Below are 246,663 nucleotides of genomic sequence, written 5' to 3'. Positions count from 1 at the left end.
TGAACTCTTTGGCCTGAATGCCAAGCGTCACGTCTGGAGGAAACCTGGCACCATCCCAGCGGTGAAGCATGGTGGTGGCAGCATCACGCTGTGGGGACTGGAACACTAGTCAGGATCGAGGGGAAGATGAAAGGAGCAAAGTACAAAGAGATCCTTGATGAAAACCTGCTCCAGAGCACTCAGGACCTCAGACTGGGGCGAAGGTTCACCTTCCAACAGGACAACTACCCTAAGCAGACAGCCAAGACAACGTAGGAGTGGCTTTGGGACAAGTCTCTGAATGTTCTTGAGTGGCCCGGACTTGAACCCGATCGAACATCTCTGGAGAGACCTGAAAATAGCTGTGCAGCGACACGCCCCATCCAACCTGACAGAGCTTGAGAGGATCTGCAGAGAAAAATGGGAGAAACTCCCCAAATACAGGTGTGCCAATCTTGTAGCGTCATACCCAAGAAGACTCGAGGCTGTAATCGCTGTTGAAGGTGCTTCAACAAAGTACTGAGTAAAGGGTCTGAATACTTATGTAAATGTTATATTTTCATTTTTTCAACAACAAAAATCGGTTTTTGCTTTGTCATTATGTTACAGCCATTTTAGAAAAAGGCTATAACGTAACAAAATGTGGAAAAAGTAAAGGGGTCTGAATACTTTCCGAATGCACTGTATATATAACTAGTCTATATAAATCATTGGGCTGGACCACAGCCTGTAGTTTACTGTCTGTGGACTGATTGGTTCAGCAGGCACCCTCTGGGCCAGATGCAGTTCCTAGCGCATACGCATGTGCAGGCTGTGCTTGGGTCCATCCACACGCTCCAGCTTCTCTAAAGTGTTTCCTGGCGTTGCGGATGTTAATGAGCGTGGCTGCAGAGGCTATAAGTAGAGAGAGAACATTATACAGAGTGTCATGTATTTTCTCATGTACAAAAACAAGTCCTTGTCAAGGGGAATAATAATGGCTTTACTTACGTATGGAGGGGTCCGACATGATCACCATAACATATGTATTAGAGGTGAAAATGTCGATGAAGTGGAGTTCCTCACCTCCATACTCTGGAAGGAGGCTGCCAATTTACTGCAAACGACACAAAGTACTGCATTATGAAAACACCAAAGAGAGATACCAGGTCTAAACGCAGTAGGGTCGCCACAGAGACATGTTCCTTCTGGAGGATGACCTCACCAACAGTTGAAGTTGGAAGTTTAAATACACTTAGGTTGGAGTCATTAAAACTCATTTTTCAACCACTCCACACATTTCTTGTTAACAAACTATAGTTTTGGCAAGTCGGTTAGGACATCTACTTTGTGCATGACACAAGTAATTTTTCCAACAATTGTTTACAGACAGATTATTTCACTTATAATTCTCTGTATCACAATTCCAGTGGGTCAGAAGTTTACATACACTAAGTTGACTGTGCCTTTAAACAGCTTGGAAAATTCCAGAAAATGATGTCATGGCTTTAGAAGCTTCTGATAGGCTAATTGACATAATTTGAGTCAATTGGAGGTGTACCTGTGGATGTATTTCAAGGCCTATCTTCAACCTCAGTGCCTCTTTGCTTGACATCATGGGAAAATCAAAAGAAATCAGCCAAGACCTCAGACATTTTTTTGTAGACCTCCACAAATCTGGTTCATCCTTGGGAGCAATTTCCAAACGCCTGAAGGTATTACGTTCATCTGTACAAACAATAGTACGCAAGTATAAACACCATGGGACCACGCAGCCGTCATACCGCTCAGGAAAGAGACGCGTTCTGTCTCCTAGAGATGAACGTACTTTGGTGCGAAACGTGCAAATCAATCCCAGAACAACAGCAAAGGACCTTGTGAAGATGCTGGAGGAAACAGGTACAAAAGTATCTATATCCACAGTAAAACGAGTCCTATATCAACATAACCTGAAAGGCCGCTCAGCAAGGAAGAAGCCACTGCTCCAAAAAAAAAGCAAGACTACGGTTTGCAACTGCACATGGGGACAAAGATCATACTTTTTGGAGAAATGTCTTCTGGTCTGATGAAACAAAAATGTAAAGTTTTGGCCATAATGACCATTGTTATGTTTGGAGGAAAAAGGGGGATGCTTGCAAGCCGAAGAACACCACCCCAACTGTGAAGCACGGGGGTGGCAGCATCATGCTGTGGGGGTGCTTTGCTGCAGGAGGGACTGGTGCACTTCACAAAATAGATGGCATCATGAGGAAGGAAAATTATGTGGATATATTGAAGCAACATCTCAAGACATCAGTCAGGAAGTTAAAGCTTGGTCGCAAATGAGTCTTCCAAATGGACAATGACCCCAAGCATACTTCCAAAGTTGTGGCAAAATGGCTTAAGGACAACAAAGTCAAGGTATTGGAGTGGCCGTCACAAAGCTCTGACCTCAATCCTATAGAAAATGTGTGGGTAGAACTGAAAAAGCGTGTGCGAGCAAGGAGGCCTACAAACCTGACTCAGTAACACCAGCTCTGTCTGGAGGAATGGGCCAAAATTCACCCAACTTATTGTGGGAAGCTTGTGGAAGACTACCCGAAACGTTTGACCCAAGTTAAACAATTTAAAGGCAATGCTACCAAATACTAATCGAGTGTATGTGAACTTCTGACCCACTGGGAATGTGATGAAATAAATAAAAGCTGAAAGAAATAATTCTCTCTACTATTATTCTGACATGTCACATTCTTAAAATAAAGTGGTGATCCTAACTGACCTAAAACAGGGAATTTTTACTAGGATTAAATGTCAGGAATTGTGAAAAACTGAGTTTAAATGTATTTGGCTAAGATCTAAACTTCCGACTTCAACTGTACAACTGAGCTTAAACTGTTTGATGTTGCTGATCTTCTCAAAGCGGTGAGCATCACGCTGCTCTTTGCACTGATAATGAGAGATTACCTGTAACACAAACATTACATGACCACAAGAAATAACACAATTTCCTACATTTCCAACCATCAGCTACTCAGCAAAGCTGTTTCAATAGCTAGTGGCCCTCACCAGAAAAGTGGCTCTCTCAATGAGGAACACATACAGCAAACACACACATCATTATCTGTTATGTGATGTAGTTACTACCCAGCAAACAATTCTAAGGAGAGAGAATGCTTTTATAATGTTATGCGTAATGTTCCCCTAATGTTTGGGTGTCCAGTTTTCTGTTAGATAGGGGAACATTCTATTTATGTTAGCAAAAACCTTCTGAGAACCTTTTTAGTATGATTTGGCATTAGAGTTAGGAGAACATTTCCATAATGTCAAACAGAACATACCCAGAACGGGGTTACCATGTTCTCAGAATATCCAATATTAATGTTCTAGACACGTTTCATGGGAACATTGCAAGAACATTAATGTGTCCAGTTTTCTGAGGGTTAGGACAATATTCCAGCAACGTTCCACAAAGAATACACAGAACATGGTTACCATGTTCTCAGAACGTAAGATAAACACGTTTCATGGGAACGTTGCGAGAACATTTCTGGGTATCAGCCAGGACGTCGCCAGATGGTCCCAAAGAAACGAAAGAAACGTTCCTCATTACACATCACGCCTTTCTACTGTTGCCAAGCCAATCGGGGCCCTGGTTGGTGAACCTCTGATCTATTCATAGCTCTTTGTCTGTTGGCAAGTTTAAGGATACTCACACATACAGTGCTTTCAACTTACATATTTCATAGAAATAGTAAAAATAAAGAAAAACCCTTGAATGAGTAGGCGTGTCCAAACTTTTGACTGTTACTGTACCAGTCAAAAGTTTGGACACACCTACTCATTCCAGAGTTTATCTTTATTTTTACTATTTTCTACATTGTAGAATAATAGTGAAGACATCAAAACTATGAAATAACAGATATGGAATCATGTATTAACCAAAAAAGGGTTAAACAAATATAAATGTATTTTATATTTGAGATTCTTCAAAGTAGCCACCCTTTGCATTGATGACAGCTTTGCACACTCTTCAAGGCATTCCTAGTTGATCACCAAACATTTCTGTAGAAAAGCCAAATAAAAAAGGCATAAAGGAGTGCACTCCTTTTTTTATATTTGTGTTGCACTGTTGGCGGTTGGTGCACTTGATTGTCAAATTGGCTTTTTATGAAATTACCGTACGACATACCACATATTCACCCTGCACACCCTAGTTGACAGACAAAACAAAGGCAAAGTCTTCATGCTTTATTGATTTAAAAAAAGCTTTTTTTCAATTTGGCATGAGGGTCTGCTATACAAATTGATGGAAAGCGGTGTTGAGGGAAAAACATCCGACATTATAAAATCCATGTACACAAACAACAAGTGTGCGGTTAAAATTGGCAACAACAAAAAAAATATTTCCACAGGGCCGTGGGGTGGGACAGGGATGCAGCTTGAGCCCCACCCTCTTCAACATATATATATGTATATCAACGAATTGGCGAGGGCACTAGAACAGTCTGCAGCAGCCGGCCTCACCCTATTAGAGTCTGAAGTCAAACATCTACGGTTTGCTGATGATCTGGTGTGTCTGTCTCCAACCAAGGGCAGCACCTAGATCTTCTGCACAGATTCTGTCAGACCTGGGCCCTGACAGTGAATCTCAGTAAGACAAAAATAATGGTGTTCCAAAAAAGGTCCAGTTGCCAGGACCACAAATACAAATTCCATTTAGACACCATTGCCCTAGAGCACACAACAAAACTATACGTACCTCGGTCTAAACATCAGCGCCACAGGTAACTTCCACAAAGCTGTGAACAATCTGAGAGACAAGGCAAGAAGGGCCTTCTACGCCATCAAAAGGAACATAATATTCAACATACCAATTAGGATCTGGCTAAAAATACATTAATCAGTTATAGAACCCATTGCCCTTTATGGTTGTGAGGTCTGGGGTCCGCTCACCAACCAAGAATTCACAAAATGGGACATACACCAAATTGAGAATCTGCATGCAGAATTCTGCACAAAAAAAAATCTGTGTACAACGTAAAACACCAAATAATGCATGCAGAGCAGAATTAGGCCGATAAACGCTAATGATCAAAATCCAGAAAAGAGCTGTTAAATTCTACATCCACTTAAAAGGAAGCGATTCCCAAACCTTCCATAGCAAAGCCATCACCTACAGAGAGATTAACCTGGAGAAGAGTCCCCTAAGCAAGCTGGTCCTGGGGCTCTGTTCACTAACACAAACAGAGCCCCAGGACAGCAACACAATTAGACCCAACCAAATCATGAGAAAACAAAAAGATAATTACTTGACACATGGGAAAGAATTAACAAGAAAACAGAGCAAACTAGAATGCTATTTGGCCCTAAACAGAGAGTACACAGCGGCAGAATACCTGACCACTGTGACTGACCCAAAATTAAGGAAAGCTTTGACTATGTACAGACTCAGTGAACATAGCCTTGCTATTGAGAAAGGCCGCCGTAGGCAGACCTCACTATCAAGAGAAGACAGGCTATGTGCACACTGCCGACAAAATGAGGTGGAATCTGAGCTGCACTTCCTAACCTCCTGCCAAATGTATGACCATATTAGAGACACATATTTCCCTCGGATTACACAGACCCACAAAGAATATGAAAACAATTCCCATATCTATTGGGTGAAATACTACAGTGTGCCATCACAGCAGCAAGATTTGTGACCTGTTGCCACAAGAAAAGGGCAACCAGTGAAGAACACACACCATTGTAAATACAACCCATATTTATTTTCCCTTTTGTACTTTAACTACTTGCACACCATTACAACTCTGTACAGTATATAGAAATAATATGACATTTGAAATGTCTCTATTCCTTTGGAACTTTTGAGAGTGTAATGTTTACTGTACATTTGTTATTGTTTATTTCACTTTTGTTTATTATCTATTTCACTTGCTATGGCAATGTCAACATATGTTTCCCATGCCAATAAAGCCCTTTGAATTGAATTGAGAGCAGGGACCCTGAGAGGCAACTCGGAAATCTCTGACTAGCACAACTAGGACCTCGGAAAAAAACGAGATCCGATTGGGAAAAGTTATTTTGAACAGTCATCCAACTCGTAATTCCAAGTCGGAAACTCTGGCATCATTCTAGAGCGCCAACCTGAAGATCACTGATGTTTCTTCGTTTTTCCCCTTAGTTCCCAGTTGTCTTGAAAGCACCATGACCATCAGATGCAGGTGCCATCAGTCCAGTAAAATAAAAAAGCAAATGATTTGCAAATTATGCTCAGCTGTGCCTTGCAAGTGCTACATCAACTGACCTATTTCGTTATCAAAGCTCGAGTTTTGAAAAATAATATGGTCTGAGAAGAACAGTATTGGCAGTCCAGGCATACAGTGCATTCGGAAAGTATTCAGATCCCTTGACTTTTTCCACATTTTGTTAAGTTACAGCCTTATTCTAAAATGGATGAAATAGTTTTTTCCACCCTCATCAATAGATCCCGGCTTGCTTTTTGACTGCGAAAGTGATCTTGACTCAGAAAAGGTTGGTGACTAGGGTTGGGCGATTTTACGATATAATCGGAAATCAACGATGTTTGACAGACATCGTCGATGGCAACAACATCGTGATGTGACAGGCGATAGTTTTAATTTTTGACAGACGATAGTTTAACCTATTTGAACATGACTGGCACCGTCGGAGTCCGGCAGCGCACAACAGTGCTGCTCACAGCCGGGCGACACGCCAAATGATTATTCCTATTTGCCATAGCCTTTTTCAATAAATATGTAGGTAGACTTAGCCTACTAACTTAATGCAAGAGTAGGCCTACAATGAATGTAGACTGTAGACGGAGCAGAGAGTGCCAAAAGCTGCGCAAAATGTCAGACAATATCTCTCTCGCTCACCTCTCCAATGTCAGATGATAAATGGGCCTTTTGCTGTGGACACTCCATTGTCTGGTTTGTTTTCAAAGCTTAATTTCCCTTTTTGTCCCAATCCTCATTTTATTTGAATGTGACTTGTTGTTCTAAGCATATCTTTCATGATCAACTTTCAAATTAATATAGGAGGCCAGTAACAGAGCTCCATCTCAGAAAGTTAGGTTTGTGAATAGCCTAAATAAAATCATGATATTGTAATAATGAGAGAGAGAGAAAGAGAGAGAACCAACAATTGCAAGATAGAATAATTATCTATCTTGCAAGTTTAAACAAATCTTAAGTTTCTGGCCTCCACCTGACCAAAGCTTTAGGAAAAACAAAGTGTGCTCCCGGAAAATCCTTGCAAACCAAACAACCAATAATATAGGCCTACACTAAATAAAAATGTTACTTGTACAAGTTAAACTTCTAAACACATATTTATATTATTGTGGAAGTGTTTATTCATATCCTTGAATTGCGCAACGGGCATTACATAAGCTCCCACAGTGGGAACAAAAAATAAATGTTGCATATAAAAAGAATGACCCACATTTGGATAGCCTACAAATTACAAAATAAATAAAGTAAACAAATAAGTACGAAATTAACCAAATAAACAACTGCAAAGAAATTTAAGTCACACAACAGAATATTCTAGCCTAGGCTACATTTATTTCGAATAAGACGGATCTGTGAATACAGGCTTTGAAAATTTAACAAATAAAAAGTGCAATGAAGAACCATTCTGACTATTTTTTTCCCATTATATATTAACCTACCTAATAGGTTTCTGTCAAGGAACACAAGCAAGTTCACCTTTTCTGGCTTTAATAGACTGCGGAGTGGGGTAACAATGTTGCCTGCTGTAGGCCTACTGAAAACACGTTCAGATGGAATGCTTTTTGCGCAGATGCAGAGGTACAGTGAGAGAAAAAAGTATTTGATCCCCTGCTGATTTTGTACGTTTGCCCACTGACAAAGAAATGATCAGTCTATAATTTTAATGGTAGGTTTATTTGAACAGTGAGAGACAGAATAACAACAAAAAAATCCAGAAAAACGCATGTCAAAAATGTTATAAATTGATTTGCATTTAATGAGGGAAATAAGTATTTGACCCCCTCTCAATCAGAAAGATTTCTGGCTCCCAGGTGTCTTTTATACAGGTAACGAGCTGAGATTAGGAGCACACTCTTAAAGGGAGTGCTCCTAATCTCATCTTGTTACCTGTATAAAAGACACCTGTCCACAGAAGCAATCAATCAATCAGATTCCAAACTCTCCACCATGGCCAAGACCAAAGAGCTCTCCAAGGATGTTAGGGACAAGATTGTAGACCTACACAAGGCTGGAATGGGCTACAAAACCATCGCCAAGCAGCTTGGTGAGAAGGTGACAACAGTTGGTGCGATTATTCGCAAATGGAAGAAACACAAAATAACTGTCAATCTCCCTCTGCCTGGGGCTCCATGCAAGATCTCACCTCGTGGAGTTGCAATGATCATGAGAACGGTGAGGAATCAGCCCAGAACTACACGTGAGGATCTTGTCAATGATCTCAAGGCAGCTGGGACCATAGTCACCAAGAAAACAATTGGTAACACACTGCGCCGTGAAGGACTGAAATCCTGCAGCGCCCGCAAGGTCCCCCTGCTCAAGAAAGCACATATACATGTGCACCACCAACAGCTTACTACAGAACATACACTTAGTATTACTTTCTTAGCTACAGTATACATATCTCCCTGGCATACTACATCATTTATGCAGCAGCATACAATACATTTTTGGACTCACCTTGTTGTGGTGTGCTCACTTGAACAGGAAGGTGGCGCGGCGGTCCTTTGTGCACAAACTTTGTCGTCAAATTCTGGTATTCTCTGGATTTATAGTATTTTCAAGACAACAAGGTTGAATCATGACGTCAGTGATCTTCAGGTCGGAGCTCTAGAAAGAGGCCAGAGTTCCTGACTTGGAATTCCGAGTTGGATGACCGTTCAAAATGTTTTATCCCCTGTCGGAGCTCCCAGTTGTCTTGAACTCAGTGAAGTCTGAGATTTCCCAGTTCCGAGTTTCAAGTTGTTTTGAACATGGCAGAAGTCATGCTGGATTGACAGCATGGCCAATGTTGAATGTTTATCCTTTTAAGCTTGGAAAAGAGACCCTTACATCCAGACTTGGACCACACACCCACTTCACTGAATAGCAGGCTAGTGATTCTTTGTAACTCTGCCTAGGTCAGCATCCCGGAGTCGCCTCTTCACTGTTGACGTTTAGAATGGTGTTTTGAAGGTACTATTTAATGAAGCTGCCAGTTGAGGACCTGTGAGGCATCTGTTTCTCAAACTAGACACTCTAATGTAGATGTCCTCTTGCTCAGTTGTGCACCGGGGCCTCCCACTCCTCTTTCTGTTCTGGTTAGAGCCAGTTTGCGCTGTTCTGTGAAGGGAGTAGTACACAGCGTTGTACGAGATCTTCAGTTTCTTGGCAATTTCTCTCATGGAATAGCCTTCATTTCTCAGAACAAGAATAGACTGACGAGTTTCAGAAGAAAGTTATTTGTTTCTGGCCATTTTGATCCTGTAATCGAACCCACAATTGCTGATGCTCCAGATACTCAACTAGTCTCAAGAAGGCCAGTTGTATTGCTTCTTTAATCAGCACAACAGTTTTCAGCTGTGCTAACATAATTGCAAAAGGGTTTTCTAATGATCAATTAGCCTTTTAAAATTATAAACTTGGATTATAAACTATTTTAATGGACAAAAAAATTGCTTTTCTTTAGAAAACAAGGACATTTCTAAGTGACCCCAAACTTTTGAACGGTAGTGTATATATATATATATTTTGCTGAACGGGTGGGGCTGAAATGGGTCCCTGAATGACGGGTGGCCACTGTGCATGACATAGGCTACATTACAGATCGTTTACTTCTTGCTACGCACTCCCCCTGCCCCGGGTAAAAAAAAAAAGATGATACAATCGTATATCAACTATGTTTGGACAGGTCGATGGGACGGTGTGTCATTCCAGACATCGCCCAACCCTATTGGTGGCCACTGTTCTAGAACATTAATATCTTATATTCTGAGAACATGGCAACCATGTTATGTGTATGTTTAGTGTGACATTGATGGAATATTCTCCTAACCCACAGAAAACTGGACAAGAATGTTATTGCAACGTTCCCATGAAAGTGTCTAGGACATCAGTATCTTAAATTCTGAGAACATGGTAGTCACGGTCTGGGTAAGTTCTTTTTGACGTTAAGGGGATGATCTCTTAAAATATTCCTTGCACGTCACATGAACATTCCTAGGAAAACGTTAGTTAATGACCTAATGAGACTCTTAAAGGAACGTTCTCTAAAGTTGTGGGAGCGTTTGTTGTTAGCTAGGTAGCTAATAAGTATCAACCAAACAAAACATTAAGGTAGAAAACATATGATATTAGCTATATGATACCAGTCAGTTATCTACACTGAACAAAAATATAAATGCAACATGTAATGTTTTGGTCCCATGTTTCATGAGCTGAAATAAAAGATTCCAGAAATGTTCCATATGCACAAAAAGCTTATTTCTCTCACAGTTTGTGCACAAATTGGTTTACATCCCTGTTAGTGAGCATTTTATCCTTTGCAGTTTTGTCACACAACATAATGCCACAGATGTCTCAAGTTGAGGGAGCGTGCAAATGGCATGCTGACTGCAGGAATGTCCACCAGAGCTGTTACCAGATAATGAAATGTTAATTTCTCTACCATAAGGCCCCCATGGTGGCGGTGGGGTTATGTTATGGGCAGGCATAACCTACGGACAACTTTTTTTTTTTTTTTTTTTTTTTTCTTCGGGGGGATGGATCAGCTTAATATTGCAGATAGATTGTATCTTCTATCAATGTAATTGTCTGCATCACTTCCAATCCCCCATGTTTTTTTTATTTTTTATATATATATTCCCCTTTATTACTTTTCAACCCCACCATCCTTTCCCTACTTGGAGTAAATTAGTGAACAACAACGCCCAGGCCTCTACTTCCGGTCTATACTTACTATCTACACCTTATGGACAGAGTTAATTTTACAATAATTCTATATCTATATCTATATATATATATATATATATATTTATTTATTTTTTTGCTCCTGAACTTCTTCTACTCTCAACCTCTCCGATCATTTTCATGATGTCCATCCGGTTTGCTTCTAAATGCCATATCTTTCTAACTGTGCTCTTTCCCAAAAGCTCCCAACATACAACCTATATACTTATTATGGACACAGTATGCTTACATTATTAGCTATCTTTGTTATTATTTGTTGTTATTTGTTATTAGTCCCATCCTTCAACTCTATTCAATACCTCCCATCTATCTCTTAACACCATCCATATAGGATTTCTATTTGCCATATATATTTCAACCATACTGTGATGTTTTACAAAAGTTCTGAACCTTTCTATTCTCATTGCTTCTACAGATTGTGAATTAAAAATAAACATTTTTGCTAAAAGTATTATTATATTATTGATTGATTGACTATGACTTTTCAGATCACCCAGTAATGCTATCTGCAAGGTTAGTTCCAGGTAAATATTGCAATCCTTTAGCCATTCCTGGACCTGTGTCCAAAAACAAGCTACAAATGGACAGAACCAAAACAAATGATCTAATGATTCTATCTCTTCACAGCAAAATCTGCAGAGCTGGGAAGATTGTATCCCCATATAAATAACATTCTATTGGTAGCAAGAATTTTATATAATAATTTAAATTGAAAGATTCTAATTTTTGAATCCGGTGTCGTTTTGCGTGTCAGTTCATAAACACTATGCCATGGGATCGGTACGTCAAAGATCTCTTCCCAACTATTTTGCAATCTATATGGGACTGCTGTCAATCCTTTGGTCCTTAAGTGAAACTGATATACTTTTTTATTTATCACAGTTTTCCTTAACCAATTATGTTCTTTAATGCAAGGCCGACAGACAAGTTCCTTACTTTTGTCGTATATGATGAATGGTGGTCGTCATTGCTGATGAACAAAAGGAGTCTGCTCATACTGAACGTTGATCATAAGGTTTATTCAGATCACAAGCTTCAGCATGAGTAACAGACTTGCAAGGTCTGGAGAGCAGTGTCCTCCAATTCCAATGTCTGCTCTGTCCTATCTTCTGCGTGTACCCCTATTTATAACCAATGCAACAAGATGGGCTCCCTCTTCTGGCCAGTTTTACAATACACTTCCTGTCTATTATATGTTACATTATACTAAACATTGCCTTTTGATACTAACATAACCAACATTCCATTTCTTCATGAAAAACATTTAAAACAGTCATAATTTTCATACACTACATTTCCCCCCTTCGAGACTAAACTAAGTCTCGAAAACAAACAGAATATAATTATGACCAGTAACATTTATCTTATTGAATATTCTTAACCTTAAACCCAAAAACATTCTCCTCTAGAGTGTAAATACCTTTCTTATGAAATATGAATAACTGTTGATGAAATGTTAACCCATTACTATGAATTATGAATAAATCTTTATGAAGTGTGAACACATTACTATGAATTATGAATAAATCTTTATGGAGTGTGAGAGCGAAAAACTGTCAGGCAACCTTTGTTCCAAATCCATCCATCCATCAATCAAGACAGTAAAATTCTCTCACGGTCCCTCTGCCCCAGGCAACCACCGCGGTACTCCAGATAAACTCATAAACCATGTAAATACATTTGAAACTATGATGCCATTAAATACACATGTTTCCCCTGCAAACAAAATCCTATCCAGAAACATCCACTCTCAAGCTGGTCAACCCATAGGACCTGAAAGGGAATCTCTCCCTGCCTAAACGTCCTTTCCCTAACCCCACCGAAATAAACAAAAGCATCTAAGATCCTCATCTGCATTCAATAACATCAAACATCATTCTACTAAAATCAATACCTAAGAATATGACACAATTATGTATTACACATCAAATATGTCTATATTTCATTGCTGACACTGGAATGTAGTCCACTACACTTAATCTCCTCCGTAGTCTCCTCCGTAATCTCGACTTCCACTGCATCGTTGATGATGGAATCAGCCACACCCTCCTTGTTTCATCTCCTCCAGTCATATTGTCCCTTCATATTGTCCTTGCTTGAGTCACATGCTCCCCCAAATGCCTCTGGAATGAAAAGAAAAGAAACGACCAAACAGTATCCTTTGCAAAACAACCACTTTCAAATTAAACCTCAATTTCACCTAAGAATTTAAAAAATGATATATCAATGATGTATGAATCACATTAACCTATCCCCCCTTGATTCATAAAATCATTCTAAAAATCATACTAATATTGAGAGAAAAAAAAAAATTTTTTTTTGAAAAATCATCAAATAATCCAAAATGATATTTATCCATCAGTTCCACTTGTCCATCTTTATCCAGATCCGGAACAGTCAACACCGGTATCTGAGTGTTGTCTCCAGGCACCACTTCTCCAACCTATCTCAATCTCATAACTTTCTCAAAAGTCAGTACAAACATCACACAGTGTTATCAAAGCTGAAACTAAAATCTGACCCATCACTGCCCCTACTGGCCTAATTGATCTTGCAACCAACTCTTCTCAAATCTCTCAAACACATCCCTTATAATGCATCTATAACCCCAGTGATATTATCTGACCTATCTGGACTCAAAGTATAACTAATATTTATCCATATGATCTTCCCAAATGTTACACCATACCATGGAAGAAGTCCCCCCTTCTCCCTTAGACTTATTCTCCAATGGTAGGCTTGAAGACTATGACATGTAGCCATGTCATCCTTTTAACCCTAGATTCAGATTTCTGTGTTCGTACCACTCCTCTTTTAATGGTAAAAACCTCATATGGAAGCTTAAACATTGACCTGTAACAACATCCTATCCCCCCATAGGGTAAGAATATACTCTATCATCACAAACCCACCAAATATCTCTCAAATTCCCATAGTTACATTGTCAGTCAAAAGCTAATCTTTTAACCATCAAAGTCCTGCTCTTCTTACTACCTGGTATATAAAAAATAACCTATTATTTGTCATTACTACCCTTAAAGTCATACTTATCCAAAGTTATACTATACTCATCACCCTCTGATATTCCCATAAACATACCCCTTACCTCATATGTTTTATTAGAACAACAACAACTTTTATCCTCACTGTTTCACCTGAATACTTCAGGGTTCCGTTGTTACCTGATTTTCCTTTCCCATTGAACAATTCCCATAGGGTACTCCCTTTACCCAAGAACACTTAAACCCTACTGTTCTGACAACTACATTATTTTATCTGTCAATGACTGTTGCCGATACCACAGTCATGACAAAGCATAACCCTGACCCAGACCCGCTAGAGGCTGCGCAACCGTCCAACACGTCTTGGGCTGGCATCCCCAACAGACATCAACCCCCAAGATTCCTCACTGATTCTTACAGAATGAGTTAATCTATCTCTAATTTTCACAACAGAAGAACGAGCAGTACTGATCAGATACCCCCCCCTCTGTCATCAAAATCAAAAGACCCCATCCTGCAGCTTCCATGATGAATCTATATTCTCCATTTCAGATTAATCTATATTGTTTCTATCTGCTCTCCTATTTTAATCCTATTCGTACTATCATTGACAGCCCTCTCCATCCGTAACATAAACTCCTGAGTCATTAATTTCTTTCCAAAGTTACCATTACCGTCGTTGATTTAGTTGATGAATTAAAACCCTTAATTCCTTCTAGTGGAAAAGCTACCCATATCCCATGTGTATTATTCACTGTTGGAGTGACTACTGTAATAAACTTATCCTTAACTCCCTCTGTGACTGTGGAAACTTCTACAGACTTCAAATCTTCCATTATAAGCGTCACCTTATAAATTACATAGCCCTTTAACCAATAATTCTTAACCAAAACAAATTTTAATGCTTTCACTAGATAAGTACACATATTCTCCCTAATTATCTCTCTATAACATTACGCAACATAAGTGAACAGTCACTCCTAACCCTCTTCTAAACTATACCTCCTTTTACTCCTGGTCCTGATAACAACACTTATTCTCCATAATTATCTCTCCATATGGGAGAAACGTCCCCATCCTAAACCCTAATAAGTATTTTTCCCCCTAAAATTGGTGCTGTATTGGTTCCCTTATAGTCAAATGCAATATATTTATGACTTTAATACCTATCAATGTTGAAAGAGTTAACTTGCTTCTCACTGTTGTTATAATAGACTGAAGTGTTAATGTCCTTATTTACTCCTAGTTTTCCCAAAGCTCTGAACTCTTTACTTGTACTTCCATCCATCACCACTAGTGTCACTTTTTCCCCCTTTCAGTTCTACCTCTAAACTTTAAACCTTCTGATTATAACAAAAGGTACCCACAATTACCTTGATCTTCCTATTCTAAAGTGTCATTCATTACTGTTCTCTCTCTCTCTTTCACTACTAACTTTGAAACTTAGCTTACTGTCTTAGAGTCCCTTCAACCTAGCCTACCCCTAACTTATTTTAATCTAATCTATTCTCTCATAACATTTAAAACCTTTTCCCCTGACTTATTGACAAAATCTCTTACCACCAAATTTTAGAATATGTGATTGGGAAAGTTCCCCACCTGCTTCTGACTCATTACACACAGACTTGGCAAAACGACTAACCACCTTTTAGCCTAGCCTGAAATCCCTTAATGTAAGAATGTAACCCAGAATAACAGTCACCCTATTAAGTTTATTTTCCCAGACAGATTGTCTAACAGGTAATCTAATACATTATCATCCTTCCTATGATATTATCTTTTAAGCAAATGATTCCCAAAAAACCCTACTTCTTAAAATATTCTACCAGACAGTCAGTCGTCTAGTGTGCATCTTATTGTACGCTTCAATTGACACCATGCATCTCTTCCCACAATGTCATTGGTATATTGTCCTAATATTAGTATGTTTCTTTTACTTCCTCTTTGACTTTTATAGCAGAGCTCAATTGATTCCCTAAGAGTAATTAAACTGTTTTACTACATCAAACCCCTATCCTACCCTAATTAATTTTACATAGTGAGATGTTTAACCTCTTTAGACTGAACCCAGATAAGTTTTTCCCCTATTCACTATCACTTCTAATGGTCGGTTGTTTTTACTTCAATTGTTGGCTATTTTCTCTTCTTCTCTAATCGATGCTCTCAGCTGATACCCCCTTCCGGATATTCTAGACACTCTAGAATATTTAGTGTTCACCTGAAGCACAGGTGATCTTCACTTGCTCCTTGATCTTCCTCTGTTTCTTCTTCTCCAATTCTGTGTCTGTCCAGAAACTGACAGTGGATATGGATAACCTGGTACCCCCCTTGGCTGGTACAATTGCACTTGACATTGTCCAGTTGAAGCTGTAACAGTGATTGTTGATTTGGTTCACTCTGATTCTTCATAACCAACACTTCTTTTCTTCTTCTCCACCACCAGTTATAAGTTGTATTTGATTGAGTTTTCTTCGTCCGGTTCTTCTCGTTGTGGACCTATCAGTATTCTTCAAAAGGTTATCTTCTAAGTTCTGTTCTTGAAATATCATCTTCTTACCAGTGGCCTTTCCTTTGGCCTCACTGTATTATTCTTCTCCTTCAATTCTTGAGGTCTTCATCCAGTCGTGTTACTTCTTCCACTTCTCCATTTCTTCTTTGCTCTTGTACCTTCAACTTTCATCAGAGATCAAATCTCTAGTATCCATTTCTTCTTTCCTCTCTTGCCACTTCCCTCTGATCACAGAGTCACCTCCACCCATGACCTCTCATCAATCACTCTCATCCTCATCATCCTCTTCTCCTTCACGTTCCAGACCTCTCATTTTCTTCCGTCTTCTGGATTCATCTTCATCGTTATTTCTGCGGGTACCCTATCTATTATTTGTCTATATTTCTGATGCAATAATCACTCCTGGATGATCATTGTAAGCTGAGAATAAACATCCCTAAGCTCTACTTTTTAAACCTATCTTATCGCTGACATATTTTATCAATTTCTGTTTGAGAATGAAGGGCAACTTTTGTTTCACTTGCCGGATAACCTAGCAACACTTTAATTAAAGGATTACCCCTATTTCAACCCGTGTAATGACTTTCATAGTCCTGATATCTTTTTCCCCATTGTAACAAGCCTTTTATATTCCTTTATTGTGAACTATCTTATTTTAAACTATATAGCCTATGTAGGCTTCCCCCCTGTAATTCTTAATATAACCTAAACAACTCAAAAAAAAAAAAAAAAAAATATATATATCTTTTTTTTTTTTTAACAAACCGGCAAAAATATGATTATTATAAAATTCAATTAAATGTTTTATTCAAATGTTTTATTCAAAAACCATTTCCATAAAAATTAAAAATCAATTAAAAATCTAATTAAAAAAATATATATATTATATAAACCCCTTGTATCATACTTGCAAAATAATGTCAGTACCTGATTTCCAATCGAACTGTAATCCAGCCCAGTGATGCACATAGCCTCCAAAATGTAAATTTTATTCAAATAGTATTTTGCCAAGCCTATGCAAAATTGTCATTATCACATTTCTTTAAATTGGAAAATGTTGTAACCTAGCCTGATATCTGATCTTCTGTCACGTCATGTGACGTCACGTCACGCCACACACCCGTCAGCCCCTCTCTCTCTCCTCCTGTCGTCTCCTGTTCCTCTCATATTTCAAAAACATAGAAACACACAAGATTTCAGCAGTTTATGCAATTAACCAAGTTATCCCCATTCAATATTCGTCCGTTCTACATTCGCTCTAAGACTTTAACTCAGGACTAATTATAGATCGCCCAAAAACATTGATTTTAATCCGTCATTTAATTATCTAATTCACTCTATTATAATCCGTTACCATATATTTAATTTATAAATTCAATCGGTCTCAAAACAAGTTTCATCTTAACCCACCGCCGTTTAAACTAGAATCATCATGTTAAAATTTCTCCTCTGTCTGTCTATTTTCCCTTGCAGGATAACGCCAAATGGGACCTATGACCTGTACCCACCATTTTGTTTTGTTGTTTTACAATACCCTCGTGTTGTAGTTTAGTGCCGTAAACCAAAACGTGTCCTAATCTCGTGCCATAAACTCCCCCCTTTCTGTAGTGTAGTGTCGCAAAATTAAACGCATGCCCATACATTTATTAAATAGATCGCTCCAAAACATTTCATTTAATTTTAATCGTCTTTTAATTTAATTAATTATACTCCGTCAACATATATTTGATTTATAACTTTACTACATCTCGCCAAATAGTTTCATATTCAAACAACAGCCGTTTAACACCTAGGAGATTTTTCCCAAAATCTCTCTATTCTGTGACTATTGTCCCTTCCAACCCCCCACATGGGACCTATGACCCTTACCCATAATGCCGTGCTTTGTAGGCTTAGCACATAAACACATGTTGTAGTTTTAGCCCCGTAAAATCACACGCATGCGCACATCCCCTTAAGCCCATGCTTACCACACAATAGACCGATAGCATTACGCTACAGCGTCACTATTTTATACGTTATACTCACACAATTACACATAACAGAGCTCACATTTGCGTAGAACTTTCAGTTCCACCACATACAAACAAGTTTAAGAGGCTTGAATCCATCGCAGTGGACCTCTAAGGTTGAGATTATCATGTAGCACGCAACACAATTAGCCTTTAGCATTAGCCTTTCGCTAACTGCGGCCTACAACATGTAACAAAACCCAGCATTGCGTTCCTTTAATTGAGTACTGTTTCGTTTGCCCTAAATTTATTCTGCCGTGGGTAAGGCTATTTAAGTGAGCGATCCTCCCCAATGCAAATATCCCGTCGGACAGAAGTTGAGCAAGCCATCCCCAATAACTTTCAACCAAACCCCAGTCCCAGACTGACCTGAAACTCATAATGCGTTGCCAGGATTTTGGCCCACCCTGTTGGTCGCCTCGTCACGAGGGCTTATCTAAACCTGCAATGCTCTAAAATTGTATACATATCTTGGCCCCGACTGTTCTTGACTTACTATTCAAGCAACACATCTCTATAAACAATTTTTAAAATTTGTATAATGATTAGCCAGACCCCAGTCATCAGCAAAAACACCACCTAAGGCACAGTCATAAGGGTACATTCCTCCAGTGTACACAAGCAGTAACAAAACCAACAACTTAGCTGTGTTTGGTCGGGTCATGACTCCAGACCGAAGTTAGCTTGAGTTAGCTTGGCGACTCCAAATGCAGCAAAGAAGGATTGCATCATCCCTCCTGGCAAGCTCGCCATTATGTCGTATATGATGAATGGTGGTCGTCATTGCTGATGAACAAAAGGAGTCTGCTCATACTGAACGTTGATCATAAGGTTTATTCAGATCACAAGCTTCAGCATGAGTAACAGACTTGCAAGGTCTGGAGAGCAGTGTCCTCCAATTCCAATGTCTGCTCTGTCCTATCTTCTTCGTGTACCCCTATTTATAACCAATGCAACAAGATGGGCTCCCTCTTCTGGCCAGTTTTACAATACACTTCCTGTCTATTATATGTTACATTATACTAAACATTGCCTTTTGATACTAACATAACCAACATTCCATTTCTTAATGAAAAACATTTAAAACAGTCATAATTTTCATACACTACACTTTCTCCCCCTTCAACTTTCCTCTTCCACTTTTGCGGTAAGGCTGCAATTATTTGGTTGTAATTTTGGGTAGAGCAGACATTTCCATATGTTTTTGTTAGCTGCATGTGCGACATAACTCCACCAGTCCTACCGATGATATCATTTACGAAGATTATACCTTTTTTAAACATTCTGTCAAAAAATAAAGGTTTTTTGTCAATTAGTATATTTGAATTTAACCACAATATTTGTTGCATTATTTGTTCTGTCGTTTCTGGAGGATTAAATTGAAATTGCAACCAACTTTCTATGGCTTGTTTTAGAAATAGTGACATTTGGGAGATTATTTCCTTTTCAAATAACTGAAAGTGAGAGGTTGTAATCTGAATAAAGGGAAAAAGGCCTTTCTTGAACAGTGGGTGAGACAATCTTACTAATTTGCTTGAGAACCAGTTCGGATTTAAGTATAACTTTTGGATGACTGAAGATTTTAGTGATAGGTCTAATGCTTTAATATTTAATAATTTCTGTCCTCCGAATTCATATTCATTATATAAATATGCTCTTTTAATTTTGTCTGGCTTGCCGTTCCAAATAAAATTGAATATTTTTTTTCTCATATAATTTAAAAAACTGTTTGCTAGGCGTAGGCAAGACCATAAGCAAATAGGTAAACTGGGATAATACTAAAGAGTTAATCAGGGTGATTTTTCCACAAATTGACAGGTATTTTCCTTTCCATGGTAGTAAGATCTTATCTATTTTTGCTAACTTTCTATTAAAATTTATTGAAGTGAGATCATTTATTTCCTTTGGGATATGTATTCCAGTATATCCACATCACCATCAGACCATTTTATTGGTAAACTACATGGTAATGTAAAAATGGTATTTTTTAGTGATCCAATACGTAATATAGTACATTTGTCATAATTTGGTTTTAATCCAGAGAGGTTAGAAAATGTATCTAGATCCTCTATGAGGCTGTGGAGGGATTCTAGTTGTGGATCTAAAAGAAAACATGAATCATCTGCGTACAATGACACCTTTGTTTTTAAGCCCTGTATTTCTAATCCTCTGATATTATTATTGGATCTGATTTTAATAGCTAACATCTCGATGGCCACAATAAATAGATATGCCGATAGTGGACAACCTTGTTTCACTCCTCTTGACAGTTTGAAACTTTCTGAGAAATAGCCATTATTTACTATTTTACACCTAGGGTTACTATACATGATTTTGACCCATTTTATAAGAGATTCTCCAAAATTGAAATGCTCCAGGCATTTATATATAAATTCCAGTCGAACTTTATCAAATGCCTTTTCGAAGTCTGCTATGAATAGCAGGCCTGGTTTCCCCATATTTTCCATAGTGTTCTATTGTTTCCAATACTTGCCTTATATTATCTCCAATGTATCTTCCATGTAAAAAACCTGTCTGATTAGAATGAATAATATCCGACAATACCTTTTTAATTCTATGCGCTATACATTTTGCTAGGATTTTTGCATCACAACACTGAAGTGTAAGGGGCCTCCAATTTTGTAAATGGACTGGATCTTTATATTTTCCACTTGTATCCTGTTTCAGTAATAATGAGATCAGACCTTCTTCTTGAGTGTCAGATAATCTACCATTTACATAGGAGTGGTTAAAACATGCTAATAACGGTCCTCTTAGTATATCAAAAAAGGTTTGGTATACCTCGATTGGTATGCCATCCAACCCTGGAGTTTTCCCGGACTTAAAGTCTTTAATTGCATCCAGAAGTTCCTCCTCTGTAATTTCACCTTCACATGAGTCTTTCTGTGTGGCTGTTAATTTGACATTATCAATAGGAAAAAAATATCTACAATTAGCTTCAGTTAGAGGAGATGGAGGCGACTGAAAAGAAAACATATGCTTAAAATACTTTGTTTCTTCCTTCAAAATATCATTAGGTGAATTATGGGTGACTCCGTCAATTGTAACCAGTTTCATTAAGTTCTTTTTGGTAGCATTCCTATGTTGAAGATTAAAAAAGAATTTTGTGCATTTTTCCCCATATTCCATCCAGTTTGCTTTATTTTTATAATATATTACACTTGATCTTTCTTGAATAAGTTTTTCCATTTCTTTTTGTTTTTCCTCTAATTTATTCTGAGCCTCTATGTTACAGTTTTTATTGCCATCTATCTGTTCTGTTAGACTTTCTATTTCCTTTCTTAGTATAAACTCTTTTGACCTAAATTGCTTTTGTTTTCGAGATGAGTACTGAATTGCATGGCCTCTAAAGGCACATTTAAAGGTGTCCCATACAATAAGGGGATTCGCTGTACCTATGTTATGTTGGAAAAAGTCAGTTATGAATTCCTTTGTTCTAATTATAAATAAATTATCATCTAATAGGCTTTGATTAAATTTCCAATATCCTCGCCCCACGTGGAAATTCAGTCAGAGTAATGTATATGCCTATTATATGATGGTCCGACCGCATTCTGTCCCCTATCAACACTTTTTTTTACTTTTGGTGCCAACGAGAATGAGATAAGAAAGAAGTCAAGACGACTAGCTTGATTCAGTCTCCGCCATGTATATCTCACTAGATCAGCATATTTAAGCCTCCATATATCTACTAGTTCTAATGTATCCATGACATTCACAATTTCCTTAAGAGCATGTGGGTGATTGTTTGTGGTGTGATTTCCTTTTCGGTCCATTGAGCTATTTAAAACAGTATTATAATCCCCCACCATAATAATATTGTCTTGAGTTGCTTGCAGGCTTGATAATTTATTATATATATTGTCAAAGAATTGTGGATCATCATTATTTGGTCCGTAAAGGTTAATGAGCCATATCTGTTTATGGTCCAATACCATATTTAAAATAATCCATCTACCTTGCGTATCTATTTGGACAATTTGCACATTCGGATCGAAATTACTATTCATTAATATCATCACCCCTTTTGAATTTCTTTGCCCATGGGAGAAGTATATTTCCCCCCATTCTTTTTTCCACGCTACTTCATCTCGAATTGTTGAATGAGTTTCCTGTATACAATAGATATTATATTCCTTCTCTTTGAGCCATGTAAATATTGTTCTTCTTTTGTTATTATCAGCTAAGCCATTACAATTATAACTGGCTATACTTATTTCACCATACACCATAATGAGATACAAGTTTCAAGTCTATTTATCATTATATATGTTTGTAAATTTACCAATAAAAAATAGCGTAATGATTGAGTGTCCATATAGCTGTACCGTGATATTTGCATTGCTACGGAGTAACCCTTCAATTGTTCTCCACTAATTCCCCCGCTAAAGCCCCTCCCCATCCCAAGTTGAGCCGTCATCCCAGTGATCAGCATCCCCCCCACGTCCCTCCGTATCCCTAAGGCCCCGAGAGGCCAGGACCCATCCATCGAAAACAGCACACAGTGCCACCCACAAAACAGAAGCAGGTTAACCGCCAAAAGCATTTCCAATGCTTTCACCTCTATATATATATATCTATATAACTATTTTATTTTATTTTATTATGCATATCCTATTTTCCATCATTATCAATTAATATGCGTAATAATGTCGGCAGTTCACGCATAGGATTCTAACATATAACCAGGATTGCCATTGTATTACATTTAATTCATTGACAAGCAATTATTATCCTAGCAAATAATTCCCGCGGTCCATCCCATACCCCCCCCCCCAACATCCCCACCCCCCCCACAACAGATGCCAGACCAGCACACACGCACATACTCACATACTCCAACACACTCAACCCCCCTCCTCCACAATCCACCATAAAATCCGATACTCAACGGCTGTTATATCCCAGAGCCCAACTCGAGAAATAACTTGATCTACGAGTGCACATACAGTTAAAGCTGATTGAGAAAGCATGCAAATTGAGCAGAAATTGACAACAATGTGAGATTTGATTAATCTACTTAATCTATGTCAAGTCCTAGGTGATGGAGATCAGATCCACCCTCTTCACCTGAGACACAAACACTCTGATCCCCTGTTGTAACCATTTTCCCAAGCATCTCCATGCGGTCAGACCTTTGATTATTTTGTGCCACCTGGGCCACAATGATAAACCCCCTCTCTGATTGTCCGAGTGTGACCCCCTCCCCATGGGTTACTGCAGCCAGTGTTGCCAGCACTGCCACTACCTGGGTGGGCGTACCCCACCGGAATCCCCACCGGCTAGGTAAAAGGTCGTCAAGGTTCTCATTAGCAGCTTTGAGAATTTCCTTGTATATTATGCTCTCCCATCAGGGGGCTCTGGCTTTGTAGGACCAACCCTGCCAGGCAGGCTCAGAATCTTGAGGGGGCGGTGCTGCTCAAGTAGGTCTCTGACCGCATTTATTTCTCTATTTAGGCTGCATATTCACAGCAGGTCCATAAAATAGATGGGAACTTCTCTTTGGTGTATGGGTCGCTCAGGTGGGTGTCCAGGTTATAGGGTTAGGGATCTTTCCATCATGATAGGACAATGAATAATTAGATTAGATGTATACTATATTTAAAAATGTATATCCCTCATCTACACAAAATTGAAAGCTCTCTCTCTCACTACCCCTGTTCATAGACCCCCGGTCGGCTCTGGGATATGCAACCATTTCCCCTCTCACTCACTTAACGCCGTACCTTTTCAAACACAAAAATGCACACCACATGGTTGACTGCGGAAGAAATGGGCCGAGCGTGCAAACGCACCCGCATCCACATCTGCTGCAAGGGGGAAAGGACGCCAGAGAGAACACAGGACCAACCACAACAACCATCCGCCAAAACAACAACCTCCCGCCAAAAAATCCATGTTCTAATTATTTGTATATAAAGATGTATTATTCTGCTTGTTATATCGTTTTATCCATTTATAAAATACTATACTTACTATAAATATTATTTAATATTACAATCCCTATCATTGCTAGTATCAGGTGCTCCAATATTTGACTCCTCCATTACAACTTTTAGAATAGCCATGGAGTAGTCTTTGTGTCTCTGAACATTTGGTTGTCAATATATAATTTATCCACCACTAGTGCAACACGTTTCCCTTTTAATCTGTTTTCCTTGAAGATTGGATACAGAACTTTGCGCCTTTCTACAATCTCCTTCGGGAACTGATCATTCATGCCTATTTTCGTGCCAGCAAGTCTTTTTCCCAGGCTTTTCACCATAGCTTTGTCCTTAAAAAAAGCAAATTTGGCAACGATTAGGCGCTCATATTTCTGTCCTCTTTTTCCCGAAACGATGTACACGTTCGAGTTGGATTTTATCGACAGCCTCGAGTGGGATTTGTAGCGCTGTATGCAGGAAGTCCTTCATAATATTCTCTGTTATTTCTCCCTCCTTTTCCTGAATACCCGTAAGTACTAGATTTTCCCTCATCGATCTAGTTTGGATGTCTAGTAAGGCTTCTCTCAGAAGATTGTTCTCCTTTTTAATCCCTAACGTCCGTTTCCATTTTAGAGACTGTCACTTTTATTTCTTTGGTTTCTTTCTCCATTACCAAAGCTTTTTCGTCACTCATTTGAAGACTCGCTTTCAACTCTTTTTACGTCTTTACTGACCAGTTCTAATATGCCCAATTTGTCATTTATCGACTTTAACAGGTCGCTTTCCACACTTACCATACCTAGTGGTGAAAAGCATATATCATCTGTATCTGTCGATGAGTCGCGCTTTTCTTTTGGGGATCGGCTCTCCACGCTTGTCTTCAGTCATGTTTGGGTGTTGCTTGTTGTAGTAATATTTGTCGATATATTTCTCTAGCCTTATGATCTTATTTCTGTTATTATCCAGATTGAATTATATTAACTGCGAATATATGAAATGCTAATATTTAGTCTAACTTACTGATTTTGAATATTATGTTTTTATCTTGAGGTGTTTTGTACCGATTTCTATTCAATACGCCATCTTGTTTACGCGCCTACTCTGGTCTTGGCACCTGCGCTCTAGCTCACCCTCTCAGACAGCCTTGGCGTTGTTAGCTACGGACAACTTACACAATTGCATTTTATTGATGGCAATTTGAATGCACAGAGATACCGTGACGAAATCATGAGGCCCATTGTCGTGCCATTCATCTGCCGCTTTCACCTCATGTTTCAGCATGATAATGCATGGCCCAATGTCGCAAGGATCTGTACACAATTCCTGGAAGCTGAAAATGTCCCAGTTCTTCCATGGCCTGCACCCTCACCAGACATGTCACCCATTGAGCATGTTTGGGATGCTCTGAATCGACGTGTACGACAGCGTGTTCCCGTTTCCCGCCAATATCCAGCATAATTGCACAGCCATTGAAGAGGAGTGGGACAACATTCCACAGGCCACAAGCAACAGCCTGATCAACTCTATGTGAAGGAGATGTGTCGCGCTGCATGAGGAAACTGGTGGTCACACCAGATACTATAGATCATTTTCTAATACAAATGTTGTGAAATTAAAAAGGTAAAACATAGTAAACATGATTGATACTTTGTAATCCAGATGCATGCTTGAATAGTGAATATAGTCAATGCAGTTTGTAACTGTTCTGTAATGTGTGTATGAATATTATTTTTAAAGAAAGTGTCTGAGTCACGCCACCAATATAATAGGATAAAAGACAGAGGCCCCACCTAGAGAAGTGCACGTAGCCCTTGTAAGGAAACTATGTGTGGTACTTGGACTTTGGAAGATGGTGGTGGCGTGACACCGAAATATGTTAATCATGTACATATAAGGGAGTAACTGTGTAGGTTGTATAAACATGACTATGCATTGATTCTGTGTAAAAGGAGAGCTCAGAGTCAGGGAAGACAGTTGCTCCATGGACCAGCTTGGCTTTGTTGCGCTATAATAAAGTATATTTTTGAATTCACAATGGCCGTTTTTTTGACAGATAATTTTCAGTTAAATATTTCTACCACATAAATGGCGAGCTTGCCAGGTGTGACAAACAGGGATCAGAGACGGTGAACACCTGCGACTGTGGACGGCTTGGACGGACTACACAAACAAGTGGCCACTGAAAAAAGGTAAGCAAAGTTCTTACTTAATAGTATAACGTTTGTGTGGTTCGCTCCGGGGCCAGACCTCAGCTGCAGTACACCAAGTAGGTCTCTCCAAATTTAAGAACTAGAAAACCAGAAACTGGGAGCTTTTGAAAATCGAAATGCATGCTAAATGAAAAAGGGATAAAAAGCCTTGAGGGTTGCAATACATAGAAAATAGTTTAAGTAAGAGTAGATCTGCTCAGTCCGGGCAGGTGGGTGGTTTGCTTGGGTCATTGTGGTTCATTCAGTTGTGGTCGGGTTGGGTGTCTTATCTGTCTCGTTCGGGTTGCCCATCTGGTCGGTTTGATCAATCCGCTTGATTCGATTGTTTTGTCTGACTCGTTTTGTACTCATCGAGGTCACTCGGTTGTTCGTCTGAACCGTTTGTTCAAATCGTTTGATTCATTTGTTCATCCTGCTGGTCATTCTGTCTGATTCATTATGAATCATTCAGTTGTGATCGAGTTGGATGGTTCATCTGTCTCATTCAGGTTGCTCATCTGGACAGTCTGATCAATCTGTTTGATTCGATTATTCAATTTGTGCATTCAATCATCGAGGTCGCTCGGTTGTTCATCTGAGGCATTTGTTCAATTCAATCGATTCATTTGATTCATCCTGCTGATCATTCTATCTGGGTCGCTTCAGCGCGAGCGGCTGTCCATCGGTTTGGGCGATCAGAAAATAAATAAGAAGTCCCGAGAATACCGCTCTAAGTGGAAAGTGTATCACTAAGAGGACTGCATAGGTAGGCATCAGAAGTCCTGCGAATACCGATCTAGGCGTGTCGAGGAAGTGAATCGCTTAGAGGGCTGCATAGGTGGGCAAAAACCCTGTATAATACTGCTTTTCTTGTGTTGAGGAAGTGAATCAGAAAAGGGGCAGAATTTACAGGTAGCTTTGGAAAGCGTATGGTATATCACTAGAATAACTACATAGGTAGGCAGAAGTCCTGCGAAAACCGCTCTAAATGTGTTGAGGAAGTGAATCATTTAGAGGGCTGCATAGGTAGGCAAAAATCCTGTATAATACCGCTTTTCTTGTGTCGAGGAAGTGAATCAGGAAAGGGGCTGAATTTACAGGTCGCTTTGGAAAGCGTATGGAAGGGTGAGAGTGCAAGTGAGTGTGAAAATAATTCTGCTCTGGTGGGGAAAGGTTGGCGCACCTCTTCTGGGCCGTTGCTTAAGTGTAACCTGGTAGAGAGGATGCACCCGGTCTGCACCAGGGGGAAAAGTGTGAATGCATGTGTGATTGAAATACCCCAACAACAAAAAAATAGGAATGTTTCTGTCTTTGGTGGGGAAAGGTTGGCGCACCTCTTCTGGATCGTTGCTTAAGTGTAACCTGGTAGATAGGACACACCCGGTCTCACACTGAGAGAGGAAGAGTGATCGGTGTGTGAAAGCCCATTAAAGTACTAGGGGTAGAAACACACATACAGTTAAGTGGTTTGAAGTTAAGAAAAACACGCAAAGGAAAGATTCATGAGGTGTTCCACACAAAAGAAAAGTGGAGATCAGGAAAGATAAGAGAAAAACTGAACATATATTTATGATAACTAGATATTCAGTGGTTGGGAAATAGGAGAAATATGCAAGGGGAAGATTCATGAGGTGTTCCACACAAGAGAAAAGTGGACATCAGGAGATATAAGAAATAACCAAACACACATTTATGATAAATAAGTTCTGGCTAAAATAATCAAAGGCACGAACAGATTAACAATAAGAGAAAAGCAAGTACCAATATAAAAAGGAATTAGGGAACAAAAAATAGGACGAATATTAAAATAGTGTCACGATCGTCAGGGAGAGAAGTAGACCAATGCGCAGCGTGATGAACGAACATGTTACTTTATTATATTAAAGCACAAAACAATAAACGACTCGTGAAGTCCACGGTGACAATGACCGAACACGGAACAAAAACCCACAAACACAAAGTGAAAAACAGACAGTTAAATATGGCTCCCAATCAGAGACAACCAGCCAACAGCTGACACTCGTTGCCTCTGATTGGGAGTCACTCAGGCAAACATAGAAAACAACAAACTAGAACCCCCAACATAGAAATAAACCACATAGAATGAACACACCCTGGCTCAACATATAGAGTCCCAGAGCCAGGGTGTGACAGTACCCCCCCCCTAAAGGCGCGGACTGCGACCGCGCCTCAATACGAGCAATACAGGGGAGGGCTGGGTGGGCATTCCTCCTCGGCGGCGGTTCTGGCTCCAGGCTTGCCCACCACCCTCCAATAAACCCCCCATAGCGCCCCTGGTCCGGTCTGGCCCCGCTGGCTGGAGCTGGACTGGACGTAGCAGGAACGGTTAGCTTCAACTCCTTAGTGGAGCCGTTGACCGGTACCTGGTTAGGCACCTGTGACCCAGGCACGGGTTGTGCCGGACAGACGACGCGCACCCCTGGCTTGGTGCGTGAGGCAGGAAAGGACCGGACCTGGCTGACGATGCGCACCCCTGGCTTGGTGCGTGGAGCAGCAACGGGCCGGACCGGGCTGACGATACGCACCCCTGGCTTGGTGCGTGGAGCCGAACGGGCCTCACCGGACTGACGACTCGCACCCCCTGGCTTGGTGCGTGGAGCAGCAACGGGCCGGACCGGGCTGACGATCGCGCACCCCTGGCTTGGTGCGTGGAGCCGAACGGGCCTCACCGACTGACGACTCGCACCCCTGGCTTGGTGCGAGTGGCAGGAACGGGCTGGACCAGGCTGACGACTCGCACCCCTGGCTTGGTGCGAGTAGCAGGAACGGGCTGGACCAGGCTGACGACTCGCACCCCTGGCTTGGTGCGAGTGGCAGGAACGGGCTGGACCAGGCTGACGACTCGCACCCCTGGCTTGGTGCGAGTGGCAGGAACAGGCCGGGCCGGGCTGGCGACGCGCACCGTAGACTTGGTGCGAGTGGCAGGAACAGGCCGGGCCGGGCTGGCGACGCGCACCGTAGACTTGGTGCGAGTGGCAGGAACAGGCCGGGCCGGGCTGGCGACGCGCACCGTAGGCTTGGTGCGTGGAGCAGGGACAGGCCGGGCTGGGCTGGCGACGCACACCGTAGGCTTGGTGCGTGGAGCAGGGACAGGCCGGACTGGGCTGGCGACGCACACCGTAGGCTTGGTGCGTGGAGCAGGGACAGGCCGGGCTGGGCTGGCGACGCACACCGTAGGCTTGGTGCGTGGAGCAGGGACAGGCCGGGCCGGGCTGGCGACGCGCACCGTACACTTAGTGCGGGAAGCAGGAACAGGCCGGGCCGGGCTGGCGACGCGCACCGTAGGCTTGGTGCGTGGAGCAGGGACGGGCTGGACCAGGCTGACGACTCGCACCCCTGGCTTGGTGCGAGTGGCAGGAACAGGCCGGGCCGGGCTGGCGACGCGCACCGTAGACTTGGTGCGAGTGGCAGGAACAGGCCGGGCCGGGCTGGCGACGCGCACCGTAGACTTGGTGCGAGTGGCAGGAACAGGCCGGGCCGGGCTGGCGACGCGCACCGTAGGCTTGGTGCGTGGAGCAGGGACAGGCCGGGCTGGGCTGGCGACGCACACCGTAGGCTTGGTGCGTGGAGCAGGGACAGGCCGGACTGGGCTGGCGACGCACACCGTAGGCTTGGTGCGTGGAGCAGGGACAGGCCGGGCTGGGCTGGCGACGCACACCGTAGGCTTGGTGCGTGGAGCAGGGACAGGCCGGGCCGGGCTGGCGACGCGCACCGCATACACTTAGTGCGGGAAGCAGGAACAGGCCGGGCCGGGCTGGCGACGCGCACCGTAGGCTTGGTGCGTGGAGCAGGGACAGGCCGGGCTGGGCTGGCGACGCACACCGTAGGCATGGTGCGTGGAGCAGGGACAGGCCGGGCTGGGCTGGTGACGCACACCGTAGGCTTGGTGCGTGGAGCAGGGACAGGCCGGACTGGGCTGGCGACGCACACCGTAGGCTTGGTGCGTGGAGCAGGGACAGGCCGGGCTGGGCTGGCGACGCACACCGTAGGCTTGGTGCGTGGAGCAGGGACAGGCCGGGCTGGGCTGGCGACGCACACCGTAGGCTTGGTGCGTGGAGCAGGGACAGGCCGGGCTGGGCTGGCGACGCACACCATAGGCTTGGTGCGTGGAGCAGGGACAGGCCGGGCCGGGCTGGCGACGCACACCGTACACTTAGTGCGGGAAGCAGGAACGGGCCGGGCCGGCGACGCACACCGTAGGTTTGGTGCGAGGGGTAGGAACAGGCCGGGCTGGCGACGCACACCTTAGGCTTGGTGCGAGGAGCAGGAACAGGCCGGGCTGGGCTGTCGACGCACACCGTAGGCTTGGTGCGTGGAGCAGGGACAGGCCGGACTGGGCTGGCGACGCACACCGTAGGCTTGGTGCGTGGAGCAGGGACAGGCCGGGCTGGGCTGGCGACGCACACCGTAGGCTTGGTGCGTGGAGCAGGGACAGGCCGAACCGGGCTGTGGAGACGGATAGGAGGCCTGGAGTGAAGAGCGGCCACCACCCGTCCTGGCTGAATGCCTACCCTCACACACTCTGTGTGGAGGCATCCGCACAGGACGTACAGGGCGGTGAACCCTGGCCTGGTGGCCTTCTGATCCGCCCCCTTTTCTCCTCCGTCAGCCCCGTCGTCCATGCCGTGTGCTCCCCCCTAAAGAATTTCTGGGGTTGCCTCACGACCGTCCGACGACGACCCTGATCACGCCGTTGCTCCTCTCTCCGTCGCCTCTCCACTGTCTCACTCCATGGCCGGCGATCCATCCCGGCCAGGATTTCCCCCCAAGTCCAGGACCCTTTACCGTCCAATATCTCCTCCCATGTCCAGGCTGCCTGCTCCTGGACACGCTGCTCCTCTTTCGCCAGGGCCTTTCCCGGCGCTTCCTCCCATGTCCACCCCAAGGGCTGCCCCTGGACACGCTGCTTGGTCGTTGCATGGTGGGTTTTTCTGTCACGATCGTCAGGGAGAGAAGTAGACCAATGCGCAGCGTGATGAACGAACATGTTACTTTATTATATTAAAGCACAAAACAATAAACGACTCGTGAAGTCCACGGTGACAATGACCGAACACGGAACAAAAACCCACAAACACAAAGTGAAAAACAGACAGTTAAATATGGCTCCCAATCAGAGACAACCAGCCAACAGCTGACACTCGTTGCCTCTGATTGGGAGTCACTCAGGCAAACATAGAAAACAACAAACTAGAACCCCCAACATAGAAATAAACCACATAGAATGAACACACCCTGGCTCAACATATAGAGTCCCAGAGCCAGGGTGTGACAAATATATATTTTTTTAAAGGGTTGAACTTGGGACTGGCATTGGGGAATTAAAAAATACAGGCCAAAAATATGAATAAACGGCGGTAGAAATCCTGAGTGCTAGGTATCCCCTAAACAAGTTAGGAATAATAAAAACATCTAAAAAATGGGAACAACGCACCAGGAAGATGGGCACCAAATGGCCAGAAGCAGGAACGTTTGACGTCTCAGTGTGTGAGGAAATGGAAACACTAATAAAAAACTATAAAACAAAAGACACAGGAAAGAAGAGGAAGGCCAAAAGAGAAAGAGAAAAAGAAGTACTCAACATGTTTAAAATAAAGGGAGAAGGACTGCTAAAAAACCTACAAGAAACCAGAAACATGTTGAGAAAGGATGATGAGAAAACAAACAGAAAGAAAGTGGACTGGTCCACGGGACCTCCGCCATACACTGGTGGACAATATCCACAGGTGTCCGGAGTAGTATCAATAAAAGGAGAAATAGAAATGGAAGAAGAACTCCTTTTACATCTTCCCGAAGGAGAGAAAAGGACCCGAAAGAAGCAGGAAGAATCAAACAAAGGGCAGAAACAAAGCCAAACAGATTTGACTGCTATGGAGGGTTAAGGGAGGCTTTAGAAAAAATGAAGATGACAAAAGAAGATGATGGGGAATCTCCGGATGAAGACATGACAACTATCGAAGCAACAAACGAACTAATAGGAAGAGACATAGACAAAATAACGAGAGAATTGATGAAAAAGGAAGAAAGGGAGAGAGAACAGAGCTGGGTTAGACAACAGACTGACAGGGAACTAGAGGAGGAGGAAGAAAGAGCAACGGCTGAAATATGGGGGGGAGTCTGCAACCAAGAAGTAAGGGAGGAAAGAGTGCGGAATAGGAGAACACTGAAAAAACCTGAAAAATATGAGGGGCAATATCCAATCTTAATAAAAGGTACCCAGGCACATTATGTTCCATGGGGATCGCAGGACCTGGAAGGATTGGTTGCCCACCTGCCATATTTGCATGATGGGGCAGGAAAATGGATAAGAACCTTTGAGGAGCAAACCATGGGGAAACTGCTGGCTGTGGGGGATCTGAAGGCACTGTTGGCAAGGGTGGTAGGAAAGACAAAAATGGAGGATGTACTGAGGAACAGTGACCTGGGGAGAGAAGTGAGTGACCCGCAAGGAGACGGGATGGACTTTGACTCACATCGCCCTGAAGTCTGGCGAGCACTGAGACTGGAATATCCGGCGAGAATTGATCCCAAGTCACTAAAAGGGGGAACACTGGGGGAAACGGAGAATCCAGCTGCCTACCTACACGAACAGATGAAACGATGGAGACTGGAAACAGAACGAGATCCAGAAGGGGACCCACTAATGACAACTCTGTTCCGAAACTCAGTATAGAGGCCATGCCCCAGCCAGTGAAAAGCAGGCTGGAGGATGTAGTAGGACTAACCTCAAAGTCACACAAAGTATTCTGTGACCATGTGATACATGCAGTAGAAAAACACAGAAAGGATGAACAGAGACTTACAGAACAGGGGAGAGACATTCAGAGAAAGCTGACTCAACTCCAACTGGAAGAACTGACAAGCAGAGAGAAGAAGAAAATCCAGGCTCCAGTAACAGCACCTATGACTGAGACAGGAATGGTGGCTGCAGTCTCCTCCGGAGGGCCACAACTGCTTCCCGCGCCACAGGCCCAAGTGCAATCCACACCACCAGTAGTGAATGTGTATGCACAACAACCCCAGCAATGGAATAATAACAATAGACAACAAAAACCTCTGCAAAACAATCAAAAAGGAGGAAACCGGGGCCTACAAGGGCCACCTGGAACCTGTTGGGGATGCCAACAGCCAGGGCATACCAGATGAAACTGCCCCACAAACCCCTGGCAACAACAGGGGAACAGAAACCAAAGTAATTGGAAACAAACTGGCGACTGGCAACACAATCAGAAACAATTCCAAGGTCCTGTGAACCCATGGGCAGGGCCTAATCAGGGGTACTAAGGGTGCCCAGAGAATCCTACAGGGGAGGGTCAGTTTCCAGTGTTAACTACGCGAGCTGATCAAGAACCTATGCTGCAGGTTCAAATAGAAAATAGAGGCACACCCATGATGATAGATACTGGAGCCACTTACACTTGTGTAAGTCCAAATTATGCCTCTCACCTCCCCATGTCTGGCAAATACGCCAAAACTATAGGATTCTCGGGACAAACACAGTTAATTCCAATGACAGCGGATGACAAATCCGCAACCCTCCCTATACTCGTATCAGAACACACCCCTGTCAACTTATTAGGAAGAGATGCCCTATGCAAAATGGATATACAAATTCGGTGTTCCCCTGAAGCGGTAGTTATAGATAAAGCAGGGTTAAACTTACAAATGGTAATGACACAGGGCACAGCAAATGTATATTGGTTAGGGGGCATTGAGACAGAAGTAGATAAGACAGTCAAGAAGTGGGGTAGGTTTATTTAGGCTCAGATACCAGAAGCAGATAGAGGAAAATCAGAATATCATTGCACAATGCAATACGATCCCTATCGTGATGATCTTTTAGAACAGCTGTGGTTGTTAAACACAAATGGGAAATCAGTACCAATTATGTCTCAGTACATAGTCATAGGAAAACAGGGAGCAGCAATGGAGGTAACAGACAGGGACGGCTCAGACTTTGTGGCAAAATTGTATAATGTTTCTGGTGCTGCCCCACACATTACTTTACTAGTAAACAAGGGAATGGAGGCCAAGGATTTGGGCCCCATGATGAAGCGAGCAAAAACAAGGCAATGGAACAAAACAGAAAACCCGCTGATTTATCAATCAAAAGATGAAGCTCTCATTAAGATATTAACTACCACAGTAATGACTGGAGACCCAAGGGAGGTGAAAGTTACAGCCCAACAGCTAATACAGCTAGGGGAAGTAACAGAACCAGAGAACCAGCAAAAACAGGAAATGGAGAGAAACATACCACATGAGGTATGGTCACAACATGATAAAAGCAGGAGTGCTGATAGAAACACAAAGTTGTTGTAACACACCTCTGTTGCCGGTTCTTAATGCAGATGGGAAGAAGTGGAGGCTAGTCCATGATTTAAGGGCCATAAATGACATAGTACAAGACTGGCCTGCTGAAATTCCAAACCATCACACGTTCCCCCAGAAGCCAAGTGCTTTACAGTAATTGTCACGCCCTGGCTCTAGGGACTCTTATATGTTGAGCCAGGGTGTTAGTTTCGATGTGTAGTTCTATGTTTCGTTTTCTATGTTCTTGTTCTAGTTTATGTGTTTCTATGTTGGCCGGGGTGGTTCCCAATTAGAGACAGCTGTGTCTCGTTGTCTCTGATTGGGAACCATACTTAGGCAGCCTTTTGTGCACTTGTCATTTGTGGGATCTTGTTCCGGAGAGGTTTGTGTTTTGTTAACCTTAGGACTTCACGTATCGTTTTGTTGTTTTGTTGTAGTGTATAAGTACTCATTAAAAGATGTACGCATATCACGCTGCGCCTTGGTCCGGTTCTTACGACGATCGTGACAGAAGATCCCACCAAATAAGGACCAAGCAGCGTGTCCAGGAGCAAACGCCGGAGGTAACGCTAGTGGATGTCCTCCTCGGTTGGGGGAAGATCACAGAGGAGGAGGCCGTCCGCTACCGGAGGGCGATGAGGGAGGATGCCCAGGCAGGAGAGGAGAAGCGGCGCCAACCGGGCCGTCGTCGGACAGGCGAGAGGCAACCCCAAGAATTTTTTTTGGGGGGGCACACGGCATGGACGACAGGGCTACTGGAGGCAGCTACAGGGCGAGTTTGTGGATTAGGAGAGGAGGCCACCAGGTTTGGGGGGCTGGAAGGGAGGTTGGCGGAGCCTAGAGGTAGAGCAGAGCCAACTCCCCGTACTCAGGCTAGGCAGCGTGAGACTGGGCAGGTTCCGAGGTATGCGGAGCTGCGTACTGTGCCGCGAGTGGTCCGGCACAGTCCTGTACGTCCTGTGCTAGCACCACGCACGTGTCGTGCTAAGGTGGGCATGCAGCCAGGACGGAGTGTGCCGGCTCAACGCTCATGGCCTCCAGTACCCCTCCTCGGTCCCGGATATCCTGCGCCAGTGCCACGTGCTGTAGTGCCAGTACGAGTGCACAGCCCTGTACGTCCTGTGCTGATGCCTCACACAGAGTGTGTAAAAATAGGCATTCAGCCAGGACGGGTTGTGTCAGCTCTTCGCTCCAGACCTCCAGTCCGTCTCCACAGCCCGGTCCGGCCTGTTCCTGCTCCCCGCACCAAGCCTGTGGTGCGCGTTGCCAGCCCGGTCCGGCCCGTTCCTGCTCCCCCCACCAAGCCTGTGGTGCGCGTCGCCAGCCCGGCCCGGCCTGTTCCTGCCCCTCGCACCAAGCCTGTGGTGCGCGTCGCCAGCCCGGCCCGGCCTGTTCCTGCCCCTCGCACCAAGCCTGTGGTGCGCGTCGCCAGCCCGGCCCGGCCTGTTCCTGCCCCTCGCACCAAGCCTGTGGTGCGCGTCGCCAGCCCGGCCCGGCCTGTTCCTGCCCCTCGCACCAAGCCAGTGGTGCGCGTCGCCAGCCCGGTCTGGCCTGTTCCTGCTCCCCGCACCAAGACAGTGGTGCGCGTCGCCAGCCCGGTCCGGCCTGTTCCTGCTCCCCGCACCAAGCCAGTGGTGCGCGTCGCCAGCCCGGTCCGGCCTGTTCCTGCTCCCCGCACCAAGCCAGTGGTGCGCGTCGTCAGCCCGGTCCGGCCCGTTCCTGCTCCCCGCACCAAGCCAGTGGTGCGCGTCGTCAGTCCGGCACAGCCCGTGCCTGTTCCACCGGTCAGCTGCTCCACACCGGAGCCTAAGCAATCCGCTCCACCGATGTCCAGTCCAGCTCCAGCCAGCGGGACCAGACCAGGGGCGCTACGGGGGGGTAGCTAGAGAGTGGTGGTCACGCCCGGAGCCAGATCCGCCTCCGAGGCGGAATGCCCACCCGGCCCCTCCCCTGTTGGGTTTAGTTGGCGCGGTCACAGTCCGCGCCTTTGGGGGGGGGTACTGTCACGCCCTGGCTCTGGGGACTCTTATATGTTGAGCCAGGGTGTTAGATTCTATGTTTTGTGTTTCTATGTTGGCCGGGGTGGTTCCCAATCAGAGGCAGCTGTGGCTTGTTGTCTCTGATTGGGAACCATACTTAGGCAGCCTGTTGGCACTTTTGTTTTGTGGGATCTTGTTCCGGAGAGGTTTGTGTTTTGTTAACCTTAGGACTTCACGTATCGTTTTGTTGTTTTGTATTTTGTGTATAGTACTCATTAAAAGATGTACGCATATCACGCTGCGCCTTGGTCCGTTGCTTACGACAATCGTGACAGTAATTGATCTATGTGCATTTTTCACTGACCCATGCCAGTGCCAGTTCTGAGAGGGCCCTACAAATGACCCTCATTGGAACAATTAGAGATTGCGTTTAAAGCATATGTAAGACAACTAACTGCTATACATAAAGTGATCTATCTCCAGGAAAAAAGGAGAGAACCGGAACCCAGACCAGAGGAGCCAGGACCGGTGATCCCAGGAGACCAAGTCTACATCCGAGTGTTCCGCAGAAAGTGGAACGAGCCCAGGAGAGAAGGACCATACACGGTGATCCGAGCGACGCCCACAGCGATACAGGTGGAAGGAAGTACAACGTGGTACCATCTGAATCACTGCACAAGGGTTTCGAAGGGAACCGGCCTGCCACGAGGAAGCTGAGGATGTCGAGGCACCAGGCGGAGTCCAAGAAGAAGAAGAAGCACGAGCCTCAGCACCAACATCGAAGGCCAGCAGGCACTCCTTCCTGAAAATCCGGAGAGTCAGGAGATGGTGCCTGATGATGTGGGGATTAAAGCAGGATTTGAATCAATATTCATCTGGATATCACCCAACAAAAACCTAGAATGGATCAATTATATTTACTATAATCAACAAAGGTTTATTAATTACACAGACTCTGCGTTAACAGCTATGGGAGAGCAAGTACAGGCTCCAAGTAGAATGACATGGCAGAATAGGCAGGCTTTAAACTGGCTGTTGGCAGAAAAAGGTGGAGTTTGTGTTATGTTTGGGGATGAATGTTGTACCTTCATTCCCAATAATACTGCCCCGGATGGTTCATTCACTGAAGCAATGACTAAGCTCAAAGGATTACGAATAGAAATGAAGGACAATGCTGGGTATGACGCTCACACTTGGGATTGGATGGACTTAACTTTGGGAAAGTGGGGAGCAATGTTTACAAAAATGGCGATCATGATAGGCATAGCACTTGTAGTAATGGGAATGGTCTTTTGTTGTGTACTGCCTTTGTTGAAATCACTTTTGATCCAAACCACAGTAAAGCAAATTACTGTACAGACAATTGTTAATAATTCAACCAAAGAAATACACCCTGTTCAGGGAGCTCCAGGACAGTATGTTAATGAATATGGAAAGCCCTGTAATATTAAAGGAGGACCAATGGACTGCCCATTTGGGAATGTCTGTATGGTGTTGTCCCTGGGGGTGGATGGGCCTGTCATGGTTACAAAGCTCAACAGCAACAATTGGAGGTTAGCTTAGAGGGAAACCTTCCGGATTTGTACCCAGTACCTGACTGGGCTCCTCGTCCTCATAGTGATGGGTCAGACAATGAGGAAGATACATTGGTCTGAATATATATTCTTATAAAATGTAACCACAGATGGCAAGGCTAAGAATAAGTACAGTGGGGAGAACAAGTATTTGATACACTGCCGATTTTGCAGGTTTTCCTACTTACAAAGCATGAAGAGGTCTGTCATTTTTATCATAGGTACACTTCAACTGTGAGAGACGGAATCTAAAAATCCGGTCTGTGAGAGCCGGAATTCTTACTGGTTGGTAGGTGATCAAATACTTATGTCATGCAATAAAATGCAAATTAATTACTTAAAAATCATACAATGTGATTTTCTGGATTTTTGTATATATAGATACTTTTATAATACAAATGTTGTGAAATGATAAAGGTAAAACATACAGTCGTGGTGAGAATGACACAAATATTAATTTTCACAAAGTCTGCTGCCTCAATTTTTATGATGGCAATTTGCATATACTCCAGAATGTTATGAAGAGTGATCAGATGAATTGCAATTAATTGCAAAGTCCCTCTTTGCCATGAAAATGAACTTAATCCCCAAAAAACATTTCCACTGCATTTCAGCACTGCCACAAAAGGACCAGCTGACATCATGTCAGTGATTCTCTCGTTAACACAGGTGAGAGTGTTGACGAGTACAAGGCTGGAGATCACTCTGTCATGCTGATTTTAGTTAGAATAACAGACCGGAATCTTTAAAAGGAGGGTGGTGCTTGAATTCACTGTTCTTCCTCTGTTAACCATGGTTACCTGCAAGGAAACACGTGCCGTCATCATTGCACAAAAAGGGCTTCACAGGCAAGGATATTGCTGCTAGTAAGTTTGCACCTAAATCAACCATTTATTGGATCATCAAGAACTTCAAGGAGAGAGGTTCAATTGTTGTGAAGAAGGCTTCAGGACGCCCAAGAAAGTTCAGCAAGCACCAGGACCGTCTCCTAAAGTTGATTCAGCTGCGGGATCAGGGCACCACCAGCTTGCTCAGGAATGGCAGCAGGCAGGTGTGAGTGCATCTGCACACACAGTGAGGCAAATACTTTTGGAGGATGGCCTGGTGTCAAGAAGGGCAGCGAGGAACATGTGAGAACAGCGCCGGAAGAAGATGGCTGCCGTTTTACAGCCCTCTAACCAATTGTACTATTATGTGTGTTTTTCCGCGTTATTTGTAATTTATTTTGTACATAATGTTTCTGCCATCGTCTCTTATAACCAAAGAGAGCTTCTGGATATCAGGACAGCGATTACTCACCTCGCGTTGACCGAACACTTTTTCTTCAACGAGGCGTCGCGAAGGATATTCTACAGACTCCCGACAAGGCCCAGATCCCCGTCATTCGCGTGAGGAAGAGACGGAGATATCGTGGACGCAGATCCGGGTGCCTTGTAAGGATCCGACGGCGAACGAGTAAACTGCCTCTCCCATCAATCCTATTAGCCAACGTTCAAGCTTTGGAGAATAAAATGGACGATTTAAGATTACGGTTATCCTACCAACGGGACATTAAAAACTGTAATATCTTATGTTTCACGGAGTCGTGGCTGAACGACGACAATGATAACATTCAGCTAGCAGGCTATACGCTACATCGGCAGGACAGAACGGCAGACTCGGGTAAGACGAGGGGTGGCGGTCTCTGTATATTTGTAAACAACAGCTGGTGCACAAAATCAAATACTAAGGAAGTCTCAAGGTTTTGCTCGCCTGAGGTAGAGTATCTTATGATAAGCTGTAGACCACACTATTTACCAAGAGAGTTTTCATCTATATTTTTCATAGCTGTCTATTTACCACCACAAACCAATGCTGGCATTAAGATTGCACTGAATGAGTTGTACAAGGCCATTAATCAACAGGAAAACGCTCATCCAGATGCAGCGCTCCTAGTAGCAGGGGACTTTAATGCAGGGAAACTTAAATCCGTTCTACCTAATTTCTACCAGCATGTTAAATGTGCAACCAGAGGGGAAAAAACTCTAGACCACCTTTACTCCACACACAGAGACGCATACAAAGCTCTCCCTCGCCCTCCATTTGGCAAATCTGACCATAACTCTATCCTCCTGATTCCTGCTTATAAGCAAAAACTGAAGCAGGAAGCACCAGTGATTCGGCTAATAAAAAAGTGGTCAGATGACGCAGATGCTAAGCTACAGGACTGTTTTGCTAGCACAGACTGGAACATGTTCCGGGATTCTTCAGACAGCATTGAGGAGTACACCACATCAGTCACTGGCTTCATCAATAAGTGCATCGATGATGTCGTCCCCACAGTGACCGTACGTACATACCCCCAACCAGAAGCCATGGATTACAGGAAACATCCGCACTGAGCTAAAGGGTAGAGCTGCCGCTTTCAAGGAACGGGACTCTAACCCGGACGCTTATAAGAAATCCCGCTATGACCTCCGACGAACCATCAAACAGGCAAAGAGTCAATACAGGTCTAAGATTGAATCATACTACACTGGCTCTGACGCTCGTCGGATGTGGCAGGGCTTGAAAACTATTACAGACTACAAAGGGAAGCACAGCCGCGAGCTGCCCAGTGACACAAGCCTACCAGACGAGCTAAACCACTTCTATGCTCGCTTCGAGGCAAGCAACACTGAAGCATGCATGAGAGCACCAGCTGTTCCGGACGACTATGTGATCACGCTCTCCGTAGCCGATGTGAGTAAGACTTTTAAGCAGGTCAACATTCACAAGGCCGCAGGGCCAGACGGATTACCAGGACGTGTACTCCGAGCATGTGCTGACCAACTGGCAAGTGTCTTCACTGACATTTTCAACATGTCCCTGACTGAGTCTGTAATACCAACATGTTTCAAGCAGACCACCATAGTCCCCGTGCCCAAGAACTCTAAGATAACCTGCCTAAATGACTACCGACCGTGGCACTGACGTCTGTAGCCATGAAGTGCTTTGAAAGACTGGTCATGGCTCACATCAACAGCATAATCCCAGAAACCCTAGACCCACTCCAATTTGCATACCGCCCCAACAGATCCACAGATGATGCAATCTCTATCGCACTCCACACTGCCCTTTCCCACCTGGACAAGAGGAACACCTACGTGAGAATGCTATTCATTGACTACAGCTCAGCATTCAACACCATAGTGCCCTCAAAGCTCATCACTAAGCTAAGGATCCTGGGACTAAACACCTCCCTCTGCAACTGGATCCTGGACTTCCTGACGGGCCGCCCCCAGGTGGTAAGGGTAGGTAACAACACATCTGCCACACTGATCCTCAACACGGGGGCCCCTCAGGGGGTGCGTGCTCAGTCCCCTCCTGTACTCTCTGTTCACCCATGACTGCATGGCCAGGCACGACTCCAACACCATCATTAAGTTTGCCGACGACACAACAGTGGTAGGCCTGATCACCGACAACGATGAGACAGCCTATAGGGAGGAGGTCAGAGATCTGGCCGTGTGGTGCCAGGACAACAACCTCTCCCTCAACGTGACCAAGACAAAGGAGATGATTGTGGACTACAGGAAAAAAAAGAGGACTGAGCACGCCCCCATTCTCATCGACGGGGCTGTAGTGGAACAGGTTGAGAGCTTCAAGTTCCTTGGTGTCCACATCACCAACGAACTATCATGGTCCAAACACACCAAGACAGTCGTGAAGAGGGCACGACAAAGCCTATTCCCCCTCAGGAGACTAAAAAGATTTGGCATGGGTCCTCAGATCCTCAAAAAATTCTACAGCTGCACCATCGAGAGCATCCTGACTGGTTGCATCACCGCCTGGTATGGCAACTGCTTGGCCTCTGACCGCAAGGCACTACAGAGGGTAGTGCGTACGGCCCAGTACATCACAGGGGCAAAGCTCCCTGCCATCCAGGACCTCTATACCAGGCGGTGTCAGAGGAAGGCCTTCAAAATTGTCAAAGACTCCAGTCACCCTAGTCATAGACTGTTCTCTCTGCTACCGCACGGCAAGCGGTACCGGAGTGCCAAGTCTAGGTCCAAAAGACTTCTCAACAGCTTCTACCCCCAAGCCATAAGACTCCTGAACAGCTAATCATGGCTACCCGGACTATTTGCACTGCCCCCCCCACCCCATACTTTTTACGCTGCTGCTACTCTGTTAAGTATTTATGCATAGTCACTTTAACTCTACCCACATGTACATATTACCTCAACTACCTCAACTAGTCGGTGCCCCCGCACATTGACTATGCAACGGTACCCCCCTGTATATATAGCCTCCCTACTGTCACTTTATTCTATTGTATATATAGCCTCCCTACTGTCACTTTATTTTTACTTCTGCTCTTTTTTTCTCAACACTTTTTTGTTGTTGTTTTATTCTTACTTTTTTGTTTAAAATAAATGCACTGTTGGTTAAGGGCTGTAAGTAAGCATTTCACTGTAATGTCTGCACCTGTTGTATTCGGCGCATGTGACCAATAAAATTTGATTTGATTTGATTTGATTTTGAAGCCACTTCTCTCCAGGAAAAACATCAGGGACAGACTGATATTGTGCAAAAGGTACAGGGATTGGACTGCTGAGGACTGGGGTAAAGTCATTTTCTCTGATGAATCCCCTTTCCGATTGTTTGGGGCATCCGGAAAAAAGCTTGTCCGGAGAAGACAAGGTGAGCGCTACCATCAGTCCTGTGTCATGTCAACAGTAAAGCATCCTGAGACCATTCATGTGTGGGGTTGCTTCTCAGCCAAGGGAGTGGGCTCACTCACAATTTTGCCTAAGAACACAGCCATGAATAAAGAATGGTACCAACACATCCTCCGAGAGCAACTTCTCCCAACCATCCAAGAACAGTTTGGTGACGAACAATGCCTTTTCCAGCATGATGGAGCACCTTGCCATAAGGAAAAAGTGATAACTAAGTGGCTCGGGAACAAAACATCGAAATGTTGTGTCCATGGCCAGGAAACTTCCCAGACCTTAATCCCATTGAGAACTTGTGGTCAATCCTCAAGAGGCGGGTGGACAAACAAAAACCCACACATTCTGACAAACTCCAAGCATTGATTATGCAAGAATGGGCTGCCATCAGTCAGGATGTGGCCCAGAAGTTAATTGACAGCATGCCAGTGCGTATTGCAAAGGTCTTGAAAAAGAAGGGTCAACACTGCAAATATTGACTCTTTGCATAAACTTAATGTAATTGTCAATAAAAGCCTTTGACACTTATAGAAAGCTTGTAATTATACTTCAGTATACCATAGTAACATCTGACAAAAATATCTAAAAACACTGAAGCAGCAAACTTTGTGAAGACCAATACTTGTGTCATTCTCAAAACTTTTAACCACGACTGTAGTAAACATGATTGATACTTTGTAATCCAGATGCATGCTTGAATAGTGAATATAGTCAATGCAGTATGTAACTGTTCTGTAATGTGTGTATGAATATTATTTTTTAAGAAAGTGTCTGAGTCACGCCACCAATATAATAGGATAAAAGACAGAGGCCCCACCTAGAGAAGCGCACGTAGCCCTTGTAAGGAAACTATGTGTGGTACTTGGACTTTGGAAGATGGTGGTGGCGTGACACCGAAATATGTTAATCATGTACATATAAGGAAGTAACTGTGTAGGTTGTATAAACATGACTATGCATTGATTCTTTGTAAAAGGAGAGCTCAGAGTCAGGGAAAACAGTTGCTCCATGGACCAGCTCGGCTTTGTTGCGCTATAATAAAGTATATTTTTGAATTCACAAGCGCCGTTTTTTTTAGATACTTTTGAGTTAAATATTTCTACCACAATACTGACTGGTTTTCTGATCCAGGCCCCTCCTTTTTTTTTTAAACAGATGCATATCTGTATTCCCAGTCATGTGAAATCCATAGATTTGGGCCTAATTAATATATTTCAATTGACTGATTTCCTATATGAACTGTAGCTCAATAAAATATTTGAAATTGTTGCATGTTGCCTTTATATTTTTGTTCAGTATAGATAGAAAGATTATATGACAAGCGGGCCAGATATACAGTGGGGAAAAAAAGTATTTAGTCAGCCACCAATTGTGCAAGTTCTCCCCAAGATGAGAGAGGCCTGTAATTTTCATCATAGGTACACGTCAACTATGACAGACAAAATGAGAAAAAAAATCCAGAAAATCACATTGAAGGATTTTTTATGAATTTATTTGCAAATGATGGTGGAAAATAAGTATTTGGTCAATAACAAAAGTTTCTCAATACTTTGTTATATACCCTTTGTTGGCAATGACACAGGTCAAACGTTTTCTGTAAGTCTTCACAAGGTTTTCACACACTGTTGCTGGTATTTTGGCCCATTCCTCCATGCAGATCTCCTCTAGAGCAGTGATGTTTTGGGGCTGTCGCTGGGCAACACAGACTTTCAACTCCCCTCCAAAGATTTTCTATGGGGTTGAGATCTGGAGACTGGCTAGGCCAATCCAGGACCTTGAAATGCTTCTTACGAAGCCACTCCTTTGTTGCCCGGGCGGTGTGTTTGGGATCATTGTCATGCTGAAAGACCCAGCCACGTTTCATCTTCAATGCCCTTACTGATGGAAGGAGGTTTTCACTCAAAATCTCACGATACATGGCCCCATTCATTCTTTCCTTTACACGGATCAGTCGTCCTGGTCCCTTTGCAGAAAAACAGCCCCAAAGCATGATGTTTCCACCCCCATGCTTCATAGTAGGTATGGTGTTCTTTGGATGCAACTCAGCATTCTTTGTCCTTCAAACACGACGAGTTGAGTTCTGACCAAAAAGTTATATTTTGGTTTCATATGACATTCTCCCAATCCTCTTCTGGATCATCCAAATGCACTCTAGCAAACTTCAGACGGGCCTGGACATGTACTGTCTTAAGCAGGGGGACACGTCTAGCACTGCAGGATTTGAGTCCCTGGCGGCGTAGTGTGTTACTGATGGTAGGCTTTGTTACTTTGGTCCCAGCTCTCTGCAGGTCATTCACTAGGTCCCCCCGTGTGGTTCTGGGATTTTTGCTCACCGTTCTTGTGATCATTTTGACCCCACGGGGTGAGATCTTGCGTGGAACCCCAGATCGAGGGAGATTATCAGTGGTCTTGTATGTCTTCCATTTCCTAATAATTGCTCCCACAGTTGATTTCTTCAAACCAAGATGCTTACCTATTGCAGATTCAGTCTTCCCAGTCTGGTACAGGTCTACTATTTTGTTTCTGGTGTCCTTTGACAGCTCTTTGGTCTTGGCCATAGTGGAGTTTGGAGTGTGACTGTTTGAGGTTGTGGACAGGTGTCTTTTATACTGATAACAAGTTCAAACAGGTGCCATTAATACAGGTAACCAGTGGAAGACAGAGGAGCCTCTTAAAGAAGAAGTTACAGGTCTGTGAGAGCTAGAAATCTTGCTTGTTTGTAGGTGACCAAATACTTATTTTCCACCATAATTTGCTAATAAATTCATTAAAAATCCTACAATGTGATTTTCTGGATTTTTTTTCCTCAATTTGTCTGTCATAGTTGACGTGCACCTATGATGAAAATTACAGGCCTCTCTCATCTTTTTAAGTGGGAGAACATGCACAATTGGTGGCTGACTAAATACTTTTTCCCCCCACTGTATCTGGGCTATGTGAAAAATGTAAATGAAAGCATTTGCACCACCAGTGCTAGATTGCACCAATTAGCTTGCTAGCTAGCTAGTACTATAAGAGGGGATACCAGAGATACAGTGGCTTGCGAAAGTATTCACCCCCCTTGGCATTTTTCCTATTTTGTTGCCTTACAACCTGGAATTAAAATGGATTTTGGGGGGGTTTGAATCATTTGATTTACACAACATGCCTACCACTTTGAAGATGCAAAATATTTTTTTGTGTGAAACAAATATTTGAGCGTGCATAACTATTATAACCCCCCCCCCCCACACACACACACACACACACACTTTGTAGCGCCACCTTTAGCAGCAATTACAGCTGCAAGTCTCTTGGGGTATGTCTCTATAAGCTTGGCACATCTAGCCACTGGGATTTTTGTCCATTCTTCAAGGCAAAACTGCTCCAGCTCCTTCAAGTTGGATGGGTTCCGCTGGTGTACAGCAATCTTTAAGTCATACAGATTCTCAATTGGATTGAGGTCTGGGCTTTGCCTAGACCATTCCAAGACATTTAAATGTTTCCCCATAAACCACTCGACTGTTGCTTTAGCAGTATGCTTAGGGTCATTGTCCTGCTGGAAGGTGAACCTCCGTCCCAGTCTCAAATCTCTGGAAGACTGAAACAGGTTTCCCTCAAGAATTTCTCTGTATTTAGTGCCATCCATCATTCCTTCAATTCTGACCAGTTTCCCAGTCCCTGCCGATGAAAAACATCCCCACAGCATGATGCTGCCACCACCATGCTTCACTGTGGAGATGGTGTTCTCGGGGTGATGAGAGGTGTTGGGTTTGTGCCAGACATAGCGTTTTCCTTGATGGCCAAAAAGCTCAATTGTAGTCTCATCTGACCAGAGTACCTTCTTCCATATGTTTGGGGAGTCTCCCACATGCCTTTTGTCACACACCAAACGTGCTTGCTAATTTTTTTCTTTAAGCAATGGCTTTTTTTCTGGCCACTGTTCTGTAAAGCCCAGCTCTGTGGAGTGTGTGGCTTAAAGGGGTCATATGGACAGATACTCCAATCTCTGCTGTGGAGCTTGCAGCTCCTTCAGGGTTATCTTTGGTCTCTTTGTTGCCTCTCTGATTAATGCCCTCCTTGCCTGGTCCGTGAGTTTTGGTGGGCTACCCTCTCTTGGCAGGTTTGTTGTGGTGCCATATTCTTGCCATTTTTTAAATAATGGATTTAATGGTGTTCTGTGTGATGTTCAAAGTTTCTGATATTTTTTTATAACCCAACCCTGATCTGTACTTCTCCACAACTTTGTCCCTGACCTGTTTGGAGAGCTCCTTGGTCTTCATGGTAATAATAATAATAATAATAATAATATGCCATTTAGCAGACGCTTTTATCCAAAGCGACTTACAGTCATGCGTGCATACATTTTTTGTGTATGGGTGGTCCCGGGGATCGAACCCACTACCTTGGCGTTACAAGCGCCGTGCTCTACCAGCTGAGCTACAGAGGACCACATGGTGCTGCTTGCTTGGTGGTGCCCCTTGCTTAGTGGTGTTGCAGACTCTGGGGCCTTTCAGAACAGGTGTATGTATACTGAGATCATGTGACAGATCATGTGACACTTAGATTGCACACATGTGGACTTTATTAACTAATTATGTGACTTCTGAAGGTAATTGGTTGCACCAGATCTTATTTAGGGGCTTCATAGCAAAGGGGGTGAATACATATGCACGCACCACTTTTCCGTTATTAATTTTGTAGAACTATTTTTAACAAGTAATTATTTTCATTTCACTTCACCAATTTGGACTATTTTGTGTATGTCCATTCCATAAAATCCAAATAAATATCCATTGAAATTACAGGTTGTAATGCAACAAAATAGGAAAAACGCCAAGGGGGAGGAATACTTTTGCAAGGCACTGTATACAGTAGAGTACCACAGTATGAGTCATAATACCCATAAAACCTTGCGGTAAAACAAGGAAATGGTTCCAATTGTTTTTCCATCAATCATTTTTCCCATAAGGGATTTTAGAAACACTTAAAATAAGGTCTGTGTTTCATGTAGGCTTACCCTGGCGTGACGTTTCGATAACCATGTAAATCTCTCTAGGACAATGTGACTTATCAATATATTTGCCTGTATTTACCCCCCCATCCCCAACACAAATTAAATCCTAATTAGCTGCTAATGTAACTATCATAAAGAACTACAAATGCCATTATCTGGACGAGACAGCCGTATTGAGGCAAAGGTAAGAATCTCTGGATTAACTATCTAATGTTAGCCAAATTTAGTCAGCTACATTTCTTTAAATTGACAATTCTGTGAACTGTCTGGTGAAAAGTTTTAAATTGACACAATACCTGTTAGCAAAGGTGTCAGCTAGATATGACGTGCAGGAGCTGACTGGGATTTGTAGTCTTGCATGATGTCTACTTTGATGCTAATTAACATTTTTGAATCTGAGAGTAAATAGAGCCAAATATATTGATAAAAGTCACCTTGTCCAAAAGAGATTTACATGGTTATCAAAACGTCACATCAGGGTAAGCCTACATGAAACACAGCCCTTATTTCAAGGGTTTCTAAAATCCCCTATGGGAAAAATGAATGGTGGAAAAACTATCGGAACCATTTCCCTGTTTAACCGCTAGCGCAGCTCCCCTCTGACTGCTGTGCAGAATAAATATCAAGCCGCACAGAGAAGCAGGAGATTGAACTTCACTCAACTTTCTAGAATTTTCCCCTTTAGTTAACACTATCAACATTTCACTCTACTGGGGGAATTGTGCTCGAATCAATGCAATATTAGTTATTTTCAATGTAACATACCGAAACAAAAGGAACTATGCAAGACTTTAGTATGCAAAACTAACTGTGCAAGAGATTTTCTTGTAGGCAGAGCACATTGGAGTAGGATTCTATTGCATTGACAGGCACGACACAGGCCCGTACTCTACACAGACCGGGTTGCTATAACCAATCAAACTGCAGTAGGCCTATATGCAAATAGCCATATACGGATCTGTGCCATTCACTTTGAACTGGACTTTGTTTACAGCATGAGTGGTCATGAGTAGATGCGCTTGTTTTGAGATCAAAGCGAGCGCTGCATGTAGGCACCTGTGCACATTTGTTCATATTCTTTGCTAGTTAGTGAGTTATTATCAAATCAAATCAAATCAAATTTTATTGGTCACATGCGCCGAATACAACAGGTGCAGACATTACAGTGAAATGCTTACTTACAGCCCTTAACCAACAGTGCATTTATTTTAAACAAAAAAGTAAGAATAAAACAACAACAAAAAAAGTGTTGAGAAAAAAAGAGCAGAAGTAAAATAAAGTGACAGTAGGGAGGCTATATATACAGTAAAATAAAGTGACAGTAGGGAGGCTATATATACAGGGGGGTACCGTTGCAGAGTCAATGTGCGGGGGCACCGGCTAGTTGAGGTAGTTGAGGTAATATGTACATGTGGGTAGAGTTAAAGTGACTATCACAGTTATAGCTAATTTCTAGTCAACAATGGGGGGGGTGGTTGCTTCCTACAAGATCAAAAAAGTTGTGCATTTCTGGCCATCTTTGAAAAGCGAGTCAGCTAATGAGCTTTTTTTATGTCTTAAAGGGGCAATGTTGTATTTTGAGACAGTCTTGAATAAGCTAAGTAGACAATAGGCAGAGGGTAGCATAATTTGTCAGATTCTCTGTAATAATGGTATGGGAATAATAATGAATTTGATTTTGTAAAGTGGTTTCTTGCATCAAACAACACAAAATGTTCAGTCACCTTGTCTGAAGGACAAGTGGATAAACAAGTTAATGTCAAGCGCTGCATGTTTTTTTTCAAAAGTCTATAGGCCTACATTGAACATCACACGTGCTGCTACTGTAGGCTGAATGATAGAACAGCTATTTCCATGTTCAAATGTTATGGGATGCATTTTTGTCCATTGTTTTTGACGGTAGGCCACTCTGGTAGGCCTACATTATGATCAAATAGCCACAGTAGCCTACTTGGCCACTTAAAACTGTAACTTAGGGCAAGTACAGCCTCAGTGTTCACAGTAAACACACGCCAGAAGTTGCACAGAATTTTCACAACGTTCAAGTTCACACTCAGCAGACTTGAAATTTCCTCAGTGCCAAAAAATTGTTTTGGGAACATTGCTAACAGGTATTGTGTCAATTCAAACTTGCACTGGACAGTTCACAGAATTGTCCATTCAAAGAAATTAAGCCAAAAACTAGCTCTGACTGGGAAAGATCGATTTGAACGGTCATCCAACTCGGAATTCCAACTCCGGCCTCTTTCTAGAGCTCTGACTTTCCCACCTGAAGATCACCGACGTCATGATTTGACCTCATATTTTTCAGAAAAATCTTGATGTCAGTGTCCTTCAGGTCGGAAAGTCGGAGCTCTATAAAGATGCCAGAGTTTCCGACTTGGAATTCCGCGTTGGATGACCGTTGAAACGATTTTTCCCAGTCAGAGCTAGTTTCCAGTTGTCTCGACTCTTGAACGCACTGAAGTCTGAGATTTCCCAGTTGTTTTAAAAGTGGTATGTGTCAAGAAACCTGCCTATTTTCCTCAAAAGTACGTAATGTCACGATTCCAAAGCTATACCATATTTCAGAGAACAAGTTAATTATCTCACAGCTCTTGTTGTTGTTGTTGTACTTCTTGTTGACGAAATTCATGCTAATGTTTTTGTTGTTGTTCACGCCCAATTGACTCCCATTCCCTCCTTGAAGTAGAGGTCTCTATTTGTCCCGCAATCACCCAGAATGCACCGCGTGGCCCATTGCCGTCGCATGGGCAACGTACACAATGGGTGTTAATATGAGTTTCCCACACTGCGGTATAATAAGGTTTCCCATCTCCTCAAAAGTATCTCTCGGGATACTAGCCTCGTACGAACCATTCTGTTTCACTACAGAATAAAAGTTTAAATGAATAAAGGGGATATGAACTTTAGCTTACGTAATTTAAGTGTAGCCACTAGCCAGAGATGCTTTATAATGTGTCGCTAGTTAGCTACGTTTTAACAGCTATCAAATGAACTAGCTAGCTAATTACTTAATAACTAGGTACAACCAAACAAAGCCATGTAAATGTAGATAAACACATGCCATGGCTCTGAATGAGTACAACAAGCGAGCTAGCTAAACAACATTCAGAAGGGGTTTAGGTAAGTCGCAAGCTCGAAAAATGACTATATTCTTGAAAACATTCAGTTGGCTAACTACTACAGTTATGTCAATATTTTTTTAACTTAAATTACCTTATACATTACTTGATTTTGATAGCTAGCCGAGCAGACAGGTCAATTGTTTGCCATGTTTATGCCTTCACAAACATGCTGATGCTACCTAGCTATGTTAGCTGGCAGGCCCAATATCATTCGATTAGGATTATACAACCGACAGGTCATCTGATGCTTTATCACCTGAAAGGACTGGTCGAGGCCCGTAAAATAAAACTGATAAATAAAATGGTAAATATTTGGTTAGTTAGGTAGCTAGGTACAGAAACGAACTAGCTAGCTACAGCAACAGTTTGTAAACATCGCAAAACTTCCGGGAACGCTTGCGAAGCAGGCCAGGGGTTTGAGAAGTCAAAGAGAGAAGGAACCAATTTTTTAAAGGCACAACCTAGATTCGCGCCAATGTCTTAAGTAGTTGAACATGTTATTACTCCAACCTCGTGAGTGACAAATTGACACTTTCATTTCGTCAAAAACAACTTTATATCGAAGGAGTGCCTTTGTTTTAACGGCCTGCACGTGTTCAGTTTGGCACGAGACACCCGTTAGACCCAATGACGTTTATGCACATGAATTTAGCTAGCCAACGTCACCTACAAGCGTAATCTGGGATTTCTATTGGAGAAGCAGTTTATGCCTATCTTCATACTGTACTGTCTTTGCTAAAGCTTCTTCGACATATTTCATGTGACTACCCGCGGGGAGGGGCCACTTCACGTGACCCAAGAATAGATGCGGTAAAGAGGTCAATGGAATTCGACCCAAAAAATTGAAATGCGTGGGTGAAAGATGCCATGGGGGAAAAGTGGGTGTGTTCCAGACGGTTCCAGAGTATAAAATATAAGGGATGGTTTTTGTAATGTGGCAAATGACATCAGACTTTGTATGCAATGTTGACATGTCAGACATGCATTCAATATTTTCATCTTTAACCCCTATTATTTTCAACATTGGTTGCACACACACATAGGGTGAGACACATGGAAATTAGACTAAAAAATATAAATGGTACAAGAGGTTAAAAGTGTTATAAAATTGTATTATTATCTAATAACCTAATCAGTGTGGACAAAAAAATTACACCCCAAGACTCAGAATTATCAATCAAATGTAAGAATCAACCAAACTCTCCATAAAACAATGCTGGTTTGATACATACACATGTGAATAAAATATTGTATGAGAAAATGTCTAAAAGGAGGGACACCAGAAAGAAACTAATATAACATTGCAGTTGCATCTTAAGAGGTCTGCCAAACTACAACACAAGAAGAAATGGACATACAAAAAGCATCAGTTGCAGATGCAACCATCCCAGTTATAATATATATTATTTCAAATATGGCATTCATTTTCCATTACCAATTAGTCTTTATTTTAGTGTTTGTAGGCGGGTGGCTTATATTTCTGTAACTTGATACTCTCTATTTACAATGGTAAATTAAGAACACCAATAAGGACCCAAGGGCAAGCCTCTCAAACAGGATACAGTAGGATCTTCAAAGAGGAAAAACTAAAGGAGTGAGATGAAGACATTATGAAAAGAACAGAGCAGGTCTTGGATTCTTATCCAGTTCAGGCCATGTAACTCTGCAATTGAGGTCTCAGACGGAGTTCTTCCTTTACATTTGGTCTCGGAGTTTGGCAAGCCTTGAAGACAGTTCATCCTGAGAAGAAAAGATAACAGGCATTAAATGTTGCAGATGCAGTAAGTAAGTCATCTCTAAAAACTAAACCTTTTCAATCTTGTGTGAGAAGGGGCAGGGGGTGGGCCTAAGGACAATTTTTTGCAAGCCTGAGACACAGCTACTATAATCATATCAGCATTGTTATCATTGCTCTATTATCCCAATCATTTACTTTAAAGATCCTGTTTAGTAGACAATTGAAAGTGTGGTAGGGTATATAATAGCTCTTGTTCGGGGCCTGTTCCTGTACCTGCTCTGCTGACGCAACACTGGTGCCCACTGATCCAGTCTGACCCTGTGGGAGCTCCATGTTCAGGTCCAACCTAAACACAAAGAAACCGACATACAAATTGATATGCATTAATTTTCTCTCTTTTACAGACAACATTTTTTCAAGAATAGAGAACCACAAAATGAGGAATTCTTACCCTGCTTCATCAGCCAATTCGTGCATCAGTGAATCCACTTGATTCTGAAACACACGTCACTGACTGTTAATCTCCATTGATTGTGAACACAGCAGAATAAATGAATCACAATAAATGTATCTCGTCATGATCTGCACTTGTATGTATTTACTGATCTGCACTTGTATGTATTTACTGTATTTACGAAGAGACCAGAGGTCTGTCTAGCAGGAACCCAGAAAAGCATGATTACCTGTGGGGTGGTTAGTGTGGTTGTGCTACTCATGGTGTCCTCCATTTGAGCGGTCTGTACATCCAACGTCTCAAATTGATGCTCAAACTTGTCCATAAGGCCGGAGATCTAGAGAGATGAGACATTCATTACCAAATTTGCCTCTCAGATGGTAAAGAACATAACATATATATACCGTCATAAGAGGGACAACTATCAAATTGCTGTATTTGACTAGGAGCATGCACACACACGTTACCTTCTCCAGGTTCATACTCTTCAATGTGGCATCCATGCCTTTCACCACTCCAGCCATAGATTTTGTGACCTGTAGAATGAACCAATATTACTAAAATAGAAAGGTACCTTGCTGTGTGGTTGGACACAGCAATTGTTGCCACAGTAACCTAGCACTCTTTTACAGATATTGCACCAAATTTTCCCTCCAAAGTAAAAGTGGGCCCGTCTTAAGCAGAATCAGTGTCTCAAACCAAGAATGTCGTTGCGTGAAGTCTCGTAGGGCGTAGGTATGTAAAACAACTGCACCTTGTTCATTGTGACTGCTGTTTGGACCCTGGCGGCCACTGCATCAATCCTAGCACTCATCCTAAGGAAGTTGACCGACTGGTTCTTCTGTCTGATGGCGTTTTCCGCATGGATCCGTGCCACTTCCACATTTCCTTTTTGGATAGCCTACGATGAGGATAAAGGTTCAGTATCACTACATTCTCTGTTGATACGTTCATAGTTATGGTGAGGTGATTGGAGGATTGCCTAATGAGGTAAAAGGCCTACTTACTTTTTTGACTTTGGCCTTCTCTGCCTTTTCCTCTTTGTCACATTTTTTAGAGCTTCGTTGCAGTTCTTTGGCTGCAAACTTGAGATTGAAGAGATGCTCTGGGATGGGAAGTTAAAGGGCCAATCAGCAGTTCAAAGATAACAAAGCATTGTCTCCGCCACTGTTTCGGTAAAAAGCTGAGGGATGGGGCTGGAGAAATGTAACCACACTAAAATGTATAGACATAGCTTTGGATGCTAGGACTGACCATCCATATCAAAACCATAGTTTTAATCATGTTTTGAGGCTTTACAGTGTTTGTTTACATTTAATTTGTTTACAATCATTGGAGTAAAACAAGGGTATATTTTGGGTTCTGATGGGGTACAAAAGTTGAACTAAGCTCATGAGGCATTTATAAGTTATATTCTTCAAGAATCAATGGGTACATATCATTAATTTATAAGTCCACAAATGGATGTAGCAACTGCTGATTGCCCATTTAAAGACCGTTTTTAAAATGTCATAGCTACATAACTGAAGCTTCCAGTATTTGTGCCCCTTTGTTGGACCCTCTTTACAAACCTTAATCGATGGTGTGCTCCCATTACAGAACTAAACTAAATGACCTGTGATGTAATCATGTGAATAAAATGGAAACGCCAGCCATGCTCCCAGGCAATGGGTGTCTTCAGACTGAAGTAAAATAGTTTACTAAACTTGTTGTACTGACTGTTATGCCCATGGCAGATGTACAATACCAATAACAGCAAACAAGCGTTTATCTTTGTCACCAAGCCATCCAAGTATAGACTATAAGCTTAAATACGAATCGAAACCTGATAAATGGCTTTTGAAGATCATATTCAGACGAGGCACGGACTAAACAACAGGCCTTCCACTTTGTCTAAATTTCCTGGTGGCAATGTAATGCCTCTCGTAGCAAGCTAACATTTTCGAAAGGATACTCTCCATATTCGACATGCTGGTAGGGTCCTTGATGGTCCGAGGATGAATATCTTCTTATTGTTGTTTTTCTTCTCGATTTAGACGTAATGCAAAAGCTTTACTTCCGGCTACACTACCCAAATAGAATACGTCACCATCACATGTACAAGGGTGCGTTCGGTGCGTTCCAATTGACGTCACTGACAACCTAAAAAAAATCGAGTTTATTTTTGTCAGTGAATGAGTGAATGGACGTGTAAAGTTCTGGCATTGAATTCTAAGGTGGATTGTTACATTTTCTACAATATTGCGATCTATTACGTGTACAGCCTACATAGGAATATTCCTCCCTCTATCCCTTATCACTGGTGGTATGTCAGTGCAGAGACAATCCAATCAGGTTAGGGGCTGGGGGCTCTCCTCAGACGGGGGGGGCGTAACTTTGGAGTGGGCGGTGAGCGAGCTTGATTGATGTTTAGGTTTGCGTCTCTGGATCACGGCAGTGAGCGAGAGGATGACTCACCCTCTGTCTGATATGATATTCACCCTCTTTGCAGCAGCTCAGCCAGTGCATACCTCCCAAGCTCCTCCTGCTCTATAATGGTCTGCTCAATCAGCCCATAAATTATAATGATGCTGCTTTCAAAACAACTGGGACCTCGGAAATCTCAGACTTCAGTGCGTTCAAGACAACTGGGAACTCGGGGAAAAAACGAACTCCGACTGGGAAAAATAGTTTTGAACGGTCATCCAACTCGGAATTCCAAGTCGGGAACTCGGGCAACTTTCTAGAGCTCCGACTTTACGACCTGAAGATCACTAAAGTCATGATTTGACCGCACTAAAACATTCACCAATCCTGGAGGAATGCATTTTCCGAATAACAGACACAAACTCTCTTATAACACTATCTTAGACTCCTACAATAATTTTTTGAATTGTCATCTGAGTGAAGTTGTAGACTACTTGCACATCGTTTCAGCCCTTCACATTAGCCTTTAGACCACATCTATTTACCAATGTTGAAAACATTGCAAACATAATTCTTCTTTGTGGTGGGGATAGGACTACCTACACAGTTTTACATTTCTTTGAATTTGTGTATCTGTCTAATATAAAATGTCACACCAGTGCATCACTAATCACTAGACAGACAGACAGACAGACAGACAGACAGATAGACAGATAGACAGATAGATAGATAGATAGATAGATAGATAGATAGATAGATAGATAGATAGATAGATAGATAGATAGATAGATAGATAGATAGATAGATAGATAGATAGATAGACTACATGACCAAAAGTATGTGGACACCTGCACGAACATCACATTCCAAAATCATGGGCATTAATATGGAGTTGGTACTCTCTTTGCTGCTATAACAGCACAGCCTCCACTCTTCTGGGAAGGCTTTCACTAGATGTTGGAACATTGCTGTGGGGACTTGCTTCCATTCAGCCACAAGATCATTAGTGAGGTCGGACACTGATGTTGGGCGATTAGTAGTGGCTCGCAGTCGGTGTTCCAATTCATCCCAAAGGTGTTCAATGGGGTTGAGGTCAGGGCTCTGTGCAGGTCAGTCAAGTTCTTCCACACCGATCTCGACAAACCATTTCTGTATGGACCTCCCTTTGTGCACAGGGGCATTGTCATGCTGAAACAGGAAATGGCCTTCCCCAAACTGTTGCCACAAAGTTGGAAGCACAGAATTGTCTAGAATGTCATTGTATGCTGTGGCGTTAAGATTTCCCTTCACTGGAACTAAGGGGCCTAGACCGAACCATGAAAAACAGCCCCAGACCATTATTCCTCCTCCACCAAACTTTACAGTTGCCACTATGCATTGGGGCAGGTAGTGTTCTCCTGGCATCCGCCAAACCCAGATTTGTCCGTCGGACTGCCAGATGGTGACTCGTGATTCATCACTCCAGAGAACACGTTTCCACTGCTCCAGAGTCCAATGGCGGCGAGCTTTACACCACTCCAGCCAACACTTGGCATTGCAAATGGTGATCTTAGGCTTGTGTGCGGCTGCTCGGCCATGGAAAACAATTTCATGAAACTCCCAATGAACAGTTATTGTGCTGACATTGCTTCCAGAGGCAGTTTGGAACTCGGTAGTGAGTGTTGCAACCGAGGACAGACCATTTTTACATGCTACGCACTTCAGCCCCCTTTGTTGCTCCTAGACATATCCACTTCACAATAATGTAACTTACAGTTGACCGGGGCAGCTCTAGCAGGGCAGAAATTTGACCTATGACGGTGCCACGTTGGAAGTCACTGAGTTCTTCAGTAAGGCCATTCTACTGCCAGTGTTTGTCTATGGAGATTGCATGGCTGTGTGCTCGATTTGATATACCTGTGACAACAGGTGTGGCTGAAATAGCCAAATCCACTAATTTGAAGCTGTGTCTACATACTTTTGTATAAATTGTGTAGATAGATAGATAGATAGATAGATAGATAGATAGATAGATAGATAGATAGATAGATAATATCATAATGAACAGACAGAACATCGTGAGTTACCGTAAAATCGTGACGCCAGATTGCCATGGAAACAAGATTACGCTCGCAGAACTTCAGTTTGTTTCTTTAAGCACAACTGTCGTGTTGGGTTGGACAGCGATCACGCACGAACCTACATCTTCGCAAGATAATAGCGCACTGTGCGCTGTGTCTACGGGTCGGAGATCCCAATTAAACCTGTTGGATATCACTTATTGTTGTTTTGCTTACTATACTTTGGCTAAGTTCTACCCTTTCCTCAGCAGTCAGGTGAGTAGGCTAAAGTATATTATTTAATTGTATGATCATTGTCATGTTACATTTGGTACATGAATCATTTCGAAATACATAAGGTTTGTGTTTTATTAATGTTGAATGTCAATATCAATCAAATGCACATTTGATAGGCTAATGAAATGCATTGTCAATGGATGGATTAAACAATAGCAAACAATGTTGGCCAGTGTGTAAATTATACCTTACAATATTGCATCAGGTGAATACGTGGGAGAATAGGTGTAGGCTAAACTCACCATGTTTTATTTTATATTTTAAATAGGCTATTTTATTAGTTTCTGTTCAATAAAATATTTAGCTGTTGTTAGTCATTTTTATGTAGCCTACGTGGTCTGTGAGTGTTTACTAGACTAATAACGGGTTTGTAAATATTATTTTGGTAAATTGCATAGACTGTACACATGCAGCATCATGTCGATGAGTATAGGCTAATAATGACTGTAAAATAAAATTAAAACTCAAGAGAACTGATTGATAGCCTAGCCTACACAATATTTTACTAGATCGAATCTGATTATCAAGAACAACACTCCCCGCTTTAGCCTTTATACAATATTTGTATAGCAAAAGTCTCAAATATACAACAATGACAAATTGTGAATATGTGAGAAGTGGCGATGATGGTTTTTACACGCATGCAGAAAATCCAGGAGAAGACGCAGCGAGGGGTGCTTTATTCAGTGACTGTATGACTCATACGGTCTTATCTAAAGAGTGGGAGCAGGCGGGCGGGCGAGAAGGGGTTTGCACATGAGACCAAAATTCTGCAGCATGCGACTATTATTCTAGTACATGATGGATTCCATAAGAACTGTCCGTGTAAACTTTTGGAGCATGTGGGAAAGTAGCCTATACATACCCCAGGTGTTGACCTCCAACCACTGTTCAAGTTAAATCTGTAAAAGTAAGCTAACCTGATTTGTGGGATATCGTCTTAAAATGTTTACATAGCCTTATTGATTTGTATTAGTATTATTCAATGAGTTCATTGATCAATTACCAAGTTGAAAATAAAAAAATTCTGCAGTTGAAAATAAAACCATTATAACCTTAGATCACAGGATCAAGTGCAAACAAGGTCAAGGTTTGCTCAGTCATGTTACTTATCCTCTGAGAGAAAGTTCCAAGCTGGTCACCTTCCTGTTGAATTTTTTATTTTATATCTTCCACCCCCCTGTGTGCATGTGGTGTGTGTATGTGTGTGTGTGTGTGGGTACCACTCTTATGCTTAGTAGTACCAACACATCTGTTTAGTTTTTAATTGTGCAATATGTGCCTTTGGTGTCTCTTGTGTTTCAGACATCCCCTGAACTCAATGTGAATTAATGATAGTATGAATTACTTAGTAGTATTTCTTCACTTGTCATAAAATGCATTAGAATGTTCCCCATTGAACACACATTTTGTGGCATGAAATTACCCAGCTTCTTCCAAATACAATATTGTGTCCTTTTGCAGGTAAACCCAAGATAATGGAGCTCCAAATGGATAGAAGATTCCACAACTTGACTCTGGAGCAAGTCCAGACTTTGGACCAGGTGTTGACGGAGGTGATCACAATCCACGGCAGAGGGAACTTCCCCACCTTGGAGGTGAGACCCAAGGACATCATCCATGTAGTGAAGGACCGGCTGGTGGAGAGGGAAATCAGGGTCAGGGACATTCGCCTCAACGGCTCCACCGCCAGCCATGTGATGGTCAGGGACAACGGCACGGGCTACAGAGACCTGGACATCATCTTTGGAGTGGAGCTGCCCAGACAGGAGGACTTCCAGGTCATCAAGGAGGTGGTGCTGGGCAGCCTGCGTGACCTCCTTCCCCGTGGGGTTAACAGACGCAAGATCACCTGCCTCACCATGAAGGAGGCCTACGTGCAGAAGATGGTCAAGGTCTTCAATGAGCACGACCGCTGGAGCCTTATCTCACTGTCCAATAACAGGGGTAAAACTGTGGGGCTCAGGTTTGTAAGTTCCCTGCGACGCCAGTTTGAGTTCAGTGTGGACTCCTTCCAGATTATATTGGACCGTATGCTGGAGTCATACTGGGAGACTGAGAGGAGGCAAGGAGGTCAGTGTGAGGGATTGGAGTCACACAATGGCATTGTGTTACATCCGGATAGAGGGGCAGAGAAAACCAAAATGGAACCCCAGTATTCTTCCACCTCTGAGAATCTAAAAGAGGATAAAGACAAAGACTCAATGATGACACACTTCGCTGACAGTCCGTGCCACAGTGAACAGGTTGTTGTTCAAGAGGAAGAATCATTGCATCCGATGGATGTGCATGCAACTGGAAAACAAGAGCCACTGGAAGTGTTAGAGATAGAGAGAGCAGAGCTAGACCTGGGATCTCTGGAGAATGAGGAAGAGGTAGAAGAGGAGGAGGTGGTAAAGGTTGATACAGTACTTGAGATAAGAGTAGAGGAAAAAATGCCATTTGTTCAGAATACAGATTATCCCTCAATTATATCCTCCTCCAAAACATTGACAGATGTGATGGAACCTCTGGTGTCAATTGTATCTGTAAACCTTCAAAGTAACATAGAGGAGTCACTGATCTCTGAGTCAAAAGACATCAAGCCATCCCAGATGAAGCTCACAGAGAACTCAGTGCAAGAGCAACTTCAAGTGATGCCTCAATCCACATCCCAAGCCTGCACTGCTGTCACACAAAACGTACACCTTGAACATTTATTCCCTCCCCCAGCCAAGAAAACCTGTAACACATCCCAGGAAATTGTCCCTGACTATTGCCCCTCACCTAAACCACCAAGGAAGATGTCACGGAAGATGAACAGCATCTCATCACTCCCTGAAAAATGGTCTTTGTTAAAAGATTTGTCCGATCTTACAACCCAGCTGTTTGAGCCTATAGAAATACTCCCAACACCTCAACCAAATCCCTCTCTATTAGACACGGATCAAGGCCATTATTCATCCTCCTCAGGGTCCAGACGAAGGAACTCAGAGGGCACGAAAACATTCACAGACCACCTTACTCCAGCCATTTCATCCCAGGATAAAAACATCTCACCCCACACCGTAGAACAAATAGTCAGAGGGAAATATTCAAAAAAGCCTCCAGACTCAGAAGCTTCTCAGGAATCATTGTCCCTTCAAACCACAGGGAGCCGAGTCCCAGAGACTGAACCTGCTGCTACTCAGGAACTAGGGCCACCAGACACAACCACGGTCTGTCCACGGGCAGGGCCAAGTTCGGCCCCAAGGGACAAGGCCAGCATCACTGTGGTAGCAGAGTGCATGTATGGGGACTTTGAACAAGCCATGGATCACCTGCGCTTCCGACTCATTGCCACCCATAACCCAGAGGAGATCAGAGGAGGTGGGCTTCTGAAGTATAGTGACCTGCTGGTGAGGAACTTCAGGCCAGCCAGTGAGACAGAGATCAAGTCCCTAGAGCGCTACATGTGCTCCCGCTTCTTTATTGACTTTCCTGACCTCAGCGAGCAGCAGCGCAAGATCGAGGCCTACCTGCGCTGCCACTTTGTTGGCGACGAGGAGACGAGCAAGTATGACTATCTGATGACCCTGCGTCGGGTGATAGATGAGAGTACAGTGTGTCTGATGGGACATGAGAGGAGGCAGACTCTCAATATGATCACTGTCCTGGCCCTGAGGGTGCTGGGGGAACAGAACGCCATCCCCAACACTGCCAACATCACCTGCTTCTACCAGCCTGCGCCATACATGGCTGACCCCATATTCAGCAGCTACTACATTCCCCAGGCAGCACAACCACCCCTCCTTTACCACCCCTACCCTTTACATGTCCACATGCAGACCGGCCTGGTGTAGCCCCAGCATGTGAGTGGGGGAGAGCATGCGGGCTGCGTTCTATATGGTTCTACTCTGTAACCAGAGGCACAAAATTGATTTAAAAAAGAAAAGAGGCATGAGCGCAATTTGTTCAATGCTTTGAAAAGACGTGAGACAGTGGACACAAAATGGAGAGAGTTGGAGCTTTATCTTTGGATGAAGGCCACCACGTTACTGTTTTCAAATGAAAAATGTTTTGAATGGGAGAGAGAATAGCTGATTACTCACTGAGAGCAAGCTGCAAGGGAAAATGTCACAGAGGGAAATGACAGTTTACTTGGCTGTTTCAGCTGCAGCAGCAGGGTAGGCAGGCTTTGTCTTTGTTACCTTCCTGTGACACGGGGATCCTATACTGTCAATTAATGACAAAGTTGTTTAACAGGGCAGAAATACTGTATGAAGAGTAGACAGAACGTTTCTTATCATATACTATAGTGAGGTAGAGGACAGGCAAGTATGCTGCAGTGGATGAAGGTATAAACGTTTCAAAATAATTAGACATACCATAGTTGATATAGACCAAAATCACAACACACTATGTACAAATTAGACAGTATCTGATCAAGCCAAACTACTGTCCTGTGTTTTAGAGAATTATGAGTTGTTGTTCTTCACGAATTTAAGTGAATTAACTTTCTTGAAGTGATCATAATTGTGTTTAAAGGTAGACTCAGCGAAATGATGTTGCCACGAGCAGCAACACAGATATTAAGATGAGCGAGATGCAAGACTCTCACACACAGTATTTGCACATGTGCACAGGTTCGCTTTAAGCTGTTCACAGTGTTGTAGCCAGGGCACCAAAACAGCAGAGAAGTTGAGCCTCACGCTTCAACGCTCTTAGTTGTTGCGGAAATTGACCCACTATGCTGTTTATTTTCTGCGTCTACATCATATCGCTGAGTCTACCTTTAATATTGTATTGTAACGTCACAAATCTTGATATGATATCAGCTGTGCTTAGGTCTTGGGAAAATGTGGCGTAGAGTACATATTGATTTGTTTTCTGGGTGTTAATGTCTGATTGCATCCTTGGTAAATGTTTGAGTGTCTAATGAGTGACTACAGTAATTTATCAGGGCGAAATCAGGGTTGTTAAGATAAAAGACAGATTCCAAAGTGTTTTAAACTATCACCCCTCAGTTTCGTTATGTGGTAGTATTTAGAAGTAATAGTTATAGACACTCACAGCAAATGTATATTCACTGTCACTTGTTATTTGTTAGTGTGCCATTTCATTGTATACGATACACAAGAGGTAATTTGTAAAAGACCCACAAAATGTATGTTCAGCACAGGCATGGCAGTATGTGAGTTACCCTAATGGGCAATTGAATCTGAAGCACAATGTAAATGTACGCAACCTTATTGTTAATTAGTGAACTATAGACGTATCGGATGTATTTGTGATTCACCAATTCAATATACAGTGGGGGGAAAAAAGTATTTAGTCAGCCACCAATTGTGCAAGTTCTCCCACTTAAAAAGATGAGAGAGGCCTGTAATTTTCATCATAGGTACATGTCAAATATGACAGACAAAATGAGGAAAACATTTCCAGAAAATCACATTGTAGGATTTTTCATGAATTTATTTGCAAATTATGGTGGAAAATAAGTATTTGGTCAATAACAAAAGTTTCTCAATACTTTGTTATATACCCTTTGTTGGCAATGACACAGGTCAAACGTTTTAGTGTAAGTCTTCACAAGGTTTTCACACACTGTTGCTGGTATTTTGGCCCATTCCTCCATGCAGATCTCCTCTAGAGCAGTGATGTTTTGGGGCTGTCGCTGGTCAACACAGACTTTCAACTCCCTCCAAAGATTTTCTATGGGGTTGAGATCTGGAGACTGGCTAGGCCACTCCAGGACCTTGAAATGCTTCTTACGAAGCCACTCCTTCGTTGCCCGGGCGGTGTGTTTGGGATCATTGTCATGCTGAAAGACCCAGCCACGTTTCATCTTCAATGCCCTTGCTGATGGAAGGAGGTTTTCACTCAAATTCTCACGATACATAGCCCCATTCATTCTTTCCTTTACATGGATCAGTCGTCCTGGTCCCTTTGCAGAAAAACAGCCCCAAAGCATGATGTTTCCACCCCCATGCTTCACAGTAGGTATGGTGTTCTTTGGATGCAACTCAGCATTTTTTGTCCTCCAAACACAACGAGTTGAGTTTTTACCAAAAAGTTATATTTTGGTTTCATCTGACCATATGACATTCTCCCAATCCTCTTCTGGATCATCCAAATGCACTCTAGCAAACTTCAGACGGGCCTGGACATGTACTGGCTTAAGCAGGGGGACACGTCTGGCACTGCAGGATTTGAGTCCCTGGCGGCGTAGTGTGTTATTGATGGTAGGCTTTGTTACTTTGGTCCCAGCTCTCTGCAGGTCATTCACTAGGTCCCCCCGTGTGGTTCTGGGATTTTTGCTCACCGTTCTTGTGATCATTTTGACCCCACGGGGTGAGATCTTGCGTGGAGCCCCAGATCGAGGGAGATTATCAGTGGTCTTGTATGTCTTCCATTTCCTAATAATTGCTCCCACAGTTGATTTCTTCAAACCAAGCTGCTTACCTATTGCAGATTCAGTCTTCCCAGCCTGGTGCAGGTCTACAATGTTGTTTCTGGTGTCCTTTGACAGCTCTTTGGTCTTGGCCATAGTGGAGTTTGGAGTGTGACTGTTTGAGGTTGTGGACAGGTGTCTTTTATACTGATAACAAGTTCAAACAGGTGCCATTAATACAGGTAACGAGTGGAGGACAGAGGAGCCTCTTAAAGAAGAAGTTACAGGTCTGTGAGAGCCAGAAATCTTGCTTGTTTGTAGGTGACCAAATACTTATTTTCCACCATAATTTGCAAATAAATTCATAAAAAATCCTACAATGTGATTTTCTGGATTTTTTTTCCTCAATTTGTCTGTCATAGTTGACGTGTACCTATGATGAAAATTACAGGCCTCTCTCATCTTTTTAAGTGGGAGAACTTGCACAATTGGTGGCTGACTAAATACTTTTTTCCCCCACTGTAGATGAAAGTCTAATGTAAATGTAACTGTGCAGTAATCTGGTACTTTTCATATACCATAGCGTTGATTGTAAATTGTAATACAGTAATCTATGTTGGGATTCTTTAGGTATAATTATTTTGTCTCATTATCTGAACTTCATCTGGAGCTACTGTCATGTATCGGTAGAGAAATATAATGCATTTTCATGATCTCTGTATCCCCATTCATATTCAAATATTTGCTCAATTTGTATGGTCATTTTGTTAATAAACCTCATACATTTAAACATCCTCTGATTACTTGCATTCAGCCTCTAGACAGTGATGCTGATTGCCCTGGAGTGAAAAGTGTCTGGTTGGTGCTGAATGTAATTATCATGGCTTTCTGACAGGAGGTGACTTCAGCATTCCAGGGGAAGTAACACATTTTTTTTTTTACTGTTTAATAACAGCCCAAATTGATACATTTGCCTGCTTCCATCCAGAGACCCTCAACATCATCGCAGTCTTTCTGGGAGTGCTGAAGCGCCATGCGTCAGAGGAGTGCTAAGTATTGTTGCTAGCTGAGTGTCTGACTCACCTCTCCAGTCTTCAGTGCATTAGCTAGCGGAGGTACCTCCATCACAAGGCTAACTGGCTGATAACCAACCAACCATACCACTAGACTTGTCCACTCTCCTCCTACTTTCCATACCCTATCCAATGCCTAGGCTACTACTACTCCTCACTCTCTCTGAGACAGAGCAGGTAACTGTGGGGACAGTGGTGTGGGGTGGTCAGGGGCAGAGGCGGGTGGGACTGACATCACCGCAGAGATATGGCCCATGGTGCATCTTTATGACTCATCATCATGGCTCTTTGAGGGGGCAGCCAGAGATGACTCACCAAGCCAGGGATGGGTTTTAAACAGCCAGACAAGAGTGGCTATTGTGGAATACACAGGGCCTGGTGAAGAGTGGCAGCTCAGCTTGTGCCAAGTGTGTTGACTGGCAGGATGTGCAAATCCTGCCGTGATTACTCAAATGTTAACACGTCAACAGCATGGGGTCTGGGAAAACAAATGAGGTACAGGAGAAAATGGCTGGAACACGTAGAGGAAGTGTGAATTCACAGTCCCATTTTGCCATGAGAAGTGACGGAACATGTAAATCATTCTATGGTGATTAAAGTGGGCATGTTTGTATTGTGTTTAGAGAATGTGATGGAATGAGACAAATACCAGGGGCACCAAGTTAGGAGAAAATCTATTTTGCTCCTTTATTTAAAAAACAAACACACAATCAAAAATATTGTGTAGAAAAGAAGTCACACATTTATCATTACACCTAGAATGTCATCATTGTTGGATTTAGAAACGACTTATCTGCTGCTTAAAGGCAAGTCCATTTACCATCTATTATATGAAGAGAACATGTCCCCAATATATTGAGTAGGGATTTATCCAAGTAGTCTTTTCAAACTATACCCACACAGTTTGCAGACGACAGTTACTGCAGTCTATTGACTAAACAAAACCTTGATTGATTTAGCAGAGTCCCATCTCCTTCCCTAGTGTGGCGACATGACTAGCAGTAGCATGGCCCATCAGATGACACCTAATGGGGATTTCAGAGACCCTAAACCAGAGTGTAGTAGGGGAATCATGGGTTAGAGGAGCTGGGTGGATCCTGGAACAATTAGTGTATGACACACACACACACAGAACACCTTATGTTAGGAAGTGGAAGGAGAGAAGAGAGCCTGGCTGTCTGTAGCCTTGGTTTCTGTTCCTTAGGCAACGTTGCCTAGTGGCTCAGCTGTGTCGGACCCTCCGACCTTTGACCCAGCAAACACAACCCTCTGTTCAATAATGCTCACAACAACAAAAATCTATCACAAAATAGCCCAGAACAGGTGTATTTGTACGTAAAGCTGTTGAATATTATTGGCACAATTTATCTGCACTTTGTACACACAAATAAAAAGTCCTTTGTTGTTTAAAACTGCATGGAGAAAAATATGTCCTTTGCTCTTTGTGGCTTGTCTGGTCATTCAATATTGTGATTAGAGTAAAATCAGAGGGCAGGATAGGATACTCAGCCCAACAAAAGCAATCTCAAATTCAGCTGCCACAATAGATACATGTGCAAACATTTCACCATCATTAATATAAGCTAAGGAATAATTGTAAAGTGTATGATACAGTGAAAAAATATAAATATTTATGTAGTAAAAAAGTCATTTTCAGTATGAGGTGGAAGTGAGTGGTGGCTACGGGCGAGCCTCTCCCCAAAGTACCATGATGCACTTTGGTTTGTGTTTGAACCAATGACTGGTTTGAACATGCTGGGTTGAAGGACAGTGCCCTGGAAGTTATACATTAATGTGTGCATTTGATTTAGATTTGATCAAGGAAAGTATGTTCCGACCAACAGAAATAGAACTCAATGGTTGACCCTTATACAATCGCTTTACATTTCTCCTTTCCAATTACCCACACTCTTTCACTGCACTAGCTACCACACTAGACATCAATCAACCCTAACAACCACATGCTACAGGAGGAGGATACGGCAAAGCCTCTATAAACCTATTGTATGTGCAAATATACAAACTCTACAGAATTGATAAGGATTACGGGGGATATAGCATTGAAAACATTCAGTGGCCGAGGAGTTAACTAAGGAGGTCTGCCTAGGATTTAATGGCGGAACATTGTACTGTAGGCATGCAGCATTATATTAGCAAACATAATTAATGATGAAAGAAGTCACCACCTCAACTAATTAGAATCAATACGTTCCCACACATAGATAAAGTCTTGAACTAAAACCCACAGACAGCAGTCCTCTATGACCTTGCCTGGATGCCTAAAAATAGATACATTAACGCGGTGAATGAGCACACCAGTGTTGACCTCCCAAAGTGAAGGGTGCGGATTGAGGAGGATGAAGCATAGTGGGAGGGTTAGCATCAATCAGACAACCCAACACTGAGAGGGGGTCATGTGGAAGAGGGTCATTTAGGGCGAGATGTACTGTACTGTTCAGACAGAACACAAACAGAGAGAAGTAAAGGGAGAATCACTGTCTGTCATCCAGATGTAGAGGACAGCAGAGCTTACGGTCTCCTTGAGCTACAACATATGAGCACCAGTTTTTGGCATCTCTTGAACCTTTGTTGTTGTATGACCAGGAAGAAGGAAGGTGAGAAGGAGGGTAAGAAGAGAAAGATGGGGGAGGAAAAGTGAGGATGAGAGGAGTTATGACTTGATAGAAGAGGAGGAGTAAGAAGAGTCTTTAAGGCCCAGGAGAGCAGTAACTAAGGCAGAGGTGAGTGAGTTGACTTGTGGGTTCATGAGTAGCTTTGAAGACCAGGGAGGGAGGTTCCTTGGCAAGATAAGGAGCACCGCTGCCAGTAGAGTCGTAAACAGTCTCCTACACAAAGCAAAATTATAAAAAATCATTTAAAAAAATTAAAGCAAAATCCCTGAAGTATTCATTTAGTCAATTGTACAGTCTCCAGTCTCAATTTCATGCCTGGTGGGTAAGGTAGATAGGTGGTTGGTATGGGTTAGAAGGCCCAGTTTAAGGTGGTTTGAGGGGGCTGTGTGTGTCAGTGGTTCCAGCCCATGATGTGGCTGACCCGGGCCTTTTCGGTCATGCGGCGTACCCGTCCTGAGCGGGACATGCCTAGGTTGAGTGGGTCCTCTGTGGTCCCTGACTCGTCGTCTGACTCGTCGTTGTACAACACTGTTCTGCGGCCCTGGTTCCGAGTGTTCACCTGACCAGATTTACTGCGGCTGCATTTCTGACCGCCCTCCACCCCCCCCTCACCCTGCTCTGAGTCCTCCTCCTCTTCTGATTTCTCCTTTTCCTCAGGCGCCTCTTCATCCTCAGGCTCCTCCTCTTCGTCCTCAGGCTCCTCCCCTCCCTCTCGATGCAGCGGCTGTGGCCGCTCCTCCTCTTCCTCCTCATTGTCTTCATCTTGTTCGTCATCATCTTCCTCTTCCTCCTCCTCCACTGCCTGGACTCGTGCTCTCTTGGCTCTTTCTGGAGCCTCCTCTTCTTCCCGCATCCTCTTCCCAGAGACGGCCATCTTGGCCTTGACTTTGTGGCCCGTTTTTAAACGGGGATCTTTGCTGTAGTCATGATCTCCCCCGTCCACAAACTTTCCAACCTCCGAATCACTGTCCGACTCACTGTCTGATGATGAGGAAGAGGAGGAGGAGGAGGAGGATGATGAGGAAGACGAGGAAGACGAGGATAAAGATGAGCTGTTGGATCCTCCAGATCCCTCTCCCTCATCCTGCTGCAGCACTCTTCGCATGTGGCTCTGCCTGGTGCCGTTAGTGAGAGGTCTGTTACCCTCTGGAGAGAGAGAGAGAGAGAGAGAGAGAGAGAGAGAGAGAGAGAGAGAGAGAGAGAGAGAGAGAGAGAGAGAGAGAGAGAGAGAGAGAGAGAGAGAGAGAGAGAGAGAGAGAGAGAGAGAGAGAGAAAATAAAGAAAGAGAGAGAGAGAAAATAGAGAGAGAGAGAGAGAATGGCACACAAGGCCTCCCTGTTAAACAAAGCACAGCAACACCTACTAAAGTAGCCTCCAGTAACTGCTGCCAAGTAGGCTTACATGATAACCCTTTCTAATTGTGTGATTTTGGCAGCAGTGAAAACATAGTAATGATGTCATTAACTGCCGCGATTTAACCAGGCTGACCTCAAACATTCAAGCAGTTGGCAAAAACATTTGTCTAGATAGCTTGGTGAAACAGCTCTATGAAGGACTATTTAGCCACTGCCTGTTAGTGTTGGTTACCCTGTGTAGTAATACCTGAGTTCTTGACGGGTGTGGTTCGGCTGCGGGTGACACGGTCGGCCCCTGGGCCCCCACTGTGGCTGCCTGTCCCTGAGTTAGATGACGACGAGGGCTGGCTGTCCTCATCCACCACCACGCTGCTCGCCTCTGACACTGCAATAACAGCAGCACGTCACGTAACCACCCACCACCTCAAGTATTTCACACTTCTCTAACAGATACCTCCACACAGCGGCACAAACACACACGACAAGACTTACCTTGAGACCGCCTCTTGGATGAGGTCCGGAATTCTTTTGGTGTCGGTTTCTTCCTTGACTTGTGCTTCCCTTTAGGACTAGAGATAAATAGACACCAAGACAGAGTTTTTTAGGTGGAATCTGAATAGATCCTACAAGGAGTGGTACATAAAAGTTGGGGTTATTAGTGGTAAGGGTTAATTTAAGAGATGTAGAGAGGGGATCCAGCCAGGCTAGTACCTGGAGGGTCGGCTGGTGGGAGGGGAGCTGCCTCCACTGTGCAGTCTCTTCCTGTAGCTGATACTCTGGCGACTCCTCCTCCGCTGGTTCTGGACTGCAGACTTGTAATCCGAGATGATGGAGATTATTTGTTTTTCAAAGAAGGCTGATAGGCTCAGGGTCATAGTGTAGATCTGGAGATTAAACAATGAAGATCAAAAATAACATTCTCTCACAGGACACACAGTGTGCCTTCAGAAAATATTCACTTATTCCACATTTTGTTGTGTTACAGCCTGAATTCAAAATTGATTACATTTATTTTTCCTCACCCATCTACACACAATACCCCATAATGACAAAGTGAATACATGTTTTTAGAAATATTAGCACATTTATTGAAAATGAAATATTTCATTTACATAAGTATTCACATCCCTGAGTCAATACATGTTAGAATCACATTTGGCAGTGATTACAGCTGTGAGTCTTTCTGGGTAAGTATCTAAGAGCTTGCACACCTGGATAGTACAATATTTGCACATTATTCTTAAAACAATTCAAGCTCTGTCAAGTTGGTTATTGATCATTGCTAGACAGCCATTTTCATGCCTTGCCATAGATCTTCAAGACGATTTAAGTCAAAACTAACTAGGCCACTGAGGAACTCCAGTGTATACTTGGCCTTGTGTTTTAGGTTGTCCTGCTGAAAGGTGAATTTGTCTCCCAGTGTCTGTTGGAAAGCGGACTGAACCAGGTTTTACTCTAGGATTTTGCCTGTGCTTAGCTCTATTCCGTTAATTTTTATCCAAAAAAGAAAGTCAGTTTCTTTTCAAATGTGTCATTTAGCTTATTATTGTGGAGTAACTACAATGTTGTTGAGCCAGCCTCAGTTTTCACCTATCACAGCCATTACACGCTAACTGTTTTAAAGTCACCATTGGCCTCATGGTGAAATCCCTGAGCGGTTTCCTTCCTCTCCGGTAACTGAGTTAGGAAGGACGCCTGTATCTTTGTAGTGACTGGGTGTATTGATACGCCATCCAAAGTGTAATAACTTCACCATGCTCAAAGGGAAATTCAATGTCTGCTTTTTTTTTTACCCATCTACTAATAGGTGCCATTCTTTGCGAGGCATTAGAAAACCTCCCTTGTCTTTGTGGTTGAATCTGTGTTTGAAATTCACTGCTCGCCTAAGGGACCTTACTGGTAATTGTATGTGTGGGGTACAGAGATGAGGTAGTCATTCAAAAATCATGTTAAACACTTTGCACACAGAGTGAGTCCATGCAACCTATTAAGCACAGTTTTACTCCTGAACTTATTTAGGCTTGCCATAACAAAGGGGTTGAATACTTATTTTTAATTAATTTGTAATAATGGATAAAACCTAATTCTACTTTGACATTATGTGGTATTGTGTGTAGGCCAGTGACATCTACATTTTCTCCATTTTAAATTCAGGCTGTAACAAGAAAATGTGGAAAATGTGTGTGAATACTTTGTGAAGGCACTTTATAAGGGTCAGGGTTATAAATCGTTGAGATACAGTTGACCCACCGCATTTCTTCCCCCCTTGAATCTAGGAAAGAACTGCAGGGCACTCAACCAATCAACTTTAGTTGAGGTGCAACCCAAAAAATGTATCCTCATTGAAAATCTTGTCAGAACCAGTACACTAACCTGTGACTTCTTGTTGGGCGTGTAGGCCTTGGAGTTGCTGAAAATGAGGCGGACATCTTTGGCAAACTCCATGGGGTTCTCGTAGTTCCCGACGATCAGTGTCTCTGTTACAGTCCCCAGGTCCATGGGAGTGTCTATGATGTCTCGATAGTCCTGGGAGAGGAGGGAGAGAGTGCAGTGTTTAGGACATCTGAAACCACAAAGTAACTGTCCAGTGTTTCCAGATTTCTATGAAATATGACCTATAATCAATGTTCCCTCAAGTTATTTTCAGCTAGCTGTTCTATCATTCAGCCTACAGTAGCAGCCAATGTGTGGTGTTCAATATAGGCCTACATTCCATGAGACTTTTGAAAAGAAATATGCAGGGCTTGACATTAACCTGTTTTTACATTACATTACATTTTAGTCATTTAGCAGACGCTCTTATCCAGAGCGACTTACAGGAGCAATTAGGGTTAAGTGCCTTGCTCAAGGGCACATCGACAGATTTTTCACCTAGTCGGCTCGGGGATTAGAACCAGCGACCTTTCGGTTACTGGCACAACGCTCTTACCCACTAAGCTACCTGCCGCCCTCCACTTATCCTTCAGACAAGGTGACTGAAAATGTTGTGTTGTTTGATGCAAGACACTACTTTACAAAATAAAATGCATTACTATTCCCATACCATTATTACAGCGAAAAAGACAAGTTATGTTATCCTCTGCCTATTGGCTACTTAACTTATTCAAGCCGAACTCAAAATACAACACTGCCCCTTTAAGACAAGAAAAAGCTCTTTACCCAACTCGCTTTTCAAAGGTCTAGAAATGTACACATTTTGTGCTCTTGTAGGAAGCAATCACTCCCCCATTGCTGACTACAAATTATCTATAACTGGGCTAATAACGCACTAACTAGCAAAGGATATGAACAAATGTGCACACATGGCTACATGCAGCCCTCACTTTGATCTCAAAACAAGCCATATCCATATATGGCAATGGTCTATTTGCATATAGCTAGAGGACTCCTGATATCTCCAGGAGTGATTAGTATAATAGTTATCCTAGGCAATCAGCAATTAGTACAGGGAGGTGTGCCCTCCACCTCTGCTAGGCAATTAGCGGTAGTTCTTCAGTCTCCCCTGGTTTCTCAGTGGCAGCTGTAAGTGGCAGTCGTGTCAGTGGCGGTTTTGTTGCAAAACTAAGACCGTCGCCGAAACAAAGAAGGTGCTGTAGAGTTGTTCTGCTAAGTTATTCGAGGAAGGAAAGAGAGGAAGGCTCCACACCACACTCGAGTATCTTACCTAGTTATTTTCAGATTCTCATTTTGCTCTTTTGTAGCTTTGTCAACTATGTGTGTGTTTTCTATACCTGTTTGTTCCTCTCACTGTGGGCTTTACAGACGCTCTCCACCCCTTGGCTGCAACCCTTCTAATTTAGTGTACCCTGCGTGCACAACCCATGTGGAATTCCGGGTCTCTGGCAGCTTTTGGAACTGCAGATCTGCGGTCAAGAACGCAGAGCTCATCTCAGCCTATGCTGCCTTTCAATCCCTTGACTTTTTGGCCCTGACGTTGACATGGACCACCCCAGAGAACACTAATACTCCAGCTGCTCTTTCTTCATCTGACTATGTTTTCTCTCATAGTCCGAGAGCATCTGGTCGTCACGGTGGTGGCACAGGTCTACTCATTTCTCATAAGTGGAGATTTTCTCTTTTCTCACCTGTCCATCTCCTCATTTGAATTCTGTGCTGTCACTGTCACTTGTCCACTCGAGCTTAACATTGTCATCTATCGCCCACCAGGTGCCCTTGGAGAGTTCCTCAATGAGCTTGACACCTTGCTAAGCTCATTTCCAGACTCACCGCTCTTTGTACTTGGCGACTTCAACCTCCTGACGTCTGCCTTTGATTCATTTCTTTCCAACTCTCTCTTTCCCCTCCTTGGCTCTTTTGACCTCAACCTTTCCCAATCCCCTCCAACTCACAAGGCAGGCAATACGCTTGACCTCATCTTTACTAGAGGCTGCTCTCCTACTAATATCACTGCAACCCCCCTCCAGGTCTCTGATCACTGCTTTGCTTCCTTTTCGGTCTCCCTCCTCCAACACTACCCATTCAGCCTCTACCCAGATGGTTATGTGCCGTCGCAATCTTAGCTCTCTCTCACTACTCTCTCCTATATCCTATCATCTCTCCCTTCTGCTAAATCCTTCTCACTCCTAAGTCTGCTTCTTCAACCCTACTCTCCTCCCTTTCCCCATCCTATGACTCGCACTGTCCCCTTTCCTCCCAGCTGGCTCGGCCCTCCCGCTCTGTGGCTGAGTGACTCATTGCGAGCTTTCAGAACAGGGCTGTTTGCAGCTGAGCAAAAATGAGGGAAAACTAAACTTCCGGAGGACCTATCATCCTTTCACTCCCTCCGCTCTACCTTCTCTTCCTCTGTATCTGCTGCTAAAGCCAGTTTCTACCACTCTAAATTTCAAGCTTCTGCCTCTAACCCTTGGAAACTTTTCCCCACCTTCTCCTCCCTCCTTAATCCCCCTCTCCCTGCAGATGAAAAAAAGGTTGCCGACATCCGCTACTCATTCACTCAGCCTATTGAGTCCACTAGTCTCGCTCACACAGAGCTACCCTATGCCTTGACCTCTTTCTCCCCTCGCTCTTCAGATGACATCCTGCGACTAGTGAGGTCTGGCCGTCCAACAACCTGCCCGCTCGACCCCATCCCCTCCTCCAGACCATCTCTGGAGACCTTCTCCCATTCCTCACTTCCCTCAACAACTCATCCCTGACCACTGGCTGCGTCCCCTCTGACTTTAAAATGGCCAGAGCAGCTTCCCTCCTCAAGATACCAACACTCAACTCATCTGAGGTGAAAAACTCTAGACCTGTATCCCTTTATTTTCTTTCCAAAACACTTGAGCGTACTGTCTCTGATCAACTTTCTCATTATCTCTCTCAGAACGATCTTCTTGACCCTAACCAGTCAGGCTTCAAGACGGATCACTCAACTGAGACTGCTCTTCTCTGTGTCATGGAGGCTCTCCGCACTGCCAAAGCTGACTCTCTCTCCTCATCCTCCTAGATGCCTTCGACACCGGGAACCATCAGATCCTCCTCTCCACCCTCTCAGGGCTCGGCATCTCAGGCTCTGCACACTCTTGGCTTGCAGTAATCCAGATTGGGTCTGGACTACTGCAACTCGCTGTTGGATGGGCTCCCCGCTTGTGCCATCAAACCCCTAAAACGTATCCAGAATGCTGCAGCCCACCTGGTTTTCAACCTTCCCAAGTTCTCTCATGTCACCCTGCTCCTCTGCACACTCCACTGGCTTCCCGTCGAAGCTCGCATCCACTACAAGACCATGGTGCTTACAACAATATGCCATTTAGCAGACGCTTTTATCCAAAGCGACTTACAGTCATGCGTGCATAAATTTTTGTGTATGGGTGGTCCCGGGGATCGAACCCATACACAATAGCACGGCGCTTGTCCCTGGCGTTACAAGCGCCGTGCTATACCAGCTGAGCTACAGAGGACCACGGAATACCTACGGAATAGCAAGAGGAACTGCCCCTCCCTACCTTCAGGCTATGCTCAAACCCTACACCCCAACCCGAGCACTGTTCTGCCACCTCTGGTCTCTTGGCCCTCCCAACCCTACGGGAGGGCAGCTCCCGCTCAGCCCAGTCCAAGCCATTCTCTGTCCTGGCACCCCAATTGTGGAACCAGCTTCCCCCTAAAGCTAGGACAGCAGAGTCCCTGCATATCTTCAGAAAACATCTGAAACTCTACCTCTTCAAATAGTAGCTTCAATAATCCTCCTCCTTTAAAAATAAATAAAAAATAACTTAACCAGCACTTGCACAGCTCTGGCTCTACTGATAGCTACGTTATTAAAGAAAAATGTACTTTCTATGCCTGTGATATGTGGTTGTCCCACCTAGCTATCTTAAGATGAATGCACTAACTATAAGTCGCTCTGGATAAGAGTGTCTGCTAAATTACTAAAATGTAAAAATAGGCCTACTGCAGCTCTGATTGGTTATGGCGCACCGGTCTGTGTAGAGTACAGGCTAAGTCATGCGTGTCAATGCAATAGAATCCTACTCCGATGCGTTCTGCCTACTACAAAATATCTTCTATAGTTTGTTTTGTTTCGGTATGTTGCATTGAAAGTGGCTAATATTGCATTGATTCGATCACAATTCCCACAGTAAAGGGAAATGTTGATAGTGTTAACTAAAGGGAAAAACTCTAGAAAGTTGAGTGAAGTTCAATCTCGTGCTTCTCTGCGGGGGCTGATATTTCTTCTGCGTGGCAGTCCCAGGGGAGCTGCGCGCCGGCACACGTGCAGCTAATAGAGAATATTGCCTAGAATTAATTACAATAAGAGTTTAAAAGTTTTGCTTCCAAAAATTTTAATTAAGTATGATAGAAATCCGCTTTTCTGTGTTGGAATGGTGTGGGCGCACTCCAACAACAGAATGGTGTGGGCGTCTACCGGTTATTTATGTGAGTAGACCGCTGATTGGCCAGTTCAGCCAATGAGCCAACATGACATGTTCTATGAGGAAATAGCAAGCATTTTTTTTGAAACTGTCTGTTTGAGATATAAGTTGTAGGTGGGGTTTTTAAAGTGTTTTTTCTCAAATTTTTGCTTTGGCCACATACGAGTATAGGACGAGTCAACAACATTATTTGGGTATCAGTTAACAGGATATGCACTTTTAAAAGTGACATTTTCACTGGACAGTTACTTTAACTCAGAATTGAGGACAGGTAGTTTGTAATATTTCTGAACCACTACAGTCAGACTGATGAGACTATCAGCTTCTCTGATGGGAATGAAACATAGTGGGCTGGTTTCCCAGACACAGATGAAGCCTATTCCTGGAATAAAAAGTATCTTCAGAGGAGAAGCGCCATTGCTTATTAGTCTAGGAGCAGGTTTTGAAAATGTATGCACTCACTAACTAAGTCGCTCTGGATTAGAGCGTCTGCTAAATGACTAAAATGTTTAAAAATATATTTTGTTCCGCGAAAACGGGCATTAAAAGGAAACTCCACCCAAAAACTATTTTGGTATTTGTTTCATTAGTCCATTGTCGATATAGTCCCAAAATATTATGCATGTCAGCAATGAAGTTTTCAAGCCTGGAATAAAAAGTATCTTCAGAGGAGAAGCGCCATTGCTTTTAAAAAATCTGTGTATAGCTGTATTTTGAAAACTTGCATCATATGACGTAAAATGCATCACACCGGCTGTATTTCTGTATTTTGAAAGTTATACATCTTGAAAACGTGACTGCTGACATGCAAAATATTTTTGAGACTATCAACAATGGACTAATGAAACAAATATCAAAATATTAGTTTTGGGGTGGAATTTTCCTTTAATGTTGGAATCCGCATTAGAGGAAATAGCGCCACTGTTCATCCCCAGCACGTTATTATATATATATATATATATATATATATATATATATATATATATATATATATATTTTAGGGGGTAGATCAGCTTTAATCTTGCAGATAGAATTTAACTTCCATCAATGTAATTGTCTGCATCACTTCCAATCCCCCATATATTTTTTCCTCCGCAAAAAAACAAACAAAACTATAACATATATATAAACTCAGCAAAACAAGAAACGTCCACTCACTGTCAACTGCGTTTATTTTCAGCAAACTTAACATGTGTAAATATTTGTATGAACATAACAAGATTCAACAACAGACATAAACTGAACAAGTTCAACAGACATGTGACTAACAGAAATTGAATAATGTGTCCCTGAACAAAGGGGGGGGGTCAAAATCAAAAGTAACAGTGTGGCCACCAGCTGCATTAAGTACTGCAGTGCATCTCCTCCTCATGGACTGCACCAGATTTGCCAGTTCTTGCTGCGAGATGTTACCCCACTCTTCCACCAAGGCACCTGCAAGTTCCCTGACATTTCTGGGGGGGGAATGGCCCCAGCCCTCACCCTCCGATCCAACAGGTCCCAGACGTGCTCAATGGGATTGAGATCCGGGCTCTTCGCTGGCCATGGCAGAACACTGACATTCCTGTCTTGCAGGAAATCACGCACAGAACGAGCAGTATGGCTGGTGGCATTGTCATGCTGGCGGGTCATGTCAGGATGAGCCTGTAGGAAGGGTACCACGAGGGAGGAGGATGTCTTCCCTGCAACGCACAGCGTTGAGATTGCCTGCAATGACAACAAGCTCAGTCCGATGATGCTGTGACTCACCACCCCAGACCATGACAGACCCTCCACCTCCAAATCGATCCCGCTCCAGAGTAAAGGCCTCGGTGTAACGCTCATTGTAGGTTGGGAGCTTTTGTGAAGGAGCACAGTTATGGCATATAGAAGAAAACCGGATGGACATCATGAAAATGATCGGAGAGGTTGAGAGTAGAAGTAGTTCAGGAGAAAGAACAAACAAAATGTAATTACTGTAAAATTGACTGTGTCCATAAAATGTAGATAGTGGGTATGGGCTGGAAGTAGAGGCCTAGGCGTTGTTGTTCACTAGTTTACTCCAAGTGGGGAAAGGGTGGCGGGGTTGGAAAGTAATAAAGGGGAATATTAATATTTTTTAAAAGGATATGTATGTATGTATGTATGTATGTATGTATGTATATGTATGTATGTATGTATGTATGTATGTATGTGTGTATGTATATACAGTGGGGGAAAAAAGTATTTAGTCAGCCACCAATTGTGCAAGTTCTCCCACTTAAAAAGATGAGAGAGGCCTGTAATTTTCATCATAGGTACACGTCAACTATGACAGACAAAATGAGAATGTATTTTTCCAGAAAATCACATTGTAGGATTTTTAATGAATTTATTTGCAAATTATGGTGGAAAATAAGTATTTGGTCAATAACAAAAGTTTCTCAATACTTTGTTATATACCCTTTGTTGGCAATGACACAGGTCAAACGTTTTCTGTAAGTCTTCACAAGGTTTTCACACACTTGCTGGTATTTTGGCCCATTCCTCCATGCAGATCTCCTCTAGAGCAGTGATGTTTTGGGGCTGTCGCTGGTCAACACGGACTTTCAACTCCCTCCAAAGATTTTCTATGGGGTTGAGATCTGGAGACTGGCTAGGCCACTCCAGGACCTTGAAATGCTTCTTACGAAGCCACTCCTTCGTTGCCCGGGCGGTGTGTTTGGGATCATTGTCATGCTGAAAAGACCCAGCCACGTTTCGTCTTCAATGCCCTTGCTGATGGAAGGAGGTTTTCACTCAAAATCTCACGATACATGGCCCCATTCATTCTTTCCTTTACACGGATCAGTCGTCCTGGTCCCTTTGCAGAAAAACAGCCCCAAAGCATGATGTTTCCACCCCCATGCTTCACAGTAGGTATGGTGTTCTTTGGATGCAACTCAGAATTCTTTGTCCTCCAAACACGACGAGTTGAGTTTTTACCAAAAAGTTATATTTTGGTTTCATCTGACCATATGACATTCTCCCAATCCTCTTCTGGATCATCCAAATGCACTCTAGCAAACTTCAGACGGGCCTGGACATGTACTGGCTTAAGCAGGGGGACACGTCTGGCACTGCAGGATTTGAGTCCCTGGCGGCGTAGTGTGTTACTGATGGTAGGCTTTGTTACTTTGGTCCCAGCTCTCTGCAGGTCATTCACTAGGTCCCCCCGTGTGGTTCTGGGATTTTTGCTCACCGTTCTTGTGATCGTTTTGACCCCACGGGGTGAGATCTTGCGTGGAGCCCCAGATCGAGGGAGATTATCAGTGGTCTTGTATGTCTTCCATTTCCTAATAATTGCTCCCACAGTTGATTTCTTCAAACCAAGCTGCTTACCTATTGCAGATTCAATCTTCCCAGCCTGGTGCAGGTCTACAATGTTGTTTCTGGTGTCCTTTGACAGCTCTTTGGTCTTGGCCATAGTGGAGTTTGGAGTGTGACTGTTTGAGGTTGTGGACAGGTGTCTTTTATACTGATAACAAGTTCAAAACAGGTGCCATTAATACAGGTAACGAGTGGAGGACAGAGGAGCCTCTTAAAGAAGAAGTTACAGGTCCGTGAGAGCCAGAAATCCTGCTTGTTTGTAGGTGACCAAATACTTATTTTCCACCATAATTTGCAAATAAATTCATTAAAAATCCTACAATGTGATTTTCTGGATTTTTTTCTCAATTTGTCTGTCATAGTTGACGTGTACCTATGATGAAAATTACAGGCCTCTCTCATCTTTTTAAGTGGGAGAACTTGCACAATTGGTGGCTGACTAAATACTTTTTTCCCCCCACTGTGTGTGTGTATATATATATATATATATATATATATATATATATATATATATATATATATATATATATATATATATATATATAAAACATGGGGGATTGGAAGTGATGCAGACAATTACATTGATGGAAGTTACAATCTATCTGCAATATTAAGCTGATCTACCCCAAAAAAATCTAATTCCTTCGACGATCAACGCGAATCCGACCATCACCCCTGGTGAGACAAAACCGTGACTCGTCAGGGAAGAGCACTTTTTGCCAGTCCTGTCTGGTCCAGCGACGGTGGGTTTGTGCCCATAGGCGACGTTGTTGCCTGTGATGTCTGGTGAGGACCTGCCTTACAACAGGCCTACAAGCCCTCAGTCCAGCCTCTCTCAGCCTATTGCGGACAGTCTGAGCACTGATGGAGGGATTGTGCGTTCCTGGTGTAACTCGGGCAGTTGTTGTTGCCATCCTGTACCTGTCCCGCAGGTGTGATGTTCGGATGTACCGATCCTGTGCAGGTGTTGTTACACGTGGTCTGCCACTGCGAGGACGATCAGCTGTCCGTCCTGTCTCCCTGTAGCGCTGTCTTAGGCATCTCACAGTACAGACATTGCAATGTATTGCCCTGGCCACATCTGCAGTCCTGATGCCTCCTTGCAGCATGCCTAAGGCACGTCCACGCAGATGAGCAGGGACACTGGGCATCTTTCTTTGGTGTTTTTCAGAGTCAGTAGAAAGGCCTCTTTAGTGTCCTAAGTTTTTATAACTGTGACCTTAATTGCCTACCGTCTAAGCTGTTAGTGTCTTAACGACCTTTCCACAGGTGCATGTTCATTAATTGTTTATGTTTCATTGAACAAGCATGGGAAACAGTGTTTAAACCCTTTACAATGAAGAAGATATTTGGATTTTTACAAATTATCATTGAAAGACAGGGTCCTGAAAAAGGTTTATGGTCCAATAACATATTTAAAATCATCCATCTACCTTGCGGATCTGTTTGGACAATTTGCACATTCGGATCAAAATTACTGTTAATTAATATCATCACCCCTTTTGAGTTTCTTTGCCCATGGGAGAAGTATATTTCGCCCCCCCCCCAGTCCTTTTTCCACACAACTTCATCTAAAATAGTTGAATGAGTTTCCTGTAAACAATAGATGTGTTCTTCTCTTTGAGCCATGTAAATATTCTTCTTCTTTTCTTATTATCTGCTAAGCCATTACAATTATAACTGACTATACTTATTTAACCATAATGAGATACAAGTTTCAAATCTATTTATCATAATATATGTTTGTAAATGTACCATTAAAAAGTACCATAGTGATTAAGTGTCCATATAGCTGTACCATGATATTTGCATTGCTACTAAGTAACCCTGTAATCGTTCTCCACTATTGCCACCGCTAAAGCCCCTCCCAAGTTGGGTTGTCATCCCAGTGATCGGCAGACCACCCTCGTCCCCCCGGATCCCTAGGCCCCCCGAGAGGCCAGGACCCATCCTTCGAAAACAGCACACAGTGCCACCCACAAAACAGAAGCAGGTCAACCACCAAAAGCACTTCCAATGCTCTCACCTCAATATAGCTATTTAAAAAATATATATCTATTCAAATATCTTGCATATCTTAATTTCCATCATTATCAATTAATATGCGTAATAATGTTGGCAGTTCATGCAAAGGATTGTTACCTATAACCCGGATTGCCATTGCATTACATTTCTGTCAAGCAATTATTATTTTAGCAAACAATTATTGTGGTTCATCCTACAGTGAGGGGAAAAAAAGTATTTGATCCCCTGCTGATTTTGTACGTTTGCCCACTGACAACAGACATGATCAGTCTATAATTTTAATGGTAGGTTTATTTAAACAATGAGAGACAGAATAACAAAAAAAATCCAGAAAAACGCATGTCAAAAATGTTAGAAATTGATTTGCATTTTAATGAGGGAAATAAGTATTTGACCCCTCTGCAAAACATGACTTAGTACTTGGTGGCAAAACCCTTGTTGGCAATCACAGAGGTCAGACGTTTCTTGTAGTTGGCCACCAGGTTTGCACACATCTCAGGAGGGATTTTGTCCCACTCCTCTTTGCAGATCTTCTCCAAGTCATTAAGGTTTCAAGGCTGACGTTTGGCAACTCGAACATTCAGCTCCCTCCACAGATTTTCTATGGGATTAAGGTCTGGAGACTGGCTAGGCCACTCCAGGACCTTAATGTGCTTCTTCTTGAGCCACTCCTTTGTTGCCTTGGCCGTGTGTTTTGGGTCATTGTCATGCTGGAATACCCATCCACGACCCATTTTCAATGCCCTGGCTGAGGGAAGGAGGTTCTCACCCAAGATTTGACGGTACATGGCCCCGTCCATCGTCCCTTTGATGCGGTGAAGTTGTCCTGTCCCCTTGACATGCATTTTTCTGGATTTTTTTGTTGTTATTATGTCTCTCACTGTTCAAATAAACCTACCATTAAAATTATAGACTGATCATTTCTTTGTCAGTGGGCAAACATACAAAATCAGCAGGGGATCAAATACTTTTTCCCCCTCACTGTATATTCTCCCTAACATCCTTACCCCCTTGCAACAGATGTGGGATACATACACACTCTTACACACTCAACCTCTTTCCTCCACAATCAACCATAATCTCAGATGCTCAACGGTTGTTACATCCCAGAGCCCAACTCAAGAAAGGACCGGATTTACGAATGCATTTACAGCTACAGCTGTTTGAGAAAGCATGCAAGATTTAGCAAAATTTTTTTTAAAAAAAAGAGATTTGATTAACCTATGTCAAGTCCTAGGTGATGGTTATTGTTTTTGTTTATGAAATGGTGAAGCCTCCAGCGTCGTGCAAAAAAAGTGTAATACTCTGATGTTCTATCGCACGTACAATGATGTGCAATGATTTCAGAGGGGGAAAAAAACATTGTTCATTGTTTGAAGTAATATCTTTGTTGTAATGTCACAAACCTGTCAGTTTCACCATTACTGATTCCATCTTTAACATGTCACTGTGGAGGAACATGTCAGATTGTAAAGCACTCAGATCCTAAGGCACATCCTGTAGCAGGCTGTTATCCTCTCTGTGTGTGAGGGGTTATATAATTGGTAGGGATTATGATAACAAGGAGAGGAGGAGAGCCTTACTGGGTAGGTGAAGAGGTCCACAGGCTGTCTGAAGGGTTCAGAGTCAGGGCCGTCCATCATACGCCGCAGCAGCTCCCGACACTGGCCCCGCCACGCACGCACGTCTAACACCACCCCACGCTTCTTAGGACTGGGATTGGCCCGCTGATAGTGGGAGAGCGTGAAGGTGTCCAGTTAGGTTGATACAGAAAAACACAGGAAAAGCGAGATCATGGGGAACAGGAAATACAGTCATAGCAACAGCAATGGATATTCCATGTTTGAGATGCATCCCTCCCTTACCTGTTGTCCGGTGGAGGTCCCTGGAGTGTCAGAGTCCATGTTCACCTCAGCAGTCTGCACACCAACACACAGACACATGTACTCTTAGTACTGAGTAATACACCACCAAGACAATTCAAACATCACGATGAACTCCTTTGAGGTGTACACACACACACACATCTTCATGTCTCACCTCATCCTCTCCACTGCTCATCTCTGTCTTCACCTTGTGGTACAGATCTAAGATGTCTGTGCAGCTCTGGTCCCTGACAAAACCACACAACAACAAAACAGCTGGTCATATTCACAGTCAAAACTAAGTTCTTAATGAGTCAACGTTTCACACAGGGGAAATCTACACCATTCATTAAGCGCGATTTCAGGGGCACCTTACCCGATGTAGCAGAGGAGCACGTCAGTCATCACCTTAGCTGCTGCCACGATGGGGCTCTGGGGCTCGTTGAAAGTGCGGGCGTTGTGCTCGATGTAGCGCACCTCCCACATCAGAGCCGAGATCCGCCTAGGAGAGATGAACATCCCGAGGGGATAAGCTGAGTGAAAGTCATTGATCTCCTCAAACTGGCACATACCAAAGTCCAATTACAGCTGAGATACAATGGGGCTGACTGGAAGATTAGCAACAATTACAATTGGTTTGAAGGATTATTCCAGTGTGAGTGGTTGATCTGAGAGGGTGCTGTAATACTGCATGGTTTCAGGGTGCAGGCTGAGAGGCCAGTACTGACCTGTAGAAGCGGTTCTCCAGCCGTCTGCGGATGGTGCTGAGGTCAGTGGGGTAGGCCACCACAGTGCAGTAGAGAGGGTAGTCCCGCAGGTCCACTGGTGACGCAAACGCCTTGGCCAGGTCTACACAAACACAACACACTGATTAATCAATACCAAGCCATATCCAAGACCACTTCCAGTTACAATCAACTGCGAATTAAAATCAGGGTCACCCTTGGCTCAATTCATCCAATATGACAAGCAGGACTTCCTGTGTGGTAGCTGTGACCTACCCAGTGTGAGCAGCTCGTCGATGCCAAAGATGATCCTCTGGCAGTCCTCGTCCCGTGTGTGAGCCCCCCACTCCCCCTCCTGGGGGCTGTAGAGGCGAGCCTTCACCTCGTCCTCCGTCACTGCCACCCCGTCACCAACCTCCTCTGGCAACTCCGCTGGGGGAAGGAACACAATATGCCAGTCAGAGAGACCACATTGCGTCATTGGCTGGCTGCTCAGTTTCACTATCAATAACCTGATCTTACGTATCATACTAAATACAGAGACTGCATGTGTTATGTTAAGTGATTTTGAGTGTGCTAGCTAGGGGGATATTTCAATGTATAAACTCTGGCTGCAAACTCAAATTGCATTATTACAGTAGATGATCTGAGATGGGTGAGGAGCCACTGATAGAAGCAGTGATACTAACCTTCATCAGGAATGGGCTCCATGTCCCAAGGGCTCATTTTCTCACTCTCACTATTATCCCACCTAGTCAAGAGAAATCACAACTTAACATTCAGTATCTTAAGACATATTTTCCACCTACTGGGTGTAAGCTATAGTATGAGCTATTGAGGCACACACTGCTGTACCACTTCAGACTGTGTAAGCTGAGGTCGAGTAGCAGGGTACACATTGACTCACTTGACAGTGTAGCACTGGAACAGACTGTCTGGGTACTCTGGCTGGAGTGGCTGTTGGTCCTCCACTGAGCCAAACCACCAGGCGTCATCGATGATGCTCCGGAAGCGCATACCTAGCAGGAACAAATCATGCTTGTTTCAGTACATGCTGGTCCGTGAATCACCAAACTTACAGAACACAGATTTATGGGAGCATGAACTGTAACGCTACATCCCACAGAACACAAACATGTGGGAGAGTGCACCACATTGCTCACATGGCACTCAAACAAAAAGGAGTGTAGGAGATAAACATGTAGGTGAGTGAACTGGGCACATCCTCTAACAGGCGTATGTTCTGCATGCTGGAGAGAGGCTAGCAGAGTGAAGCAACACTAACCTGTCTGCCAGTTGTGCTCTTTAGCTTCGTCATAGAACTGCTGGAGCACCAGGAAATCAATGACATCCGGCATGTCATGGTACCTGAGAGAACAAGGACATGTCATTCATTGCCATATTCTTTTCACACAAGAGAATAAAGATGGATGACTCACTTTAGGGAGAATGACTCATTTGTCATTTTGCCTGAGATGGGGTGCAGGAAGGCCAGTTTTAGGCAACAAAGGGTGGGGGGGCCCACCTCATACTTGATGCCAACCACCTTCACAGACTCCTGGTCCTGAACGATGAAAAAACAGACAAAGACTTTAAAATAAGAGAGAGGGGGGTGACAAGAGGAATAAAACACTAGGCCACATTAAGGATATGGGATCCATGAAGGACATACAAAATACATAAAATAACATATAGTAGACAAAGGAAGCAGTGTGAGTAAGTGTTGAGGGTTGGGCTTACCCTGAGGTTGAGCTTGTTCCAGGACTGTTTCTGAGGGTTGATGCTATAGGCCTTGGCCCTGCGCACTGCCCTGACATAGGCCTGGTGGCCCTGCCTGAAGTACATCAGCTGGTGAGCAATAGGAAGAGGAGGGTCATCACACAGGCCACAGTGTCTATCAACTATGACACAAACCTTGCACTATCAATATTAAACGAGGTACAGATTAAGCTCAAATGTCAAAATGTGAATATATTTTCTGGGGTACTCTGCTGGACCTCCTATGGCCCATCAGGCAGTAAGGTTCCTTACCTCATCACCCATCTGTGGCACAAAAGGAGAGCGGCGGGGGATGGTCTCCATGATCCAGGACGGGGGAAGCCATTCCTCCGCGTCACGGCCAGCCAGAGACAGAGACGAACTGGGTTTCTGAGCACAGATACGGGGTTAAACGGTCCGCATTATCACACATGCTAAGGCAATGGTACTTGCCCTCAGTCATTGGACCTCAGCACATAAACTAGCTAGAAGCACCATACTCTGTATAGCCAGTAACTGAGATACATCATTTCCAAGCAGCACGTTGGCTGCACCATTCCCTGCCCAATGCCCATGTCTCTACTGTACGTTCTGTGAGCTCACCTTCTGTTTGGTCTGCTTGGGCTTCTTTTTCTTCTCCTCTGCCTGCTTCCTCCTGGCCTCCTCTCCCTGGCCCTGGCCCTCCGCCTCCCCTTCCTCAGAGCTGCTGGAGCCACCGGGTGGCCGCACCTGCCTTCTGCTGGTCCGCTTGGGGGGTTGGAGGTTGATCCCTGCATCAGCTGTCCAATCAGAGTAATCACTGGAGGAGACACTGAGGGGGAGAAAAGTGATAAGGAAATGTGTATTTTGTTTTTGTTGGTTACATCGCAATTGTTTAGAAATTGTTCAAATTTGACCCTAATTAAAGATGTTTCATTTGAAAACCCATTCCATTGGGTTGTAGGTAGGGCTGTTGCGGTGACCGTACTACCGCCACACCGGCAGTCATGAGTCATGACCGCAGTAAAATTCTACATGACCGTTGAGTCACGGTAATCAACTCTTATGCACTCTGGACATACGTTAGTAGTACCCAACTCGATAACAATCATCAGGTCGCTAACGACCTGGTACTCAGGATTCTATTGTCCCTCTAACCACTGACATCCATGCAATAGAAAATCACATCAAACACATCATCAAAACAGTATGTGCTTTTAAAACACCTCACTGTGAATGATCAATTTGAAGAAAGAAGTTCAAACAACAGGTTGAAACTGAGTGGAAAACATGGTCGCTGTGGACGTTGTTTCAAAGCCTAACACAATGAAATGGGCAGGCTTTCTAAGGTAATGATTAATTCAGAACACACATATGCATATTAGAGATTATGCATATGCATAGTGCCCAAGCCTGAAAAAATTACTTAATTTAAATAATGATTGTGCAATTATACAATATATAGCTTATCGCATATCACATTGCAGAAAAACAAACAAATACTGATTTAAGATATATTTGGTACAAAATGGGTCTAGCCTACATAAAATAAAAATCAGTTATAGTGAATTTGTATTTGACTTTGTATTGCCTAGTAATAACATTACTTTTAGCTACAGAATATCTTACCACCGTGCGTTTCCATCTCCTCCCCTCTCTCCTTCATTCATTTCTCCAGCACGCAGAGAGAGGGGCTGTCAATAGTTTAATGAAATGTGTTACGTTGTGATTTTTTTTTACTATCGATGTTCCGAACAGATTTCACTTGGTTTCCCAAATTAAGCACTAGGTAGCTGCAGGAAGAGTGTTGAAGAGCCCATGCCATAAAGTTTGGGTGGAATATCACCTGTCCCGCAGCAAAATAACAGGAGTAGCCTACCTGACATGAGTGAAAAATATACCGGAGGGAAAGTGGCCTCCATTCACTATTTGAGTGCATACGAATGGCATGTATTTTTGTCTTGCCCCTGTTCCTGCCCATTTGATGAATGGACCAATCTACATATTCTACATATGTACATATTAGTAAAGACAAGATTAAATTGAGAAAAGTCTGATGGGTGAAAATATGATCACTTAATGAGAGAACAGTGTATGCAGCCTGAAGCAAGGACTTTCTCAAATCATCAATAGTCTAGTCGCATCATGCATCCCATATATCTTTTGATTTCTAAGGCATTCTAAGGTTTCTATCATTTACAACTAAAGTTGCCAAATAACTAGAAATCGAGCATATAGGACCTGTTTCAAATCATCACTTTTACGCTCAACATAGCCTTCATATGCACACACTCGCTTTGGAATGGGAAAAATATCCTTTATTTTATTCAGCTAAGTTCAATTATATTCTTACTATAAAATCATATAATATAAAATAATGGCACAGGACTTATAAGCATATTTTGTCAGCTAAATGAACAAGCCTACAGCCTATGGCATGGAGCATAGCCAGATAACATACAGTAGGCCTACTCATATTCTGTTCTTCTGAAATACATTTTCTTCATATCATAATGTTTCTTTAGACCTACCTACAACAAATAATGGATTTATTGTGATGTGTATATTCAATTGATTTATTATACTTTTTTTAAATGTAGATGTTCCAAAGGCTCACATCAGCAGCTTGTATGCATGGAGGCCTGGAGATGCTAAACGCGTTTATGTTAATTAACAGACAATTACCGTGAGACCTGCAGCATGACAATAACCGGCTGACAGAATGCCATGACCGCCACTGCCCTAGCTGGAGGTAGAATATGTTTTAATTAGAGGGGAAGAAAACACAAAATAAATAACATCTCAGCCAGGTCGGATATAAAAGTTTATGTAAAATATCATACAGCTATTAGATCTAGCCTACTTCTTATCCATGTTCAACATGAACTAGTCACAAGCTGCTACTGTACTAGAATTGGGATAATTTGCTTTAATCTTTTGACCTGAGAACTACAACAAAAACAGTAGCTAATTGGAATGGAAGTTCTGATTAAAATAATTGTGTTGAATGTAGAGTAGAGGCATTCAGCCATGGAATTCTACACATTCTCGTTTGGTTAGCTAGCTAGCTAACGTTAGCATAACTGGCTAGTTTTGCTGTTATCTAAAGAAACGCCTGGGAAAGTGTTTATGGTTGAACTTTGACTGTTTAGGAGATGGTAGACATTTACCTGGAACTGCTGTCACTCTGCCACTGTGCTTCCCCATCAGAGGAAGCATCACTGGCTTCTGCCTGCTCCTCTGCCTGTAGACACATTGGAACATGATTAGACCTCCTCTAACATGACAACACCAAGGCCTCTGCTACTTCAAGAACAACAGACTACAACCACCCCTACCTCTCCATTGCTGTCTGAGTCCATCTGTCTGTCAGAGTTCCTCCCCCTATCCACAGGGCGGCGATCTCTTGCTGAGCGGGTCTGGTACGCTGGTGCAGGCCTGGTCTGCTTCTTCTTCCTCTGGGTCTGCCGCAGGGAGCGCTTGCATGGAGCCTGCTCCTCAGTCTACAGGGGGGAAGGGGTGAGAAGTCGTTAAATGATAGAAAAGAAAGTAAAGCTATTGGTATAAATCAACAAAGGGAAGGGGGACATTTGTTCTGAAAGAGATAGAGAGCTGTGGGACAGTAGTGTAGAGACTCACCTTAGGAGCACTGGGTACAGGTTTCCTCCTCCTCTCTGTGTTGTAGAGGGAACACTCCACCTCACCTTTGGCCCGCCTGGTCTCCTCCATCACCCTACACAACACAAACACACAGCTTCAGTCAGCCACTGGGTGATATCTACCAAGGCAATCTTACAAACAGTCCTAGGCACATCATTAAGAGGATGGAAATAATGGTTAGAACATAAGGTTCAAGGCCATCTCAGGTAGGCTCTCTGGTTAGTTAGCCAGTTAGTCAGTCTCACCGGAGGACCCCTTGCTGGACCTCGTTGACAACCACTCTCCTGCTCCAGGCCAGCAGGTCCCTCTCCGTGGCCATCTGACTGCGAGGGGCATTGTGGTGCATCTGACGCACACCCTCCACCTGACCACTCCTCCTCAGGCCCACGTTAGGGGGTGATCCCACTACCTCGGCTCCCTCAACAGCTGCAAATGAGGGAAAACAGAGTATACATACAACTTTCATTTAGTTTAGTTTATTAATTCGACCATTTAAAAAAACAAGCACACATAAAACTTGAAAAAGCCATACATGCACATGAGTAAAATCATTGAGGATAACACACAATAAAGTCTGGGACTTATTTCCATTGTGGTCTTCTTGAAACAAGATGGCTAGACAAGATCGAACACGGTTGAAAACATCTGAAATCCAATAAGAAGATTCAAGGGGCATCCCTGTATGTACACTGAACACAAATATAAAATGCAACATGTAAAGCGCTGGTCCCATGTTTGAGGAGCTAAAATAAAAGATTGAAATGTTCCATATGCACAAAAAGCTTATCTCTCTCAAATTGTGTGCACAAACGTGTTTACATCCCTGTTAGTGAGTATTTCTCCTGACAGGTGTGGCATATCAAGAAGCTGATTTAAACAGCATGATCATTACACAGGTGCACCTTCTGCTGGGGACAGTAAAAGGCCACTAAAATGTGCAGTTTTGTCACACAACACAATGCCACAGATGCCTCAAGTTGAGGGAGCGTGCAAATGGCATGCTGACTCCAGGAATGTCCACCAGAACTGTTGCCAGAGAATTTAATGTTCATTTCTCTACCATAAGCCGCCTGTCATTTTAGAGAATTTGGCAATACATCCAACCGACCTCCATATCCGGCTTCTTCACCTGCAGGATCGTCTGAGACCAACCACCCAGACAGCTGATGAAACTAAGGAGTATTTCTGTCTGTAATAAAGCCCTTTTGTGGGGAAAAATTCATTCTGATTGGCAGGGCCCCCCAGTGGATGGGCCTATGCCATCCCAGGCCCACCAATAGCTGCGCTCCTGCCCAGTCATGTGAAATCCATAGATTAGGGCCCAATGAATTTATTTCAATTGACTGATTTCCTTATATAAACTGTAACTCAGTAAAATCTTTGAAATTGTTGCATGTTGCGTATATATTTTTGTTCAGTATAAATTCATTAGGCCCTAACCTATAGATTGCACATTACTGGAAATACAGATAGGCATAGGTTGGTCACAGATACCTTTACAAAAAAAAGTAGGGGTGTGGATCAGATAACCAGTCCGTATCTGGTGTGACCACCATTTGCCTCATGCAGCGCGACACATCTCCTTCACATAGGCTGTTGATTGTGGCCTGTGGAATGTTGTCCCACTCCTCTTCAATGGCTGTGCGAAGTTGCTGGATATTGGCGGGAACTGGAACACGAGGTCGATAAAGAGCATCCCAAACATGCTCAATGGGTGACGTCTGGTGAGTATGCAGGCCATGGAAGAACTGGGACATTTCAGCTTCCAAAAATTGTTGTGTACAGATCCTTGCGACTGGGCCGTGCATTATCATGCTGAAACATGAGGTGATGGCGGCGAATTAATGGCACAACAATGGGCCTCAGGATCTCGTTGTCACGGTATCTCTCTGCACATTCAAATTGCCATCGATAAAATGCAATTGTGTTCGTTGTCCGTAGCTTATGCCTGCCCTTACCATAACCCCACCTCCACCATGGGGCACTCTGTTCATAACATTTACATAATCAAACAGCTGTCCGGGTGGCTGGTCTCAGACTATCCTGCATTTAAAGAAGCCGGATGTGGAGGTCCTGGGCTGGCGTGGTTACATGTGGTCTGCGGTTGCGAGGCCAGTTGGACGTACTGCCAAATTCTCTAAAACGACGATGGATGCGGCTTATGGTAGAGACATGAACATTACATTTTTTGGGAACAACTCTGGTGGGCATTCCTGCAGTCATCATGCCATTTGCACGTTCCCTCAAAACTTGAGACATCTGTGTTGCATTGTGTTGTGACAAACCTGCACATTTTAGAGTGGCCTTTTATTATCCCCAGCACAAGGTGCACCTGTGTAATGATCATTCTGTTTAATCAGCTTCTTGATATGCCACACCTGTCAGGTGGATAGATTATCTTGGCAAAGGAGAAATGCTCACTAACAGGGATGTAAACAAATTTGCGCACCAAATTTGAGAGAAATAAGCTTTTTGTGCGTATGGACAATTTCTGGGATATTTTATTTCAGCTCATGAAACATGGGACCAACACTTTACATGTTGCGTTTATATTTCTGTTCAGTATAAATATGGTTATATGAGACTGACACGTACCCCCCTCTCCTTCTGGCACTCCATTTTGGTCCGGCCTCTCATCCGGCTGGTTCTGCAACTGTCTGATCAGGACATCCAATGGGCTTTCTCCGTGACCCTCCTCCGCCGTTTGCTGGCCGATCACCTGCTCCACCACCTCACCATCACCTAAGCAACAGAGAAGTAGGTTAGAAATCCCAACTTTATTCACATTTTAATTCCAAAGCCAGGTAAATAATTATTGTTGAAACCACTAAGAAGCGTTGGTAAGGATGTTTACCGTTGGCCATGTAGCCAAGCTGGGGCACCAGATGCTCATCCTTGCAGCTCTCCCTGCCGGGCACCAGGCGCTGGTAGTGGGTGGGGTGGGGGTTCCCGTCCACATCCACCAGGAAGGGAGGGGGCATAAGGTGGGGCGCCTGCTGGGTCTGCTCATCCAGGACAAAGTTATTGGCGTCTCGGATCAGCGGCCGGAAGTCAGTGTGGAAGAACATTTGGTCAGGAATCTGGAGGAGGGAAATGGAGGAAGAAGAGATTTGTTATTCTGTGTAACATTTTCTCTTTACAAACAATACGATAACATGTAACTTACACATCTTTATCCAAACAAGCAACGTGTAGCGGTCTGAGACTTACCTTCTCATAGGGTCTGCTGCAGCCGAAGCCAAAGATGAGCAGGTGGCCATGGGAGTCAGTGCAGGCAAAATGCTGTCCATCAGCTGAGAACTTACAGTCAAACACAGCTCCGTGGCCTTGGCCCTCAATCTGAGACAGAAAGGCATGTATAAATGTCTGCCAGGGTGAAACAAGTATGCCACCAACACAGTCACCATGTAATCCATATCCAGTAGTCAGTCTCTCACCATGTTGAAGAAGTTGCGGATCTTGGATCCCTTGGAGAGGTCCCACATGTAGATGTTGCCATCGTGGCCGGCAGAGAGCATGATGCGGTGGTCAAAGGGGTGGGCCTCCAGGACAAACACCTCATCATCATGACCCTGGAGGAGGAAAAACACATTCAGTCCTAACAGGTCTTACTCACTGAAGAGACCAGAAACACTACAAAGATATACAGGTAACTGCCAAAACAAAAGAAACACTTGAGTAAATGAGGGATACGAAGTATATTGAAAGCAGGTGCTTCCTCACGTGTGGTTCCTGAGTTAATTAAGCAATGAACATCCAATCATGCTTATGGTCATGTGTAAAAATTCCCAGTTGCCCATTATTTTGGCTACCATGGCTAGAAGAGATCTCAGTGACTGAAAGAGATTCTGGAGTGGCGCCTGAGACAGCGTTTTCCACCACCATCAACAAAACATCAAATAATGGAATTTCTCGTGGAAGAAGGGTGTCACATCCCTCCAATAGAGTTCCAGATACTTGTAGAATCTATGCCCAGGCGCATTGAAGGTGTTCTGGCAGCTCATGGTGGCCCAATGCCCTATTAAGACACTATGTTGGTGTTTCCTATATTTTGGCAGTTACCTGTATCTAGTGTTTGAATTATATTTATTGTATGTATATGAACACAAGACAGCTTTATGCCTTTCTACAGAGCCAAAGGTCTCTAGCCGTTTGTGGAGAAGACCAACAGGAGATAGACATCTACTCACAGACAGCACATGCAGCAGCTGACCCGTGGTGGAGCTCCACACTTTGAGCAGGTAGTTAGAGACCGCTGTGACGACAGTGCGGTCACCACGGTCCCAGGCCACCATTGTCGGCACCAGCTTGGTCTTGTCCTCACCATTCACAACAGCAGTCCTGTGACAATTTCATACGTTAAATACATGCTAACCACTTACTAATGAGACATAAACCCATTTACTGCTGCACATACGGCAATGCTGCTGCATACGGCAATGCTGCTGCACAGACGTCAATTCTGGACACCATTGCAGCTGGACAGCATTGTCTTACCCTGGCAGTCTAGTGGCTATGTCCAGAGTAATGCTCTTCCACTCCTGCTGCTGGTAATGCCATATCCTGGCTGTGCCGTCACGACTACCACTCACAAACCTTAGGCTGGGAACAGACACAGCAGTTAGAGGCCACACAGCAACAAATCAAAATAGTTTTATCTAAGTAAAGAGACAATTGCACACACTAACCTGTAACTGTTGTTACAAAACTGGACCACCACAACTTTGTCCTGGAAGAAGAGAGGTAGGAGTTAACAAAAGGAGCAGTGAGAAACAAACTATGAACAGTGCAAGTGCTCTGTGATCGATTCTTCCGTCTCTCTCTCTCGCGCCCTCTCTTGCTCTTTTCTCCTCTTATCTCGCTCGCGCTCCATCTCTGTTCTTCTCTGCTCTGTGTCTTACCATGTGAGCATCCAACTCAGAGAGCTTCATGGGTGTTTCAGAGCCGAGGTAATACACCCTGATTACATGATCCGTGCTGCCTGTAGCCAGGAACATCCCACCTGATTCAAAGAGCAACGGAACAACAGCTAAGTTCATTAAACTAACAAACAGATCTAGTTATGTGGCTTTGTGAAAACTTGCCTTGTTCAAATAGTCAAATAGTAAATAATCCCATAATTCTGTGAAAAGGTGAAGTGGAATAAATGTAATGTAAAGCATGTTGTTTATTAGTGGCCACCTACCACAGCTGAAGGAGGAGGTGGAGATCTGGACCCCAGGCCTTGACCGCTCAATGAACTTGACTGGCCGGTCACTGAGGAGGAATCAGAATGCAACACAGGTTAGGTTCACCTAGACCACAAAACAACTGATCTGTTGAAAATAAAGAAACCATCGCATTCTCATCCCACCGTTTTGCCTCAGACAAACTCTGCTGTCCAACACTTACACAAACTTCATGCTGAGCGAGTGCCATTGCCAGAAACACACCATGCCGTCTGCTCCGGTGGAGGCCAGGTACCGCATTGGTCCTTTAACCGCTGGACAAAACTGAGGAGGACAGGGGGTGTCACACACACTAACATTTCTCAAGCAGAAAGTGTCACAAAATGGCGCTCAAAAACCAACAGGTTTCATGCAAGATATTTTACATGGCAGAAGGTAAATGTAATGAATATTGAAGGGTATAACTAGGTTCTTATTGCTTAGTCCTGAGGGTTGTTCTGACCTGTATGGAGGTGATTGAAGCTGCATGGCCCTGCAGCACAGTGATGGGGGCGCAGGTGCGCAGGCACCACACTCTGATGATCTTGTCACAGCTGGCCGAGGCGATTAGCGTGTTGTCGTAGTTCACCGCCATGTCGGAGATCTCGGCCGCGTGGCCACGCAGGGTGGACAGCAGCCGGCCATCATCTGTGGACCAGATCTTTACCAGACAGTCATCAGAACCCTGGAAGGAGAGGGGTCACGATGAGACACCGGCTGCATTGAGACTGACACACTTCAGAGGGAACTGACAACAACTGCCTTTGGTATTCCTTCTCTCTTTTGTCAGACTCTTACCGTAAATATCCGTCTGCCACTGCGGTCGAAGGCCACACAGTACACAGAGGACAGGTGGCCCAGGATGCGCCTGTGCATCTTCACATGCTGGTAGGTGTAGGATGGCAGAGCATGGCCGAAGCGGGCAGTGCCAGTAGTCTGGCGAGCACCCATGATGGACACTAGACGGCGAGAGTACAGGTCAGTTGAGCAGAGGTAAAATAATTTACACACACTTAAATATGTATTGTTTTGTAGTGTTACCAATATTTTACGGGTTTCAGGAATATGTTTATTAAAGGGATACTGCGAGATTCAATTAATTTACTTACCCAGAGTCAGATGAACTCGTGGACACTAATTTTATGTCTCTGCGTGCAGTATGAAGGAAGTTAGAACGTACCTTTGCTAGCGTACCTGTAGACTTCCAGTGATTGTAGCTAATGCTAGTTAGCATTGGCTCGCGAAACTACCTCTAACTTCCTTCATACTGCACGCAGAGACATAAAAATGGTATCCACGAGTTCATCTGACTCAGGCTTAATTGCCAGAATTTCACAATTTTCCTTTTAAAAGCGCATCTTACGAATGCTGGGGGGCTTCCCAAAGCTGACTGGTGGTTCTGGGGGGCGACCCCGGTGGAGCGCAGCAACAGCAGTTCCACTCCATTCTGTGTGGCAACAACCTGACAGACAGAAAAGAAGGCACGGTTCTAAAGCATTACAGACTGTATGACCTGGGAGTCTGACATTAATACTGCATCTGTGTAACCAAATACCTATGTAGGGATTATGACATCAGTTAGTCTTTGATGCCGAGAGAAAGAAAGAGAGAGAGAAACAGTGAAGAGACGAAGGCTCACTTTTAGCTGTGCGAAGCAAAGACTGCCTTCCCAAGCCCAGGAGGGTCTGGACCCCAGGAACACTAGGTGGGGCCTCCTTGTCTATGAGAGGACCTATCTGCTGGCATACTCTCAGCAGGTAGTCTGCAGGGATGTGCTGGTTCAAGATCACCTGTGGACACATCAGGGAAAACAGTCATCATATAGACCTGTGTGAGTGGAATCGGTAGTGAAACGTCATCAAAGCAACATCAATATACGGAATATGTGACCATATCCCTAGCCACTTAGATATCTTACATTTACAACCTACATGTCAATACAGTGAAGACTGTAGATGTCTGTAGACATCAGTTAGATGTTATGTTCTGTCCGTAAAACAGACACTGGGTAGGTCAGAAAGTGGAGTGTGAGCACAAAATATGCTACACCAATTTAAGGCCTCTTTACACCAGAGCTGGGGTCAATTCGAATGGAAGGCAGTCAATTCAGGAAGTAAACTTAAATAATTCAAAATTTGAAAAAACAGCATCCATTTTAAATTACTTAAATAAACTGAGGAGTAGATGCTATGTATTTCAAAAAGGTTTTCAATTTTGGAATTTTAAATAAAAATCAGTTCCTGAATTGACTGCCTTCAACTCGAATGGACCCCAGCCCTGCATTACACTTCACTACTTTGATGACAAATACTACTTCCAGGAAAGATACTTTTGTAGTGTAAAGAGACGGAGCTAGATTCAAATCTCTCTTTGAGAGATGTCTCCCACACTACCTCCGGACATCTACACCCCCCCACCGAGTTGTATAGTGTAAAGACAATGGCTCTCCCTCACCATGTCCCGTATCCTTATTTTGTTTGTCTATATACTGTGGTATTTACGGTATGCTAATAGGTGCATACACGAAGCAGAGGTGCATTTATACTCAACAAAAATATAAGTGTTGGTCCCATGTTTCATGAGCTGAAATAAAAGATCCCAGAAATGTTTTATTCGCACAAAAAGCTTATTTCTATAAATTGTTGTGCACATATTTGTTTACATCCCTGTTAGTGAGCATTTCTCCTTTGCCAAGATAATCCATCCACCTGACAGGTGTGACATATCAAGAAGCTGATTAAACAGCATGATCATTACACAAGTGCACCTTGTGCTCGGGACAATAAAAGGCCACTCTAAAATGTGCAGTTTTGTCACACAACACCACAGATGTCTCAAGCTTTGAGGGAGTGTGCAATTGGCATGCTGACTGCACGAATGTCCACCAGAGCTATTGTGGGATCGTCTGAGACCAGCCACCCAGACAGCTGATCAGACTAAGGAGTATTTATGTCTGTAATAAAGCCCTGTTGTGGGGAAAAACTCATTCTGATTGGCTGGGCCCTGGCTCCCCAATGGGTGGGCCAGGCTCCCAAGTGGGTAGGCCTATGCCCTCTCAGCCCCACCCATGGCTGCACCCATGCCCAGTCGTGAAATCCATAGATTAGGGCCTAATTTATTTATTTCAATTGACTGATTTCCTTCTATGAACTGTAACTCAGTAAAATCGTTGAAATTGTTGCCTTTATATTTTTGTTCAGTATAGTTCAATTCAACATTTGCTACGTTGCGTGTCAGTTTGTATTGAACAACATGTTTCCCCAAGACGGTGCGCACCATTCTTCAACAGCCTTTGAGGTACATTTGCTTCCGTTTGGTGGGTGTGGCAAGGTGTGGCCTGATCAATATGGGTGTGACCATTTGAAATCGCAAAACACCATACAATCAATCTCCCTCTGGGCCACCATAATTACGCCGTTCTTCAACTGGTCGTTCAGTACAGTACCGTTTCCATTTAATTTAAACGCTGAACCTCGTTCTGAACGCACCCCAGGAATGTGGCTTTGGTCACACCACATCCAAGGCTAACATAAGGATAGTGTAAACAGAAAAGTTGCACATCTGATTTTGAAGAGAGATAGATTTGCTGAACAATTAATCAAAATGGCCACCCGGACTACTTACATTGACACCCCTCCCTTTGTTTTTACACTGCTGCTACTCGCTGTTTAGTATCTATGCATAGTGACTTTACCCCTACCTACATGTACAAATTACCTCGACTAACCTGTACCAAGGCACATTGACTCGGTACTGGTACCCCCTGTCTATAGCCTCGTTATTGTTATTTTATATATTTAAAAATGTACTTTAGTTTATTTAGTAAATATTTATTGAACTGCATTGTTGGTTAAGGGCTTGTAAGTAAGCATTTCACGGTAAGGTCTACACCGGTTGTATTTGGCGCATGTGACAAATACAATTTGATTTGATCTGGACTTCAAAAGTGCAGTAGTTCTCAGATTAGATTCAGGGTTCTCCCCAAAGAATGCAAAAAATCCTGGGGTGAAACATGAGATTAAATATGCCCTCTAAAAGGTCATACACTGTTAAACAGGTTGTTGCCTGTATGAATTTAGCTAGTACACACAGTCAGACAAAGTGAGCTATCTCCACAGCCAAGGCCAATCAGAATCACCCTCCTTCTCTTCTCCCCGGCTGGCTCAAATAGTAACTGCGATTTGATTGGCTGTATGTGAAGATTGACGTTTCCCAAGCCTTTGTACAGCCTCGTTCTGTTTGCCCTCGTTTAACCCCTCCTCTTTGCACACACAAAACGGCTATAATTTGTGACCAAATATATCAAATTTAAGTAATCAAATGCCGGCTATTACTACAACACACGGTTAGAGAGTTATTTTCACACCATCATCCATCAACTAAATCAAAAGATTTGAAAGCCGGAAAATATGTATATAAAAACCTACCTATGTTCTCGAAAACAGTTATTGGATTGATTGGATAGCCGGTTAAGAATTTATTATAACACTCACCCAGTCTTGGAAGTTTCGTCTGTATTGTTTGCCGTCCCAACTCCATCGTTTCGGGATCAACTAGAAGGGAGACACGCGGTTAGATAATTGCATCAAACCACAAATAAAATAATGTATTTGTTATACTGTTAATGCCTCTATCAATAACAAAGTATACCATGCCAATAAAAATAGAAAGCAGTCAATATCGCGGAAACGAGACGTGAGAACAAGCTAATATAGACGAGAGCAGCGCAGCTTACCTCATACTCTTCCAGTTCCTCAACCAGGATCTATGGAGAGACAGTTGCTAGTCTTTAGCACACATTCAACCTATTTAGCAATTGTAGCTATCAAAGTTCTTGATATAACTTGTCATTCGTACCTGTGCCGATTTTTTACACGGTCCCGACTGGAGAAATCTGGCAATGAGGTAATACAATTCTGAAAATACAGAGGCGCATTAAATAGCCATTCAATAGCTAAGCTATCCAGGTAGATAACTAGGCAGCTAACATCAGCTAACTAGTTAGCTAGGCTAACTGATACAAGCCTTAAACTGTGTTTGCGTTCATATTGACACTCAACACCCACCAGCTTCGATTTCTGAACACTGTTCTTCTGCCATCACTTGATAAGAACACCGACATTTGATTAATTAATGTTTAGGTGTATTAGGAGAATAGCCACTTGAATTATTTCTACAGCAGGCAGCGTTCGGCCTTTTCCTTTCTCAAGCAAGCTAGCTAGCTAGCTATCTATCTATCTCACCGCTTTGTTAGCGCCCTCCCGCGACCAATGACAGCAAATCTGCTATTCCAGCACGAGCCACTTGGTGGCCATACCACCTGGTTTTGGAGGGCAGGTCGTACAGTATTTATCCCTTGATCATCATTACTCTGTTCCATTACATTACATATAAGATTAAGAGTCATTGGATGAAGGCCTCTTCTGTATGGGGGAGTTTTGTTAAGAGCCCCGACGATCATTCTGAACATTAACACGCATCACTTGTGGTAAGCAACAATTTCTAAGATTTTACTGAGTTACATATAGTTTATAAAAGGAAATCAGTCAATTGAAATAAATAAATGAGTCCCTAATCTATGGATTTCACCAGACTGGGAATACAGATATGCATCTGTTGAAAAACAGGTAGGGGCGTGGATCAGAAAACCAGTCAGTACCTGGTGTGACCACCATTTGCCTCATGCGGCATGACACATCTCCTTCGCATGGAGTTGATCAGGCTGTTGATTGTGACCTATGGAATGTTGTCCCACTCTTCAGTGGATGTGCAAAGTTGCTGGATACAGTTGAAGTCAGAAGTTTATATACACTTAGGTTGGAGTTATTAAAACTCGTTTTTCAACCACTCCACAAATTTCTTGTTAACAAACTATAGTTTTGGCAAATCGGTTAGGACATCTACTTTGACACAAGTAATTTTTCCAACAATTGTTTACAGATAGATAATTTCACTTATAATTCACTGTATCACAATTCCAGTGGGTCAGAAGTTTACATACACTAAGTTGACTGTGCCTTTAAACAGCTTGGAAAATTCCAGAAAATGATGTCATGGCTTTAGAAGCTTCTGAAAGGCTAATGGACATCATTTGAGTCAATTGGAGGTGTACCTGTGGATGTATTTCAAGGCCTACCTTCAAACTCAGTGTCTCTTTGCTTGACATCATGGGAAAATCAAAAGAAATCAGCCAAGACCTCAGATTTTTTTTTTGTAGACCTCCTCAAGTTTGGTTCATCATTGGGAGCAATTTCCAAACGCCTGAAGGTACCACGTGAGGAAGGTAAATTATGTGGATATATTGAAGCAACATCTCAAGACATCAGTCAGGAAGTTAAAGCTTGGTCGCAAATGAGTCTTCCAAATGGACAATGACCCCAAGCATACTTCCAAAGTTGTGGCAAAATGGCTTAAGGACAACAAAGTCAAGGTATTGGAGTGGCCATCACAAATCCCTGACCTTAATCCTATAGAAAATGTGTGGGCAGAACTGAAAAAGCATGTGCGAGCAAGGAGGCCTACAAACCTGACTCAGTTACACCAGCTCTGTCAGGAGGAATGGGCCAAAATCCACCCAACTTATTGTGGGAAGCTTGTGGAAGGCTACCCGAAACGTTTGACCCAAGTTAAACAATTTAAAGGCAATGCTACCAAATACTAATTGAGTGTACGTAAACTTCTGACCCACTGGGAATGTGATGAAAGAAATAAAATATGAAATAAATCATTCTCTCTACTATTATTCTGACATTTCACATTAAAATAAAGTGGTGATCCTAACTGACCTAAGACAGGGAATTTTTACTAGGATTAAATGTCAGGAATTGTGAAAACGGAGTTTAAATGTATTTAGCTAAGGTGTATGTAAACTTCCGACTTCAACTGTATATAGTGGGTACTGGAACACGCTGTCTTACACGTCGATCCAGAGCATCCCAAACCTGCTCAATGGGTGACATGTCTGGTGAGTATTCAGGCCATGCGACATGGGGCTGTGCAATATCATGCTGAAACACAAGGTGATGGCGGCAGGTGAATAGCACGACAATGGGCCTCACGATCTCGTCACGGTACGTCTGTGCATTCTAATTGCCATTGATAAAATGCAATTGTGTTCGTTGTCCGTAGCTTATGCCTGCCCATACCATAACCCCACCACCACCATGGGCCACTCTGTTCACAATGTTGACGTCAGTGGAAACCGGGATTCATCCGTGAAGAGCACACTTCTCCAGCATGCACAGTGGCCATTGAAGGTGAGCATTTGCCCACTGAAGTCGGTTTCGACGCCGAACTGCAGTCAGGTCAAGACGCTGGTGAGGATGACAAGCACGCAGATAATCTTCCCTGAGATGGTTTCTGACAGTTTGTGCAGAAATTCTTTGGTTGTGCAAACCCACAGTTTCATCAGCGGTCCGGATGGCTGGTCTCAGATGATCCCGCAGGTGAAGAAGCCGGAAGTGGAGGTCCTGGGCTGGAGTGGTTACATGTGGTCTGCCGTTGAGGACGGTTGTACGTACTGCCAAATTCTCTAAAATGATGTTGGAGGCGGCTTATGGTAGAGAAATTAACAATAAATTATCTGGCAACAGCTCTGGTGGAGATTCCTGCACTCAGCATGCCAATTGCACGCTCCCTCAACTTGACACATCTGTGGCATTGTGTTGTGACAAATTGCACATTTTAGTGGCCTTTTATTGTCCCCAGCACAAGGTGCACCTGTGTAATGATCATGCTGTTTAATCAGCTTCTTGATATGCCACACCTGTCAGGTGGATGGATTATCTTGGCAAAGGAGAAATGTTCACTAACAGGGATATAAACAAATGTGTGCACATCATTTGAGAGAATCATCAATCTACACACAATACCTCATAATGACAAAGCAAAAACAGGGGTTTAGACTTTTGCAAATGTATTAAAAATAAAGAACTGAAATATCACATTTACATAAGTATTCAGACCCTTTACTCAGTACTTTGTTGAAGCACCTTCGGCAGCGATTACAGCCTCGAGTCTTCTTGGGTATGACGCTACAAGCTTGACACACTTGTATTCTCCCATTCTTCTCTGCAGATCCTCTCAAGCTTCAGGTTGGATGGGGAGCATCGCTGCACAGCTATTTTCAGGTCTCTCCAGAGATGTTCGATGGGGTTCAACTCCGGGCTCTGGCTGGAGAGACTTGTCCCGAAGCCACTCCTGCGTTGTCTTGGCTGTGTGCTTAGGGTCGTTGTCCTGTTGGAAGGTGAACCTTAGCCCCAGTCTGAGGTCCTGAGCAGGTTTTCGTCAAGGATCTCTCTGTACTTTGCTCCGTCCATCTTTCCCTCAAACCTGACTAGTCTCCCAGTCCCTGCTGCTGAAAAACATCCCCACAGCATGATGCTGCCACCACCATGCTTCACCGTAGGGATGGTGCCAGGTTTCCTCCAGACGTGACGCTTGGCTTTCAGACCAGAGAATCTTGTTTCTCATGGTCTGAGAGTCCTTTAGGTGCCTTTTGGCAAACTCCAAGCGGGCTGTCATGTGCCTTTTACTGAGGAGTGGCTTCCGTCTAGCCACTCTACCATAAAGGTCTGATTGGCGGAGTGCTGCAGAGATGGTTGTCCTTCTGGAAGGTTCTCGCATCTCCACAGAGGAACTCTGGAGCACTGTCAGAGTGACCATCAGGTTCTTGACCAAGGCCCTTCTCCCCGATTGCTCAGTGTGGCCGGGCGATGGAGGCCACTGTGTTCTTGGGGACCTTCAATGCTTCAGAAATGTGTTTGTACCCTTCCCCAGATCTGTGCCTCGACACAATCCTGTCTCTGAGCTCTACGGACAATTCCTTCGACCTCATGGGTTGGTTTTTGCTCTGACATGCACTGTCAACTGTGGGACCTTATATAGACAGGTGTGTGCCTTTCGAAATCATGTCCACTCAATTGAATTTACCACAGGTGGACTCCAATCAAGTTGTAGAAACATCTCAAGGTTGATCAATGGAAACAGGATGCACCGGAACTCAATTTTGAGTCTAATAGCAAAAGGGTCTGAATACTTATATAAATAAGGTATCTGTTTTTTGTTTTTTATAAATTTGTAAATATATTATAATTCAAAAGCATGTATGCCCACATCATTAGGGACATTTAAAAAAATGTCTACTTAAATAAGGACTTTTGAAGAATTACATCCACACACATTTACAGCACAAGAGAAGATGCATTTCTTTCATGAGAACAATTTTAGAAAGTCATCAACCTAGTAAGAAACATTTCCACAAAGATGGATCCCTCGAATATCCTATTCAGAATGAAAACCCTCACAAAAACTAGTGGTGCAGCAGTTTGTTAGTTAGTCCTTTGGTCAGTTGCCCCACCCAAATTCAATATCATGGAGTTGCTATTTGATGCCGGCGTTGTAATGGTTCTAATCTGCAATGGGAACTGTCAACCACTACTTAGGCATAGTTAGAGCATGATTACCAATTTGCATGTCAAACAATCATAATGTATATAACTGAAAAATATCATGCTTTTGCAAGACAGATAATCATGTCTTTGTGGTTATTTGTGCATGCAAGTAGGGTCCTTTCAGTCTAATTTTTTATTTCGGTCAGCCAAATCCAGTAGGTTGTAAAATGCTACCTTTGACCAGAATCTGTTATAAAAATGTTTCCCATACGTCAGTATTACAATAATAATACATAACACAATAAATCAGAACTGAATACAGAACAACTGGTTGGCTAGATGGTCAATGTAGCCTACTATTGTGAGTTGACATATGGTAATGATACAGTAATAATGACACGTAAAGTAATGAGACCGAGCGCAACGTCATGAGGAAAATTCTAATTACTATTTTATTAAATTCCAATTAAACATCCAGAACTTCAGTGGGAACACAGCTGCATATTTCGATAGATGAATTTTCAGTGTTAAAATCCCAAAATGTTTTTTAAAAAGCATAAGCAACTTCCAACAAGCCTCTTCCTCCGTTAAAATAATGTGTCATCAAAATTATTCAAAAGCATGTATGCCCACATCATTAGGGAAATTTCAAAAATGTTCTACTTAATCTCCAGCACCAGCCCAACATCAACATATGTGAAAATGGGGCGTTTCTATGTTTTGTAGTAAAAATGACAGAGGGAGATAAGTGTCCAATTAGTAGCCAATGGCGACTCATTTCTTAAAATCACACCATGCACACCGATGGTGTCATTGGAAACACTTTGGAAAATCTTCCACTCTTTTTTTACAACAAAACATAGAAACGCGCAATTTTCACATGTTGATGTTGGGGTGGTGCTGGAGATTATGAAGTTGAAAAATTGCCCTTTAAGCCTGGAATGTTTTAAAAAATTACGTAATTTCTCTTACAGTAAAATCAAGTTGAAAGTAAGTAAACCCCAACAAAGAAAAAACACTGTACATAAAAGGGTAAAAATACAACCACCTACAAAAGTGAAATGTTCTGAGTTGACGAACCTACAATATGACACTATACCACTTGCAATTAGTCTGCCATCCAGCATTATTTTTTGAAGTCCCAACAAGGTACCAACACTAATAAAAAACCAAAACCGTAATTGTTTGCTTAAAAAAACTTTATGACCACTGCACAACAGAACAATCCTCCATATTTAGCTTTGTTTTGTGCTAAAAACCTGTACCAATAATTAAAAAATTGTTGATAAAAATATTCCTCTGATAAGGTAATGGAGGTTTTAGGGAAAACACATGAGACATGGGGGCCATACAAGGGAGGGAATTGGACGGATGGGAGCAGTGCTACTCAGTCTTCTCTTCTGGGGTCTCTACCTGTAAGATGACAAAAGAGCCATTGACTGTGAGACACCGAGAACCCTGAAATGATTCATGCTTTTAGATGGATTTGCCTCCAGAATTTTTATTTTATTTTATTTATTTAACCAGGTAAGCCAGTTGAGAACAAGTTCTCATTTACAACTGCGACCTGGCCAAGATAAAGCAAAGCAGTGCGATAAAAACAACAACACAGAGTTACATATGGGGTAAACAAAACAAAGTCAAAAATAACAGAAAATATATATACAGTGTGTGCGAATGTAGTAAGTTATGGAGGTAAGGCAATAAATAGGCCATAGTGCAAAATAGTTACAATTTCGTATTAACACTGGAATGATAGATGTGCAAAAGATGATGTGCAAATAGAGATACTGGGGTGCAAATTAGCAAAATAAATAATATGGGGATGAGGTAGTTGGGTGGGCTAATTTCAGAAAGGCTGTGTACAGGTGCAGTGATCGGTAAGCTGCTCTGACAACTGACGCTTAAAGTTAGTGAGGGAGATAAGAGACTCCAGCTTCAGAGATTTTTGCAGTTCGTTCCAGTCATTGGCAGCAGAGAACTGGAAGGAATGGCGGCCAAAGGAGGTGTTTGCTTTGGGGATGACCAGTGAGATATACCTGCTGGAGCGCAGACTACGGGTGGGTGTTGCTATGGTGACCAGTGAGCTAAGATAAGAAGGGGATTTGCCTAGCAGTGATTTATAGATGACCTGGAGAGTGTTGGAGGCTATTTTGTAAATGACATCGCCGAAGTCAAGGATCGGTAGGATAGTCAGTTTTACGAGGGCATGTTTGGCAGCATGAGTGAAGGAGGCTTTGTTGCGAAATAGGAAGCCGATTCTAGATCTAACTTTTGATTGGAGATGCTTAATGTGAGTCTGGAAGGAGAGTTTACAGTCTAACCAGACACCTAGGTATTTGTAGTTGTCCACATACTCTAGGTCAGACCCGCCGAGAGTAGTGATTCTAGTCGGGTGGGCGGGTGCAAGCAGCGTTCGGTTGAAGGGCATGCATTTAGTTTTACTAGTGTTTAAGAGCAGTTGGAGGCTACGGAAGGAGTGTTGTATGGCGTTGAAGCTCGTTTGGAGGTTTGTTAACACAGTGTCCAATGAAGGGCCAGATGTATACAAAATGGTGTCGTCCGCATAGAGGTGGATCCGAGCGTCACCAGCAGCAAGAGCGACATCATTGATATACACAGAGAATAGAGTCGGCTCGAGAATTGAACCCTGTGGCACCCCCATAGAGACGGCCAGAGGTCCAGACAACAGGCCCTCCGATTTGACATATTGAACTCTATCTGAGAAGTAGTTGGTGAACCAGGTGAGGCAGTCATTTGAGAAACCAAGGCTATTTAGTCTGCCAATAAGAATGCGGTGGTTGACAGAGTCGAAAGCCTTGGCCAGGTCGATGAAGACGGCTGCGCAGTACTGTCTTTTATCGATCACGTTTATAATATCGTTTAGGACCTTGAGCGTGGCTGAGGTGCACCCATGACCAGCTCGGAAACCGGATTGCATAGCGGAGAAGGTACGGTGGGGATTCGAAATGGTCGGTGATCTGTTTGTTAACTTGACTTTCAAATACTTTCGAAAGGCAGGGCAGGATGGATATAGGTCTTTAACAGTTTGGATCTAGAGTGTCACCCCCTTTGAGATATTTAAAGTAAAAATAATTGTTAATACAAAAGAGACAGTGTATCACTGATATGACATGACATACTTTGTCTGTCTTGGTCTCGCCATTTTCAGTCTGGGTCTCTTTAGGCTCCTTGACCGCTGCTGCCTTCGCCTTCTTCTTGCCATTTACTACTTTTTCTTTCTGTGGGGACAATTTACATATATGTCAAATTGTCTCTGCCTGGCACCTCCGAATGGTCAAATTGTCTAAACATTTAATATTGGAATGTGCCGGAAAGAGAACATGACAAACTAATAATAGGCATAATTATGCTTAATCATGTAAATGAGTAGATATTGAAGACAGGTAAATATTACCTTAGCTGGCTTTTTGGGTTTTGGAGGGACTGGTTTCTGAAAAATACATAAGACAATATTGATACAATAGATTCTCAAAGCAATGCATTGCATACCATGAAACAGGCCAAAAAACATGTTATAGATTAAAAAAGTTTTCGCAAGAAAATCAATTTTTTGTTGTAGTGCTGATGCCCTATATCAAACAATCACATTTCCAAAAGGAAGCTGTAAAAACAAAACTAATTTACTCACCGATGACAACCGTGCAGATCTCCTTGAAGGCTAATGTAACGAAAAATAACAATACTACTCAAAGGTGTGACGACATTTCTAAAGGAATAGAATGAGGATGCTTGATGTATCTTCATAATGCAGACAATTGAATATTTCCCTATTTCAAGAATGCATTATCCTTGAACTATTGGAGTATTTTCTGGTTTTTACGACCACTGGTGATTTTATCAAATTATTTGATCGCTATTGAGGATTTTAATCATGGTGAAGATTGCAACCTGTAGCCTATTCAACAAGGGTGATATTCAAGTGTGTGTGTGTATATCACTTACCTCCTTGACATCACCATCGGTTCCCTGCCAAATTGATGAAAAATACATTACTCAAGATGATAGGAAACAAAAGCATGCATATCTAAAACATAATATTGCTGAATATTTAGCTGTCGTCTAAAATGAGTAACTGCAAGTTTACAAACTTACTTAGCCCCTTGCAATAGCCTACACTTTGCCCATACATACAGCCTGTACTCATTCTAGACAAGCGCTTCAAAATATATGCGTTGAGTAGAAGAAGCAGTTGCAGTATTACTTTTTTCAGTGGGACATTAGTCCTCATCGGTTTTCGCCAAATGTCTGAGGGGGAGGGGCAGAATCAACTGTGTTCTGCCACCCGGTGATAAAAAGGGGCAATAGCACCTATTTAACGCGATGAACAAAGAAATCATTCAAATAATTCAAATTTGCGACGGTCTTAGAATGAAATTATATAGAGGGAAAAATGAAGAGTTTTTAATTAATTTTTCTATACCCCCTCAATGCAGATTTACACGATCTAACTATCAAAAGGCATTTTTGTTTCGCTGTGTTCGCGATGGATAGGATAGGAACCGCAAAGCATGGCTGCCTATGGTTTCAATAGCATGGAGATCCAGTCTGGCTTCAGACCAGACACAAGATTGTGTGCGCCTCTCAAGAAATCTCTCAAAACATTCTAAATTCTGGAAAATAAGGCGATATTTGCAAACCAAAAAAATCAAATTATTATTTAAAATAGTTTTTTTTTTTTTACCAGAGTGAACATAAATGCATATGGCAGATTTGTATTAAATCTCCGTTGTCTCGAAGGCTTCATAATATCAGACTGATTTATACATACCGGCAAAAAGTATATCCGCATACTGTAATCTAGGCTCGCTACATACCTTTCTCTTGGGCATGTTGGACTGTAGGTTCTCTTCTTTAATGGAAACTAAAGAGCTATCTTTTGTGATTGAGTTCACAGTTTGCAGAGACAGGCGGTCTCTTATTACTAATGCTGTAGTAAACACATAGCACATTAAACCCAGTGGTTGGATGGGGTGGGGGTAGGTGTGGCTAAATGATGACTGATGTTATGCTTGGCCAATCAAAGGATGGCACCAGGTGTCACAAAATAAATAGATTTTTAACGTAGTTCATTTACGCGCCAAATTCCTAGTGAAAGTGAATTATGTATTTATCATGTTTTGTAACAGTATCCACTGACTGGCGCATGAAAATAAGCAATCACATACGTTATAATGTTGCACTTCTGCATGCATGCATGCTCTTAACCAGTGTTGTTGTACTCGAGACCACATATCGAGTGTCTCGGTCTTGACTCGGTCTCGGACAGTGAGGACTCGTAATTTCTTCCCGAGACCAGCCAAGTAAAAAACGGAATTATCAGCTTCCATTCAGTCAGTGCATAAAATTGTTTCGCCAGGCCAAATATATACATTCCTTTCTTGAAACAATATCTTAACAGCCTTTATCTGTTATAGACATGTTTGCGCAGTGCCGAACCTATAGCCCTTCAGTGTGTAACAGGTTAGTGATTCTGAAATGCTACCGCATTCAAATAGTGTAGTGCACTTTTTGTAAAACACAAAGGGCCAGTGGCGTAGTGGAGGGTATACGCAGGTATAAACCGTATATCCACCTTTTTTTCTCAGTAGGCATTGCTTATACTCACTTCTTAATCCCCATTTATGCGTAGCAGTGTAGTGGAGGTATACGACTTATCAATTATGTAGTACAATAGAGTAATTATTCACAAAGTAGCCTACACAATCGCAAAGCACGTGAAATATATTCACATTCGCGCTGGACACAGCCTAGTTTCAGCGAAATATAATCTGCCGGCAGCTCTGAGCTGTTTTTGGCATGGAGCAGCTCACAGAAGGATGACATCCGTAGCCGACAGGGTAGGAAAGAGCAGCTCACAGAAGAATGACATCGGTAGCCGGTAGGATAGGAAAGACGTTTTAATTTATGAATCTACCAGTGAATGCTAACTAAGGCAATGGGTATGCAAATCAGGTATTTAAAAAGTTTAGTCGTAAGTGTTGGTTAGTAGGCTATTTGTTATGCGCAATTGTCATCATGCCTGTTTACATCAGGGTCTTGGAGGGGCCTGGGTGGACATAGGCTCACCCACTGGGGCAGTGTTGCCAACTCCTCAGTAAGGAAAGTAGCTATTGGCTGTCCTAAAAGTCGCTAAATTATGTCATCACCTAATTTGCATAATTGGACATGTGCATGTAATTGTGATGGATGCTGTAGGAGAGGAATAATGTTGTGGAAGAGACAAAAAGTGAGTAAAAAACACCCTACATTTACATCCCGCCTTGAATGTAAGCCAGGGTGGGATCAGCCAGTGGCGGCTTCCCGCATGCAAGATTCATTTGCAGTCTGGACGCGGAGAGGTGAACATCTCCTGCTCTGACTGCAGCTGGGAGGGACTGCTGCGCAAGGACTGGGCCGCCTGTGAATGCTTTGGGACGGGGGAGGGGCCCACGGCAAACGGGGGTGACTGGGGTGGGGCCCACGGCAGCACCCGCTGCTCGTTGAGAAGAGTAAGAACGATACGTGCTTTCGCGTCAGAGTCTCCAATAACACCAGAAAAAGTTGCTAGATTTGTCGCTAGTCTCTTTTTTGAAAATGTGTTGTTAGAGGGGTCTGAAAACTCGCTAAATATAGCTACAAAGTCGCTAAGTTGGCAACACTGCACTGTGGAGCCAGGCCCTAACAGGCCCACCCAATCAGATTGATGTGGTTTAAGCATTGTTGTGGACTTAGACCAACAACAACAAAAAGTGTGATTTTGAGTGTGAAAATCTGAAAGATCTATAGGAAAACTCATTTAAAAAAACAGGATTTATCACACAGGGTAACTTTCCTTTGCTGGTCAGGCCACTTGGGAACTTTTTGGCAAGATTAGAGTATACTCACTACCATAGGGCTGATGGAAAGACAGCAGTCACACAGCATGATGTTAAAGGATAAGCAGTCCATAAACTCAGACATAATAAGCCAATAGGTCCCAATCATAAGCATTCAAAAACACAACCATTAAGCATTTCCCAATCGAAATTTACAACCATTACTTCCCATTCCAAAAAACATTTCACATTTAGCACACAAAGTAAGCAGTGACCTAAAGATGAAAGTGGAACTGACAGCGTTGACTACTTTGCAGATATGAAACAAAAAAACAACCATAATATCTGTGAAAAATATCAAATACCCAGTTTATGCTACAAAACCAACTTTATAAGAGGTTTTACAAATAGGTTCTATTTGACTAAACGTTCCATGGCGTACACTAAGGTATTGTTGGCAGAATACATAGATGCAATTCAATGCATGATTCATATACAGTGGGGGAAAAAAGTATTTAGTCAGCCACCAATTGTGCAAGTTCTCCCACTTAAAAAGATGAGAGAGGCCTGTAATTTTCATCATAGGTACACGTCAACTATGACAGACAAAATGAGGGAAAAAAATCGAGAATCACATTGTAGGATTTTTAATGAATTTATTTGCAAATTATGGTGGAAAATAAGTATTTGGTCAATAACAAAAGTTTCTCAATACTTTGTTATATACCCTTTGTTGGCAATGACACAGGTCAAACGTTTTCTGTAAGTCTTCACAAGGTTTTCACACACTGTTGCTGGTATTTTGGCCCATTCCTCCATGCAAATCTCCTCTAGAGCAGTGATGTTTTGGGGCTGTCGCTGGGCAACACGGACTTTCAACTCCCTCCAAAGATTTTCTATGGGGTTGAGATAAGGAGACTGGCTAGACCACTCCAGGACCTTGAAATGCTTCTTACGAAGCCACTACTTCGTTGCCCGGGCGGTGTGTTTGGGATCATTGTCATGCTGAAAGACCCAGCCACGTTTCATCTTCAATGCCCTTGCTGATGGAAGGAGGTTTTCACTCAAAATCTCACGATACATGGCCCCATTCATTCTTTCCTTTACACGGATCAGTCGTCCTGGTCCCTTTGCAGAAAAACAGCCCCAAAGCATGATGTTTCCACCCCCATGCTTCACAGTAGGTATGGTGTTCTTTGGATGCAACTCAGCATTCTTTGTCCTCCAAACACGACGAGTTGAGTTTTTACCAAAAAGTTCTATTTTCGTTTCATCTGACATTCTCCCAATCCTTTTCTGGATCATCCAAATGCACTCTAGCAAACTTCAGACGGGCCTGGACATGTACTGGCTTAAGCAGGGGGACACGTCTGGCACTGCAGGATTTGAGTCCCTGGCGGCGTAGTGTGTTACTGATGGTAGGCTTTGTTACTTTGGTCCCAGCCCTCTGCAGGTCATTCACTAGGTCCCCCCGTGTGGTTCTGGGATTTTTGCTCACCGATCTTGTGATCATTTTGACCCCACGGGGTGAGATCTTGCGTGGAGCCCCAGATCGAGGGAGATTATCAGTGGTCTTGTATGTCTTCCATTTCCTAATAATTGCTCCCACAGTTGATTTCTTCAAACCAAGCTGCTTACCTATTGCAGATTCAGTCTTCCCAGCCTGGTGCAGGTCTACAATTTTGTTTCTGGTGTCCTTTGACAGCTCTTTGGTCTTAGCCATAGTGGAGTTTGGAGTGTGACTGTTTGAGGTTGTGGACAGGTGTCTTTTATACTGATAACAAGTTCAAACAGGTGCCATTAATACAGGTAACGAGTGGAGGACAGAGGAGCCTCTTAAAGAAGAAGTTACAGGTCTGTGAGAGCCAGAAATCTTGCTTGTTTGTAGGTGACCAAATACTTATTTTCCACCATAATTTGCAAATAAATTCATTAAAAATCCTACAATTTGATTTTCTGGAATTTTTTTCCTCAATTTGTCTGTCATAGTTGACGTGTACCTATGATGAAAATTACAGGCCTCTCTCATCTTTTTAAGTGGGAGAACTTGCACAATTGGTGGCTGACTAAATACATTTTTTCCCCACTGTAACTCACCACTACATTTCTTGGTAGTCCAAAAAATATGTCTATCAGGTTGTAAATCACAGCAGGCCTGTTACATTGTTTGCTGCTTCCATTCGGGATACGCTGATTTAGTTTCAATGACTCAATATTCTGGACCAAAAAACGGAGGAATGTAACTAAGGCTGGGAATGTCAATACAATCAAACTAGCAAGGGCAATGATCACAAGTTAGTCATAATGTGGCCAATAGGCTAGCATATCTATTTATGCTAGCCTAACACGGATCCTACCGTTAGCTAGATATCTAGCTAGCTAGCGGCTAGGAGGATGTCATGTCATGCCATTGGAGGAGTGGGTGAGTGACTGACTTTTTCCCCCCATTTCAGTGGCTATACACAGCTATAGATGCATGTGTCATTTGGTTAGCTAGAAAGAACTTGAACGACTGTTATACAGTTAGCATATCTCTTGCGTTCGCAAATTCACTCTGGCTATCTACTCCAATTTCAGAGCACCCTCTGAGTGTGCCAGAGCACAGAACTGATGAATTTACGAACGTACAACACATGCTGAATATGACCAGTGTCAGTAAACGTAGGCAAAAAAAGTAATAGTTAGTCAAGAACGCTCTAGATAACATGTAAACAGCCTAACCAACTCTGCTACGGCAAGTAAAATGGTCAGTGAGGTGTTCTATCATTTGTGTCTGGAAGTAGCTAGTTAGCAAGCTAGCCAACTTTAGCCAGTTAGCTTGGGTGCTTGGTTGGGACAAGCATGCATTGGCAGCTGCAGAAAGACGAGGAGGCTACAATTTCCCATTGTTTATCAGTGCAATTTTGTTGGCAAACTAGCTGAAAAAGTTTAGAGGGTTTATCTAATGTTCCTTCGTTAGATTTTAGCTCATCTTGCTCTGGCTAGCATTAGTTGTTGATCTTGTTGATGTGCATAACTGAGGGAGAGAGAGCCTACCTTTTCATGGTTGTATGATCAATAGGACTGTAAAGTTACCAAATGTAAGAGGACTCCCATGGTGTTTACATATTTGCAGAAATCCATTCAGGTTTATTTTCTGGCTTTTGGCAAATGCGTTCTGATTATCTAAAGTCACGCTGTTGCAGCTGACTGTAAACACACAGTCCAGTTCAAAGTGAATGATGGCAGAACCGTGTGGTAAATCGCTTGTTCGTATAAAGGTCTACTGTACCTCTGATTGGCTATAGCGCACCGGTCTGCAATAAAAAAAAAACACAGTTCCGCTCACCAGATGATGATCATTTGAAACGTAACTTCTTGTTGAAAGTTATTCTTGAAATGGGAAAAGCTAACAAATTACCAACATCCTCTTTGATAACACCAGCTGCAGCCGGTGCAAACTAGCCAACAACAAAAGCTAGCTAGCTAGACCATGGGAAAACTACTGCTCGCTATTGCGTAGTGACCTGTTGGCCTTCAAGAAGGCAGAAGTTACCATATGTTTTTGTAAAAACAGCCCCACTCATTAAGTCAAAATGCGATTGGTTGATTCCATTGTTACTCCAAATTGTTTCCCTAATACAGTTGAATGGCAAATGCCTTTATCTAGCTTCTAGTGGCCTAGCCAATGGCTGACTTACAGTGAGGGAAAAAAGTATTTGATCCCCTGCTGATTTTGTACGTTTGTCCACTGACAAAGAAATGATCAGTCTATAATTTTAATGGTAGGTTTATTTGAACAGTGAGACAGAATAACAACAAAATAATCCAGAAAAACGCGTGTCAAAAAAGTTATAAATTGATTTGCATTTTAATGAGGGAAATAAGTATTTGACCCCCTCTCAATCAGAAAGATTTCTGGCTCCCACGTGTATTTTATACAGGTAACGAGCTGAGATTAGGAGCACACTCTTAAAGGGAGTGCTCCTAATCTCAGTTTGTTACCTGTATAAAAGACACCTGTCCACAGAAGCAATCAATCAATCAGATTCCAAACTCTCCACCATGGCCAAGACCAAAGAGCTCTCCAAGGATGTTAGGGACAAGATTGTAGACCTACACAAGGCTGGAATGGGCTACAAGACCATCGCCAAGCAGCTTGGTGAGAAGGTGACAACAGTTGGTGCGATTATTCGCAAATGGAAGAAACACAAAATAACTGTCAATCTCCCTCGGCCTGGGGCTCCATGCAAGATCTCACCTCGTGGAGTTGCAATGATCATGAGACCGGTGAGGAATCAGCCCAGAACTACATGGGAGGATATTGTCAATGATCTCAAGGCAGCTGGGACCATAGTCACCAAGAAAACAATTGGTAACACACTACACCGTGAAGGACTGAAATCCTGCAGTGCCCGCAAGGTCCCCCTGCTCAAAAAGCACATATACAGGGCCGTCTGAAGTTTGCCAATGAACATCTGAATGATTCAGAGGAGAACTGGGTGAAAGTGTTGTGGTCAGATGAGACCAAAATCGAGCTCTTTGGCATCAACTCAACTCGCCGTGTTTGGAGGAGGACGAATGCTGCTATGACCCCAAGAACACCATCCCCACCGTCAAACATGGAGGTGGAAACATTATGCTTTGGGGGTGTTTTTCTGCTAAGGGGACAGGACAACTTCACCGCATCAAAGGGACGATGGACGGGGCCATATACCGTCAAATCTTGGGTGAGAACCTCCTTCCCTCTGCCAGGGCATTGAAAATGGGTCGTGGATGGGTATTCCAGCATGACAATGACCCAAAACACACGGCCAAAGCAACAAAGGAGTGGCTCAAGAAGAAGCACATTAAGGTCCTGGAGTGGCCTAGCCAGTCTCCAGACCTTAATCCCATAGAAAATCTGTGGAGGGAGCTGAAGGTTCGAGTTGCCAAACATCAGCCTCGAAACCTTAATGACTTGGAGAAGATCTGCAAAGAGGAGTGGAACAAAATCCCTCCTGAGATGTGTGCAAACCTGGTTGCCAACTACAAGAACCTACCATTAAAATTATAGACTGATCATGTCTTTGTCAGTGGGCAAATGTACAAAATCAGCAGGGGATCAAATACTTTTTTCCCTCACTGTAGCTAGCTAGATTTATCTCCCAAGAGAACAGCAAAGAAAAATCCTGATTTGATCTTTTTTTCTCTTCAGTGTTAACCCTTTCCTTTCCTACAAAAATGTAAGAGATTAAATCAGAACATAATTGAAAATAATATAATTATCATAATTATTATTATAATCATTATTTTATAAATCCATAGCCCTTCTCTGAAGGCGTAGAAGGCCCATTGTTCCCCACTGTGTTTGGGTTAGTAATCATTGTAGAGTGGCTCTATTTTCCCTCAGCATTCATTTTTTCACTATTCTGAATGTCTAAAGAATCCATATGTTTGTTCTGAAATATAAACACAGAAATACTGGACATTTTGAATTCTTATTATGGTGGTGATTTGACAAAATTACAATCATGGTCTTGAATTGGACTCGCATTTTTCTGGTCTCGATCTTGACTTGGTCTCGTACCACTTGACCCCTCCTGGCCTCGGTCTTGACTCAGTCTCGCCCCACCTCCGGTCTTCGCCTTGACTCAGACTTGATTTGCTCCGGTGATACAATGTTGCACTTCACTAGCATTAGGACAAGTCAAGACAGACAGATAGAAAGGGAGACAGACAGGCAGAGTAGAGGGATGAATGTGATTTAAAGAACCTGCATTTTCATCAGGATAGTTTGTACTGTTTTTAGTTGTCGGCTTTAGGCCTATGTATTTTACTTGATGGAAGTTATAGACCTGTTGCTGCATTGGCCTGTAGGCTATCTCTGAGTTATATGCTATATTTTCTTTAGCCGCCAATGGAACACAGTGTATCAATGTGTCCATATGACAGAGGCTGGTGCTCTCGCCATAGTTTAATTGTAACTTTTGGATTTTTATCATTTTACTTCAGATTTTTATGATTAACCACGTGACAATGATTTTGAGAAACAAAAACGTTATTATTGAAATGAAAATGTTCCACAAAAATACGCAAATAAAAATAATCATAACTGGCACACAGATCGGTAGAAATGGTAGGATAAATTGTAAGCTTCCCCAAACTTGAAACTCACCAACTGTACATGGTCTTTACTATTACACCCATTTAAAAAAATTGTGAACACGCAACTGCGTGCACACATAGGAGGCCCCGCCTATGGAAATAAAAGGCCCGTCCAACTGATTCGTTCTGGCGCTGGCCCTGCTGGTGACAAAACAGCATTTACATTTTCCCCCGGAATGTTATATAATTAGATGATGCATATAATTAACACAATTTCTACCTCAACACTGACCAATAATACAAAACGAGAGTAACCCACAGGGTTCAAATAAAATCTATCAAATTAACAGGAAATTAATCATGCTTGGAATTTAGTAAATGTTTTCAATATCAGCAGCTAATATCCAAATGCTAACTTGAAATGGGTCCAATCTTATTTAACGTCAATGTGTTAAGTAACTAATACCACCATCACTACTATATTTTAAATAGATGAATAAAAAAACTGCTAATGTGGTAAACGTACTGTAATTTGCAAGAAGATATTATTGTATGCTATAGCATATTTTGAAACTCACAAGAATGTATAAGTGAGTAAGAAAGTTTTAATTGGACCAGCATACAACTCCAGGCCCCACACCATTAGCCCAGCCACTGCTATCGCGCATCAATTTAGACTGAAAACTCAGACCTTCTTCCAGCCAAGAGAAAAAAGGCCCGGGTCCTGCTCTTTCCTCCGCTGTCTATCAGTGGTTATTGCTGGTCTCCTTTTTCTCAGTTGATTAGCTTGTTTATAGCCAGCCATAATTAAGGCTGACCCGGGCGGGCGGCATGGCTGGTCAAGGTTTCATCATATCATACAGTAAGATGATAATAATGGTGGTGATAAGGGGCCAAATAGTTGATAACAGATGCAGTGGTAATAACAGTTGCTGTGGCAATGCTTATATGGCCACCAAAATGCCCCCACTTAAACATTCAATCAGCAGGAATCAGGATTGGAATATTCCATAGTCTGGGAATGTCCTGATTAGCATAGCTATTTTAGCTAACCTAGCTGTGCCAGGGTTACCATGGACATACAGTGCCTTCGGAGAGGATTCACACCTCCACCATGAATATAAAATATATTTTATGTCACTGATCAACACACAATACCCCATAATGTAGCTCAGTTGGTAGAGCATGGCGCTTGCAACGCCAGGGTTGTGGGTTCGATTCCCACGGGGGGCCAGTATGAAAAAATAAAAAATAATGTATGCACTCACTAACTGTAAGTCGCTCTGGATAACTCTGCTAAATGAATAAAATGTAATGTAATGTAAATGTAGGTGGTCTCGAACACAACACTGCTCTTAACACTAAAACATTGGAAGACGGGACCAAATAGAGCCCCACAGTGGAGGTGTCATAATACCCATAAAACCTAGCGGTCAAACAGGGAAATGGTTCCAATCGTTTTTAGACTATTCATTTTCCCCATAGGGAATTTTAGAAACACTTAAAATAAGGGCTGTGTTTCGTATAGGTTTACCCTGGCTTGACGTTTTGAGAACCATGTAAATCTCTCTCGGACAAGGTGACTTTTATCAATATATTTGGTTCTATTTGCGCTCATATTCGAACATGCTAATTAGCATAAAAGTAGACATTATGCAAGACTACAAATCCCTGCAAGTCATCTCTAGCTGAAACCTTTTCTAAACAGGTATTGTGTCAATTTAAAACTTGCATAAGACAGTTCACAGAATTGTCAATTTAAAGAAATGTAGCCAATTTAGTTAACATTAGATAGTTAATCAAGAGATTCTTACCTTTGCCTCGATTTAGCAGTCTCGTCCAGATCACCATGGTTTTTGTAGTTCTTTATGATAGCCACATTAGCGTTTCATTTTTTTGCGGGTAAATACAGATTAATATATTGATAAAAGTCACCTTGTCCACCCTCCAAGGCCTCCCGAGTGGCACAGCGGTCTAAGGCACTGCATCACAGTGCTTCAGGCGTCACTACAGACCCGGGTTCAATCTCAGGCTGTGTACAGCCGGCCGTGACTGGGAGACCCATGAGGCGGCGCACAATTGGCCCAGCGTTGTCCGGGTTAGGGGAGGGTTTGGCCAGCCGGGAGGTCCTTGTCCCATCGCGCTCTAGCGACTCCTTGTGGCGGGCCGGGCGCTTGCAAGCTGACTTCGGTCGCCAGTTGTACAGCGTTTCCTCCGACACGTTGGTGCGGCTGGCTTCCGGGTTAAACGAGCAGTGTGTCAAGAAGCATTGCAGCTTGGCAGGGTCGTGTTTCGGAGGACGCATGGCTCTCGACAGTCGCCTCTCCCGAGTCTGTAAGGGAGTTGCAGCGATGGGACAAGACTACCAATTGGATATCACGAAATTGGGGAGAAAAAGGGGTAAAAGTACAAATAAAAAAATAAAAAAGTTGCCTTGTCCTAGATAGATTTGCATGATTATCAAAATGTCACACCAGGGTAAGCCTACATGAAAAACAGCCCATATTCTAAAATCCCATATGGGAAAAATGAATGGTGGAAAATACGATTGGAACCATTTCCCTATTTGACTGCTAGGTTTTATGGGTATTAGGATTCATACTGCATCATAATGCCCCTAAAACCTAGCGGTTCCAATAGTTCTCACCATTCATTTTTCACATTGTGAATTTTACAAACACTTCAAAGTAAGCATTTGTTTGGTGTAGGCTTACCTTGGCAAGACGTTTTGATAACCGTGCAATTCTCTCTCGGACAATGCGAGTTTTATCAATATATTCGCCAAAGTTTACTCACAAACTCAAAATTCTAATTAGCAACAGAGAAGACCTCAGCAAGACTACAAATTCCTGCACCTCATCGCTAGCCGACACTGTCAGCTACCGTTCACCAGCGCGATCAGAGACCTTCTGTGTCCAATCCATGAACTTCTTACGTCCCCTTTCTCTGTCTTAGCTAGACATTGACTACACTTTAGCTAGCTAGGTAGCAGAGCAGTAGATAAAAATATATTTTTGTTTTACTTAGCCTAGATAATTGTCTTTTTCAGACCTTATGGTATATTTCAAGGATGAGCATAAGAGCATTAAAAGGGGAGAAGACCACTATAAGTCTGGCCATTTGAGAAGTGCAGCTATAGTGAGGGGCAACTTACTGATTTGGTCAGGGCCAGGATGAGGGATAACGTTTATCCTGTGTCGGTGAGTGTAGTAATTAAGTTAAGTTACAACTGTCAACATTCTACAAAGAACCACTTAATCAATTATATAATCATTAACCACATTACCCCGGATATCAGACTTAGATGAGTATATGGATCTTCCTCTTCTGCCATGGTGGATGACTCTGGATCTTCCTCTTCTGCCATGGTGGATGAGCTAACTTTTCTGGTAAATACAGGGCCATTTCTCTTTCCCAATGGAAAATGGCAGCTGCAGACCCGAGTGTTGTCACTGGGCTTCCGGTCCGTCTGTCTGAAAGACTACTACTACTAATAATAATAATAATATGCCATTTAGCAGACGCTTTTATCCAAAGCGACTTACAGTCATGCGTGCATACATTTTTGTGTATGGGTGGTCCCGGGGATTGAACCCACTACCTTGGCGTTACAAGCGCCGTGCTCTACCAGCTGAGCTACAGAGGACCACAAAATGGTAACATCTATATTTAAATACCATAACCCACAGACTTGACTATAGTAATAGTAACAGTAAAATAGAGAGAGCAGAGTATTACTTTATTAATCCCAACTTGGGAAATTGTTTTATCACAGCATGCATCATCAATGACAGAACACGCAACTATGACCAACCATAGTATCCCTAAAATAAGTCTGGTTCAAGTGCTGTTTTCTATCCTACTCTGGGGAAAACAGGAAACAACATTTTCCAATAGAAAGACCTCATAAAACAGTTAGTCCATTACACTAATTAAAAAGCCTCATGGCTGTGGGCAGTGGCGGCTCCTGAAAAAATTCTCAGGGGGGGCAATTTTTCTGATGATTTAGGTGACCTACACACATTTTAAAAAAGATATGTCCAGCAACAACATGAAGACAGGGGCAGCATATAAGTCAATACCAGAAGCATTTATTGACTGATCTCAAAAGTGTTGGCTTACCAGGGTTGGTGGAGCCCTCAGTTTCATCTTTGCCTCGCAAAGCTAACTCAAACACTCCGCAAAACTTCACACACTGGATTAGCCGGCTGAGGATGTGGCGGTTCTTGCTAATGTCGTAGTAAATATATTTGTTATAGTGAATATGGAATATGATATGTTGAGTAAAATGTTGTGCTAAGATCTATTTAGGTCAGGAGCTGGTTATAAGTTCTGTTCCTATCCAATAACAATGGACAAAAGGGTCCTATCTTGTCAGCCTTGTCAGTTTCAGTTCTCCAGTAAACTTGTGATTATCAACACTAACCTCATCGTTGTGGCGGCGGACAGCTAGCCTGTATCCCTCATCCAGTTGAGTGGGAATGTTCACTCTCCCCAAAGCAGACTATCTCAAACAGCTATCCATGTGGGTCTTTGACAGCTCATGTTTCTTAATCTTTCCTGAAAGATGGTGCATGTCCGTTACACACCAGTTGCTGTCCAAGCGGTGCTGTCTGCCGTGCCGCCTTCAGGGTGAAAGAGTAAGCAGGGGGTAGCAGAAGACTGCATTAGCTACATCGCAGCCTGCTAGCCAGGTTTTTCGTTCGTACCAATTTTTGGAAAATCCTCGGGTGTAGGACTTCCCCCCTTTAGTAGAAACCTGTTGAATTATTAAATTTGGTCTGGGAGGTCCTAATTGTTTCGTTGCCAATTTATCTTCATTTGTTCGCCGACAAAAAGGAACTTCTTTCAAAGACACAATCGCGTTGCACTGAAGGCTAGCCATTTTGACAGTAATAGTGAATTGATTGATGAGGCTACCCGCTCTTTTCTTAGTTACGTTCATGGTTACGTTACGTATGACGCGTAAGTGCAAGCCCTCAGAAACCCATAGAGATTGTATTGAAAGCTCTGATATTTGAAAAAAATTGATTTTACATGGGAGTCTATGACAGACTTCTGGGCGATTTTCAACCTGACTGAAATCGCCCCAAAAGGGGGGGTGGCCATTTGAAGCACGACTTTAGCCTGATTGGACATTTAGTGGCACTGTGGCAGATCAGACGTCTAGATTACAACACTGATAACTACTGTTGCCGTGATATAATTGATTAGAAAAAAAATCCCTTCCTTTTCCCGTTTGGCAGTGCGTCGCCCATATCGCCCTATTGAACACACCGCCCCTGGCTGTGGGTAAAAATGACCATCTAAACCTCTCTGTGGAACATCTGGGCAGGATGGACCTGCTACTGAAGCTGCTCCTGTGTTGCATTAGAGTGCTGTGGAGTGGGTGTGTGTCATTGTACATAAACATGTGTGTTTTTACTTGCAGCCTTTTTATGAACATGTCCTGCATTGATTCCAGGCTGCAGCCAATTGTAGCACTGGCTTTGTTAATGATTTTGTCAAGCTTGTTTAAGTCTTCCTTAGCTAAATTCCCTTTCCAGCACACAATGGCATATGTCACTACACTCGCCACGACACTGCTATAGATCATACAAAGCATTTTGTCACATACATTAAAAGATCTAAGCTTCCTTAAAAAGTACAGTCTGGATTGGATGTTTTTGTAGACTGTTCAGTTTGTTGTCCACTATTACACCCAAGTACTTATAAGAGTCAACAGTGCCAATCTCTTCACAATTAATAGAATGGGATTAAAAACATCTTACTTTCTCCTAAAATCTACCACTAGTTCCTTGGTCTTCAGTACATTCAGGTCCAAAAAATTGGCCTCACACCATTTCACAAAGGACTCCGTTATATCCCTGTGATGAGCATCGTCTCCTCTCATGACACAGCTTACTATAGCAGTCATCAGAGAATTTCTGTAAGTGGCTCAGTTCATTGTTGTGTGTGAAGTCATTTGTGTAAAGGGTAAACAGAAAAGGTGACAGTACCGTCCCCTGCGGTGCTCCCGTGTTTGTACATATCCGATCTGATACTGCCTTGTGTGTGGATTTACGTGAATGTCCTTTATCTTTTGGGCCAGCAGGTGGGTTGTATGGTATTGATAGCACTGGAGAAGTCAAAGAACATTGTTCTCACCACACAGCCGGGCTTCTCCAGGTGCTCATATACTCCGTGGAGGAGATAGAGCAGAGCATCTTCAACACCAGTTTTTGGGCAGTAGGCAAATTGCAAATGATCCAGATAGGCTGCCACCTCAACTCTTAATAAGGTTTTCATGACTTGTGATGTCAAAGCAACTGAATGCTCAACTAGATGATCAGGATCAGTCTAGGGTCATATTTGCCCGAAGAGGTGAAGTATTGTGATGAGCTATACAGCTGTACTCATGATTCTAATTCTCAAGAGGAAAGTTAAAACCCTCAGCCATGAGGTCACTAAGTAGGACCAACAGTGGTAGGAGGATTGTCTGAAAGGTACTGACGTGCAGGGATGGAACATAAGGATTTTGGGCACGGGCCAGCAGACCATGATTTCTACTAGCCTGGGAAACATTCAGGTCCTAAATCTGTGGCATGCTATGTTTGTAAAGGCACAATTTCACTGCTGTGTCAGGCTAGTTTGGCACATTTTCTACTAGCCATTTCACTGCTGTGTCAGGCTAGTTTGGCACATTTTCTACTAGCCATTTCACTGCTGTGTCAGGCTAGTTTGGCACATTTTCTACTAGCCATTTCACTGCTGTGTCAGGCTAGTTTGGCACATTGTCTACTAGCCCAGTCTGAAAAGTACTAGCTTAATTTCCATCCTTGCTGACATTTCCAACTGACTTCACAGGTCATTTGATTAGTCCAACAGATGCATGTACAACAGATGCACTCAAATCAAATCAAATTTTATTTGTCACATACACGTGTTTAGCAGATGTTATTGCGGGTGTAGCGAAATGCTTGTGCTTCTAGCTCCGACAGTGCAGTAATATCTAACAAGTAATATCTAACAATTTCACAACATATACCCAATACATACAAATCTAAGTAAGGAATGGAATTTAAGTAGTGCAAGATATGTAAACATTATTAAAAGTGACTAGTGTTCAATTTCTTAAAGTGGCCAGTGATTTCAATAGGCAGCAGCAGCCTCTAATGTGCTAGTGATGGCTATTTAACAGTCTGATGGCCTTGAGATATAAGCTGTTTATCATTCTCTCGGTCCCAGCTTTGATGCACCTGTACTGACCTCACCTTACATTTACATTTTAGTCATTTAGCAGACGCTCTTATCCAGAGCGACTTACAGTTAGTGAGTGCATACATTTTTCATACTTAAGAACACTAAAGACATATTTACATACAAATACATCCCTGCTAAAGTGAATAGATCATAACAGCTCTGGGTCCATGTTCATACATAACATTACACATTAATGATTGTACATAAAGTACAGAACATTTGTAAAAAGTTCAAACAACCCAACCCTTGGCTTAAACAAACTGCCCCAGACAGACAGGCCTGTATAAAACACCTGCACTGTGAGGGGACTCTCTGCTTTAAATACTCTCAACCAACAAACTATTCAATACAGCCTTATTCAATACAAGAAAAAAATTACCCAACACAAGTCATACTGTTTGGGTTGCAGTTTGATTGTGTGCCAAACTCACCTATCCTTAACCTGACCTACCCTGCGACCTTGCTTACTTTTTCCAACCCCTTCAAACAAAAGACAGGTACCCTTCACTGACATCCTATCTCTTTGAATGTTGTCAATTAATGTTGTCTTGGTATCCGTTTCAGATTGAACAACCCAAATAACCATTTTTTGGTACATGCCATGTCTTTAGCTGCCACTACATGGCGATGTAACTTTGTTGGTATCAAATAAGTAATTAAGAATCTATGATGTGCTTTAAAGTCTTAAAGATGAATGTTACATTTGCATATCAGTTACATACAAACCTTAATGCAATACAAAATGGTAGCTATATGATGACTATTTAGCTGAAAGATTCAAATTTACTGAGTTATTAGTCTATCGACGATATTGATATCGGCAATAAAATAGTCAGAGGAACACTATTTATATGTAGATCTTAAAGTAAAAGTTACTTCCAATAATGAAGAGGCAAGACAGATGGAAGTGTCTCTAGTTGCACACTGTTTGTTACATTTAATTTCTATACCTTAAAGTTAGCGGAAAACTATGTATCTGAAACCAGCTAAGTTGCTTCAATCGCAGTATAGGCTACAGTGAATAATTATTGTCATCACAGACAAATAACAAAACCGATGTAGCCAAAAAGGGAGGAAATGACTATACACTTCTTTTAAGACTAAACCACAACCCCCGCCACTCCTAAAAGTCGACATCTTCATAATCTTCTTCATTGTCGTTACTCAGAGGGTGTCAAGCGGGCGGTCACTTCCTACTCTCCACAGGAAACAGGAAGTGGTCACAGCTAGTCGGTCAGTGAGCACTCTGACAGCGTGCGCTTCCCCGCCTCATGTTAATGGCCGTTACCACCCCGAATACCATCTGTCTAAGACAGGGCGAGCCATCCTCCATGTATTGGACCACCAACATGTCCACCTTACCATCGCACTGCTCCAGGATCTCCTCTGCAGTGGTGTCGTAGTGGGCCAGGGGGTTGCTAGGGTTACGGTACTGGTCCAGGATGTGAGAGTTGGGAATCTCGTTCTTCAGACGCCAGGCCACGCCCACATGGGATTCCGGTTAATCAAAGCGTGCGGCGGTGGGGGTACGCACGATCTCCGCCCCCAAGGCTCTCAGCACATTCACCTTCTCCATGCTCATCTTCTCAGGCATGATGATGATGCAGCGATAGCCTTTAACTGCAAAGGCCAGGGCCAGACCAATACCTGTGTTGCCACCTTCTGGATGATAGTGGGGTGAACAGGCAGTGGCTCGGGTGGTTGATATCCTTGATGATCTTTTTGCCCTTCCTGTGACATCGGGTGCTGTAGGTGTCCTGGAGGGCGGGTAGTTTGCTCCTGGTAATGTGTTTGGCAGACCGCACCACCCTCTGGAGAGCCCTGCGGTTGCGGGCGGTGCAGTTGCCATACCAGGCGGTGATACAGCCCGACAGGATGCTCTCAATTGTGCATCTCTAAAAGTTTGAGGGTTTTAGGTGCCAAGCCAAATTTCTTCCGCCGCCTGAGGTTGAAGAGGCTCTGTTGCGCCTTCTTTACCATAATGTCTGTGTGGGTGGACCATTTCAGTTTGTCAGTGATGTGTACGCCAAGTAACTTGAAGCTTTCCACCTTCTCCACTTCGGTCCTGTCGATGTGGATAGGGAGGTGCACCTTCTGCTGTTTTCTGAAGTCCACGATCATCTCCTTTGTTTTGTTGACGTTGAGTGAGAGGTTATTTTCCTGGCACCACACTGGGGAAAACATTAAGCCCACGAGTTATTTGTGCTCTAGCTAGCCAACTTTAGCTAATGTAGATAGCTAGCCTACCAGCTAACTAGTTAACATTAGCTCACCGTTCGTGTAGTCAGACTTTTGTAAGTGGTGACATGGTAGCTAACCAACTATCCTTGCCATTGTGCCGGCCTAACGTTAGCTAGCAAGTCTGACTACACAAACTGTGAGTTAACATTAACTACCTGGCTAGCTCACTAAAGACTTGTCAATAAGGTCACAACACAACAGTCATTATGCTAGCCTATGCTGGTTTTCTTTTTACTTGTAAGGACCGGCGGTTATCTAGCACATTTTCATAAGCTCCTAGTTAACCACAGATCTTTGACCTAACCAAAATAGCTTTTTAGCAGCTAGCAAACACGGCTTACCTTAACACACGGATCCAGCGACGCCTCTCGATTACAGAGGTCGGAAAACGATAAAATGCACGTGTGCTTATCGGATAACGTTTGAGGTTACAATCAGGTACATAGCACAGAACCATCCTTGCTTCTGATCGACGGTGAGACGGTTAGCTAGTTCGCTACAAAGGCAGAGGGTAATTCAAAAATGCTAAGGTAGCTAGTTAGGTAATTTGAAAAATGCTAAACAAGAATACACCACACGAGAAACTAAAATGCCTATAATATCTACGCTACTTGCTACTCGTCGATGAGTTCGCATGGAGAAATGTTGCCTTGTTCAAAACAACTGGGACTCGGAAATCTGGCTTCCGACTTCAGTGTGTTCAAAACAATCGGGAACTTGGGAGAAAAAAAACGAGCTCTGACTGTGAAAAAACGATTTGAACTGTCATTCAACTCGGAATTCCAACTCGGGAACTCTGGCCTCTTTCTAGAGCTCCGACTTTCCGAACTGAAGATCACTGACGTCATGATTTGACCTCGTATTTTTACGAGTTCCCAGTTGTTTTGAACAAGGCATGTGCCTTGAGGGTTGATGTCAAAGCTTGCAACAAGATGTGTAGTAGTTCTGTATGATAGCCACATTAGCGGCTAATTAGCATTTCGTTTAAGGCGAATATATTGATAAAAGTTACCTTGTCCGAGAGAGATTTGCACGGTTATCAAAACGTCACGTCAGGGAAAGCCTACATGAAACACAGACCTTATATGAAGTAGTTCTAAAATCTCCGACGAAAAAACGATTGGAACCATTTCTGGGTTTTACCGCTAGGTTTCATGGGTATTATGACTCATACTGTGGTACTCCTATGAAAGTCCCGTCTACATCTGTTGCAAGTTCGGTACTGTTTTTGAACGGGCTTCAAATGTATAATCAATTTCATGAAAATGGGGTAATTTAAAATATTTGTACAATTATATTCGTGGATTAATTCGTGGACCTGATGCCTTTCATTAAGGTTTTTGATTGCGTTTTCTAAAATCGAAAAGCTTCATAAAAGGAATTGGGTGTAAATTAATCCACGAATATGAATATCATGTTACATATATCTTAAATGACCCTATTTTCATGAATTTGATGATATAAGCATGATGCCCATTCAAAAAAACAGTTTTACACCAGGAAGTAGGCGGGACGTTCAAAGGGTATAATCACCCGGATTTTTCATATCCCTATTCTCTTTTCAGACAGTATATTGCATTGTGTAGTTAGTAGGTTATAAGCATATTACTATGTTTTCCTTATGTCTGAGTACATCTATTAGCTTTATTTCAATTATTTGAATTTAAATTCTCACTTGAAAAATATGGGAGGAGCATTTATTACTTATTTATAGACTATATAAATAGGAGTTCAAAATATTAACATAGTCAAATGTATTTGAAAATGCATTTAGAAAGCACTAGGATATATAGTTTGAAGTGTTCCCAATTGTTTTTAGAGATCTGATTTCCATCTGTTATTACAGTGTGAGAGAGAGAGAGATCATTTGGAGACGTCGGTGCACCGCTCACTTGGGTTTTGGGGAGTGAACCAAACAGCCATGGTGATAAAAGTCTTTATAGCGTCATCCTCCGGATCGACAGCGGTAAGAAATCTTGAGTATTGAGTAAGCCTTATAGCCTATTGACCGTTTATGTTCATTTTCTTAGCGAATTCAAAGTATTTGCATTAGGTGTGTCGTACTCATACAAGTGAGCTATTGTGTTGTAGCTACGCAGATACTATCATATCAAATGGATTAAGCTTAATCGAGTATTGAATGAGCATGGACATTCACTTGCTTTTGAAAGTTCTGCAAGTTGTGCATGGGATGTCCCGAGCAATAGAGTAGAAGCTGGGACTGACAGCCGCACAAATACATTCGATTCTATAGGCTTCTCATGCATGCCAATGCATAGGCTATTGTAATTACCATAAAACAATGATTTGATAAAGAGGACCTTCAATTTGTAGATATTGATTTGTCATATGACTATTATTCTATTAATTTGTTTATATTGTTAATATAGTATTAACAAAAAACGATGATTGTGTTGTATCTAAAAGGCATTTACAGCACAGTATAAAATCAGAAGAGGATACATAATCACATATTTATTGTCTGTAAGAATAGCAGTCTCTTACTCCTGCTCAACCCCCTCTGTGTAAGAGTGCTTTTATGAGTGAGCGTGCAGACAAGAATGTTTAGGTAAAGCACTTGGTTAAACAGCTCAGATTTTTTCAAGCAGCTGTTTTCGTCCAAATGGCCTTGTGGTGAGGGTGAGGGGTCAAGCTTAACTAGACTCTCCCATCAGATGTTGACTCCCCCACCACTCCTTCCCTACATACTGCAAAACAACACGCCTAGCCTAAAGGACCATTGCCAGTGGTGTTCTGGGCCAGAACAGCTGGACAGGATCAGTCTTAGGACATCTGAGCTTCATACCTCACACAATTACATCACTCTCTAAAGAATCAGTCAAAGAGCACAACGGCTACAGAACGACTGCCTCAGCCAAGCTCTGAATTATCTGGTCTGAAACGACGGATATTATTGCTTACTGTGAATTTGCAAGTCAAAACCATGACAATACAGAAATGTTGTCTATACAGGATTTTCTAGACAGGCTTCTACAGTGCTATGAAAAAGTATTTGCCCCCTTTCTAATTTTCTCTACTTTTGCATATTTGTAATACTGAATGTTATCAGATCTTCAACCAAAACCTAATATTAGATAAAGGGAACATAAGTGGACAAATAACACAACAATTACATATTTATTTCATTTATTTCATAAACAAAGTTATGCAACACCCAATTCCCCTGTGTGAAAAAGTAATTGCCCCCTTACACTCAATAACTGGTTGTGCCACCTTTAGTTGCAATGACTCCAACCAAATGCTTCCTGTAGTTGTTGATCAGTCTCTCACGTCGCTGTGGAGGAATTTTGGCCCACTCTTCCATGCAGAACTGCTTTAACTCAGTGACGTGTGGGTTTTCAAGCATGAACTTCTCATTTCAAGTCCTGCCACAACATCTCAATTGGGATTAGGTCTGGACTTTGACTAGGCCATTCCAAAACTTCCAATTTGTTGCTTTTTAGCAATTTTCATTTAGACTTGATTGTGTGTTTTGGATCATTGTCTTGCTGCATGACCCAGCTGCGCTTCAGCTTCAGCTCACAGACGGATGGTCTGACATTCTCCTGTAGAATTCTCTGATACAGAGCAGAATTCATGGTTCCTTCTATTAAGGCAAATCGTCCAGTTCCTGAGGCAGCAAAGCATCCCCAAACCATCACACCACCACCACCATGCTTGACCTTTGGTATGATGTTCTTACTGTGGAATGCAGAGTTTGGTTTTCGCCAGGCATTACTGGAACCATGTCGTCCAAAAAGTTATACTTTTGAATCATCTGTCCATAGAACGTTCTTCCAAGAGTCTTGATGATCATCCAGGTGCTTTTTGGCAAACTTGAGTCAACTTTTTGGAAGAGTGGGACAAAATTCCTCCACAGCGACGTGAGAGACTGATCAACAACTACAGGAAGCGTTTGGTTGGAGTCATTGCAGCTAAAGGTGGCACAACCAGTTATTGAGTGTAAGGGGGCAATTACTTTTTCACACAGGGGAATTGGGTGTTGCATAACTTTGTTTATGAAATAAATGAAATAAATATGTAATTGTTATGTTATGTTATTTGTTCACTTATGTTCCCTTTATCTAATATTAGGTTTTGGTTGAAGATCTGATAACATTCAGTATCACAAATATGCAAAAGTAGAGAAAATTAGAAAGGGGGCAAATACTTTTTCATAGCACTGTATGTGCAGCGCAGAGTTTAGACAGAACAGAAGTGGTTGCATGGGAACACTGGGCTGTCCTCCTACTGCCATATTTGGTCTGTGCCTGGCTTCTGAGCTGATCCTGGTTGCACAGAGGCCTTATTGGGTCTGTCTCAGTCCTCAGGCTCTCCTATAGAATGCAGCCCAGCTGCAGAGGCTCTGCAAAGTGAATAGAGGCTTATCTCCCCATACTCCACCCTTTATTACACATCAAAACATAATTAAATTACCTAATTAAATATCTCATCCCCTTTCTGCCTGTAGATTAAGAAGCAGCAGCAAGACATCATGGGTTTCCTAACTGTCAACAAGATTGACTTTAAGGAGTGTGACATCGTCACTAGTGAAGACAACAGGAAGTGGATGAGGGAGAATGTACCTGAGGACTTCAGACCAATGACGGGGGTCCCCCTGCCTCCACAGATATTTAATGAAGAACATTACTGTGGGGTGAGTGTTGTACTGTACTGACCCCTTCACAGTGTAGTGAAGCTTACTGTCTGAAGCTGGTGATGAGAGGTCAAAGGACAGTATGCTAGCAACTGCATAATGAAGTAGATTATGCTTTGATAACCAAAAGTGCCTTGTTCATATTTTTTATGTTTAATTAAAGGTAGACATTCTCAACATACTCTGTGAGAATATTGCAGCCCGGTACCTTTGTAGCAATTTGTGTAATAATAATAAATAATAATACATTTTATTTTAAGCGCTTTTCACGACACCCAAAGTTACTTTACAAACACAAGAAAATCAGCAGGGTAAAAAGCTATAAAATCATATATTAAAATAAGTAAGTATACACAGAGTATACCAAACATTAGGAACACCTTCCTAATATTGAGGTGCACCCTCACCCCCTTTTGCCCTCAGAACAGCCTCAATTCGTTGGGGCACAGACTCTACAAGGTGTCGAAAGCGAATGTTGACTCCAATGCTTCCCACAGTTGTGTCAAGTTGGCTGGATGTCCTTTGGGTGGTGGACCATTCTTGATACACACGGGAAACTGTTGAGTGTGAAAAACCCAGCAGCATTGCAGTTCTTGACACAAACTGGTGCGCCTGGCACGTACTAACACAAACATAGGCACAGACACATGCATACACACACACGATAACATATGCACTATACACACACGTACACATGGATTTTTGTACTGTAGATATGTGGTAGTGGTGGAGTAGGGGCCTGAGGGCACACAGTGTGTTGTGAATGTATTGTAATGTTTTTACAATTGTATAAACTGCCTTAATTTTGCTGGACTCCAGGAAGAGTAGCTGCTGTCTTGGCAGCAGCTAATGGGGATCCATAATAAATACAAAAACAAATACCATACCCCGTTCAAAGGCACTTACATATTTTTTCTTGCCCATTCACCCTCTGAATGGCACACATACACAATCCATGTCTCAATTGTCTCAAGGCTTCATCTACACTGATTAAAGTGGATTTAACAAGTGACATCAATAAGGGATCAAAGCTTTCACCTGGATTCACCTGGTCAGTCTATGTCATGGAAAGAGTAGGTGCTCTTAATGTTTTGTACACTCAGTGCATAAAAGTATACTAAACAAAAGGACAGACTAACCAGGGAAGTGAACTAGACAGAGGATAAAAGCTAAGACAACAGAGAATCTGGGTAAGCCTGTGTGAAGAGGTGTGTCTTTACTGTGGACTAGAATATGTGTATGGATTGTGAGGTTCTGACATGGAGAGGGAGGGAGTTCCAGAGTTGGGGAGCTGTACTTCTAAAAGCCCGGTCTCCCATGGAGCGGAGCCTGGTTGCAGGGATGGTGAGGAGGCCGGTGTCAGAGGAGTGCAGTGAACAGGTGGGAGTGTAGGGGTGCAGGAGGCCAGTAAGGTATGTGGGCGCCAGTCCATTAAGTGCTTTGTAGGTGAGCATGAGCAATTTGAAGATGATCCTATATTGAACTGGGAGCCAGTGGAGTTTGATGAGGGTGGGGGGGATGTGGTCCCGAAGTTTTGTGTGTGTGAGGACTCATGCAGTCTGTCCAGTGTTTTGGCGGGGAGTCCTTAGAGAATGGCGTTGCAGTAGGCCAGGCGTGATAAAACAAAGGTGTGAATGAGGGTTTCAGCAGTGGGGTCAGTGAGAGAAGATCTGAGTAGTGAGATGTTTTGAGGTGGAAGAAGGCTGACTTGGTGATGTTCCAGATGTGGGGTTCAAATGAAAGAGTGGGGTCAAATGTAACAAGGTTCCTAACAGTGGAGTTGGAGTGGCTTTTGTAGCCATCTATTGTCGTGTTGAGTTGACCCAGTTTCTTGATGAGGGAGTTGGGGCCCATGAGCATGATCTCTGTTGTAATAACCTTATGAAACATACTTAGTGAGACAGCTGCCTTTGTGTTGTCGTTGCAGAACTATGAGGCCTTCTTTGATGCCCGTGAGGAGCATGCAGTGTATGCATTCTTGGGCCTAACAGCCCCTCCAGGCTCCAAGGTAAAGACCATGATCTTATGGACATGCTCAGTCTGTCACAACCACACACAGAGGAACATACTCAGGTGCAAGTGACCAGTCCATCTATTTTTAATGATTGCTTGTTTCCGCTACTACCATGTATTTCACAGCTCTGTTGCCCAACATAGAGGCAATGAAGGATGACCTGCAGGTCCAGACTGTTCTTTTGGCTACTGTACTATATCATTACAATACTTACACACAAATGTTCTGGTAAAATTACATACACCTTTTGGTGGAAGCATAATTACAAATGGTCTCAAGCCTGGTGTTGTATCATTTTCTTAGCACTGCTTTCATACCACCCACAGGAAGCAGAGGCCTTGGCCACACTGGAGCAACAGTAGCCGTATGGTTTTGATTAGCGGACCACAGTGCCCTCTCCTGGCATCCTCCCGTCAGCTCTACAGCAGCTTGCCACTGCTCGTCTGGAAAACGTCTTCTCAGAGCAATCATAGAGCTTTATTTTGTTGTGAAAGGTAATCAGACTGGGATCGAATTGACCAAATGTTGTGTTTTTTGACAATGTCTTTAAAGTGGTGACCTTGTACTGTTACAATAGTTCAAGCCAATGCTGGGCAGTATCCAGTGTTCAATATGATATTGATATCAAGGCGGAATGAGTACCCAAATACTAGGCATTTAGTAGATGATAAAGACATGCTTTGCACATACAGTGGGGAAAAAAAGTATTTAGTCAGCCACCAATTGTGCAAGTTCTCCCACTTAAAAAGATGAGAGAGGCCTGTAATTTTCATCATAGGTACAAGTCAACTATGACAGACAAATTGAGAGAGAAAAAATCCAGAAAATCACATTGTAGGATTTTTAATGAATTTATTTGCAAATTATGGTGGAAAATAAGTATTTGGTCACCTACAAACAAGCAAGATTTCTGGCTCTCACAGACCTGTAACTTCTTCTTTAAGAGGCTCCTCTGTCCTCCACTCATTACCTGTATTAATGGCACCTGTTTGAACTTGTTATCAGTATAAAAGACACCTGTCCACAACCTCAAACAGTCACACTCCAAACTCCACTATGGCCAAGACCAAAGAGCTGTCAAAGGACACCAGAAACAAAATTGTAGACCTGCACCAGGCTGGGAAGACTGAATCTGCAATAGGTAAGCAGCTTGGTTTGAAGAAATCAACTGTGGAAGCAATTATTAGGAAATGGAAGACATACAAGACCACTGATAATCTCCCTCGATCTGGGGCTCCACGCAAGATCTCACCCCGTGGGGTCAAAATGATCACAAGAACGGTGAGCAAAAATCCCAGAACCACTCGGGGGGACCTACTGAATGACCTGCAGAGAGCTGGGACCAAAGTAACAAAGCCTACCATCAGTAACACACTACGCCGCCAGGGACTCAAATCCTGCAGTGCCAGACGTGTCCCCCTGCTTAAGCCAGTACATGTCCAGGCCCGTCTGAAGGTTGCTAGAGTGAATTTGGATGATCCAGAAGAGGATTGGGAGAATGTCATATGGTCAGATGAAACCAAAATAGAACTTTTTGGTAAAAACTCAACTCGTCGTGTTTGGAGGACAAAGAATGCTGAGTTGCATCCAAAGAACACCATACCTACTGTGAAGCATGGGGGTGGAAACATCATGCTTTGGGGCTGTTTTTCTGCAAAGGGACCTGGACGACTGATCCGTGTAAAAGAAAGAATGAATGGGGCCATGTATCGTGAGATTTTGAGTGAAAACCTCCTTCCATCAGCAAGGGCATTGAAGATGAAACGTGGCTGGGTCTTTCAGCATGACAATGATCCCAAACACACCGCCCGGGCAACGAAGGAGTGGCTTCGTAAGAAGCATTTCAAGATCCTGGAGTGGCCTAGCCAGTCTCCAGATCTCAACCCCATAGAAAATCTTTGGAGGGAGTTGAAAATCCGTGTTGCCCAGCGACAGCCCCAAAATATCACTGCTCTAGAGGAGATCTGCATGGAGGAATGGGCCAAAATACCAGCAACAGTGTGTGAAAACCTTGTGAAGACTTACAGAAAATGTTTGACCTGTGTCATTGCCAACAAAGGGTATATAACAAAGTATTGAGAAACTTTTGTTATTGACCAAATACTTATTTTCCACCATAATTTGCAAATAAATTCATTAAAAATCCTACAATGTGATTTTCTGGATTTCTTTTTCTCATTTTGTCTGTCATAGTTGACGTGTACCTATGATGAAAATTACAGGCCTCTCTCATCTTTTTAAGTGGGAGAACTTGCACAATTGGTGGCTGACTAAATACTTTTTTTCCCCACTGTATGAGAAAATTTAATTCAATGAGATATTTTTCATGTTTGATAATAAAATAGTGTTACTTTACTACTCAGTCTATCTTATTCTTACCCAGTTTCCTTGTTACTCTTGTTAATCTCAAATGGACATTGCAAAGTATACTGTTGTCACAATTGTTTCACTTCTCCTTACATTCTAAATCGAATATCACACCACGGAAGGCAGAAGCTGAAAAGCAGGGGCAGTGAGTGTTCTAATTTTAGTTCTTACAATGCTTCCTCTTTTTAACATTAGCTACTCAGAAGCTCAGTACAATTAGGGACAGCACACTACCGTGGATGCTCACCAGTTAGAGAAATCTGTAGCTAACTTGTAAACCTTGTATTAGTGGACAGACTAAAGGAACACCATCTATTGTAAAAACAGGTAGGGATATTGTCAGTATCTGTCATGTGTTTTATACTATGTTATGTTTTATGTGACCTGGCAAGAGAATCTAAGTATTTATTTATCTTTCGAGCCTGATGGGGGGTGGTTTCCTGGAACCAGATCTATGGAGAATCACAATTGAAAGTGCTAGTTGGTGTGGTTTGCTGCTATGTTGTATTGAGACAATATGCACTGTTATGTAGTGGTTGTCATGTTGGGAGAAGCCTTCATCAGAGTCTTCAGGTACAGGGAAGAGGATTGTGACCCCCATTCCACAAAGGCTCAGGAACGTCCACCACATCCTGCCCCCAATAACATTCTGACCCCAGGTTCAATGTCAGGTAAGCATTTTGGATTTGTCTGAAATGCTGCATGTCTTTCTGGATCAGTAGGCTATGCTACATCTTAAAACGTTAATATGAGATTAAGTTCATCCAGGCATGAGTATGATGTTTAATAATTGTTTTCTTTTTTTATTGCCACATTTTTAAATGTGCTTGTGTGTGGACTGCACAGGAAACATGGAAGGTCTGGTGCAGTCTGGTCCTAGAGTGACAACCAGGCTCAGTGATGCCCTCACCATCCCCAATAGCCACAGTGACGACTATGGTGACCTGGAGCTCTATCGCTCCTGGTGCTGCACCACCTTCTGCAAAGACTACCCCGACCTGCAGCTCAGAGGGGACCATGTGGGAAACAGGAGCTCAGAGAGCCCGCGGCTGGAGAAGGAGGTGTTCGAAGGACCACTTCTTCAGTCGCAGGACCTGGGAGAGATGGAGGCCTTGGAACCCACAGGGCCTGTGGAGCCTGGGGTACAGGTGGAGTCCCAGCCCCTGCAGGATGAGGGTTACCTGGTCATGGACAGCAGCATCATCACCCTGAACAGGGAGCCTCTGTCCAATTCCATGCTGAATGGCTATCTGGAGAGTAAGCTGCTGGAGGTGTACAGACAGCACATGCAGGACAGCCTGGCCCGGGGCAGCTCTCCCCTGGCCCAGACCCCTCCCCAGGGCCTCTTACCAGCCCCAGTAATGCAGCTCAGCCTGCATCTCTGTCAGGACCATGGCCTGGACTCCAGTACGGCCCAGAGCATCGTCATCCACTACCTTAGCGCCTGCACCGTGGCTAGCTCCCACTTCAGCTCCCCCAACCTGCGCATCTCCAACCCTGAGCCCAGAAGAAAGGCCACCTGACTGAAACCAGCAGTAGTTCCACTTTGTCTGCCGACTCTAACACACTTGAGAATGGTCTACAGATTTGGTTTCGTTTTCTCTATACTGAATCTGTAAACTTGGTGGTCAGTTACATTGCATTCGGTTCAAGAGGTAAATTAAATTGATAGTTTGGGAAGGAGATCCCTTCATTTTGTTGAATTGTTAGAAGAAATATCTTTAGAAAATGACACAATGTCCATAATATCTACTTCATAAATGCAACCAGTTCCTGTAATGTAATACTTGAGACAATGTCAAGCTTTCAAGTTGAAGGACAAAGAGGAGAAAAACTGTAAGGTGAGGGATAACTTAGTCCTTGTAAAACATATTGGTTCTAGTTTCTGAGAAATGATTCCTCACAGATATCGCAGATCTGAAATTATATTTTCATAACCACAGACTATTACAAAACAGTAAAAAATGCTATTTCGCTATCTTGGTTGTCAAAAAAAAGTTGGAAATTATTGACACCTCCTGTCATACATAAACATTGCATGTTTACTGCAAGTGTCACATTGCATTTTGACAAGAAAGCATATTACACAACATCTGTGTCAGATCAACATATCAAGCTGTGCCAAATTTGAAATGCTTTTTAATCTTAGATGCAACTGACTGAATAGAAAACATGAATATGCTAAAGCACTGAGCTATTGCGGTCATGTCTTGTGGAGAATAAACTGGCCATTGGAATGGGTAAAACATTAAGAATACCTTCCTACTGTTGAGTCAGTCTATGTCATGGAAAGAGCAGGTGTTCTTAATGTTTTGTACACTCAGTGTATAAAAGTATACTAAACATAAGGTGTATATCAGACACTTTCTGGTTTAGCCATGACAGATTGTTATTTTACCTCTGAGCAGGCCTTTCCATCTGGATCACTGTCATTCATATCAAGTGAATGTCATGACTCATGTGGGTAGCTTAATTTCAGAAATCACCCTCTTTGGCATCAAAGGCAGGGATGTATGGCTGGCAGGGTTTACGTGAGTGTGACTATGTGATAGCATGTGCTAGATAATGCATGAATTTTTCTTTCAGATGGGTGCATCTAATGTGAAAACCAGTATCAAGTGACTTTAAGCACATGTTTAGTATATGGGTAGGCTATGATGGACCAACTGGGCATTGCTAGTGATCATAGTGGCATGCTGCTTGGTAGAGGATTTACAGTAAACCGGTGTGTGTGGGGAGCGAGTGCCAATGCCACCATTTCACACCCTGTCGGGAGCCACTGGGTCATACACCAGCCAAGCCAAGAACTATTAGCATGGCACTGTTAGAGCAGCATAGGAGAGGGTAATGGTTAGGGAGAGTGGTGCCCATGCCTCTGATAATTTAACAGAACCAAATGTTCAGGTTGATGAAGTTTGATGCCATTTTACACCATATAGTGAGACATATGGGTAGACTTCAATAAAGATACAAGACACGGGCAGATCTTCAAAGAGTCAGTAATAGGCTTAGCAGGTAAAGATGTGTCATCATCACCCAGCAGTGAGGACTGAATTATTAACCATATCATGGTGGGACTCAGTGGGATGAAGTTAGACTACCTGTACTGTTGTGTTGTGTTATGCAACAGACTCATGCAGTGTGCACACACCACATATAGTTGATTGTAGTTGTAGTAGTTATTTTGGCTATAGGTCGATAAGTATCTACAAAATGTGTATTTCCCATATAATAAAACATGGGGACATCAGAAAGAAGTGATAAGCACACACCCCAGCATTTGTCATGATGTGGTTTTACAGTAACTGAGATATTTTGTAACTAACTGAGAAAAAAAACGACTTTGTCATTCAATTGTGTCTTGCATGTCTTGTTTGAGTCATTACTTTAATGTAAATTGCAGGGTGACCCAGTTTTAACATGGTATCCCCCCATACTGTATAGCCCCCCCCCCCCCATACAGGCATTGATGCAAGCATCACTAGGTTTCTATTGGTTAAAACACAATGGATTCGGTTCTGTTCCTACTCATATTGGTTGGAAATTACGACAGTTAAGGGGGTGAACATATTCCTGATAAAAAAGGAAAAAATTATAAGAATATGCTTAATTGTTATGCCTTATGTTCAGCTGCCAATGTTTCTCTATGAAGGCATCAGGTAATTATGTATTATTGCACCATTCCCCGTGTCTCTGGAAGGAAGCATGTGATGCTGGGGTGTGCAGGGGAGGGAGGGGTTGCAAGACTTTCTCACTCAGAGAGAGACTCGCTTCTCTACACAGTACAGTGGGGTCTGCAGGTAGGCCACTGTTGTGTGTGTGTGTGTGTGTGTGTGAGAGAGAGAGAGAGCGAGAGACAGAGAGAGACAGGCGGCTGAGTCGTTTCTGTGAGCGCGTGGACTGCACCATCGCATTCCGTACCCAGGATACTGTCACCAGCCATGCCTTTACCCAGTAAGGTGCACCTATGTTATTTGATCTCTGGTATACCGATGCAACATTTCTGATTTGCAACACCCGTTTTTCACGCTCGACCAAGTCCTTGTTTGAAGGATTTGAAGACATCGATGATGGCCCTGGTGATGGAACCTATAAGCAAATGGACACCTAAGCAAGTGCTGGATTGGATGAAAGGTAATGATTATAAAACATGTTTCTTTTCATTTGCTTGACACTGACAGAATACATTTTGAAACAACTAACATGGATATGTGTACATCTTTTCTCTTTTATCTGAATAGGTGGTTTAATAAATTGGGGCTGATTTGAGCTAAAACGCTGCTATTCTTTGCATTGAAATATTGATCGTGTGCCATTTTGTGTATCCGACCCTGATGTGGAAGCGCGCTATTCAGTGTAGCCTAATTATCGCCCTGGCCTGATGTAGGCTATGTATTTGTAGAACACCAACCAGATACTCAGACCAACTTATTATGCGACGTGTAAAGGTGTTCAACAATCAGTTTATCAACAATCAGTTTACCTATATAAGGTTCACATTTAGATTACCTCATACCATAAAGACTGCGTGCTCTCTCTCTCTCTCGCCCCCCTCTCTCTCTTTAGCTCCAATGCACACACACGCACACACACACACACACACACACACACACCACTTTGATTGAATAAGTGTTGGTATCAATTGAGGCGTTTGCAAAACTAGCACCATGGACAGCGAACCTACCTTATTTGAAAATGTGTTGACAGAGACTATGATTTACTTTGTTACATTGCTACAAAAATCCACCATTGTGGGTAGTGATAGGGAACATATTGCAGGTTGCAAGCTAATTGAACTGGACAGCAGCATTTGCAACCACAATAGTCACCTTTAAGATATGCTATTAACTGAACTCAAAATGGTTGGCGTTATGATGTTCAGTATGTTTCGAAGAGTTCTCCACTATCTGCCATAACATTCATATTTCTATGAGAGAAAACATACCTACCTGTAGTTACTTTTATTATTGTGTGGGCCAACAGTACAGCTGAGGTGAAGTACCCCTTAGGTAAGACCAAATGGATGACAAAACAATTGTTGCGCTACATTACCTGCCATAATCAGATTGTGCACACCGTTATGTTAGTAGTGGCAGACTTCTGTCATTCTGGAGGTGAAACACTAATTGACAACAAGCCTTCATTGGAAAGAAAGGTGAGCATGAGGAGCTGAATGCGTTTAAATCTAAACGGTGGAATAACGTTCAAAATACCTATTAGTTACTGTAACAACCAAACACAAGTGAGATAGATATGATAACTTTCTATCTCACCAGGGCACAGGGATTTACTGTCATCCAACTAAAGAAGATGTGATGTGTCAACAGAGACATGGGTTATGTTTTCCCACATACAGTAATTTCTGCCAGCCAAGTGTCAGTCCAGAAGTGCACAACCGTGCTTGCTTCTGGCGCTGCTGTCACAGATGTGTTTCCAGCTTCGCAGCAAGGGCAGGGCTCGCCTACGGCACAACTTCTGTGCAGCTGATACACAACACAACTAAAGGAACTTCAGTTCAGTCTCAGATTCTCCACCCTCCAATTACCATGGAAAGTGCATAGGCAAGTGACATCTTTGTCATCTGTTATATTCAATGCTGTAGGTCAACAGATGAAGCCAATACATAGCAACATCTTGACAGTCTATAAGACTGGTAGAATACAACTGACATAAAGGACAGAGCCGGTCTAATATCTATCCTAAGGTCATTTGAGACAGAATGGGTGCTGATGTGCAATCTGAGACACAGAGGATGCTGATATGCAAGTTGAGAAATGTCTTTGTGCTGCCACAGCTGTAAAGAATATCCCCTCCCTCTCCACACTGTAAACTGTGTGTTATTGGTTGCTTTGGCTCTCTTGTTCTTGAGTGGTTTTTGAAAGGTGGCCAGTGGACACAGTCGTGTACACACCCAAGTAGGCACAGCATGGCACGCACACACACACACCAATGCACCAGTTGAGGCATTCATGAAAAGCTATCACCATGGACAGCGAACCTGCCTTGGTGATGCGTGCCTTACATTCATACTATGTTCCAACATTGTGGATCGAGGTAGGGCAGTTAGCAAACTAATTGAACTGTACCTCATCTATTTCATAACCACAATTATCTGTGAGTGAGAGTAGGTTCAATGCCAATGAGTGTAAGAGGGAGGGACTGACCTGTTTTTGAGGGCATTGAGGACTCTGGATTATTCCCTTGGGTAAAATGTAAATGACATTTAGAATGAATATTATACACCTGTTGTATTTCATTCTGTGATAGGTCTGAGGGCAACAATTAAGAAATATACTGCTAATAATTCACTTCTTCAAGTGGGCTTGCTTCTTGGTCACCAGGAAACTGTTGCCATGGAGCCTTGATAGCTGGAGGAAGGCAACAGAATGGAAATCCCACAAGCGGCAAGCTCTCAAATGAAAGTACCCTTACAAGAAAAGCATGAAAAACAAATCACATGTGAAGAAAAAAATAAACGAGATTTTCCCAAGTCAGTTACGTGGTTTTCGAAAACAACATTTCACATTAAATTTATACGTGAACAAATTACGTGAAAAATGTCACGTGGGAAAAACAGAGCCTACGTGTGATGTTTCACATACTGTGTATTCGAAAATAATTCAGACCCCTTTTTCCACATTTTGTTATGTTACAGCCTTATTCTAAAATTGATGAAATAGTTTTTTTCCCCTCATCAATCTACATACAATACCTCAATGACAAAGCATAAAAAAATAAAAAATTAACTGAAATCACATTTACATAAGTATTCAGACCCTTTACTCAGTACTTTGTTGAAGCACCTTTGGCAGCGATTACAGCCTTGAGTGTTCTTGGGTATGATGCTACAAGCTTGTCACACCTGTATTTGGGGAGTTTCTGTCAGGTTGGATGCGGAGTGTCGCTGCACAGCTATTTTCAGGTCTCTCCAGAGATGTTCGATCGGGTTCAATTCCAGACTCTGGCTTGGCCACTCAAGGACATTCAGAGACTTGTCCCGAAGCCACTCCTGCGTTGTCTTGGTTGTGTGCTTAGGGTCGTTGTCCTGTTGGAATGTGAACCTTCACCCCAGTTTGAGGTCCTGAGCGCTCTGGAGCAGGTTTTCATCAAGGATCCCTCTGTACTTTAATCTGTTCATCTTTTCCTCAATCCTGACTGGTCTCCCAGTCCCTACCGTTAAAAACATCCATGCTTCACCGTAGGGATGGTGCCAGGTTTCCCCCAGCCGTGATGCTTTGCATTCAGTCCAAAGAGTTCAATCTTGGTTTCATCAGACCAGAGAATCTTGTTTCTCATGGTCTGAGAGCCCTTTAGGTGCCTTTTGGCAAACTCCAAGCAGGCTGTCATGTGCCTTTTACTGAGAAATGGCTTCCATCTGGCCACTCTACCATAAAGGCCTGATTGTTGGAGTGCTGCAGAGATGGTTGTCCTTCTGGAAAGTTCTCCCATCTCCACAGAGGAACTCTGGAGCTCTGTCAGAGTGACCATTGAGTTCTTGGTCACCTCCCTGACCAAGGCCCTTCTCAACCGGTTGCTCAGTTTGGCCGGGCGGCCAGCTCTAGGAAGAGTCTTGGTGGTTCCAAACTTTTTCCATTTAAGAATGATGGAGGCCACTGTGTTCTTGGGGACCTTCAATGCTGCAGAATGTTTTTGGTACCCTTCCCCAGATCTGTGCCTCGACACAATCCTGTCTCGGAGCTCTGCGGACAATTCCTTCGACCTCATGGCTTGGTTTTTGCTCTGACATGCGCTGTCAACTGTGGGACCTTATATAGACAGGTGTGTGCCTTTCCAAATCATGTCCAATCAATTGAATGTACCATAGGTGGACTCCAATCAAGTTGTAGAAACATCTCAAGGTTGATCAATGGAAACAGGATGCACCTGAGCTCAATTTCCAGTCTCATAGCAAAGGGTCCGTATACTTATATAAATAAGGTATTTCTGTTTTTAATTTTTAATAAATTAGCAAAAATGTCTACAGTGCTATGAAAAAGTATTTGCCCCCTTTCAAATTTTCTCTACTTTTGCATATTTGTGATACTGAATGTTATCAGATCTTCAACCAAAACCTAATATTAGATAAAGGGAACATAAGTGAACAAATAACACAACAATTACATATTTATTTCATAAACAAAGTTATGCAACACCCAATTCCCCTGTGTGAAAAGTAATTGCCCCCTTACACTCAATAACTGGTTGTGCCACCTTTAGCTGCAATGACTCCAACCAAATGCTTCCTGTAGTTGTTGATCAGTCTCTCACGTCGCTGTGGAGGAATTTTGGCCCACTCTTCCATGCAGAACTGCTTTAACTCAGTGACGTGTGGGTTTTCAAGCATGAACTGCTCGTTTCAAGTCCTGCCACAGCATCTCAATTGGGATTAGGTCTGGACTTTGACTAGGCCATTCCAAAACTTCAAATGTGTTGTTTTTTAGCAATTTTCATGTAGACTTGATTGTGTGTTTTGGATCATTGTCTTGCTGCATGACCCAGCTGCGCTTCAGCTTCAGCTCACAGACGGATGGTCTGACATTCTCCTGTAGAATTCTCTGATACAGAGCAGAATTCATGGTTCCTTCCATTAAGGCAAGTTGTCCAGTTCCTGAGGCAGCAAAGCATCACCAAACCATCACACCACCACCACCATGCTTGACCTTTGGTATGATGTTCTTACTGTGGAATGCAGTGTTTGGTTTTCGCCAGTCATAATGGGACCCATCTCGTCCAAAAAGTTGAATCAAGTTTGCCAAAAAGCACCTGGATGATCATCAAGACTCTTGGAAGAGCGTTCTATGGACAGATGATTCAAAAGTATAACTTTTTGGACGACATGGTTCCAGTAATGCCTGGCGAAAACCAAACTCTGCATTCCACAGTAAGAACATCATACCAAAGGTCAAGCATGGTGGTGGTGGTGTGATGGTTTGGGGATGCTTTGCTGCCTCAAGACCTGGACAACTTGCCTTAATAGAAGGAACCATGAATTCTGCTCTGTATCAGATAATTCTACAGGAGAATGTCAGACCATCCGTCTGTGAGCTGAAGCTGAAGCGCAGCTGGGTCATGCAGCAAGACAATGATCCAAAACACACAATCAAGTCTACATGAAAATTGCTAAAAAACAACACATTTGAAGTTTTGGAATGGCCTAGTCAAAGTCCAGACCTAATCCCAATTGAGATGCTGTGGCAGGACTTGAAACGAGCAGTTCATGCTTGAAAACCCACACGTCACTGAGTTAAAGCAGTTCTGCATGGAAGAGTGGGCCAAAATTCCTCCACAGCGACGTGAGAGACTGATCAACAACTACAGGAAGCATTTGGTTGGAGTCATTGCAGCTAAAGGTGGCACAACCAGTTATTGAGTGTAAGGGGGCAATTACTTTTCACACAGGGGAATTGGGTGTTGCATAACTTTGTTTATGAAATAAATATGTAATTGTTGTGTTATTTGTCCACTTATGTTCCCTTTATCTAATATTGGGTTTTGGTTGAAGATCTGATAACATTCAGTATCACAAATATGCAAAAGTAGAGAAAATTAGAAAGGGGGCAAATACTTTTTCATAGCACTGTAAACCTGTTTTCGCTTTATCATTATGGGGTATTGTGTGAAGATTGATGAGGAAAATGTTTTATTTAATCCATTTTAGAATAAGGCTGTAACGTAACAAAATGTGGAAAAGGGAAGGGGTCTGAATAGTTTCCGAATGCACTGTAACTTCTGAATGCATTGTAATGGTCAACATGTTGGCTTCTCCCATGGGAGACCTGTGCTATTATATATTTCACGTATTTTTTTCGGGATTAGTACCCAGGTCTCCCATGGGAGAAGCCAACATGTTGACCATTAGACCAAGAGGGACAACACTCATTTTGAAGTCGCCATGAGAAACCATGACTGACTCATGTCCACTACTCTTTCACGTGCGTTTTCACATTTTCATGTCAAATAGGGCTGTCAATTGATAAAAAAATGTAATTGAGTTTATTGCAGTATTTGTTGTCATGAATCATGATTCATCGCATATTGACATATTTGATTTGTCCAAAGTAATGGTAAGCAAAATCAACTAAATTGATAAACACACTTTCTTTAACCTCAAAGTCAATTTGTTTTGACATTGCATTGTTGTTTTCAGCTGTATAGATTATGCATTTAGGATGTTTTCAGTGTATTTTTAACGCTTTCAGACAATGCAATACAAAAGTGCACAAAAATTACAAAAAGTGAACTTGAGTTAACTGACAAGATAGCGCTAATTTTAACATGGTAGCCCTTTACACTCGTACCCATATACAGGTTGAAAATGGCAGATTTGAGCACTGATAAACGCAGTGGCTGTACAGTAAAATGCTTTAAATTATGTCAGAGTTCAGGCTCTGCGCTTCACACCACTGTATGGATTTTGACCAATGATGTGTATAAACCCTAGATTGCTGTGCACACTTTGGAAAGGTGTGTGGCCACCTGCGACACCAGTTAGTCCTCTCACTCAAACCCTTGTCATTTTTTGTCTTATGTTTCACCTACCCCACATTTTCCAGGAATATCCTTATGATGTTACTGAATGTATCCAGAGTATTTTCAGATTTCGTTATCAACAAATGCGGTGAAAAGTACAGTGAATGTATTGGATAATATAATCAACAGTGTAATGTTCAGTCTTGTGTCAGGTGAACTGTTGTGTCCACAACTTTGGCCTAATAGTTTTCCCATAATCTCCAAACTGTTCCCTTTCAAATACAAATGTAAATATAGATGGCAGAATTCAGATATGACGTCACTATTTTAGCACTCGTTTCTTTAAGCACGCTGCGCGAAATGGTTCAATGTGCCAATATATCAGCAAAGTCTACTTTTTCAGTTTTTCAAATTGCCGGCATCTTGAAGCTAAGGTTGGGATCATGTATACTGTGCTAATTACCATACAAAAAAACAGTAAAGGAGAGCAATGTACAATACGGCGAACTTAGCAAAATAAGAAATTTGTGGAAAATGCATGGGGGGCGCCATCTTTATGCACCTCCTCTATTGCTACCATGCTTATGCAAATGTTTTTCAGATTTCTTCTGTAAGAAACATTTCAATTTAGCCCTATCCATATAGGCCAATTCCCACAAGTGTAAAGGGTTAAACAGGATAAATAAGGAGACACGTAGCGCTAGCTTCTCTGTTCTTTTCACTGGGCTTCTTCCAACGGTCACTAACCAAGGTATGAAGAAGAGTGGCGTGCACCTGCAACAGTAACACTCCAAATGAATGGCACAGAAATAATTTTTTTAATGTTTTTAACGCAATTATTATACTCAGGTAGGCTAGGTTGCCTTTTTACAGAATGGCATTACAGAAGTCCATATGTGAAAACACCACCTTTTCACGAGTGGAGAAAAACACTTTTTCACCAACACATGTTAACTTGCAATTCCAAATGTTAAAGTTAGATTTTCTAATGTGAATGTTTCTTACATGTGAAACTGCAAATTAGATTTTCACATGTGAATGGTTTTCACATGTGAACTTGCAATTCCATATGTGAAAGTGAGATTTTCACATGTGGAGTTTTCTAACATGTGAAACAGCAAATTTCACATGTGCAACTGCAATGCAAATGCACATGTGAGTTGAAAATGTGTGAAGAGGTGGTGTTAACATGTGACCTTTAAATTGAATATATGTGAAAATATGATTTCATGTGAAATTTAAGCTCAACATCTGAAAAAAGCTATTCCTCATGAAACTGCAAATTGGACATGTTTTTTTTTTGTAAGGGCAGCCATTCATGATCATTACTGTATATGGATGCATGAACGTGTGCGCACACACACACACACACACACACAAATGCACATGCATACACAACCCCCTCCCACACCCCCACACACACACGCACACGCACACATGCTTTCACACATTTCACTCCCACGGACATACTGTGGAGACACAAACACACCCACACACAAAGCCATCAATTTTTATGTCAAGGCCACTGTGTGCTCCATTCAGTTACTTAGAATGAGGTCGGGGCAGCAGCACACAAGACGGCAAGACAAGTGTTCACCACATACAAATGGGGAACTTAGTTCAGATGATTCACCTGACTATAGACTATATAGATTGAGATCAATATTGAATAGATGTACCCAGAGTCATCTATATATATGGCTCTGAATGTATCCTCCTTTGATCTACCTAGGCAGTATCAAGCTGGCTAATTTGGCCCCTGTTGAATGCCTGTGGTCATGGATGTGTGTGTGCTGTGCTTTGGTGTGTTGACGTGGCCCAGCCGGTGTGTGTAATATGGGTCAGCTCTGTGCTGTGGCTGTGGCCTGCTACTCCGCTGTGCTCTGTGGCTGGAGATGAGTAATCTCCCGGGAGCCATGGATGGATGCTGTGGTTGAAAGCCGAGACTCTGCTAGTCTGCTCTGCTGCTATCTGGGCTCCCCTCTCTTTCTCTGTGCCGCCTGGCCCGCTGTACATGGCTCCAACACAGAATGCTGCAGAGGACTCTGTGTGGCTCTGCTGTGCTCTGATAAGGATGGCTTTAATACGCTGTGGTGAGAGTGGTTTATCTCCTAGACTAGTCCTGTTTCTCTCTGCCCCTGTTCTGTTCTGCTCTACACAAAGAGCAGCTCAACTGGTAGACTGGTTCTGCTCAGTTCTCTGGAGTTGAAAGAAAGTCTCTTCTCTCTCTGCTCAGAGAGTAAGAGCACACTCAGGACTTGAAAGGTGAATGGTTGAAAGCATGCTTCTGGTATTATGTAGGAATTAACACAAAAAATGAATGAAATGGAAAATGAGTTTTTAGAGTGAAAGTAGTAGCCTGGTAGGGATAAAAAATATTTTGTACAGCAATTAGTCTGAATCTGCCAATCACACTGCACTTTATACAACACATATTTATGCTTTCATGGTATATTTCAAACTGTAATAATTCTAAATAAACCAGCACAATCTGCATTCCATACACCTAGTGAATGAGTTAGATGTGGACAGTAAAGGAGACAAAGACATACTATTAGAACAAAGGTGTGCTTAACATAGTTTCCCCCCTCTTTGTCTGTCCCCCATGCAGGCCTGGATGACTGTCTGCAGCAGTACATTAAGAACTTTGAGAGGGAGAAGATCAACGGGGAGCAGCTGCTCCACATCACCCACCAGGAGCTGGAGGAGCTGGGGGTCACCCGCATCGGACACCAGGAGCTCATTCTGGAGGCTGTGGACCTACTCTGTGCCCTGGTGAGGAGTCAATCTAGACATGCAGGGCTAGAATCAGGAGGGATGGTCAGGGGATAGGGCTGTAGAGTTAGAGCTCTGGTGTGCGGACATGATAGAATAACTTTACTATTGATGCCTTCCAGTGCAACCAAGCCAGTGCAGTCAACGTGCTCGAACTGGAGAAACACAGTTGACTTGCAGGAGATGTAAAGCTAGCCTAGTTGCTAGATCTGTTTGTGCACCGTTTGAGAGGCATGGCAAGGCATGACAGACAAGATTGAAGACAATAGAAGGTCAGTAAAAAGTGTTGCTTTATTATCTACAGCCTTCATCAGTGTTATCTGCTGAGTAACAAGCAGAAGGGGAGAGAGGCAGCTGCAGTGCTCAGTGACCAGGGCTAGATAAGTAGAGCTGAGGCTAGGGCCAGAGTCGCGGCGATGATTTGTGGCTAATTCAGATTCATTGGTGATGTATCCTTGTATCCTAGATAGAGGTCGAGCGGGAGGAGTCTGTGCTCTGTGCATCAGTAAGGGAGGCATGTAATGGGTGTCGTTAGTCTTGGTGTATGATGACTCATACAGAGAGAGTCAGGCGTGGGCATGGGAAGAGCCCTGTTAGAGCAAGCTAAGAGCTCTGTATTGACTTGACTGATTCAGAGAGGGGCCACACAGCACACGTCCTCTATGATGGGCTGGGGAAGTGTCTGATAATAGATCCATAGGCCTAGACAGCAGCAGCTGGGAGGGAGTGTGTGTGTGTGCGTGCCTGCGTGTGTGTGAGGCTGCCTGTGTGTGAGGCGTGTGGGAGCTAGCTGAGGTTAGTGTGTGATTCCCTGTGACAGAGCGGCCTGCAGCAGAGCATCATTAGAGTGCCTGGACTGCCTGAGACCCCATCTCCACACAGACAACCACACACATGTAATCTGTGTCTGTTAGTTAGACGGACCGGTGGGAGCTGCCTGGGTGTGTGTGTGTGAATGTTGAGCAGAATGTTCCTCCTTTATGTTCACATATGGGGCTATAATATAAGTTTGTGAATGTGTGTGTATGTGCTAAGACAGTATAGTGTGTGTTCTGCATCCAATCTCCATTATAGTGATGTGCTGTGATTATCATTGGATGCTGGGACATGTCCCCATTGATCCTGGCAGAGTGCACTAGAGCTGAACATTGCGTCACTCTGCTGAGAGGAGGCTGACATGAGTAATGACTGTACTGGAGGAGAGCTACAGGTGGACAGGACAGGAGAGACAGGACATGAACGTGGTCACACACACACAAGCATGCACGCACACACACTGCCTTATTAGTGGCCCGACCAAAATGGATGTCCGCTGAATAGGTCTCAGTCCCTCTGCACTGCTTGTGTAAGACAAGACTCTCTGCAGATCAATTTTAGAAATTAATTTATCTTTCCTGGGTTGATTATGTGAGTGTGATTGAAAGACAATGCAGGCTTGGTGTCAGTGTGACCGCTGACTCACTTTGACATCAAACTGAGGGTCGGTTGTTGCTGGGAGTTAGATAATTGTTCATCAGTCGACAGTGACCAGACAGACAGACAGGGCTCTGCTGCTGAGTTGTTGATGTAATAGGGATTTTGCTCCCGCTAAATTGCAAAAGACATTACAGCCATCAGAGGAAAGTGTCCCCTCCATGCAGTGAAGCCTCTCTCTGCCTGAATGGCTCACTGGAAGGAAGGTAACAGGGAAATGGCTGAGCTGGTCAGTACTCACAACCACCTAGCAGCATAATGGTGCGTTTCCTCTACAGTGGGTCGACAGCAAAGAACAAGGCCTTATTATAGTGTTGCTTAGCTTATTTGCATGTATGTACAGTATAACATATTTAATTATCCCCCACCTTTTGTCTCTTGTCATCCTCTGCATTGACGTAATAGGTGACTAGTGATGGAGAAGCCGCCATAAAGAGCAGCCTGAACAGACAGCAGCGCATTACTTTGATATTTTGAATGAAAGAGGAAAATCAATAAGGGAAGAAGGAGCTATGGAAACACTGGGCTTGGTGTAATTAAGAGTGACAAAGCCCGGATTCACCATGGCAACCGGGCTGGGCTTAGCTACATTGTTGTGGGTTAGACAGGAAGGAGGCATTTCTCCATGGTGACGGTGACTAATGTTGACTAGACCTGCAGAATCAGATACAGCTATTCACACACAGGCACACATCTCTAACAGACACACTATTGTGACAAGCTACGTAGACACACAACCTACATTCTGGTTAGAGTGGAATACTGCTTGATGCTCTGTACATTTCAACGAGTATGACAGATGAGTGGTCTTCATTGTTTCTGATGAGGCAATCATCCCTTTATGTTTACTTGAATAACTCTAGATCAAAAGGATAAAAGCTGTCCACCTGGTTTGGTAGATAGATTAAGAGGAAAATATGAGATTATGTGACTGGAGGGATTTGTCTCTATATATCTCTGGCATTTAGATCTTATATACACTATACATTTGCTGCAGCACTGTTCCGTATGAGCTTTCAAATACAAGTACTGTATGTTACTCGCACCACACTGTCCATGCAAGTTAATGTTATTTCTCCATGTGAACTTAATGTATCCACATTTTCTAGATGAATGACATCTTAACTTTAAAGTCAAACACTTCTGGGAGCAGACTGAACCATGGTCTAACGGTGCTGTACTTTCTGTTCCAGAACTATGGTCTGGAGACTGAGAACCTGCGTACCCTATCCCACAAGCTCAATGCCTCAGCCAAGAACCTGCAGAACTTCATCACAGGGAGGCGTCGAGGCGGCCATTATGATGGCAGGGCCTCACGCAGGCTGCCCAACGACTTCCTCACCTCCGTGGTGGACCTCATCGGAGCAGCCAAGAACCTGCTGGCCTGGCTGGACAGGTGGGAGTTACATCTCGGTTTTGTTAGAACATCCCAGTTTTGTTAGACTTAGAATAGCTTATTTTCCCCAGAGGAACTTCATTTGCGTATGTCTAATAGTTTATATACGGTTCTCTTTCATTGTAAAGTTGTTGGAGAGGGCAAATACTGGCTTATGCAGAGATGTTACTTTTTTATATCTCACTGACTGTTCTGCCCTCTCCCATCCTCTGATGTCTGACCCCTGCATATTGTACTTTCTTCCCTCCTGCCAGATCCCCATTTGTCAGTGTGACAGAGTACTCCTTATTGAAGAACAACATTGTTCAACTGTGCCTGGAGTTAACCACCATAGTACAACAGGTGAGTTGTCCAGGGGTGGATAAAGGTTAGGGAATTTATGAACTAGTTACTAGTGCATCAATATGTCTCTGACAGAACACTTGGCTACATACCTCCATTTTATAATTCTGTTAGTTTTGTCGGGAATAGATGAAGGCCGACTGAAAATAACTCTCCTGTTTTAAACTCTCTCAAGAGACAGTCTGCCAGCTAAATTCATTACACTACACTTGGGATACTCGCATCTGTCTCATCTGATAGGAGCTCCGTTTTATTTTAATGTTAAAAAAACAAACATTAGTTCTCTAACTGTTTTTAATTGTCTTGCAGGACTGCACGGTGTATGAGACAGAAAACAAAATTCTTCATGTGGTGAGTTTTTAGTATTTTTCTATGGGGTATAATGCCCACAATGACCCACAAATGGTCTTCCCTTCCTATCAACCATTAACTGGCACCTAATACTTAATCTTAGTTAACAGTCATATCATATGCAACAGTAGTCAGCAAACAGTAAAAATGATCAAATGTTTTCACAATAAGTGGAATGTGAATCATCCAACATTATGTGGGACAATGATTTAAAACACTCATTAATCTTTACACATTGTTTTTATACACACACACCCACACACACACAACTTTACTTGGGGCACATGCCTACACTTGAACATGTGATAATACAGTCACATGCGTCCTCCTCATCGCCAGGCAGGCAGCACTATGGAAGAAAAGGGTTTGGATTATTAATAAGAGTATGTGAGTCTGCCTGTGTATTTCTCAAAAGCCGCAGTTTTAAGGCCTTTGGTTGGCAGTCTGTGTTGAATAATGCAGAACCTCCCTGCTGCTCCCGCGGGCATTCCTGCCTACAGCAATTAGACAGGGAGAGAGATGGTGAGGCAATAATAAAGGAGAAGCTAGGACAAACTATGTACAGACGTGTGTGTGTGTGTCTGTGTGTGTGCATGTGTGTGTGACAGAGAGAGAGCAAGAGAGAAAGCAAGAGAGCGCAATGGAGAGAGAGCCCAACTGGAGACTAAGGGAATAGATGGAAGCTCATGGCTGTGTCACTGTAGCTACGCTGTTCACTGCCAGCAAGTTCTGGCCACTGTGCTACTTGTGGCAGTAATAGAAACCTACGTACAGTACATTTGACATGACATGTGAAGGACATGACAGTATCCAGTGCTGTTTATACAGTGCTGTGCATAGACCAATGAGAGACCCCTTTTTCCTCAGCTTGTTAAACCAGGGAAGACGAGCCGTAGCTTGCCTTTGAAGAATGTCTCAGATGATGAATAAACCGAAGAATCGCTCATTAAAAACCGGGTCAGATTCTCAGATAATTGCATGCAGTGCTTCATTCTTGTTGCTCTAAAAACGCAGGCAGGAGAAGAAGAAAGTGACTCCATGCTCTTGTCATCCCCAGTTGGCTCTTTGTCCTCCCCCAACAAAGTGATACTCTTGAACTCCAGGAAGTGATGCACGATCCCAATGCTCACAAAAGACAATGTAGCAGACAGTGTAGTAGTAATACCTTACACTGTGTGGTTTATTTTCCAGGTAACTGCCAAAATAAAGGAAACATTTGATTAAATGTGGGATACAACATATATTGAAAGCAGGTGCTTCCACACAGGTGTGGTTCCTGAGTTAATCAAGCAATTAAAACATCCCATGTATAAAAATGCCCAGTTGCCCATTATTTTGGCTACCATGGCTAAAAGAAGAGATCTCTGTGACTTTGAAAGAGGGGTCTCAACCCAGCTAGCACATAACGTTCTGAGGAGATTCTTTTTGTCCTATGGTTATTTTGCATACAAACTTCCCACAACTTTCTTGGAATGGTGCAGGATAGTTGCTTGGCTTTGGAACATTCTCAGCACATTTAAGGAACATGACAAAAAAACATTGTTTTCTTGGTATTTCATTGCTTTAACTGAATGTTTCCTAAAAGTTCAAACATCGTTACATTTAATTTAAATGTTGGTAATGTTCTAGGAACGTTCTCCAACTGGTTTGACATGGGGAATGTTCTCAAATAGTTCAGAGAACATTAAAAAACAATTATTCTGTTGGAATTTCAGTACTTCAGCATAACATTTCCTACAAGTTTCCTCATGGTTCTATTTAAGTCATGTTCTCAAAATTGTTCCAAGAATGTTAATAAAAGGCCTAAGGGCCCGGGGCTGGGTTTCTACTAATTTTATTTGATGAAACATTGAATTTGGCCTTACTCCTATTAGTCTATAGAAACACATTGAATAACATATTCATACATGGCAAAACAGATAGTCCAAAAACAAATAAAATGAACTGTTTTGAAGTGTCTATCCTATATCTGAGAGATAAGTTCAGGAAATTATTTATATATTTTTTACCCATGTTTAACCCCTTTTTTAGCACTAAAGTACTTCTATATACACTTTCATAATTTTTTTCACTGGTACCGGGTTATCTTCAGATGAGTCTTGTGAGACTTGTGGGCATCCTAGAGCAAAACAACCGAGATGTTCGTGTCCGAGATGTTTGTGTTCATGAGAGTCTCACCTTTCGATGGTGTGGTCATATTAGTGTGTAGCACAAACTGTTTAGACACTACTGGCAGATCGGCAGCACCGACTTAAGACAAATGCCCTTACACTTGTGGGAGTCGTAGAGCTAAATGGAAAACACCATCGTGAGAGTCATCTTTCCATAGAGGGGAAGACACTACAGACATTTTTGTGAAAATACAGATTTTTTGGGATGTCTCCTGGTCTGACAAACACCGCTTTAGCTCTGCCACCTTCCACCACAGATGCAGAAGGCCGACATCGGCGTATAGCTCTCTAGCCGAAACAGATAAATTTTTATGGGGATTTTATTTTGAATGCTCATTCGATTTCCATGGGGGTGCGGACATAGACTCTAGGTTAAGAAATAACTTTCTTCTGTGAGAAATTCAGTACTTCAGCATATTGTTTCCTACAGGTTTCCTCATGGTTCTATAATGTAATGTTCCCAAATTGTTCGCAGAACGTTAAGAAAACTTTGCATAAAAACCACAAGAAAACTTTAGTAACGTTCTGAGAACGTTCGAATGTTAGTTAAAAATATATACATTCTGTTCTCAGCATCAACAAAACTCTCTATCCTGTATCTTATTAAGTGGGTTCAGGGGTGTTGGCTGCGTCCACTAATTGGCCAAACCGGATCTTAATGAGTGCTTGTTTCCTTTGAAATGGGGTCTGTTTGAATAGACTAAAATGAACAGATTTGTTTGCATAAAAAACATTGCATGCTAGCTCCATCCTGGTGGCGCAGTGGACTAATTCCATGGATATAGAACAGAAGATTATAAATTTGAATCTCACTGATGCCGTGTGACAATAAAATAAATAAATGTGTTTGCATGGCTAAGGAAATACATTTCCATGTGTCCTTTGAGTTAAAAAAAAAGTTTACCCAAAATAAGCTAGCAGTGTTATTAAAACTTAAGGAAGTTACAAATAAAACTCAAAATAACCTACAATTTACATTCTCAGAGCGTTAATAAAACCTCCCAGGAAAACTTTCAAGGAACCTGAGTAAAACGTTCTCAGAACCTCCCTGCAACCTAAAAATAAACGTTTCCAGAACAGGTTACATTTTCACTTCTGTTCTCAGAACGTTTATAAAACGTTCAGTTTTACTGGTCAGGAAACGTATGGCTTCGTTCCCACAACCAATGTGAAATCAAAAACATTTGTTCCCACAACTTCCAAAGTACCAAATGTGCTAGCTGGGAAAGGAGTATAGGGGGTCTAAAGGGTGTGTGTGTGTGTGTCTCAGTCACCAGATCTCAACCCAATTGAATACTTATGGGAGGTTCTGGAGTGGCGCCAGAGACAGTGTTTTCCAGCACCATCAACAAAACACCAAATGATGGAATTTCTTGTGGAAGAATGGCTTTGCATCCCTTCAATAGAGTTCCAGACACTTGTAGAATCTATGCCAAGGCGCACTGAAGCTGTTCTGGTGGCTCGTTGTGGCCCAACGCCCTATTAAGACACTTTATGTTGGTGTTACTGTCACGATTTAACTAGATATGAACCCAAATGCAGACAACTACACCGAGCCAGAGAAGGTTTAACAGGTTTATTTACAACGTGCAATTGTCCAGGTTTCCAAAAATAGGGGAAGAGCAAGTCCAGGTTTACAGGGAGGGTAACAGATCCAGGTTCTGAGCAGGAGTGGTACCGTAACGTCCTAGTGTCCGTGGTGAGTCCAAAAGGGAGGTCCGGTAGTGGAAAGCAGGGTGGTGGTGGCAGGAGTGAAGCGGAGGCAGGAGTCAGGTTCCAATAATCTGTGGCACAGGAGAAAAGTAAATAGAACAGGCCAAAAACACAAAGAGCGAAAACAAGCAGGTTGAGTCAACAGCGAGACTAACATGGTCGTCTTGACTATGATCTGACGATGAGTGGCAAGTTTGACCGGGTCTTTAAGGCTGAGGTGATTATGGTGAATGAGCTGCAGCTGGAACCCTGACTCCCGCACACCAGACTTCACTCCTGCAATCAAAACAGACAGAGGGGAGGGAGAGAGCAGAGAGAGAGCTACCTAGCAGCAGTAGGCCTAACAGTACCCCCCCCTCTATGGACGCCACCCGGCGGCCGACAGGGTTTATCCGGATGTAACGTATGAAAATCCCGGACCAGAGCAGGATCCACAATGAAGCTCCTGGGAACCCAGGAACGTTCCTCAGGACCATAACCCTCCCAATCCACCAGGTACTGGAAACCACGACACCGGCGGCGAACATCCAGAAGTCGCCGGACAGTGTAGACAGGACCCCCACCCACGATCCTGGGCGGAGGAGGGGGACGAGAGGGCGGGCACAGAGGGCTAACCGACACAGGCTTGATCTGGGAAACATGAAAAGTGGAATGAACCCGTAGGGAGGCAGGAAGCTGTAGTTTAACCGCGCAGGGGTTAACAATAGACAGTATCTTGAACGGTCCTATAAACGCGGCGCCATCTTCTTAGACTCCACTTTCAATGGAAGATCACGTGACTTAAGCCATACCTCTTGACCAGGAGAGTAACCGGGAGCCTGGGACCGGTGACGGTTGGCTTGCCTCTGCATGTACGACGAAGCTCGGGACAGAGCTACCCTGGCCTTCCTCCAGACCTTGAAGCAGCGGCGCATGTGGGACTGCACCGAGGGTACCGCCAGTTCCCTCTCTTGAGAAGGGAACAGGGAGGTTGATAACCCAGAGCACACAGAAAGGGAGACAAACCAGAGGAAGCGTTAGTCAAGGTGTTATGAGCATATTCCACCCAGGGGAGCATGGAGCTCCATGACCCAGGGTTAGACCCTGTGACACAGCGGAGAGCGGTCTCCATCTCCTGGTTCGCTCTCTCGGCTTTCCCGTTGGTCTGGGGGTGATATCCAGAGGACAGGCTGGATGTGATGCCCAAAGCTTTACAGAAAGCTTTCCATACCTGGGAGACAAACTGGGGACCCCGGTCAGAGACAATATCAGTGGGTAGACCATGAGAGCGGAACACATGTTCAACCAAAATATCAGCCGTCTCTCTGGCAGTGGGCAGTTTAGGTAGGGCCAAAAAATGAGCAAACTTAGAAAAACGATCAATCACAGTAAGAATGACAGTCTTTCCAGACGTGGGGGGAAGTCCAGTGACAAAATCCAGCGCTGGCCTGGGTGGAGTTCTTACTTCGTGCACATACCGTACAAGCAGCAATGAAGGCTCGAGTGTCCGCCTCAATCCTGGGCCACCAGAACTTCCGTCGCACAAAGTCCAGGGTCCGAGTAACTCCAGGGTGACGAGTGAGCCCACTGAAGTACCTGGGAGCGAACAGACTCAGGGACAAACAACCGGTTAGGAGGACCGCTCCCAGGGTCAGCTTGATGATGTTGAGCCTGTCTAACAATCCCTTCGATGTCACATGTAATGGCCGCAATACTGCAGGTAGGAGGCAAGATGGGTTCAGGGTTACTACCAGTATCAACAGCAGAATGAACACGAGACAGGGCGTCAGGCTTGACGTTGCGTGACCCAGGACGGTAAGACAGAGAAAAATTGAATCTACCAAAAAAGTGCCCACCTGGCTTGACGGGGATTGAGCTGCTTCGCTGACTGGATGTATGCCCGATTTTTATGATCCGTCCAAACGATGAAGGGTTGTTCCACCCCCTCCAACCAATGCCGCCACTCCTCGAGAGCCAGCTTAACGGCGAGCAGTTCACGATTGCCAACATCATAATTCCTCTCTGCCTGAGAAAGTTTCCGTGAAAGAAAAGCACAGGGATGCAGTTTGTTATCTTCAGGAGAACGTTGTGACAACACTGCACCTACCCCAGTGTCGGATGCATCCACCTCCACGACAAACTGGCGGTCGGGGTCCGGCTGCATCAGAATGGGAGCCGAGGCGAAGCGATGTTTCAGTTCTTCGAACGCTGATTCGGTCCCTTCATTCCAAGCGAACGGTAGTGATATGGAGGTGAGAGCGGTAAGTGGCGCCGCAATGCGGCTGTAGTCCTTGATGAACCTCCTGTAGAAGTTCGCAAACCCCAGGAATCGTTGAAGTTGTTTGCGGGTGGAGGGGGCTGGCCAGTCCGTGACAGCAGAGATCTTGCTGGGTCCATCCGCAACTCCCCCTGAGCTATTATGCAACCCAAAAAAAGAGGTCTCAGACACATGAAATTCACATTTCTCCATCTTCACAAATAGCTTGTTCTCCAACAACCTTTGCAACACCTGGCGCACATGCAGTTCATGTTCCTGGGAGGACTCTGAGAAAATCAGGATATCATCCAGATAGACAAAAACAAAACGATTCAACATGTCCCGAAGGACATCGTTCACTAGTGCCTGAAAAACAGCAGGGGCATTAGACAACCCAAAAGGCATAACCAGATACTCAAAATGTCCCAAGGGTGTGTTGAAGGCAGTCTTCCATTCATCACCTTTACGAATGCGCACCAGGTGATACGCATTTCGTAGATCCAGTTTGGTAAAGATAGTTGCACCATGAAGGAGGGGAAAAGCAGAATTAATTAAAGGCAGAGAATATTTGTTCTTAATGGTGATGTTGTTAAGTCCACGGAAATCAATACAGGGTCTGAGGGTCTTATCCTTCTTTCCAACAAAAAAGAATCCCGCTCCTACAGGTGACGAGGAAGGACGAATAATACCTGCCGCCAAGGAGTCCCGAATGTAGTTCTCCATAGCCTCCGTCTCCGGGCGGGAGAGATTGTACAGGCGACTGCTAGGGAGAGGGGCTCCTGGCTGGAGGTCAATGGCGCAGTCGTAAGGCCGGTGAGGAGGAAGAGAAGTAGCTCTGTGTTTGCAGAAAACGGATGCCAGGTCATGATACACGTCAGGGACAGCAGAGAGATCCATGGACTCCAGTGGAGGTTGAGGCACCGTGCTGGCAGGGGTCTGAGCAGAACACAAACAATTCACATGACAAAATGTGCTCCATGAAACAATTCTACCTGTCACCCAATCAATGTGTGGATTGTGTCGTATGAGCCAGGGGATACCAAGGACCAGGGGGGTCTGTGGGCAGTCAATTATGTGAAACTGAATGTTCTCCTGATGATTACCCGACACTATGAGACAAACAGGCACAGTCTGATGAGTAATACGGGTCAACAATTGTCCATTTAGACCCTTAGCCTGCAGCGGACGGTCCATAGGTACAGTCTCTAACTCCATTTGTTGAGCCAACTCTCGATCCAAAAAGCTTTCATCGGCACCAGAGTCAACCAGCGCACTAACAGGGAAATTATGGAACTGCCACTGGAGGGATGCCTGGAGCAGAATGCGGGGAGAAGAGGAAGAATCCGCTGCTCGGCTCACCAAAACTTCTCCCATTAATGATGAGCCGGCCCTTTTCCCAGACGAACTGGGCAGGAAGGAACGAAATGACCAGCCTCTCCACAATACAGGCAGGCCCGAGCCTGAATACGACGTGCACGCTCCTCTGAGGACAACCGTGCACGACCAACCTCCATGGCTTCGGGTTCAGTGCTCCTAGTATCGACTCGGGAAGACTCGGCCCTCTCCGTAGGGAAGAGGCGGGGAGGAGTTGGTTGACGACAGACAGGTTGCTTGGAACTACCACTCCTCACCCGGCGGCGCTCCCGAATCCGATTATCCAACCTGATGGTGAGTGAAATAAGATTATCCAGCGTGGGCGATTCATCATATGACACCAATTCATCCTTCAAGGTCTCAGCCAAAGCATTAATGAACACTCCTTGTAATGCCTCGTCATTCCAACCACTCACTGCCGCTAAAGTTCGAAACTCCACTGCCATCTCCGCCACACTGCGAGACCCCTGCCGAAGAGAAAACAAACGTTTAGCAGCCTCCTTGCCCCGTACGGGGTGGTCGAAAACCTTCCTCATCTCAGTGGTGAAGGCAACGTAAGCGTTGCAAATGTCCGACTAGCTCTCCCAGACCGCGGATCCCCAGGAACGAGCGGAACCGCTAGTAGAGTTGATAAGGTAGGCAATATGGGCTCTTTCGGAGGCGTAGGTGAGGGGCTGTTGTTCAAACACCAACAAGCATTGAGTCAAAAAATCACCACAGGTTCCCATGTTCCCGTCATAGCGCTCTGTAGCAGGAACAAAAGGCTCTCTGATCTGGGCTGGAGGGGCAGGAAAAACAGGTGGAGCAGGAGAAGGAGCAGTTTGTATGCCATGCACGAGGGGTGCATTATTAACTTGAGTAGTAAGCGCAGACACTTGATTGGTGAGTAATTGAACCTGATTAAGCAGCACCTGACTGTTCTCAGAAATAGTCTTAAACAAAGGATCATGTTGGCCAAGTAAAATGCCCTGATTGGCTATGGCAGTCCGAATCTGAGTGCACTCTGGGGTGGTATCCGAGCTACTGTCTGCTGGGTTCATCATGGTCAGATCATACTGTCACGATTTAACTAGATATGAACCCAAATGCAGACAACTACACCGAGCCAGAGAAGGTTTAACAGGTTTATTTACAACGTGCAATTGTCCAGGTTTCCAAAAATAGGGGAAGAGCAAGTCCAGGTTTACAGGGAGGGTAACATATCCAGGTTCTGAGCAGGAGTGGTACCGTAACGTCCTAGTGTCCGTGGTGAGTCCAAAAGGGAGGTCCGGTAGTGGAAAGCAGGGTGGTGGTGGCAGGAGTGAAGCGGAGGCAGGAGTCAGGTTCCAATAATCTGTGGCACAGGAGAAAAGTAAATAGAACAGGCCAAAAACACAAAGAACGAAAACAAGCAGGTTGAGTCAACAGCGAGACTAACATGGTCGTATTGACTATGATCTGACGATGAGTGGCAAGTTTGACCGGGTCTTTAAGGCTGAGGTGATTATGGTGAATGAGCTGCAGCTGGAACCCTGACTCCCGCACACCAGACTTCACTCCTGCAATCAAAACAGACAGAGGGGAGGGAGAGAGCAGAGAGAGAGCTACCTAGCAGCAGTAGGCCTAACAGTTACCTGTATCATTTAAGCATCTGAAGAATGAGAGTTATTCAGGCAGTAATTCATATTACCCAGTTGTCAGTGTGAGATGCAGCATATATAATGATCCCTTCCTGTCTTCTTCTGTCTGCAGTGTAAAACACTGTCTGGGATCTGTGACCACATCATCTCGCTGTCCTCTGATTCGCTGGTGTCCCAGTCAGCCCATCTGGAGGTGGTGCACCTGACCAACATCCTGCCCAGCGAGGGCCTGGTGAGTACTCACTCTGACTACACTATAGATGCCTTCAATCATACCTCCACAGGAGCTGAGCCAGGAGTTTGTCTAAGATACTCACTCTTTGACAGGATAGTTCTGTGACAGAGCAAACAGGCTCACTTTACTTGTTTGCTGTTGCTTCCAAGTTTCATAACAGGATATTGAGAAGTGTAAGTCTCATCATTATTACTACATTATTCTCCTTTTTAGTTTAATAAAGTTAAGCCTTTCTCCTCTCATTTAGGGAATGTACATCAAATCTACATACGACGGCCTTCATGTCATCACTGGGACCACTGAGAACGTAAGTCTACTTCCTGGACCCTGTTACCCTCTAGTAAAACAAATGTTTTACTTTAAACATTCTCTGCTAACCATACCCACTCAAAGCCCCCATACCTTTAATCTCGGTTAACCTAGAACTAAAGTCTTGAGTAATTGGTCAGATGCTCGATTAAGTTCTGGGTCCATATGTGTTGAGAAGAGAACAGAACCAGCAAGTCTATGGGCCAAATGTCCCCTCCCCTTCCGAAATTCAAAAGATGCTAACAGCTGTGAAATCGTGATTTGTCCAAAGTACCGGAACTAATGGTGCTCGTTATCTCATGCATCCCATTGTATCATGACAGATCTACGGTACCATTTATGTTTGCGTAATGTAGTCTGTCCATGAGAGATTACAATACCTTTGTTATTGTCTCCTATCATTGGCTTGCTATTTGACCCATGAGCTTCTTGTAGTCCTATAAAGACCAGCCCCTCTGGTTGGGGCTCTGGGATAACTGTTCAATTAGTGCAGCAAATAGTGAACCCCTAATTAGCATCTGGGTGTTTAATTGGGGGTGGAAACAGAGGAGGGATGACAGAGGCTTACAGATGGCAGCATGGCACAGAGAACCACAGCTCTTCTAATTAGCAACACTTTCAAAGCAGGACTGGGATGGGGTGGATTCTCTGTAGGAGATGGAGAGGGAATGGGTGCTGCCGTTTAATGTGATGTTTAAGTTTTACTCAGACACACACTGTGACAGTGACAGATCACTAACTGTGACAGATCATTTTTGTTATTTCCGAGCCCCTACGGAAGGAAAATATTGGGGATATTGTACAAAGTGTGTAGTCGTAGTACCATGGTATGAAGGGAGGTATAGAGGCTGGTGATGTCTCTGCCAAGTGATGGGACTCATCTGGACCTTTCAATTGCTGCTAAATGGTGGCTGAGATTTTACATTTTACTTGATTAGGATCCCCATTAGCCGACGCCAATGGCGACAGCTAGTCTTACTGGGGTCCGACATATAACGAAAAAGACATTACAGACAAATACTTTTTACATTTTACATACATTTAAAAACATACATTTTAAAAAACGAACACTCTTTAGACTGTTACTGGACATTTTGAAGGAAACCATAATTTACTTGTTTTCTAAAGCTGTGCCAGGGTAGCCTCCCCTTGCAGATCTGTTTGTGCTTTAGCCAACTCCTTTGTTCTGTTCATTATCATGCCATGTATGTCATGATTGGCATGACAATACTTTCAGAGTAGTTGGCCAAAGTGCATACTTATAGTTAGTATATGACCTATACTGTCAAACCATAGACAAAGGTCTCTAATAACCATGATCTGTCTGTTTAATTGCTATGATAGCACAGTCGATGTGTCCTAACCTCTACTTATCTTACTTGGATACTGTCTGTCACTGTCTCTGCAGTCTCCAGCTGACCAGTGCAAGAAGATCCATGCGGGAGACGAGGTTATTCAGGTCAACCACCAAACTGTGGTGAGTCCAGACTGAGTGTTCCACTGTAGACCACTGAGTACAGCATGAGTACTGTTCTGTCATTCTGTCTGGGAAAGACACACTGTTCAGTCTGGGTCAGGAAAGGTCAGCCATCATGAATGAGAAACGTCTGCTTTCCTAGACTCTATACTCCTCCAGCCCAGCCTGTCTGGGGACTAAACGCTTTGCCTTTGGAAGCCAAGTACAAGGTGCTTATTTAGTGCTTCCTAGTACCTAATTAGTCCTCAATTAATCATTTAGTATCTGGTAGTTAGGGATGTAATGTACTTGTAAGGATACAGGGGACTGGTTACAGGGGACTGGTTAGTCATTAATTGATAATGAGCTTTTAGTTCCCAATGTAACCAAGTCGGTTCATTTAACCCACAGGGGTTGGCAGGACTGGACAATCCATTTAATCTGACCTGATCTCTTAAACAGCAAAAAGGACAGTCAAATCACTCCTCTATATTCACCAATAGATACCCTGTTCATGGTTTATCAAGTTATCTACATCAATATTTTCTCCTCTTTAGTAGATGCATTGAAACACATTTCTTTCTTGTGGCTTTCTTTTGTAAAATAACTATGAATTAACTGATTTATTTTCAAACAATTGCCAACATATAACATCACATTAAGGTGTGGGACGTTCACTGTATTACAAGGAACAATAGCATATCTATTTCGCTCCAGAGAAGTAGCCTTGTTGGGGCAGATGCTATCCTACAGTAGCTTCTAACTAACATTTGCTAGCTATCAAGCTAGCCAGGTTTCCTTAGCAGCTTGTACACTGGCCACTGCCTACTGGCCTTGTGGCTAGGACCACGGATTGTCCCGGGAGCGTGACTATTTGAATCCCTGCTGTTTATTGCTGTTTCCATCTGCCCTGCGACCTGCCCGGTCTGGAACTGTGAGGAGTAACAGCGTAGCCTACATTGCTACCATGACAAAGACCAAAGCCGGTGGGAGTACCACTGAGGACAGTGGTGTCTCTCTATCACAGGTGAAGGAACTTTTAAACAAACAAAAAGTGTTGTGTCCAAATACTGGTGGAGTCAACTAATAAAAGAATGGACGATCTGACCAGAGAGGTCCAGGACCTGAAGAACAGTTTGCAGTTCTACCAGGGTCAGCTCGATGAGTTTAAAAAGGAGAACAGCAAGATGACAGCAATCTGTAAATCATTGAGAGAGGACAGCCGTTAAGTATGTGAATCCATGATAACAATGACGGAGAACTCAGATTATCTCGAGGGACAATCAAGGCGGAACAACACTGTTGTGGACAGAATCGCAGAATCTCCACGAGACCTGAATGGAGACTGAGGATAAAGTGAGGGAAATGATCAATGAGAAACTGAAGATGGACCACAGCAAGATTGAAGTGGAGCACGCACACCCAGGCCAATAGTGGTCAAGTTCCTGAGGTTCAAGAACAAGGTAGCTGTTCTGAAAGAGCCAAGAACTTGAGAGGAACGTACATCTTCCTCAACAAGGACTATCCTGAAGCTGTGCGCCAGAAGAGGAAATAACTTATCCCAGCCATGAAAGCTGCCAGAGCGTGTGGGGACATTGCTTAAAAGCCTGGAAAGGATGAGAGAGCCAAGCCTGTAGGTTTGTATCATCAATCCCGCAGCACACACACACTTACACAAACCAACTGATTGATGGACTCCTGAATAATGTTTTTTCTTGCTTTGTTTGTTATTTTCAATATTATGTCTATCTCTGATAAGCTATCCAGGAAAGGGCAAAAAATAGCCCATATTAATATATGTAGCCTTAAAAAATAATAACATTAAGATATTAGCCATTTCTGAGACTTAGATAATTCCTTTGATACAGCAGTATCAATACAAGGATATAACATCTACAGAAGAGACAGGAATGTTGCTGTATATATTCAGAGCCATATCCCTCTCATGTCAAGTGTTATTGAAGTGTTGTGGTTGCAGGTTCATCTGCCTCATCTAAAGCCTATTATTTTAGGCTGCTTCTATAGGCCACCAAGTGCTAACAGTCAGTATCTAAATAATGTGTGTGAAATGCTTGATAGTGTATGTGATGTAAACAGAGGTCTACTTTCTTGGGGACTTGAATATTGGCTGGTTTTCATCAAGCCGTCTGCTCAAGAGGAAGCTTCTCACTGTAACCAGTGCCTGCAATCTGGTTCAGGTTATTAATCAACCTACCAGGGTGTTTACAAACACTACAGGAACTATATCATCCACATATATTGATCACATCTTTACTAATACTGTAGAACTTTGTTCTAAAGCTGTATCCGTACCCATTGGATGTAGTGATTACAATATAGTGGCTATATCCAGGAAAGCCAAGGTTCCAAAAGATGGGCCTAAAATAGTTTATCACACAAAATATTTTGTGGATGATGTAAAAAATATTTGTTGGTCTGATGTGATTAATAAGGAACATCCAGACACTACACTTGATGAATTTATTAAATTGCTTCTTCCAATTATTGATAAACATGCACCAGTTAAGAACTGTTAAGGCTCAATGGATTGATGAGGAATTGAAAATTGTATGGTTGGAGGAGATGGGGCAAAAGGAGTGGCTAATAAGTCTGGCTGAACATCTGACTGGCTGACTTACTGCAAATTGAGAAATGATGTGACTAAACTCAACAAAAAGAAGAAGAAGAAGCCAAGATCAATGATATAAAGAATGATGGGGGAAAAACTATGGGCAGAAACACAAATTCAACTCCATCTTTCGTCGAATCAGATGGCTTATTTATTAAAAAACCATTTGATGTTACCAATTATTTTCATGATTACTTCAATCGGCAAAGTGGACAATCTTAGGCAGGAAATGCCAACAACGAACAGTTAGCCATCGCATTCATGCATAAAAAAAACTAAAAATGAAAGAAAAGCATTGTAAGTTAAAATGTTGTAAAGTTAGTGTGGGAGAGGTGTTTTTTTGGTTTTGTTATCGATTAATAATGACAAACCTCCTGGCATTGACAACTTAGATGGAAATCTACTGAAGATAATAGCTGACTCTATAGCCACTCCTATCTGTCATATCATTAATCTGGGCCTAGAAAAAAGTGTTTGTCCTCAGGCCTGGAGGGAAGCAAAAGTCAATCCGCTACCCAAGAATGGTAAAGAGGCCGTTACTGGTTCCAACAGCCGACCTATCAGCTTGCTGCCAGTTCTTAGCAAATTGTTGGAAACAATGGTGTTTGACCAAATACAATGCTATTTTGCTGTAAACAAATTAACAACAGACTTTCAGCATGCTTATAGAGAAGGGCACTCAACATGTACTGCACTGACACAAATGACTGATGATTGGTTGAAATAAATGTATAATAAGATGGTGGGAGCTGTACTGTTAGATTTCAGTGCAGCCTTTGATATTATTGACCTTCACCAGTTAAAAAAAAAAAACTTAATGTGTTATTATTTTTCAATCTCTGCCATATCGTGGATTCAGAGCTACAGTATCTATCTAATAGAACACTGAGTGTTTTCTTTATTGGAAGCTTCTCTAATGTTAAACATATAAAGTTAGTGTAACACAGGGCAGCTCACTTGGCCCTTTATTATTTTCTATTTTTACCAATGACCAGACACTGGCATTAAACAAAGCCTGTGTGTCCATACACAGTGCATTTGGAAAGTATTCAGACCCCTTGACTTGTTCCACATTTTGTTACATTACAGACTTATTCTAAAATTGATTTTTTCCCCTCATCAATCTACACACAATACCCAAAATGGCAAAACAAAAACAGGTTTTTATAAATTTTTGCAAATGTATAAAACAAACCCCGGAAATATCACATTTACATAAGTGTTCAGACCCTTTACTCAGTACTTTGTTGAAGCACCTTTGGCAGCGATTACAGCCTCAAGTCTTTTTGGGTATGAAGCTACAAGCTTGGCACACCTGTATTTGGGGAGTGTCTCCCATTATTCTCTGCAGATCCTCTCAAGCTCTGTCAGGTTGGATGGAGAGAGTCGCTGCACAGCTATTTTCAGGTCTCTCCGGAGATAGTCTGGGCTCTGACTGGGCCACTCAAGGACATTCAGAGACTTGTCCCGAAGCCACTCCTGCATTGTCTTGGCTGTGTGCTTAGGGTCATTGTCCTGTTGGAAGGTGTACATTTGCCCCAATCTGAGGTCCTGAGCGCTCTGGAGCAGGTTTTCATCAAGGATCTCTCTGTACTTTGCTCCGTTCATCTTTCCCTTGATCCTGACTAGTCTCCCAGTCCCTGCTGCTGAAAAACATCCCCGCAGCATGATGCTGCCACCACCATGCTTCACCCTAGGGATGCTGCCAGATTTCCACCAGCCGTGATGCTTGGCATTCAGGACAAAGAGTTCAATCTTGGTTTCATCAGACCAGAGAATCTTGTTTCTCATGGTCTGAGAGTCCAATAGGTGCTTTTTGGCAAACTCCAAGCGGGCTGTCATGTGCCTTTTACTGAGGAGTGGCTTCCGTCTGGCCACTCTACCATAAAGGCCTGATTGGTGGAGTGCAGCAGAGATGGTTGTCCTTCTGGAAGGTTCTCCCATCTCCACAGAGGAACTCTGGAGCTCTGTCAGAGTGACCATCAGGTTCTTGGTCACCTCCCTGACTCCAATCAAGTTGTAGAAACATCTCAAGGATGATCAATGGAAACAGGATGCACCTGAGCTCAATTTTGAGTCTCATAGCAAAGGGTCTGGATAGTTATGTAAATAAGGTATTTATGTTTTTAATTTTTAATACATTTGCAGAAATGTCTAAAAAACAGTTTTCACTTTGTCATTATGAGGTATTGTGTGTAGATTGATGAGGAAATGTTTTAATTTAATCAATTTCAGAATAAGGCTGTAACGTAACAACATGTGGAAAAAGTGAAGGGGTCTGAATATTTTCCAAATGCACTGTATGCTGATGATTCAATACGTGTCAGCACCCTATACGTGTCAGCAACACAGCCTGTGAAATCACTGCAACCCTAAACAAAGAGTTGCTGTCAGTTTTAGAATGGGTGACCAGCAATAAACTGGTCCTGAACATATCTAAACTAAGAGCATTGTATTTAGTACAAATAATTCCCTAAGTTCTAGACCTCAGCTGAATCTGGTAATGAATGGTGTGGCTGTTGAGCAAGTTGAGGAGACTAAATTACTTGGTGTTACCTTAGATTGTAAACTGTCATGGTCAAAACATATTGATGTAATGGTTGTAAAGATTGGGAGTGGTCTGACCGTGATAAAGAGATGCTCTGCTTCTTTGACACCACACTCCACAAAGCAAGTTAGTTTTATCTTGATTATTGTCCAGTTAAATGGTCAAATGCTGCAAAGAAGGACCTAGTTAAGCTGCAGCCGGCCCAGAACAGATTATTTGCTCTTTATTGTAATCAGAGGGTTAATACTGTATTAATACTGTACACGCCAGTCTCTCTTGGCTAAGAGTTGAGGAAAGACTGACTGCATCACTTTTTGTTTTTATAAGAAACATTAATGTGTTGGAAATTCCAAATTGTTTGCATAGTCAACTTACACACAGTACTGACAAACACACTTACTCCATCAGACATGCCACCAGGGGTCTTTTCACAGTCCCCAGGTCCAGAACAAATTCAAGGAAACTTACAGTATTATACAGAGCCATGATTGCATGGAAGTCCCTTCCATCTCATAGAGCGCAAGTGAACAGAAACCCTGGTTTCAAAAAACTAATAAAGCAACACCTCACAGCACAACGCCTCTCCCCCATGTGACCTTCTTGTGTGTATGTACTGACATGTATGTGTAACTGATAGATGCACACACACACACACACACTACATGTTAATGTTTTTAAATGTATGTCAATTGTAAAGTATTTTGTCTGTAATGTATTTTTCGTAATGTGTCGGACCCCATTAAGACTAGCTGTCGCCATTGGCGTTGGCTGATGGGGATCCTAATCAAAAATCTAATAAAAATCTAAGCTTTGCAGCATTCAGCGTTCCTTCTAGCATTCATTCCAAAAAGTATATTTTTGCCAGAAGTACGTTTGTTTATCCTCATCATTGTTCATCCATTTCTGGCACTGTGGCATATTTGCTTGCCCAACATTGTGTGGACCTGCACCATGCTAACACTCAGCACACATGCACAGAAGCCACAGTAGCCACATCATCCACTGATGAAACAGTGGCAGCTTTAGAGGTCACGACCTACTGTTTGTGTCACTTTACATTGCATGAGGTATGTGTAGGTCTGTGTAGGTTTCTCCTTGTCGTTACTACAGAGGCCCTCCAGGCTATTTATAGTCCAGTAAATAGGATTCTAGTGGAAATGGAGATTCAGCATGAAAACAGCAGGCAGGAGGTAATAAACTATCAACTACTATAAACAATGGATTGGGAGGACTGTGGCATTTTCTGTAATTTGTTTTGGTTGGTGTCACCATGGTGGATGCATTAATCAGGCCACTTGTGATGTTGTCATACTGAGCAGGGGCAGTGTCCTAGCTCGGTAGGGGACCATTTCTAGTAGGCCTAATTGCACATTTGTGATATATTTTTAAAAGATAAAGGGCACAGTAGTTCCTCCTACCCAAACAAAGACACACTAATAAGTTGTGGTTGCGGTAGCCTGTTTTACTGTGTATAAAAGAAAACGATTTTACTGTATGATCAACCAATCACATAGATTACACATTTTATGACATGACGATGTGTCCAGAAACACGAGACAGTTGATGTGCCAATTAACTTTCATATATTTTTCAATCTCTGCCATATCGTGGATTCAGAGCTACAGTATCTATCTAATAGAACACTGAGTGTTTTCTTTATTGGAAGCTTCTCTAATGTTAAACATATAAAGTTAGTATACCGCAGGGCAGCTCACTTGGCCCTTTATTATTTTCTATTTTTACCAATGACCAGACACTGGCATTAAACAAAGCCTGTGTGTCCATACACAGTGCATTTGGAAAGTATTCAGACCCCTTGACTTGTTCCACATTTTGTTACATTGCAGACTTATTCTAAAATTGATTAAATGTTTTTTCCCCTCATCAATCTACACACAATACCCAAAATGTCAAAGCAAAAACAGGTTTTTATACATTTTTGCAAATGTATTAAAAAAAAACAGGAAATATAACATTTACATAAGTGTTCAGACCCTTTACTCAGTACTTTGTTGAATCACCTTTGGCAGCGATTACAGCCTCGAGTCTTTTTAGGTATGACGCTACAAGCTTGGCACACCTGTATTTAATTAATAAGTTGTGGTTGCGGTAGCCTGTTTTACTGTGTATAAAATAAAACTATTTTACTGTATGATCAACCAATCACATAGATTACACATTTTATGACATGACGCTGTGTCCAGAAACACGAGACAGTGGATGTGCCAATTAACTTTCATATATTAAACTGAACTGTCACATGCCTTGGCAAACGTCCAATAGAAGCTTACAACTGGCAAAACTGTCCTGAGGGCCAGAGGCTAGCTAGCTTATTACATGCTTTGTCCCAGCTAGCACATACATTTCTGAGAACCATATGTTTCTTAGAGCTTGGTGAGAGCATGGTTGTCGTAAGGTTATTTTGCATATAATCTTCCCGCAAATTCTGGGAATGGTGCAGTATTGTTGCTTGGCTTTGGAATATTCTCAGCACATTTAAGGAACTTAAACTGGTGTTTCATTACTTTAACAGAACATTTCCTAAAAGTTCAAACATGGTAACATTTAATTAAAATGTTGGTAATGTTCTAGGAATGTTCTCCAACTGGTTTGACATTGGGAATGTTCTCAAATTGTTCCAATAACGTTAACCTCTTCATCACTAGGCACCTGGCTTAAGTGCCTGCCTCGAAAATGCATGAATAGAGTATATCTCCAAAACGACAAGGGCTATAAACATAATCTTGGTAGCAAAAGAAAGGTAACACGTATCTTGAAGTGAAATAATTAATGTGGGTATTACTGTGTCAGAGTACATGAAGCTGGAACACAGCATAAATTGGGAGGTTTTGATTCTGCCTGAGAGTAACTTCAGGTTTTATAGGGCATGCTTTATTGGACTTATGCCGCTGCAGGCCCTAAACACTATGGGACCATAGCCCAATATCTGATGAGTACTTATGTGAAGTTTGATGCCAATAAGCTAAGCTAGCGCTAACTTACGTTGAGCTTCAGTTACTCAAATAGATATTTTAGAATGTATGTTTTGTACTCATACAATAAATTAGTAATAGTAGTATTAGAAGTAATAAATAACAATGGGATTACATACTCTTCTGATGCTTGAGTAGGGCCCTGTACACGATAACCTTCTCGTCATTGGGGTCTGGTTCGTCCGGTCTAAGCAGGTCCTCATCGTCCGATTCAGAGTCAATAGGATACATGGAGTCCAACTTTCATCTGTTACAATTGCTAACGCTTCTGTAACTGTATATTTCTTACTAGAGCCTGCCATATTTGTATAAACTTTACGTTTTCCCTCCGAAATTGAAGCTCTGCGTAACCGTGCGTAATGCAGCAAGTCAACTAATGTGATACAATGAGGTGCGCACATGGATATTTCAACAACCGGGTTAAGAAAAATAAGTTATCTGTCTACGAATATATGGGCATGCACGGTTTCAAAATTCAGTACTGGTTTTGCTATATGCTTATATATTTGCTTGGAGTCTGAATATTATTTCATTTGGGCAACAACAGTTTAGATAGATTCACAGTTGAGACGCTTTTCGTTCCAGTAGTGTACAACATTCAGGTATTCATACATGTTTAAAAACCGTATCTACGTCATTGTTTGAGATTGCGGGAGGAGTACCGGATATGGGGAACCTCGGATGAAGAGGTTAAGAAACAATGTTCTTCTGTGGGAATTTCAGTACTTCCACATAACGTTTCCATCAGGTTTCCTCATGGTTCTATTTAATGTCATGTTCTCAAATTGTTCAGAGAACGTTAAGAAAATTACCCATACATAACACAAGAAAACTTTAGTAACGTTCAGAGAACATTCTAAGAATGTTATTTAAAAGCATATACATTCTCAGAACGTGAAGAAAACTTTCCATAAAGACCACAAGAAAACTTTAGTAATGTTCAGAGAACATTCTAAGAACATATAAATATATATTCTGTTCTCAGCATCAAACAAAACTATCTCTATCCTCTATCTTGTTAAGTGTGTTCAGGTGTGTTGAACAGGCCCACTAATTGGCCACACCTGATCTTAATAAGTGCTTGTTTCCATTGAAATGGGGTCTGTTTGAATAGACTCAAATGAACAGATTTGAATGCGTGAAAAAACATGGCATGCTATCCCATCCTGGTGGCGCTGTGGACTAATTCCATGAATAGAGAACAGAATATTATAGATGGGTTGGCTGACAACGTCACAAAAATTATGGGCACGCATCCATGAGGCAGAAGGCCGTGTGGTGTTATGATTCTGAACAGTCAGATAACTTGCAACAATGACTAGAAGCTGCCATGTGGGGAATCGTAGGTGGCTCATTTCAGCTCGTTATATGTTGTTATTGATACCATGTCTTGTTTTGAGGTGTTTTGACTAATGTCATGTCTATGCTAATATGGCTTAAACTCACTAGCTAGTTAACCAACAACTGGAACGATGTAATTGATAGACAACAAGTGCTCATTGTGCAAATGTATTTATGTTTTCAGTAAACATTGGAGATTAAATATAGTTTACATGTTGCCAACAATCTGAGCCAACCCTGTCTGTTTTGCCTAATAGTTGCACACGCATTGGTTTTGTTTGAATCTCACTGATGCCGTGTCACATAAAAAAATTAATGCTTAAGTAAATTAATTTCCATGTGTCCTACCTGTGCTTGGAGTTCAAAAAAAGTAAACCCAAAATAAGCTAGCAGTGTTATTACAAATCTTACTAAAACATTCAGTTAACGTTTTAAGGAAGTTATTAAAAAAAAACTCAAAATAACCTACAATTTCCATTCTCAGAGTGGTAATAAAACCTCCCTGGAAAACTTTCAAGGAACCAGAGTAAAACTTTCGAAGAACCTCACTGCAACCTAAAAATAAATGTTCCCAGAACAGGTTAGATTTTCATCAAACGTTCAGTTTTACCGATAAGAAAAACATATGGCTTTGTTCACCACAACCAATGTGAAACCTAAAACATACGTTCCCACAACTTCCAAGGAATCAAATGATGCATCTGCATGTATATACAGTATGTGTGTGTATTATACTGTATGAACAGTAATTGTGTCTGTCTGTGTCTTTTTAAGACAGGCGATGTTTGTAGTCTTTGTGGGAGTGAAATGGGCCGTTGCCAGTCGGCATAGAAGCTGTTGTGAACACAGAGACAGTGTCTTGGCCAAACAGTAATGTGTGTGTGTTGGTCTTTTTATAGTTTGACTATGTCGCCATGCCAGTCCCTTAGTTGAATAATGTAACCTGTTTACAGATAAGTTGCATTATTAACATTGGCACTCTACAGAGCACAGAGGTAGAGAGAGCGAGAGAGGTGCTCAGCTCAGCGTGGCGTAGAGAGGGAGGAAGGGAGAGGGAGGTGACCTGCTTTCTCTGCTCCCCTGCCTCTACTGGAGCCTGCCTGGGAGCACACCGCCATCAGCAGAACCAAGCTCACTGTAGCACAGCTGCACACGGTCTGTTGCGGGTCAGAGCCCAGTTGGGCATGGTGCTGATGCTTTGCGATGCATTATAGGTCGACACGAGGTGCAACACTATCAGTCTGTTTTAACTTCTGTTAAACGTTGTATAACGTTGTACAACAGATGGGACAGAATTTTGAAAATGGTTATGTTCAGTCAAGAAAATAAATAAGTATGCAATATTGTATGCAATATTTCCCAGCACATGCTGTTTAGTTAACTGTTTTTGTGCCAAACGCCATTCTTATCCAAGCGCTGTAATTTGTGGGAATGGGCTGTAGTGTATTGGAATGGTAGTGCAGTTGTTTTCAACGTCATTATCTCCGGTGTTTCATAGTTGGTTGAGGAGATGTTCAGAACCATAGTAGCTACAGTAATTTACTAGCTCTATTGTCATGATTGGTTAAGTATTTCTTCAGCCTTACTGAGAGTGTTGTATTGTCTCTCTCCACTGTGGCGTATCTGTGCAGGTGGGCTGGCAGCTGAGGAACCTGGTGAATGCCCTCAGAGAAGACCCCAATGGAGTCATCCTCACCCTGAAGAAGAGACCTCAGAACACTCTCACATCTGCCCCTGCCCTGCTCAAGAATGTACGATGGAAACCCCTTGCACTCCAGGTAATTATGTTATGATGTGATACGTTTTGTTTGGATATCTGTTTAGGATTCCTTCTGGTAGATAAGAATAGCACTTATTTCACCAATTCATCTGCTCATTGTTGATAATGACCAACTGGCCTAGTAGCTCCTTATGAGTGACACAATGTTAATAAATTAGATTATGATACATCATGAATTAAAGGTTTATTATCTGTGAATAAGCACTTAACTTGTACCTCATACCTGGTCACCCCTTTAATTGAGTTCTAATGGATTGTGTGAGTGTAATGATTTATATATACACTAGATGACTGACAGGGGGCGCTGTTTTGAAGCCACCGCACCTCAATCTGGGCACTGTTGAAAAACAAAAAAATCGGAAGCTATAGAAATGCATTCATTAATATTTACACTTGTTTTTGCCAGGTTTATTCTATTACAGACACCTTAATGCATCATTTTAAATGTGAGCTAAACATACACATTTTAAATGTATAAAAACATTTTCCTTAAAGTATAATTTTTTGAAAGTTCTAATGTTACTGTCCTCTCTACAACAACAAAAAATACTAAATACATGTAATTTTGTACTCAAAACATTTAATTGAAATACTGTAGAATTCCATTCATTCCTATAGAGGACTGCTTCTTCTGGGGAAAGCCAATATGGCTGACCGGTGGCTTCAAAGCCTTTCATCGGCCAATACATAGCATCAGCAATCCAGGGTTTATATACATCATTGGTGGAGCGTCAGTGACGGAGATGGTGAATCCATTGTGTTGCTCAGTGTGGATGTAGTACAGACAGTACAGTATGGGGGACTGGCTGGGGGAAACAGGGGCTGCCTGAGGAGGAGGAACAAAGACAGAACGCTAGCTGGGGAGGATGAGGGTAGAGGGGGTTGGGGGTTTACATCATTACTGCCTGGATGGTTTTTCTTTGGGAGCCCTGGACTGTGTGAGAGCTATTTTTAGCTCTGCACTAGGCTTACTCATTTTCATGCTGCATGGGTTTGCCTTGATGATGCCCAGGACCGTTTCTGTGGTTACGTGTCTTTGGCATCTGCAGTGATGTTCAGATAATCAGCACATCATCATCATCATAGCTCAACATGTGAAGCCAGAATGGTTGCTCCTATATAGGACTGTGATGAGGGTGTGCATATGCACTGTAGTCATGTCATGGAAATAATGATGTATTAATTATTTGGCACGGTGGCATGTTTTTCAGTCTGAAGTGAACAGGGTTCTGCTTGAGCTATGCTCCATTATTGTGGCTGAATAAATTAGAAAAAAAGAGAGAATTGGATTGCCCTCCAGGGAGGTTATTGTTGGCAGTCTTACAGGTTAAACAAACAAATACACACAAAGGTTACCAATCAGTCACAAACAGTAGAATTCACCCAGTGTTTGGTTAATGAAGCACCTCAGAGTTAAATGACAGCGTGCCGTATGACTGTAGGAGCCGTTGACATATGGTACGAACACTGTTAGTGACTTTGTCTCCCAGGACTTTATGATGGATGTTTCAGGCAAAAAAAGTCAGACCACCGGAGCTCAACACGGCTTGGAGAAAGGGTAGGCCTGTTCTATTATTAAATTAACTCTTTACGAAATAGATGATGACAGAGAAGCATATGGAAAATCCAGGTAGTAGAGGACAAAGATAATGTGAAATGAATTTGAAATGAGTCTTCAGTGAACCCCCATCAAGGACTCAGTGTTTCCCATTGTGAATAAGAGTCAATGAAGAGTGAACCTAGCCATCTGTTCATCCAGTGTCATACAGTAGTACTCTCAGTCAGCTGCCCACAGACTGACAGGACACAGACAGAACCTAGGACAGAGGTTAATGCAGAGGTTAATGTGGTTGCTCATAGTGGGAGCACTACCAGCTATAATCATTATTTTGTACAGGAGTGTATTTTTATAATAATACAGTGCATTCGGAAAGTATTCAGACCCCTTGACTTTTTCCACATTTTGTTACGTTACAGCCGTACTCTAAAATTGATTAAATACTTTTTTTCCCCCTCATCAATCTACACATAATACCCCATAATATTTTATTTTTTAAATTACATTTACATAAGTATTCAGACCCTTTACTCAGTACTTTAATGAAGCACCTTTGGCAGCGATTACAGCCTTGAGGCTTCTTGGGTATGACGCTACAAGCTTGGCACACCTGTATTTGGGGAGGTTCTCCCATTCTTCTCTGCAGATCCTCTCAACCTCTGTCAGGTTGGATGGGCCACTCAAGGACATTCAGAGACTTGTCCTAAAGCCACTGCGGCATTGTCTTGGCTTTGTGCTTAGGGTCGTTGTCCTGTTGGAAGGTGAACCTTCACCCCAGTCTGAGGTCCTGAGCGCTCTGGTGCAGGTTTTCATCAAGGATCTCTCTGTACTTTGCTCCGTTCATCGTTCCCTCGATCCTAACTAGTCTCCCTGCCACTGAAAAACATCCCCACAGCATGATGCTGCCACCACCATGCATCACCGTAGGGATGGTGCCAGGTTTCCTCCAGACGTGACGCTTGGCATTCAGGCCAAAGAGTTCAATCTTGGTTTCATCAGACCAGAGAATCTTGTTTCATGGTCTGAGTCCTTTAGGTGCCTTTTGGCAAACTCCAAGTGGGCTGTCATGTACCTTTTACTGAGGAGTGGCTTCCATCTGGCCACTCTAACATAAAGGCCTGATTGGTGGAGTGCTGCAGAGATGGCTGTCCTTCTGGAAGGTTCTCCCATCTTCACAGAGGAACTCAGGAGCTCTGTCATAGTGACCATCGGGTTCTTGGTCACCTCCCCGACCAAGTCCCTTCTCCCCCTGATTGCTCAGTTTGGCCGGGTGGCCAGCTCTAGGAAGAGTCTTAGTGGTTTCAAACTTCTTCCATTTAAGAATGATGGAGGCCACTGTGTTCTTGGGGACCTTCAATGCTGCAGACATTTTTTGGTACCCTTCCCCAGATCTGTGCCTCGACACAATCCTGTCTCGGAGCTCTATGGACAATTCCTTCAACCTCATGGCTTGGTTTTTGCTCTGACATGCACTGTCAACTGTGGGACCTTATATAGACAGGTGTGTGCCTTTCCAAATCATGTCCAATCAATTGAATTTACCACGGGTGTACTCCAATCAAGTTGTAGAAACATCTCAAGGATGATCAATGGAAACAGGATGCACCTGAGCTCAATTTTCGAGTCTCATAGCAAAGGGTCAAAATGTGGAAAAATGGAAGGGGTCTGAATACTTACCGAATGCACTATAAATGCCATTTAGCAGACGCTTTTATCCAAAGCGACTTACAATAATGCGTGCATACATTTTACATATAGGTGGTCCCGGGAATCAAACCCACTATCCTGGTGCCATGCTCTACCAGCTGAGCTACAGAAGACCAGAATATATATTTTTGTTTCCTAACCTATTCATAACCCACTGCTTCTTTAAAAAAAAAAAATCCTGCTTTGGTCTGAGAGACATGAACAATCTAACAGTTCGGGTATTTTCTTTTGACAGCACTGAGCCAACACATTTACGCCATCATTTTAACTTTTCTTGTGGTGATGTATTAATAATGAAGAAGTACATAAAATGGATTTTTATTTTGAGTGGTATTTATTATTAATTACACAAGTCCTGGAGAAGGAGTGAGCTCTAGATGTTCTGAAGCCTCCATGGTCATACTCAAAGGTCGCTGTTATCAGGAAGGAATATGGCTCTGATGTCTTTGATATGAGGTCAATGAAAATGACAGAGTAATGATAATTCATCGTAGAAGTAGACTCGAAAGAGAAAAAGGAAAATATATGAACATTTCATTTTTTGTTTTACATTGGTAAAGGTCCTGTGAAAATTACCTTACAATCAGATGTTATTGGTCACAGGGTTAAGTCAGCACAGTAGGTTAGACTTCCTAGTGTATCTCCTGGGGAGAGATGGCTCATCCTCACCATATTTGACACATCTTGACATTAATGATGTATAGTCATGATCACAGAATCCCTTGTTGCTAGGGGTCCTGTTGCTATCCCCTCTATAGTTGCCAACAAACCTCTCAAGAATTTCTCGGTTGCTATGGACGAGATCGCTGTTGCTAATGTGTGCCACTTCACATCCCTCTCCCTGTCTCATGGCCTTCATTCAACAAAGCGTCCTATCCTTTTCACTACCATTGTGTTTATTATGTACCACTGTGTTAACCCTTTACTCTCGTGTGAATTGGCCTATATGGATAGGGCTAAATTGAAATGTTTGGAGATTATGGGAAAATTATTAGACTGAATCTAAACATTATACTGTTGTTTTTATGTGCATTTTACATTTACTGCACTTTTCGCCGCATTTGTTGATAAAGAAAACTGAACATACTCTTGATACATTGAGTAACATGATAAGAATATTCCTGGAAAATGTGGGATAGGTGCAACATAAAACAAAAAAGGTACAAGGGTTTGCGTGAGAGGACTAACTGGTGTCTCCAAGAGGCCACACACCTCGCTAAAGTGTGCACTTCCTAAGTCATTTCAATGCACTTATATGACTTGAAGAAGAGTCTTCAACTATAAAGTGCTTTCAGTCATAAGTGCATTCAGGTGCGTGTGACGTCACAATAGACCAACAGGCTCATTCTGTTCAGGGTATGACACCATGTCATCTTGTATCTGTAGATCAAACATGGTGATCATAAACGTTGACACTGTATATGAGATGAGTTTTATGTTATGGAAATGTGAAGTGCACATTTGGACTCGCAGGTGTTTGGCTTGCTTGTATGACATCAAAGCGGTATTTATTATAATCTTCAACGTATAATCTTTCAAAATATGTAGAGTCCTCTTAAATTTACAGCATTTTCCTCACTCACACAACAAAAAACCCACACAGCACTGTGAAGTGCAGAGCCTGAGGTCTGACGTCATGAATAGCATGTTACTGTACAGCCATTGCGTTCCAATTTAGATGTTTATCAGTGCCCAAATCTGCCATTTTTAACCTGTATATGGGTACGTGTGTAAAGGGCTACGAGAACTGTCTGACTAGGACACAAGCTCACAACATTGCACCACAATCCTCCAGTAACTCAAACATGGAGAATGCTATTCTATAGGATTTTACTCATGAAGCATGACATAAAATGCTATGAATTAGAAATGATTGCATTTAGGAAATTGTTTAATACTTCTGCATCCTGCTATCCTGCTCAGTCCTGCTGTCTACATGACTCCACCCTTGTCCCTACAGCCCATCCCCACCAGTCCCAACAGTGACTCCAACACCCCACCCAACAGCATGGGGACCTTGGAGATGTCCTCTACGCTGGACAGTGGCCATGACGTCTTCATCCTGTCCCCAGTCTCTGGCCTCTATGGACACAGGTGAGCCTACCAAACCCATACATACAGCTACTGTTTACTGTACTGTTTAGTCCTGTAGCACCTGCCTGATCTTCTCCATGCCCTACCTGTCAATCACAGAGACGAGATAGGCATCATGTCCTGCGATGACATCAGCAAGTACAGCATGGAGAAGATGGGTATGAAGGGCTCGGAGTCTCCCAGCTTCTACCTGGACCACGATGGGGGCAAGTACTTCACGTTGGTGGAGGAGGACTGTCTGGCCCTTGGGCAGGAGTACGAGACTAGGGGTCGCTCCACGGGGGTCCGGCGGAGGGACAGGACACCCACCCATGGTGAGTCACCCAGCCCAGATAGGTAGCACTACCAACCAACCATCCTCTTCCCTCTGGGCAGTAGTGTAATGTTAGAGAAGCATTGAAGGGTGGAATTCCAGGCGAGGCGGATAGCTCTCCTCTCCTGCCTTCATTTAAGCTCATTCTCATAGTGTATCCAGCTGTAAATGGCATGTAGAGAACGTACAGTAAAGCCCCATGGCAATTGCTATGCATAGTAGACATTATTATTATGCACCCCAGCGTATTCATGTTTCACAGAAACCCCTCCCTCTCACAGCCCAGCCCACCCCCACAGTCAGACATCCCCTGTCATTGCCCCTTCATCATCATCAGCACTGCAGCAGTAGGATGGCCAGTGTCAGGATGATGTCACCTAAGATCAGCCTGACTATTCTACATGCCACCTCTGTCTGCACTTTACACGATGAGCTCATTCACATTAATGCACGGGACAACTCTGGAATCTTTAGTGAGTGACACACTGTCTGCAAACACTGAGACAAGGAAAGGAGGTCTTTGCCAGCCCTTGACAATGTACAGTATTCTATCTGTCCATCTGACAGAAATGGCTGTTGAGGCTCTGTTGAGGCTCAGTTTGCCGTGTATTGTACAGTGTGTAGTGGTGCAGAGATAAATCCCTTTGGCTCTGCAAGACGGAGTGTTTTTCATGTTAACAGCCTGCCAGGGAAGTGACGGTGGATTGCTTCCAAGTCCATAATGGCTCCAAGCAGGGTACGCTCTGCTCATCCAAGTCTGTGGAGGCACCATGTGCCATGATAAGGCCCCATCACAGTCTCTCTCATGCTCACACATTCACACACGTGCAACAAGCCTTTCCCCTTCACTCGAAAGCTCACTTCTTTTCAACTGGATTCCCATACTATAACCTACTCCTTTTATACCTCTTACTGCCCTGCCTGCACTTTAACCTCTGTCAGGCAGACATCCACCCACACACAGCCACTCCTCTCTCACCATCTCCTCTCCCTCTCAGGGAGACAGCCCCTTCTCTTCCCTCAGCTCCGAACTCTCCCTCCACTCACACCTCAGCTCCTAACTCTCCCTCCACTCACACCTCAGCTCCTAACTCTCCCTCCACTCTCCCCTCAGCTCCTAGCTCTCCCTCCACTCACACCTCAGCTGACATGCTACTTGGACTTCTTTCCAGGTGACCTCAGGCCAGTTTCCATGCCAACGGATTACAACTGGATGGCAGAGACAAAGGAGCCAAATATGTACAAGAGAGGTAGCAGAGGTGGGTCCTTAAGTTCAGGTAGTCTCCTCAGTCCCCCCTTGACAAGGAGAAGGAAATAGCTTTTGCTTCACTGCTTCTGCAAAGTACAGACTCCTAATGAGGACCAATCAGTCCCCACTGTCAACAACATGACTAATCATCTGCTTCTTTGGCAACCTTTTATTAATTTAACTGGAACTGCCACAAGTTCTGGCATAGAGCACAATGGTTTCTTTAGACTTTACATATCACCAGGGAATCTTGACAGAAACATGAATGCACATTTAGAACTCCTTTTAAACTTCACTGTAGAAAGATGAAGCTATCACAAGAAGCTCAGACATTTCTATTTGAACAAAATGGAGATTCAATCTGCTAAATATAGACACCATGTTCATGTCAGGCATTAATTCAGTTGAAAACCTAATATTTGTTTTGCACGTGGCTGATTTCAGTGTTGTTTAGCTTCGTGAGACTATGTATAGCAGTTATGTTGAGTGAACTGTAGTGAGAGCATCTCACACCCACAACTTGTGTTATAAATAGCGAGTGCTGTTATAGATAACATATCTGCCTCCATCTGCTCTGAAACCACACACTGTTGGAGGCCTGCCCTCACTGATGGGAGGAGATGTGACAGAGGTTGGTTTCTATGGAAACATGCAGGTATGTGAGTTAGATGATGAGATTAATGAAGGGAAATGGACTAAGGCTATGGAAACAACATTAAACATTACCTCAGGGCTGCTCACACTTTGACTCAACTGCAGACCACAAGTATCAAATCAGAAATCTTCAGAAAGTTTATTTTCCTTTCAAATGATGTTTCATTAAACCTTTGGTAAGAGTTTGTTTTGCCATCAAGCATTTGAATGTGATAGGCACTCTGGGCCTCATAATTAAACAACTGTGCACCCCTCTTTCCCTCCTTCCCTGACCTCTGATAGACTCAGACAACTCCCTGCTACGTTACCTGAGCGATGACAAGATCCTGGTGATCCAGGAGGAGCCGGATGTTTCCCGGGAATGCAAGCGGGACACTGGGCGGCGTTCCCGCAAGAAGAGCCACAATCCCAGCAGCCCCAGCTATCCCATCAGCCCATCCATGCTGGCCCCGCCCGTTAGACTGGACTCAGGACCCCCAGAGGGCCTGTCCTTCTCACTGCCTGAGAGCAACACTGTGCCAATGTACCACGTGAGTCAGCACAGCTACTGTTTTTATTTATCAACCTGCATCAAGAATGACAATATGGCTATTAACGCAGTCAGACATAGTGGCAATGCAGATTCAACATATTTGTGTCACAGAGCAGTTATGCTTTTGTGGTTAAAGCCTTTTTGAGGTCACAATATTAGATAAGTGAGTCAGAAGTTTGCCACACTGCCACCCATACCCCCTCAACTTCCACAACCCCAGACACCCCATGGTTCCTACCCCTGATCTACTGATCTGCCTGCCTGGTCACAACTGGAAACACAGGCCACCCTCTGAGATGACAGTGTGCTGTGATCTCTCTCTCTCTCTCTCTCTCTCTCTCTCTCTCTCTCTTCTCTCTCTCTCTCTCTGATGCGTTAATCTGCTCTTTACCTTTCCGCAGAGAGCTGGAGACACACTGAGAGCTGACACTGACAGGTGAGTGAGCATTTCTTCTCCATGGGGTTAAGGGGACAGACCAGCTCAATGGCCAGAAAATGTAGGCATGAATTTGTGAGGAACATGGATATATTTGATGATTTAAAAAAATTGTGTTGGACTTGGTTTTTGCCTAAACTATGGAGGCTAGCTGTGTACCTTCTAAATTGATTGGTATCATACTGGTATCAGTAAATTGAAAGCTTTTCATCAACTATCAAAATTTCACTGGTAGATACAGTACTTTATCTTGTGAATGTTTGATATTGTATTTACATTATATTAGATACCCACTTTTTTTAACAAATTATTTTTATTCAACCAATGACTCGTGAGTGAAGTAAATTGCTGTCATCCTGCATACCATCATATGGTTGTTACAAATGATTAACTTAATTGAATTGGCCTCAAGGGAATGACATTTAAACATACATCATGAGGGTTGCCAAGCAGGCAATATTTCCTCTATACCTTTCACTGACCTAAATCATATTTTCTGGTTCTATTTAAGAAACACTGTGCTTTGTTCCAATTGATGCTACAACCCAACACCTTGCCCATAGTCAGTGTTCAGTGGGTGCTCCAACCATGTAGTTCTAAAATAGTACAGTGGGTCTGGCAGTAGAGAAGTCCTCTCAGGCATTTTTACAGTGATTAGTGCAATTAATGTGTTCATAGATAGCCAACATGAGCAGCACATCCCCTGAGCGGTTTCCGTTGTGCTGTGCTGAGCTCTACTGAGACACAGAGACTGGCTGAATTGGATTTCCTGCCACCAGCTCTGTGGTTTAGCTCACTTCTTTCACTTGCTGGAAACTATACAGTACTTGTCCAAATGTATCAGGGTTTAGTTTAGATCATTCTCTTTGGTAGAATGGATGCACTCACAATTTGTACACCGAGTATATGGGTAGGTGAAGAGTAATTATGTTCAAGCCAAGGTGTCAGATACCTGCTATGTGTTTGACATCCAGTCCACTGCATGTTACACACCCAAAATAGATGTTTCTGTACCTAATACACTATGACGTACAGTATGAAAGCTGGATCTGAGTGTATTACAAAAGTAAGTAGTGAGGCTTATATTGAGAATGCTATACCATCTGTCAGTAGAGCCATTTCCAGATGGGCATTCAGGCCAGCCCTGGGTATGATAAAGCTACTAAGTTATTTGTATATAGTATGTATAAGCTGGAAGTAGAGGCCTAAGCATTGTTGTTTACTCCAATTAGGGAAGGGGTGGTGGGGTTGGAAAGTAATAAAGGGAAATATATATTTTTAAAAGGATATGTATGTATGTATATATATATATTTGCGAGAAAAAAAAAACATGGGGGATTGGAAGTGATGCAGACAATTACATTGATGGAAGTTACAATCTTTAAATTAAAATATTAAAGCTGATCTACCCCCTAAAAAAAGTTATTTGGGATGAATTCTAGCATGAGATACACTCAAACAAATCAATGTTTAATGTACTCTATGTAACTCATGCATTCATGTCGATGGAATATACATTAATATGTTTCTTGCATAGATATCAAGTGACGATTCTGCCTTTTTTAATGAATAATATTCATGTAAGGATTAGTTTTATACCAGTACAGGATGATTGTCACGCCCTGGCTCTGGGGACTATGTTATGTTGAGTCAGGGTGTGTATTCTATGTTTGTATATCTATGTTGGCCTGAGTGACTCCCAATCAGAGGCAACGAGTGTCAGCTGGTTGTCTCTGATTGGGAGCCATATTTAACTATCGGTCTTTCCACTTTGTGTTGTGGTTTCTTGTTCTCATTTTGGTTTGTGTATGTAACCAGAGACATCATGTTTTCGTCAGTTATTTTGATCGTGTGATCAGTCTAATAAATACTATGTTCACTTTCAACGCTGCGCCTTGGTCCTCCTCATTAGACGATCGTGACAGAAGAAACCACCATAACAGGACCAAGCAGCGTGAAGAAGAGAGAGGATGGACTTGGGAGCAGTGGAGTAGGAGGTTCGACTGGGCCAAGCCAAGCGAGGAGGAGAGAGGTTGGACTTTGGAGCAGTGGGGTGAGAGTCTGGCGAGAGGGATGGAGGCCTTGGCCACGGGTAGGCGTGAAGCCCATAAAATTTTTAGGGGGGGGCTAACGCCGTGGACGACGGGGCAGCAGGAGGCTGCCAGGTTACGGGAGTCACTGGTCACCAGGGGGAAGGAGGATGTAGAGGCACGGCGAGAGGTACTGGCGTGTGTTGCCAGTCCGGTCCGGCCTGTTCCTGATCCCCACGTAGGGCCAGTGGTGTGTGTTCCCAGTACGGTCCGGCCTGTTCCTGCCACTCCCACCAAGTCTGTGGTGCGCGTCGCCAGCCCAGTCCGGCCCATCCAAGCTCCCCGCACCAAGTCAGTGGTGCGCGTCGTCAGCCCAGTCCGGCCCATCCAAGCTCCCCGCACCAAGTCAGTGGTGCGCGTCGTCAGCCCGGTCCGGCTCATTCCTGCTCCCCGCACCAAGTCGGTGGTGCGCGTCACCAGCCCTGTCCGGCCCGTTCCTGCTCTCCGCACCAAGTCTGTGGTGCGCGTCGCCAGCCCAGTCCGGCCCATTCCTGCTCCCCGCACCAAGTCTGTGGTGCGTTTCGTCAGCCCTGTCCGGCCCGTTCCTGCTCCCCGCACCAAGTCTGTGGTGCGTTTCGTCAGCCCTGTCCGGCCCGTTCCTGCTCCCCGCACCAAGTCTGTGGTGCGTTTCGTCAGCCCTGTCCGGCCCGTTCCTGCTCTCCGCACCAAGTCGGTGGTGCGCGTCGCCAGCCCAGTCCGGCCTGTCCCTGCTCCACGCACCAAGCCTACGGTGTGCGTCGTCAGCCTGGTAAGGCCCGTTCCTCCTCCACGCACCAAGCTAGGGGTGCGCGTCGTCAGTCCAGCACAACCCGTGCCTGGGTCATGTCCGGAGCCGGATCCGCCGCCGAGGCGGAGTGCCCACCCGGTCCCTCCCCTGTTGTGGTTGTTTGGCGCGGTCGGAGTCCGCGCCTTTGGGGGGGGGGTACTGTCACGCCCTGGCTCTGGGGACTATGTTATGTTGAGCCAGGGTGTGTATTCTATGTTTGTATATCTATGTTGGCCTGAGTGACTCCCAATCAGAGGCAACGAGTGTCAGCTGGTTGTCTCTGATTGGGAGCCATATTTAACTATCGGTCTTTCCACTTTGTGTTGTGGTTTCTTGTTCTCATTTTGGTTTGTGTATGTAACCAGAGACATCACGTTTTCGTCAGTTATTTTGATCGTGTGATCAGTCTAATAAATACTATGTTCACTTTCAACGCTGCGCCTTGGTCCTCCTCATTAGACGATCGTGACAATGATCTCATCCCCAGATAAAGAGGGTTAGCGTCCATTTTGTTGTAGGCTTACTCACCTGATCTCCCCTCTCCTCAGGTATGCTAGTTTTGGCATCGAAAGACAAGGAGGCTCATCCATGAGGAAGGTAAAGTAAAAGATTTCAATAATACTACTGTTACTCCCATGGTATGAGTACTGTACTTTAGAAACCTCTTCTAATCAAACCCTCTCCTCTTCCCTCTCCTTGCAGTCATTTCACTATGCGTCTTTAAGGACTAAGACCAAAAAGAGAACCAAAGGTGAGACATGGGATAAATCCTTTTACTGTGAGGATTCTTTTGGTGATCCTTTGTCAATAATTGTATATTAGGATTTGTATTTATTATGGATCCCCCTTAGCAGCTACTCTTCCTGGGGTCCAGCAAAATGAAGGCAGTTCATACATTTTTTTAAACATTACAATACATTCACAGATTTCACAACACACTGTGTGCCCTCAGGCCCTTACTCCACCCCTACCATATATCGACAGTACAAAACCCATGTGTACGTGTATGTATAGTGCGTATGTTATCGTGTGTGTGTATGCATGTGTATGCGCCTACGTTTGTGTTGCTTCACAGTCCCTGCTCTTCCATAAGGTATTTTTTTTTTACTTTACTACTTGCATCAGTTACTTGATGTGGAATAGAGTCCCATGTAGTCATGGCTCTATGTAGTACTGTGCGCCTCCCATAGTCTGTTCTGGACTTCGAGACTGTGAAGAGACCTCTGGTGGCATGTCTTGTGGGGTATGCATGGGTGTCCGAGCTGTGCGCCAGTAGTTCAAACAGACAGCTTGGTGCATTCAACATGTCAATACCCCTCATAAATACAAGTAGTGATGAAGTCAATCTCTCCTCCACTTTGAGCCAGGAGAGATTGGCATATTATTAATATTAGCTCTCTGTGTACATCCAAGGGCCAGCTGTGCTGCCCTGTTCTGAGCCAATTGCAATTTTCCTAAGTCCTTTTTTGTGGCACCTGACCACATGACTGAACAATAGTCCAGGTGTGACAAAACTAGGCCTGTAGGACCTGCCTTGTTGATAGGGCTGTTAAGAAGGTAGAGCAGCGCTTTATTACGGACATACTTCTCATCTTAGCTACTGTTGTATCAATATGTTTTGACCATGACAGTTTACAACCAGGGTTACTCCAAGCAGTTTAGTCACCTCAACTTGCTCAATTTCCACATTATTTATTACAAGATTTAGTTGAGGTTTAGGGTTTAGTGAATGATTTGTCCCAAATACAATGCTTTAAGTTTTAGAATTATTCAGGATTAACTTATTCCTTGCCACCCACTCTGAAACTAACTGCAACTCTTTGTTAAGTGTTGCAGTCATTTCAGTCGCTGTAGTAGCTGACATGTATAGTGTTGAGTCATCCGCATACTCAAAGCCAGTGGCATGTCATTAGTAAAGATTGAAAAAAGTAATGGGCCTAGACAGCTGCCCTGGGGAATTCCTGATTCTACCTGGATTATGTTGGAGAGGCTTCCATTAAAGAACACCCTCTGTGTTCTGTTAGACAGTTAACTCTGTATCCACAATATAGCAGGGGGAGTAAAGCCATAACACATAGGTTTTTCCAGCAGCATACTATGATCGATAATGTCAAAAGCCGCACTGAAGTCTAACAAAACAGCCCCCACAATCTTTTTATCATTAATTTCTCTCAGCCAATCATCAGTCATTTGTGTAAGTGCTGTGCTTGTTGACTGTCCTTCTCTATAAGCATGCTGAAAGTTTGCTGTCAATTAGTTTACTGTAAAATAGCATTTTATCTGGTCAAACACCATTTATTCCAATAGTTTACTAAGAGTTGGTGATGGGTTTGAAATGATGCTAGTATTGAGGATATCATCCCGGGAATGTTTAGTGTGTTCATGTGTCTATGATAATTCCCTGTGATATCCTGCTCTCCACCCAGGTTCTCTGACTAGCGCTAGCCGTAGGCGTATCTCCTGTAAGGACCTGGGCCATGGGGACTGTGAGGGCTGGCTGTGGAAGAAGAAGGATGCCAAGGGCTACTTCACCCAGAAGTGGAAGAAGTACTGGTTCATCCTCAAGGACTCCTCGCTCTACTGGTACACCAACCAGAATGTAAGCTGTCAAACATTACTTTATTTTCTCTTATCTGCCACAACAGGCTTGCTGTTTACCAGCACTATCTGCAGATTTGTCATGGTGACTCACACAAACATAGCAACACTACAGGCCATATTCCAGATACTGAACCATTTATGTTGCAGTGTCACGTAGTGTACAGTATATTCCAGTATGTCTGATATACTTAATGAGGTCTGTCATCTCTACAGACATACTGGAATGTATTGCTTCTCATTTCCCTTACCTCTCCCTTCCTAGGACGAGAAGGCTGAAGGTTTCATCAGCCTACCTGAGTTCCGAATAGATAGAGCAATTGAATGCAGAAGGAAACAGTGAGTGTTTTTGTGATTGTTTTTTTGTCTCTCAAACTGTTAGTGAACCTGGGGATTTAAAAGAAAACAAAGTCTAAATGAAACAGAGACAAACACATCATACCAATTACCTTCAGAAGTCACATAATTAGTTAAATAAAGTCCACCTGTGTACAATCTAAGTGTCACATGATCTGTCACATGATCTCAGTATATATATACCTGTTCTGAAAGGCCCCAGAGTCTGCAACACCACTAAGCAAGGGGCACCACCAAGCAAGCGGCACCATGAATACCAAGGAACTCTCCAAACAGGCCAGGGACAAAGTTGTGGAGAAGTACATATCAGGGTTGGGTTGTAAAAAAAATATCAGAAACTTTGAACATCCCACGGAACACCATTAAATCCATTATTAAAAAAATGGAAAGAATATGGCACCACAACAAACCTGCCAAGAGAGGGCCATCCACCAAAACTCACGGACCAGGCAAGGAGGGCATTAATCACAGGCAACAAAGAGACCAAAGATAACCCTGAAGGAGCTGCAAAGCTCCACAGCGGAGATTGGAGTATCTGTTCATAGGACCACTTTAAGCTGTACACTCCACAGAGCTGTGCTTTACGGAAAAGTGGCCAGAAAAAAGCCATTGCTTAAAGAAAAAAATAAGCAAACACGTTTGGTGTTTGCCAAAAGGCATGTGGGAGACTCCCCAAACATATGGAAGAAGGTACTCTGGTCAGATGAGACAAAAATTGAGCTTTTTGGCCATCAAGGAAAACACCATGTCTGGCGCAAACCCAACACCTCTCATCACCCCGAGAACACCATCCCCACAGTGAAGCATGGTGGTGGCAGCATCATGCTGTGGGGATGTTTTTCATTGGCAGGGACTGGGAAAGTGGTCAGAATTGAAGGAATGATGGATGGCGCTAAATACAGGGAAATACTTGAGGGAAACCTGTTTCAGTCTTCCAGAGATTTGAGACTGGGACGGAGGTTCACCTTCCAGCAGGACAATGACCCTAAGCATACTGCTAAAGCAACACTTGAGTGGTTTAAGGGGAAACATTTAAATGTCTTGGAATGGCCTAATCCAATTGAGAACCTGTGGTATGACTTAAAGATTGCTGTACACCAGCGGAACCCATCCAAGGAGCTGGAGCAGTTTTGCCTTGAAGAATGGGAAAAAAATCCCTTGGCTATATGTGCCAAGCTTATAGAGACATACCCCCAGCTGTAATTGCTGCAAAAGGTGGCTCTACAAAGTATTGACTTTGGGGGGGTTTGGCATGTTGTATAAATCAAATGATAGGCGCAGTAGCTTAGTTTAAACTGTGCCAGTACAAGGTTGTGTTAATCCGTAGGTCACTTTTTACTCAATTTATTTATTTATTTATTTAATAAAGATCACCCCCCAAAAAATCAATTTTAATTCCAGGTTGTAAGCCAACAAAATAGGAAAAATGCCAAGGGGGGTGAATACTTTCGCAAGCCACAATATTACATTTTCAGTTTGCATCCCAGTATTACACTTTATATACATCACAGAAGACTGAAATATAACAAAACCGTTTGACATAGAAACACCAGATTTTTTGCGTTTTTTACAAGGTGGTCTGGATCTCAGGCTAACAGAATGAAATAATGCAAAATGGAAATGTTTAAGCGTCAGATGATCTACAACACTACACAGACTAATTGGATGTTGTTTCTGCTTCTGTTACAGTGCCTTTAAAGCCTGCCATCCCAAAATCAAGAGTTTCTTTTTTGCCACAGACTGTTTGGAGGAGATGAACAGGTAACACAATTTTTTCTAGCATTACTACCTGTACTTTGATGGTAGGGTTAATTAGTGTGCTTATTTCATGAAATGCTTTCTTGATTGTAACAGCATGTACATTAGCTTACATATTATTTAAGGAAATGCTCTGTTTCAGAGCATTCATAGCTGGAGCTTTGACATAGTTATTTTATTCTCAAACATGAGGAATAAGAAAATATACTTTAGGTGTCTGTAGTGTTGTTCTACTGAGACTTAAAAAAAAAAAAAATTATTCTACTGAGAAGATGATAAAAGGCAGTAAGTCTCTTGTTTCAAAGAGCCCTCTGGGTCAGCAGCTAGTGCTTTGTTTATCAGAAACAGTTTCATCTTGGGTTGTGACTGATTGACTTATTATCTCTGGCTCTTTTCTTTGTAATGTGAATGTGAGAGGATTCAGAAAGACTGCATATCATACCATCGATAGACATTCTTCCATTCAATGCAAACTGTTAATAATCAAATCAAATTTTATTGGTCACATGCGCCGAATACAACAGGTGCAGACATCACAGTGAAATGCTTACTTACAGCCCTTAACCAACAGTGCATTTATTTTAAACAAAAAAAGTAAGAATAAAACAACAACAAAAAAAGTGTTGAGAAAAAAAAGAGCAGAAGTAAAATAAAGTGACAGTAGGGAGGCTATATATACAGGGGGGTACCGTTGCAGAGTCAATGTGCGGGGGCACCGGCTAGTTGAGGTAGTTGAGGTAATATGTACATGTGGGTAGAGTTAAAGTGACTATGCATAAATACTTAGAGTAGCAGCAGTGCAAAAAGGATGGGGTGGGGGGGCAGTGCAAATAGTCCGGGTAGCCATGATTAGCTGTTCAGGAGTCTTATGGCTTGGGGGTAGAAGCTGTTGAGAAGTCTTTTGGACCTAGACTTGGCACTCCGGTACCGCTTGCCGTGCGGTAGCAGAGAGAACAGTCTATGACTAGGGTGGCTGGAGTCTTTGACAATTTTGAGGGCCTTCCTCTGACACCGCCTGGTATAGAGGTCCTGGATGGCAGGAAGCTTTGCCCCAGTGATGTACTGGGCCGTACGCACTACCCTCTGTAGTGCCTTGCGGTCGGAGGCCAAGCAGTTGCCATACCAGGCGGTGATGCAACCAGTCAGGATGCTCTCGATGGTGCAGCTGTAGATAATGAATATTCTTAAGAAATATAGATTACAGTGTAATATAACACATGTCAAACCTCCCACCACTCCCAGTATGGTATCAGTTAGTCAGTTAACATCTCATGTTGTGTATCTGCACCCTGTCCTCTTACCCATTTAGATGGATGAACCGGCTGGGGCTGGCGGCGATTGGCTACACACCTGACGATAAGGTTCCACGCCCTGATGAAGGTAGGACAATCTGACTACATATTGTTGTGATGTGTAAATCTAATGATTTAAGGACATTGAAGTGAAATGTTATGTAAATGTATTACACCAATGCCTATTGTACACAGACAGTATTGGCATGGATGAGGTCACCCAAGGTGTTTAGTTTAATGATGTTTAACTTTGATGTGTTTCAGATTACTGGAGTGAGAGTGACCAGGATGAGATGGATGGTTCTATGACCCTGAAACAAGAGGGCATGTCATCTCGCTGTGACACCTACCACCGCACCCCGTCTGTGAGTGCAGGCCACTGGTTCACACTCTGGAACACACACTCACATGTACACATTCACTGCACACACACATACATACACTCATACAACACATAGTGGTCCTATCAATATCATTAAATACCTCTGTCCACTTGCTCCCTTCCAGGTGAACTCCTCCAGTCCGTTCCCTGAGCGCCACTTCTCCAGTGAGTCCACATACTCCCACTCCTCAGCTGAGGACTCCCGTCCGGACGTCCCCGGGAGCACCCACTCCTCTGGCTGCCGCCCCACCCTCCGCGACACCCAACGCCGCTCCTGGCAGGACCTGATCGAGACGCCCCTCACCAGCTCGGGCCTCCACTTCCTGCAGACCGTGCCGGGGGAGGGTGACGGGGGCTACGGCAGCGGCCACATGGGAATGGGTCAGCTGCTCATGTCCCCTGAGCGCCGGCGCCAGGCCACACTGCCCGCCCAGAGGCGCCGACAACCTGACAGAGATGGGCCCTTCCCATTGGTGGACATAGAGGAACGCGAACAGCGCCTTCACTGTGCCCACAAGCAGCGCAGCCAGAGCCTGCCCCGGAACAGGGACGTGCAGGGCACCAAGGGCAACCTGTGCTCAGCAGGACCCTCAGAGGAGAGGAGTGAGGACGACGAGGTGCCATTCAGAAAGCACAACTCCAAGAAACACCAAGGTAAGGATGCACTCTAGCACTTCCTGCTTTCGCCAGGCTTGTCTTTAGGACTCCTCAGACTTCAAGTTACTGTTTAAAAAATACACATATACCTTGTTATGCTTTGATTATATATTTATTTGATGATAAGGTACATTGTAAAGCTTTTATCCAAGTTTAAATGGTTGAATAAGGTTTAGCGCACAGAGCTTTGAAATCCTGTCCTACTCTCCCCCCTCAGATTCTCGGTCTAAAGAGCGAGGTCATGATCATGAGGGAGTGGATGGCTTTCAGGAGCTGTATCGCTCCATAGAGCGGGCCAGCCTGTCTGCCATGGGGGAGCAGAGGCCCTCTACCAAACAGGAGTTCAGACGCTCCTTCGTCAAGCGCTGCAACGACCCTGTCATCAACGACAAGCTGCACCGCATTCGTGCCCTGCACAGCACACTCAAGGTACGGAGAGGGTGGGACACAACCACAGAGCAGGCTGTGGCACAGTCATAGGGCAGGTATGAGTCATAGGGCAGGGTGAAGACTTATAGAGGTACAGAGGGTGTTACAGGTCCAGTAGGTGGCTGTCTATGGTGATGAGAGTGAGGTGGCATATGAGTGTGGTCATTGGGGTGGTATGTAAGCCAAACACTAATTGATGTTTTCCCACAGGCCAAAGAGGGTGATCTGGCCATTATCAGCCAAGTGCTGGACGACTCCGGTCTAAGCTCCCAGAAGTTCCAGCAGTGGAAGCAGCAGCACCATGAGCTGTTTGTGGACATCTGTGAGTTCAGCTCCGCCCCGACAGAGCCTCACCCCGAGGGGTCCGACCTCTCACCCCTGTCCCCACCACTGATGATGCACACCCACTCCTTCATCGAAACGCACGTTTGAGACACGAGTGCTCAGAGACAGAGTAACAAGGAGACACTGTGGAATCATGCCATTATCTCTTCCCCCCCCAATCGTTCATGCAGTCAGGGTCTACCGTCACCATTCACTAACTGACAAACCAATCACTGTAATATGTGTACATACTGCGCTGAGGTTAAACATAAGAGAGTAACGGTCGGTGTATATACTGTATATTGGATAAAATAAGGCCCCCACAGGGTGCCATTCTGCATGCCTGAAGAGAAACTATCATCCATTATCTTTAAAACAGAAAATGCAACAAATGATAGATTGAAAGAGAACTTAACAACAAAAAGACAATAACTGTTTTTGGCTGATGCAATGCATTTTTTTCTTCTATTGTCTTTTTTCTTATTTCATTGCTTGCTTAAGAGGAAGTGAGTTTAGTTTTTATTAAATGTTTTATTTCCCCTTTAATGCTGCTTTAAGAGAGAGCTATGTAGCGACTAGCTAATAGGCATCACTGATTACAACAATGCACCCCCTACTGGGGAACCATGGTACTGTGTGACCCTGAGTCTCTGGAAAGAAAGACCCAATATGTGTAAAAGTGTGGAGAGGAGAGGGGTGTGTTAGGAAGAGAGAGTGAGAGATGGAGGTATTTGGGCTTTTAGTGTATGAAGCTCAGTAGAGTTTTATAATGCATTTCTGTTGTATGTACGGATGTTGCATGTTTAACATGTATGCATAATTATGTACATTATGTACATTTTGTTTAGCCAAACACAGCTCACCGGAATGAAACTTTTTACATTTATTGATATGTCTCTTTGTAGCTATTATGATTTTGCCCATCATTATAGAATTTGTTGGTGAAATTTATTTTTGAAATCAAACATCTGCATGGTAGTAAACATGTACATGTGGCCATTGGGGTTGAGAAATGTGTTAAAGAAAAATATTATTGTTTGCATAGCAGCACCCTCTATTTAAAACTGTGAACTATATACTTGTGAATGCAATCTTTAGATTCTGTGACCACAGAATTGTTTTACTTATATTTTTCATAGAAAAATGATATAAAACACAAAAAGCATTGCGTCTCCTGAATGACTGTTTTTGCTTCACTCCAGCTGTTACAGAAGTTACCTCCTGATCTTCAGGATTGATTCAGGTCCTGAGTTCTGTTAATGTATTCTGTTCCCTTTCTGTGTCTCTGATTTTCTATGTGAATGTACTGGCTTATTTTAAAAAGGATCACGGAATTGTTGACAGATATGTATCTGCTTAAGTTGTTTATTTTTACAGGTTGAGAAGTAGTACTTCAATGTGATTGCATTCTACCTGCGCAAAATACATGATCAACAACTCATAACACATTTTTAATTTTTCAAGTTTGACACTTTTTCTAGGCCTATTTACTTGACTTTATTTTACTTGTTTCTATTTTATTTCTATAAAATGTCAATGATAATGTTTTTCTTTGCGACGCTTAATACTTGTACCTTTGTTCCTGGCAGGATATTGACATTGCTTCAATTTACCTGCAGTTATCATCCAGTGATGTGTCCTGGTACTTAAAATGCCTTTAGGTGTCAGTACATTTGTTATACAGTATAATATACTTCAAATTATACAGTATAACTACACTGGCCTGGCTACATGTCATATTAGACATATAGGCTACTAACACTTCTAAAACGTCCGCAGTTGTTACTCTCAAGTTGTTGCTCTCAATTCTCAAATTTTATGAATAGCAGTACATGTATTGTAGAATGTATTTCATTTAACCAGAATGTAATTGTTCTCACAATGTTTTCAAACATTGTACATGAAATCTGTTCAATCTGCCCAGGGTTCCACTGTGTTATTTTGGAGGTGTGCACCTCATAGTACAACTGCGCAGGTGTGTAGCTAAGATGTAAGTTGCACTGCGACATTAAAAAAGGAACATATTGCTCTTTTTTGGAAGTATATTATTATCTGTTTATCTGTACATTAACTTATTAAAAAAGTGTTATTGAGAAAGAGAAATAAATTTATTCTTCCTATGAATCAAAAGTAGCCTTTGTTTCTCAGAAATATATACAGTACGAGGTTGTAAAACTTAAGTTGTAAAACCAATAAACTGAATTACTGCACAAATGAATGCATTTCTGTGTATTTATTTCGATAATAAAACGTGCATCAAAATTAGGCCACTCTGAACTGAAGCAGTTCTTCAACCCTGCAGGGACCCACATGTGCAGGCTTGTTCAAGGATAGGACAAGGAATGAAGAACACTACTCTCTAAATGAATAGGAGAACTGATTAACATTGCTTTGTGTATATCATTGTTACTTTCGAGGTCATATACACTGACCAGTAAAAGCAATCTTGCAACAGCAACAGTCAAACAGGATTTAACGCGTTTTCCTATGATAAAGTTGGTCCCTTATCGCCACCGGTAAGACACTGAGGAGGAGGTACCATCATGGCTACCACGGTAAGTTTTTCTGCCATGCAAATCTATCCTAAACCATGTTTTCCTTGAGTTTGAACTGGTCCTCTAAATTCTTTTAAAAAGGTCGAATAATTTACATTTGTGTATTTAACTATGTGTCTATATCGACCAGAATAACGTCAATATAACATGCAGTTTGCGACACGCTCCTTTTAGAACATGTTGTACAAACGCAAATTACTGTGGTAGGACTATGTTCTAGTTATCTACGAATGTGGAGTTTAAATTAGATCTAGAATTGAATAGTAATGTAGTCCAGTGTTTCTCTTTATTTAAGGATTAACATTGTAGGTAGCCTACTCTTTAAATGTGATTAAAGAAGATTAAGGTGACCTTCGTAATCTGTCCTACATTTGTTAGCTAGTTTAACTGTATCCATTTAACGTTAATTATTTCAATCTAGAAGATCCTGTTCAACAAGGTCAATGTCTTTTCTCTGATCAGGATCAAATTAATATTACATTAAAAACAAAAATAACCATGATTTAAGGTAAAATACTGTTCTGATAACTGTATTTATCATGACAATTAGGGCTGGGACTTGCCAGGGACCTCACGATATTATCACGATACTTAGGTGCCGATACGATATGTATTACGATTCTAGCTATAGGCCTATTTCGATTCCATACTGCGATTTTAATTGCGATTTGATGTTCCAAACATATTGCTCACTATATAGCTTCTCTGTAGGTTTTTCAATGGTTAGCTTCGCCCACGGCTGGCTCCATGTGAACTACAATCATGATGTTGTGTTTTAAAGTTTAGAAACGTCAATAATCATCATGTCGCCGGTTTGAAACATATGGCCCTTATATCAGCGATCATCTTTGAAATAAAAAAGATACTTACTGCTGCAGATTTGCATAGATCCATACAGTGTGTGCCTCCAGCCGACGAACAACACTTCTGCTACACTTCCTCCCCAGTTATGCTTAAACAGATAGCCTAGCTCAGGGGTGTCAAACGTCCGGCCCGCGGGCCGGATCAGGCCCGCAAACGGGTTTAATCCGGCCCGCGAGATGATTTTGTAAAGTATAAAAATGCGCTGCAATTTTTCAATAAAATAAACTGCTGTTCCAATTGCGTCCACTGGATGGCGCAATAGCAATTGTGTTAAGCAAGCAAACTGTTTATACCGGGGCAGAGCAAGTACGTCAAGCACGTGCAGCCAGTCCGGATGAGCTACTTTGTTTTGCCCGTGATATTTATTACGGCTTCTACTTTTAACATTATGTGCTTTGGCACCCTCATTGCCCCAATATGTCTCTGTCAAAAAAGAGAAAAGTGGACGCAGAGTGTTCCAAGAAAAATTGTCATCCTCCTATTTATTCACGGAATTCAATGGGAAAGCTGTATGTTTGGTGTGTTCACAGCATGCAGCCTGACAAGAAACATAGTTGCAGACAGGATTTCCGATCTTTCAGTGGATTTGGACAGCCAGTTGAAGCAAAAAGTAAAGTCATTTATTGCGTTTTCGGTTGCAATTGATGAAAGCACGGACATTACAGATGTTGCACAACTGGCCATTTTCATCCACGGAGTTAATGACACATTGACCGTCACCGAGGAGTTCGTGGAGTTGGTGCCGATGACAGATACAACGACAGCAGCTGATATTTTCACCGCACTCGTCGACGCGCTGGACAGGGTCGGAGTGGACTGGTCCCGCGCTGTCAGCCTGGCTACAGATGGTGCGCCCTCAATGATCGGGAAAAAAGCAGGCGTTGTGACAAAGTTCAGAGAGAAAGTGCAATCTGCAAATGGAGGATGTGATTTTTTGACTTTTCACTATTTTGCACCAGGAGGCTTTGTGTTGCAAGTCATTAAAGATGGATAACGTCATGAAGGTGGTCATCCAAACTGTTAATTTCATCCGATCCAGAAGCCTGAATCACCGTCAGTTTGACAGCCTTCTCAGAGAGAAAGACCACATCTATGGCCTGCCATACCACACTGAGGTAAAATGGTTAAGCCGAGGTGCTGTGCAGAGGCGTTTCTTTGATTTACGAGAAGAAATTGAACAGTTCATGGAAGAAAAGGAGTGTTAGAATTTCATTCCGCAGAATGGATGCAGGACCTTGCATTTATGGTGGATGTTACAGAGCACCTGAATAACTTGAACAAACAGCTGCAAGGGCGCAACAAAGTTGTCACGCAGTATTATGACAGCATACGTTCTTTCAAGTTGAAGCTGTCATTGTGGGAGACGCAACTCGCCGGTGGTGATGCAGCTCACTTCCCCTGTCTGAAAAATGTGTGCGCGACCCAACATGTGGCAGACATGAAGCGGTTCAAAGATAAAATAACGGGACTGTTACGGGAGTTTGAGCAACGCTTTCAGATTTTTGGTGAACTGGAGAAAGACTTCAACGTTTTTTGCTCGCCATTCACCGTGAATCCCTCTGATCTGCCCGTCAGCATCCAACTTGAAATTATATACTTGCAGTGTGACTCGGATTTGAAGGGCAAATTTGCCGCAGCTGGCTTGGACACATTTTATCAGAATCTCTCGCCAGGTTACCCCAACTTGACAGCCCTCGCTGCAAAACTGTTGTGCATGTTTGGAACCACATATCTTTGTGAGCAAGTTCTCTGTAATGAGCATAAATAAAACAAAGCTGCGCTCAAGGCTCACGCACAAGCACTTGAATCACATCCTGAAGTTGGCTGCCACTCAGGATGTGACGCCTGATTTTGATGTGCTGGTGAAAGCTAAAAGATGCCAGGTATCAGGAGTCAAATAAACTATGCAGCCCCACTTAAAGTGCTGCATGAGACACCCTGATATAGTTCTGTGATATACTTCTGTGAATCACTGAGGCATTGTGTGTTTGTGTGGTCTTTGTCCTCAGAACTTTCAAATAACTTGGTGTTTTATGATTAATAGTGATGTTGTGCTTTTGGACACACTGTCCTCAGGCTCCAGCTTTATGTTTATATGTTTTTATGTTGATGTGCTATTGTTTTTAATTGTTTTTATTTTATTTGTATATTTAACCTATTCTTGACTCTGTGGTTCTTGCACTTGTTTGGGGAACAGGATTTCATATTTTTTATCTACATTTCTGCCTGAGAAATGACACCCTGATATAGTTCTGTGATCTGTGAAACAGTTCTGTTAATCACTGAGGCATTGTGTGTTCTTTTTATTTAGAATTTTCAAATAAACTTGAGGTGTTTTATGATTATTAGTGATGTTGTGCTTGTACTATTTTGGACACACTGTCCTCAGGCTCCAGCTTTATGTTTTATGTTGATCATATTAAAACAAAGAAAACAATCTGAAGTTGTTGTTTTTAAGTTATATATACCATGATTTTACCGGTCCGGCCCACTTGGGAATAGATTTTCCTCCATGTGGCCCCTGAGCTAAAATGAGTTTGACACCCCTGGCCTAGCTAATTAACCCAGGTGGTCGCCTCTGTCTTCCGTAAACAAGCGCTGTAACATGGAGATATGGCAGTGTGGGAACACTAACCCTGTAAAGGTGTGTAGTAATTGAACCTATTGTTTTTCTGAAATAATTTCTTGTTGATATGAAGGATACGTTCCTTATGTCTCAAAAAACCGTACCGCAAGCGATGCTTTGGTAACGTTCAGACCAAGCGTCGGGGCTCTTAACAAAATTTCCCAAGGAAGATGATGTTATCGTCAATGAATGGGCTATCTATATGTCTGCTGAAAATAGACACGAGAGAGAAAATGAGTTTTGATCAGTCAGGGAAATAAAAGTGCTGAAAACATGTTGGCTCACTATTTAAAAAGAAGATGGTGAACAAATTTATAAGATGAAGAATACCGGCGTTTTGGACGACTAACAGTAGCAAAAAAATACAAATCGATACTTGGATTCAAATATCGATGTAATATGGCTGGCACAAAACGGGTGTAAGCCTATATTTTATTCGATTCAACTGTGCTTCATCAATAACTGTTGAGATGTGAATATCAGACAGGAAAACCACTTTAGGCCTATCCTGACAAAGGTCTGTGTTGTTGTTTATGTGTGTCTGCAGGTAGTGAAGCTGGCAGTGATCCCAGCAGCAATGGGATTGGCCTCGTTTCGAGTTTATGCCATGAGTCAGGACAAAACAGAGACTGTGCTGCTCTCCCCTAGAGAGGTAATCTAAGGACCAAGATGTAGAACTTACTCAAGAACAGTTACTTATTTCTCGTGTGTTTTAGTTCTACTTTACTTTTTTATAAATGTTTTATAGTACTACTGATATTGATTACTGCATTGTTCGGAAAGAGCAAGCAAGAAAGGCATTTCACTTTGCTTGTGCACGTGACAATAAACTTGAAACCTGATGTACGTGACCATTGCCACCAGTGATGATCCTATTGATCTATTGTACTGTCCTCAGTTGTCCATCTATGCTCCAGACCCTCCAGCAACGCACTACATGGATGAGCAGCCTGGAGCTCTGCAGAGTGGGCTGGGGGTGGTCCGGGTGGGGCTGCAGCCATACGTTAGAGCCGTTAAGGTATTGAAACACTAACTGGCTCAGATGGCCTCTATCACTGCTGGTTATGTCGGCTAATGTTGAATATTTATCAATATAGATTTTTAAGAATTACATGCTGGAAGTTTTGGAGTGGATCTTTAGTTCAGTTATAGTAAACATCTACTCTTACTGAGAACTCTCATTTTGTGTTAGATGCCATGAGATCAATAGAAGGTGAGGAACTTTCTCAAAATGGCTGCTTTTGTGGTATAACTCTAGTAATATCTCAGCTCTATTGGTTTGTTTTGCAAACAAGTTGTATTTTGTGCTAATTTCTGACCATTGTTTTTCCAGAATGCTTATACCTCTGTCATGGTTGGAGCTGTAAAAGTCTATACTGCTGGACATGGTGAGGAGTGGGGGAGTTCTGTTGACACATGAGTAGGTCTGTTCTGCTATCTCTGCAAAACCTTTTTTCCATGTTTATTTTACCTAGATACATATGAGTTCCTGAGAGATCCTCCTCCTGGTTTTATCCCAAGGGTCGGTGTAATCACAGTCTCTGGGTTAGCTGGTCTGATCCTGGCAAGGAAAGGTAATGAGTTGCCGCATTAAAGATATTGCACGACCTCCGCTGTTCAGGAGAATGTAACATTACAGATAGTTCAGATAGAAATGTATTGTGTAAAACTGATATGATTGTCTCCGATAAAATAGGGAATTGGGTCCGCTTTAATCATTCTATATCTATCTGCAATGTACAGAACATTTCACATCACTGAATACAGCCCAGATTATTGACCAGCAGTTTATTATAGATGATCCGAAATGTACACGTTGCAGTAAAATGTCTAAATAAGCAGGTTGCCAAATGTCTCTTTTGGTATCATGTTCCACTATGTACAGTAGCTGACTGGTTCTTTCTCTGCAGGGTCACGTCTGATGAGGCTGGGGGTTCCTCTGGGTATGGCCACTATTGGCATGGCCGTGTGCTACCCCACTCAGACAGTGGGTGTTGTAAAGGTACAGTAATTCCACAGATTAATGCACTGGGACACTTTTGCCTCAGCTTCTTTTTGAGTGTCACTAAGGCCTTTTTACACACTATTAAATCAATCCAATGCCATGAGATCCAATACTTTAGACTGTTTAGACACCTTTTGTATTATTGCACAATATCACGTTTTTTAAATGCAGATGTATGTACATTTTTGTAACATCCATGTGCATATGAGCTAAAATTAGAGCAGAAACTTTTGGATTCCCTGTGTTATGCCACAGAGGCCTAACAATGTGTTTCTGTTCTTCTGCAGATGACGGGGCAGAAGATGTATGCAGTAAGCCAGTGCACTACATCATCTGTGGCATCAATATTTAAATCAAAGCCCAAAGAAGTAACTCCCCCAACTGTCAGTCTTGAGGTACAACAGACTATTGACATTATAGATGCTTTTTTCATCTAGTCTCTGTTCTCATATTTAAATTGTTTTCACTGTGGAAAACGTGTGTACCAGCGTTCTAGCTAGGTCAATGATTCATAGATCTTACAAACTGTTTAAAGCTCTCTCAGGAGTTGAAAAGTTGAGTTTGAACAGCATATTTTTATGGATTAAACACAACTTGACCAAAGTTTTCCTGTTTACAAGCAGCAAGCCCCACCAGCTCCCATCCTTGAGCCAGAAGTGTCAGAGGCAAAGCCCCTCCCTGAAGCTGAATCATCTGAACCAGCCACGCCTGCAGTTGACAAGGCTTCCCCCACTGAACCTAGTTCTCCCCCAGCTCCATCTGAGGCTGAACCTGCCCCTCAGCCCACCACAGAGGTGAACCCTGCAGAGGGTTCTATTGACACTGAACCTCCTGCAGCTGAACCTGAGGCAGTCACAGTGGTGGAGCAAGAGGCTGTTCAGAGGGCCCTTGTGCCTGCCCCTGCCGAAGAGGCTGCCCCTGCCGAAGAGGCTGCCCCTGCCGAAGAGGCTGCCCCTGCCGAAGAGGCTGCCCCTGCACCTCCTGCTGAGGAAGCTGCTGCTCCACCTGCTGAAGATATTCCTCCACCTGCCCCTGCTGAGGCTGTCCCTGCACCTCCCCCAGCAGAGGAAGTTATTCCTCTCCCACCTCCTGCTGAAGAGACAGAGCCTCCACCACCTGCACCTGTTGAGGAGGAAGCTGCTCCTTCACCTCCTGCAGCTGAAGAGACTGTACCTGCTCCTGTTGAGGAGGCTGCTCCTCCAGCTACAACAGAGGAGCCATCTGTGATTGTAATAAAAACTGCTGGTGAGTCACACAAATCAATGTGAAGCAGTGGAGGCTGGTGGGAGGAGCTATTGGAGGACGGGCTCAATGTAATGGCTCGAATGGAACGGAGTCCAACTTGGTTTCCGTATGCATGATACCATTTCATTTATTCCATTCCAGCCATTACAATGAGCTCGTTCTCCTACAGCACCTCCCTCCAGCCGCCTCTGAGAATATATTTTAATCTAAACAGTTGGATTCATCTTCTTTATCAGATATTGATGTCCACTATAAAATAATATTTTTTATATTTCCAGGGAAACCCAAATTTGCACCAGACCCTAAGCTAGTTGACCTGGGCCAGGCCAACCCTGAGGATGAGGACCTGTACAGTACGCGTGGATGAAGAATGACAGGAGGAGAAGGTGGGGGGAATGTGGGAGGGAGGGAGGGAGGGAGGGGAAGGATGGATAAGGGAAAGCTCCAGAAATTGAAAATAACAATTTGAATCCATGACAGGCCGGAGGATGGAGAATCAGGTTGCAGCCATACTGTATTGGAATTTTGACCTCTGGTGTCTTCTGTTTCTTTGCGTAGCCTGCAGTTTACATGTACACACCCACAGGGTACAGACAACTTTACACCCTGCTTCCAGAGCCACTACACAAGGTTTACAATTTATTAGGTACACCCATCTAGGACTGGGTCGGACCCCCCTTTGTCTCCAGAAAAGCCTGAATTCTTCGGGGCATGGACACGTTGCTCAATTGGTATCAAGGGACCTAACGTGTGCTAGGAAAACATTCCCCACTCCATTACACCACCGCCACCAGCCTGTACTGTTGACACCAGGCCGGATGGGGCCATGGACACACGCTGCTTGCGCCAAATCCTGACTCTGCTATCAGCATGATGCGACAGGAACCGGGATTCGTTGGGCCAGGCAATGTTTTTCCACTCCTCAATTGTCCAGTGTTGGTGATTGCGGGCCCACTCGAGCCGCTTCTTCTTGTTTTTAGCTGATAGGAGTGGAACCCGGTGTGGTCGTCTGCTGCAATAGCCCATCCGTGACAAGGACCGACGAGTTGTGTGTTCCGAGATGCCGTTCTGCACACCACTGTTGTACTGCGCCGTTATTTACCTGTTTGTGGCCTGCCTGTTAGCTTGCACGATTTTTGCCATTCTCCTTCGACCTCTCATCAACGAGCTGTTTTCGCCCACAGGACTGCCGGTAAACCCTAGACACTGTCATGTGTGAAAAGCCCAGGAGGCCAGCCGTTTCTGAGATATTGGAACCGGAGCGCCTGGCACCGATGATCATACCATGCTCAAAGTCGCTTAGGTCACTTGTTTTGCCCATTGAAACGTTCAATCGAACAGTAACTGAATGCCTGTTTATATAGCAAGCCATGGCCACGCGACTCACTGTCTTGTCTGTAGGAGCAAACCATTTTCGTGAACTGGGTGGTGTATCTAATAAACTGGCCACTGAGTGTATATTTATTTGTGGATCTCATTAACACTGTAATACTACTCAAATAAATTCCCTTACTAACCAAACTGGACCATTACACAATAAGAATTCATAATAGGCATTTCTTTACTAGGGACTTTTCATTTACTTGGGTCACTGCTGTCGGTTTTTCTGTCCTGCGAATTTACCTTCTGTTATTAGTCAGGTCAGTCTATGCAAATATTTTCCAAGTGGCATTTTGTCAACAAGTGTGCAGTTTTAAAACACATCCATGTTTTTATAGCATTTGTAAGACCTTATAGCACAATAGTACTCCTGAGTTGAACCTTTTAATTTGTAAAAACCCAACGAATATGGATGTGTGCCGTTCTTGCGCAAGTTAGACACTACCCAACAAGCTCACATACTAAGTGCACCTGGAGGACATGTCATGTTATGGACTGACTGGTTTAATACACTACATGGCCAAAAGGCTGTATAAAATCGGGCACACAGCCATGCAATCTCCATAGACGAACATTGGCAGTAGAATGGCCTTACTGAAGAGCTCAGTGACTTTCAACGTGGCACCATCATAGGATGCCACCTTTCCAACAAGTCAGTTCGTCAAATTTCTGCCCTGCTAGAGCTGCCCGCGTCAACTGTAAGTGCTGTTATTGTGAAGTGGAAACGTCTAGGAGCAACAACATCTCAGTCGCGAAGTGGTAGGCCACACAAGCTCACAGAACGGGACCGCCAAGTGCTGAAGCGAGTAAAAACTATCTGTCCTCTAACACTCCCTACCGAGTTCCAAACTGCCTCTGGAAGGAACGTCAGCACAATAACTGTTCGTTGGGAGCTTCATGAAATGGGTTTCCATGGCCGAGCAGCCGCACACAAGCCTAAGATCAACATGCGCAATGCCAAGCGTCGGCTGGAGTGGTGTAAAGCTCGCCGCCATTGGACTCTGGAGCAGTGGAAATGTTTTCTCTGGAGTGATGAATCACGCTTCACCATCTGGCAGTCCCACGGACAAATCTGGGTTTGGCGGATGCCAGGAAAACGCTTCCTGCCCCAATGCATAGTGCCAACTGTAAAGTTTGGTGGATGAGGAATAATGGTCTGGGGCTGTTTTTCATGGTTGGGGCTAGGCCCCTTAGATCCAGTGAAGGGAAATCTTAACGCTACAGCATACAATTACATTCTAGACGATTCTGTGCCTTTGGGGAAGGCCCTTTCCTGTTTCAGCATGATAATGCCCCAGTGCATAAAGCGAGGTCCATACAGAAATGGTTTGTTGAGATTGGTGTGGAAGAACTTGACTGGCCTGCACAGAGCCCTAAACTCAACCCCATCGAACACCTTTGGGATTAATTGGAACACCGACTGTGAGCTAGGACTAATCGCCCAACATCAGTGCCTGACCTCACTAATGCTCTTGTGACTTAATGGAAGCAAGTCCCCGCAGCAATGTTCCAACATCTAGTGGAAAGCCTACCCAGAAGAGTGGAGTCTGTTATAGCAGCAAAGGGGGGACCAACTCCATATTAATTACCATGATTTCGGAATGAGATGTTCGATGAGCAGGTGTCCACATACTTCTGGTCATGTAGTGTATGTGTGTTGGAATCATTGGAATGATAATGTCCTAGTACTTGATGCCTGTTTGAAAATACTAAAGGATATGTTTAAAACATCCATTTTTTTTGTATTTGAATAGAGCTATCAACATAATTTCATCTTTTTTTTGTATTTTACAGTACAGATAAGAGGACATATTTTATAACTTAACATGTTTTAACACTTCCCTCAATTTCAGCTGTTGGATATCAATCTTCACAATGATAATCATGTTTTTCTTTTGTGCAATAGAATAGCCAAATATGGAATAAAGGTATTTTTCTTGGTCTCCACTCTCCTCACATTTTAATCACAGCAGTGAAACCGTGCAAATGGAAAAGTGGTGTGATAGTCATGCAAAAGACGTGTGGATGATTTAAAAGGAGTATTTGGTATGAAACACTAGAGGGCGACAGTGTTAATATCTGCCATTCAGGCAAAACCAGAATTTTTATGAACCATGTCCATGTTTAGAGGAAGTAAGTGGTTTAAAAAAGAAGGAAAAATAGGGGTATGGAGAGACACTCAACAGGACATTCAGATGGAGGAGTTCCTAGATAATGTCAAGCTCATATCAAAACAAGTGAAACTAACATTACTCAGTAGTAGGCCTACTGACTACTAATTTGACTGGTGTCATCGGGACTTGATAGACTGCAGTGAGTGTGCCTTCATAGCCTGTTTCATTATTTTTGGCTCCATGGCGTATTCCAGGCAAGCCTCCATCTAATTGGTCTCTGAAGCTGATACCCTCCCAGATACGCCATCCATAAACACAGCAGGACGGCTGCGTATGGAATGTGACCCTGCTCTGACTGGCCAGTCTGAGACACTAGGAACTGGAATATTAGACCCCGGCAAAAAACAAGATCCCCTTTCTTGGTTTTGATTATTACAACATGTTCAACACGTTACTATGCTGTGTACTACAATGCCAGAATGGCCAATGGGAATCATGTTAGCATTTCCTTGAGCTGCTAATGTATCAATTACTTTGAGGGCATTAGTAAAACTGTGTTTTGATCGCTAGTGGATTTGTTCCCTGGTATGCAATGCATCACAGTTTTGTAAAGCCAGGAAAACCCCAATGATTTATGTTCTTTTTGTTGTTGGGAAATCTCAAGATTGCTTAAACATTCCCAAGTACTTCCATCCATCTGGGTCTATACTCACAGGGGAGACATTTCTGTTTCTCTTGGATAGCCGTGAGGCTCACAGTTCACACGTGTGAAGATTCTACAGGAATTTACTGGTGCCCCCTTAACTATTTTACAAGAATATAAAACAAATACAATGGGAAGATTGTTATGGCTAGTTGTAGCTGTTAAAAGTATTTAAAGGTCTGTTTTCTATAATTTCCTAGTCTGACATTACATGAAAACATGTTTTCCCCCTGGGAATAGCTGCCAACTGAGGATAGTTTGAGGACAGCAGGTCTACGGGGTCCTCTTGGTCTGACTGACTCATTCAGAGAACACTATGTCCAGGGGTCTTTACAAACACTGTGCGAAATGTGCCAGTGTATTTTATGTTCTGTGTGTTGCCCAAATGTGGGTTTCTGAATGACACAACTGAGTCCTTGGATGGCAACGTGGAACTGCCGAGTAGAATAATTCCATAGAGACTGTGCATTTAGAATGTCATGATCCATATTCCCAAGCACACCCCTTGCTTGATGCAAAGACTCTTAGGCCTTAGTCATTGCCAGATGCTCCCAATGGACATTAACATGTGAGAACGGATGAAGATGCCTCTATCCTAATTATTTCTGACATATTTATCTATACATAGCTTCAGATTGGCCAGTGCCATTGCCATAGTAACAGGACATTCCTCCTCTTTCTGAGCCACCACTGGGTTCACAGTACTTGGAGCAAAAGCATTTTTCTCCCCTTTGACATCATGTCACAGTTTTATCGCTCCCTAGACTCTTGCTCCCCCATATTTGCATCCTGTGCCTTTTCTGGTCCCACAGTCACTTTCTCTTTTTTTCTCCCGGATACATGCAGATTCTCAGGGCCATTTTCCTCATCACCCCATATTGAAAACCTCACATCCACATGGGTCTTTGACTGTAGGCTATTGATGTGGACACACTGTAAAATTATTTTGTTTGTCTTGAGTGCAAATGCAAATCTCTCTGCATACATCATGGACTGTAGTGTGTGACACAGGATAACGGATGTGTGTTTTCCCTTGGCTCCATCAGTCACTCTCATTATATGAGAGATAAGACAGTCAGTTAGCTTTGGGTGTCATGGCTAAGGTTTCCCACAGCTACTGCAGTGAACTCTTCCAGTTAATTAAGGAAGCTGTGAAATGTTTCTATCTGACTGTTTGGACATGCGTATGTAAATATTTGTATAAGCGACCCTGTAGCACAAGATAGTTCAGTAATCCATGTATGTCACTCTTTTTTCAGCCCTTAATACAATTCAGGCGTCAAACTAAATCTGATACAGGCTATTATAGACAGACTACTATGTAGGCTTTACCATAGAGTACTCTGTCAATACCCTATTCAGCGATAGTAAACAAGTATTGAATTACATAATCTGTATATGACACACAGCTACACCATTTCTATTATGAGCTTGTAAAAACATACAAACTATGTCATGTAAAAACAAACATGCTCAAATACCGTCACATTGTTTTGCAGGGCTATGACATGTTTGAATGGTACATAGAGGACACACCATTTGACGTCTTTCACAGTCAGTGATACATATTCTCAACTCTCTGGTGAAATTAGTCCAAACAGACATGTTCTTGTGGGCTATTTGTGGAAGTGTGTTGCTCTTTGCTAGAAGTTACGAGAAGAGAGTTTGACCCGTGAGCATCACTGTGTTTATAACAAACACTCATTCTCACCCAGCTCCTCATTCGACAATGAACCCCGGTCCAGATTGCCCCATTAACTTCAGCATACTCTATTGAATGGGGCCCCTCCAGATGCAGGGGGTAAAAACTGCTGCTCTCCCTAAACGTGAGAAACAACCAGGAATCTCCTTCTCCGCCCTCCCCATCTTAATCCAATACAGACGTGGTGGATTACGCAAGTACTGGACATGCTGCGTTTTCCCATGTTTTAGTGCTGCCAAAATATGCTCTGAGAGCCTAAGTGGTGAGACACAACCCACGGTCTACATGGATTTAATTCTGGAACTGAGAACATCCAAACCCCTCAGAGCATTCTGTTCAACAGTGCATAGGGGGAGAAAGGAACAGTCATGAGACCTTTTGCTGGTTACTATCAACCATGTAATTGATACAGTATGCTCTGGTTGATATTACTGCTACATTATTTATCTATACTATTTGTTTTATGTTTTAAATGGAAACAATATTGATAGAATTTCTGTAGAATATTAGACATATTTTCAAAACATCAAATCAAAAGTATGCGAATAGGCCTGGCTTGCAGTCGGTGTTCCAATTAATTCCAAAAGATGTTCGATGGGGTTGAGGTCAGGGCTCTGTGCAGCCCAGTCAAGTTCTTCCACACCAATCTCGACAAACCATTTCTGTATGGACCTCGCTTTGTGCACGGGGCATTGTCATGCTGAAACAGGAAAGGGGCTTCCCCAAACTGTTGCCACAAAGTTGGAAGCACAGAGTAATCTACAATGTCTTTGTATGATGTAGCATTAAGATTTCCCTTCACTGGAACTAAGGTGCCTAGCCCGAACCATGAAAAACAGCCCCAGACCATTATTCCTCCTCCATCAAACGTTACAGTTGGCACTATGCATTCGGGCATTTAGCGTTCTCCTGGCATCCGCTAAACCTAGATTTGTCCGTTGGACTGCCAGATGGTGAAGCGTGATTCATCACTCCAGAGAACGCGTTTCCACTGCTCCAGAGTCCAATGGCGGCGAGCTTTACACCACTCCAGCGGATGCTTGGCATGGCACATGGTGATCTTAGGCTTGTGTGCGGCTGCTCGGCCATGGAAACCCATTTCATGAAGCTCCCGACTAACAGTTATTGTGCTGCCGTTCCTTCCAGAGGCAGTTTGGAACTCTGTAGTGAGTGTTGCAACCGAGGACAGATTATTCTTACGCGCTACGCGCTTCAGCACTCGCCGGTCCCGTTCTGTGAGCTTGTGTGGCCTACCACTTCGTGGCTGAGCCATTGTTGCTCCTAGACGTTTCCACTTCACAATAACAGCACAGTTGACCGGGGCAGCTCTAGCAAGGCAGAAATTTGACGAACTGACTTGTTGGAAAGGTGGCATCCTATGACGGTGCCACATTGAAATCCACTAATTTGAAGGGGTGTACTTTTGTACATACTTTTGTACATACAGTGGGGAAAAAAAAGTATTTAGTCAGCCACCAATTGTGCAAGTTCTCCCACTTAAAAAGATGAGAGAGGCTTGTAATTTTCATCATAGGTACACGTCAACTATGTCAGACAAATTGAGAAAAAAAATTCTCCAGAAAATCACATTGTAGGATTTTTAATGAATTTATTTGCAAATTATGGTGGAAAATAAGTATTTGGTCAATAACAAAAGTTTCTCAATACTTTGTTATATACCCTTTTGTTGGCAATGACACAGGTCAAATGTTTTCTGTAAGTCTTCACAAGGTTTTCACACACTGTTGCTGGTATTTTGGCCCATTCCTCCATGCAGATCTCCTCTAGAGCAGTGATGTTTTGGGGCTGTCGCTGGGCAACACAGACTTTCAACTCCCTCCAAAGATTTTCTATGGGGTTGAGATCTGGAGACTGGCTAGGCCACTCCATGACCTTGAAATGCTTCTTACGAAGCCACTCCTTCGTTGCCCGGGCGGTGTGTTTGGGATCATTGTCATGCTGAAAGACCCAGCCACATTTCATCTTCAATGCCCTTGCTGATGGAAGGAGGTTTTCACTCAAAATCTCACGATACATGGCCCCATTCATTCTTTCCTTTACACGGATCAGTCGTCCTGGTCCCTTTGCAGAAAAACAGCCCCAAAGCATGATATTTCTACCCCCATGCTTCACAGTAGGTATGGTGTTCTTTGGATGCAACTCAGCATTCTTTGTCCTCCAAACACGACGAGTTGAGTTTTTACCAAAAAGTTATATTTTGGTTTCATCTGACCATATGACATTCTCCCAATCCTCTTCTGGATCATCCAAATGCACTCTAGCAAACTTCAGACGGGCCTGGACATGTACTGGCTTAAGCAGGGGGACACGTCTGGCACTGCAGGATTTGAGTGCCTGGCGGCGTAGTGTGTTACTGATGGTAGGCTTTGTTACTTTGGTCCCAGCTCTCTGCAGGTCATTCACTAGGTCCCCCCGTGTGGTTCTGGGATTTTTGATCACCGTTCTTGTGATAATTTTGACCCCACGGGGTGAGATCTTGCGTGGAGCCTCAGATCGAGGGAGATTATCAGTGGACTTGTATGTCTTCCATTTCCTAATAATTGCTCCCACAGTTGATTTCTTCAAACCAAGCTGCTTACCTATTGCAGATTCAGTCTTCTCAGCCTGGTGCAGGTCTACAATTTTGTTTCTGGTGTCCTTTGACAGCTCTTTGGTCTTGGCCATAGTGGAGTTTGGAGTGTGACTGTTTGAGGTTGTGGACAGGTGTCTTTTATACTGATAACAAGTTCAAACAGGTGCCATTAATACAGGTAACGAGTGGAGGACAGAGGAGCCTCTTAAAGAAGAAGTTACAGGTCTGTGAGAGCCAGAAATCTTGCTTGTTTGTAGGTGACCAAATACTAATTTTCCACCATAATTTGCAAATAAATTCATAAAAAATCCTACAATGTGATTTTCTGGATTTTTTTCTCTCAATTTGTCTGTCATAGTTGACGTGTACCTTTGATGAAAATTACAGGCCTCTCTCATCTTTTTAAGTGGGAGAACTTGCACAATTGGTGGCTGACTAAATACTTTTTTCCCCCCACTGTATGGTGTAGCTACTTTAATTGAAATTGTTAATTTAAAAAATATTTTTTACATGCATATGCAGATGTGTCATAGTGGTCTTTGACCTGCAGTGCAGTAATCTACTCCAGGCTTTTTCCTGCTGTCCTTCCTCTTTCTGATTGAGCCGATGGATACCGGATGTTTGTCAAATAGCTGTGTGACATAGCAATTGCTATCTGTTTGAATAATTTGATGTTTTCTCCTCCATATGCCTTAAGGTTACATTTGATTTACCTTCAGTCACAGGCTGTCATAAATTCTCTAGAAGTAATATATTATAGAATCAAAACGTCACTGGATAGTACTGAAGTCCAGAGAGGACATATTAATTTAAAAAAATAGTTCCCTCATTATGTCAAGATCACAACTTATTTATTTCATGATCACTACATAACAAAAGTAGTTTTGTCAAAATCACAAGATAATTTTATTGTGATCATGAGATAATCAAAAGTACCACGCATCATCCATTCATTTGTTCAGATGTACGATAACCGCTTCATCAAGGAGCCTTAACTTCTTGTATTTATTATGGATCCCCAAGGCAGCAGCTACTCTTCCTGGGATCCAGCAAAATTAAGGCAGTTAAAAAATTTTTTTTTTAAAAACATTACAATACATTCATTACAGAATTCACAACACACTGTGTGCCCTCAGGCCCATACTCTACTACCACATATCTACAACACAAAATCCATGTGTACGTGTGTATGTTATCGTGTGTGTGTGTATGCATGTGTCTGTGCCTATGTTTGTGTTGCTTCACAGTCCCCACTGTTCCATAAGGTGTATTTTTATCTGTTTTTTAAATCTGATTCTACTGCTTGCGTCAGTTACTTGATGTGGAATAGAGTTCCATGTAGTCATGGCTCTATGTAGTACTGTGCGCCTCCCATAGTCTGTTCTGGACTTGGGGACTGTGAAGAGACCTCTGGTGGCATGTCTTGTGGGGTATGCATGGGTGTCTGAGCTGTGTGCTAGTTGTTTAAACAGACAGCTCGGTGCTTTCAACATGTCAATACCTCTCACAAATGCAAGTAGTGATGAAGTCAATCTCTCCTCCACTTTGAGCCAGGAGAGATTGACATGCATATTATTAATGTTTGCTCTCTGTGTACATCCAAGGGCCAGCTGTACTGCCCTGTTCTGAGCCAATTGCAATTTTCCTAAGTCCCTCTTTGTGGCACCTGACCACACGACTGAACAGTAGTCCAGGTACGACAAAACTAGAGCCTGTAGGACCTACCTTGTTGATAGTGCTGTTAAGAAGGTAGAACAGTGCTTTATTATGAACAGACTTCTCCCCATCTGAGCTGCTATTGTATCAATATGTTTTGACCATGACAGTTTACTCCAAGCAGTTTAGTCACCTCAACTTGCTCAATTTCCACATTATTTATTACAATATTTAGTTTAGGGTTTAGTGAAGGATTTGTCTCAAATACAATGCTTTTTAGTTTTTTAAATATTTAGGACTAACTTATTCCTTGCCACCCATTCTGAAACTAACTGCAGCTCTTTGTTAAGTGTTGCAGTCATTTCAGTTGCTATAGTAGCTGACGTATATAGTGTTGAGTCATCCGCATACATTGACACACTGGCTCTACTCAAAGCCAGCTGCCCTGGGGAATTCCTGATTCTACCTGGATTATTTTTACATTTTAGTCATTTAGCAGACGCTCTTATCCAGAGCTACTTACAGTTAGTGAGTGCATACATTTTTCATACTGGCCCCCCGTGGGAAATGAACCCACAACCCTAGCGTTGCAAGCGCCATGCTCTACCAACTGAGCTACAGGGGATTATGTTGGAGAGGCTTCCATTTAAAGAACACCCTCTGTGTTCTGTTACCCAGGTAACTCTTTATCCACAATATAGCAGGTGGTGTAAAGCCATAACACATCAGTTTTTCCTGATGGACTCCCCAGTGGGTCGGCCTGGCCCCCAGTGGGTAGGCCTATGCCCTCCCAGGCCCACCCATTTTTGCACCCCTGCCTAGTCATGTGAAATCCATAGATTAGGGCCTAATGAATTTATTTCAATTGACTGATTTCCTTATATGAACTGTAACTCAGCAAAATCTTTGAAATTGTTGCGTTTATATTTTTGTTCAGTATATAAGGGACACTTAATGTTTTGTGTAAAATATTTACATATACAGTGGGTGAGCTCCATTCCTGACAGGCTGATCAGTGTCGATTTCAGCTTATTATCCATAAAACATAAAGTATCCCTTATAATTATACACATCAGTTATGCAAGCTAACAACCAGCATAGATAACAAGCTAGCTAGCTAACAAGACTACCTACCTAGCTCGCTCACTCACAAGACTAGCCAAGTTAGCATGCATGCGATTGGCTGTGGCACACAGTCTGGGAGACAGGGCTGCCTGTCAGGCATTGTTCAGGGTTTAAATGCCCCACGAGAACTTAGCTGCACCAAGAGTTCTTAGCTCAAGGTAAGGGACATTTATCTTGCTAACATTCTAACTGATAATGAGCTTGATGTAAGCATTAAATGTACCATCCCTTAGTGCAGCAATCAATAAAAACATATGGACTGATCCACCGTGGGCTCTACTGTCTCAGCCATACTGTCAATATATCATCAATAAGTCCACTCCTATTTATAGAGTTTATCTCGTGATCTCGACAAAACAACTTTTGTTATGTCATGATAATGAGATAAATAAGTTGTGATCTCAACATAATGAGGGAATATTTTTTGTATTCATATGACCTCTCTGGACTTCCGTAGGATAACACATTTGGGTGAAGTTTGTTTTAGTTGATAAACATAAAGGGGGGAATTCAGACCCGAGTTAAGTGTGCGTAAATGGAACGTAATTCAATTTTTATGCACTATTCTCTCTACACGTTTTCTGACCTTGAGATTAAGTATGAGAATAGCATGCTATGCACCTGCTATTTGTTTTGGGTGGAGATCAAGATCAAAGAAATGAAGGTGTGTCTACAGATACGCCGTATTCTGACCTTAACTTAATTCCACCCTCTTTACGTGCGATGAAACGATAAGGTCGAGCAACCTTTCAGTTCCAAGAGGAACAACATCTACTTTCTTTTTTCCCGATAGAAATAACACCATTCTCTATGCACTGTAATTTACAAATTGATAAACGCTATTGATAAGAGCTTGGCAAATGAGTAAGCCATTTGGATAAGGGGATTGTTAATAGAAATGACAATTGTTTTAGATCTTTTACCGTATGATCGCTGGAGACAAATGTGAAACCAGTCATATGGCAGCAAACTGAAGCATATCATCATATCACCTTTTCCACATTGAATTTTATGAAATGCTTGCCTTAACTTCCAGGGATGAAATTTGGAGACCTAAGCTATATGATTCTGTAGCCATAAGCAAATGACAGTACAGAGCCAAACCTACCGAGTTGATTTATGATTTCCATAATGTTTTAATTACAATATATGTCCAGACTTTTCACTGTATTTTTTACTATTTGTATCGTGTTAAATATTAGCCACCATCGGTAGCCACCGTCAGTTATACCCACATACATTTATAAATGTCACTTTAGTGTTAGTTTCCTTACATTTTGCATCGTTCCATTACATCATTAGTTTACTTTTCTTTCCTGTCGTTCATGTGGTTGTTCCTGAGGATCGCTAGCAACAGTGGATCATATTAGGCTAACGTATTACAAGTTAGGCTACCTGTCTCAAATTACTGCACATTATGGAATCATTATGGAATGCAGACCGTACAGTGAGGGAAAAAAGTATTTGATCCCCTGCTGATTTTGTACGTTTGCCCACTGACAAAGAAATGATCCGTCTGTAATTTTAATGGTAGGTTTATTTGAACAGTGAGAGACAGAATAACATAAAAAAAATCTAGAAAAACGCATGTCAAAAATGTTATAAATTGATTTATAAAAAGTCAGCAAGATTTCTGGCTCATAGTTGTCTTTAATACAGGTAACGAGCTGAGATTAGGAGCACACTCTTAAAGGGAGTGCTCCTAATCTCAGTTTGTTACCTGTATAAAAGACACCTGTCCACAGAAGCAATCAATCAATCAGATTCCAAACTCTCCACCATGGCCAAGACCAAAGAGCTCTCCAAGGATGTCAGGGACAAGATTGTAGACCTACACAAGGCTGGAATGGGCTACAAGACCATCGCCAAGCAGCTTGGTGAGAAGGTGACAACAGTTGGTGCGATTATTCGCAAATGGAAGAAACACAAAATAACTGTCAATCTCCCTCGGCCTGGGGCTCCATGCAAGATCTCACCTCGTAGAGTTGCAATGATCATGAGAACGGTGAGGAATCAGCCCAGAACTACACAGGAGGATCTTGTCAATGATCTCAAGGCAGCTGGGACCATAGTCACCAAGAAAACAATTGGTAACACACTGCTCCTTGAAGGACTGAAATCCTGCAGCGCCCGCAAGGTCCCCCTGCTCAAGAAAGCACATATACAGGCCCGTCTGAAGTTTGCCAATGAACATCTGAATGATTCAGAGGAGAACTTGGTGAAAGTGTTGTGTGTCTTTGGCATCAACTCAACTCGCCGTGTTTGGAGGAGGAGGAATGCTGCCTATGACCCCAAGAACACCATCCCCACCGTCAAACATGGAGGAGGAAACATTATGCTTTGGGGGTGTTTTTCTGCTAAGGGGACAGGACAACTTCACCGCATCAAAAGGACGATGGACGGGGCCATGTACCGTCAAATATTGGGTGAGAACCTCCTTCCCTCAGCCAGGGCATTGAAAATGGGTCGTGGATGGGTATTCCAGCATGACAATGACCCAAAATACACGGCCAAGGCAACAAAGGAGTGGCTCAAGAAGAAGCACATTAAGGTCCTGGAGTGGCCTAGCCAGTCTCCAGACCTTAATCCCATAGAAAATCTGTGGAGGGAGCTGAATGTTCGAGTTGCCAAACGTCAGCCTCGAAACCTTAATGACTTGGAGAAGATCTGCAAAGAGGAGTGGGACAAAATCCCTCCTGAGATGTGTGCAAACCTGGTGGCCAACTACAAGAAATGTCTGACCTCTGTGATTGCCAACAAGGGTTTTGCCACCAAGTATTAAGAAATGCAAATCAATTTATAAAATTTTTCTGGATTTTGTTGTTATTCTGTCTCTCACTGTTCAAATAAACCTACCATTAAAATTATAAACTGATCATGTCTTTGTCAGTGGGCAAACGTACAAAATCAGCAGGGGATCAAATACTTTTTTCCCTCACTGTAGCAGTTTAAACCTGGAGCCTGGTGATTTATAAGACTACTGTTGTACACTTTTCTCACCTTCCAATATTATCTGCTTTGAACAATTGAATATGGCAACTTTCAGGTTGAATCTTATGCTCCAAGTGCATTCTTCGACCACATTCTCTTGAGTACATTCTTGTGAGGACGAGAGTGTGGAGAATGCATAAAACAATACATTTGAGAAGCACTCGCACTCCCCCTACTGTATTACCTCACGTTCACCTCCCCATTCACTGAACCTTCTTCCAGCCAGGACAATGGCAACAATAGACGAAACAAGATATACACAAAGCAAACGTTTTACTTCATAATTATCAGCTAGATATGTGAATCGTAATAATTTAGCTAGCCAGCTAGTTAAACAGGCACAAATTACCTAATATTAATGTTATGCAAGGTAAATGTACATTTTGTTGTTGGTAGCTAGCAATTCTTCTTGGCTAGCTAGCTAACCCTATTGACTTACTATTGACTTACCCATTCACTGAACCGTCTTCCAGCCAGGACAACAATGGCAATAGAGACAAAAGAAGATATACACAAAGCAACTGTTTTACTTCATAACTATCAGCTAGCTAAATGTGAATCGTAATAATGTAGCTAACCAGATAGTTTAACAGGCAGAAATGAACACATAACTAATATTATGCAAGATAGATGTCAATTCTTCATGGGTAGCTAGCTAACAATTCTTCTTGGCTATCTGGCTAGCTAACAGTACAAGTAGCTAGCCAGTTAGCCCTATTGACTTATTATGGACTTGCGATCTATGGTACGTAGGCAGGTAAACATGCCAAAATTAACACAATGTATTTATTAACGTATCAAGATAAACTATTGTAGTCAGGCAACATATGAGATGTAAATAGGCAACACTTAATTCTGAAGTCGGAGTGTATTTTCTCTCGCTTCAGTTCAAATAATGGCCACCATTGATTTCAATAAATTTTGCATCATATTTTACGTGGTTGCATCATATTTCTTTGCATAATTTCTGTTGAAGCTTGCATCGATGCATGCTTCAAAATATGTACAAACGGAGTACGCATTCGAGAAGTGCCCTCTGTGCTCCGTTTTGAATACTTTGATTTGAACTCATACTCCGACCCTCCCGTGCTCCAATTTTGCGTGCTCGGAGCACGGTAGTATGCATTTTGATAAACACCCCTTTATTTACCTCGAAACAGACTGTAGAGAATGATGCACTCCTAGATACACATTCTCTATTTTCATTTAAACAATTTGATATCTATGACGTACTAAAAAAATCCACACGGACTGATTCTCTTGATCCCTTCTTACTGCAGCTCTCTGCCCCACTTATTGCAGAATCATTAACCTATATTTTAATTTGACAATTTGTTTCTGGTGTTATTCCTAAGTTTTAGAATCCCTGGCCAACTCCCAGCTAAGAATTTGTTTTACTCCTCATTCTATTCTAAATGTGCACCAGTCTGGTTTTAGACCTGGGCATAGCACCGTTTCAGCTGCTACGCTTGTTCTAGAGCAGCGTTTCCCAAACTCGGTCCTGGGGACGCCAAGGGGTGCACGTTTTGGTTTTTGCCTTAGCACTACACAGCTTATTCAAATATTGAACTCATCATCAAGCTTTGATTATTTGAATCAGTTGTGTAGTGCTAGGGCAAAAAACAAAACGTGCAACCCTTGGGATCCCCAGGACTGAGTTTGGGAAACATTGTTCTAGAGGATGTGTTAAATTGCTTAGATCATAAAAACCATTGTGCTGCCTTATTTATAGACCTTTCCAAGGCCTTCGACACTGTTGACCATTACATTCTCATTCAAAGGCTGATTGAAATAGCTCTGGATCAGGCTTCTTGCAAGTGGTTTGAGAATTATCTGTCAGACAGGACACAATACGTGATATCTGATTGTGTCAAGTCTAGTTTTACAAAAGGTGTACCGCAGAGGTCGGTATTGGGACCTGTTCTTTTTACTATTTATATAAATAATATTGGTCTATCTGTTAAAACGTATAATCTGTATGCAGACGGCACTGTTATGTATGTCATTGCCCCAACTGTTGACACGGCTATGTTAGAGCTGCAATCTGACTTTGTTGCCATACAAAAAGCCCTTGTTGGTTTAAAACTTGTACTTTATGCAGGCAAGACTAAATATACTGTATGTTCTCTAATTCTCACTTTTTTTTCTTCTAATGAGCTACATATTTATTCATTGGATGGTACTCCCATAGATCGGGTTCCCGCCTATAAATATCTGGGCATTTGGATTGACAAAGATTTAATGTTTAAAATACATACGGATGAGCTAGTTAAAAAGCTACGATTTAAAGTGGGCTTGTTTTTTAGAAATAGATCTTGCCTCTCCCTAAATAGCAGGAAGCAGATTGTATAGTCACCTTTCCTGCCAGTTCTTGACAATGGTGACACCAATTACCAGATTGCAGCAGCCACTACTCTTAAGCTTTGGATGTCGTCTACCATAGCGCCCTTCGCTTTATCACAGATGACAGTATCACAGATGACAGTTTTAATACTCACCACTGCATCCTGTATCAAAAAGTTGTCTGGTCCTCATTAAAGTCCCGTAGATCACTTCGCTATTCCCTTTTTGTTTACAAAGCTCTACTACACAAGCTTCCGACTTACCTAACTTCGCTGTTAAAACATAAAAACATGAGATACCAAACCCGTTCACAAGGTTCCTCGGGTCTCTACCGAACCACTTAAATCCGCTTTTAGCTTTAAAGCACTTCATTGCTGGAACCAACTACAAACTCCATCAGAATTGGATGTTCTGGTGCCGCTGAGGCAATTAAAAATATTGATTGGGGACCTTACTGAGGAATGTAATTGTTTTTCTTGAATATTTGTGTTGTGCTGTATTTTACTTGTTTTATATTGTATTTGATTTTTGAGTTTGTCTTATGGAATTCTATATGCAGGGTTCCCTTGTGAAAGAGTCCCTGGTCTCAATGGTGACTCCCTGCTTAAATAGAGAAAATTCTAATTAAAAGGTACACCAAATTTAAAGGGATGGCTTTAGATAAATGTATTAAATCTTATTGAATGAACACATAGAGAAAATATGTTGGCCAGCAAGTGGGAGGGTTTTCAGCAGTTGAATTAAATGTATTCTGTGCGCGCAAGGGAACCATGCCTGCAAAGCCCGTTACGCACCTGCATAAGGTAAAGCCTCGGAGTGGAATCGCAATGCCCCCTTCACGGACACTGCATACTTTGAAATGTTCCACATTTTGCGTCGTCTTCAGCCCAGCCAGAGTCTGTCGAAGAACAGGAAGTTACCAAACCAAAGGAAAATATGAAAAAAATGGTTTTCGATGATGGCTTTATGGGATAGCTAGCAACTTGTAAACAATTACCCATTCCTATAAGTGAGTACTATTTTAATAGTGATGTTAAATAATATACATTGGGTGTTAAGCCAATTATATTATGACTGTTTAAGTTTATTGTGATTGTAATGTTGTTTGTTTTTTATGATAATTATTAGGTGGAGGTCGCCAGCTACAGTGGTATCTTCAACCTAAACTAGTTTGACTTGCTATAAAGTTAGAGAAACAAGTTGAGGAAAAAGTAACTAAACAAAACCTGTTTTATTATCACCTGAAACAATATATGTATCCTGTCTTGAATGAAAAGGTCATATTTTGCAATCTCCCAAAATAAATAAGACCTCTGACAATAGACGGGCTCTCCTCCATCTTGCGTTACAAACACTACACTACTTGTCCGTTCAGTAGCGGGGCAAGACTCAGTGAAGATGTTGTACTGCAATGTGTATGGGGCATAAGTCTGAAAACCAACTACTGAGAACTGCGTAGGAAAGGCGTACATTTCCTAAGTCTGAATTGGGCCCATAGTGAGGAGTGGCTACATAAGCAATAGATGATTTATTTTTCATCATGGATATTTTGGTAGTGGACACTGAGTTTACTGTAGCAAAACCTTAGACCAGATGATCATATAATTTAGGTCACATATGTGGATCTTTCTGAGAATTTCTACCTAATCTCCAGTATGCTACTTGGATGTTTAAAGATACCACCACCTCACTTGCATCTGGTTCTGCTTGTTGCTCAGGCATACTAGGTGGTTTGGAATTCCATCCCCTTTGAAGTGCAACATGAACTTGTTGACTCTTGGCTGGCTGAGAGGGAGCTGGAGAGGGAGTTGAGTAATGTCTACATCCTCCCTAATCCTAATGAGAGATGGCTGTAATGAGATCTACAGGACAGATATCCTCCCTGTTACCAGGTCACTACTCTCCCTCCATACCTCAGCCACCACACTCAACCTGGACTCAGGGGTAGACGTAATATAGTAAATGTAAATCTGGGACACTCCAATTAGAATAATATGTTACGTTTCGTATGGTATGTATTAATTTGTGGATGTCCATCATTCAATTCATATATATGTTACGAATTTGCAAAATGTATATGTTACGAATTACAATTTGTTATGGCTAACGTTAGCTAGGTGGCTAACGTTAGCTAGACTAGGGGTTTGGGATTAAGGTTAGGGTTAAGGTTAGGTTAAAGGGTTAGGGTTAGGGGAAGGGTTAGCTAACATGCTATGTAGTCGCAAAGTAGCAAAAAAGTATTAAGTAGTTGAAAAGTTGCTAATTAACTAAAATTGTCCTTGATGAACTTGGAACACGAAACCTTTGGGTTGCTAGACGTTACTGTTATAAGCCCACCCATCCACCCTGACCAACCACTCTACTTTCATTTTTGCTTAAGTAACCTTCTGTCTTATGTAACCATACCAAATGTAACGAATCATACTAATTTGAGCGTCCAGGATTTACATTTACTATGTTACGTCTAGTCTATGAGACCATGCTGCCGCACTACACCTCTCAACACTAGACCTGGATGATTAATCTCCTCACTGATCGCAGAACGTTATCTAGTCTGGCTGCACCTTACCCAATCACTGCTCACCCTTGAGAGGGTTCTTGGGTATTGTTACAAATCAAATAATCATAATGCTTAATTTTCTATAATTTCAGAGCTGTAATTTCTATAATTTCTATTAAGCTTCTGACACCATAACACTCGATGCAATTAATATGATTTACGGCAATCAAGATGATTTGCAATTGTCGTCATCCTTTATCATGCAGTTCAATTCTGGGCTGGCCTCTTTTAGGGAAATCAAATCAGCAGCACATGGGGTATTGTGTATGAAAAAAACAAAAAACATGTATGCACTCACTAACTGTAAGTCGCTCTGCATAAGAGCGTCTGCTAAAATGACTAAAATGTAAAAATGTTGAGGAGAACATCTCTAGCTGTTCTTTTATATAATGTGTGGGATTTTCAACTCACATCCTAGTTACCTTCACCGTCCACTCTGCACCCCCAGTAAGATTCTCTTGAACTCTGATAGAAGAGTTTTGGACTGAACCTGTGTATGAGGTGATAATCCAAACTAAAACCATGTCATGTGATTTATAGGGGCAATCTGCAGTTCGAACAATAACAAAGTAGGCACCCCACCTCTGATTTGGTAAACAGCTGAGGCCTGGGGCTGGAGAAATGTAACCATTCCCAAACTCATGGACAGAGCTATGGATACAAGGACTGACCATCCATGATATCAAAAGTATAGTTTTAATCATGATTTGAGGCTAAACAGTGTTTGTTTACATTTACACTGTTTACAAACATTGGCGTAAAACAAGTTTATAGTTTAGCTTCTGATGGGGTACGACAGTTGAGCTCATAAATTATACTCTTCAAGAATCAATGGGTATATATCATTAATTTAAAAGTCTAAAAATGGATGTAGTAAGTGCAGATTGTCCCTTTAAGTGCCCCTGTACTATGTCTCTAGACGTCAGCTTGTTTTTCTGAGGGAGTGGGACATAGAGGAGTGACGAATGCCTGGCCTGGCCCGGCCCATAATGCTGGCATGTGGTCAAGTTCCCCTTTCATAGACATGGATGACTCCCAATGGGCCAGTCATGACATAAAAACCACAGAACCAAGTCTTCATACAGCCAGTGTTCAGGCAAATACATCACAGGACTAACTTTCACTGAACAGGAGAGGATATAAGGTAAATCGACTTTATGTGAACGTTATAGTGGCTTTGAGATTATTTTTTTAGTCACAGAAAATGTATGCATTTGGCAATTGAAAAGAATAGTCATTTTTATGTTATAATCTTGGAAGAAAGTTGAATTATATCATAGTGCAAAGGGATCAATTAAAATTGTACATTATAATTTAATTAGAGGATAATTGTATTTAATCAGTATTCAAAATTATGCTCTCTATTATACTTTAAGTCTCTGGAAAAGTTATTAGCCTCTTATTATTAGTGCAGAGTATTTTAAAATAACCTCACAGAGAATATTTTAGGATTTTTCTCAATTTCAAGAGCTGTACTGAACTCTTTCACAGGTTTAAAAGTTTAACATATTGCCAGAACGATTTGTCACACAAAAGTTGTGATAGCACTGCTATTACTTATATAACATCCATTAATGGTTTTCAATATGTAAAAACGAATGATACGTAACACACTAAAAGTATTAGATTTTCTATACCCAAGGTGACTAATTATTTATATTTGGTGATAAATTGTAGCTACAGAACCTCCTCCAATTATATTAGTTTCAATATACACTGAGTGCGCTAAACATTAGGAACACCTGCTCTTTCCATGACACAGACTGACCAGGTGAATCCAGGTGAAAGCTATGACCCCTTATTGATGTCACCTGTTAAATCCACTTCAATGAAGGGGAGGACACAGGTTAAATAATGTTTTTTTGGGGACATGGATTGTGTATGTGGGCCATTCAGAGGGTAAATGGGCAAGACAAAATATTTAAGTGCCTTTTGAACAGGGTATGGTAGTAGGTGCCAGGCGCACTGGTTTGAGTGCGTCAAGAACTGCAACACTGCTGGGTTTTTCACACTCAACAGTTTTCCGTGTGTATCAAGAACGGTCCATCACCCAAAGGACATCCAGCCAACTTGACACAACTGTGGGAAGCATTGGAGTCAACATGGGCCAGCATCCCTGTGGAACGCTTTCGACACCTTGTAGAGTCCATGCCCTGAATTGAAGCTTTTCTGAGGGCAAAAGGGGGTCTAACTCAATATTAGGAAGGTGTTCCTAATGTCTTGTACACTCAGTATATGAATATATTACATGTACAATACTTTGAAATAGAATCAAGGTAATGAAAATCCATCCAATCCACCTTATCATTAATGTGTCTCTACTTTTATTACATTTTCAAACACAAAATGTTTTTTTTTATAATAAGGAAGATCTTAAAAGATCTCCTGAGGGATCGCAGCAGCCAGCCAGTTACCATGCTATGCAACGCTCATTACTTTGCTATACTGCATGTGCTGCTGGTTGCTTAGACCAGGGGTTCCTAATCTTTTTGACTTGGGGACCCCCTTCCAGCATTGGGGAACATCCCCCCTCCCCCCCGCGCGCACGTTCATGACACAAACTGTTCACATGTGTAGAATTTTGCAGGTTTAAAGCTTATTTCCTGCAATTCTACACATTTTGTAATGCGGTGCAAAGACAATTTAGCCGTTTTAAAGCAAATTGTCGTGCAATTCTATACATTTTGGCATGTCTAATGTGTATTCATGTGATATTTGAGTGACAAAAATTACAATATCTATGGGCTAAAAAACCTAAATAAAACAACGTTAGCTGACGTGGGCTAGTTGATCTGGACATTTGACAAGTTATAAATAGCTCTCTAAGGTATACAATGACTGACATGACAAGAGGAACTGATGATGCACTACCTCATTTCGAAATTGCACCTTGTGCATTCTACTATTACAACTTTCAAGAGTAAGTTTAAAGCCGGACTGAGTTCCTCAACAAACAAAAAAATACAAGTTTTTTGGGGGCACAGTTTGGGAACCACTGGCATAGACTACCGCATGTAGGGGAGTTTCTTATGCAAAGGGACCCTGGAGAGGTGAATATGGCCAACCCCAGAACTCCCAGAGCCCTCTAAAACAACCAACCACATGTTCCCCTCTGTCTCCTCCTATATAACACTATCCAGATGGACTCCAGCCTGGAGCCTGCACAGAGGAGGACTATCCAATACATATTCTCAAAACAACGCAGTCCAAATAGGAAGTCCCAAATGGGCCCTACAAATGTATTTCTTTTTCTGTTAGGTTCAGGACAAAATGACAATGAAAAGTGATTGGGGATTCTTACATCTGCTGTTAGAGGGGCTAGAAAATGACAGAATAACACCCTATAATAAGATTATTTTACATATTTTTATCACTAAAAGATTTGGCATGTGTCTACTAACATTGAGCAATTTCTTACCATGCTTGCAAAACAACTTTCTCATTGTGTTTTAGTTACTGACTTATTGCAACTAGGGTGTGTATTTTAGGTTACAGATATTTGATTTTGTTCTCTAATTTAAAAATGTTGCTGATTTTCTTTTCTTCTTACAGGCCTTAGTGGGAGTTAGGTGTAAAAGCAATCACGGACACAGAGTACCCATGGCAACAACACTCTCTAACCTCTCAATGGCCACCAACTCGTCAGAAGATCTAATGATCAATTCTTCTGCATGTGATTCCATCTCCCCCTCTCTGCATCAGAACAAGCTGATCCCCACCATCTACAGTGTCATCTTTGTCCTTGGTTTCGTGGGCAATGTCTTGGTGGTGTTCGTATTGTGTCAAAAGTCCAACCGTAAAACAGTGGCCAACACTTACATTGTAAACTTGGCCATCTCAGATCTGTTGTTCCTGATCAGCCTGCCTTTCTGGGCAGTCTACTACTCCTTTGACTACAACTGGGTGTTTGGTGGGCTGATGTGTAAGCTGTGTGGCTGCCTCCTCTCCCTGAACGTCTACGCCAGCATCTACTTCATCACCTGTATGAGTGTGGACCGCTACAGAGCCATTGTCTATCCCCTCCAGTCTCAGTGCAGCAGGAACCTGTGTCGGGCGCGAGTGGTCAGCTGTGTGATCTGGACCATCGCTGGCCTCATGACCATCCCCACCATGGCCTTCAGAGACACCTACCACCTGGAGGAGCTGGGGGTCACGGCCTGTGTCCTCATCTGCCCACCCTACTGGTTCCCAGGCCTGGCCCTGACCAAGAACATCCTGGCCTTCCTGGTGCCCTTCACCGTCATCGCCAGCTGCTACTGCCGCATCGGGAAGCACCTCCTGGGGGAACAGTCCAGCCTGGACAAGAGCTCCAGCAACCTGGACCGCGTGATGAAGATGGTGGTGGCTGTGGTGCTGGCCTTCTTCGTCTGCTGGTTCCCCTTCCACATACTCACCTTCCTGGACATCCTGAGCACCCTGGGGGTGATGCACAGCTGTTGGGTGCGCCAGGCCATCATCACCCTGATGCCCTTCACCCTCTGCCTGGGCTTCTCCAACAGCGCCATCAACCCCTTCCTCTACTGCTTTGTTGGGAACCACTTTCGGGAGCAGCTGTGGCGGCTGTACGAGGAGAAGGCTCCCAGGCTGTCCCAGAAGAGAGACTCCATCAGCACCAGGCTCAGCTCCTTCTCCAGGAAGCTCAGCGACCTCAAGGACACGGGGCAACTGGAGACTCTGGACCAACACAGTAGGGGCCCCTAGTGGAGGGAGGTTACATGGCAGGACTATGAGAGGCCTGTCTGTCAGATGTGTAACAGTTGACCCCGGGCATCTTGGATGACCCCCAGGCCTAGTCTCCAGGGGACGTTGACCCCTCTATCTACTCCTAATTAGGGACACCCTGTAGGCTGGACAGAGGGCATATCAACATATATTTAAATGTCAGTTTCACATCCCATGCCACCAAGCTCATGTTAGGGTGAAGGGATATTATATCACAAAATCTACAGAATATGTGCTGGGTAAACCTGTCATGTTTTCTGAGATCCACAGGCCAGTGTGATAATAAGTGTGTGAAATATACAACTACAGTGTATGTGCCTTTGTCCTAGTTACAATAATGTGATATGTGTATGTTGTTTTTATTGTATATAAGTAAAAAAATATGTCAACACAGAGCCTTCTAAATGGCAAGAAAAGGTACATGCAAACATCTACTGTAAACTGTGTCTCTTGAACCATAATTATAATATGCCATTTAGCAGACGCTTTTATCCAAAGCGACTTACAGTCATGCGTGCATACATGTTTGTGTATGGGTGGTCCCGGGGATCGAACCCACTACCTTGGCGTTACGAGCGCCGTGCTCTACCAGCTGAGCTACAGAGGACCACATAATTAACATTGTATTGGGTCAAATGTACAACCCTTATCAGGATACGCTATGAATGATATGTTTTCCAGTCACTCTTCATTTGATATAATAGAATAATTAATAATGCCATTACTGTCTGGCTGTCTTCTTGGTGTGAAAACAAAACATCCATTCAGTTAAGGCCATGCTCAAGTTGAACATGGGAAAGTCAGGAGTCGTGTTTGCATCACATTGTAGCAATTTGAACATGCATTTGATTGTTTGTCATACAATCAAAACTTGCTGTTTTTTTCTCCTGACATTTCTGTGTGCAACCGTAATAGAGACAAGGACATACACTGAGTAACAAGCATTGATATAGGCAGTTTTACTGCCACTCTGTGGCTGGGTTTGAGAAGCGCAGGTGCAAAGGAATTCTCTCTGATTGATAATTGCATAGTTTCTACTTCAAATTGTAGTTTTAGTTATTAAAACTCATCCAGACCCATCATATTATCAAGTAATATGGTCTGAACATTACAATGAACATAAAAGTGAAAAACAAATCAATGTAAATACTGGTACTGTACTTAAATACTGTTTCCTGCAGTGTTTCCTTAATGACCAGAGAGTACAGATGTAGGATCTTAATTTGATCACCCTGTTGCATGAGAACTTGCAGTGTATTGGAGATATTGGAGGTTTATAAAGGCTTCTGAAGTTTAATTTCCACTTTGAAATTTCAGACTTGATTTTCCGTTACGAATGTATATGTATCAACCCCTACAATTTTATTTTCATTAATTAGAATCCATTTAATTAACATTTCCTGTTGCTGCAGGATAATTTTCCTGCTGTAGGAAACTGGCTCAAATTAAGATCCTACATCTGTAGGCCTATGTGTGACCTTTTCTTTCCTCTTAGGATATGATATGATTTCCTGTAGATGCTACCGTACCATAAATACTACCATAACGAGTGTGTGCCAGTGCTACTCATTCATAGTGACAGCAGGCTTCAGTGTGATAGAGCATGTGTCCGTTTACCATGGGGCTATCAGCAAGGCCACTACTGAGAGGATCCTGGGTGCAGTGGGGAGAGATGGGAGCGATCTACTCCGAGACAGTGAGAGTGTGGCCAATACCTACTGCCTATGTGTTCTGTGAGTACTTGAACAGTATTGTTGATCCATCGTAGGTTTTTGGCCTAACACCATGTGACCATAATCCATAAATATTTGAAACATGAAGGTTTAGTTATTGCCATTTTGATTGACTTTAGCTATAAATTCACATTTGCATCAATGCTATTGTGATGGAAACGCATAATTTCTCAGCAAGGTGGTGGATAACAACTTTACAGAATGAAAACAACAGATGGATGATATGACATTACTATTTGTATGACAAATACACACCTGTGTTTCCATCTTTCTGATTCATGCTCATACAGACGGGTTGTTCCATTTAATTTGAATCCATAAATACTGGACTGTAATGTACTATACTGTACGATTACACAAAAAATCACTGCATTGAAATGCTGTAATTGAAATGCTATTTTCACTGAAAGATGGAAAGATGTCTACACCTACAGTGTTCCAAATCAAGGAGGGCTCATGAACAGTTGAGGTGAGAAAAGATAAATAACAGACATGTTATCAATATCCATTGGTTGGCCATAGATTACCACATGGGTACACATGAATTACAAAAATATACTGTACATTCACACACATTTTCTTACATTCCAATTATAGAAAGCTCATCCCTTAGGAGGTATGTCCTCAAAACGCTACAGTACATACAAAATTATAAAACGGTAATGTGGAATTAGTGACAACCTCATTGTTATTTTGGAAATAGCAAACTATCCTGACTTGACCTGAATGAACAGATAAGGCGTTTCTGTGTTTCAGACGGAGTGTGTGGAGTACAGACACGATTATTCAGGACGATAAGGAATCTGATAGCGGCCTTTGGTAATGCCCCTCCTCTACCCTGTGGAAAACCAACACACTATGAGATAGTGGCTCCTCTTCAAAGATACAAACTTTGACAATAATATATATATATATATATATATATATATATATATATATATATATATATATATACGGTGAAACGATTCACTAATCTCTGTTTCAATCATGTGTTTTCATTATTTTCATGGTACAGCTATCAATTTAAACGACCGATACGCTCATTGTATTTCATAATACAATGAAAGAAACAACATCAAAACATAAGGATAAAGAATTTGCACATTTATTTATTAAAAGTCAAACCTTCAAAGTACCTTGTTTTGAATATGAACTTTCCACACCCAATATATTAACTTCTTCTCATTATTTACACCCACTTCCTGGAGCACTTGCAGAAAAGACATGCCTCTTGGTCAAAGCCCAGAGTAGAAAATGCAGTCAAGCGATATCAGTGTTTTCATACCATCAGTCTACACAGTATCCTGTACAACACAACTGTATCTTGGCAATCACAGCGTCTTCGCTCTCAGACTCAGTTACCCAACTGAGACAGCATCATCAATATGAACACCAATGGGCAGAGCATTATTAATTATATGGAGTACTATCAATTAATTTACCCAAAATAATTTATGTTATATAGTATACCATATAGCCTATGTTTTATACAATTCATTTTTGCAATACAACCCAATGAGAATTAAAGTAAAAAAACAACAGATAAGGTTGCACAGAATTATATTTTTGATGAACTGGACAGTATTAATGTGATTACCAGAATATAGGGTGTTTGGCTTCGTACTCCATGCTTTTGGTTCAGCCTTTTCCACAGTGCTAAATGTTTCATTTCTGTATGAGAAGCATGGAAAACAATTGTCAGCACACAAACCATACACATCCCAATTATAAAAAATACTTAACAATACAACCAAATTGTGGGTATGGGTAATGCGTGAGGGTGGATGACTGAACAACCTTTTACTTTTTAAATCTTCAGCTCCAAACATGTCATACTCTGAGACAAAAATGTATAAATAATAAATAATTCAATATCATCCCAGACTTGAAAGTTTGCCTTTGGAAATAGGAAATAATGAGGATTCTTAGATGTTTGAAAGGACTGAGTAAACTATTGATTAACTAAGGCTTGTTTAATTGGGGCTGCATTCAAAATATTTTAGCTGTTGTGAAGATGGTGTAATCTTATGCACATCGAATTTCCTCAAATTGTTTGTGGAATACTAGATACCGAGGCATACAGCATACTTGCAATCTTTTCACAGAAGAATGACTAATGCTGAAAGACAATGTGACTTTGTTGTAGTAAATTAAGCACAGACAAAATACATGTTGTGTAAATATTAAAACACCAGCCCGTTTTATCAGTTTGAAACAGCTACTCAATGTGTGCATTTCTCTTTGAAAAATCCTCCACCACATTCACTACATTTGACCCGTAACTAGTACAGTCAGTCAGGCTGTTGTAAGCTACCCACTGTGAATTTATTCTCGTCTCTTTCTGCTTTTCACCCTGTTCTGATTTCTCACTCCTGATATGTAAAGTCTATACTACCCACTTGATAAACTGTAAGTGCGCCTTTTCCTACATGTATGGACGTTTTTTACAAACGCATCATCGTTTCAGTACAATTCTCACACAACTAATTCATGATGTTTTTGCGGCAGAGACTTACTGTCTGCCAATTGACTTGCTAGCTCAGATATAACTGATCAGGGACTGGTAAAGAGTGCCTTGTAATGGCATCAGAATAATTAAGGTACAATTAATGTAATATCTGTGAATTACAATATGAGGTTTTCTGCAACATTTACACTATGATTTAGCACTTTGTATAGGGCACTATAGTCTGCCCTGCAAGCTCCACTCCATAAGGATTCTAGTCCAGTACATAAATAATAACACTTTTCATGGTATGGAAGGAGATGTTTTGTTTAAATTGTCATCCTTCAAAGTTTTTTTAAGAGCAGAAAGGCACAAGCTCCATCCAGATAATACATTATATTTTACAATAAGCAATTTGTAAAAAAGTAAACTGTACTGTACAGGTTTTCAGCATGAATACTTTTTCCTGTTGCTCTGTGTAACTCCAGTGATCAATTCTATTGATAGGATTAACGATTAATAATCAGTAACAACACATTATTAAGTTAAGCACTTGTATCTCGCTAAAGCACTCGCTATATACAATGTCGTGTCTAAACCCACACAATCTACTCCATTGTACCACCAGAACTTCAAATACGCAGAAAGCAGCAAAATTCCCGATGCCGGTGAGTCTCATAGTCACAAAAGAAGACAGTAGCTGTCACTACCATTTCTCAAGATATCGCAGACAGATATGCACTGTATAAACTGAAATGAGAGCAATTCACTACACTGTTATAGATACAGTATGTATAAAGATTAATTATATGGTAATGAACTTGATACGGAGTCTGTCATCTCAGATTCAGCATATCTAACAGCTTACAAAGTAGGTCAAAGTACATAAACTAGCCAAGTAACTCCAAAATGAAAGACAGTCAAGAGTTTCAAATGATCAACTCATTCTCAGAAGAAACAAAACAATCAGAACACAGGTGAAACAAAATACCATCATTTGTCACTTAAAGGCAGTTGTCTTTTTTTTGTATATTTATCCTCATCATTCTAGAAAAAACGGTACAACAAATCATTGTATGTCTAAAAACAGACTGTCTTTGGTGAAGGGGAACCCACGGCAGTAGTGAAGCACGATGCCGCTGTTACCTCCTCCCTATTTCACTTTGCCTCATGAAGTGAATGTTGTTGGCACTGTCCGAGAGCTCCAGGTACTGCTCCACGGGGAGGACGAAGTAGCCGTCGTAGCCGGGAACATGTCCAGTGGAGAGCAGCTGCTGCCTCTCCCCCTCTGTCCAGAGCCTCGAGCCCTCCTCTCCTTCCTCCAGCCTCCTCTGCTCGATGACCCAGGCCTGCTCCACCGCCCTCTGCCGGGCCACCTCCAGCACATGCTCCCTCTCCTCCTCCTCTGTGGCCCCGTAGCGGATGTTGAAACACAGAGTCCCATGCTGCATCTGGATGTCAGCGAAGCGCCTAGTCCTCCCATCCACCACCGTCGTCATCTGGGACACGGTCACGTTGACGCCGTTCTCCAGGACGCGACCCGCTCCGGTGTGGCCAACCACTCCCAGGTCCCCCTCCAGCAGGCCGGGCTTGACGAAGTAGTGAGTGTCCAGACCGTCCACAGTGAAGTGCAGGCCGGAGAGGTAGAGCGCGTGGTTTAGGACTGCTGCCACACGCCGGCTGTCCTCGCTTGCAACACCAATGATTTCGGTGGTGACAACATTATCTCTGATGGCGAACTTGACACCCTTACCAAAGATGGAGGAGATGGCAGAGAAGCGGGGCCTCCGGCCATGCCACGCTCCCAGCTGACCACTCACCTTACTCATAGGCAGCCGGTCCAGAGAGATGAAGTTCTTTAGGTGTTTCTGCAGCTCACACTGGATACCCAACAGAACCTGTCAGACAAAAACACATGGGATGGTTATCTAATGATAATAAGGATTTTGAGGTCATCTAATATCTAAGGACCATACATGGCTGGAGATTAGGCTCTGTCAGACTGGGCCTAGTCTAGGTTTAGCTCACCTTGCTAGGGTCCCAGTCTTGTGTCTTGGTTTGAGTCTTCATCATTTCGTAGGTTTGCTCCATGCTCTCCACCTCCGGCTTGGGGTAACCAGGGACAACGTTGTGGAGCTGGAACCCAAACAGTTGCAACCAACTGCTGATGTCTGGAGACAGAAGGTATCGAGGAGTCAATGACAGGGCATTGGATTTGAGCTTTTGTCATGCAACACAATTGAAAGTCCTGTTTAAATATCTGTCTATATCTCCTAAGAAACATATAGTGGATCTCATCAACATTAGTCTTACCTGTAGTGAACTTGGTGACATCCTGTAACTCTGCAACAGGGTAGTTGTTTTTGAAGGAGTAGAGGTTGAAAGGCTTGGGGTTGATGCTGAGCTCCGTCCACAGGTTATGGTTGGGAGTGGTCCACCTCCCAGCCACAACATCATAGTCCCTTCTCCCCAGGTGGACCAGCTTGGTCAGCGCGTCATTGAGACCGCCCTGGAACCCGATGATCAGCTGAAAGGAGGGGTTTGAGTCTTGGTAGATGTCTCCGTAAGGGGTGTAGAGCATCTCCTTGACTATGTGTCCTTGGCTGCTGAAGATGGCCAGTGGCGTGCCAGAGTTATCACAGGCTACGTAGTACTCCTCCCCACTGCTCAGCTCCATGGCAATCAGGTGTCCCTGCAGGTCGTAGTAGAGCGAGGTGATCTCAGAGCTGGAGTGGTTGTACATGTGGGTCACCCTGGTGGGTTTGGTCAGGTCAGCATAGAAGAACTGCAGCTGCTGGCCGTCACTGGTCCTGCTGGCCACCCGCCTGCCCAGGCCATCATAGCGGTAGTGAACACTCCTCTCTGACACTTTGTCAAATGCTTTGGCAAGCAGCCCATTGGAGTTGTAATCAAACATGACATTGCCCCGCAGGCGAAGAAAGCCATCTTCATCCATTTTGTATTGAATTTCTCCGAGTCTTGTTATGCGGTCTCGTAAGTCGTAGCGTAGCGGCGTTAGTCTGGCACTGTTGCCATGACTCAGTAAATTAATGTTGCCGTTGAGGTCGTAACTATAGCGCCACTGTGGCCTATCATTCACCGACACAGCCTGGAGCTGACTATCAGCATCATACTCGTATGAGTAGCGTGTGATGTTGTTATCCACACCAATCCTGATGTCACAGATAGTGATGCGGCCCATGTTGTCATACTGCACTGTCATCCAGTAGGCAATAGACTTCAGGATCTCGTACTGGACCTCGATCACTTGTCCGTTGGCATTAAATATCTTAGTGTGCTTCATGATGTGTGTAGTGATCACTTGATTGAGGTCATAGTTTATGACACTGAATTTCCCAAACTGTTCAATCCTTCCCGATACATCAACATAACGGTAAAGGTCAATGGGAAGAGGGGTTTCATTGATCATGGCCTGCATACTGGTGACCCGGAAGTTATTATAGCTGTAGTCAAATCTGGCATTCACCAGGCCCTCCACACTAAACCTGTAGATCTGTCTCCCAACCAGAGGACCTGTGGGGAGAATAATTTGATAATGAAAGTTAGATTTGGATAGAAATGTCTAAACATTTGGGAGAATAATCATCATTTAATTATCCTTTAAAAAACAAGTCAGGCATAAATTAAACTTCATATCTGAGTTATTATAAAATACATGTTCATGACTCTAGCAGCTCTTCAAAGTTTGAAGCCATACCTATCATCAATAGCAGAGCAGAGATGCCTGAAGACTACTAATACTAATCCAGGTTATCAAACTGCTTTGTTCACACCCATATGGGTTACACATAGTATTTGTATGACTGCCTAGACTGAACTAACTAAAGCAGATTGAAATACATTTTAATTACTTCTGTCCTTAGGAGATGAATATTACATTGTGATAGTATTATGTGACTGCAAATTAAATTGGAGGCTGTTGACCTGTCATGCTTGAAATTGCAGAATGAATGGCAAAGCAATTGAATGGCAGTTAATTCATGTGGGTTTATTCATTCTCCCAGTCAGCTCTGTAAAGGCCTCTAACAACACGCTCAATACCTTAATTTGCCCTCAAACCTGCTCAGGAACTCACAGAGCAAAAAGGCAGAGAACCCACTAAAAGAACTGGCCTACAGTATGATACTTAGTGTAGGTGTGCAAAAGGTTAATTCATTTGTCATCTACACTACTGAAGTGATAAAGTGTGTAATATACACTGCTCAAAAAAATAAAGGGAACACTAAAATAACACATCCTAGATCTGAATTAATGAAATAATCTTATTAAATACTTTTTTCTTTACATAGTTGAATGTGCTGACAACAAAATCACACAAAAATTATCAATGGAAATCAAATGTATCAACCCATGGAGGTCTGGATTTGGAGTCACCCTCAAAATTAAAGTGGAAAACCACACTACAGGCTGATCCAACTTTTATGTAATGTCCTTAAAACAAGTCAAAATGAGGCTCAGTAGTGTGTGTGGCCTCCACGTGCCTGTATGACCTCCCTACAACGCCTGGGCATGCTCCTGATGAGGTGGCGGATGGTCTCCTGAGGGATCTCCTCCCAGACCTGGACTAAAGCATCCGCCAACTCCTGGACAGTCTGTGGTGCAACGTGGTGTTGGTGGATGGAGCGAGACATGATGTCCCAGATGTGCTCAATTGTATTCAGGTCTGGGGAAAGGGCGGTCCATAGCATCAATGCCTTCCTCTTGCAGGAACTGCTGACACACTCCAGCCACATGAGGTCAAGCATTGTCTTGCATTAGGAGGAACCCAGGGCCAACTGCACCAGCATATGGTCTCACAAGGGGTCTGAGGATCTCATCTCGGTACCTAATGGCAGTCAGGCTACCTCTGGCGAGCACATGGAGGGCTGTGCGGCCCCCCAAAGAAATGCCACCCCACACCATGACTGACCCACCGTCAAACCGGTCATGCTGGAGGATGTTGCAGGCAGCAGAACGTTCTCCACGGCGTCTCCAGACTCTGTCACGTCTGTCACGTGCTCAGTGTGAACCTGCTTTCATCTGTGAAGAGCACAGGGCACCAGTGGCGAATTTGCCAATCTTGGTGTTCTCTGGCAAATGCCAAACGTCCTGCACGGTGTTGGGCTGTAAGCACAACCCCTACCTGTGGATGTCGGGCCCTCATACCACCCTCATGGAGTCTGTTTCTGACCGTTTGAGTAGACACATGCACATTTGTGGCCTGCTGGAGGTCATTTTGCAGGGCTCTGGCAGTGCTCCTCCTGCTCCTCCTTGCACAAAGGCGGAGGTAGCAGTCCTGCTGCTGGGTTGTTGCCCTCCTACGGCCTCCTCCACGTCTCCTGATGTACTGGCCTGTCTCCTGGTAGCGCCTCCATGCTCTGGACACTACGCTGACAGACACAGCAAACCTTCTTGCCACAGCTCGCATTGATGTGCCATCCTGGATGAGCTGCACTATCTGAGCCACTTGTGTGGGTTGTAGACTCCGTCTCATTCTACCACTAGAGTGAAAGCACCGCCAGCATTCAAAAGTGACCAAAACATCAGCCAGGAAGCATAGGAACTGAGAAGTGGTCTGTGGTCACCACCTGCAAAACCAGTCCTTTATTGGGGGTGTCTTGCTAATTGCCTATAATTTCCACCTGTTGTCTATTCCATTTGCACAACAGCATGTGACATTTATTGTCAATCAGCGTTGCTTCCTAAGTGGACAGTTTGATTTCACAGAAGTGTGATTGACTTGGAGTTACATTGTGTTGTTTAAGTGTTCCCTTTATTTTTTTGAGCAGTGTATATAATATCAAAGTAGTTGAAATATAAGCAATTTGTTTTAATGAATGTATACATACACCACATGACCATAAGTATGTGGACACCTGATCGTCAAACATCTCATTCCAAAATCATGGGCAATAATATGGAGTTAGTTCCCCCTTTGCTGCTATAACAGCCTCCACTCTTCTGGGAAGGCTTTCCACTAGATGTTGGAACATTGCTGCGGGGACTTGCTTCCATTCAGCCACAAGCATTTGTGCGGTCGGGCACTGATGTGGTGCGATTAGGCCTGGCTCACAGTCAGCATTCCAATTCATCCCAAAGGTGTTCAATGGGGTTGAGGTCTGGGCTCTGTGCAGGCCAGTCAAGTTCTTCCACACCGATCTTGACAAACCATTTCTGTATGGACCTCACTTTGTGCACGGGGGCATTGGGCATTGTCATGCTGAAACAGGAAAGGGCCTTCCCCAAACTGTTGCCACAAAGTTGGAAGCACAGAATCGTCTAGAATGTCATTGTATGCTGTAGCGTTAAGATTTGCCTTCACTGGAACTAAGGGGCCTAGCCCCAACCATGAAAAACAGCCCCAGACCATTATTCCTCCTGCACCAAACTTTACAGTTGGCACTATGCATTGGGGCAGGTAGCGTTCTCCTGGCATCCGCCAAACCTAGATTTGTCCGTGGGACAGCCAGATGGTGAAGCGTGATTCATCACTCCAGAGAACGCGTTTCCACTGCTCCAGAGTCCAATGGCGGCAAGCTTTACACCACTCCAGCCGACGCTTGGCAAGCTCCCGACAAACAATTATTGTGCTGACTGATGTTTCATCCAGAGGTAGTTTGGAACTCGGTAGTGAGTGTTGCAACCGAGGACAGACGATTTTTACGTGCTACGTGCTTCAGCACTTGGCGGTCCCGTTCTGTGAGCTTGTGTGGCCTACCACTTCGCGGCTGAGCCGTTGTTGCTCCTAGACGTTTCCACTTCACAATAACAGCACTTACAGCAGCTCTAGCAGGGCAGAAATTTGACGAACTGACTTGTTGGAAAGGTGGCATCCTATGACAGTGCCACACTGAAAGTCACTGAGCTCTTCAGTACAGGCCATTATACTGTCTATGGAGATTGCATGGTTGTGTGCTCGATTTTATACACCTGTCAGCAACGGGTGTGGCTGAAATAGCCGAATCCACTAATTTGAAGGGGTATCCACATACTTTTGGTGAACACCATATCAAAACCAGCATGTAAATGTAGGAAAATAAAAATGAACTAAGAATGAAAGCTGCCCTTTCTAGCAATATATCCAGGCTCATCATTGAGCCAGCCAAATCAACCAGCCAGGCTATATATTCTCAAGGATTCTTATCCATGCTGTCATCTAACACCATCCCTCTCTCTCTGCTGCCCCTGATTGCTTATTTCAGCTTCAAATCAGAATTATTGTGGCCAGCCAGTGGAGGACCTGGGATGCTATTAAGAACATGTTCATGTCAATTCGTTAGGAGGAAATTGAGGTGGATTTGTGTAGGGGGCCTAGCATGGAGTCTGGGAGAGACCGGCAGAGTCTGGTGACCCCCAACAGCGAGACATGCATGTCTAAAAAAGACAGAATAAAAGTCGGTGAAGCAGAGGAAATTGCTCATCATTGCACAACAGCACTCCCAATCTCCATCTCTTCAGAATGGGTTCTGATTTGGTGCCTTATATAATCAGTGTGCCATTCCACATTGGCTTTATAGGGATTTCAAATCCCTACTGAGTTCTGGGGACATCCATGGATTTAGCTTCCAAAAATAGATTTAAATTTGGTAGAATGAATAGGATATATAATTCTCATGGGTTAATTATTGGGGCCATATGCCAGAGGATATATTACAAGAGGTGCTAATAGTGTATTTCATGGTGGTATACTCAATATCTCAAAGCAGACTTATATGGCAAACTTTAAGTCTAGTCTGACATAAAGCATTATCAGAATTTCTTATAGTGATTAAAGCTCACAATAAAGGATCATCTTCAGGTATGCCTCCTCATCTAATATAGTTTATATGGCTTATTGTCTTAAACTCCTGCAGAGGCACAACCATTTGTGGTTATATTTCTTACATTAACCTGTCATAATACATTCCATTATAAAAATCAATAAGCTCATTTATTGCATGCCATTAACTTTGAATCTATCTTATCATCATCTTGTTGTTTTGTGAGGGTCTTTATTACTGAAGTTTAACCGGCTTGTCTTCGTTTGTATAGTCAGTAAATGCTATTCCCCATCCAGTTAGCTAGAAGGTTGGTCTGTATTGTGGTACCTGTCTGTCTGTAGCGGATGGTGCACATGAAGCCCTGGTTCATGAGGTGGATGGTCTTCACCCCCCCGGAGGCCTCTTCGTAGGTGTAGGTGACCAGGGTGGTGTCGTACAGGATCTCTGCCAGGCGGGACTGGTGGGTGTAGCGGTAGAGGATACGGCGGCCCGTGCCCAGGTACAAAGTCTGGAGCAGGCGGCCATCATGGCTGTAGTCCTGGATCACAGAGGCTCCGCTGCTGTCTGGAGGGCTGTAGGTGTTCCTGTAGTAACCCACTGACAGCATGGACTGCAGGCTGTGACGCACCATACTAGGCATGGTCACAGACATCAGGTAGTCTGTGTGGTCATACTCAAAGGTGTACCGCCGCTGGCTGTGCAACAGCAGCATGACCGACTGCAGAACACACAAACAGAAGTAGATTAATACTCTGAACTACAGACTGCCACTTAATTCATGTCCATATAGAGAACAAACTAAAACAATTTGTTCTGGATCAATCACGTCTAGCAAATAACTGAATACCTTCTCCAGGAAAGTGTAGCTCCATATCTTCCCATTGGTCCATGTCCTGGAGACCACCCTCCCATTCTCATACTCCAGTTTCTCTGACCAGTTGCCCCTCTGGATGCTGGTCACCAGGCCCGCTGGAGAGTAGGTCACATTCACCTCATTGTACTTGCTGCTGGGAGACCAAACGATGGGACGACCCATCTGGTCATAGAGGATACGCAGGGTGAACTTGCGGTGGTCGTCATAGATCTTGCCTACTCGTGTGGCTTGGTTAAAGTCTATGGACAGCACATTTCTGTTGTGAGCCTGGGGATGGTGAGAGACAAGAATGATAGGTGAGTGAGGGGTACAGTTGTTCCTCCGAGTAACACAACTAGATCTGTTGACTGGAAAATGGTTATATCCCCAGAGATAAGAGTCATATGTTTCAAAAACAAATCTGTGATGCTGATTTGACACAGGGATTTTAAAGACTTTAGTGTGATGGTAAATTAGTGTTTTCACCATCACTAGAAATAGCGATTCAGACAGGCAGTAATGGAGCTGAATGTTCCCTTTCTGCCTCAGCTCAAAGAAATGGGCCCTAAATGCTTTATTTCATTTCATCCTAATTGGTAGGAGGAATAAGTCAAACATTCTGCACCCTCTTTCCCTCGTTATCATCCTTTCAATGAAGTCTGGGTTACAATTGATTTCCCAATTTCACTGTCTGAATCTAAAAATATTCCACTAAAAAGTTCTAGGGATCCATAATATTTGAGCAAGTCATGTCTACAGTCGTGGTCAAAAGTTTTGAGAATGACACAAGTATTGGTCTTCACAAAGTTTGCTGTTTCAGTGTTATGAGATATTTTTGTCAGATGTTACTATGGTATACTGAAGTATAATTACATCGCCATTTTAGTCATTTATCAGACGCTCTTATCCAGATTTGTTTTCCATTTGTTTACAAGCATTCCATAAGTGTCAAAGGCTTTTATTGACAATTACATTTAGTTTATGCATAGAGTCAATATTTGCAGTGTTGACCCTTCTTTTTCAAGACCTCTGCAACCCGCCCTGGCATGCTGTCAATTCACTTCTGGGCCACATCCTGACTGATGGCAGCCCATTCTTGCATTATCAATGCTTGGAGTTTGTCAGAATTTGTGGGTTTTTGTTTGTCCACCCGCCTCTTGAGGATCGACCACAAGTTCTCAATGGGATTAAGGTCTGGGGAGTTTCCTGGCCATGGACCCAAAATGTCGATGTTTTGTTCCCCGAGCCACTTAGTTATCACTTTTGCCTTATGGAAAGGTGCTCCATCATGCTGGAAAAGGCATTGGTCGTCACCAAACTGTTCTTGGATGGTTGGGAGAAGTTGCTCTCGGAGGATGTGTTGGTACCATTCTTTATTCATGGCTGTGTTCTTAGGCAAAATTGTGAGTGAGCCCACTCCCTTGGATGAGAAGCAATCCCACACATGAATGGTCTCAGGATGCTTTACTGTTGGCATGACACAGGACTGATGGTAGCGCTCACCTTGTCTTCTCCGGACAAGGTGTTTTACGGATGCCCCAAACAATCGGAAAGGGGATTCATCAGAGAAAATGACTTTACCCCAGTCCTCAGCAGTCCAATCCCTGTACCTTTTGCAGAATATCAGTCTGTCCCTGATGTTTTTCCTGGAGAGAAGTGGCTTCTTTGCTGCCCTTCTTGACACCAGGCCATCCTACAAAAATCTTCGCCTCACTGTGTGTGCAGATACACTCACACCTGCCTGCTGCCATTCCTGAGCAAGTTCTGCACTGGTGGTGCCCCGATCCCGCAGCTGAATCAACTTTAGGAGACGGTCCTGGCGCTTTCTTGGGCGCCCTGATGCCTTCTTCACAACAATTGAACCTCTCTCTTTGAAGTTCTTGATGATCCGATAAATGGTTGATTTAGGTGCAATCTTACTAGCAGCAATATCCTTGCCTGTGAAGCCCTTTTTGTGCAAAGCAATGATGATGGCACGTGTTTCCTTGCAGGTAACCATGGTTAACAGAGGAAGGGCAATGATTTCAAGCACCACCCTCCTTTTAAAGCTTCCAGTTTGTTATTCTAACTCAATCAGCATGACAGAGTGATCTCCAGCCTTGTCCTCGTCAACACTCTCACCTGTGTTAACGAGAGAATCACTGACATGATGGCAGCTGGTCCTTTTGTGGCAGGGCTGAAATGCAGTGGAAATGTTTTTGGGGGATTAAGTTCATTTTCATGGCAAAGAGGGACTTTGCAATTAATTGCAATTCATCTGATCACTCTTCATGACATTCTGGAGTATATGCAAATTGACATCATCAAAACTGAGGCAGCAGACTTTGTGAAAATTAGTATTTGTGTCATTCTCAAAACTTTTGACCATTTTCACATTTTGTTGGGTTACAGCCTGAATTTAAAATTGATTAAATGTATTTTTCTGTCATTTTCTTACACACAGTACCCCATAATGTCAAAGTGGAATGATGTTTTTTGAAATTTTTACAAATTAATTACAAATTAAAGGCTGAAATGTCTTCAGTCAATAAGTATTGAACCCCTTTGTTATGGCAAGCCTAAATAAGTTCAGAAGTAATACGTTGCATGGACTCACTCTGTGTGCAATAATAGTGTTTAACATTATTTTGGAATGATTACCTCATCTCTGTACCCCACACATACAATTATCTGTAAGGTCCCTCAGTCGAGCAGTAAATTTCAACCACAGATTCAACACAAAGACCAGGTTTTTCAATGCTTCGCAAAGAAGGGCACCTATTGGTAGATTGGTAAAAATCTAAATAAAGCTGACATTGTATATCCCTTTGAGCATTATTATTTAATTTTTTTTGCATGCTGAAGCTATTAATTACACTTTGCATGGTGTATCAATACACCCAGTCACAACAAAGATACAGGCATCCTTCCTAACTCAGTTGCCGGAGAGGAAGAAACCGCTCAGGGATTTCACCAAGAGGCCAATGGTGACTTTAAAAGAGTTACAGGGTTTATTGGCTGTGATTGGAGAAAACTGAGAATGGATCAACAACATTATAGTTACTCCACAATACTAACCTAATTGACAGAGTGAAACGCAGGAAGCCTGTACAGAAGAAAAATATGCCAAAACATGCATCCTGTTTGCAACAAGGCACTAAAGTAAAACTGCAAAAATTGTGGCAAATAAATGAACTTTATGCCCTGAATACAAAGCATTATGTTTGGGGCAATCCAAAACAACACATCACTGAGTACCACTCTTCATATTTTCAAGCATGGTGGTGGCTGCATCATGATATGGGTATGCTTGTCATCGGCAAGGACTAGGGAGTTTTTTAGGATAAAAAGACAAACGGAATAGAGCTAAGCACAGGAAAAATCATAGAGGAAAGCCTGGTTCAGTCTGCTTTCCAAATTCACCTTTCAGCAGGACAAATATACACTGGAGTTGCGTACCATGATGACATTGAATGTTCCTGAGTGGCCTAGTTAAAGTTTTGACTTAAATCGGCTTCAAAATCTATACCAAGACTTAAATGGCTGTCTAGCAATGATCAACAACCAACTTGACAGAGCTTGAAGAATTGTAAAAATAATCATGTGCAAATATTGTACAATCCAGGTATACAAAGCTCTTAGAGACTTACCCAGAAAGACTCACAGCTGTAATCACTCCCAAATGTGCTCCTACAAAGTATTGACTCAGGGATGTGAATACTTATGTAAATTAGATATTTCTGTATTTCATTTGCAATAGATTTGCAAAAATTTGTTTTCACTTTGTCATTATGGGGCATTGTGTGTAGATGGGTGAGAAAATAAATCTATTTAATACATTTTGAATTCAGGCTGTAACGCAACAAAATATTGAATAAGTCAAGGGGTATGAATACTTTCTGAAAGCACTGTATATCTTCCATTTATCATGACCTACAGTCTTATGGAAGAGTCATGAAACTCCCGTAGGGAGACAATAGGTCTGTTGTACTGTAACATTCCTCCCACACACAACATATGGTGAGGGGTATTGTGCTCACACTGTCCATTCTGTCTCTTCCTTACCCTGAGCCTGCGTTCGTAGGCCGTGTAGTTCCCTTTAGCCTGGTCTCTTCTCTGTCTCCACTCGATGACGCTGTGAGCATGCTCGCCCGGCAGGGTGATGTTACACTTGCCCACTGTGGGGTTGACCACGCCCGCCGAGATGTGGGGTTCCGTGTTCAGGGTCACCTCCATGCCGCTGGCGAACGTCACCCACAGAGAGCCGTCCGAACTCACACGGTATGTGTTTTGAGCATGCTCTGTGTGGGGACATGGGACAGAGTAACAGAGAGAGAGTGAGTGAGTGAGAGCGAGATTAATTTATGCAATATTACAACAGGGACAGCCAACTCATACTGCGACAGAAGACTGGTTCAACTGTAGGCACATACTCTATATGGCAGCAGTCAGGGGGAAAAGTATTATAATTACAGACTGACTGTTGAATATGCATATGGATTGCAGTAATACCACTGTGTTATCTCTTCAATAAAAGGCAGGATTAATGTTATCCACCGCTTTTATTGAAGAGATAACAGAATCGTATATTATTGCAGGTGCCATGTGACATTACATTGGTATCCCCTTGAGTCACTGTATTTCTACAAACCACACTTGTGTGTCTATGTGAGAACAGAGGTGTGACCGTGTGAAAGGAAATTATGTGACATGATTTAAACTCAGCTCTCAGCAGCTCTCTTACTTCTCTCTTCTTTGCTGTTTATAGGAAAGTGTTTACTTCCTCACCAACTCTTCACACCTTTGTCAGACCTGTCATCTAATTTTTATTTAAATGCTCTATAAAATAGCTGTTGGGCCGTCATTAAAATTGTTCACCTCGTAAAGACATGAATGTGAACAATGTGTTAAGGAGACCGAAATTACTTAGATATAGAGAGGAATGCATTTGCTTCATCATTGCTGGTGACATCCCTGACTTCACATGGCCTCTCCCCAGTGACAGCGCGGCATGATAATGAAAAAAACGAAGAGATGAGAAACTGATTGGAAACCTTACTACTACCTTGGCGTAATGTATAGATAGTGCTGGCAGCAGAGAAGTTTGTGGCTGTGATGAATTTCTCCCGATTAGAAGTGTCTGCTTCCACCCGCACTGATTTCTCCATATTGCCGTGGAAACTGCTGACCTCTCCCGTTGGCAAGGTGACATTGATGAGATGACCATCAGAATTATACCTGGTCAAGGACACACCCAGTCATATAACATCCTACCAATGTCTGAAGTGTGGGTCTTAAAATATTGTGACAAGCTTGTATAGTAAAATGGTAAATTTTTCAGTGGATTCCAGAATATTCCCATTTTGGAAGGAGCTGAGCGCCTTCCTGTAGTTTCCTAGTTTCACCACTGGGTGACAGTATAACAATGCTGCTGGAACAAAGGAGCCAATGAGGTATGACCTCCAACAGCAGTCACCGCAGGACACTGAGGACAATGTAAGAATGGAGTTTGAGTGGATTTAAGCTTTTTCACAGGGACACAATAAAGGGGAGGTTGTATTGCCGATCAAACTAAATTAAAGGGAGGAATATAAAGACGCAGTGAAAAGGATTCTTTGCCCCTGACATCCGAACACATTTTCAACCCAAAGCGCCCCTGAACAAATCCCTCAAAATGCCTACGCAAACATTTTATATAATCACACTATTCCCACTTCTCTTTCAGGCTTTGATTCACCAACAAAAAGAAGATAATTTCCGCAGGCCAGCCTGTGGAATTGCCCCAATTAGAGAAAAACATAATTTAGGAAATAATCTTCTATTAGAAAATCCATTTATATTTCCTTTTTTCTGACAATCTAATTTATATACCTTTCAAATTTCACACATTCCAAACTCTCTCTGAAAAACTGCAATACTGCAGCAAAATGTTACTGTATAATGGGAGTGTAGGTGGTGAAGCTCTTACAGCATCACATAGAGGCAGACAGGAACAAGACTACGGCTATGATATGAAGGGTGCTAATAGAGTATATTCTTAAGCATAATTGTCATTGACGTCAATAGACAGACAGGAAGGAGTGCTGCGGGATACTCACTCATAGACCGTTGTCCAGGCAATCTCATTGCTCATGGTTGCCAGGAGACCTGAGTTGCCATGGTAGCTGATCTGCGCTAGGTCATGCGCCAGGGCGGAGACTTTCTTTAGGACGCCCCCGTTGCTGATAGTGAGCCAATATACCTGACCCCCGGGCACCAGCAGCCAGAGGGGCACGCCGTTGGCATCACGGCGCACGTGGACCGCGGTGTCGTCGCTGGAGACCACGGCACTCACATCTCCCTCTCCTGAGTAGGTGAAGTTATAGATGTAGTCCCCGGTGACCAGGCTGCGGGTGTGGAGGTGGGTGCCGTTGACACTGAACAGATAGAGCTCCTGGTCCACCACAGAG

At 42.9% G+C, this 246,663-nt stretch overlaps 10 protein-coding genes across 14 annotated transcripts in view; 6 read left to right on the top strand and 4 right to left on the bottom strand.

The window, feature by feature from the left end:
* Positions 1-52,378: 52,378 nt before the first annotated feature.
* Positions 52,379-55,579, bottom strand: chmp1b (chromatin modifying protein 1B). Its single transcript, XM_041894969.2, has 8 exons — positions 55,434-55,579; positions 54,487-54,584; positions 54,234-54,380; positions 53,947-54,015; positions 53,709-53,816; positions 53,477-53,520; positions 53,299-53,371; positions 52,379-53,027 (listed from the first exon to the last, which is right to left on the bottom strand). Exons 1-8 carry the CDS (start codon positions 55,447-55,449, stop codon positions 52,983-52,985), a joined length of 600 nt encoding a protein of 199 aa, XP_041750903.1. The 5' UTR covers positions 55,450-55,579; the 3' UTR covers positions 52,379-52,982.
* A 2,472-nt stretch (positions 55,580-58,051) lies between these two features.
* On the top strand, positions 58,052-63,528 carry LOC121579953. Its single transcript, XM_045224596.1, has 2 exons — positions 58,052-58,200; positions 59,686-63,528. Exon 2 carries the CDS (start codon positions 59,700-59,702, stop codon positions 62,040-62,042), a length of 2,343 nt encoding a protein of 780 aa, XP_045080531.1. The 5' UTR covers positions 58,052-58,200; positions 59,686-59,699; the 3' UTR covers positions 62,043-63,528.
* A 2,775-nt stretch (positions 63,529-66,303) lies between these two features.
* On the bottom strand, positions 66,304-100,530 carry LOC121579950 (bromodomain and WD repeat-containing protein 3). Its single transcript, XM_041894962.2, has 40 exons — positions 100,122-100,530; positions 99,913-99,971; positions 99,791-99,820; positions 99,549-99,608; positions 96,695-96,845; positions 96,419-96,517; positions 95,854-96,014; positions 95,519-95,740; positions 95,240-95,340; positions 95,034-95,104; positions 94,750-94,850; positions 94,537-94,577; positions 94,346-94,450; positions 94,039-94,189; positions 93,286-93,420; positions 93,059-93,187; positions 92,703-92,928; positions 92,444-92,590; positions 90,094-90,274; positions 89,828-89,921; positions 89,527-89,691; positions 89,359-89,432; positions 86,813-87,020; positions 86,483-86,599; positions 86,192-86,299; positions 85,891-86,015; positions 85,737-85,819; positions 85,359-85,470; positions 85,141-85,202; positions 84,728-84,883; positions 84,455-84,575; positions 84,103-84,228; positions 83,902-83,974; positions 83,727-83,780; positions 83,445-83,588; positions 72,008-72,160; positions 70,346-70,518; positions 70,127-70,203; positions 69,882-70,019; positions 66,304-69,425 (listed from the first exon to the last, which is right to left on the bottom strand). The coding sequence occupies exons 1-40, from the start codon at positions 100,153-100,155 to the stop codon at positions 68,671-68,673; spliced, it is 5,322 nt and encodes a 1,773-aa protein (XP_041750896.1). The 5' UTR covers positions 100,156-100,530; the 3' UTR covers positions 66,304-68,670.
* On the top strand, positions 99,805-134,237 carry LOC121579951 (SH3 domain-binding glutamic acid-rich-like protein). Of its 3 annotated transcripts, none has more exons than XM_041894963.2 (5): positions 99,805-99,960; positions 128,661-128,780; positions 131,286-131,471; positions 133,399-133,479; positions 133,812-134,235. In XM_041894963.2, the coding sequence occupies exons 1-5, from the start codon at positions 99,823-99,825 to the stop codon at positions 133,845-133,847; spliced, it is 561 nt and encodes a 186-aa protein (XP_041750897.1). In that variant the 5' UTR covers positions 99,805-99,822; the 3' UTR covers positions 133,848-134,235. The 3 variants fall into 3 exon arrangements, with proteins under 3 accessions (XP_041750897.1, XP_041750900.1, XP_041750898.2); XM_041894966.2 differs by lacking the exon at positions 99,805-99,960 and adding an exon at positions 127,174-127,252; XM_041894964.2 differs by lacking the exon at positions 99,805-99,960 and adding an exon at positions 128,257-128,337 and having other exon boundaries at positions 133,812-134,237.
* On the bottom strand, positions 104,874-109,423 carry LOC121579952 (non-histone chromosomal protein HMG-17). The gene is made up of 6 exons (XM_041894968.2): positions 109,286-109,423; positions 108,414-108,437; positions 108,100-108,129; positions 107,866-107,901; positions 107,591-107,689; positions 104,874-105,860 (listed from the first exon to the last, which is right to left on the bottom strand). Exons 1-6 carry the CDS (start codon positions 109,418-109,420, stop codon positions 105,831-105,833), a joined length of 354 nt encoding a protein of 117 aa, XP_041750902.2. The 5' UTR covers positions 109,421-109,423; the 3' UTR covers positions 104,874-105,830.
* Positions 134,238-135,975: 1,738 nt separating the features above from the next.
* Positions 135,976-137,897, top strand: si:dkey-237j10.2 (uncharacterized protein LOC568721 homolog). Of its 2 annotated transcripts, XM_041895405.2 has the most exons (3): positions 135,976-136,179; positions 136,386-136,523; positions 136,699-137,897. In XM_041895405.2, the coding sequence occupies exons 2-3, from the start codon at positions 136,394-136,396 to the stop codon at positions 137,373-137,375; spliced, it is 807 nt and encodes a 268-aa protein (XP_041751339.1). In that variant the 5' UTR covers positions 135,976-136,179; positions 136,386-136,393; the 3' UTR covers positions 137,376-137,897. The 2 variants fall into 2 exon arrangements, with proteins under 2 accessions (XP_041751339.1, XP_041751338.1); XM_041895404.2 differs by having other exon boundaries at positions 135,976-136,523.
* A 1,727-nt stretch (positions 137,898-139,624) lies between these two features.
* On the top strand, positions 139,625-196,461 carry LOC121579949 (connector enhancer of kinase suppressor of ras 2-like). Of its 2 annotated transcripts, XM_041894960.2 has the most exons (24): positions 139,625-139,986; positions 148,934-149,097; positions 151,764-151,966; positions 152,221-152,308; positions 152,618-152,659; positions 161,885-162,004; positions 162,255-162,314; positions 163,725-163,793; positions 174,915-175,061; positions 180,289-180,422; positions 180,522-180,736; positions 181,908-181,994; positions 182,921-183,168; positions 183,572-183,606; positions 187,011-187,059; positions 187,165-187,213; positions 188,889-189,061; positions 189,326-189,399; positions 191,107-191,178; positions 192,485-192,555; positions 192,732-192,832; positions 192,975-193,503; positions 193,724-193,935; positions 194,146-196,461. In XM_041894960.2, the coding sequence occupies exons 1-24, from the start codon at positions 139,920-139,922 to the stop codon at positions 194,365-194,367; spliced, it is 3,231 nt and encodes a 1,076-aa protein (XP_041750894.1). In that variant the 5' UTR covers positions 139,625-139,919; the 3' UTR covers positions 194,368-196,461. The 2 variants fall into 2 exon arrangements, with proteins under 2 accessions (XP_041750894.1, XP_041750895.1); XM_041894961.2 differs by lacking the exon at positions 181,908-181,994.
* A 282-nt stretch (positions 196,462-196,743) lies between these two features.
* apool (apolipoprotein O-like) lies at positions 196,744-204,268 on the top strand. The gene is made up of 9 exons (XM_041895403.2): positions 196,744-196,814; positions 200,852-200,956; positions 201,203-201,322; positions 201,638-201,692; positions 201,780-201,878; positions 202,215-202,306; positions 202,597-202,704; positions 202,933-203,554; positions 203,833-204,268. Exons 1-9 carry the CDS (start codon positions 196,803-196,805, stop codon positions 203,919-203,921), a joined length of 1,302 nt encoding a protein of 433 aa, XP_041751337.2. The 5' UTR covers positions 196,744-196,802; the 3' UTR covers positions 203,922-204,268.
* A 19,466-nt stretch (positions 204,269-223,734) lies between these two features.
* agtr2 (angiotensin II receptor, type 2) lies at positions 223,735-228,164 on the top strand. Its single transcript, XM_041894958.2, has 2 exons — positions 223,735-223,865; positions 226,274-228,164. Exon 2 carries the CDS (start codon positions 226,322-226,324, stop codon positions 227,420-227,422), a length of 1,101 nt encoding a protein of 366 aa, XP_041750892.2. The 5' UTR covers positions 223,735-223,865; positions 226,274-226,321; the 3' UTR covers positions 227,423-228,164.
* Positions 228,165-230,265: 2,101 nt separating this feature from the next.
* The window catches only part of LOC121579948 (teneurin-1), a 218,412-nt gene continuing 202,014 nt past the window's right edge, over positions 230,266-246,663 (bottom strand). The window contains exons 24-31 of the mRNA XM_041894959.2: positions 246,313-246,663; positions 245,280-245,452; positions 244,280-244,515; positions 240,230-240,523; positions 239,710-240,100; positions 233,936-235,156; positions 233,651-233,793; positions 230,266-233,520 (exon numbers count right to left, since the gene is read on the bottom strand). The exon at positions 246,313-246,663 is cut by the window's right edge and continues 160 nt beyond it. Coding sequence (XP_041750893.1) covers positions 232,765-233,520; positions 233,651-233,793; positions 233,936-235,156; positions 239,710-240,100; positions 240,230-240,523; positions 244,280-244,515; positions 245,280-245,452; positions 246,313-246,663 — 3,565 coding nt within the window. The 3' untranslated portion in view covers positions 230,266-232,764. The remainder of the gene's footprint in view (positions 233,521-233,650; positions 233,794-233,935; positions 235,157-239,709; positions 240,101-240,229; positions 240,524-244,279; positions 244,516-245,279; positions 245,453-246,312) is intronic.

This window comes from Coregonus clupeaformis, chromosome 13, assembly GCF_020615455.1.
Source record: "Coregonus clupeaformis isolate EN_2021a chromosome 13, ASM2061545v1, whole genome shotgun sequence".
Lineage (NCBI taxonomy): Eukaryota > Metazoa > Chordata > Actinopteri > Salmoniformes > Salmonidae > Coregonus > Coregonus clupeaformis.
Note: the sequence above shows the minus strand (reverse complement) of the source record. Positions and strands in the feature narration are given on the sequence as shown.

Excerpts from the sequence above, each read along its gene's own strand:
- chmp1b (XM_041894969.2), bottom strand. Across the intron at positions 53,817-53,946 it reads AGAGTATGAACCTGGAGAAG|ATCTCCGGCCTTATGGACAA; the intron begins GTAACGTGTGTG and ends TCATCTCTCTAG. Across the intron at positions 53,028-53,298 it reads GTGTTGCGTCAGCAGAGCAG|GATGAACTGTCTTCAAGGCT; the intron begins GTACAGGAACAG and ends TTTTCTTCTCAG.
- LOC121579953 (XM_045224596.1), top strand. The coding sequence starts at position 59,700 with ATGGAGCTCCAAATGGATAGAAGATTCCACAACTTGACTCTGGAGCAA.
- LOC121579951 (XM_041894963.2), top strand. The coding sequence starts at position 99,823 with ATGGAGAGACAGTTGCTAGTCTTTAGCACACATTCAACCTATTTAGCA. Across the intron at positions 128,781-131,285 it reads CATCCTCCGGATCGACAGCG|ATTAAGAAGCAGCAGCAAGA; the intron begins GTAAGAAATCTT and ends TTCTGCCTGTAG. Across the intron at positions 131,472-133,398 it reads ATGAAGAACATTACTGTGGG|AACTATGAGGCCTTCTTTGA; the intron begins GTGAGTGTTGTA and ends TTGTCGTTGCAG.
- LOC121579950 (XM_041894962.2), bottom strand. The coding sequence starts at position 100,155 with ATGGCAGAAGAACAGTGTTCAGAAATCGAAGCTG. Across the intron at positions 86,016-86,191 it reads GGAACAAGCTCAACCTCAGG|GACCAGGAGTCTGTGAAGGT; the intron begins GTAAGCCCAACC and ends TTCATCGTTCAG. Across the intron at positions 84,884-85,140 it reads GGAGCCCATTCCTGATGAAG|CGGAGTTGCCAGAGGAGGTT; the intron begins GTTAGTATCACT and ends TCCTTCCCCCAG.
- LOC121579952 (XM_041894968.2), bottom strand. The coding sequence starts at position 109,420 with ATGTGCTATGTGTTTACTACAGCATTAGTAATAAGAGACCGCCTGTCT. Across the intron at positions 108,130-108,413 it reads CCGATGGTGATGTCAAGGAG|CCTTCAAGGAGATCTGCACG; the intron begins GTAAGTGATATA and ends TCGTTACATTAG. Across the intron at positions 105,861-107,590 it reads GCGAGACCAAGACAGACAAA|GTAGAGACCCCAGAAGAGAA; the intron begins GTATGTCATGTC and ends GTCATCTTACAG.
- si:dkey-237j10.2 (XM_041895404.2), top strand. The coding sequence starts at position 136,370 with ATGCACTGTTATGTAGTGGTTGTCATGTTGGGAGAAGCCTTCATCAGA. Across the intron at positions 136,524-136,698 it reads GACCCCAGGTTCAATGTCAG|GAAACATGGAAGGTCTGGTG; the intron begins GTAAGCATTTTG and ends TGGACTGCACAG.
- LOC121579949 (XM_041894960.2), top strand. The coding sequence starts at position 139,920 with ATGATGGCCCTGGTGATGGAACCTATAAGCAAATGGACACCTAAGCAA. Across the intron at positions 149,098-151,763 it reads TGGACCTACTCTGTGCCCTG|AACTATGGTCTGGAGACTGA; the intron begins GTGAGGAGTCAA and ends TTTCTGTTCCAG. Across the intron at positions 189,062-189,325 it reads ACTGGTACACCAACCAGAAT|GACGAGAAGGCTGAAGGTTT; the intron begins GTAAGCTGTCAA and ends CTCCCTTCCTAG.
- apool (XM_041895403.2), top strand. Across the intron at positions 201,879-202,214 it reads TCTGATCCTGGCAAGGAAAG|GGTCACGTCTGATGAGGCTG; the intron begins GTAATGAGTTGC and ends CTTTCTCTGCAG. Across the intron at positions 203,555-203,832 it reads GATTGTAATAAAAACTGCTG|GGAAACCCAAATTTGCACCA; the intron begins GTGAGTCACACA and ends TTATATTTCCAG.
- agtr2 (XM_041894958.2), top strand. The coding sequence starts at position 226,322 with ATGGCAACAACACTCTCTAACCTCTCAATGGCCACCAACTCGTCAGAA.